This window comes from Mesoplodon bidens (assembly GCF_964165515.1).
Source record: "Mesoplodon bidens genome assembly, chromosome: 10".
Lineage (NCBI taxonomy): Eukaryota > Metazoa > Chordata > Mammalia > Artiodactyla > Ziphiidae > Mesoplodon > Mesoplodon bidens.
In genome coordinates, this window is record NC_138172.1 from 47,610,479 (window position 1) to 47,898,836 (window position 288,358).

The window sequence follows — 288,358 nt, forward strand, 5'->3', positions numbered from 1 at the left end:
TTTCTGGTAGAGGGGACTGGTGCCTGTGCTCTGGTGGATGAGGCTGGATCTTTCCTTTCTGGTGGGCAGGACTGCATCCAGTGGTGTGTTTTGGGGTGTCTATGAACTTATTATGATTTTAGACAGCCTCTTTGCTAATGGGTGGGGTTGTGTTCCTGTCTTGCTAGTTGTTTGGCATAGGGTGTCCAGCACTGTAGCTTGCTGGTCGTTGAGTGGAGCTGGGTCTTAGCGTTGAGACGGAGATCTCTGAGAGAGATTTCACCGATTGATATTATGTGGAACCAGGAGGTCTCTGGTGGACCCATGTCCTGAACTCAGCTCTCCCAACTCAGATGCTCAGGTCTGACACCTGACTGGAGCACCAGGACCCTGTCAGCCACACGGCTGGGTGTATGACTGTTGTCTCCTTTTCTTCACATCCCAGGGCTCTTTGCTCAAAAAAGGTGACCAGGTTCAGCTTAGAGACAGCAACACCTGGCACGTGGCCCAGAGGGCAGACAGGGTTTCGACCGCCAGGGTCTGTCCCAAACGCAGTGGCAGTGAGGCTTTGGGTGGGGTTGGGGGTTGCGCCACCCTCCTCTCAGTCTTTGGGACAATCTGTGACCATGGAGGTAAGAGAAGCCGAGCAAGGAGTTCGGGCTCTGTGCAGATCCACTCGCCATCAGGAATAGAATTTTATATTGTAATTTCCATCTTCATTAAAATAGAGACTTTTAAAATCTCTTTATGACTAACTTCATTTGTTTAACCAGTATTGATTGGATGCTTCTAAAGCCGATAACAGGCTAGACCATGCAGTAGTTAAAAAAATGAATAAAAAGACACCAACAAGTAAACTGTAGTCGAGGGAGAAAGAGACCAACATCCAAGCAACCAATGGAATACAAGACAGAGTGAAGTAGGTACATACATGAGAGATTTGGAAGATCAGAAAATTCCCAGTGGGAGATGTCTTCAAGAAAGGCTGGCATTTGAGCAGAACTTGTAATACTGAGCTGAAATAACATAGGCAGAAGTAGGAAGAATATTCAGGTAGATTGAAAAATAAGAATAAGAAAAAGAAAAGTGAAATCACAGAAGGAAGGTCATATGAAGTCTATAAACACTGAGGCTGGTGTGAACATGGTAGCAGGGTGGCCAGTGGTTAGACTGGCAAGTTGAAAATGGCTCAGTGTGGCCTATTTAAATAAAGTTCAAAAAGAGCCAAAACTTTAGTAGGTCATTTAAGAACAGATGCATAGGGAGTAAAACCATAAAGGAAAAAAGAAATGGTTATCACAGGAGGCAAGAAAGAATGGGAGTGGGGGAAGCTTCTCATAATAGGGAAATGTTCCCTTTGTTTCTGGCCCCTAGTGGTGGTCACACGGGTGTGTGCTTTACAGTTATGGATTAAAATATTCATTTTATCTAGGAATGCTATAGTTCACAATTAAAAGCATAATTTTAACCCTTTTTTTAAAAATACAGATTTGATTCTCCTTCGTGTTCTAAACTATTTGGTAAGATTTGTTTCTAGGTGTTTACATGAAATTGTTTGTAACAAGTGAAAATCAGTCCTTCTACCTTTATGAGAATTTCAGTATTAAACTATGGAACATAATTCAATTTTATGAGTCTCAACACTGAAGGAAGGAGAAGGGGGAAGAAAGTTAAGCTCAGAATTCACCCTGCACCAGATTATGAAGATGCTCCATGTGGCCACACACTCGGCTGAACTGACTCTGCTAACCAGCAGGAAGGTGGTTATAAGAGGTAGGCTGAGCCAGAGCCTACCGGTCTTGGGGTCCTCAGGCGTAGGTGGGTGGGGATGCCAAGAAGACAATTTCTTTGAACAGATTCAAGGAGTGAGGTCAGGCCTGGGGAGAGAACACAAAGTTGAATCCAGAAAGGTAGAGACTTTTAGTGCCTGCACAGGAAAGGGGCTGCAGCCTTACGAAGGGCTTTGGATGTGGGGTATGAGGTGAAATTAGCAGCTCTATAGCAATTCTAGCTTATAGACAAGGCTCAAGGCTCTTTGAGGGGGTTGATTCCAGAGCCCCTTTCCTCCTTAATTCTTAGTCATTTCCATCGAGGCTCACAACGCCCAACTGCTTGCTTGGGACACTGTGGTATAAATAGCCTTTTTTTTTTTTTTAATGTACTTTGCTCTTTGTGAGGTATTTTGAGACTCCTCTTATTCCTCAAAGTGTAGTCAGTAACCAAGAGGATATCTATCAAGAAGCCTAGAAAATGGTCAAAAACTTGTGACCAAAAACAAACCCAATTTTGAGCTAGGTATTGGCAATATAGTAGTACTGTGCTTAAGAACTTGCTATCTCTATGTCAAGTTGTCTTGAATGTAGAGCTAACACTGGTGTCAGGACTTGCCTTTCAAACATCTCTAGCATTCTATGCACTCAGGGGAATTACTTTTCTAGTCTACCTTCTGCCCTAATCTGCCACTGATGGTGTGTTCTTGTTCTGTGTATGCTGACTCATCCTTTTGACTTAAGGGTCTCAAATTTCTCTCAAAGGGGCACCTGGACAGTGATGGGTGTAGATGGGTAACTAAAGGGTCCCATTTACCCCCTTCTGTGCATACTGCCTTTGTGTAACATTCTCAATTCGACAGTGGAGTGGCCGTTATCTAAAGTGATACAGAATGAGGTAAGGAGGGAGTTATGGGGATTTTAGAGCCTCATCAAATTTTTGGAGGCAAGACTTGCCACACTTATAAAAATCATAGCATCCAATATTGAAAACTAGATTTCTTCCCCAAATTTTTCCTTCACAAAATCCTGCTCAAAAGGAACCAGAGGCCAGAACTCTTTATTTCCTTTTTCTGAGAGGGAAAAAGTGATTCTTAGGAGATGTCTATCCTGGTTTGGCAATTTCCATGAAGAAAGAAATAATGGGCTGTCTGAAATATCCAACTGTCTGAACGAATGCTGAATTGGAGGTTAACTAAGAAATCTAGCATTTCGGGACCTGGGGTGGGTTGATGGGGAGGGGAGGCAGATAGACAGGTGGAGACAGTAAACTAAGACTCCTCCCTTGAGCCAGCTGTTCCCTGTGAACCCTAACTGAGCCGAGCAGTCTAGGCAGCAAAATCTGTCAAGAAGGGAGAGACACCTCTCAGCCTAAGATGAAGGGGAGATCCAAAAAATTGAGCATCTCAATGTTATTCCAGTTTGAACTCCTCACTCCTTTGGTGGTCCTAATAAAGAACTAGGTGACTAGGAGAAGGCAGAGCTCCAAGGAAAGAACAAAGAGCAGGGATAGGCTGGAGAGCTGGGATGTAGAAGCTGATCTTTACTTACAGGAGCATGTGCTTAAAGCCTGGTGTGTTCATGTCTCAACTTCCCAGCTGCCTGTCTCTGCCTCTCCCAAAATTCCTGCCATTCTCTCATTGGGAAGATCAAGGGGACAATAAAAGTAACTGGATAACCGCTTGGGAGTTGCAGGAGACAGGAAGGATGCCTTTTATGACAGCCCTTTGGAGTTGCTTTCCTGCTGGCTCTGCTTCCCACTTGAAGGGACCCAGAAGAAAAATTGGTCAGGAAGAAGGCACAGCTGGCGAGCTCATGGACAGTACCTAATGTAGCTCATTGAATGGGGCTTGAAGAGCATTAAGGCCAGGTGCCCCTGTTTTCCTGTTGCACTGGCCCCTCTGGCAGTAATTGAGGGGGCCAAGTATCCCCCCAAACTTAGAAGGCTCCTTGCCTCACTTGAAACCAAAGGCTTGGACATGTTATACTGGGGCAGGTGGAGGTTTTGGGGGTAACTTGCAACAGATAGAGAGAATCACTGGGGGATATGACTGGTGGGGGGGAAGCCAGGTCACGCTGCTTAGAAGGGGTCTGCTACCTGTGTGGGTAAGCCACGTAAAGGGGAGCAACTGCTAAATGATTTAGGGTTGGTTTGTAACTTTCTGTAGTGGCTCCAGCTGTCTTCAAGGTGAATCACAGGGCAGGTAAGCAGTGACTGGGGGCCAAGCCAGTATCAGGGAAAAACCACAGACCCATAAAGTGTGAATGTGGCTTATCACAGTGACAGGGCAGTAGATTTTTAAAAGTCTGGATTCTACTCAGGGGAACAAACGCTTCTGGAGCATATTTAAGCCAAGCATCCTGCAGAATCTTACCTCATTTAGTCTCACAAGGCATGCAGGAAGTGACTTCTCACCCAGATCTTAGATGGCAGTTCTCAAACGTGAATGTGCATGGGAATCCCCTGCAGGGCTTGTTAAAATACACATTGCAGGGCCTCAGCCCAGTGTTTCATACTCAGAAGGACTTGCACTTTAGCAAGTCCCCAGGTGAGGCTGATGATTTTGGTCAGGGATGTTTGTCATTGGCAGAAATACTGTGCATAGGAAAGGGCAGTAGTTTCAGTAGTGACTTAGGTAGAACTGCAGGCGAATACGGGTGTCTTCCTAAATGTTAGTGTATATACAAAGATGGTTACGTTGCCTGAAGCCGCTGATTTCATGAAGAGCAAAGGATTTCAGTTTCAACAAAGACCTAGCTCTCTGAGGTAACTGTGTGTTCCCTTTTGTGAATACACCAGAAGAAAGTTGGGGTTGTATCTGCGTAAAGTCAGAAGTTTGCTATTAACTTCCAACTGGAAGTGCTGACCTTTTAGGTAAATGGTTTTTGAGAAAGTCAAAGCAGGTACCAAAGGCTCTGGAAAATGTATACAAATGAGAATGGCTGAGCTGCTGTTTGCTTTGTCTGATGGGATAATGATAGGAGTGAAGTACAAATGTCAGCACCAATACAACTTAGATAAATGGGGGGGGTTGCATGATTAATTGATTTCATTTCCTGAACCTGATTATCTGTTTTCCTGTCACTTACACCTGCATTACCAAGTACATTGGGGCAGGGAAATTGCTGCTCTGCTTTTCTACAGGTAGAGCTTGCATTTGATGACCACATTGTACAACTTACAATACACCAGTAATTTCCTGACAGCTTCCACTTAGGGAACATATTACTATATTTATCAAGACATCTGAGTTGCATTTTCATGATTCCAAGTATAGCTTGTTTGTTTCTTTTCTTTATCTGAAGTGACTTTGAGAATGTTGGAAGTTCTGGTGGAAGTTATGATGAAAAGTAGCATAATCAGAACTGAAGTTTTAATTGACAATATGGAATTCCAACTTTAGGAGTCCCTCCGGGTGATGTGAGTTTGAATAATTTTCTGAAAATATATTTCTATATTGTTAGAATGCGTAACAAAAGGCATGTGGGTTTTTTTTTTAAAAGAGATACAAACTTTGAAAACAAAACTTTGTGCCCTTCCTCTAAGAATTGCCCTTCCTTTTGTAATCCTCCAAACTCTAGAAGTTTCCTGTATGTCCGTTATTTGTCTGCTTAAGAACCTGGAAGGGGCTTCCCTGGTGGTGCAGTGGTTGAGAGTCCGCCTGCCGATGCAGGGGACACAGGTTCGTGCCCCGGTCCGGGAGGATCCCACATGCCGCAGAGCGGCTGGGCCCGTGAGCCATGGCCGCTGAGCCTGCGTGTCCGGAGGCTGTGCTCCGCAACGGGAGAGGCCACAACAGTGAGAGGCCCGCGTACCGCAAAAAAAAAAAAAAAAAAGAACCTGGAAACAGCCATGACTGTTATCTTACCTTCACATTCTTTATGATAACACACCATCTAGTGAGATTGTTAGAATGCAATTAGCATTCTAATTATGCAATTAGCATTCTAATTCTGCAATTAGCATAACCCCAGATGTCAGTTAAAGGGAGGGAAGAGTGTACATGTTCACAAAGATGAAAATACATCTGTGTAATATATGACCTTGGTCAAGTGCGCCTCCCTTTTCTTTGAAATCTGCTCTTTTTAATATGTAAAGTTCTTGTACATAGGAAATGCTCAAGTGTCAGTTTTAGCCTGAACATTCCGGGGTAAGCTCCTGCTTATAGGGAATCAGGATTACAAGGGAGAGAATACAAGATGTAATATCTATTTGCTCTGGCAATATAGATAGAGCAAACCATTAAAAGCAGACAGAATGGAGAAAGCACATGGAAAACTTAGCTTTCTTCAGCATTCACTTCGGTGGTGGTAGCAGCATTGGTTTTGTAGCTCTGAGAGTACAGTGTGTGTGATGTAGGAGGGCAAATGTGTAATTACAAATATTCCAATCTATCATCTTCTGTATCCTTGAGATCCAGGGTTCTCTTATATGGAAGAAAGGAAACGACAGAGATAAGATGAAAGAAGTTAAGTAAAAACCCTGCACTCATGAATTTGAAATAAAAATATTAGCATGAACTCAGGGTATTTTCATTTAGCTTCCTAACTCTGCTGAAGAGGTCTAGAAATCATGACCAACCTGTTAGCAATGAGCACCCCTAGCTCCCAGACTATGGCCTTGAAACACCATTTTCTGTTCAAAGAAACCAGGGCTTCTTGGAGAAATAGATGATTCCAGGGGCAGGATAGAAAATGTACTAGATGAGTCTGGAACATCTTGCCATGTCAGAAAGTTAAGGAAGCTATCAAAGCTATCAAAGATTAACAAGATTGTGTTTCCAAGGACTTGATGAGGCACAGGCCATAGATGAGAGAATTTACACGGTAATAAAAAGATATAATGGTAATAAACAGAAACATTCAAATATGTTAAGTCATCAGTAAATCCATTATGAAATGTTACTAAAAGGAAACAAGTCACCTCTGGAGCATGATAGAGAACAAATTCTTTTTAAAAAGTAGTAAATTGAACCAAATAATGTCCCTGTTTTTTCTATATAGATGGAATCACTAGGTAACCAACTAGTTGATGAGGGGAAGTTTCTCTGTATGGAAGTAGCTACCCAGCTAATACATAAAAGAATAATAGATTTAGAATATCACCACTCTGCCCTCCCCAGTGAACTAATGCATGCAGCATCAAAGGCTAATAATACCACAGAAGGAGAGGTGAGCAGACATTATGTGCCTCCCAATGCAAAAAGACATTGCCGGGCCTCCCTGGTGGCGCAGTGGTTGAGAGTCCGCCTGCCGATGCAGGGGATACGGGTTCGTGCCCCGGTCTGGGAGGATCCCATATGCCGCGGAGCGGCTGGGCCCGTGAGCCATGGCCTCTGGGCCTGCGCGTCCGGAGCCTGTGCTCCGCAACGGGAGAGGCCACAACAGTGAGAGGCCCGCATACCGCAAAAAGAAAAAAAAAAAAAAAAAAAAGACATTGCCGCCTATGAAATTATCTTGAAAAAAAAAAGAACCTGAACTGGACCGTCTCAAAATTCAGAGAACAGAAGACAGTGACAAATTACACTATAGGGATGCCATCAGCAAAATCCAATCTATGGGAAACTTTAGAGCCCGGGTCCCCAACCCGCAGGCCACAGATCGGTAGCCTTCCATGGCCTGTTAGGAACCGGGCCACACAGCAGGAGGTGAGCACTGGGCGAGCAAAACTTCATCTGTCTTTACAAGCACTCCCCATCGCTTGCATTACCGGCTGCGCTCCACCTCCGGTCAGCATTATGGTGAGTTGTATAATTATTTCATTATATGTTACAATGTAATCATAATAGAAATAAAGTGCACAATAAATGTAATGAGCTTGAATCATCCCAAAACCATCCCCCACCCCCGGTCCGTGGAAAAGTTGTCCTCCCCGAAACTGGTCCCTGGTGCCAAAAAGGTTGGGGACCGCTGTGTTAGAGGACAAATGATTCAATTTCTTCAAATTGCAAAATGAAAAAGGGAGGTGGTGGAAACCTGTAGTTTAAAAGATTTCAAAGACATTTATTTTTAAGGAGCAAGCTAAATTACTGCATATAAGGATGCACATGTTGGGGTTAAAACTATAAAGAAAAGCAACAAAGAGCTGTGATTGCACAGGGCACAAAAGTGCTGCCAAAATAGATGGCAAAGGTCTACTTCTCGACCTGGGTAATGATTGCAAGGGTATTTGTTTTATAATTTATTAAGCTATATTTTATGTGGATTTTCTGTTCCTCTTTTACAAGCAAAAAAGTAGTGGGAAAAAGAGATACACGTGATCAACGGGGTTCACATCGTTTGTCAGAGAAAAAAATCTCCTAGAAAACAGTAAGAAAAAGACAGTCAACATAAGAGGAAAATGAGCAGAAGACTTGAAGAAGCACTTCACAGAAAGAGAATATCCAAATAGCCAATAAGCAAGACAAGTGCTGAAGCGAAATACAAATTAAAACCACAATTAGACACTGCTACATGCCCACCAGAATATATTTAAAGTGTTGGCAGAGATGTACAGGGACTCTGAAATTGCTGGTGGGAATGTAAATTGGTACAACTGCTTTGAAAATAATTTGGAATTATCTGATAAATTTAAGGACACACATCCAGTGAGAGCTGTGAAATGTTCAACAGCCAGCTCTCTGGAAGCAAAGCCCTAATTTATAGTGTTTGCTGATTTTCATGGTGTAAAAACTAGGAAGTGATGAGTCTTTTTTAGAAATATAATTAATTGCAAGTTTATATAATTTAGTTTTTAATAAGAGCTGTGTTAATTACAAAATTCCTGAAAATTCAATGTTTGGCTTCATGGGCCAGCATAAGCTACAGCATATATATTGCCATGGCCACAGCCCATGACCCAGAAATTCCACAACACCCTAGAAAACGTGTTCATATGTGCACATACAGAAACATAGTCTTGTCTGTAACTGTTCAAAACTGGAAATAACCTACTATCCAATAATAAATGGATTCAATAACTTTGGTATGGTCATACAATGAAGTTCATTATACAACAATGAAAAAAGCCTGGAGTTACATGGAACAATATAGATGAACTTTTAAAACAATGTTGAGTAAAAAGTAGACACAAAAGAATACATCATTACAACTCGGTTAATATAAAGTTGAAAAGCAGGTGATGCTATAGTGTTTAGAGACATACACATAGGTAACGAAACTGTAAAAGCAAGTCAAGAAAATGCTGTAAAACACAGGATGGTGACTATCTTTGCTTGAAGAGGCAGGGTTGTGCTTAAGGCACATGGGGTATCTAGGGTGCTGAAATGTTGCTTCTTGAACTGATGGTGGTTACCCAGACCTTCACTTAAGCTGAACATGTGTTCCAAATACTTTTCTGTATGTGTGCTGCATTTCTAAATACGTTTCTGTATCTGTGTTGCATTTCACAATTTTTAAAAAAGTTAAAGTGAATAGAAAATTGTCTCCAAGCATATCGTTCAAAGTGCAGCAAAAGGTAGTATCTGAAAGGCACCCTAGAGAAATGCAGAAGGCCCAGCAGAGAGCAAGAATCCAAAACCTGGCCACAGAGCCAGTGGCCATGAGCAAGACTGATTCTCTCCAAATCATTTCCCTTTGCGAAACTGGGCCTGTCACCATGCACTGGCCCACTTCATGGCATGACCATAAAGATAAAATGTGTTGATGGCTTAAGCACTAGAGAAATACATTCAAGGGAGGCTTGTGATTCAGTGATGAACTTGATGGGCAATGCAGGCGTGAATCTCCGCCCTGATCCAACCCACTGAGAAGACACCCCTCTGAGCCTCAGGGTTCTGATCAAGCATCCTGCAGCGGCAACAAGCCCTTCCTTGTAGGGCTGGTAGGGGGATATTAAACACCATGTCCCTCATAGAGCACACGCAGATCGTGATTCTTTAACAAATGTATAACCTGTATTGAGCAAGCATTACATAGGTGTGGGACCACAACTATTCTTTTGTTTTCCTCTGTCCTTTCAGACTTCCTACAGTGAGGAGTAATATTATCCTGAGCCTGGGTGAAGACTCTGGCAGGATGAGAATTTTCTGGTCACTCCCAGATAGTCCTCTGTTGCTCTTAGCCATAGATAATCTTGATCACAGAAATTAAAGTGTCTAGTCCCTCGCGATGGTCTTGGTCTCGACAACCGTGGTTGTCAGTTGGCTCTGCACTGTCTCCCCTCTCAGCTCATTCCTGCTCCCAGATGAAAGCCTCCAATGGGAAGAGGGATCCCCTTTCTCCTTGCCCCTCTTTTCCCGCTCACTGTTTTTCCTGTCTCCCTTTGCTTTTCCTCCCTTGCTAGTTGTCTCAGAGAGAAGCAGTGGTCAAAGTCATCTCTCATGGGCTCTGCAGAGCCTCCTCTTGTCCCTGAACCTGAGCAGGTGCATCTATTTTCCAGGTAGTCCTTGAAACTCTTTCGTTAGCCACCAGGCACCCAGCCTCCTCCTCCTAAGGACACCCCATCCTATGAGCTGACCCTACTAGACATGACCATGACTCCCTTATGTCAGCTCTCCCCTGTATGGCCCCATCTGGTGCACGGTGGATGCTGTCCAGTCTCCCGCCCAGACTAGTTCTAGGAGTCCAGACCCATCCCCACCTAGCCAGCCTACTGGCTCCACTACCAAGGCAGAGAGTCAGCTCTTTCCCACTCTGGGTTTTCTGGGGTAGCAAGGCGTCAGGCTCCATTTGTGGTTCACTTTAGTTTTTCTGAGGCATGGGTCAGGCCTGAGTTCCAGGTGTCCCAACTGGATGGAGTCCAGATCAAACTTCCCAAGCGGTTTCCTGGAAGCCACCCTTGCTGGGCTTATGTCAGAAAATATCTCCTCACAAAGGGAAAGGATTCAGCAGAGCGGCAGCTCTCTCCCTTGAATATCCATTTGAGCCACCATAAATGTTAGCTGACTGTTACTTCTAAGGCTCGACCAGTGGCCAGGCATCACGCTGGGTGCTGGGAGAAGAGAGATCAATAAGACACTCTCTCGGCTCTCGAAGAGGAATTGTTCTTCCTCGGGGTCTCTTGAACCTGCCACTTGCTTTTCTAGTGTTTCACTCTAACGCAATGGCTGTGGAGAGGGCCCTCTGCTTGGTTACCTCCCTCCTGCATGCTCAGCTCTTCCAGATCAGCCTTCCTGAGCCTCAACTCTGACAGTCCCACCATTCCACACTGCTCAAAAAGGAGATTTCAGGCCCCATGCATCCAATGAACGTGTACTCTGGGCCAGGTATTATTTTCAGCAGGAGGGATACAGCAGGGCGTGGAGGAAGACCCTGCTCCAGCTGCGGGCTGGAACAGACCGACAATGAACAAGCACACCATATGGCACGTGTTGGAAGTGCCAGGAGGAGAATGAAACCAGGGAAGTGCCTGGGAGGAATATCCCATCTTCGAGTGGTGCCAATGTTGGAGTTTACCTAAGCCCTGTGATCCTGCAGAGCAGTGAAGGTTAAGGAAACCCCACTCACTCCACCCTTTGTGTTCCAGAAAACTGCTAACTGCAAAGAACCACCTTTCCGCCATAACTGAGATAAGACTCCCAGGTACCTCTTATTTATCCATGACAAGGCCAGACGCTCAAAATTCCCTTTCTTTGCCGCATAATTAACTGAACTGTTTGTCCCCACTGATCAATTGTAACAAAATGCTTGTCTACCAAACTTTGGCTAAGCTTCTCTCCTCCCTTTAGGTTCCTGAACTTTGGCCTGCCCTCACCCTGAGCCAGCATAGGACCTCCCCTGAGAACAGGGTGGCCTCAGGGTCAGACATCCTCCGATCTATCCGATCTCGCCACCCTGTCATCCCACTACCCCAAACCTGGTTGATTCTAGCTTTATTTACTCCTCTCTGTAAATAATCTCTTGGAATCAATCCATTGACACCGACTAGATCAGCGATGTGTTTATGTGTAATATGTGAAACGATGTACTTTCCCAGTGTGTGAACTACACTACTACCTTATTCTTATTTTATTTATTTATTCTATTCTTATTTTAAAATTTAAATTATGTTAATGAAGATGATATAAAATGAAAAGTTCAAAACTAGACCCACAGACATAGGAAACAAACTTATGGTTACCAAAGGGGAAAGGTGGGGAGGGGTAAATTAGGAGTTTGGGATTAACAAATACACACTAATATATATAAAATAGATAATCAACAAGGACCTACTGTATAGCACAGGGAACTCTACTCAATATTTTATAATAACCTATAAGGGAAAAGAATCTGAAAATGAATAGATATAGAGAGAGATAGGTAGATATAGATATATGTATAACTGAATCACTTTGCTGGACACCTGAAACTAACACAACATTGTAAAACAACTATACTTCAGTAAAAAGTAAAATAAAATAAAATAAAAATAAATAAATTAAAAGTTCATCTTCTCAGTTGTATCACCTACCTTTCAACTGCTCCAAGTGTTACATGTGGCCAGTAGAGACAAGAGCGTTCTTTAGAAAATTGAAGTTTATTCATTTAAATACTGAATTAAAGATCATTTGGATTGAAATATTTAAATATATTGCAAAGCACCTGCCCATATTAAGTTTTTTTGGTGATTTAGATCATTCATTTTTTTCTTTAATATTTATTTATTTATTTAGGCTGCCCTGGGGCTTAGTTGTGGCATGTGGGCTTCTTAGTTGTGGCATGGGGACTTCTTAGTTGCGGCATGCATGCAGGATCTGGTTCCCTGACCAGGGATCGAACCCAGGCCCCCTGCACTGGGAGCACAGAGTTTTACCCACTGGACCACCAGCGAAGTCCCTAGATCATTCATCTTTGAACTGTGTATATAAATCATGGTACTATGTGTATACATTGTACATACAGTGGTTTCCTATCCCTTTGATATTTACTGTGTTTTTGCTGTTTCCCAAGAATCCAAGTGCTCATCTGCTTTTAGTATAATTTTCCCAACTGTGAAATGGAGATAACAATACTATTAACTATCTCATAAAGTTAAATGATATAGTGAATATAAACAACTTAGAACAGTACCTGACACATAGAAAATACTCAAAGAATATTATGTATGTTTAAGTTACAGTAAATCAACTATACTTCAATTAAAAAATAAACTTAAAAACAAACTTTTTGCCCAACTCTGGAGGCACTTGTAGATCTTATGGTCACAGTGTTCTCTCCATTGTAATAGCCTCTTTCCCCCCTTGCAATAATCCTTTTGAACAGAAGTCTTTCCTCGCTAAGTCCAGATGTGTTTTTTATTTGGCTTGGTCAGGGAGAGTCTCTTTCCACAGGAACGTTTCAGCAGAGATGTGAGGAAGTCAGGACGTGGAGCTGATTGATTCTGGTGGGAAGAGACATTCCAGGCAGGGGGAGAGCAAATACAAAAGCCCCAAGGAGAGAACACACTTAGCATGTTCAAGTGACAATGAGAAGACCAGTGGGTTAGAGTATCACAAGGAAGAAGAAGGTGGTCAAATATTAGGGCAAAGGGATGCCAGGGACATGATTATGCAGAGCCTGTGGAACATCAGAAGGACTTGGGATTTTATTTTAAATGGGACGGGTACCCAGTGGAGGATTTGGAGGCAGAGACAACTTGCATTTTACTGAATCAACTTGACTACCGTGTGAAGAATAGCGGGGCAAAATTAGAAGCAGGGGAATAAGTTAGGTTTTTTACAGTAGTTTGACAAGAAGGATGGTGGCCTAACTAGGGGACAGAAGTGGTGGAGATGATGAGAAATGGTGAGATTTGGGATGTTTTTAAGGAAAGCAGACCGAGTTTGCTGATGATTGGATGGGGGTGGAGAAGTGGGCCGGTGAGAGAGAGGATCCCAGAATGAGTCTAAGGTTTTTGACCCGAGTAACTAAAATTATAGAGTTGTCATTTACTGAGCTGATGAAGCTATGGGAGAAGTGGGGGAATCAAGGGTTATATTTGGGGCACGTGAATTTAATTTTTTTTTATTTTTTATTTTTTGCTTTATAACAACTTTAATCAGTTATACATATACATATGTTCCCATATCCCCTCCCTTTTGCGTCTCCCTCCCACCCTCCCTATCCCACCCCTCCAGGCGGTCACAAAGCACCGAGCTGATCTCCCTGGGGCACGTGAATTTAAAATGTCAATTAGATATTATCTTAGCTGGGACAGAGCCCAAGGCGAGGACCTATGTGTAAGTCGTTTATTTAGGAGATGCAGGGGCCAGTGGTAAGAATAGGGATAGTGAGAGCAGGATGGACGAGAATCCAATAAAAAGGTGTGCTATCCACTGCTATATATAAAATAGATAACTAATAAGGACTTACTTAGAATCTAAATTCAATCTAAATCTATGGATATATGTATACATATAACTGATTCACCTTGCTGTACAGCAGAAACTAACACAACATTGTAAATCAACTATACTTCAATAAAAAATAAATTTTTTTAAAAAGGTGTGCTATCAAGGTAGCTGCCATGTGTGATGATGGCTCAAATCTTCAGAGATACCTGAGAAAATATACCAAATGCCCCCAGGATCGTCTGCCTGAAGGGCAGGAGGCAGGACCATTTTTTCCACTAGCTCCCCACTCTTCTGGCTGAGAGTTTCTCCAGGCATGCTAACATCACTGCACTTTCTAGTTGCCCATGCCCTGAATGAAGCCAGCTGTCTGCTGTGGGGCACTGGAGGAATCCCTGGGGTAGGAAAGGAAAACTCTTGGTGACTGCTCTCTGCTAAATGAGTCAAACCCTGCAAGGAAGTGTTTATCCCAGCCACTTGATCAAAGGCATGGACAAGAGGCTTCGAACCATTGGGCTGGAGATATGAAGTCATCAGTGTATATGTAAACGTATAATATTCTCTTGAGTGGGAAAAAGGCTAAAAAGGAGGAAAACTTCCCTGTCACACTTCAAATCAAACCATTTAGACAACCATCCACTCTATGCATTGGTGAGCTTGACTTTGACATAGTAGCTACCGGCAGAGCCCCCTCCCCTCTGAGGTTTTCCCATATTGGAAAGTGAAATGGGAATTCCCTCCTCCAAAAATGATATAATAGACAACAATGTTGGCTCTAATTCAACTGGAAAATTTGAGAGGCATAAATACAGGCTTCCTTACAGAGATGCTAGAACACGGGCACATGCACCACAAACATCCTTAGACAGGTGTGCAGCCCCATGCAGAAGCAGGAGAATAAATTTGTGCTTGCCTCGCTCTCTCTCTCAGACCAGAGGTGACTGTCTCCTGAAGAATGGCCACTTGGAAGTGCGGGCAACTCAGCAGCAAGCAGCGGAAACACTTAGGAAATGACTGATTCACAGCACTTTTAAATTACTTAGCTTCCCCTGCCTCAGAGTAGTAAAATGAAGAGGTGAGACTGGATGATTTCTGAGGTCCTGTTCTGCTGACAAATTCTCATTGAGTTCCATTTTGGACTTATTACATTGAGTAATTGACTTCATCTGACTCAATGACACAATCAAAGGCTCTTAAAGAGCATGGAGTTCCTGGAGCCAGAGTAAAGAGCGGTGCGTCATCCTCGGCTGCTCTGGATCTGGGGCCCTCTAGTGGACAGAAAGTCAATTGAGTTTCCAAGTCCGGGCTTTAATATCTGAAGTAAAATATTTGGGACCCACTGGCCAGTTTTGAAATCTTTGACTCTTTTTCCCCCTAGAGGTAAAACAGGATTATAGATTTGTTTTTCTTACATTTAAAGCGTTCCAATATGTTATTCTCTGCTGAATATAAGATTCGGTGATATTCCTGGATGGAAGATTCACAATCTAAAGTCGAATAAGAAGCTACCCCTGGTGAAAATATTGGAAATAACTTAGGAGAAAGAAAAGCGACCATGTCTTGGGAGAAGACCATGGTTATTCTTGCATTATTTAGACATTTATTTCAAGATGGCAAGAGAACATTTCCTGCCATTATGGCAGAACAGAAGTCTTTCCTCTTATCCCCTTTGTTCCTTCATCCTCACTTTTAGTTACAGAGGGGTTCTCTTACCAAGAAAAAAAAATTACTTTAAGTATCGTAAACAGAGGAATATAATGCAGGGGTAGAAGAACTGAGAAACAAACAGGGTTTGATGAGGTGCCCAGAGATCAGTAAAAACAGAAAGGCACTGCTACTCTGAGGATGGAGGGTAAAGGGACCTCAGGGCACCTGGCTGAAGCTACACCCCAGTGACCCTGCCCAGCAAGAGATGGAGGCCCAGAGGAGATGCAACTGCTATCTCATAGACAGACTGAAGCAGAGGAAGATCTGGGGAGACGTCTCCCTTCTCCATTCTCCTACCAGTGTCCTTCATTGACCAAATCTCACCCATGATCCAGAAGCATGGAAAACAGAGGCTGAGGGGCTAGCCCCTGTGATTCAGAGCAGGGCAGAGGCAGAGAGTGGAATTTCTCTGAGTTCAAACTGACCAAGAACTGGCACAATAAAGAGTAGAAGTTATGATGTCAACACTGATAAATATTAGCCATAGAGAGGTTTGTAGACCGTGGATCTACAGGGCTAGCTTCATGGGCACACAACCTGTGTAGTTGCACAGGGCGCCACACTTAGTTTAATACTCTGCTGTCTCTGTCTTGAAATCCTTAATTTTTAACAAAGGGCCTCCAAAAAGTACATTTTCATTTTGTACTAAGCCTCACAAATTGTGTAGCCAGTCGTGTGCATTCATCATCTACAAATTATAGTTGTAGAATGCAGAGAATGTGGCTCTGCTGTCATCTTTCCAGCATAGAGCTAGGACCTGCCATGAACAGGGGACATGGCTGAAGCAGTGATCCTGAAGCTGACTTCAAGGGCTAAGCAGTAGTGTCCATCAGGATCCAGGGACAAGGGGAAAGGGGTAGAAAATTAAAAGGCGGGGAGGGGAACTAGAAGAGAAGGGACTCCCAAAGGGCTGACTCTGAGTGGACTGAGGTGCAGTCCAATAGATATGGGTAAATATTCTGCTCCATATTCTGGACTCCCAAATGTATGAGATCTGCCACCAGGAAGACTGAGTCTTTTCTGATAAACAACTGTGCCTGCCCTTTCCAGACACTGCCAAGCACAATAGTAGGATTATGATAATCATTTCACAGAAGAAAACTTGTATAAACATACCTAATCTCCTCAAGTTTTCAGTGAAAGCACTTTGGTATGAGGAAGTTTAAAACTGTAATAAAGATTATAATTTTCTTATTCAGAACACTCAGGGAGCTTGATTTTGCAATTTCCTATGCTACTAAGCTCTTCCCATTTCTCTTTTATGCATTGCTCAACAGTTACAGGCTTAAGTCTCTAAATTCCTGGGCCTATATCCAACCTTAAGACCCTCTGTTTTTATTAAGACCAAGGAAGCTGGACTCTTGAATTTTTATTTTTATTTTACCAAGATCTTAGTAACAATGTTTATTTTGAAGGTAGTAAATGTCAGAATTATATAGGATTTATCTTTCAATATAGAGGTTTTTATTTAACAAATCTAGTTGTTGTTTACAATCTGCTAGGCATTGTTCTAAGTGTTTTACAAATATTAGCACATTTAATTCTCACGAGAACTCCTTAGAACTCCACCTTGTATAGCATCTTCAACAGGGAACAATAAACTTGTATAGAAATTACAGGACAAAGGAAAGCAGTTTTAGGTGTCTAAGGGTGGCAAACTGCAAGAAGGTAAACATATGGGAGGAAACTAACAGAGTAAGTTTTATTTACAGATTCCTCTAGTGCCATCTCCAAGCTGATAAGAGTCTAGAGTCATCTCCAGTAAAGGAGAATTTATATCTTGCCTCCACACAGAATTGAGGGAGGGTAGATAGTTTTTCCTGCATTTCCTGCTGCTTAATTGCCTTCAGCTCAAAAAAATGTTTATGTCAAAGAGGCATAGCTTGGGATGACATATTCTGGTTTCCTTCAGGAGGTGCTCTTATTTCATTTTACAGATGAGGAAACTGAGGCACAAAGTGAACTTGGAATGAGCATGTAGCCTGAAATCCCTAAAATAACTTTTTCTAAATTCTGTTATTCTTAAACTGTCTTCCCTTTCACTGGAAGCATTCACAAGCAGAAAGAAACAAAGTTTCTAGATCTTTTACACCTCCTTTACCTAAGTTCTATTTTCTAGAAGCTCCTAAGGATATTCCACTCATCCAAACTGCCACAGTACTCACAGTCTCTGCACCATACCTACCATTCTTGAATGCATAACACACATTGTGTTCAAAATCACCAACTTCCTCTTTAAACACACAAAATGCACAGATTAAAAGAAGGTACCAGAACTTCCCTGGCGGCACAGTGGTTAAGAATCCGCCTGCCAACGCAGGGGACCAAGGAAGCTGGACTCCTGGTGGTGGGTTCAATCCCTGGTCCAGGAAGATCCCACATGCCGCGGAACAACTAAGCCCCTGAGCTGCAACTACTGAGCCTGTGCTCTAGAGTCCACGAGCCACAACTACTGAAGCCTGCGCGCCTAGAGCCCGTGCTCCACAACAAAAGAAGCCACCGCAATGAGAAGGCCGCACACCGCAACGAAGAGTAGCCCCCACTCCCTGCAACTAGAGAAAGCCTGGGTGTAAAAATGAAGACCCAACACAGCCATAAAAAAAGAAAAAATAATAATAAGGTACCTGCCCTGAGGGGCACATACAAGTAAACAGTTGAAAGTGATGAGTTTGCAGGCAGAAACACCTGACCCCTCCAAGTGTAAGGAGAAAGTTAGGCGGGAAGCTTCCTTGAGGGGTGATCCTTGCGCTGAATCTTGGAGGGGAAAATGTACTTCATCAAGCAGACAAGCAAAGGAAGAATTTCCAGGACCAGCATGTAGAGAGGCAGGCTGTTGGGGAAGCTAGTAAAGTAGTCTTGTTCAGGCTTCAGAGGCGGCACCAGGCCTCTCACTGACTGGACAATGACGCTAAAGCTGGCTTCATGCCCAACTGCTGAGCTACACCCAGGCCAGCAGGGTGGCACCAGCACACATCATAAACCACTAGATAAGATCGAGTCAGTCATGGGACTTCTTGCATCTTGAGGGTCTGGCCAGCCCCCGGGATCAAGAACATTCCAAAACTTACCAGAGCTGCAAATTTGCACGTAGGCTGATTGTTATCATCCTGCGGCCTGGTGCTAAAAGCTGTGCTCCTTCGAGTGGCAAACTGAAGTCTTACCCGTGGGGTGGACGCACCACCGGGACCTTCCCAACTGGGACTCCAGATTGCTGTTCAAGGGGCTTCCCAGCATTGCTTGGATCTGGATGTAGGTGCTTCCCCAATTCGGAGATGTATAAACCTCTGTCTTTATCATTCTCTCTTAGTTAGTTATACTATTCTTTTCTTAATTAGTATAATGCAATTTGTTAATTCAATAAACTCTCTCTAAATTCTTGTTTAACTGAGTGTAGAGTGGTTATTTTGCCAGCTAATCCTATGAACCTTGAAACCGAAAGTAAGGCTTTCAGCAAAACACAGGCATTGAACAATTCATCTCAGGACTTAATGAAGCTCAGGTTCTTTTTTTTTTTTTTTTTTGTCATTTATTATTATTATTATTTATTTTTTGCTTTATAACAAATTTAATCAGTTATACATATACATATGTTCCCATATCCCCTCCCTTTTGCGTCTCCCTCCCACCCTCCCTATCCCACCCCTCCAGGCAGTCACAAAGCACGGAGCTGATCTCCCTGTGCTATGTGGCTGCTTCCCACTGAAGCTCAGGTTCTTTATGTCTCAGCACAGAAGGAATTCAGTGAGGAGCAAAGTGGTAAGAAGTGGATTTGTTAGTATAGGATGCTTGTGGATTTATTAGTATAGGATGGATTAGTATAGGGTGCTTGTGAAGGATACAAGCGGGCAGGCCAAGAGAGCTCTGCCCTGATAACTAAGTGGGCTACATTTTTATAATCCAAGGAAAAGTGGGGAGGGGGAGAAGACCACCTTCTTCCTCATTCTTTGAGTAGACAGCAGGCTTACATCATTAGCTCCTCCTTCATGTCATGGGGCTATTCAAATAAGAGTGGTAACATACAGTAAAATATGTTAAATCATCTCAGGTTTCAGTATGAGGGTCTTCTACTTTGGAATGTCACCTTTCCCCTATATTCCTGTCCTTGGTACATGCAGAGGTGCATGTCCTAAGGATCATTATCTTGCTGACCTCAACCAGCAGGATGCAGGTCTCATTTTTTCACTTAATGGCCTGGGGCATATCTCGTGCTTTTGTTAGGGGAAACACTGACTGAAACTGCCCACCCTGGCCAGGCAAAGACTGTAACAATTTGCATGAGTTATTTTAGGACAGGAGATCCTCGTAAGGAACACGGAACTAACAAGCCACCACCAACCGGAAGAATATGGGGAAGAATATGGGAAAGGTCAAAAGGAGAGAGGAGACTCCAGTCCACATGTCCTACCAACCTCCCAGAATCCTCCTCGCTGGAATCCATCTTGGCTGAGCGACGTGCCCACCACCAGAAAGGACCCTGAGTCCGAATGATTGGCCAGAGATAACCCAGAAACTAATCCCATCACCATAAAACCTGAGACTGTGAGCCACAGTGGCAGAGCAGTTCTGAGTTCCCTGACCTTCCTGCTCTCCACCCGGGCACCCCTTCCCAATAAAGTCTCTTGCTTTGTCAGCACGTGTGTCTCTTCGGACAACTCATTTCCAAGTGTTAGACAAGAGCCCACTCTTGGGCCCTGGCAGGGGTCCCCCTTCCTGCAACGCTTTTATTGCATGGTTTCATTGTTAAGCAGGCCTGTCTTGTTTCACAATGTTCTGATTACTTTCTTGAGTGGTCATTAACTTACAATGGTCTCCCAAAGTTCCTTCTCTATCTATAATCCCCTGGTGGGATTTCTAAAGCTACCTGTGTAACTATCCTACTCTATCCCTATCAGCATGATGGATCATATGGAATCTAGCAAACTTCAGTAGTATTCCAATGTGGTTTAAGTGCAGGCAGGCAAGTGTATGTGTGGTGTTAAAAGATAGCCCCCCCCCCCAATTAAAGTTGTTACTGAACTTGAGTCTGCTCACCCACAGCACAGCAAAGCCAATTTACTGACACCATGTTGTAGTGAAGGAAAGTACAGCATTCATTTGCAGGGCACCAATCAAGGAGTACAGGCAGCTCATGCTGAAAAAGAGCCAAACTCTCTGATGGTCTTCAGGGAAGAGTTTTTAAAAGCAACATTTAGGGGTGAGGACCGCAGGATGCATGATTTTCTTCTGATTGGTTGGTGGCGAAGTAACAGGGTGGTGTTTCAGGAATCTTAATCATCAGTCTTCTGGTTCAAACTAGGCTGGGTTCCATGTGCTTGTGCTCAGTCTGAAGTTACCATCCTCTACCTGGGTGGGCTACTTAGTTCCTGTAGAACTCAAAGATATCAGATTGTTCTGTATATCCCTTGAGGAGGAATTAAGACTCTGCTTTATCAATGCACTGTTGTTTCTTGCACTACTGTTTTCCCTTTGTTTCTACATTCCCTCACTTCTCTAATTAGTAACTGTCTGAATCTGCCCTTTTGGAACTCAGGGGAAGCCTATAAACAAGAAATGGGAAAACAGAAAGCCTTTTGTAAGCAGGAGGGCCCCACAGGGTCCTGCTCAGTTTCAAAATCCTGACTGTCATATAGATGTAAAAATGAACATGTTAAAGATTTTGTTTCTCCCATCAGGCAGATTTTATAATAACCACTCAAAGGGTGAGTCCAAAGAACAGACACGTTTATAGACCAGGAATATTGAAATGAATGTGCAAACAGAGGCAAAACTGGCTTCTTCCACAAGGAGTGGGAAGTCCACTGAACTTCTGTAGGAGAGAATTTGCATATCTATAGACCATTATTTTGCAATGCTACCACTCATTTACAACTTATATAGTTGTAAAATATCTCCCATAGAATCAGAATCAGATAATGCAGAAGGGTGACTCCTGTGCATAGATTTCTACTGAAGCACACCTTCTCCCCTACAGTGGCAGTAAGAGACAAAATCAACTATTCAGGGGCCATATCAGAAAGAGCCACAAATACCACAATAAAGAGTTTGGGCTTTGTTAGTTTCAGTCTTTGAGCAAAAGAGGTTCATGAAAGGTCAAGCTGGGAAATGCCAAGATATCCTTTCATTGGAAGGGCATGGCCTGGCGGCAGGTGGAAGCTGACTGAAAAAGCACAAGGATGGAGGCGCGAATAAAATCTAGGAGGTTGATGCAGTGGGTCAGAGTCTGCAAGCCAGAGCCAAGGCGAGTGGCTGACAAACACAGAAAGTCGAATCAAGCGGACCTAATGAAAGTGGACGCGAGGGATGAAGTGGAAAGAAGGGTATCTGATGGTTTCTAGGTTTCTGACTTAGACAACTGGGTAGACGGTGAAGCATCCACCAACACAAGAGGAGCAAGCCCGTGATGAAAGACAAGGTCAGTTTTGCACAACTGAAGTTTGAGCTGCGTATAGGATGTCAGGAAGGCATATGGAAAGGGACCCCCCCCCCCCAGGAGACTTGGGGCGGAGTTAGAAGCCACTCGGTTTATGCGAGCAACCAGGCGCGAGAGATGGCCGGGAGAGTCCGGCCTACTGGAAGGCTCCACCCCCACGCCCCGCAACGAACCGCGGAGGGGCCAGCTGCAAAGGTTCGAGGTCCTTCCGCCCGTTGGGCCTTGCCGCGCCTGCCCCAGCCGGGCATCGCGGACCCCACTTCCGCTTCCGGTCCCAGGGTCTTGGCGGCTGGGCGCGGCGGGGCAGGACGGGGCTGAGGGCCGCTGGTGCCTGGCAGCCGGAGCAGCTTTTGCGTGGCCGGTGGGCTCCTGCAAGCGGGCGTGGCGGGCCTCGGTGGGCAGACGGGCGGCCCGGGGCGGATGCGGCGGCCGCGGACGTCGGGCCCCGTGACGGCCCCGGGGCATGAAGGCGACGCGCGAGGCCCGAGGAAGAGAGGCAGGTGGCCGGGACCAGATGAGGCGGGAGGCTGTGGCCCTGAGGCCGGGGGCGGGGGAGGGGGCGCGAAGAGAGCAGGCAAAAGAGGAGGATGGTGGCCCGGGCGTCTGGTAGAGAAGAGGTAGAAAGTGACAAGTCGGGTGAGGCTTTCGGGGCTGGGAAGGCCTCAGCGGGGCGGCGAGTGGAGGGTCTGGGGGGCCAGGTGGGCTCTCCAGACCCGTCGGACCGGCCGGGCTTCGAAGCAGCGAAGGAGGTGGAGCTCCCCTTGCAATAGGGAAGACACAGTAAGGAAGCACGCAGGGGTCACTCCCTTTCTAGCCTTTGCACCCCTTCTCCTGCACCCGTGTTTTACCACTGTCGTTTCACTTGCATCTACGTGGGCTTTACTGATGCACAGGGTTGACCCGGAGAGAAAAAAACAGGAATTCGCTTAAAAGGTGTTTGTCCTGTTAGGATCCCTTGCTCAGAAGTTCTGTAAAAGGAATTCCTACTAGTGATTCACTTTGGCTTGTATGAAATCATGATGCTAGAGGTTATTCAGCTGCCTTAGAATTTATACAGGTTTGTACAGGACCTTAATAGAAATTAGGTCTTTGATTTAAAAACAAATGTATGTTTCCATACAGCTATTCGGGGAAATAAAAATGGATGGCTTCACAATTTTTTTTTAAATTTTAAGTGGTATTGCTTTTTCCTCCTCAGTGTAAAATCTTTTCTGGTATGTTTTGTTGTTTTGATCAGCCAAGGAAAAAAGAAAAGTTACTGAAGCCTCAAGTGATGATCCACAGCCAGGGATTGACCTGGTAAGAAAGGAATCATTAAACAGTTCGGAATCTTTGCAAACAGTGGAATGCAGTGAATTTCAAAGTATGGCTTTCTTGCAGTCTTTGGGTAAGGAAGGTTTGGTAAAAGGTATTAAAAGAAGAATTCGAATTAAATTTAAAAGCTTAGAACGGCCACCTCTTAAAATAACTGAAAATAAGGCTACACAAAATAGTAAGGTTGAATTCCAAGATGAACTGTACAAGAATACTCCAAAATATTCTTGTAACAGCTTGTCACCTGGAGTAGAAAATAATTCCATTTTAAGATTACATGATTGCAGTTGTTTCCCCCATTTCAAGGGTTGTAATGATGAAAATAACCTTGCATATAAAACTGATGGTGGATGTATGCATGTACCAGAAAATTCCTCAGAGTTAAAGAAAGAAAACCCTAGGAGTCTTGCAGATAAGAGTGACACAAATAATATTCCTCAGCTTTTGCAAACTGAAGAAAACTTAATGGGAGTAAATCAGTTATTACTTGAAGAAAATGATTCATACCAAAGTAAAAATAAGGACTTGCTTTCCTGCCTTCAAAGTGAAAAAAATAAACATTCATTAGAGGAGAGCAGTGTTGGGAGAAAACCCAGAAAAAAGATGAAGGTGTCTGAAAAAGGAGATGAAATGGTTATTAAGATGAAATTCTCTAAGGTGTATAACAAATATGAGCTGGTGTTACAAGAAAAAACAGGTGCTGAAGGTAAAGAAACAGAGACTTTAGAGGCTAAAAAAAATCCTTTAGAAGTTTTGAGAAAAGTAAACAATAACACGCTGTCACCAATGGATCATTTATTAAGTCTTCCAGAAACAGGGAAAAAAACAAGTCATGAACACCATGTAAATCCTGTGTTTCAGAAAACTCTTGAGCCACTTTCAAAAGAAGAAAAAAAGAATGCTTCAGAGCCTTCAGGATGTAAAAGGATGGATCCAGAGGAGTATTTTAAGTGGATGAAAAACTCAGTAGTGAAGTCACCTAGCAATTGCCATCCTATTGAAAAGAGAGCTTCGAGGGAAGACTCGAAGAATGAAGCTGAAGAATCTAAATTTAGCTGTCAAAGAACAATACCAATGACTGGCAAAAGGACTTGGCCTTGTTATTCATGTGCTAGAATATCTGCCTGGTGTTGGAAAAAGGCTTCCTTGCCACAGTCAAATAACTTTCTTCCTGGGTCTCAGGAAAGTTTTAGGCAAGATGATTTTCTTAAACACCAAACAAATCAGACTCACTTAACTGACTCCAAATTGATGCTACAAAGTTCTCTAACAGAAACAAGCAGTGAATCTTCAAGTAGAGAGAAATTGGATTCTAATTTAAATTGTTTATCTTCAGTCTCTACAGTGGAACCTACTTTAATGGTTATAAAGGAACCTATCATCAATGGTAATAAAAAAATGAAGTCAGAGAAACTAAGCAGAAGTGCGTCAGAGGTAGTTTCTAATACTATTGAAGATACTCCATTAACTAATGTGACTCAAAACTTAACAGGAAGTAAAAAAAAAGATAGAGGGAATTTAACAAAACTGAATTTGACAGTGGCTTCCCAGGATGGCCAGGAAGCAAATAGCTCTACAGGCAAAACTTTTCATCAAAAAGCATGCATTGCTAAGCAGACACTGGTTGTTCCAGACTTGGTTAAGATATTGAACACAGGACGGCTGACTAATTTTAAAATTCCCTTACTTAAGAACAAAACAGAAAAAAGAAAAATAAATGGCAAGTCATCAGAGAGAGAAGTATATAGTCCCCTAGAACTTCTTGACAGATTATCTGGAGCAGAGGTAAGGCAGAATAGGACTAAAGAAAATGTCACCACAGTAACTTCAGGACCTCAATCTTTGAGCATACAAAATAGTGTAATTTCAGTGCAAGCTGGTTCTGACTCATACTGCAGTAAGAATTCCTGTATTATTTCTCCAAGCTTTTTAAAGCAAGGTAATGATAATAAACCATCTAACCACATCTCTAAACCAGGCAATATTGTTTCTAATAAGGAAGCTGTTTCTCTCACAGTTGAAAATAATGCGATTTCTTGTGATCCTGGGTGTATAAAGAAAAGTCCTGCCTTCTGCTCTAGTGAACAAGAAACATTCAAAGCAGTTTTCTCTGAAGTTAGTGGTAGAAAAATGACTAAGAACTTTTCAGAAATTGAAGTGGGGTTTCCAGATATTCTTAAAGCATATGAAGATGATGTTCTCTTAATTGATGTAATTCAAGATGACCCAGACCTCTTTGGAGTCTCCAATGAAGGGGAGCCCTCATTTACTTCCGAGGTTCCCATGATAAGCCAGGAGCCCAATGTTGCTGAAGAGCATCAGTCAGCAGACTTCAAGCACATGGAACTTCCAGAAAAGAAAGAACCAAGTGATGACTTGAGGTATGCATATTCAGGTATGCCTTTTGGTACAGATTATTGTTGCAGGTTTCAAAAGCACTTTCTACTCTTAGGTGTCACTAATTTATTCAGTGATCATTGATGCTCCATTATTTTTTTAACCCAGTTATTTATTAAATGTAATATAGTGTATAATTGCTAAGACCTGGAAATGTCATTAATGCTGAAACTTAGAATCAAAATAAAACAATTATATATATTTGAAATTATAATGGAGCATATTAGCTGTTCAGAATTTTAAATGGTGGTTTATAAAGTGGCTTTTTAAATTACTGAGATTGCTTCTTTCAAAAGTCAAATTTATTTTCATATGTTTTTAAATAATTGTAAATATACAGATATACTTTTATTTCAGCCAAGTTACGTATTAAGAACAGTGCTATGTATTTTAACCCATTTTCTGTGACTTCCTTGTTAGATAAAAAATCCATTTTTCAGTGACCAGAGAAGCCTTGGAAAACTTTATTTGAATTAGAACTTGAAAGTCGAATCAAAAGTTAAACTAATATTCAGAGGGGAAAAGCATGAAATTTTTTTCATGGTTTTACTTTTAAGGTGATGGTTTTATTTTTTTTAATTTATTATTTTTTTTTTTTGAGTAAATGTTGCTTTAATATCAGCAAGGATAAAATAGGCATCTTGGTTAAAAGCAAGTAAAGGTGGTTCTTTTTTTTTTTGCCATAAATAGAATTTTTATTTTTTTTTTAATTTTAGAGTTTTATTTATTTATACAGCAGGTTCTTATTAGTTATCCATTTTATACATATTAGTGTATACATGTCAATCCCAATCACCCAATTCATCACACCACCATCCCCCCAACGCCACCACTTTCCCCCCTTGGTGTCTATACATTTGTTCTCTACATCTGTGTCTCTGTTTCTGCCCTGAAAACCGGTTCATCTGTACCATTTTTCTGGGTTCCACATATATGCGTTAATATCCGATATTCGTTTTTCTCTTTCTGACTTACTTCACTCTGTATGACAGTCTCTAGATCCATCTAAGGTGATGGTTTTAAATGATGACTTAGCCCCCAAAGAGAATGAGTTTGCCTGAATCAACTTTAAATGGAGCCAAGTAATAACCTTCTTGTTTTGGAAATTGACCTATCTGATTGGCCTAAATTTTATTTACTATTATGTCATATTTTACTAAATTTTGATAATTCTTTAAGCTCTAATTTATATTTGTATGTTACAGTACTTGAATATTGGAATGTTCTGTGAACAGACATAAACACTTTCCACTAAGAGTCAATAGTACATGACTTAAATTTGTCTGGTATTCATAAATTTTAGTTACTTTTGTGATCTTACATTCCTCTTGATGTTCTTAGTGTGACAATAACTTGTAACTTATCACCAAATAGAGTACTTTCTATATCCCAAAGGAAGGACCAAGAGCTTTATCTGTTATTTTTTAAAACCGTCCATAATGAGGATGGTAATCTGCCCATTTTGAGGTGGAAAAGATGAAGATGACAAGTTGTCAGTTGTCCAAATTCACACTGCTAGTAACAGAATCTGGATTTGAACTATCTTAGTTTAAAATTAGTGGTCAAGAACTTAACCTTTATAGTCTGACCTAGGTTTTTGAATCTTTTCCTTTCCCTAGTAGCTCTGTCACCTTGTAGGCAAATTATTGATATTTTACCTTATCTGTAAAAAGGGAAGGTACTTGCCTCTCAAGGTCGTGAGGATTAATCAGTGAAGGGATGGGAAAGGTTTTGGTGTAATACTGGGTGAATAGTAAGAGCTCAATAAAAGGTAATTAATTAAAGGTGCTTTTAACTCTTTCAAAGGCAAACATCTCTGTTAGCTAACAAGATGTTGACAATGAACTGCAGTTGAAGGTAGAAAGAGAGAAATGTTGTAAACTGGGCAAAAAGTTTGTTTTTTATACTTTTTTTCTTTCTTAGGATAATGGCTGATTTTATAAAAATGATACGTGTTCATTATATTAAAAGTGTAAGAAGGAGGGAATCTCACCACCCAAAATAACAAATTAATTACTCAAAATTTGTATGCCTATCTAGGCATATATGTGGATATAATTTCAGAAAAGTTGGATCATGCCACTTTTTAGTAAAAAACATTTAATTTTACTTACGTTTAACTTGGGGAAGGAGGGACTGAAGTGAAACTAAAGGAACTGCTGAATCAATATACTTCTTTACAACAAGAAATTAGTTCCTGGGTTTCCCTGGTGGCGCAGTGGTTGAGAGTCCACCTGCCGATGCAGGGGGTACGGGTTCGTGCCCCGGTCTGGGAAGATTCCACATGCCGCGGAGCGGCTGGGCCCGTGAGCCATGGCGGCTGAGCCTGCACATCCGGAGCCTGTGCTCCGCGACGGGAGAGGCCACAACAGTGAGAGGCCCGCGTACCGCAAAAAAAAAAAAAAAGAAATTAGTTCCTAAAAGTCTCTCCCAAGTTAATAAGAAAGATTATTTAAAAGTTTGAGTTTTTTTATCATGACTTTAAAAATTTGTGTTCTAACTTCAGACAGCAGCATTTGCTTTCCTGATATAAAAGACAAACCAAGAATCAAATTTACTTCAGATAATTTTTCTATTATTGTAACTTCCTTTCCTTTTATGGCAGGAGCACCAATTATACTTGTTTTTAGTTCTTCTTTTTCTTTCATCCCTGCTTCTGAAGTTTTGGTTTTTAAATAAACTTTAAAATTTCCTCAGTAGTTATTTTAATATTTTCATTTTTCTGCACTGGAAATACCAGTTTTACAGTCATCCACAGTGCTAGGATAAACCTTAACAGGGAAAAATGGATGCATGATCACCAGAGGGTCTGCTAATAGTTATACAGAAAATTGTTAATGGTTCTAGAACTAGATGAAGCTTAAAATATAATTTTTAATGTCAGCTCTCTCCCTTTTACCAATCAGTTGCTAATTAGTACATTACTGTTTCCTCACTCTACGACACTGAGAGGTTGAAACCTGTTAGAATGAGTTTCTGTTTTACAGAAATAGAAATTGAAGATGGGAGGGCTATGCCCAGAAATTGTCAGAAGCTCTGGACTACCTCTTATTGGTAAAACAGGTAGACAAACATGAGTTTATTTGTAAGGTATTTAAGTTATGTTAGAATACTTATTCATTGTCAGTCTCCACTGTGGGAGAAGTCCATATTAAAATCCAAAGCATTAGAAGCATATTAGAAATAATTCCCTAAGACTTGAACTGATGACCTTAGACATATATAATGGGTGAAATAGGTAAAACTTTTGAATTAGCCTGTAAGTATAGTTAGAGATCTGAGAACGTCTGTAATAGTCAGTGCTGGACAGTTAATCTGTACTAGAATATAGGATTATGTTCAATCACATATGCTAAAATATCAGTCAAGTGATATTATACAGTGGATCATTGAGATTTTAAGAATCTGCCAAATATTCACGGGCATTACTATATAGCTGGGGAAGTGGGGACTAATGTGTTTGAAACAAAAATATGTAAACTGAGGTACAAGAACACTAGTAGTTTAGAAAAGAGGGTTGAAAGGGCCTCTTGGAAAAGCCAAAATTTGTACTGATCCTTAATGGTTGGATTGATTTAGATTAACAAGGGGGGAGAAGGAAGAAAGTTTGGAGAGGTAGAAAATTAATGAAGAAAATATGGGCAGAAGGTAAAGGTAGCTATGAATATGGTTGTGCAGGGAAGATTATGACTTCTTCAGATAGAAGTAGGAGCCGTTCTCTTTTCCCACAGCACCTTTTGCTACCTCACTTATGGCACTGATTTCATGATGATATAATTTACATCTCTCACCTGCTAATACTATTGGACTTTTTTTTTTTTTACTTTTCTTTTTTCTCTTTATTTCCAAATTTATTGAGACATTTGACATATTTGAGACATATTTGATATATAACTTATGTAAGTTTAGGGTGTACAATTTGATGATTTGATATATGTATATGTTGCAAAATAATTACCATAATAAAGTTAGCTGACACATTCATCTCTGTTCCTATGAGTTCTTTCTTTTAGATTCCACATATAAGTGAGATCATACACTATTTGTCTAGACAAAATAAAAAGGCAGCCTATGGAATGGGAGAAAGTATTTGCAAATCATGTATCTGATGAAGGATTAATATCCAAAATACATAAGGAATTCATACAGCTTAATAGCAAAAAACCAAATAACATGATTACTTTTTTTTAATCTTCACATAGTTAGGAACTCAACAGATTGAGTCAGCCAACTAAGAGCCTTGTACAGGCCTGATTACACAACAGGAATCAGAAAATTTAACTTTAGCCAACAAAACATACACTAATCTAGTAGACCTTAATAATTTTGATAAAATATGTTTTATTTGCCCATTTTAATGTAAACACAGTTATTAGTCTTGTTTTATTTTCTTTGTAGATGCAACATTTAGTGAGTTTAGTGAAGTCTTGAGAGGAGAACATATTTTTTGTTACTGAATACAGGCTAATTTTCATGTTGGTACCCACCGATGTAAATACAGTTGCACAAGAATAATACTCTTGTGTATATTCTCTGTTTTACTTTCTTTCCTTTTTGTTTCTGGTGTTATCCTCTATAATAAGTTGTTGGTTTAGAGTAGATATCTCAGACACTTTTCCATGGGAACATCATTTTCTCTTTGTGTGTGTGTGAGACAGGTATTTAACTTTTGTGTACCATATCTTGTATTCCATGGTTCACATAAACTGTTGGACTTCTTGAGAGTGGTAAATGTCCATGTCTCATTTGCCTTTGTAAACCCAGTCACTCATACATTGAGGGAGGGGAGAGAATTAAGGTTTCAATTCCTACTATGTTGTAGGCTGTTTCTCAAGCATTGGAATATATGTAAATGGAGACAGTGAATCCTTTTTTTCTCAAGCAGATAGATGTTTAAGAATAGTAAAAATAAGACTTGATAAGTAGGGTGATACCAGACTAAGGTTGGAAAATTAGGCATCAAAATTTGAACTTTGTATAGAATTGGTGCTGGTGATCAGTTTGGATCATTATACCACCTTTGCAACTTGGACTTAAATCCATGAAAAGCCATTGTACATTCTAGAGCTGGTAAATAATAAACTTCTAGGGGGAAAAATACCTAGCACCACTGTACAGAAAATAAAAGCCTATTACTTTTGCTCAGGCATTTGAGTCCCATTAGACCATGCCTAGCATGGATCTATCCTGGGTAAATTATATTGTCTCAAGAAATCCACCCCACTTACTTTCTCAGATCTTGGAGAATCAGTTTGTTCCCCAAGAGACTGGCCTCTGTCACCAGGTTTACAATACCAAATGACCAAAAAAAAAAAAAAAAAAACCCAAAAACAAAAACAAAAAATGGTTTCCAGCAAAAGTAAAGGTCATTCTCTTTCTTTCCCTCATATATTTAGACTCCTTGGCCTGTCTTTCAAGAAGCTCATCTTACTCCATTCTCCCTGTCCACTGAATATCTGAGACACTGTAACTATAATGCACAATTTTACACTTAATTGTAAGAACTGACATTTAGTGTCTACCCTGTGCTAGATACATTACTTACGCTATTTCATTAAGTAGAACAATTCTGAGATTGAAACTGACCCTATCTTTAAAATTGAGTCAAAGTCACTGACTTTCCAAAGGACACACAGTAAGTATCAGAGTTGAGATCTGGACACAGGGCAACCTGCTCCAAAGTCGACCTCCCCTCCCCAAAACAGCATGCTGGAAGAGTGGCACTTTGGTTCTTTACATGGCTTCAAATCCATTATTCTATAGACTGCCACAGAACATTATTTACTTTTTGACCCCTTTCCTCTCTCATCTCGTCCTCCTCTTTATTTTTTTTATTAATTAATTCATTTATGTATTTATGGGTGCGTTGGGTCTTCGTTGCTGCACGCGGGCTTTCTCTAGTTGTGGGGAGCAGGGGCTACTCTTCGTTGCGGTGTGCGGGCTTCTCATTGCGGTGGCTTCTCTTGTTGCGCAGCACGGGCTCTGGGCACACGGGCATCAGTAGTTGTGATGCACAGGCTTAGTTGCTCCGCGGCATGTGGGATCTTCCCGGACCAGGGCTTGAACCTGTGTCCCATGCAATAGCAGGCAGATTCTCTACCACTGCACCACCAGGGAAGCCCTCATCCTTCTCTTTAAAGTAGCAGGTGCTGCAGTATGAAGACGCATCATTCTGATTTTTACTTTTTTCTCTTTTGGACCACATAAACCACTGTTTGTTTTGCTGAAATAAATGGTACTGTACTTGATGGAGTTATCGTTTCTAATATCAGGAGACTGAGCACCTCACATCCTGGCATCAGGCTTGGGAACCTCTGGCCCAGTGAATTGGATACTGTAATATTTCTGTTTTTGGCCACTGTTATCTACAGAGTAATTGCCCCAGTAAGTTTATGGTAGTCCTTTTCACAAACAATATGTGAATGTGTAAATAAGTGAACATTGACTGCATTCAGCTCGTTAGCATCTCAAAAGGAAGCAATAACATTCTGAATTTTTCTTGGGCATTCTGAATTTTTCTTAGGAATTTTTTCTGAATTTTTCTTGAGCAATAACATTCTGAATTTTTCTTGGGCAATAACATTCTCTTAGTTTTCACGCTTTTCCTGCTAATAATTATTCTAGAACTGTCGTCTTCAAACCTGTTTGTCAGTTACCCATACTAAAGATACATTTTACATTACAGTCTGGTACCTACCTATGAATATGTAACACAATAGATTTATAAAAATAGTATTTCCCTTACTACATGTGGTCTAGTATCATATTTTGTATTTTATTCTGTTTTATTTAAAAATCCTGGTTGGAACCCATTAAATTACATCACCCCCTTGAAAAATGCTGTGTTAGAGGATAAACCTGATGTAATCTATGTAGTTCTTCAGAAGCCTCTCTTATTCTCCTCTCCTTTTTGCTCAGATCTTCTCTTTTGCTTCCCTGTATTCTGTAGCCTCACCCAAGTCTGTTTCTCTACTTTCCTCTTTCGACCCTTCATTTTCCCCCCTTTCTACTCCACTAATGCAAAGCTGTAATATATTTATGGGGGTTACAATTTTATTTTTCCTAATCTCGATGAATTTAAGTTTTTCCTATCTCTTTGTGTCTTGCAAATTCAAAACAAAACTAAATTACTTCTAACAAGAGTGGCATGTGCAATTTTACCTTCCTTGTAAGTTACTTATTCATAGTAAAAAGTTTCTCACTCTTATGAACTATACCAGCAGTATTAAAAATACTATTGTAATACTTTGAAATTAAAGCAGTACACTTGCTATAGTTATTTACTTTTTTGGGTTTTGGCTTTTTTTTTTTTAAGGAATAACCTTCTGTGTGTCTGGGCTGTACCTATTTGTGAATGTAACTTTCAGTATAATTAGAAACAGCCCTCAATTCTTCTCTATTTATTGAGTCAGTTAATCCTATTCATGCTATTACCTTGAATATCTCTCATGGTTTTTCCTTTCTCTCAATTCTCTCTGCTACTATCTTATTCATATTTCTTCTAAATTATTGCAATTAGCTCCTGGTTAATCTTCCTGAACTCTCTTAGTATATCCTCCTCCACAGTAATATTTTGAAGTAGAAATTGATCTGCCAGTGACTGCTTAGAGTGCTCCGGTGGCTCTCAACCACCTGAGGATAGAGTCTAAACTGATTGGCATGGCTTTTTATGGCTCTTTGGTGGATCTGCATCCATTCTCTCTTTGGCAGCTATGGGGTTGGTGGGGAGGAAAGTGTGGGGAGAGGCTAATAAAAGATAATCAGAGCAGGCAGCTCACTGTTTCCACGATATGTCATTATCTGAATCCTTTTGCATGTGTTTCTTTATCCAAAAGTTCCTTTCTTTATATTCATTTGTCCTCTAAATCACATCTGAGATATTATTCTAGGGATTTGTTCCAGTAGTTCTCTTGGCACAGATCTCAGCATATTATGTCTGTTTGTATGTGCACCTCCTCCTATGCTGGGAGTTTGTAGACAGGAGAGAGGCATCTTCATTTGCGTCTCCCTAGTGTCTGGCCAGGAGGATGTTAGGTGCTGAGTATATGGTTAGCAACTAGATGCATATGGACCTTGTTCTCACAGAGCTTTTAGTCTATCAAGGGCTGCAAATGATTAAGCAAATACAATAAAATATGATAGGAAAAGTGCAAGGTGTTGAAGGCTTCCTCGCCCTAGTAACATTTAAGTTGAACACTAAAGAATGAATAAGAACTAGGCAATAGGTGAAGAAAAGTGAGTAGAAAATTGAGAGGGAAGGAGTAGTCTATAGGTAGGCCTGCAGGGAAGAGCATGTTACAACTGAGAGACGGAAATAACATCCCATGGCTTAGTGTTTAGGTAGCAAGAAATGAAGCTACAGAATATTCAGAAAGCTCAGTCGTGCAGGGCTTTGTAAATAGGATGACCATAGAATTGATCTTCTGAATTGCAAAAATTTTGAGAGGGAAATGGGGGGGAGGTATTAATAATTAATATTCCAGGATAAGAGGCATACACAGATCATCCTAGACAAACTAGAATTCATGGTGAGTTTGAACTTTATCCTAAGAGCATATAGGGATTCACTGAAGGACTTTACTTCAAGTAGAGAATTTGATCAGATTTACATTTTAAAAATCATCATAGCTCTGGTGTGGAGAATAAATTGGCAAGGAGCTATTGTCATAATTAGACCAAAGGACATGGTGACTTCAACCAGAAGTGGGAGTGGATTTGAGAGAGGTTTAGGAAGTGAAGATTGATTAATCAAATGGGAGCGAGGTCAGAGGTAAGAGTTAAGGATGATACCTGATTTCTCTTGTTTCAAAGAAGGGCATTACAATTCCGTGATGAAAACAGGCAGGATTGGGGAGGGATGCTGGTCATGAGGTCAAATTTAGACATGTTGAGTTGGAGAGACCTTTGAAATACTGAAATGGAGATATTCTAGTAGACAGATATGAGTCAAGAGGTATGAATTGGGGGAGGAGATTTGTATATATTTGTGTCTTGTTTGTAATTTTATTTTCCCATTCTTTTTTAAAATTTATTTATTTTATATTTATTTTTGGCTGCATTGGGTCTTCATTGCTGCACGAAGGCTTTTCTCTAGTTGCGGCGAGCGGGGGCTACTCTTCATTGTGTTGTGTGGGCTTCTCATTGCAGTGGCTTCTCTTGTTGCGGAGCATGGGCTCTAGGCACGCGGGCTTCAGTAGTTGTGGCACATGGGCTCAGTACTTGTGGCTTGCAGGCTCTAGAGCGCAGGCTCAGTAGTTGTGGCGCATGGGCTCTGTTGTTCCACGGCATGTGGGATCTTCCCGGACCAGGGCTCGAACCCGTGTCCCCTGCATTGGCAGGCAGATTCCTTTTTTTTTTGTTATATACACAAGTTTTTTAAAATGATAAGGTAATTTAAAGCAGAAAATCAAAGACGATACTATTTTCAGAGAAAATTTTTTTAAAAAGCAGAATTAAGGTTCTGAATAATTGAGGTAACATTGAAACTTGGAAGGAAAATCCCTCTCACAAAGTATATCATATAATTTTAAAAGCCATTGGTTTTCATACATGTGTCTATAAACTTAAAGTTACATAAATGCACTTAAACATCTTTATTGGAGTATAATTGCTTTACAATGTTGTGTTAATTTCTGCTGTATAACAAAGTGAATCAGCTATACATATACATATATCCCCACATCTCCTCCCTCTTGTGTCTCCCTCCCACCCTCCCTATCCCACCCCTCTAGGTGGTCACAAAGCACCGAGCTGACATCCCTGTGCTATGCAGCTGCTTCCCACTAGCTATCTATTTTACATTCGGTAGTGTATATATGTCCATGCCACTCTCTCACTTCATCCCAGCTTACCCTTCCCCCTCCCCATGTCCTCAAGTCCATTATCTATGTCTGCATCTTTATTCTTGTCCAGGCAGGCGGAGTCTTAACCACTGCGCCCCCAGGGAAGTCCTATTATATTTTATTCTGTGTACTTTTATATACTTTTGTCCAAGGTTTTTTTTTTTTTTTTTTTGCGGTACGCGGGCCTCTCACTGTTGTGGCCTCTCCCGTTGCGGAGCACAGGCTCCGGACGCGCAGGCCCAGTGGCTATGGCTCACGGGCCCAGCCACTCCGTGGCATGTGGGATCTTCCCGGACCGAGGCATGAACCCGTGTCCCCTGCATCGGCAGGCGGGCTCTCAACCACTGCGCCACCAGGGAAGCCCATGTCCAAGGTTTTAAAGATGGAATAGTGTTTGGCCATTTGTTTTTGAGTGGCTCCTATAGCTGTAGTTTTCATTTGTTGAGCCTATGCCATTGGCTTTAAGGACATTTTATCTTATTTAATCCTCTCAATAACCTCGTGGGTAGGTGGTATTCTCATTTTACAGATATGGTTAGACTCAAAGAATTTAAATAATTTTGCCACGGTTGACATAGTAAGTGGCAGAACAATATTTGAACCCAGGTTGGTTTAACTCTGATCTCCATAGCTTTTACCTTTAGACCTTAGGTTGTCTTCAGAGACTACAAAAAGAGATTCAAACTGCTTTCACACTCTTCCTTTTACATCGGCGGTAAGACCTACATACACATGCTTAAGAGTAGGAGGTAAACGTTATCTTGCATTGGTGTAATACTTTAAAAATGTTTTAAATGCTTGGTGTATGTCATCAGTTCTCTCTGAGTAACAAAGTTTGAGTGGCAGCACTCCCTAACAATGGTGGCAAAGGTGATTAAAGAACCAAATGCAGAATCTGCTTGGGTGTGCTATCCCAGAATAGTACTCTGACCTTGGAGGACTTGAGCTGATGTTCACCAGCTGCTAAAGCTAGTATTGTGTAATGTTTAGAGGAGTGGATAGTTCTGCTAGAATATGTTATAATGTGTACTCTGTTTGCTTTATAATAGAGAACTCCCTGTACTGGATCCTGAATTGATGAAGTCAGAGGTCTGTGCTTCCTTGTCAGCAGGTAAAATTTGACATTTTCAGAATGTGTAATATTGAAGTATTTTTATATCTCTATTTAGGCATAGTCAGAATGAATTCATTAAAATAGGAAACTTTTCATTTTGGAGTCTGTCAACCACGTTTTACAGTTTGTCAGTTTTCCTCAGTTTTGCCTGGTTGGCAGATCAGATTTTGAGATATTTTCCAGTTGATTATTTAATAAATAACTTTGTTAGGCTTTATCTACAAAAGATAATTGACCTTAGCAATTTTTGTAGTCTCATTTTTGAAATTGAAATATATATTTAAGCTTTACCACATTTTAAATCTGAGTCCTTTTTAATATTTTTTAATAATAGCTAATCCTAAGTTTAAATAACTGAATCTTTACAGGAAATAATTTGAAAGTTAATTTCAAACACTTTCAAGTTTTAAAAATATATTGAAAAATAGCTGGACATGATCAAGAAAGATTCTTAAATTTATCTTTATGTCTCAATTTTGTCTTACTGCCAATTCTTTTTATACCATGTAATGGAGTTATTTTGATAGAGAGGGAGGAATAAATGTATAATTTGCTGAAAATGCTGCTTCATATTTGTCACATTGGACTTTAAAAGAGTCTCTGAATTCTAACTCATTTTTAGAACAATCTTTAAATGACTTGGTTATTTTGTCATTTAAAGTTTCTACAGTTGAATATTATTTCTTTTCAGCAAGTGAGATAAAACATGATTCCAAAGGTGCAAACATTTCCTTAGGTGAAGTTACTAATGAGACTTCTTCAAATGAAAAACTGGGAGACGTCAGTGAACACACAAAAAGTTCAGACTTGGATGAAAAGGTACTAGAGAATCTTTTGCATTTTCTTATTTCTTGGTCCAGATAGTGGTAAATACAGAAGTCCATCTTAGCCATGCTGTCAGGTGACAAGGGAATGGCCTTTTTGTTGAGTAAAAGAGTCACGTCATTCTGGCCATGGGACATACTGCTTGATGCTTGCCATAAGCACAGTATTAATAGAGTTTCACTTGTCTGGGAAAATGGGGTGTGCTGTTTAATTATATATTTAGCTTTTTAGAATCCCAAAGTTCTTCTCAAACCTATGTAAATCTTTCTAAATTGTTACATATCTTCCTGCCTCACTAAGTACACAGTACTGAATATCATTTGAACTTCTTTGAAATTTTAGAATATCATAGTGCCTGAGTGCTATGAATGCAAGCATCAGTTATTCGACCACAGATGTAGAAGGCATAGGAATCGGAACTAAACCTAACTTGATGTTGGAACATACCACTGGTGTATGATATGGAGAAAATTTGGGGTATCAGTTATCTGCCAGATAATGTGTATGATTGTCTTAACCTTTTGAATAATTTAATTGACTCCTAGACAACTATTTCATGTTTCTTTCTCCTTATTCCTCCTCATTTGTCCTCATAGCTAACAACCTTGTTTCCTACTTTACCAAGAAAATTGAAATAATTGGAAAAGAACTTCCTAAGTTCCTACCAATACATTAGGCCACCTACCTGCACCTGTTCCCAAAACTCCGGCTTCACTTCTATTACACTGGATGAACAGGCCAAGGCTATTCCCTTCACCTGTGTGCTAGAATCCATCTCTTCCCTCTCTTAAAATACTACTCCAGTAATTCTCCTTTCATTACTGGATCATTCTCTTCAACATAAGCATGCTTGTCTCCCATCTTCAAACAAAACCAAAAATACACTTTCATGGTCCCATTTTCCTTTTCACCTGTCGTCCTATTTCTCCAAAGACTTGTCTAGACCCTCTATCCCCAGTTTCTCTCCTCCAGTTCCAAAGATACTCACCTTCACCTCCACCAAAACTACCTGTCTTGGGCCTCCCTGGTGGCGCAGTGGTTGAGAGTCCGCCTGCCGATGCAGGGGATGCGGGTTCGTGCCCCGGTCTGGGAGGATCCCATATGCCGCGGAGCGGCTGGGCCCGTGAGCCATGGCCGCTGGGCCTGCGCGTCCGGAGCCTGTGCTCCGCAGCGGGGGAGGCCACAAGAGTGAGAGGCCCGCATACCGCAAAAAGAAGAAAAAAAAAAAAAAAACTACCTGTCTTAAACTCTCCAGTGACCTGCTCATTGCTGAATCTAATAGACATAGTTCAGTCTTAATCTTACTTAACCTATCACCAGTATTTAACAGTTGATCATGCTTTCCTTGAAACATTTTTTTCACATGACTTTCAGGTTAAACATGCATGCCTAGTGTCCTGTCTGTCTGCAACTTCCCAGTTGGTTTCGCTGGTCTCTTCTGATCTCCCTGACCTCTACATGTTGGAGCGACCCAGTGCCTAGACCAGGAGTCTGTTCTTTTTTCCTATCTAGATTTGCTCCTTAGATGGTCTCATCCAACCTCATTGCATTGAATGCCATCTGTGTGCTAAGACTCTCAAATTGATATCTCCAGCTTGAACTTTGTCTCTGAGCCTCAGACCTTTCTATCTAGTTGCCTACTTGATTTTTCCACTTGGATGTCCAATTACACTTCTCAAACTTAACGTGTTCAAAACTGACCTGTTAGATGTCCCCTACCCTACCTCAAACCAGCCATTTCTATAATTTTCCCCTTTTCTATTAAAGGCAACTGTATCCTTTATAAGTTATTTAGGCTCAAAAACCTTGGATTTCCTTACTTTCTTTTTCTCTCACTCCATATCCAGACTGTAAGGAAATCCTGCTGGCCTTAGCTTCAGATGATGTCTGGAAATTATTCACTTTTCATCACTCCCACACATACCACACAGGCCCAGGCCCCGCCTAATATCATCTCCTGCCTGAATTACTGCAGTGGTCTCCTAACATTTCTCCAGCTTCTGATATTGTCCTCTTGTAGTTTATCCTCAACATAGCATAAATTCGATCATGTTATTCTTCTGCTTCAAACTCTCCAGTGGCTTTTAATATTCAGATTCCTTACTGTGACCTACATGGCCCTTTATCTGTTCCCCCTACCCCTCCCCTACGTTGTTACCTCTCTGATCTCTTTGACTACTCTCCTTATCCATTTTACTCTGACCACATTAGCCTCCTCGCTGTTCTTGGAACAAACCAGGCTTTCTCCCACTTCACAGCCTTTGCCCTTGCCATTTTATCTCCTAAAAAAAAAAAAAAAAAAAGTATAGTTTACTTTCTTATTTCCTTCACATCTTTACTCAAATTTCATGTTTTCAGAGAGACCTCCCCTAGCCATCCAACCTAAAATTCCAGTGTTCTCCATTCTGTCAACATTTCATATCCCCCTTTCTTGTACTTATCATGATATAATATACTTTACATTTACTTATTTATGTTTACCTCCATCTCTTCCTGCTAGAATGAAACTCCATGAAGGCAAAGATTTTTGTCCATTTTGCTCACAAATGAATCTTTAGCACCTAGAGCAGTGGCTGATACAGAGTAATAACACGAATGATTGGGTTTTTTTTGGCCGCCCCGCATGGCATGCAGGATATTAGTTCCCCGACCAGGGATCAGACCTGTGTGCCCTTCAATGGAAGTGCAGAATCAACCACTGGACTGCCAGGGAAATCCCAAATGGTTGTTGAATGAATATTGAATGTGAACCTCATTTGAAAATAGTCTTTAGGGACTTCCCTGGAGGTCCAGTGGTTAAGACTTCACCTTCCAATGCAGGGGGTGCAGGTTCGATCCCTGGTTGGGGAGCTAAGATCCCACATGCCTCGGGGCCAAAAAATCAAAACATAAAACAGAAGCAATATTGTAACAAATTCAATAAAGACTTTAAAAAATGATCCACATCAAAAAAATAAATAGTCTTTAAGTGTTAGAAGTGTCCTGTAGCATGAATAAAAATATCACAAAGTACTTGCTTAATGGTTTGATGATAACAGCCACTGTGTATTGAACCTTTATTAAATGCCAGCCAGTCAGTGCTAGAGACTTAGCACTGGTTATATCTTATCCCTATGATATAAGGAGGTGCTGTTCAGGAGTTCCCAAAACCACTCTCAGGTTCAATGATTTGCTAGAAGAACTCACAGAGGTCAGCAAAGCTGTTACTGTAGCTCAAGGTTACAGTTTATTTCAGTGAAAGAATACAGATTAAAGTCAGCAAAAGAAAGAGTCACGTAGGGCAGAGCACAGGAGAAACTGAGTACAAGCTTCCAGTTTTTCTCTCCCAATAGAGTCACGTGGACACTGCTTGCTTCTCCCAGGAGTGATGTATGACAAAAACAGAATATTGCCAGCCAGGGACTTGCCTGAAGCTTGGTCAGGGTTTTTGTTGGGGTCAGTCACATAAGCATGGTTGACCACGTGCGTAGCTGACCTTAGTCACTCAGTCTCCATCTAGTCCCTCCAGAGGTCAAGCTAATACCACATGGCTCAAGGACCCCGTCATAAATCACAAAGACTTTCTGGAGTGGCCCAAGGCCTCTTCCATAAATTACACTGTTAGCTTACATTATCTGTTGTGATCCCAGACACCCAGGTAAACAAAGACACACAGTCAGGCAGCATGTTCCAAGGGCTTAGAAGTTACCTTCTAGGAGCAGGTCACAGGCCAGGCCTTTAACATATGGCATATGGACAACCCAGATTTACTGAGTTAATCCTTTACTGCACATGAAGTGTGTACTGCTATTTCCCTTTGCAGATGAAAAAACTGAGACTTAGTATCTTGTCTAGGGTCACACAGTAGAATCCCTTGATTTCTATAGCAGGGGTCAGCAAACCTTTTCTTTAAGACTAGATAGTAAAAATACTTGTCTGGCTTTGTGGGCCATATGGTTGCTGTCCTAGCTACTCAGCTCTGTTATTGTAAGGAGAAAGAAGCCATAGACAATATGTAAACAAATGTCAATTGCTGTGTTCAAATAAAACTTTATTTACAAAAACAGGCAGCCTGCAGGCTATAGCTTGCCAACCTTTGCTCTAAAGCATTAAAAAATAAACAGTTTGTACTCTATTCTACTTAAACCAGAAGAGAAGACTTTTTGCTTTCAATTCTGCAAGGATAGATTTTAAGAGATGTTTGACAGAATTCACTGAGTTCTTAACACTGAATATTTAAAGATGTAGACTATTTTCAATATTAGCTCTTTTAAAAAGAATTCCCAAAATCATTTATCTGCTTCCTAGTGTGGTACTACTTTTTGGATTTGTTTAAGGGAAGGGGAATGATACTTTTATCTTTCTGATACGTGGTAAGCTTCAAAGTAGCAACTCTTTAGAAAATATTGATACATGACCCTGTCAATAATATTTGTCATTAAAATATCTGGCCCCAAAATTTGGGAATCAACAAACTTTATCCATCTCTCACCTTATATTTTAGGAACTTTAGAGGGTAAATAGGTTAATTTATAGGACATATGTCTAGCATACCACTTTTCTGCTTTTATGTATGGTTTTCTGTGAATTTTTAGAAACGCTTCCTTACTGATCTTTTACATATATATATATATTTCTGTCTTTTCCACAGATCTTGTTTTTTCTTTCTCTTGTATATCAGTTATACCCAGAATCCATATATAACAATTTTTAGATTTACCATGGTAGTAGTTGCTTAATGATTCTAGTTTTGAGCCCCAGATAGTTGAAATGCTAGTGTACTTTTTAATTTTTATTTTGAAACAATTGTAAATTCACAGAAAGTTGCAAAAGTAGTTTTCCTCCGTGATTACATCTTTTTTTTTTTTTTTTTTTTTTTGCGGTACGCGGGCTTCTCACTGTTGTGGCCTCTCCCATTGCGGAGCACAGGCTCCAGACGCACAGGCTCAGCGGCCATGGCTCACGGACCCAGCCGCTCCGCGGCATGTGGGATCTTCCCGGTCTGGGGCACGAACCCGTGTGCCCTGCATCGGCAGGCGGACTCTCAACCACTGCGCCACCAGGGAAGCCCCATGATTACATCTTAAAGCACAATATCAGAAGCAGAAATTTGGTATTAGTATAGTGAGTGTATGTAGTTCTGTGTATATTATCAAGTGTTCAGATTTTTGTAGCCACCACTGCAATCAAGATAATTATGCCATCACTACAAAGATATTCCTTATGCTACCCCTTTGTCACACATCCCTCCCTACCCCTAACTTCTGTAACCTTAGTAACCATTAATATGTTTTCCATCTCTTAACTTTGGTATTTTGAAATAAATGCCCAGGTTTGCAGTTGCTGGGCTGTCTGGCAATTGCATGCTTAGGTTTTAACTTGGGTGGACTTGGCCTCCAGGTTACTCCCCTGCAGTAGTAGGCAGTTGAAATGTTTATTCAGTTCATTTAGTGTCATCTGGGTTGTTTGGAGTCTACCTTACAAAGGTGTAGTTCAAGGGTCAGCTAGAGATTTGGACCAAGTTTAAAGCAGATTTGGGGGCTTTCTTTCTTAGGCTCTCCCGTTTCCAGGATTCCCAGCCTCACTTCCCAGTTTCTGACTTTGCCCTGTACTCTGTCTTCTGGTTCTTTGTGTCAGTATTGCAGATGTTTAGCCTTCGCCAGGGGTTCCAGCCAATTAAGGCGTCTCTTTAAGAATAAATCCAGGGCTTCCCTGGTGGCGCAGTGGTTGAGAGTCCACCTGCCAGTGCAGGGGACACGGGTTCGTGCCCCGGACCGGGAAGATCCCACATGCCGCGGAGCAGCTGGGCCCATGAGCCATGGCCACTGAGCCTGCGCGTCCAGAGCCTGTGCTCCGCAATGGGAGAGGCCACAACAGTGAGATGCCCGCGTACCGCAAAAAAAAAAAAAAAAAGAATAAATCCATAAAAACAGGACTGTTACCCAGTGTCATTCCCTCTTTCCCTCCAGATTCTGCCTACTTTTCATATCTCTCGTGTTTTCAGGCAGAGTTTTTTTTTATAGCTCATCTGAGAGTTATAATTGTTACCTGAAGAAGGATTAGCACAATAAGAGATACTTATTTGCCATTTCTCAAACTGGACCTATTGTGTATTCTTTTTAATTTTATACAAATGACAGCTTATCATTCTTTGTCTTTTTTTAACTTAATGTATAATGGAGATTGTTTCCTTTCCATATATGTAATGATACTTTGTTTTTACAATTATATAATTATCCACTATATGGGTATACTCTATTCAACAAGTTACACTGTTGATGGACACTTGGTTTGTTCCCATTTTTTGCTATTTTAACATTGTTGCATTATGCATCCTTGAGCATAAGGCATTTTGCATATGTGCAAGCATTTTTGGATTAATTCTTAGAAGTAGAATTTTCAGATTGCCCTACATAGAGATTGCTTTGATTTATGCTTCCATCAACATTGTATGGGAATGACAGTTTTCTCCCCCACACACTCACCAACTCAGTATTAAAATTTTTTTATTTTTGTCCATCTGTACATTTTTACAAATGACTTTTCATTTGCTTTTCTCTTATGCGTCTAGTTAAGCATCTTTTAGTATGTGTAAAAGCCATTTACATTTTCTTCTGTGAACTTCTTTTTTACATCCTTTGCCCATTTTTCTTTTGGGATTTTGATCTTTTTTTATTTGCAGGAACTTTTCATATATTAAGCATATTTGTTCTTTGTCATATGTTGCCATACTTTTTCCTGTTTTTTCATTTGTGTTTGATTTGGTTTAGGAGCTTTTTACCTTGAAGGAGCTTTTTATTTTTATTTAGTCAAACGTATGTGTTTTTTTTGTTTTGTTGTTGTTGTTTTAATTAATTTATTTATTTATTTATTTATTTTTGGCTGTGTTGCGTCTTCGTTTCTGTGTGAGGGCTTTCTCTAGTTGCAGCGAGCGGGGGCCACTCTTCATCACGGTGCCCAGGCCTCTCACTGTTGCGGCCTCTCCTGTTGCGGAGCACAGGCTCCAGACGCGCAGGCTCAGTAGCTGTGGCTCACGGTCCTAGCTGCTCCGCAGCATGTGGGATCTTCCCAGACCAGGGCTCGAACCCGTGTCCCCTGCATTATCAGGCAGATTCTCAACCACTGTGCCACCAGGGAAGCCCCTCAAATGTATGTTTTATTTCATGATATTTGAGTTACGAGTTGTATTTAGAGAAACCCTTCCCCATTTCTGGATTAAAAATGTTCACCTGTATCTTTTTCTAGTGCTTTTTTGGTGTTATTTATTATGTTTAGATTTTTTATCAATATAAATTTAAATTTTATCTTGGAAGAAAAAAAGTAGAAACGATGTAACCTTTCTGTTCTTATTTTGACAGATGACTTTTGTCATCTTAGCATATGAAAATATTTTAAATGTTTGTATTCAAACCTACCGATACCGTAATTCATGGTTTCTGCCTTTGGTGTCAGCTTAGGCTTTCTCCAGCCTCCAAATTATATAACTACTCACGTTTATTTTATTTTTGATACTTTCAGTATTTTTTATATTTAAAGCTTTAATGAACCTAAAGTATTTTGGCATATGGTGAATTGGTACCAAGCTTTTTTCCATCCAGTCAGCTAGCCTGTTGTTCTGTTACTATTTATTGAATCATTTCCTCACAAATTTCAAATGCCATCTTTAATAGTTTCAATTTTTATGTATAGAATGATTCTTTTACTTGTCTTTTATTTCATTAATTGCTCAGGTCCTGTACCAATTCCATACTGTCAATTACTTGAAAAATAAAAACAGAAAGGCTTGCTTTAAAAGATACTAACATGTATTATAAATCTAAAATATTTTTGCCTATTCTTATATTCTTCTAAGAGCTTTAAACACACATTGTAAAGTAATTTTTTTAATGTATAAATCAATTTGCAGGCAATTAACATTTTTTACCTTTAACATTCTCATCTAGGAACATGGTATATCTTTCTATTTGCTAGTGTTTCACGTTACTCAGTTGATTTTTATAGTTACAATAGTATATATAGTGTGTACCATTATTGTAAAATATGATTGTGTACTTCAAAAAGACTAGAAAGATACAAAGTAGGATATTAAGTGGTTATCTCTGGCTGCCCAAATGATGGGTGATTTGGGGTGTTTATTTTCTTGGTGTCTGTTTTTTCAAAGGTCTAATATGTATAATTTTCTTATAATTAGAGAATCACAATTCCCAAAACACTAATTACTAATTGTAAAGTGCTTTAAGTGTAGCAATGTTTTAAATACATATAAATATTTCTAATGAAAAATACATTTATGTTGGTAAATACCACCTAAAAATAAAAATCACTCAAAGCTGTTTTTTTCTGAATAAAAAGAAATATAACTTTAATTGTCCAAAATAATTTGAAAGGGTGGCTTGTATAATTAAAGGTGACATCAAAAACTGGGAAAATGTATCGATTTATATTAGTTTTTCTCAACAGCAGAAATTTTAAAATCAGTGTTCATAATTTAAATAATGTAGAGTAGAATTATTTTCCTGCTTGACCATAAGCTAGTCGTTTAATTAACATCTAGTACATTCTGATCTGGTAAGCCTCATAGCCTAATATGGAATGCAGAGACTTATACTATTTAACTATAATCTCTTCACAGTGTAGATTTTTGGACAAGGTGACTATTCAAGAAGAAAAAGAAGATATTTATGAAGTTTGCAAAAGGTCTGTAACATAACTTTTAATTACATAATGTTAAAATAGTCATTCTTGTAATTTGTATCTTGAGCATATTTTTCATTCTCTCCTGTATATACTTGGGCTACTATGCCGTAAACAATACATGGGTATTATTTAATTAATGTGTCAGGTGTATACACATGTCAGGGATATTGTAAGTTACCTTAAAGCTATCACTAAGTGTTTGGAGCCATTAAAATATTTTTTGAGGGAGGAATGAGGAATAGTGATAAAATAAAAGAAAAAAAGATGTGTATGTGACTTCTATGAAGGTAAGACTAGCTGAAATCAGATGAACATTGCAATTTGCAGGTATCTTCTATGTCTGCAGCGATTAGTACTGAGAGCTACAGTACACTCACTGGAACATATACAGATACCAAATTTAGATTTAGAGGACAACTTGGAGGTCATTTGATCCCCCCCACACACCTGTTTTGCTGTTGAGGCAAGGCACAGTCAGATCAGGTGACAAATATGTTCAAGTTCTTTAATGTTAAGACAGTGTTTTTCAAAGTGTGGTCCTTGGAGCAGCTGCATCATGTGGGAACTTGTCAGAAATGTAAATTACTTGTTCCCACCCCTAACCTACTGAATCAGAAACTCTGGGAATGGGGCCCATCAATCTGTGTTTCAACAAGGTCACCAACGAATCCTGCTACATGTTCAAGTTTGAGAACCATTACGTTAAAGAAAAGCCTAGGTAAGAATTAGATTGGCATAGAAGCCTGTATGGTTCATGCCCACTTGAAGATCTTAAAATGTGACAAGGTTAACTTTTTTTTTCCTATTAAAAACATTTTGCTTACAAGCTAAGTAGTTGCAACCTGCAGAGTTTTGTCATCACCTTGGCTCTGCCGTAATGACCAGGAATGTGACATTGGGTAAGTCACCACATTACCCTGGATTTCATTACCCAATCAAAATAAAAGAATTTTTCTAGATAATCTTTTCCATCTATAAAATTCTATAATTCATATTTGTTTGTGTTATGTTACTGCTTTTATTTTGTTTTATTTGGGGGGGTATGATAATTGCACATATCAATGATATCCCAAGTTGGGGAGAGAAGCAAATATTTTTATTTTGTGTGAAATTATTGAACTCCCATCAGTGCTACTAGGTTTCAACTGTTATAAGCATTGGCCCCTTTTCTTACTATTTTTACTCTCCGCTGGCCAAGGGGACCCCAGCTGAAAAAGCTTTATTAGAATGTGTTTAAGGTAAAATACTGTAGTATCTGAATGAGGGTATAAGTCTTTCTCCAAAAAAGTAAATTCATTTATATCTGATAGCTCTGAGGTACTTTCCACCCTCCCCCTTGCTTAAGTTATTTATTTTTCTAGGTAAGTGACCTCCAAATTAAGGTTTTTTTTTAATTGGCTATATAGGATCTCACGTATTAGAACACAGTCAAAGCTGTTTAAATCAGTAGCCTAGAACAATACATTTCTTATACCTTCTTCCCAAAGGAAGGTCTCAAGTACATGTATAAATTTATTATATATACATGTCCTGAAGAATAACTTACAATTCATTTATTTTATTGCACTATTAATAGAATCATTGCATGATCTTTTCTGCATTTGGATGCTAGTCCAGTTCCTCCTCAAACCTTTTGTCTGACATGATAAGAAATACTTTGCTCTAGTTTTAACCCCACCACCCCACTTCTACCCATACCCTAGCCATTTAACAAGTATTATTCTTCTAGTTAAGAAGGCAGGAACAACCTATTGAAAATACTGAAGAATCATATTATATGATGGTAGTACACAGCATAGTATGTAGACTACATCAATACTGTCATTAGGATGTGTTTCTACTTATTTGATTCTCATTACTTTATGTTTTTAGAATAAATTTAAATTCTGATTTTGGTTTTTCTGCTCACACAGCAACGATTCTAAAAATACAGAGAATGTGGTTGGTGAATGTCAGTTGGCAGCGCTGGGCCCCAAACCTCTGTGCTTATCAGTGCCAGTGCCACCTTTGAATCTAAGTGATCATCAGGAAGACACATTACTGAAGCCCTGGATGAATGGTACAATTTTCTAAGTAAAATTCTGTTGGCTTTTGATAATATAGAAATGATACAGGAGATTTTTCCACCCAAAACAAAAAAGTTAAGAAAAAAATTGAGGGAATTCCCTGGTGGCAGTCCAGTGGTTAGGACTCTGCACATCCACTGCAGGGGGCATGAGTTCAATCCCTGGTCAGTGAACTAAGATCCCACAAGCTGTGTGGCAGGGCCCCCCAAAAAAAGAAAAGAAGAAAATTGAAACAAGTATAGGATATGCTAAGATTAGAAGGTTTGTGTACATTTAGTTAGTACTTTTGATGGGACAACTTCTGAGATATCCATATTTATGCGATAGTGGTAGTATAGGTAAAGTATAGTCTATACCTAAAATATTCATATTTTAAGTGAGTGTTTTAGAAATTTAGAATATAGTTTAGAATTTGTGTCTTTTTTTGATAATTCATAATGCTGTGAAAAAATAAACTAGATTGAAGAATTAATTTAGAAACAACAAAATCCTCTTGTGTATGTAGCTCACACCTAACTCTTCTGGACCTCCTATTACTGACTTCATGCTGCCTGGTGTTGTGTACTATAGCAGCAAGCCCATGATGATCACATGTTTTATCTTAAAAAGCTTTACAGGTTTCATAATGAAAAGTACTGCAAAGCTATGCAACAAAAACATCAGCTTGTCCCAAATTATATCTGGATGCTGCCAAAATGAAAAATGAAATTACTTAAGATAAAAACATTTTTGTGTTATCTTTAGAAAAAATAATTTTTAAATGTCCTAATTCTCATTTTAAAAGACTAACATTAAGGGATAATGATCCCTGGTACAATAGTCAGCTCGGGCTGCCATAACAAAATGCCACAGACTGGGTGGCTTAAACAACAGATATGTATTGCACACAGTTCTGGAAGCTAGAAGTCCAAGATCAAGTTTCTGGTAGAGTTCAGTTTCTGGCTGTCTTCCTGGCTTACAGACAGCAGCCTTTTCACTAAGTCCTCACATGGCCTTTCCTTGGTGCATGTGCATGCGGGTGGGGGGGGGGAGGGAGAGAGAGAGAGAGAGAGAGAGCTTTCTGGTGTCTGTTATAAAGACATTGATTCTATCAGATCAGGGCCTCATTTTTACAACCCCGTTTAGCCTTAATTACTTCTGCAAAAGGCCCTAACTCCAAATACAGTCACTTTGGGGGTTAAGGCTTCAATATATGAATTGGGGGGAGACACAGTCGGTCCATAGCACCTGGGTTTGTCAGTAGTTTTCTTCCCTAAGAAAGGTTTATTGTGTGTAATATTTGTCTGTTTAACTTACAATCATTTGAATATATACTCAATTCTGCTGTGTAAGGCTTTTAAGAAAGCATCTTTAGCTTATAATGAATTTAAAATGTTAAGTTCAGATCTAGACATTCTTAAGGAACACCTAAGATGTAAATTACTATATATTTCACAGGAACATACCACAGCAGCAGACCTTGAACGGAGCACAAGAAGTCCAAAGTGAAATATTAAAGCAGATAGTAGTAATCATCTGTTTGATTGTTATGAAAGGAATAAGTTGTAACATATTGGAATGTAATGTCATTCTTAATCATTTCTAGATTTCAGATTTCCAGAAAAACATTCTCTTCTAAAACCGCATGATCCTGAAATTTGTGAAATATTTAAGAGGGAAAAAAATGTAGGGGTAAGTGCCCCATTTAAAAAAATAATAATCTTATAAGCTTGTACTTTGGGGCTTTCTGATTAATTTCCCTATCATCATTTAAGCAGTTCTGGATATTTTATGGATTTTAAATGGGGGTTGGTGGTAAGGGACAGAAAATGGGTAGCGATTCAGAGGATATTCACAAACAGTATAACAGGTTTAAGGCAAAAGGGTGGGAGATGGGATATCCAAAACAGAAAATACAGGATGAATAGTTCCCTGTGATGAAGGAGAAAGCTAGTCATATAAAGCAATTGATAGGAAAAGCCTGTTGTAAAAACCTTTCACTCATTGCCTTTTTCCGTTAATCAGAAAAGCTAAGGAAATTTTTGGTTCTGATAAATGCATCTGAAATACGCATATTATTACAGAATTAACTTTTTATACAAGTTAAAAGGGCAGGCACATGAGAAGGAGGAGGGAAAGTATAAACTTTTAAAACCACGTAAAGTAAAATGATAGTAACTTTGATGAAATATAAAAGTTTTACACTAAAGGAAATTGCAAAAATTCAGACAACTTTAAATTGATTTTTTTCATAATTTTTAAAAATATAAACTGTTTGGCGTTACGTTTTATCAAGTCAGCAAACAATTTATTGTGATACTTTTTTGGATGTATAATACTTCTGGTTGTTTCAAATACTTTCTCACTTGATTGCAGTAAGTGTTTTACAATTAACACAGAAAGGGAATTTGTCTAATTTTCTAGGTGTTCCAGAAGCCCCTAGGGTTGATGATACCCCATAGATATTGCAAATTTCATTTTAATACATTACGTGGCTGTGAGCGATCACAGTGCAAGTTTGCTCACGTGCCTGAGCAAGGGAATGAAAAGGTAAAATATGTTAAGTCTTTGAAGTAGAGATTGTTTTAATAACCATCTCAGTCATATGTTTTAATTCAGATTTTCATCAACTCCTAATATATGAGCTTTGCCTGATTTTGTGCTTTACATAAATAGAATCATACAATTTGTATTCTTTTGTTTCTAGCTGCTTTTGCTCAACATTTTTGAGATTCATCTGTACTTTTTTACTTAATTGTAGATGTTTCTTTCTCATTGCTGTATAATATTAAATATTCCATTGTATGAGTATATCAAAATGTTTTTTGTTGATCAATACTGCTTTTGATGGGTGGTTTCTAAATTTGGTAAATACAGTAGTGTTCTGCATGTCTTTTGGTGAACATATGAACATATTCTGATGGGTTATACTTAAAACTGGAATTATTGGGTCAAAGGATCTACATATATTCAACTTTAGTAGATACTGCCAGACAGATTTCCAAAGTGGTTTACCAAATTACACTCTAACCAGCAATGTTTGAGAGTTCTGGTTGCTTTACATCCTCACCAGCTCTTGGTGTTATCAGCCTTTTAATTTAAGCCATTCTAGTGGGTGGGGAGTGATAACCTCCCTGGTGATTGATGAAGTTGAGCATCTTTCACAATGTCTGTTGGGTATTTGAATATCCCCTTTCTGTAAATATTTAAATATTTTGCCTATATTCTAGAGGATTATCTTTTTCTTGTCCATCTTAAGAATTCTGTATATATTCTGGATACAAATGCTTTGTTGGATATACGTATTGCAAATAACTTTTACTACTTTACAAGTTGCCTTTTCACCCTTTTATTTTTTTAATTTTTTTTTGGAGTATAGTTGATTTCCAATGTTGTGTTAGTTTCATGTGTACAGCAAAGTAAATCAGTTATATATATATACATATATCCACTCTTTTTTAGATTCTTTTCACATATAGGTCATTACAGAGTATTGAGTAGAGTTCCCTGTGCTGTACAATAGGTGCTTATTAGTTACCTATTTTATATATAGTAATATGTATATGGCAATCCCAATCTCCCAATTTATCCCTTCCCCTCCCCTTTTCCCCCTGGTAAACCATAAGTTTGTTTTCTACATCTGTGACTCTATTTCTGTTTTGTAAATAAGTTCATTTGTACCATTTTTTTAGATTCCACATATAAGCATAATTGTCTTTCTGTTTCTGACTTACTTCACTTAGTATGATCATCTCTAGTTGCATCCATCTTGCTGCAAATAGCATTATTTCATTCTTTTTTATGGCTGAGTAATATTCCATTGTATATATGTACCACATCTTCTTTATCCACTCCTCTGTCATTGGACATTTAGATTGCTTCCATGTCTTGGCTATTGTAAATAATGCTGCAGTGAATGTTGGGGTGCATGTATCTTTCCAATTTATGATTTTCTCCAGATATATGCCCAAGAGGGGGATTGCTGGATCATATGGTAGTTCTATATTTAGTTTTTTAAGGAACCTCCATACTGTGCTCCATAATGGTACCAATTTACATTCCACCAACAGGCCTTTTCACCCTTTTATTTTATTTTATTTTATTTTATTTATTTATTTTTGCATAGTTAAATCTCTCATTTTATTTTATTTTAACATCTTTATTGGAGTATAATTGCTTTACATTGTTGTGTTAGTTGCTGCTGTATAACACAGTGAATCAGCTATACGTACATATATATCCCCATGTACCCTCCCTCTTGCATCTCCCTCCCACTCTCCCTATCCCTCCCCTCCAGGTGGTCACAAAGCATGAGCTGATCTCCCTGTGCTATGCAGCTGCTTCCCACTAGCTATCTGTTTTACATTTGGTAGTGTATATATGTCATTGCCACTCTCTCACTTCGTCTCAGCTTACCCTTCCCCCTCCCTGTGTCCTCAAGTCCATTCTCTATGTCTGAGTCTTTATTCCTGTCCTGCCCCTAGGTTCTTCAGAACCATTTTTTCTTGCTTTTTTTTAGATTCCGTATATATGTATTAGCATGTGGTATTTGTTTTTCTCTTTCTGACTTACTTCACTCTGTATGACAGACTATAGGTCCATCCACCTCACTACAAATAACTCAATTTCGTTTCTTTTTTATGGCTGAGTAATATTCCATTATATATGTGCCACATCTTCTTTATCCATTCATCTGTCAATGGACACTTAGGTTGCTTCCATGACCTGGCTATTGTAAATAGAGCTGCAGTGAACATTGTGGTACATGACTCTTTTTGAATTATGGTTTTCTCAGGGTATATGCCCAGCAGTGGGATTGCTGGGTCATATGGTAGTTCTATTTTTAGTTTTTTAAGGAACCTCCATACTGTTCTCCATAGTGGCTGTATCAATTTACATTCCACCAACAGTGCAAGAGGGTTCCCTTTTCTCCACACCCTCTCCAGCATTTGTTTGTAGATTTTCTGATGATGCCCATTCTAACTGGTGTGAGGTGATACCTCATTGTAGTTTTGATTTGCATTTCTCTTATAATTAGTGATGTTGAGCAGCTTTTCATATGCTTCTTGGCCATCTGTATGTCTTCTTTGGAGAAATGTCTATTTAGGTCTTCTGCCCATTTTTGGATTGGGTTGTTTGTTTTTTTGATATTGAGCTGCATGAGCTGCTTGTATATTTTGGAGATTAATCCTTTGTCAGTTGCTTCATTTGCAAATATTTTCTCCCATTCTGAGGGTTGTCTTTTTGTCTTGTTTATGGTTTCCTTTGCTGTGCAAAAGCTTTTAAGTTTCATTAGGTCCCATTTGTTAATTTTTGTTTTTATTTCCATTTCTCTAGGAGGTGGGTCAAACTTTTCACCCTTTTAAAAGTGTCTTTGGTAAACAAAATTATTTATCTTTATATAGTCCAATCTTATCCATTTTTTCCCTTTTATGGTGTTGACTTTCTACATGCTGTTCAAGAAAGCTTTGCCAAGATCATGAAGATGTTCTTTTATGTTTTTCCTTTTAAAAGTTTTCTTGTCTTGTCTGATATTTACATTTAGAACTCTAAGCCATCTAGAATTAATTTTTGTTTATGATGTGAGACCGTCTAGATACATGTTTTTTCCCATGTGTATCTCCAGGTGACCCAAAACCATCCTTTCCCCCACTGCACTGCAGTATCACCATGTCATAAATCAGCTGATTGTGTATGAGTGGGTCTATTTATAGGATCTCTGTTCTAATCCATTGGTCCATGTGTTTCTCCTTATACCAGTAAAAGATGTCCTCCCTTCCTCAGTTGATTGCTAATCTTGACTCTGTTTCCTAGACTATTTCTTTGACAGAGATTCTCTGAATAAGATTTTTGTAATGAATTCAATGTACATTTCAAATCTTAGTTAACCTAACATCAGCTTCTTTATTCCATTGCTTTCAATTAACTTAAAAAAATTGGAATAAGCAAAAAGATAGGACTGAAATTTGTGTAGATTTTATGAAATACAAAAAGGTAATTTTACATTTTTCTTGACTTTTATAGGTTTGTATGGACGTGTTTAAGAAATACATAAGTATCAACGAGCTTTGTTTGCTACAACGTGCAGGTATGAGACAATGGAATGATTACTATGAATTTATTAATATGAGAATTTCAAACAATGTTCTATTGTCTTAATAGTTTGAAAGTAAATTCAGTACTTTTGAGTATGAAAACTGAATGCCTTAGAGTAGCTCTCTTGGTGTTAGAAAGGATTAATAATAAGTGTGGCATTTTGGTTAATAAAAAAATTATAAGCCACCTAACACTGTAATTCCCTCACATACTAATACTTTTGTGACATAGAAATTTTATTTACAGTTGTAAGACAGGAAAAAGGATATTGTTAATTGGCTTAAAATCTTTCTGAAGGGATCTTTCAGAAACTGTATCTTCCTTACTTATTAGCCCTTTTCTTTTTACACTATCCCTTGTAGCCAGTGCACCATCCATCATTCTGTGCAGCTCCCTAAATAGGGCATGCTGTGTTATAATAGAGAGGGCACTGCTGTCTCTACCCGGGATCCCTTTCTTTTATCCCACTTCCCCACAGCAAAGACCTATTCATCTTTCAAAGCTTACTCATAGGAAATAGGATAATCTCCTCTATTAGGCCCTTATCTGACTCCACAGCCTCATCCCATTCCCTGCTCCCATCTCCCCCTACTACGTTGTGAGCCCCAAGAGGAAGGGACCAAGCTTTACATTTGTCACCCTGACACAGCCACCAAAACCACATAGTATGATAGTAACAGAGCACCATATTCATCTGCTTAAAATCTCATCTAGCTAAAAACAAAATCTCTGACAAGTTTGTTTTGCTGGTGATATCATCTCCTCTAAGGATTAGAGGAAGCATATGAGGGAACTGGTAGTCTGGACTTAATCCAGCTGTAGCAAGGAGGAAGTAGTTAAGGTAGAAGTAATAGGAGCCTATATAGGGAATATACCTGTCACCTGACAGGTTGTGATAACCAAGGAGGAGAAGCTACTTATGGTTAGATATGGATGAACATTTATATTCCAGAAATAATTCCATAACATATATGGAAGAAAAGAGGATGACATGGGAAAAATGCAAAACTCCCCAAAACATAATTCTGGTTGTGTGAATATCCAGTATGGGAAAAGGAAAAATACATGTTTATTCAGTTATAAAATAATAAATACAGCAAACAAAAATAAAAACCTATAGTGAAGAATAAGTGCAGGAAGTTGGCAAAAACCTATATAAATTACTTTTGATGTGAAAATAGAAAGTTAGATCAGCGGAACAGATAGATAGCTCAGAATAAACTTGATATTATGTATAAAGAGGTTTAGTGTTTAGAAAGACCATAGGGTTTGGGAAGGAAGACTCATTTTATGAATGATGTTAGGAAAACTGGATAGCAACTTAGAAAGAGAAACTCTGAGTATCACTGGTATAAAGTATAGGTCTAACTGCTCAGGCCCTACAGAGAGGCCTCAGGGACCACCTAGTTCACAAGGGGAGGTACTGAGAGGGTGGGACTCCCCATTACCCTATTTAACCATAAGTTCATTTTTATCTATTTTATATTTGAATTTCCACATAAAATTCTTTTTCTAGAAGTTGTTTGACTAAAAACATTGTGAAAAACTACTACTGCTTAGCATACACCAAAATGAATAATTGTAGTATGTTGGTAATTCAGTAAAAAGAATTAACATTTTCAATCAGATTTTTTTGAAAGTTGATAATTTCTGTGGTTTAGAGTAATCAAAGGAAGCACAAAAGATAAAAATTTGTTTATATAAATGTAAACTGAAAAAAGCTATTAGCTTCAAATATTTTAAAATATATGTATTCTGAGCTCCAGAGTTACCACATTATTGGATTCAAATGCCCACTTTTCAATCAAAAAGTCATATGACATACAAAGAAATGAGCAAAATATGGCCTATTCAAAGGAAAAAATAAATCAACAGAAACTATCCTTGTAAAAGACCTGATGGCAGATAAATTAGTGATTTTAAAACATCTGTCTTAAAGGTGCTTGAAGAACTAAGGAAGATGTGGGGAAAGTCAAGAAAATAATGTGTGAACAAAATGGAAATATCAGAGAGATAGGAAACCTAAAAAGAAACCAGAAAAATTCTGGAGTTGAAAAATACAATAACTGAAATGAAAAATTCACCAGAGGGATTCAAAGGCAGATCGGAGCAGGCAAAAGAATCAGAGAACTTGAAGATAGGAGAGTGGAAATTATCAGGTCTGAGGAACAGAAAGAAAAAAGTTTGAAGAAAAGTGAATACAGCCTGAGGAACACTGCAAAACAGAACACCGTGGAAGTCTCAGAAGGAGAAGAGAAAGAGAAAGGGGTAGAGAGAATATTTGAGCAAATAATGGCTGAAAACTTCCCAAATTTGATGAAAGTTGTAAATATAAATATCCAAGAAGCTCAGCAAACTCTAAGATGAACTCAAAGAGACACACACCAAGACACGTTTTAATCAAACTTTCAAAAGCCAGAGGCAAAGAGAGGATCTTGAAAGCAGCAAGAGAGAAGCAAATTATCACATACAAGCGATCCTCAATAAGATTATAAGCAGATTTCTCATCAGAAACTTTGGAGGCCAGAAGGCAGTAGGCCAATATATTCAAAGTGCTAAAAGAAAATATCTGTCAACCGAGAATCCTATATCTAGCAAAACTGTCCTTCAAAATTGAGGGATAAATTATTGGTATGACATTCCCGGATAAACAAAAGCTGAGTTTGTTTCCTTTAGACCTGCCCTTCAAGAAATGCTCAAGGGAGGCCTGCAAAGTGAAATGAAAGGGCATGAGACAGTAACTTGAGGTCATATGGAGAAATAAGGATCTCAATAAAAGTAAATACTTGGATAGTTATAAAAGCTAGTATTATTGTAACAATGGTTTGTACTGTACTTTCTAGTTTTTACATGATTTAAGAAACTAATACCTTTAAAGAAAAGTATATTATTAGTGTAAAAACTAGTATTATTGTAAATTTGACTGGTAACTCTGAATCCTCTTTTCCATATTATTTAAGAGACTGATGAAGAAAAAAAAAAAAAAAAGAAAAAAAAAAGGGCTTCCCTGGTGGCGCAGTGGTTGAGAGTCCGCCTGCCGATGCAGGGGAAACAGGTTCGTGCCCCGGTCTGGGAGGATCCCACATGCCGCGGAGCGGCTGGGCCCGTGAGCCGTGGCCGCTGGGCCTGTGCGTCTGGAGCCTGTGCTCCGCAATGGGAGAGGCCACAACAGTGAGAGGCCCACATACCGCAAAAAAAAAAAAGAGACTGATGCATTTGAAAGAACTGTTAGTTAATGTTTTCGGGCACACAGTATATAAAAATGTAATTTGTTACCTTAGCAACTGAAAGGGGTGGGGATGGAGCTGTAAAGAAGCAGAGTTTTTGTATATTATTGAAGTTAAGCTGGTATAAATCCCACGGTAACCTCAATAGCTATAGAATATTCACAAAAGGAAATGAAAAAGGAGTTAAAACTTTCACTCAAAAAAATCAGCTAAACACAAAAGAAGAGAGTAATGCAGGAAACGAGGGACAAAAAAGCCATGAGACATACAGAAAAAGAAAAATCAGAAGTAAGTCCTTCATTATCAGTAATTACTTTTAAAGTAAACGGATTAAATTCTCCATTCAAAAGACACAGATTGGCAGCATGAATAAAAACACGTTATCCAATTATATGCTGTCTACAAAATGTTCACTTTAGAGCCAAAGACAAATAGATTGAAAGTGAAAGGATGGAAAAAATATTCTATACAAATAGTAACCAGAAGAGAGCAGGAGTGGCTATACTAATATTAGACAGAATAGACTTTAAATCAAAAAAGGTTACAAGAGACAAAGAAGGACATTATATATAGTAATGAAAGGTTCAGTACAGCAGCAGTATAAACATTTATACCTAATGACAGACGATCAAAATACATAAAGCAAAAACTTACAGAATTAATGAGAGAAATAGACAGTTCTACAGTATTAGTTGGAGACTTCAATACCCCACTCACAATAATGGATAGAACAACCAGACAGATGATAAGTAAAGAAATAGAGGACTCAACACAATATACCCACTAGATCTAACAGACACATACAGAACACTTTACCCAACAACAATAGTATGCATATTCTTCTCAAGAGCACATGGGGCATCTTCCCGATGTGTTTGGCCACAAATTAAGTCTCAACAGATTTTAAAAGATAGATATTATACAAAGTATCTCCTCTGATCACAACAGGATGGAATTAGAAACCAGTAACAGAAGAAAACTGGAAAATTAACAAAATTGTGGAAATCGAACATACTTTTAAGCAACCAAGGGATCACAGAAGATATCACAAGGGAAATCAGAAAATACTTAGAGACAAATGAAAATGAAACACAACATTCCAAAACTTATGAGATGGAGTGAAAATGGTACTTAAGAGGGAAATTTATAGCTATTGTATAAATGTTTATGTTAAAAAACAAGAAAGATGTCAAAGCAACAACCTAACTTTACAACTTAAGAAACTAGAGAAAGAAAAACAAACTAAACCTAAAGCTAGTAGAAGGAAGGAAATGATAAAGATCAGAGCAGAGATAAATGAAATAGAGAACAATGAGAATAGAAAAACAATGAGAAGAAAATCAATAAAACTGAAAGCTGGTATTTCAAGAAGACCAACAAAATTAACAAATCTTTGGCTAGATGGACTAAGAAAAAGGGAGAGAGGATTGAAATCGCTAAAATAAAAAAAGTGGGGACAATAATACAATTCTACAGAAATAAAAATGATTATAAGAGAATACTGTGAATAATTGTGTGCCAAACAAATTGGATAACTTAGATGAAATGGACAAATTCCTAGAAAAACAAAGTCTTCCAAGACTAAATGATGAAGAAATAGAAAATCTGAATAGATCTACAGCTAGTAAGGAGATTGAATCAGTAATCAAAAATGTTCTGACAAAGAAAAACCCTGCACCAAATGGTTTCACTGGTGAGTTCTACCAGACATTTAAAGAACTAATATCAATCCTCAAACTTTTCCCAAAAGTTGAAGAGGCAACACTTGCTAACTCATTCTATGAGGCTGAGGCTACCATTGCCCTGATACCAAAGCCAGATAAAGAAACTGCCAAAAAGGTAACTACAGATCAATACCCCTTATGAACATTGATACAGAAATCCTCAACAAAAACTAACAAACCAAATTCAGCAGCATATTGGAAGGATCATAGACCATGACCAAGTGGAATTTATTCTTAGAATGCAAGGATAGTTCAACATACAAAAATCAAAGTAATACACCACATTAACAGAATGAAGGGGAAAAACCACATGATCATCTCAATTAATTCAGAAAAAGCATTTGACAAAATTCAACACCTTTTCATGATAAAAACACTCAAAAGACTAGGAATAAAAGGAAACTACCTCAACATTTAAAAAGCCGTATCTGGGCATTTTTATACACCGACACTGAACAATCTGAAAAGGAAATGACAAAAACAATTCCGTTTACAATAGCATAAAAAAGAATAAAATACTTATTAACTTAACCAAGGAAGTGATAGACTTGTACAATGAAATCTACAAAACATTGCTGAAAGAAACTAAAGATAAATTAATGGAAATACATCCCATGTTCACAGATTGGAAAACTTAGTATTGTTAAAATGTCATTACTTCCCAAGTGATCCCCAAGGAATCCCAAAATAATCTTGAAAAAGAAAAAAACCTGGAGGACTCATACTTCCTATCTTGAAAACTTACTACAGAGCTATAGTAATCAAAACAGTGTGGTACTGGCATAAAGACAGACATATAAACCAATGGACTAGAATAGACAGCCCGGATATAAAGCCTCACATATATGGTCAAATGACTTTTGAGAAGGATGCCAAGATCATTCACTAGTGAAAGGATAGTTTTTTAGTGCTGGGAAAACTAAATATCCACAAGCAAAAGAATAAAATTGGACCCTTATCTAACACTATATACAAAAATTAGTTCAAAATTGATTAAAGATCTTAATGTAAGAACTACAACAATAAAACTCTGAGAAGAAAGCATAAGGACAAAAGCATCACACATTGGATTTGGCAGTGATTTCTTGGATATTACACCAAAGACAATGGCAACAAAGAAAAAATAGACAAATTGAACTTCATGAAAAATTTAAAATTTCGTTCATTAAGAGACAATATCAGCAAGATAAAACAGCAGCCCACAGAATGGGAGAAAGTATTTGTAAATCATATATCTGATAAAGGATTGGTATCCAGAATATACAGAGAACCCCTAAAACTCAACAACAAAACCTGATTCAAAAATAAGCAAAGTACTTGAAAAGACATTTCTCCAAAGATATACAAATGGCCAATAAACATGTAAAAAGATGCTCAGTATCACCAATCCTAAGGGAAATGCAAATCAAAACTACACTGAGGTACCACCTTACACCCATTAGGATGACTGCTATCAGAAAAAACAGAAAACAAGTGTTAGTGAGGGTGTGGAGAAAGTGGAACCCTTGTACCCTATTGGCAGGAATGTAAAATAGTTCAGACACTGTGGGAAAACAGTATGACACTTCCTCAAAAAATTAAAAATAGAGTTACTGTATGGCCCAGCAATTCTTCTCTTGACATATACACAGAAGAATTGACAGCAGGGTCTCAAAAGATATTTGTACACCTATGTTTATCGCAGCATTATTCACAGTAAAATGTGAAGCAACCCAAGTGTCTGTTAAGGAACTGCTTTCTCAAAGGAAATAAATAAGTGTTACAATTTTTGGTAGAATGTTCATATCATAAATTGGAATAAAAATATCCCCAGGGTCAACATGTTGGCGGGCGTTAAAACAGCAAGAAGGGGTATATGTCAAAATTGTCTGCATCCACCCCTAAACAGGCCACTGCCTAAAGTCTCCATGGGAGTGTGGCTCCTTAGGAGTTCGTATTTAGACCATTATGTATGAGGCAATTTGGCCCTGTTTCTTGTGGATAGCACGTGAGTTAGCTCCCAATCTAGTGCCTAACATCCTGGTTAACATGTTATTGCCATTAACTTTTGCTTTAATTTATTTTCATCAAGTATTTCTGATACTGGAAGTGTACCTTTTAAGAAAATGAATTTATACTACTTGATCTTTAAATATGGAAAGATTGTCTAATTTAGGAAAGATGAGTATCTTAAAAGCAGCAAATAACTTTAATATATACTTCTTCCTTTTTAGTAAACATGTTTATGGCATACTACAGCAAGTTCCCTCCGGGTATACACTTTGATCTACAAGTGCTAAATAACCTTCTCAATTCTTTACTCAAACATTGTTTACTGAGAGAAGTATTTCAGGTCATGAGCCTCAGCATAATGGTTAAAATGCTGGTAAGTAACCTGAAAATATATTTTTCTAATATTTTAAGTTAATTTATCTGTTATATTTTTTGTTTGTATAATTGAGCAGTTACATTTCTGTTTGTTGAATACTTCGTAGAGAACACTTGTGTTTTTCAGCATAAACGAATTTGAGAAACTTAAGGTGTACTGAAAGAAGACATGAAAATGAGTGTAATTTTTTTGTTTTATGCAGCCTGCTCTGAAAATATTACTAAAAACATTTGAGTGTGTGGCAACTATGAAATTAAGGAATGCTGTACCTGCTTTAATTGATATCTTTTGCAAGGTATGATTTCATTTTATCCCTTTTATTCTCTAGTACTGAATAACCAAGAAAATAATGATTTCTGCTTACACTCTTAAATTGCCTTTTACTCACATTCTTAATGCCAAAGAATTGTTTTCAGAAATGTTCTTTTTCTCCCAAAATAGGGTTTATAAACAGACTCCAGTGACTGACAGAGCTTCCCCTTAATTAAATAGTTGTAAGCACTTGAGGTGACTTCTTTCAGCTTCGTGAACTGTCCTCATCTCTACTTCTTAAGGATGATTAAAGAAAGTTTTCTTTTTCAAAAAGATGTGAGGTCATATATAACAAAAGTAAATACACAAATCAATGTATAAATAGTACATTGTTACCAAACAAAGCAGATAGATAAGAATATGGTGGCAAGGAGTTAATTTTCTATTTGGCATTAAGCAAAAAGAAAAACAAAAAATTTTACAGCTTTTTAAAGGTATATTAAAATGTTTACTGTTGTTGAATATTTCCTAGTATTTGGTACTACCCAGCCATTCATTTCAGAATAGGCTTAATAGCAGGAAAACACCCAATTCTCACCCATTCTCTTTAGGAAGCAGCATTGGAACCACTCTAGCAGATGAACAGATATTTCAGTGAATACCTCTAGTTCCACATTACAAAACTTGACAAAGTTACTTGCCTGGAAACTTTTTGAATCAAGAATTACTCAAACTTCCAGTTATGTAACAAATGAGTCACGGGGATGAAATGTACGGCATGGGGAATATAATCAGTAATAATGTAGTATCTTTGTATGGTGACAGATAGTAACTAGACTTATGGTTATCATTTTATAATGTACAGAAATATCAAATCACCATGTTGTGCACCAGTAACTAACATAGTGTTGTAGGTTAATTATACTTCAGAAAGCAAACTCATAGAAAAAGAGATCAGATTTGTGGTTACCAGAGGCAGGGGGTGGGGGGATTGGGAATTGGATGAAGGTGGTCAAAACGTACAAACTTCCAGTTATCAGATAAATGAGAACTAGGGATGTATTATACAACATGAAGAATAGAATGAACACGGCTGTGTGTTCTATATGAAAGTTGTTAAGAGAGTAAATCCTGAGAGCTCTCATCACAAGGAAAAAATTTTTTTTCTTTTATTTTGTATGTATATGAGATGATGGATGTTCACTCAAATTACTGTAATCTTTTTGTGATGTACGTAAGTCAAATCATTATGCTGTACAGCTTAAACTTATACAGTGCTGCATGTCAGTTATATCTCAACAAAACTGGCAGATAGATAGATAAGTTTAAAATTAAAAAAATAAAAAGAAATTACTGCTCACCTGTAGTCATTGTAGAAAACCTCAGTTTAATACCTCTCAGGAATTTTATCATCAGGGATACAGTACAACCACCAGTGCTATACTTACTAAAAGACAGAATGAGCACCAAATGAGGTACAGCTGATAAAGTGCTTGAGATAACTTGGAGAACAGGAAGAATATTCAAGTTTGCATTCAAAAGTATTATTTTCATTTTTGCTTTAAATTCTTGATGTAAGCAGTCTTATTGTGGTTCTCAAATATTTGAAGAAAAATATGCTTCAAAGTTTTAAAATGAATTTTAATTCTGTTTGCCTTCATGTTTCATTTCTTCCATCAGTCTGTTAGTTTTTTCCACACACATTGGTTTTGACTCTTTCATATTTTTATGAGAATGACTACTGTTTTCCCTATTCCACAGCTTGTTGAAGCTGGGATGGTACTTGATCCAGAACACTTTAACTATATTATTAAGCTTTTATACCAAGTACAGGCTTCCAAGCAAGAAATAACTGAAGTTCTGGAAATGAAATCCAGGTAAGAAGAATTATTATAATTAGGACTAAAATATATGTATTTTGGTGGGGACTTAAAAAAGGATGAAGGCAAAGCACTTATTATTGTTCATATGCTCACCATAAGCCCTTCTCCTTCTTTTGGCTATGGCCTAGTCACACTGTCATCAGCTGCTTCTAGCCAACCCTCCTGGCCAGCCTCACCAGATCTTTTTCAGTACCTGATTTCATCTCAGTACCTGGCAGATCAAATGTAAAGTCTCCCTTGCTCTGTTTCACAACTTACTTGATTCTACTTAATGCACTCTCTTATGTGTATACAAATTACTTTAATTCTTTTTTCTCTTTCACTTCTTGCCACATTAACTAAATAAAATATTTTAATGTCTCTCCTTCATTCTTTTTATTGATTGATTGATTGATTGATGCGTTCGTTGGGTCTTTGTTGCTGCGCACGGGCTTTCTCTAGTTGCGGTGAGCGGGGGCTACTCTTCGTTGTGGTGCGCGGGTTTCTCATTGCGGTGGCTGCTCTTGTTGCAGAGCATGGGCTCTAGGTGCCTGGGCTTCAGGAGTTGTGGCTTGCGGGCTATGGAGCGCAGGCTTAGTAGTTGTGACGCACGGGCTTAGTTGCTCCACGGCATGTGGGATCTTCCCAGACCACGGCTCGAACCCATGTCCCCTGCATTGGCAGGTGGATTCTTAACCACTGAGCCACCAGGGAAGCCCTCTTCTTCATTCTTTCTCTCACTTGTTCACTTTCTCTATTCAGTTTATGGGCCTCCAAAGGCCTTAAAAAAAAATACCCTGTGCTAATTGTAAGAGTAGTACCATAATATACCTGTATTGAGAAAAAGGAAAGCCATGACTTATATAAAATTTTTATTATGCTGTCACGTACATAGAGAAAAGTATACAAATTTTAAGTATTTAAATGAACTATAACTTTTTAACAAAATCAGATTTGATAAAGTGCAAATGATATCAACCACCAAAGTCCTTGAGAGTGCCCAGAAAGCTCCTTCAGAGGAGCTTCCAGAGTTGTTTTTATCTTATTTCTTATTATCCTCTAGTACAGAGGTTTCCAAACTTTCTTGGTTCACAGGGTCCAGAGGCCAAAATAAATACATTAACAGTACCATTTATTAAGTAGTTAAATCCAAACAAGTTAATAGCAGTTTGACAGTGTCTGACAGATGTCGCTTGAAAATTTAAAATAACCTGAGGAGCCCCTGTGAATTTGCTCTCTGCTCTGGATGCCATAGTGCAGTTAGGGAATTTCAGCTCTAATTATACTACTTCCCTTCAAACACCAGCATTTAAGGTACATTTGAGTTCTTCAGGTTCTATGATTTTGTTTAATTCCTTTACCTAGTGATAGTTAATAATATTTACGTTGCATATGAAAATTATGACAATTTATTTGGTAACCCCTAATTTTGAAAATTGTATCCTTATGCACTCTTCCCCTTCCTATGTGCTTGCTTCAAAATAGTTACCTTGTATTTTTTAGGAGGTATTAACATTGGTGACCTATTTATTAGTGAAGGAAAAAATTTAAAAATAACTCTGGGTGGCTAAGAGGCATAGATCATGGTTGGGGATATGGACCCAGCCCCAAGGCAGAAGGAAAAAGAAATTTAGTATTTATTATTTTATATTTGAATTTATATTTCCTGATGCTCTTTGAAATAATTACCCGTTTCTAGACAAGGGAAATGAATTTTAATGGACATTCTTATTTTGATTATAATTTTTAGTTAGCTATAGTTCATTTGAAAGGCTTTCACTTTCAGTGGATAAGGCTACTACAAAGAATTCTGCTATTTATATTCAGGACATCAGTGAAAATTAAGGTGTGTATATAATCTAGGAAATTTGTTAACATACATTTAATGACTTTAAAAATAGTATTTTGAAATAATCTTAGATTTACAGAAATGTTGCAAAAATTAGTGTGATGAACTCCCATGTTCCCGTCATCTAGCTTCCTTTCATGTTAACATCCTACATAATAATAGTGCCATTATCAAAACTAGGAAATTAATTTTGGTATAAATCCATTAACTCACTACAGATCATATTGCACTGTAGTAGGATGCACATGGTTCAGTATATCTTATTACTGGTTAAGTTAACCTTTATCACTTAGTTATCACTTAGTTAAAAAGATTATCTGCCAAGTTTCCACACTGTAAAGTTACTCTTTGTCCTATTGTAATGAATAAATATCTTGGGGAAGAGATTTTAGCATTATGTATTATGCTGTTTCTCCTCAAAACTTCATACATTAATTTTAGTATTCTTCAGTGACTCTTTACTACAGGTTACTACTGTGGTATTTACCCAATGGTGATTTTGTATTTTCCCCATTTTTTCTACATTAAAATTTTATTTATTTATTTATTTGGCTGCACTGGGCCTTTGTTGCGGCACGCAGGATCTTTAGTTGCGGCATGCAGGATCTAGTTCCCTGACCAGGGATCGAACCCAGGCCCCCTGCATTGGGAGCGCTGAGTCTTAGCCACTGGACCACCAAAAAAGTCCCTTTTCTACATTTATTTATTTATTTTTAAATAGCATGCTTCCTTTATTTTTAATAGCTATTGTTGCTGGGTTTTTTTAAAATATTTATTTATTTATTTGGTCACACCAGGTCTTGGTTGTGGCAGGTGGGCTCCTTAGTTGCAGCTTACCAGCTCCTTAGTTGTGGCATGCGAACTCTTGGTTGCGGCATGCGTGTGGAATCTAGTTCCCTGACCAGAGGTCGAACCCAGGCCCCCTGCATTGGGAGTGCGGAGTCTTAACCACTGTGCCACCAGGGAAATCCGTCCCTTTTCTACATTTATTAATTGGAATTTTTCAGTAAAGAAGAGCTGTCCCTTCTCCATTTACATACTTATTCAAAATTTATGTCAGTGTGAACTCATGGCTATTTATTTTATTCTATGGGTTATTTATAATCTAATAATATAGTTATTTATTTTGTTGCTCAAATCGTTCCAAATTTGACCTTTGGGAATTCCTTCAGGTTTGTTCCTACATCCTTTCATCATTTTTTTTTTGTTTTTCTACCACTTTCGTGTTATTTGAAGCCACAGAGTTAAGTCTCATCTTCTCTTTTCCCTGCTCCAACATTGGCAGCAACCATTTCTCCAAGGAGCTCTGGTTCCTTTTATTAGAGAATGATATTTCAAATCCAAGACCTGAATGTGTTCATTGCTGCTAGAGTATCATTGCAGCCAGGTCTTCTCAGTGGACAGGGCTAAGAAATATATGTATGTATACACAACATACATACACACACAAGATATATATATTTATTTCTCTATTTTTATGTATATTACAAAAACCATGAGTACATACTGATAGCTTGATTTGAATCCAGCACTACAGGTTCATCTTAGCCTTCCCTTTTTCATATTTATAAATTCTTTCTCCAACAGTGAGAAACCTGACTCTAATTATCTACAATATATTTGCTCATTTATTCAGTCTTACGATCCACAAAAAGTAATTTGAGAACTGCTAACCCATACCTCTGTGGGAAAAAAATTTAGTACATTTTTAGTATAAGGTTATTATAGTATTCAGCCAAAATATTGCTTCCTAAGTTACTTTGTTCTTTTTTTCCCCTGTGCCCATTCAATGTGGTTATTCATTTGTAGACCATTTAGGTTTATTTATTACTGTTTGTATTATATTTTCAGTTATCCCACATCCTAGCTGGTTTGAATTATTTAGGGAAGTATGTGAAAAATTGCTGTCTGTTCTAACAGTCAATGCTGTACTAAAAAGATGCAATGAGAAATGTTGCTCCAGCTTACTCCTGCTCCACCGTTTCCATTTCGTCCTTCTCTCTACCCCTTTTCCACCTACATACTGGAGGTAACCAGTCTTTCAGTTTTATCCTCTTATAATGAGCAGATGTGTATGTATTTTCTTATATCTACTTCTTTATTACATATATAGTTTAGAAAATAATGAATACTCTTTTTTTTTAATTTGCTTTTTTTCACTCAGACAGTATATCCTGGAAATCAATCTAAATCAGTCCATAGAGAAATTCGTCATCTTTTAAACAATGCAAAGTACTCCATTTAATGGATATACTTTAGGTTATTCAATCAGTGATGGGTATTTAAGTTGTCCCCAATATTTTTCAATTTAAAACAATGCTACTGCTCTTGGATTGGAAGAATTAATATTGTTAAAATGACCATCCTACCCAAAGCAATCTACAGATTTAATGGTATCCCTATCAAATTACCCATGACATTTTTCACAGAACTAAAACAAATAATCCTAAAATTTATATGGAATCACAAAAGACCCAGAATTCCCAAAGCAATCCAGAGGAAAAAGAACAAAGCTGGAGGCAGAGCCCTCCCAGACTTCAGACAATACTACAAAGCCACAGTAATCAAAACTGTATAGTACTGGTACAAAAACAGACATGCTGATCAATGGAACAGAATAGAGAGCCCAGAAATAAACCTACACACAGTTAATCAGTTAATCTTCAACAAAGGAGGCAAGAATATTCAATGGAGAAAAGACAGTCATTTCAACAAGTGGTGTTGGGAAAGCTGGACAACTTCATATATTTAAATCAGTAAAGTTAGAACATTCCCTCACACCATATACAAAAATAAACTCAAAATGGTTTAAAGACCTAGATATAATGACACCATAAAAATCCTAGAAGAGAACATAGACAAAACATTTTCAGACATAAAACGTAGCAATATTTTCTTAGATCAGTCTCCCCAGGCAAAAGAAATAAAAGCAAAAATAAACAAATGGGGCCCAGTGAAACTTAAAAGCTTTTGTACAGCAAGGGAAACCATAAACAAAAGACAGCCTACAGACTGGGAGAAAATATTTGTAAACGATGCGACCAACAAGGGCTTAACTTCCAAAATATATAAACAGCTCATACAACTCAATATCAGAAAACCAAACAGCCCAATCAAAAAATGGGCAGAAGACCTAAATAGACATTTCTCCAAAGGAGACATACAGATGGCCAACCTGAAAAGATGCTCAACATCGCTAATTATTAGAGAAATGCAAATCAAACTTACGAGGTATCACCTCACACCGGTCAGCATGGCCATCACCAAAAGGCTACAAATAATAAATGCTGGAGAGGGTGTGGAGAAAAGGGAACCTTCCTACACTGTTGGTAGAAATGTAAATTGGTACAGCCACTATGGTGAACAGTATGGAGATTCCTTAAAAAGCTGAAAATAGAGTTGCCGTATGATCCATCAATCCCATCCCTGGGCATATATCCAGAAAAGACGAAAACTGTAATTCAAAAAGATACATGCACCCCAATGTTCATAGCAGCACCATTTACAATAGCCAAGACATGGAAGCTACCTAAATGACCATTGACAGATGAATGGATAAAAATTAGGAACTTGTCCTTCCTTTTTAATGCTCTGGAATAATTTATAAAGCATCGGGATTAATTACCAAAATTGACCCCATAGTTGGCTGTCACACAGTATTCTTAGTTTAATGGAACCCTCCTCTTTTCTCCTTTTCTTCTTCTCCTCTTCCCAGTTGCCAGTGTGCTTCTCCTTTCATTTTTGTCTTTTTTTCTTTCCCACAAGCTATCTGTACATTTCACAGATTGCTTTCTTTAAATCATACAAAACTTTTAAGTTCCTCTGTGTGGTTTGTGTTCTAATATACCCAGACAGTTTTTTCCTCAGCATTTTCTTTTTTTTTTTTTTTTTGTTTATTTATTTTTACTTGTTGACAGTTTTGCTTTATTTATTTTTGCTGTGTTGGGTCTTCGTTTCTGTGCGAGGGCTTTCTCTAGTTGTGGCAAGCAGGGGCCACTCTTCATCGCGGTGCGCGGGCCTCTCACTATCGCAGCCTCTCTTGTTGCGGAGCACAGGCTCCGGATGCTCAAGCTCGGTAGTTGTGGCTCACGGGCCCAGTTGCTCCGTGGCATGTGGGATCCTCCCAGACCAGGGCTCGAACCCGTGTCCCCTGCATTAGCAGGCAGATTCTCAACCACTGCGCCACCAGGGAAGCCCAAGCATTTTCAAATTTAGTGTGGACTTTGTCTTTGTAATGGTAGTTCTTAATCAATGTTAGGTCCCTCTGGTAGTTTCCCTTTTTGGTTCTCCCCTACAGGTATTTTTGTTTGTTTTGTTTTGGTCAGTATTTGCTTACCACAAATCCTTATGGACCAGTGAGAGTGAAGTGGGAGCAGTAGAGATCAAGTGCTGAGATTTAATTTTTTTTCTCTTTTTATTCACAATTATTTTAAAGTTTTGACATTCTCTGTCTTCAAGTTAGGATGAAGGTATGATTTCATGTGGAATTTGCTTTTTCCTCCTTGTTGCCTGTGGTTTAGGAGGAAATAGTATAAGTTAGGTATCTGCGCAGTTGCCATTTTCTTCAGCGCTGAATAATTTTTATAGTATATTACTCTCTCTTTCTCCAGTCTCTTAGGTATAAATTATAGAACAAATGAATTAGGAGCAATATTGACTTTTTGGGTGATGAACATAATTAACCCTTTTTTATTGTTAAAGGTTACAGATGAGGCAGTTTATAAAGAACTGGAAGTGTGATTTAGAGTCAGCCTTGAATGAAATAGAGGTATGTTGCTTATCTTTTAAATAAATTTCTGGGATCTCCGAAAACCAATAACAACAAAGAAACTTTGGATAGTAACCCAGTTTTAGAAAAGTTTTACAATGCAGCTGTTACACAGAGAAAAGAAGGAAAAGTTTAATTTTTTGCAGGTTAATACTTTGAAATGCAAACATAATTTCTAGAGTTGTGAGCTATTCTAAAAATAATTCTAGAAATAGTTCGGTTTAAAATTAACTTATATTAAGCCATAATAATCTATAGCTTAGCCTTTAATTCTTGTCACTAGGCAGACTCCCTCAGTGCACAAATGACTTGTCTTTCTTGTCAAGATCCATAGGTGGCTGCAGTATGTGACATGACGGGTAAAGCCAAGGTCATTGTGCACTCTCCAAGCATTTAAAGTCTGGATAAGAAATAGAGGACTTTCAGGATGACTGTACTTTTTAATTTAAGATCATTTTTGTACTCATTCTAGTAATTGTTGATCTAGTCTAAATTAGAATTTATATCCTTGAAACAATTTTTTGTTGGCATGGGAAACTTTCTTAGTTTAGAATTGAAAATAATAGGAAGATAGTAAGTTTACTGAAATTTACTTTGTAGCGCCTTTTGTAGAAGAAATGTAATGCCCAAAATTATGTGTGGGCTGCAAATCATAAATGGCCAACTAACTGTAAAATGCAATCTCTAAAAGTAGTAAAATAGTATTGCTGTGGAAGTAGCTCAAATCATGCTGCTAATCATCTGTTTTCCTTAAATCTATCTCCACTGTGTAGTTCAGGTTTGAGGGTGACATCATTAAGTACATTAGGAGCTAGATAATTAAAACAAGTGTATGTTGACATCTGGAGCTTATAGAGGCATTGCTATGGACAGAAAAGCAAATTGTACAGTAACATGTTACTGCTGTTGTAACACTTGTCAGTAAGTTTATAAGATTTGCAGAGATTGTCTTATTAATTTCTGTATATCTAATGCCTGCATGTGCCTACCCCATAATATGTTTGCATAAATGACAACTTGCATTTTTTGTTTTGTTTTTAATAATTCTCATAGCATTATAAAGAAAAAGGTGACTGGACCAAATTGGGAAATTTATACATTAACATAAAACTGGGCTGTGAAAACTTTGCAGATTTCCAGAGATTTTGTGCTTGTATTGCTGAAACACTGACAAAAGACTGTAAAGAAGAGAGACCAAGTGTTCCATTTTGTGAATTCGCTGAAACAAGTAAATGTCACTGTTTTGGTCTGAGTATTGTGGGTTAGGGTGATACAGTGTCCTTTATTATTGATTGATGGATTGACTGGTACAATGTTCATAACATATAAAGCTCTTAATAATCTCCATGTTGGGGATAAGTTAACACTGCAGTTTTTAGATACTTTTACTTCTTTTTATAAATTTTTCCATCTATTTATTGTTAAATTAGATTATAATGATAAAAGGTCAATAGAATATCAGATGTTTCATGTTCTTATTTTTCTTTTCATTCAGATTGGTAAAACTATTGCTAAGAAATTGTAGTGGAGCATCTGAATTTTTGAATCATTAAATTGTTACTATCTTCACTATTGCTGCGTCAACAAAATTCGTATATTTTTGAGACCTTTCTTTTTACATCAGCTCTTCACTGCTATATTCTCTGTCAGGGTCGGCAAACTGTAAAGGACCAGATTTTAGGCTTTGCACGCACAGTATATAATCTGTGTCACACGGTTTTCTTTTCAAACAACCCTTTAAAAATAAAAACCATTCTTAGAAGCTCATAGGCTATACAAAAACAGGCCACAGGCCAGATTTGGCCCATGGGCTATAGTTTGCCGATACCTGGTCTTTGTGGTAATATCACTGATTCCATATTAAATTTGCCTTTTCTATCATTCTAAGTGACTGTTTCACTTTCTTCCATATGCCTGCTTTGTGTTTCAGTTAGCAAAGATCCACAAAACAGTGAAGTAGATAAAACTTTGCTGGGAAGAATCGGAATCAGTGCTATGTACTTCTACCACAAGCTGTTGCAGTGGTCCAAGGTACTTCACAAAATTTTATTTTGGCTTGGTATATAGAGTGTTAGTTTAAAATATTTGAGCAGAATATAGGTTAACCCTGAAACTTTGCTGATAATTTGCTAATTTGCTAAGAATTTGCTAATAATCATTATGGGTGGCAAATTGAAACTTACACAATAAGTGAATTATTAGGTGGTATGTTAGGCAAATATGGAAAGGAGGTGGCATGAGAAGAATATCTATGACTACTATGAAGAATCTCAGTATGAGGAACACGTAGGAAGCTGTGCTAAATATCGTATTTATTTGAAGCACCTTTCAATTCAGAATTTATTTTGCCAGCTTCTGAGTATTGGTGGTATTATAATTTTGGAAGCTCTCTCTTAAGATGAACCCGAGATACTAACAATGAACAGAACTCTTTTAAAATCACTTCTTAGGATCCTTTGGAATACTGTATACCATATATCTTCATGTCTACCTTTGAGGCTTAGCTCACCATAGAAGTGGTGTAGTGATTCTAGACCATATTGTACTATCATTGTTTAGATTTCCCTGAGGTGGTGGTGGAGTTATAGATTCAATAAAGTTAAGTGAAGGACAGAAAAATCCAAAATAGGGAGCGAAGTGCTGAGGGATGGAGAGTGAGATGGTTGAGAGTGGGGTTACTATTGAATCAACTATTAAAATGTATCTTTTATTCCTTCCTTCTTTTTATAAAGAGGTTATTTCACAATTGAAATAATATTTAAGTACATGGTCACTCAGGTACACATACAAAATTCATGAATTTTTTTTTAAAAAGAAAATAATTTTTAAATAATCATTGTACAGAAGGTCTCCAGTCTCCAACATCTTCTAAGTGGTTTAGCACTTATTGTGTGGTAGGCCTGGGATGGGCAAAATGTACCTTGGCTCCGCTCTCACATTCTAGCTTAAAGTCTATCATAGCATTAATTTCTTGGGTATTTAATGCTTGAGAATTTGAGGACTACCTAGTTAGAAGACCCTTTTTTAAAACTCAGACTGATTTTGCTGAAATTTTACAGTATGTTTTAATTCTATTTGGTTTCTTTTTAAAGAGTTATTTTTGATATGGAACATTTTTTAAGTCTTTATTGAATTTGTTACAATATTGCTACTGTTTTATTTTGGTTTTTTGGCCATGAGGCATGTGGGGTCTTAGCTCCCCAACCAGGAATCAAACCCGCACCCCCTGCATTGGAAGGCGAAGTCCTAACCACTGGACTGCCAGGGAAGTCCCCTTTATTTGGTTATTTTTATTTAGGATATAAGCGGTTGGTGAATTTGTGCCCTTTTCTTTTCTTTTTTCTTTTTTCCTGGCCTGCTGCGTGGCATGTGGGATCTTAGTTCCCAGACCATGGATTGAACCCGTGCCCCCTGCAGTGGGAGCACGGAGTCTTAACCACTGTACCGCCAGGGAAGTCCCAATGCCTGTATTTTAATTTTAAATGTTAACTGTCTTATTTAGAATGAGTATTTTATTATCTTACTTAGCATGAATTTTTTAATGAAACCTTCCATTTTGAACATAAAAGTAAAACCATTGAAATTAAACTTAAGGTATCCCTTGAAAAATGCACTCATTTATACAGTCAGATTGAAAGTACTTTGACATCATAATATGCATCTGACTCAAAATAGCATGTAATATAATATAAAACAAGAGTCTGAAAACCAAAAGCCAGACCTGGCCCACAGCCTGTTTTCATACAGCTCATGAGCTGAGAATGTTTTTTACATTTTTAAAGATTTAGAAATTTAAAAACAACCAAAAAGAATATGCAGCTGACCAAATGTGACCTGCAAAGCCTAAAGCATTTACTGTCTGGCTTTTAATGGAAAAATTTTGCTGACCCTGGTATAAAATAATAACACATGTCCAATTTCTGATGTCCACCCTAGAGACAGCCTTTATGTAGACAATGTGAAATAATTAGCCTATTGACTCAAAAAAATGATTTTCAGACAACAATTTTATCCCCCTTTTTTCCCTTTATCATTCTTTATCTAAATTTCATATGAAATAATCTCCTTTTCATTGACTTTCCCTCCTGGATCTCAGGGTGATCAACAGAAGAAGAGCAAAAACATATGATGGGTAGCTTTCCACATTAAGGCATGAAATCCTTTTGCCAAATGAAATCTCTAGAGGAGGCACAGTGAATAAAACAAATGAAAGGAGAACCAATGAAAGGGGGCCCAGTGGTGGGCGTGGTTAATGAGACAAAGCCTGGCTTGCTACCCTTCCCTTTCCATCTTTGTGGCTGAGCAGGAAAGGGCTTAAGGAGAGAGTCTTAGAGCAGTTTGACAACCATCAGTCTAGAATTATTCAAATTGCATAATTGGCTTCTATATAATTATCAGTGACTTTGTACCTCTATAATACTCTTAATGATTGATACTCAGTGGGTTTTTTTGTCTTTTTTTTTTTAACTCTAGGGAAGGAAGGTCTTAGATAAACTATATGAATTAAAAATACATTTTACAAGTTTAAAAGGACTTACAGGGCCTGAGAAGTTAGCACCGAGATGTCAAATTGTGAATATTGCAGCAGAAATTTTTCTAAAAAGTGGAAGCCTAGATGGTGCCATTTGGGTATTAAGGGGTAAGTTCTGATATATGCCAGCATGAAATAATTTGTTAAGCTTGTTATAAATTCTTGGTTTTGTAGTTACCTCAAGTTGATATTGAATTGTGGGTGACAATTTGGTCTAAACCCCTAGTGATCATGTGGGTAGGAGAGGTTGTTATATAAAATGAAAGGAGAATGTTAACCTAGCTTTAAAAAGAAACTGTGTGAACCTTTGCTGAAAAGTTAGTTCTTACTTTGGCCTAAGCACTGTATAGATGCTTTACCTGATTATCTCAATTAATCTTCATATAAACCCTATGAGTTTGGAATTATTACAATCCCCATATTATTGATAAGAAAATGTTGTCAGAGACAGTAAGCAGCTTGCCCCAAATGACATAACAAGTAAGGAGTGGAGGCCGGATTTAATCCCAGACAGTCCAGCTTCAGAGCCCAAGCTTCAGCTACTGAGACAGGGAAATCCTGATTGCAGTCTGCATAACTCTATCTTTGCATGTGCTGACAACCATGGCTCCAAACCAAGACAATAAAGATTATTTCCCCTAGTAAGTCAAATCATCTAACAGAAATTACCATGAAATTAAGCCAGCAGAAGCAACTAAGGTTAGTTTGGCATGAGGTAAATAAAATTTAGAGAGCACAGTAGTAGCACAGCATCTAATGTAGCTTTGGCTACTTGGACCATCAAGCAGATTTTATTTGATAAAATGAGATAGATAAGAATGAAGAAACTTCGAGAATCTCAGTTTAGGTGGAAGATGGAATAAATTCACAAGTAAATAAAATAGAAAACTTTTACACTAACACACAGAACTAGCATGCATACATATTCATATATACATAAAATACCGTATTTGTTCAGTGCTGAGGGTTTATGGAATATAGAGGTTGTGATTAGACTTCGAGATCAAAAGCTTGTTGGAAAAGTTTTTCTTCAACTTAACAAATGTAACCAGTGAGTTTTCCTAGGACGGGAAGATTAATCAAAATAGAAAGATACCACACAAAATACAAATATACAAATACAAAATAGAATGTTTATAAAAATAGGAAGTAGCAAAATGCAAGCCAGAGCTCACAGGCTCTGTGAGAAAGAAAAAATGTGGCAAGAAATGGAAAGGGTAAAATAGTTGGTAAAAATGGGCCTGGATGATCTTCTGCCTAAAAGTTTCTGGCAAAACTAGTCTTTCTCAAACTAGAGACTGGGGGAGGGTTTGTGGGAGGGGTGTGGAGTGGTCTATGGAGATTTAAAATTTTTACAATTTTGTTGTTTCAATTTTGAGATTATCTTTTTAAATTCTATCAGTTATAAACACAGGATTTTCGTTTGCAGTGACCATTCCAATTGAAAGTCATTTTTCATAAGTAAAATTTTATTTCTTTGAAAAAAGAGGGCCCACAGAAGTATGTTAAGTTGTCCCCAGAATTTTTTGGCTCTTCAAAGGTTCTGCAGTGAACAGGCCACTCTCAAGAAAGGAAATACAAATGGCTTGATCTCACTTGTAATAAGTGAGAGTAATACTTGTATTAAGAGAAATAAACATTAAAATCCTAAACACCTGTCAGACCAGCAAAGATTAAAGTTTTGTGATATGCTTTTCGTGAGGGTATAGAGAAATGAGCCTTCACATGTATTGTCTTTAGGGGCTTTTTGACAAAATATCTGTCAAAATTTAGTAATGCATATTTCCTTTAATCTATTAACTCCATTTCTAGGAATTTGTCCCACAAACACATTTATATCTGTATACAGGGGTATGCACTGTAAGTTATATGAAATCTCTTTTTTAAACCATCAACAATGATAACAAAGAATTCCAGATAACTTAAGTGTCTGTTAAGGGTGTACCAGTTAGTGAAACTGTGTGACAGCCATATGATGGAACAGAACGACGTAGAGCTGCAAATACTCATTGGAATGATCTCCAGGATTTACTACAAGTGAAAAAAGGAATGTGCTCAACGGTGTACACAGTATGCTACCACTTCTGTAAAAAAATAAAATGGATACATACATACTTGCTTTATACCCTTAAAATACTTGTAGAAGGATGCACAAGAAACTAGTGATGGTGGGTGCTTCTGGGAAGAAGAATTGACTGCTTGGAGGACAGGGATGAGAGGCATATTAACTTGTTACATATTTTTTCTATATTTTTTCCTTTTAAAATATGTGCATTTATTACCTACTAAACTTTTTAAAGAGGGGGTTTACATACACTTACTCACATTTGAGAAATGTAGAATATTTTATACATTTTTATTTAATGGGTGGCAGCCATTATGCAGCAGTCCCCAACCTTTTTGGCACCAGGGACCGGTTTCGTGGTAGACAGTTTTTCCACGGTGGGGGGGCAGGGTCGGTGGGGGAATGGTAATGCCAATGATCGGGAGTGGCAGATGAAGCTTTGCTTGCTTGCCCGCCGCTCACCTCCTGCTGTGCGGCCCAGTACCGGTCTGCAGCCCATGGGTTGGGGACCCCTGCTCTATTGTTTGGGCCTTACACATTGTCACTTTCACATTTTAAACTCTTTTTCAGCATTGGTACCTTGTATCCTGGCAAATGAACAACGAATTCCTACCTTGCCTTATACCATTACCAGCATTAAAAAAAAACAAAAAAACTTAAAACTATAATTTTATAATTAAGGTTTGGGGGCTGAAAAATAAATGTCTTAACATTCTAGAATACAAATTTTGTAAAAAAAAAATTTATATGTGCTATTTATTGAGAAACTGCTCTTGAATTTTAAAATAACTTTTATTGCCTTTATATAAGTAATACATGGTTATAACGATTTAATAATATGTTTTGCTTATCCACCCCTTCTTATTTCTCTATAATGAAATATAGAGAAATTTCTATAGAGAAATAAGAAGGAGTGGATAAGCAAAACCGATGACAAAAAATCCTTATTCAGCCACCCACCCAGTGTTATAAATAACACTACAGTGTTACTATACAGACTCTTTAGTGCCTTTCATTTTCATCAGGCAACAGTCTTTCTGTGGACATCTTTCTGTGAAAGGGAATATTCCTCTATAACATCACTTAATGGGCTGCATAGTTTTCCATCTTATAAACAAATATAGATAAACATAGATACATAGGTACGTCCATGAGTCCACTTCTCTTGAACTAGCTGGTTTTTAAATTTCTATGATAAACAAAATCCCTACTAAACATCCCTGCTAAATCTTAATTACGCCCTTAGGATAAATTCTGATGGAATTGCTGGGTAAAGGTAAGAACAGTTTAAAGCTTTTTGATAAATGTTGGCAAATTTGCCCTTGTTGCCATTCAGATTTGCAGCAAGTTATTTTGAGTTTATTAGAAAGCCTCCCTTTGTGAGAAAATCCTTAGAGAACAATTGCATAGGTATTGTCTATACAGTCATTGTCCTGTTGGGGATCACAGGTGCACATAAACAGTCCAGATGTTAGTGCCCAATTTTATGTTTTTTAGTTACCAGACAGACGGGCGCACTTCAGTTTATGCAAACCCTAATCTGGCTATTCCGAACGTTGCATTCCAGGTGTTACCTCTGTGAATAGAATACAGGAGTACTCTACGCCTTTAGAAGTGTTGTACTAATTATAGTCATCTTGCCAGCATTGCAAGATGCGTATTATGAAACACCCTTGCCAAATTCATTATTATTTTTCCTATTTCTTTGTTAGTTTGACAGGATAAAAGTGATATTCACTGGTTTGTTTTGCATCTAATTGCTTATTAGAAAATTTAACTATTTTTCTTTTTATTTCTATTTGTACTTATTCTTTTGTGACTTACCAGTTCACATTCTTGGTCTGTTTTTTAATATTAATATTTCTCTTCATTATTGATCTAATCAATTTAGGAGTAAATTAATGAAGGTATCTGTCTAAATGAGTTAATGATTGTAAAGCACTAATATTTATAATAAACACTGCCTCGTAGGTAGTATAAATCAAGTCAACCAGTCAAGTGAGCTCTAGTAATTTAAAAACAAGCTCCTACTTTAAAGTTTTCTACTCGATGCTTAAGTCTTTATTTTGGCATTGTATGCTTGAATTATCAAATCTTTCTTTAATACTTCCTGTATTTACTGCGCTGGAAAGGCCACAAAAGAAAAGGATTGACTCCTGCTCTTACTCCTGTTGAAAAAGAACACAGGAACGTGATTTGAATGTTACATGACAGCGTTTCATTATGTGTCTCATTATGTGTATAATGATTGAGGGAATTAGGTAAATGGTAAGATGCTGACATTTCTAACATGTTAACACCTCCGTGTTCTATACTACAGTCTCCTATTGTTTTTCTCAATGTGAAAATCAGGGCAGAAATTAAGGAACTTCAGCATTATAGGTAATATTCTCTTTTCTTTAAGCTGTGTGATGGGTACCTAAGGATTCTTTTTATTATTTTATTATTATGCTTTTGTAACTTCCATATGTTAGATATTCCTCTGTACATAGCAAGTATTTTATTTAAAAATTTTTAAATAGGCAGATACTGTGGGGGAAAGCTGCTCCCCAAGAATACCAAAACTAATTAAATTATTCTTTACTGTAAAATTGTTTAAGTTGTCTACACAAACAATATTTTACCTTATAATGTATACTCATTATAATCTGAACATTTTGTCATATAAAAATAATCATTAACTTCAGAATCAACAACTGGTACATTTAGAAAAATGAAGAATTAGTAAAAAGGTAAAAATAACAAAATGGTCATTAGTTGCATCTTCTTAGGATGATGATCATCACTATATAAGTTGTTTCTAATAAATTTGAGCTATGGTTATCTTTCTGAGTACACATATTTAAGTTTTTCCACTTTCTCCAAAAGATACTTAAAAACATTTGTTGTGATTATACTGTTAAATGTAATTTTCATGGTGTAAAGTACTTGTACTTTTTCTTTTTGTAAGAGTCAGAGTGGGTCATCAATACACCACTGTGGCCTTGTGATAGACTGGATGTGCTCAATCGGCATAATCTGCTCTGTACAATTGCAAATGAAATTTTAGCGAAGAGTCTTTACAGACAGACATTTGAAGTTTTGCAAAATCTACCAGGTTTTCAAAATTCTCAAGGTATGTTTTTTAAAAAGTCTAGCTTAATTATCTCTGGCCCATCTGGTATTTAATAAGAAACAGTTCTCCACCTGTTTTGGTTGAATTTTATATTCCAGCATATATATATATATATATATATATATATATATTTTTTTTTTTTTTTTTTTTTTTTTTTTTGCGGTACACGGGCCTCTCACTGTTGTGGCCTCTCCCGTTGCAGAGCACAGGCTCCGGATGCTCAGGCCCAGCGGCCATGGCTCACGGGCCCAGCCGCTCCGCGGCGTATGGGATCCTCCCGGACCGGGGCACGAACCCGTATCCCCTGCATCGGCAGGCAGACTCTCAACCACTGCGCCACCAGGGAGGCCCCCAGCATATATTTTTAATGATGTTTTTTGTGAAATGTGTTCTCTGCAAATTGAATATGCTTTCCTGATGGTTTAAAAAAAGAAAAAGAAAAAAAAACAGAGATGCTTATCTTTTGTCAGCAGTTCCTACAAGGAGCATTTCACCATTCCTTTTCTAACCTCTGTCAAGTCATCAGCAATCAATGTTAAGTGCCCCCAGCAAGCTTTATACTGTACCTTAAAATAATTTTTTGCATTGGCATAATAAAGAATACCTTTTCTTTGATCACTTAACAAACATAGAACATAGTTTCCATTACCTTGGAACATAGGAAAACATGAAATAAATGGAGGAAATTAAGCAGATGATGGGTTCAAAGAAAGAGAATGCCAGTGTGGGCAATGGCGGGCAGTGCTCTTGAATGCTTGCAAGTCATATGAGAGAGTCTGTATGAAGGGAAACAGCAAAAGCTTTGGGTCAGGAATGAGCTGGGCAATGGGTTCAGAGTAGTGGGTTAATGTTTAATGAAAACATAAACTTGAAGGCCTCCCCTCAGTGCTTTATGACTCTCCATTTTCCCATGTATTCCACTGAGATACTGTATTGTCATTAACATTCTTATCTAGCTCCTTAAAGGCAATTGTTTTCTTTATCGTGGTATCCCTGGTACAATGGCTGCTGTAGAACTGGCTTTTGATATACAATTATCATGATAATGAAACAAAGTATAATAGTGAGATCAAACAGATAGTTGTGTCAGATTTTGGAAGACCCCAAATGGCAGGCTAAAGGAATTTTCTTCTCTATGTGTAGTAAGGGGTTACTAGAGTTTCGGCGCCAGGGCGTGACATAATGGAGTTGGTGTTTTAGGAAAGTTCCTCTGGTGGTAATGTTTAGAAAGAGACTAAAGGTAAGGAGATAAATTTCCTGATAAGGCCTAGACCACTAAAAAGTCCTAAAGTGATAAAGACCTAGAGTCTAGGTCATAGACCCACCTGACTGAATATAGGGGATAAAAGAGTTGGAAGTATCCAAGGTGACTTCACTTTCTTCTAAGTGAAAAGCAGAAAGGAGTAGACATACCCAAGAAAGGAGGTTTGGGGTTTTTTTTTAATTTGAGAGTGAATATTTATGAGTGGATGATTTATTTTTAGTCATGGGAAAAACAAGTCTGAGGTCTGCACTGTAGAGAGAATGCACACAGAACCGTGCAGATGCAGTGACACTTGAGGACCATGGACAGAGGTGTTAATGTAGCCTCTGAAATCATATTCCTTTCACATTCTCCAATACAAAGTGAATGAGCCATATTGCTTTTGTTGAATTTTTTGTTTCTTTGTTAACTTAGTATGTAAGCTGATTGCCTTTTGGTGACTCTGACTCTTAGAGCAGGTAGGAAGGGGCCAAGGAGAGTAGAGGGGAAAGGAGTAAGAGAGAAGTTTGAGAGAAGATAGATCAGTTTCACTATATCAATGATTTTTTTCTTTTCAGAAACTGTGGAGGTCTCACAGTATAGCCTTCTTTTTAATAAACTTCTAGATGCCTGTATAGAAAGCAACAGTCTTGGTATATCATCCTCCGTAGCAGAATTCATGATTTCAAAGAGCATCCCTATTGATTTTCCCTTTCTTAGAAGATTAATTACTTCTTTAGGAAGAAGTTGTTTATGGCTCAAAGCCAGAGCCCACTACAAAAGTAAGTTACATTTTAAAATTTTAAATTTTGATATATTGGTTTTGAATTTGGTTTTCTAACCTGAAATCTATGTATAATATTCATGGTGGGGCATTAAATATGTAAAAAGAGCAGTTGATACACATTTAAAAATAGTGGTCTACGTAGATTTGTGCTCTTTTGAAGCCTGTTATTTCTCATTTCTAATTGCTATATTTTTATTTCTTTCTGTATTGGCATGTCCACGGGAGGATATGAAAAGGAAATAAATGACAGAATTTGTACCAGTTTGGCATATTTTATAAATATATAGGAGTAAACCACTTGGTAGAATGAAGCTTAAGGAATACATATTTATCCCTGGTATATCCCTGATCTTTTTGGTTAGAATATGTTATAACAGGCACATGGGAAGTACAGAGGGCGTCATTACAATGCAACATGATATATAACAGTTTTTCACATGGCTCCTAGTAATGTTTACAACTGTTCCTCTCTAACGAGTAAGCCTAGAAAACGAATACTTTCTCTAGTCCCAATCTCCTTGCAAGTATTTTAATTAGAAAACAATTCTGTGTAGAATCTAGATCTAGAAAGGCATTCTTTTCTGCCTTCATGCAGTAATTTGTCTTAAATTTCCATTTCTACCACCATCAACTATATGACAAACATTTGAGTACCTACTCTGTGTCACCACTGTGCCAAATGTGTCAAACATCCCAGCCATCCTACACCAACAAAAACCTCTCTGAACTTGGAAGTGTTTTTCATGTTCCCAGCTGTGATCAGTTTAGCAAGTGGTAACTTTTTTTCCCCAGTGAAATGGGAAAGAAACTATTAGTGTGCATTACAGGTAGTAAGATAACATATTATTTGATCAGATTTTCATTTCAGTTACATGTATTCTTATATGTGTGCTAGGGCATTATGTAAAATGTATTTCTTATTGTAGGTTACAATAAAAAGTTTTGAAAGCGGAATTTTTATAAAAGGATGATCAGAAATTTAGAGACAAGGTGCAATTATTTGTTCATAACACCTCATTTCAATTTTGTGGTTATGTTTCAACTCCTTATACTATTTTCCTGCAGACTGCTAGAAATCACACCACAAAGTATATATGTACTATTTGCTATAACTTCTTGATTTTAGTTTTTAGAATTGATGTTAATGAGGTATTTTTTTCAAATAATTGTGCAATTTGGGAAAAATGCCATCAGAAGGCATTTATATGCCGCAGGAATAACGTGTTAACTTGGAAACATATAAATGAGATTTCTATGAATCTTTCTGTTTTTTAGTTGAAAATAAAATTTTGTATTAAAACAGCTAAACTTAATCATTTAAAAAATTTTCAATTGACAGCTTTATTGAGATATAATTCAAATGCCACACAGTTCACCCATTTAAACATGTACAATTCAATGGTTTTAGTGTATTTAAAGAGTTGTGCAACCATCACCACAATCAATTTTAGAACATTTTCATCAGGCCGAAAAGAAACCCCATATGCATTGAGCCACTCCCCATTCCCCCAAATTCTTTCAACCCTGGTAATAATTTAGTTTTAAAGACTTTTTTAAGTGATGTGTTAAAGCATTTAATGCCTGAGTACAATTCAGTACCTTTCTTATTAGCTTAACACATCTATGCTTAATTTCATATGTAGTGAAACTTCCGGGACTTATGCAAGTGAGGTTATAGGGTAAAGAGTATTTTTGTTTTGTTTTGTTTTTAATGTACCTGAGTTATAAAATGAAGTGAGTCATTTATAGTCACTGATCAGTCTTCAGAACATCTCATTTCCTGACAGTGTTGACATTTAAAATATCAGTGGAACTCTCTTTGGATCTATCTTCACACACAGGTTATTTAACACATGCTAGGAAAGCCTTTCAGTGCCTTATAATCACATCTAGTAGTACATATTTGATTCTGAGCTTACAGTTAATTTTTCATCAAGGCACTGTTAAGGCTGTAGTGCCAGTGCCTTTGTTTTGCTTTTTTCTTTAATATTTTTTACAGCTTTATTGAGATAATTTCACATACCATAAAATTTACACATGTGAAGTGTACAGTGCATTTTTATTTGTTTGTTTATTTTTGGTTGTGCTGTGTCTTCATTGCTGCACACGGGCTTTCTCTTGTTGCAGCGACTGGGGGCTACTCTTGGTTGAGGTGCGTGGGCTTCTCATTGTGGTGGCTTCTCTTGTTGCGGAGCACAGGCTCTAGACATGCAGGCTTCAGTAGTTGTGGCACACGGGCTCAGTAGTTGCGGCTCATGGGCTCTAGAGCACAGGCTCAGTAGTTGTGGCACACGGGCTTAGTTGCTCCGCGGCATGTGGGATCTTCCCAGACCAGGGCTCAAACCCGTGTCCCCTGCATTGACAGGTGGATTCTTAACCACTGGACCACCAAGGAAGTCCCTACAGTGCATTTATTTTTATTTTATTCACAGAGTTGTGCACCACAATCTAATTTTAGAACATCTTCAACACCTCTAGAAAAAGAAACACTGAACACATTTATATTCACTCCCCATTCCATGTATGTTTCCCACCCGACCCAGTCCTAGGCAACAATTAATCTGTCTCTATGGATTTGCCTGTTCTGGGCATTTCACATAAATGGAATCATTCAATTTGTACTTTTTTGTGACTGCTTCTTGTACTTAACATAATGTTCTCAAGGTTTCAGTGTTTTCAAGATCCATATCGTTAGCCTATATCATTATTTCTTTTCTAATTACTGAATAATATTCCATTGTATGGAATTTGTCTATCCATCAATTAATGGACATTTGCTTTGCTTGCACTTTCTGACTATTATAAGTAACACTGCTGTGAACATTCACATGCAAGTTTTTGTGTGGGTGTATGGTTTTCATTTCTCTTTGGAGCAGAATTGGTGGCTCGTATGGTAAATCTATGTCTAGCATTTTGAGGAATTGCCAAACTGCTTTCCAAAGAAGCTATCTGTTTTACATTTATATTCCCATCAGCCATGTATGGAATTTCTAGTTTCTTCACATCCTCACTGAGTTTTTTATTTTAGCCTTCCTGGTGGATATAAAGTGATACTTCACTGAGGTTTTGATTTGCATCTTCCTAATGACTAATGATGTTGAGCATCTTTTCACATGCTTATTAGCCATTTGTATATCTTTGTAGAGAAATGTCTATTCAATCCTTTGCCCATTTTTTTCTTTGTACTTTTTTAAATTGAGGTGTTTTTCTTTTTTTTTTGTGGTACGCGGGCCTCCCACCGCTGCGGCCTCTCCCGTTGCGGAGCACAGGCTCCGGACACGCAGGCCCAGCGGCCATGGCCCGCAGGCCCAGCTACTCCGCGGCATGTGGGATCTTCCCAGACCGGGGCACGAACCCATGTCCCCCGCACCGGCAGGCAGACTCCCAACCACTGCGCCACCAGGGAAGCCCTCTTGTTTTTTCTTGTTGAGTGTGTTAAGTATGTGTGGGGGTACATATAAATACATACTATTCATATGCACTCTACATACAAGTCCCATGTCAGATATATGAATTCAGTTTTTTTTCTATTCCAGGAGTTATCTTTTACTTTCTTGATGGCTTTGCTTGTGTTCCCTAACTAATCAGAAGGAAATTATCCAGGGACAGCAGAATTGCCTTCCTGATGCTCCTGATGTGCTACTTAGTCCTAAAAATACGGCTTTTCTGTCAGAACTGAAAAGTCGGGAAGGGAAGATGTTATTAGTAAATCTTTTCCTTACTTTCCCCCGCTAAAACCAAATAGGAGTATTTTTCTTTTCATGTTTGATTTTAGGGGAAAAGATAATATTAGTAAATTTCTACTTAGTTTGTTGGCTTTTGTTTTCCTCTTCTGCTCAGAAGTAAAACAGGTATGCATGTAAATTATACCTACCAATATTTAGGAATGTTAATGAGTCAATAGTTTGTTGGTCCTGGCAGTGATCTAGGAAGGTGGGACTTCCTAGTGGTTAAGATTCCAAAATCTGGAGTCTGAAGGCCAGGGCACTTACCCAAAGCCCCCCATCTATAATATGGGAGTTGTTGTACCTAATTGCAAAGGTAGTAAACTGTCAGGTTAAAATTAGATAAAACCTATGTGTTTAGCTCAGGTACCTGGCATATAGTAGGTCCTCAAAGATTAGTCATCATTATCCATATTAGAAAGATTTATTGAAGATATTTAACTTAATAAAACATTTTAAACAAATTTTACACACAGATTTAAATTGGTTTCAGTAAAAGACAACAATATAATATTGCCTATACACAATTTGGATGTCCTGGACTGATGTATAGGGGATTTCCCTGTATATCACTTGTAATAAGAACCTAAACAGTTTAAAAGTTGAATCTATTCTTTGGAAAAGCAAAATTTTTAGAACATGAATTGGAGAACAACACACTGAGCACCTACATGATGGAAAAGTATCTTACTCATTTTTATATCTAGTGTTTAGCGCAATGCCAGACATTTGTAGGAACAGCAAATATTTATTGCACAAACTTTAACAGCACTATAAATAAGTATACTAAAAAATACTATAAAACTGTGATAGAAAGTAAAATCTTCAAATTATAATTTCTATTTTCTTTCTACATTTTGGATTCATAATTCAAGATAGGTAGTTATATATATAATTATATATAATAATATATATATATAATAACTATATGTAGTTGCTGTTAGACCCAGATCCCATTAAAACAAAACCCAAGTAGCTATTCTGGTTTTTTAGTTATTCTGAAATTAGGTTGTGTTGACTATGGCTTAAAATAAATGGACATTTGCTACAATGAGACTCAAAAGTTCTTTTTCAGGGTTTGTTTTCTTTTTAATTTCTCACTTCATGGTTAATGTTTCAAAACCATTTTACAAAGAATGATCTCAATTGTACTAGGATAATCTCACTACCATATAATTTATGCAATAAATCTGCTTCTAATGTGAAGAATTATTCTGAAACAAAAGTAATTATCACCTGTGGATATTTTGGAAGTCTAGGTTTTCACCTATTGGGGTTTTAGTAAAGTTTAATCTGTTACTTGACTTTCAGGTGCTCTTTCATTGGGTTGCTACCCACCATTGGAGGGAAATTTATACCGAAAACTTCTACTGATTCCTTCATATATGTCTGAGATTGAAATGCTTTTAGCTATTGAAGTCTTCATGGTATCTAATGCTAGTAGTATTCAGAGTCCTGGACCTTCTACACAGATGCTGCAGATAGTTTTAAAAAGGTTGGTTGAAATAACTTCTCTGACTGCATCCTGAAAGCAGATCATGGCTCCCTACACTTGCCCTAGGATGTAAATGTTTCATTTATTTGTATATATATAAACATATATATATAAACAGTTATATATTTATATACTGCATATTTATATATTTATATACTTGTGCATGTGTGTATTGGCAAACTTTGGTAGCATTTATATTGAGAAAGGATTTGACCTATTTGAGGTTTAAATCCAAACAAGTTAGTACCTTTCAGTAAACATTTTGACAACTTCAAAGATCTTGTTTAGGTGTTCAAAGAGATGGGTCTTTTTTTTGTGTGTGTGTGGTACGCGGGCCTCTCACTGTTGTGGCTTCTCCCATTGCGGAGCACAGGCTCTGGACGCGCAGGCTCAGCGGCCATGGCTCACGGGCCCAGACGCTCCACAGCATGTGGGATCCTCCCGGACCGGGGCACGAACCCGTGTGCCCTGCATCGGCAGGCGGACTCTCAACCACTGCGCCACCAGGGAAGCCCGAGATGGGTCTTTTTTAGGTGTGGACATTTCTCGTGTACTGGTGGTTTTTAGTTAGGTACCTAAAAGTTATCTTTCTGGTCAACACAAAAGATCTAAGAACCAGGTCTAAAAGGGAAACATATGATAATTTATTAGGTTCAGTCAAGAATCCTGTTCAAAATAAAGCCATCAGCCTAGTTTCAATATTTTAAAATGTTGTTATAAATGCATAAATATTATAATGTAGCTGTTGGACCAGAGTGGCATCCCTTCAGGTGATTTTGTTCAAAATCCCAGAATTTAGTTTTACACCACTCCAATTTCTTGTCAGCTTTATCTAGGAAACTTGTAATATAAGGATCTCATGGGACTCCTGTTTTGGCGTTTCTTAACAAGAATTTTGCTTCTGTTTACTGGTGTTAGAAACCAGATCCTCAGACTGAATATTCTGTTAGTTATCTATTACAGTGTATAAGTTATCCCAAAGCTTAGTGGCTTAAAATAGCAAGTATTTTCTTAGTTTCTGTGGGTCAGGAATTTTAGAGTAGCTTAGCCAGATGGTTGTGGCTCGGGGTCTCTCATGTCATTGGACTCAGGATGTGGTCAGGACCTGCAGTCGCCTACTTGATGGCTTCACTGCAGCCGGAGGATCTGTTTCCCAGCTGGCTCACTCATGCCTGTTGGCAGGAAGCCTCAGCTCCTCACCACATGGGCCCCTCCATAGGATCCTTAAGTGTCTTCATGACACAACAGCTAACTTCTCTCAGCGTGAGTGATCCAGGAGAGAGAACGCAAGGAGGAAGCTACAGTGCCTTTTGTGACCCTACATCAAGAGCTGTGAAGGCTCTGAGATTCCACCCCATTTGCAGGCTGTAAGTCAGCCTGCCATAGTTTCACGGATCCTGGCATAAGACACAAGACCTCCTGGGTTGGAGACAGGACTTTATTACTCGTGGCACAGCAAGCAGCATGATTATCTGCATATTTGTATCTCTTCCTCTTGCTCCCAAGTCCCACACTTGGGCCCAGATGGATACCTGCACATGCAGTGGGTTCCATTACATGAGAGGAATCCTGAACTTAGGAACCCTAATCATTTATAATGGGTAATAAACATACCTGCCCCTTTGCTCTTCAGATGGAAACGCTACCTCCACCTTGTAAGGCTGTAAGCAAACCTGTCTTTTGTTCCTGAAGGAGAAACTATCTTTGTCTTTCAAGGTTGTCCACTATATTAAACATCCTTGAAATCTGGAACAAGGGGTAATCAGTGTCTCTGCTCTCAGAACTTCCAGAAATGCAAGGGACCATGAAAATTGATATCTAACAATCTAGTGTCCAAAGTTGTGCATCATTTCTGCTCTATTTATTGGAGATAAACAAGTCATTCAATCCAGCCTACACTTAAGGGGAGGAGAATTTATTTTAGGTCCACCTTTTTTTTTAAAACCCACTAAAATTAGCTTTTTTGTTAATTTTAGTGGGTTTAAAAAATTAACAAAATTTATTAATTTTGTTAATTTTCCTGAGGGCCTTCTGTTTACAACTATGCACTACAGTTGCATGAGGCATTTGGGCTCTCCATCATCTTAATGAGGGTTTGGTTTTCTCATAACTTTCCATTCCCCACATATGCAGTCTGTGTATTCATTATTGAATTTTTGGGGTATTTGTGATGCCAGCACATAACTAGTGACATGCCTGGATCTTCTATTTTGTCCTAACCAATATTGTTTTCTCCATTACTGTTATCATACCAAGCCCTGCTTTGTTACATTAACCTCTGAGAGAGTTTTTATTCATCTTAAGACTTTCAAAAACTGCATATAGTTAGTGTATGCCCAGTCTACCAGATTTCAGGCACCAATCCTAAGCTAGAATGTACTAGAAGCGGCCTGACCAATCTTTGCTCTCTATGATCACTGATTCCTGTTCAAAGTGGAAGTCCTTACTCCCACCACTCTGTGGACCACACTGTTGTGCTAACACAGGTAGGCTCATACTCGGGCCTTGCTGCTGAGCCTTATAGGTGCCCAGAGCAGGATGCAGTGAACACAGAGAAAAAGTGATGCCTAATAACAGCTACATCTCTATTTTATATACTTCTTACGCCCTATCCCATAGGAGAAATAGCCATAAGGTATGAGTTTTATGAAATTTGGTGACTGTTAGAAAAGTTATTTTAAAATTCCATCACTTTAGTGAAGTACCTTAAATCAGGACTGAAAATAACTTAGTAGAAATTTATTCAGATATGAATATACTATAAATATTATAGTATACTATAATATACTATAATACTATATTATAGTATATATATACTATATAATATACTATATTATAGTATATATATACCATATAATATACTATAATATTACACTATAAAAATTTAGTATAAAGGCATACAGCTACAATTTCTGTTACCATATGTGAGCTACAAATTAAGTATATGCTTATAATTTAAAATAGCCATATCAAGGTAAAACACATGAATGTTAGTAACTCCAAACTCGATTAAATTTAATATTTTTTATGCATTATAATGAATAATTATACAGTTATTAATTTGAAAATACAAAGAGAGAGGTTATTAGTTGTGTTCTAGATCAGTGTTTCCAAACTGTGGGTTGTGGCCCATTTGTGTAGTGAAATCAATTTAGGGGGTTGCAACCATTTTATTTTAAAAAATGAAACAATAGAAAATAGGGTCATAAGGGTAAGTCTTGTTTTGTGAAACTTTTCAGTTTTTATGTATGCAGGTATATATTGGGTCACAATATAAAATGTCTATTACTGTGTGTCATGGTCAAACAAGTTTGAAAGCCACTGTAAGAATATAGTAAAAAGACTGTCATAGCTTAGAACCAATAAATGTAAATTACTATCTTTTGAAGAAACTATATAGCTTCTTTTTAGAGTTTCTGACTTTGTGAGGTGTTCACTTTGTAGATGTGAAGAAAACAAATCTTGGAGCAAGGATGAATATCAAGCTGCAGTGGAAAGATTAATTATGGCTGCTCGTATATCAGATCCAAAGCTCTTCATTAAGCACATGACCGTCAATGTTAATAAGGAACAGGTTTATAGTTTGGAACATTATTCTGCCCTGAAATGGTTGAAAGAGAATATGAAGTGGGCTGGAAAGGTTTGGCTTTTCAGTAACCATTAGTTATTAAAGGCTTTTTTTTTTAAGTTCAAGTAATCATTGTTGAAAATAAAAGGCAATAAAAATAAAGACAGTTTTCACTATACTCAGCTTTTGCTCTTTATTGATTTATAGTACGTCAGTAGTTTTCAAACACTAAAAATTTTGTTTGAGGTATGCAATTTATAACAGTTTTACCCATACTGCAAATGATTTTTCAAATTACTTTTTGACGTCTCTTTAATTTAGGTAAATCTAAGTATGGTGAATCCCAATTTATTCTGAAATCCAAACAATGAAAAATCAAAAACTGAGTATTGTGCAGCATTTAATAAGAGGGAGACATGAAGGGGAAAATATTCAAGCAGGTGTCTGGAGCTTTCAGAACAACCTTTAGGGTTATGAAGTAGATTTGGTGAGCACTCAGCCCAGTCTCTAAAGCCTATTGTATATTTGTAATATAGAATAGTAAAATAATACTGGAAAATGACTCAAAACACTAAAATTCCAGAGTACCTTCTGAGTTATACCAGAAATTTTAAATTATTCTCTAAAGTTTTCCTTTAGTGTATCTTAAAATAGTATGTGTATCTTGAAAATTTGTAATTTATGTACATTACATTAGGTATGACTAAAGAAATCAGTATTTTAAACAAATATACCAGAACCTATCCAAACAAGACTTGTACCTTTCAAGCCGCCTTAGGAAGTTTAAGCTCCTTTTCTGAAGCCATCTGCAGAATCTGTAGCAGTCATTCTCCAAGGTGGTCATCCTCAATCCTTAATTTGACACTTTAGATTTGATACTTTAAACCATAATTTAAATCATTTAGAGAAAATGTCTGAGTAAGGGGAGTAATAAAAGAGTAGGTGGTGACTAGGGGGGCTGAAAGTATTTCTTAAAGGAGTTCCCAAAATATGGTAATGGCAGCATCACTGGAATGTCTATAACCTCACAAGAATAAAAAAGTTAAAACCTAGCACTTAGCAGAATGCCTTACTATGATAAAATGTGGAATGAATACTCTCGTGAATGGGATATGGGAAGTAAGGCATAAGTAGACATCAAGAAAGAGGCCCAGTTCTCTAGTATGAACAAATTGGGTGACTAACTGCCATTACTGAAATTCAGCACCTAAGAAATAAATTGGGTTCGGAGATTACCACCATCAGTTTGAAGTGCCTTTGAAGACAAGTGAAGAACGGATAAGTGGGCAATTATAACTTTATGCTGGTGGCAAGGATGTATTTGAAAGGATGAAGATGCGAAAGATGATAAATTAAGCTTTTAGGAAAAATGGGATTGGATGGAACGGACCACAAATTGACCAGATGGTTTCTAATGAATGATAAGTCAAGAACCCTTAGGGCTGGAACAAAGGGAGGTTGGTTGGTTGGTTGGTTGGTTTTGTTTTTTTGGTATTCTGCGGGTATTTTTTGGTTTTGGGGTTTTTTTTCCCCCCACCTCGGTCAACGGTGCTAAAAGGTAGGAAAGGAGCGGTTATTTTATTTGTCTTACTCCATCTGTGGCAGTTTATGGAAATAACCAAAGTCATAGAAGCGAAATACAGCTAACAGTAAAAACCCCAAGCTGATAGTGGAGAATTCCTTAAGGGCCAAAGTCAAAAGGAAAATGCAAACCGGAGAAAATAGTTTTAATTAGCTATATTTATGTAAAGAAAGCCAAAGGCTATACTCAGTAAGACCTTTAAAATCTGGAAGTCTCAAGCGACAGTCGTCCTAAGGCTTCAGAGCCGAACGCTCTGCGGACTGATCCGCCGAGCCAGCCTCCTCCCCTCCCAGGCGCCGGGGGCTGGGCCTCCCCGGGCCGGGGAGGAAAGCTGGGCTGGCGCGGAAAGCGGGGCCGGCGCATGCGCACGCTCGGTCGCCCTTCTTTCCTTGCCCTCCCCACCAACCCTCGGTCCAGGCCCGGCCACCTGCCGCCCAGTCATTTTCCGACTCGCTCCCGCCTAGTCCATCCTATCCCTTAGCGCTCATTCGCGCCTCCTAAAGCTTTCAGCTGAGTGCGCGGAGCCCGCTCCGGGCCGGACTGTAAGAAGACGGAGGAACAGGAGCTTCCACGCTGCGAGAAGGTGGGCGGTCACCTAGTTGCTGACGTCAGGGTGGGGCTGAGAACCGCTAGGGTTTTAAGCCGCGTCCTGGGGCTGTGCGCAGGCGCCCCAGAGAGGAAGACCTGGCACGCTTCAGCCAATGAGAACGCGTCCTGCGGCCCGGCCCAGAGCCCGGACTCCTCTCCAGCAAGCCTCCGCGGCAGGCGCTGACGGACGGGTGGAGCAGTACGCGCCCAGCTGAGATTTCTAGGGTGGGGACTCAGAGAGCACCGCGGGTAGGAGCCTGTCAGAGCCTGTCGTCAGGTAGGGCGAGAGCGGGCGGGAGCGCCGGCCCGGCGGCGCGCGCTTGTTGGCCGGGCTGGCGCCCCGGTGCGCATGCGCTCCTGCCTGGCCCAGCGCACTCCTGCAGAGCCCTGCGAGAGGTTCGACCGTCCTTCCTCCTGGTACCTGGTGGGAGGTGGAGCAGGTAGGAGGGAGCCCTCGCGGCGGACCCTTGCCAGAACTGTAAGGAGCAGGACAGGAGGGGCTCCATTTGTGCTTTCAGGCTGCTCGGGGCAGAAGCGGGTGGACAGCGATCAGAGTTGCCTTAGCTCGACGTGCTAACTTTTGAACCCAGGCAGTGCCGGGATCGGAGTACCCGCATAGTATCTGTTTTAACTTGTTTTGAAATGAGAAACGTGAGACGATTTAGGTTTTGTTTCCGACTATCATATTTCCCCGAAGTCTTTGACTTATCCTAGGATATGGTTATGATTCAAATCTCATAGCAAAAGATTTACAAAAGGAAGCTTTAAAAGCCTTGATACTTTGCTTTGCTGCAATTTATTAACTTATCTAAAGGGCTTCCTGCTTTTTCCCTTCCCTAAGAAGTGTTAAACCGAAGAGCAGTGAAATGTTGCCTGCTTTTATCTCTCCTTGATAGAACAAACTACTTTTTAAAACCTTACAAGATAGTTACTAAGGAAAGTCACAGTTTAAATGAGAGTAGCCTGAAAATATTAACTCTGTTCAAATAAGTTACTAGGACCTCTGTGTGGCAAACGTGGTTTCTATCGAATGTAATTTAAACAAAACTTCTTAGACTACCCATAATTTGGCTTTTCCACCAATTTAGATATCTCTTTCTACCCAGTTTGATCTGAAACTGCCTAGAAGATTTAATGCCTCACTTTAAACAGCACAGGACTTACCTGGTGGCGCAGTAGTTAAGAATCCGCCAGCCAATGCAGGGGACATGGGTTCGAGCCCTGGTCCGGGAAGGTCCCACATGCTGCGGAGCAACAGGCTGTGCGCCACAATTACTGAGCTTTCCCTGACAGTGTCATGTTCACTTAAATTTGCCTTGAATTGGCCTAGATCAGCGCCGTCCAATAGAAATACAATATGAGCCACAAAAATTTAAATTTTTCTGGTAGTAAATCACAAAAGATCAGGTCGTGTTTTGCTTTTAAAAAAGCAAAAAGAAACAAGTGAAATTAATAAATTATCATTTCAACATCTAATCAGGATTAAAAATTATTAATGGGATACTTTGCATTTTCTTCATACTAAATCTTTAAAATCCAATGGGTACTTTACACTTAAAACACGTCTCAGTTTACAGTAGCTACATGTGCTAGGGGCTCCCTTATTAGGCAGCACAAGTCTAGATTCGAATTCTCTTTACTGCAGTGTGAACCTTTTTAGGAAATAGCCAACTCACCAAAAAAAAAAAAGCAGGCAGAAAATACCTAACTTTTAACCTATAGTAGCCTAATTTTTTTTTAAGTTCTTTCTAAATCTAGAAACCATGATTTAATGTTCAGACTTGTATTTGAGAACATTTTATTTTCATTGGGAGAATCTCTTGTCACACTTCCAAGTATTAATGTCCTTTTTTAGTCATTGCTCAATACTAAGTTTAATTATACCCTATGACTACAGAGTGAACAATGAATGAATTAATTTTCTGGGCAACTGAAGACCCGGACTTTTAAATACAGAAACTTTTTTTTTTTGCTTTATTTTTGACAGAATCACTTCTAAAACATGCTCCATAATTCTCTGCATGACATACTTTATGCTCCATGTTTGAAAGTCACTGAGGATACAGTCCCTAATTTTTGCAGCTTTGCTGTGAGTGACTCTTTGGAGACTAATTCTGAAGTAACTCTTAAGACGAATCCTGTAAGTTTCTTTCTTGGCTAAATCAGCTTTTCCTAACAACTTTTTTTTTGTGGCCTGGCCACATGGCTTGTAGTATCTTAGTTCCCCAACCAGGGATGGAACCCGCGCCCTCTGCAGTGGAAGCACCGAGTCCTAACCACTGGACTGCCAGGGAAATCCATCCTAACAATTCTTATTTATAGATGTTTAGATGTGTACATTTCTAAACAGTGTAACTTGGCTGCCTGCCTCTCAAATTCTTCGTGAATCAAATTGGAGACAGCCAGTCTTTTCTAAATCAACTTCCAAAAATTTTATTGTCTTTTTAGTGTGCTTTAACTTCTATTTCAAATCAGTGATCATGACAATTCCTTTTCACTGTCTTATTTGTTTTGATGTCTTGCTTTGGAAATGGAGAGTAGAGTATGACTTGGATCACCTACATTGCACATCAGATGGAGACATTGTGATTTCATGAACTTCTAAGATACTGCTGCAACAGACCATTAAAACAGGTTACATCATTGTTGCAATGGTAGGCCTAAGTGCTTTCCATTGTTCAGTACTTCTGACTTTTCAAGGCTTCTTATAGCATCATTTGATGCTGAAAAGGATGATGGTTAGAACTTGGCTGCATATTATTTTCATCTATTGCCCATTCATATTCTTGGTTGATCATATGCCCCTCGAGTATTATTCCTCATTTCTGACCCAAGTTTTAGCTCATTTATTAGTATCTTTGCAGTTAAGTGGCATAAATTTTCTTACTAATATTAAAAATGAAATGTCATTGTGTGTGAATGTGAGGGGCTGTTTTCTTCTTGTGCTAGATTGGGATCACAGTCCAGGGCTGTCACTGGACAGATTTCCCAGGGCCAGGGGCCTGTCTTAAATACTGAATGAACAACACGTATTCCTGCTCTATTCCTTTTCATTGTTTAATTTTGTATGCTAAAAGCACTGATTTTTTTTTTTAAGAGCATACTTCGCGTGCTCACTGTAAATAAACTAGGAAATAAAAAAAAGTAAAGGGCTTCCTATCCTACCACCTAAAGAGAGCCAGTGCTGGATTGGATATGTATATTCTTCTGGTCTCTTCTTTGCAAGCTTGGAGGCTTGTACCTGTTCTATCTTAACTAAGTCGAGATTGTTCAGTTACTTCATAATGACGTTTAGTGAGAATTCAGTCGGTCATGGGCAGCGCTGAAACTTTAGTCAAAATGGTTCTTTCTTCCTCATTGTATCTCCATTTAATCTCAGAAATTTTCCAAGTGGTAGGAGTATTTCTGGTATCCGTATTTGTCTTAAACAAAATAGCAAGGTGAATGGTTAAATAAAAATCACGTTTTTAAACATTTAAATGAATACCTATAAACACATTCTGTATCCAAGAGGGTCTTGCCACATCAGTCAACCAGAAAATAAATGGAAGCACCCACTGTTGTTTGCAAATGCACTTTTTAAATAGGTAATTCTTGATTTGTCTTTTAAATACACCTATTATCCTGTTAATGGCAGTTTTGCTTCATTACCTTGGTTCAGATATATTAACTGCATTATGAAAAAAATTTTTAAACTTTTTAATTCTTAAGATTTGACAGGGGCTTCCCTGGTGGCGCAGTGGTTGAGAGTCAGCCCTTGCCGATGCAGGGGACACGGGTTCATGCCCCGGCCCGGGAGGATCCCACATGCCGCGGAGCGGCTGGGCCCGTGAGCCATGGCCGCTGAGCCTGCGCGTCCGGAGCCTGTGCTCCGCAACAGGAGAGGCCACAACAGTGAGAGGCCCGCGTACCGCAAAAAAAAAAAAAAGGTTTGACAGAATAGGACTTGAGCCACGTGGTGGTGGCTCAAATACACTCTTCCACAGGCTCAGAGCTTCATAAGCGGGGGGAAGAAAGGATTTTTTACCTGGTGATTATCGTGTGAATAATATGGCCTTTCAAGACAGGTTGCTCATAGAATTTTTAAAATCACTTGGTCAGTTGACATGGAGACTATAGTATAGTTGAAATTCTTGCTGAAGCTCCAAATTATTGGAAAAGTCCATGTGATTCAAATCATGTTCCCCCTTTTATCTGCTTAACCTTTTAAAAAAATAAGCTTTATTTTTTGGAGCAGTTTTAGGTTCACAGCAAAACTGACCAAAGTACAAGAGTTCCCACATACCCCCTCCCCACACACAGCCTCCCACACCTGAGTTGTACATTTGTTACAATCAATGAACTTAAATCGACGCTTCATTCTTGCCCGAAGTCCATAGTTTACATTAAGGTTCACTCTTGGTGTTGTACATTCCATGGGTTTGGACAAATGTATAATGACATGTACCTACTATTGTAGTAGTATTATACAGAGTAGTTTCACTGTGCTAAAAATCCTCTGTGCTCCACCTATTCATCCCTCCCTCTCCTCCAACCCCTGGTAACCACTGATCTTTTTACTATCACCATAGTTTTGCCTTTTCCAGAATGTCATAGAGCTGGAATCATACAGTATATAATCTCTCCAGATTGGCTTCTTTTGCTGAGTAATATACATTTAAATTTCCTCAATGTCTCTTCATGGCTTGATAGCTCATTTCTTTTTGGCAATGAATAATATTCAATTGGCCGGATGTACTACAGTTTATCCACTCACCTACTGAAGGATATCTTGGTTGCTTCCAAGTTTTGGCAATTAAGAATAAAGCCACAATAAACATCCGTGTGCAGGTTTGTGTGTAGACAAGTTTTCAATTCATTTGGGTAAATACTAAAGAGGGTAGTTGCTGGATCATATGGTAAGAGTATGTTTAGTTTTGTAAGAAAGCCCCAAACTGTCTTCCAAAGTGGCTGTATCATTTTGCATTCCCACTAGCAATGAACGAGAGTTCCTGTTGCTCCACATCCTCACCAGCATTTGGTGTTGTCAGTGTTTTGGATTTGGCCATTATAATAGGTGTGTTGCAGTATCTCATAGTTTTAATTTGCATTTCCCTGGTGACCTATGATGTGGAGCGTATTTTCATATGCTTATTTACCATCTGTATATCTTCTTGCAGGAGGTGTCTGTTCAGGTGTTTGGCCCATTTTTTAAATCAGGTTGTCCATTTTCTTATTGTTGAGTTTTAAATGTTTTTTGTGCATTTTGGATAACAGTCCTTTGTCAGATATGTGTATCTTTTACAAATATTTTCTCCCAGTCTGTGGCTTGTCCTCTTGTTCTCTCTACATTGTCTTTTGCAGAGCAAAATTTTTAATTTTAATGAAATTCAGCATATCAGTTATTTTCCTTCGTGGATCATGTGTCTGGTGTTGTATCTAAAAAGTCACTGACATATCTTAGGTCATCTAGGTTTTCTCCTAGGTACTCTTCTAGGAATTTTATAGTATTTTTGTTTTACATTTAGGTCTTTGATCCATTTTGAGTTAACTTTTGTGAAGGGTGTAAGGTCTGTGACTAGATTAATATTTTTGCATGTAGATGTCCAGTTGTTCCTGTACCATTTGTTGAAAAGATTATTGTTGCTCCATAGTATTGCCTTTGCTCCTTTGTCAAAGATAAGTTGGCTATATTTTTGTAGGTCTATTTCTGGGCTCTCTATTCTGTCCCATTGATCTATTTGTCTGTTCTTTCACCAGTACCACACTGTCTTGATTACTGTAACTTTACAGTAAGTCTTGAAGTCCAGTAGTGTCAGTCCTCCAACTTTATTCTTCGGTATTGAGTTGGCTATTCTGAGTCTTTTGCCTCTACATATAAACTTTAGAATGAGTTTGTTGATTTCCATAAAATAACTTACTGAGATTTTGATTGGGATTGCATTGAATCTGTAGATCAAGTGGGAAAGAACTGACATCTTGACAATATCAAGTCTTCCTATCCATGAACATGGAATATCTCTCCATTTATTTAATTCTTCTTTGATTTCTTTCATCAGAATTTTACAGTTTTCCTCATATAGATCTTGTACACATTTTGTCAGATTTATAACTAAGTATTTCGTTTTGGGGGGTGCTTATGTAAATGGTAATGTGTTTTTAATTTCAAATTCCACTTGTTCATTACTGGTATCTGCTTAACTTTTTAAGTGATTAATGGATGCCTGGAAGTTGACCTACATATATATTCAGAAATGTTTTGCCACCTGAGACCCGTGAGGAGGTAAGCTTTGTGGTTCCATTTGTTATTAGTATTTGTGGGGGTGGAGGGGTGTGGAATCTGTTAGGTGTTTAGCTAATTTCAATTTATTATAATTTATCAAATTCTAACTATTTTGTGGATAATATAGTGGAGGGCAGGGATTAAAAAAGAAACAAAATTCATTTGAACATCCAGGTCCATTCTCCCAAGAGTCCATTCAGAGTAGAAGGTGAAAAGAATACCATCTTTCAAAATAGTTCAGTGTGAAAAGTTTAAGAGGAAAAAAAGATAAAGTTTGTCTTTAGCACAGTTCTTATTACCATGTTGCCCTCAAGTCTATTGCCGTCATATAGAAAACCACATTACATTTAAATTGTACAGTAAGGTCATTTGACTATTGTATTTGCTATTTATGTAGTAAATAGTAGATAGTCTAAACCCTATCTACTTCAAGAAAGGATTTAAGGAGTTCAGTAAAATTTAATTGGCACAGTAATAGTCATATATAGGGTAATCAAAATGGAGACCAGATACCCTCTAGAGAAAGATCATTTGTTAAAAAAATAGAACTGATGAGACAATTATTCAAACATCAAATTTCATTCTGGCTTCTTGGTAGCCAACTCAAAAGAGATAAATAAAGTGTTTATTTGGCTCAAAGTATATAACCAAAATAAAATTGGATCTGTTCCATAAAAATGACATGTGAAGTTTTAGATTTCTAAAACATATTTGGCAATAATTAATACTTTTAATTAACTATTATGTACATGAATATCTCAGTAAATAGTCATTGTTAAAAGGAATGTCTTGGGACTTCCCTGGTGGCGGAGTGGTTAAGAATCCACCTGCCAATGCAGGGGACACGGGTTCAATCCCTGGTCCGGGAAGATCCCACATGCCACGGGGCAACTAAGCCCGCATGCCGCAACCACTGAGCCCGTGCGCCGCAACTACTGAAGCCCACTTGCGCTCTAGGGCCCGCGCGCTGCAACTACTGAGCCTGTGTACTCTGGAGCCTGTGCACCACAACGAAAGATCCCGCGTGCCACAACTAAGACCCAATGCAGCCAAAAAAAAGTCAAGAATAAATTTTAAAAAAAGAAAAAGAAAAGAACTCATGTGGCACTCACTGCTTTCAAAACTTTTGTAGATTTCAGAACACCCACAAGATTTTACCCTTTGGTTTCTGTCTTATTTCTATGGTGTCTTCCACACACAAGAATCTTAATGCTGCTGTCACTTTATACATGGGGCATTTGTGTCCATGTCAGTGCTCTGGTGAATAATAAATCCATATCTTTTAAAAAGGTTATGTCCAGGAAAGATATTTCCATACTGGTTTCTCTGCTCGAGAGCTTTATCAGGAGGTGAAGCAGTCAATGCCTTGAGGCCATTCTATTTTGCTGTACATCCAGATTTCTTTGGACAGCACCCCAGGGAAAGGGTAAACAATTACTTTTTTACCTTTTAACGTTTAGTCTTTGTTTCTGTTTAGTTTATTTACCTTTGCTACAGTATAATACAGAGAGTTCTATAAATTGGGGTTGTTTTGTCATGGTAGAATAATCAGTGCTTTGAACTATAGATACTGAAAATTGAAACAAACTATTGTTTTATTTTAATGAAAGCTGTCATGTTTTATGCAGGCAATAAAGATATCATGTAAACTCCTTAGAGTATTAGTAATCATTTTCTGTACCAGGTTTGAAGGTAAAATTGAGGGTTTGAAGGAAAATTTAAGGGCTCTGATACCCTGATCAGTCCTTTTTTTTAAGGTTGGTGCAAGGAGAGTTTTTCAGTGCCCAAATAGTTTTTCCTTATGTTGCATGCTGCTGGCCCACTTCCCTGTATCATCAGTTAATGTCTGCTCAAGGAATACAAACTCATGATGAACTTAGTTAGGAAGGCCACTATTTTTTAATGTTAGATAATATATTGCAAAGCCAGATGCTATGGAATAATTTCATTGGTTCCTTTTATCTTCCTTAACACTGACACCTGGTTGAACATGAAAAGGAATTTAAAACTCTTGAAAATTAGAACATTATTGTGTTGCTTTTCCCCCTTTTTTGGGGGTGGGGGGGCATGCCTTGTGGCTTGCACTATCTTAGTTCCCCAACTAAGCAAGGAGTCCTAACCACTGGACCACCAGGGAATTCCCTGTATTGCTTTTTTCTACTTGCCATGGAAAATAAATCAGTTTTGCTTCTTTGCTTTAGGAAAATATTCTGTTTATGATAGTTGATATATATATATATAGGCTATTCGAAGTCAGATCCTTTTTAAGTAATTAGTAAATTGAATCAACAGAGAAATACTACCTTGGAGATGTAATAATTTAATACAAATTATTGGGGATGTCATAAATTAATACAGTTTAATTTAATGTTTAATAATTTAAAGTTTTTAAATCCAACGTGTGAGGAAAAATTAAGCTTAGTACTAGGTGACTGGTTTCCCTCCTCTACCAGTGTACCTTTTTTTTTTTTTTTTTTTTTTGTGGTACGCGGGCCTCTCACTGTTGGCAGCCTCTCCCGTTGCGGAGCACAGGCTCCGGACGCGCAGGCTCAGCGGCCATGGCTCACGGGCCCAGCCGCTCCGCAGCATGTGGGATCTTCCCGGACCGGGGCACGAACCCGTGTCCCCTGCATCAGCAGGTGGACTCTCAACCACTGCGCCACCAGGGAAGCCCCCCTTTTTTTTGCTAAAACTTCTGTGTGCTATAAAAGGTGAACTCAGCAGGCTTGGGTTGCTTTGTTGCAAAGAAATGCCTGGCTTCAGTACTGGCCCTTCACTGCCTCCTGGGAGATGAGCTCTGAGCCCCTGGGATATCCTTGCCTGATAAGAATGCTTTTGTATGCCGGGGCCTTGGGCCACACCAGATAGTTTATGCTAACAATGTATTTTATGGTGAATGCCTGTTTTCTCATGTCTGAGGCCCTCTGGGGAGGCTGGAGACTGAATAGCTATGGTCAGTCATGTGGGCATGTAGTGCCCCAGTAAAAGCCCTGGCCCCCAAGGCTTGGATGAGCTTCCTTGGTTGGCAGCACTTCTCATGTGTTGTCACACATCCTTGCTGGGGGCTTAAGCACTGTCTGTACAACTCCCCTGGGAGAGAACAACTGGAACCTTGCACTTGGTCCCTACGGTACTCCACCTTACATGCCTTTTCCCTTTGCTGATGTTAATCTGTATCCTTTTGCTGTTATAAACTGTAACTGTGAGTATAACAGCTTTTCTGAGTTCTGTAAATCCTTCTAGTGAATCATCAAACCCCCAACACAGTATAGCTGAGAGTGGTATATTGTAATAAATTCAACAAACAAAAACAAACTGTTCCTAATTTCAGATCACACTGTGTTTCTGAAAAGAGACCTATAGGGATAAGAAGCACAGTTATTATTTATGCCATTTCTTGGAGCTCTTCCCTCACTAAAAGACATTTCTTTTTTCACTTAACAATACATCCTAGAGATCACTCTGTGTACATTCCTAAATACCGTCTGTGTCATATTCTTTCCCTTTTTTTTCCTTTTGGCTGTGTAGCACTCCATTGAATGAAGATACCATAATTCAACCAATCTCTGAAAGGGCATTTTAAGAGCCCTTTATGTATAGAGAAATTAGCTCTTTGCTATGAAATAACTTGCAAATTGAGGAATTCCCTGGTGGTCCAGTGCTTAGGACTTGGTGCTTTCACTGCGGTGGGCCTGGGTTCAATCCCTGGTCGGGGAAGTAAGATCCCACAAAATGCACAGGGTGGCCGAAAAAGAAAAAGAAAAGAAAGAACTTGCACATATTTTCTTCTACTCGGTTTTTATCTGTAGACTGCTTAGTGTGTGTGTCTGTGTGTGTGTGTGTGTGTGTGTGTGTGTGTGTGGTTTTTTATGTGTTCTTAAGTTTTTAATGGAAGTATAGTTGATTTACAATGTGTTAATTTCTGCTGTACAGCACAGTGATTGTTATACATATATATGTATTTATATTCTTTTCCATTATGGTTCATCACAGGATATTGAATATAGTTCCCTGTGCTATATTAAGTTTTTAAATTTGTTTATGTAATTGAATTTATCAATTATTCATTACCTGGGATATTCAGTCATAGTTAGGCTTTTTTCACGTCTAAGTTATAAAGAAGCTCAGCCATGTTTTCTTCTAGTACTTATGTGGCCACATTTTTTTTACATCTCATCCCTATGGAGTTACATGTTGTGAGGTGTGGATCCAATTTTATCCTGTACTGAGGAGCTATGAAATCCCACCATTTTTTAATACTAAATTCTTAAATACACTCAATAATGTGTTTAAAAGGCCGGGATATAATTTCTGATGTTTCCTTGTTCTAGTTTGTGTATAAATGCCTCTTAATATTTTTTTCCAGGAAGTCAATGAAAATTCTCTTAAGAGATTAAGTGCCTACTTAGAAAACCTCCAGAAACCAGGCTTCAAGTCTTTGAAACCAACCCAGCTTATGTTTTATGTAAGAGAAACAGACCAGAACTCCTCTGATGGCCAGGAACACTTCAGCACTTCCGGTACGTTTCTTATTTCTCATGTGTCCCTTGCAGGCTTAGTGTGATGTGTCAAATCTGTCTAACGTTGCTAGAAGACCTTCGGATTGAAGCCTTGTCATAGAAAATAATATCATTTAATTGCATGTTTTCCTGGAGTTAGATTCTGTTCCTGGTTGCATGTGTTTGATGAGCCATTTTTTATGTTTAAACTTTTCTGACTAGAAAACTGAAGGGTTCCTATTTCTTCCCTTCCTATTTCAGTACTGTTTTAAGTATTAAATGTCTATATAACAATTTATATCTTTAAAAAATATAGCCTACATCCTCTAATTTAGTCCTCAAAGTACCCTGTGAGGAAGGTAGAATGTGCCCAATTGTAACTTAGTAATGTCCCAGGACCATGGAGACAGAATAGGGGTCTTGAGCCCTTTAACTCTAGCCTCATGCTGTTTCTAAAATCTGATCAGTCCTCATGTACAGCCTCTTTTATCCTTTGTCACTGCTTTAACCATGATCCAGTGATCCTTTAAACTAAGGATGAATGTGGGTCTGTCCATCCTTTCATGATCCTTGAGGAAATAACTATTTTTAGAATGAACTTTAAAGCAGTTTAAAGATTTACTAAGAGCTTTCTGTGAACTAATGCTAAAACAAATAGCTGTCGTCAGCTCTGGCTGAGTAAAGAGAAAAATCCTCTACTTTCAGTTAATGGTTAACTCTGAACCATTTATTAAATAAAAATAGATTATAAAAAATAAATTAGGGCTTTCCTGGTGGCACAGTGGTTGAGAGTCCGCCTGCCAATGCAGGGGACGCGGGTTCGTGCCCCGGTCCGAGAAGATCCTACATGCCGTGGAGCGGCTGGACCCGTGGGCCATGGCCACTGGGCCTGCGCATCCGGAGCCTGTGCTCCGCAGCAGGAGAGGCTGCAACAGTGAGAGGCCCGCGTACCGCAAAAACAAACAAACAAACAAACAAAATTATTAAAAACAAATAAATTAAAAATGGGAGAAAACATACAGCATAAGTGACAAAAAGATAATGTTAGTATATAAGTAGTTCTTAGGAGTCAAAAAGAAAACAGAGCAGCCTGGTTGCAAAAATGGGCAAACACAATGTCTCGGCAGTTCAGGAAATAATACACATATATAGCCAATAAAATACAAAAACGTTTAGCCTCAGTAATCAAATGCAAACCAAATTAATTAGGTAATATTTTCCAATAAAGGATATATGCAATCTGGTACAGGCATTCCACACTATATAGCAGCCCTTACCTTGGATTAAACAATTAATGGAATTGATAAATTAAGAGAGAAACTGAGATTTATTCCTTGACTTACCTCTTCTGAGGATAAACTATTTTTTCCTAACCTCAAATGCAAGAATTTGCATTTTCCTTTCCTCTTTTACTGACTAGAATAATTTTCCTACCAGTATTTCTCACTTTACCATCAATGATTCAATGAAAAAAATCTTTCTTAGTTTGCATGTTCTACATTTTGTAAATCTATGTGGCAGGCATAGTAGGTATCTGAGAATGATTTACATTGCAATGACTTTCATCCGTGGCAAAGACAAGAAAACACATTTCGGCCTTCTGTGGAATGGTGAAAAATTAAAAACAACTTTTATAGTCATCAGTTTTGGAAGTGTTAAATAAATTGTGCTACATTGATTATGTGGATTAGTATAGAGCTACTAAAAAGAAAGAGAATGATGTATACATACAGATAATGGAAGAGTCACCAAGGTTAAATAACAAAAGCAAGTTCAAAGTAATAGATCCAGAATGGTGCAGTTTATATGTTAAAAAGGAACAGTTCACACTGTGGGTGTGTGTTTGTGCAAACACATAAGCGTATATATCATATATAACATACACACAAAGCACATAGAAAAGGTCTAGAGCAGTGCTGTCCAAGAGAACTTTCTGCAGAGATGTACTGTTCCGTATGAGCGCGGTCTGGTACAGCTGGCACTAGCCCCATGTGGCTACTGAGCACTTGAAGTGGGGCTAGTATGACCAGGAACTGAATTTTAAATTTTATTTAATTTCAATCAATTTAATTTTACCAATAAATAGCCACATACGGCTAGTAGCTACCATATTAGGCAGTGCAGGTCTAAATGCTTGTGTACCTAAATGTTAATAGGGTTACATCTAGTGAAAGTGTAAGGTTGTATGCCTGTCAACAGGAGACTTTTACTTTGTATATATAATTTTACAAGAAGGATGTACTTATATAACACTTCTATAATTTTCAAAACCAATTTTAAAAATTTTTCCAAAGAAAGAAAAAAGAGTCAGCATGTTATAATGGGGAAAATGCTTGGCTTGGTGGCAGCTTAGATTTCAGCCCTCACTTCACACTTCTTAACCTCCTTGAACCTCTGCATCTTCACATTTGAAAAGAGAGATAATAATGGCACTGGTGAGAGTGTTCATTGAAAAGTTATGTAAATTCACCTAGCGCCATGTTTAATACCCAATAAAGGTGCAGGGGAACCAGTAGATTTCCTACTGTTGACGTAAGTTAGATTACTACCCTGAGCCCAGTGACTACTTGCATTAAAGTCAGATTGTGAAGTGCTAACTTTTAAAAACTTAGGGAACTTTGAGTCACTTCTGAAAATATTGTCCCTAGCTAGTTGGATGGGGGAGTATGAGGACAGTCTCTTTCAACCATAGAGAAAATTTGAGATGGGTTTCTGTGACCCCTGAGACTGGATTGGCCCCCCTCCTTGAACCACTGTCGCAGGGCAGCCTGCCCCACCCTCCCCCTACCTCCACCCTCCCCCTTCTCTTTAGTGCTGGACACCCTCTCTGGTGGACACTTGCTCATAGGAGAGCTTTTCCATCCCTTAGACTGTAGAGACCAAATTTATGAACAGCATTGAAAATACTTTCAATCCCCTTCTTGGGCTGGGGTGGGTTTGGTCACTGGCACCAAACTAGAAACGGGAGCTGATTGAGGACTTCATGAAGATGGAGGTAGTGTGGTACAGTTTTGGAGAAGGGATGTAGTTTTCCATTTACAGATGATTTTCCAATAGGATGAATTTTAATCAGTAATGGAGTGTTTTAAAGATTTTGATTCTATAAATGTTGTATGAAAAGAAATGTTTTTCAAGTAAAGCAAATAATCATCTGTATTAACTGTTTGGGGGAATTATATTCTCTAGGATTTCGAGCAGTCAAATTTACTTTGCACACCAGAGATCTGCTAAGCACAGTGTTATATATTCTCAACTCCTGCAGTTTATCTATTGAACATGTCCAAAGCTTGAATACTAATGTGCACTCCCAGCCTCTCAAAGAGGCGAAAAGGATATCTGACAGGCCCATCAAATGGGACAAGTCTTACTACTCCTTTACTGGATTCAAGGACCCTGATGAAGACCTTGAGCAAGTCTGGAGAATGGAAACAACCCTAACGTATGTAAGAGTTTTTATTTAACTAAACTAATTTGTAGTTAGTAGCCCCCACTCGCCTCGACTAGAGAAAAGCCCGCATGCAGCAACGAATACCCAACGCAGCCAAAAATAAAACAAAAAACAAAAAACATGAGCTAGAAGAGAGGGTCTCAGCCTTGCATGCACTGGGATCAAGCCCATGAAACTTCTGCTTATACCCATTGCTCTAATTATCTCACAGTGTGTCCAGATGAACAAAAACTTGGGAATGTCTGACCTACCTTTTGGTATAGAAAAGAAGTGGGATTGGGTAAGTCAAGGCATAAAAGCAACAATGAGAGTTGTTGGACTTAAAGTCAAGAGGTTTTAGAATAACATATTAAAGAAATTCAGGGGCTCCCCTGGTGGCGCAGTGGTTGAGAGTCCGCCTGCCAATGCAGGGGACACGGGTTCGTGCCCCGGTCCGGGAGGATCCCATATGCCACAGAACGGCTGGGCCCGTGAGCCATGGCCGCTGAGCCTGAGCGTCCGGAGCCTGAGCGTCCGGAGCCTGTGCTCCGCAACGGGAGAGGCCGCAACAGTGAGAGCCCCGCGTACCGCAAAAAAAAAAAAAAGAAAGAAATTCAGCAATTAGTCTGTGGTTCAGTTGAGTGTTTCACAGGGTACAATTTTGGTCTGGAGCTAGATGTGTAGCCATCATGAAAAGATTGTCCCAGGGACCCAGAACTCACAGTTAGTCAGCTGGTGAACAATGAAAACAGACTGGAACTGGGAAAAGCTAATTCACCAAGATAAGTGCTATTCCACTGGTTCCTTGTCCAAGCTGAGTATTTATAATTTCCTTATTTGTATGTAGTTCATCCAATAAAATTCTTCAGTCTTTAATAAAAGTAGACACTCTTACATTATATTATATTACATGTTACTAGATAATGCATTTTTAAGAGTAGGGAACATGTTTTAATCATCTTTCTACTAATCTGCTTTGTAGATTCATAAAACCCAACCAGCATTTTTATTTCACTGAATTAAAGAATTGTTGAAAAAGTGTGAATGTGAAGTGCTGGAGGCTGGGTGTGGAGAACTCAAGGTTTAATATGGAAATGTAAAGTAGTTTAATACAGATGGTAGCAGAAGAAGTGACTCAGCGATGAATGTAGAGGACCATTTTTTTAAAAACAGTGCCTCTGTTAGTTTCAATAGTGTTGACTTAAAAGTATCTGCTGTTTTTAGCAAGAGATAAATTGTCTTAAGGAAATTTTCTGAGTGTACATGAGTTGTGTTACTATGAATTCTTCATTTCCTCCAGAGGGATACTTTGTTTTAAATTCAAGCTCTCATGTTGACAGTTACCAGCACAAGCTCAAAACATGTCATTTTGATTTGTCTTCTCTTAAAGAAGATAGCAACATAAATTAAATAGACCACTGTTTTAGAAATTGAAATCAGTGGAAATATAACTGTCTAATTTATTGATCATTATTATCCAAATTCAGTTGTCAATAGCTATGTATTTTGTCAAACAATGAAGTAAACCCATTCATAGCCAGATAGAACCTTTGTTTTCTTAGGTTTGACAAATGAAATTAACAACAATAAAGCATTACATGTTTTAGCCTTGTTTATAAGAGAGATCTTGCATTCGCTTTAAAACTGTGATTTAAAATTAATATTGAATTATCCTAAATGAAACAGACAGTATTTAGAGTTGCTTACAAAAGAGCTGGAATAGGGCTGTGGCTGGTTCTTGGTGTAATACTGTTTCATATCTTTTACTTCCATATATTTTTCTTGGGCTAGAGAATATTGAGAGTTGACTGGTATCACCTTAAATCTTCCTACTCAAAGCTTCTCTTCTAAAATCAACTGGTTAGAGATTTCTGTTTTGTTTAGTTTTTGATGCTTGTATCGGAGGTGCTTGGGTTATATTTCTTGAACGTTGATATGTTAGTGACTTACCTGAACCAGATCATCACACCTCATAGAGTTTGAGTTTAGCTTATTAGGTATAATTTTAGAGCAGAGGGTCCAGGCTGGGTAGGAAAGGAGAGGACAGCTCTACACTGAAAAAAGGCAAGAAAAGGAATACATACTGCTCTTTGGGCCCTTTGGGTAAATTACAGTATAGACTAAATGCCGCAAAAAAAAATCTGTTGCCTTTACCAGCATGCTTTAGAGGGCCGATGCCCCGGTTACGACAGTTGTATGAATTTGGAAGATTTCATATCTCTTATTTCCATACCCTAACCTGGTCTCCCTGGTCCAGTGTGTTCACACAGGCCCAGCACCCCTTTCCAATCTTGACCTTTTCCCAAATATGGATGTTGCCCAGTTTGCAGGAACCCTGATGAGGGTTTGTTCAAGGTTTTGTCTTATGTTAGTTTTTCCCAGTAACGATTCCAGGAGTTTATGTCATCAAAGCCAGAGTGGTGTTTGTATCAGTTTCTTGTTTCAGTTATTAATTTTTTATTTGGCCACGCCACGTGGGACGTGGAATCTTAGTTCCCCAACCAGGGATCGAACCCAAGCCCCCTGCATTGGAAGTGTGGAGTCTTAACCACCGGACTGCCAGAGAAGTCCTAATTTTTTTAATTTGTTATTATTTTGCAAATAATTATAAAATTGTTGAACCATTTGAGAGGTTTCAAACCATATGAATGGAGGAGTGACTGTCCCATAGTCAGGAGATTTAGGGGCTGTAACTCGGACAAAACTTATTCACCACCATGGTCATTTTGGCCATATATGGTTTGTTTTTATTTTCATTCTTGTATTGTTTACCTCATCTTTATTATATATGTAGTTATAGGAGAGGACGCATAAGGAGCACATGCTGAATTATACAGTTCAGAGAGAACATAAAAATAATTCTGCAAATTTACATCCAGCTGATCTTCACCTGGTTTACAAATTGCATTCACCTGATCAAAATTTAATCTTGAAAGCATGTTATTTCTAATATTTCAGAATGTAATGATAAAAAGAGAAAATATAACAGTTTTATTTAGTGTAAACTTTCAAATAATTTTCCTTATGTTTCCGCAGAGACATGCAGGCTTAAATAAAACACAGAAATTATGAAAATAAATTAGTTGAGTTTTTAAAAACACAACATAGAAGAATTATCAGGTCATAAAAGCTCCATTTAATCATTTTCTTCTTATATCTGGCAGTTACATTTCAATCTACATTTTAGGACATGCTGTGTAATTTTGTATTTCTCAGCAAATTGTGCTTTATCTTATTGTAAAATCACTTTATAGTGATAAAAATGCTGTAATTAAATGTCTAATATGTAAGGTTTTCTAATTATATACTATAATAAAAAGAATATGCCAGCCTAACAAAAATTACAAAATGCTACTTTGTGTTGTAGCTTTTAGTATTTCCATATTTTACATATATTCTCTGATTATCAAATAATTTTATAACTAAACTGTATTGCATTTATAGAATTTGTGTTTGCAAGGAGACAACAGGATCCATTTGTATCTAAACAGAATTATCCCATATGTAATGTCTATCCCACTGAAAAAAACACATCATTGAACTATAGAAAGACCATTGAAATGCTACTCTGTTAACTACTGAGATATTAGTAAATGTCAGACTTCCATTTTTTTCTATTTGAAGTTTGCACACAAAGTTTTATTTCACTTTCATTGTCTAAGCTCTGAATCCTCTTAGTGTCCACAAAATGCCACATTGGACAATTACAATATTGGAATTATTTCTGTAGGATATTTGTAAATGCTATAATCATGCTTTAACTCATATCATACACTTATTCAGTCTTCTCCTTATTTATAGGCTAAGTCATTGTTTTTCAAATTATAAGTCATAACTTTAGTCTCTGTAACCTCCTTTAATCGGGAATGGTTCCTCAGTGTTTTCTTGTCTTGCATTACCTTGCTGTTATTTTGTAGAATGTCCCTCAATTTGAGTGTTTTGAGTTTATCTGGTATTTCTCATAATTAGAGTCAGGTTATTCATATTTGGCAGGAATACCCAGCAAGTGAAGTGTGTTGTTTCCAATGTTATATAGGAGGCATATGATGTTGATTATCCCATTACTAGTGATATTAACTTGGATCATGTGATTAAGGTGGTGTCTCCCAGTTTTTTCCCCAGTAAAGGAACTATTTTTCCCTTCAGTTAGTTTCTTTTGAGGAGATGCTTAGGCCTATGTAAATATCCTTTGAACACTGAGTTTTTACCCCTTAGCTCTAGTGCTCATTGATGATTTTTGCCTGAATCACATATTATGATGATGGTTGCCAAATGGCAATTTTCTAACTTTATCATCCCTTCAAGCCGGCTCCTATGTCCCCATCATTCTTTGAGAACTCTCTTACTTCCTGGTTCACCAAGGTGTTCCAGGCTCATCTGGACTTTCCCTGGCCCAGTGTTTGATTGAACCATTTTGCCGAGAAGCTCTGGTTCTTTTTAGGAGGGAATGATTTTTAGAAACCAAGATCTGGGTGGTGCATGTCTCAATTGCTACTGAACTTCTCAGTGGCCAGAGCTAGGATACATGTATCTTTGTCTTTATATCTATAGATAGATCTAATATCTACATAGATAGATAGATAGATAGATAGATAGATAGATAGAAAGAAAGAAAATGCCATGTGTAGAACCTTGATTTTTATCTCAGTGTTTAGACACAAAACACAAAAATTGTTAAACTAGATCAGTTAAATTTTATACACTAAATGTAAGAATTCCAACAATCAGGTCATGAATATATAATCGTAATGTTATATTTCATTCTACAGTTTAAGACATTTGGTCCACAAACCCAACATAGTATGCCATTTGGTAATTCATTTGTCAAAAAATCACCCTTTCTATTAAATGATTTAAAGTAAATTGATTAACAGGTATGAGTTAATAAATGACGAAAAGGTTGAAAAATTGTAATAGCTAATAATCGTGATATAAAGTAAGATATTATTTTCTTATTTCTCACACAGAAAGCAGAAATAAAATCACTACCAGTATTCTTAAAGGGGGAGTAGGAAGAATTATTAATGACTGCACACATTTAGTGAGTCAAAAAAATGTGGAATATAGGGAATTCCCTGACGGTCCAGTGGTTAGGGCTCCGAGCTTCCACTGCAGGGGGCACAGGTTCAGTCCTTGTACCAGAACTAAGATCTCTGCAAGCCCCTCCACATGGCCAGAAAAAAAAAAGGAACATCTTTAGTTAGAGGAAAAGGTCCTAATTCCTTACGCCAATGTGCAAGACCTTTATAATCTCACACACACACACACACACACATACATGCCTCTCCAGTCTCATCTCACACCCCCCTCCCTCTAGGCATCGTGTGATCTGGGCACGTTGGTTCATCTTGTACTTCCCTGTGCACTGGTGTGGTTGGCATGCCCTTCCCTTTCACTAATCTGCCTGGAAAAATCTGGTCCATCTCTCAGGTTCAGGTCACATATCACCTGCTCTATAGAACCTTCCAGGCAGAATTAGTTAATTCTTCCTCTGTTCTAGAAGCTCATATATTCCCTTCCAGTTGCTTCTCTCTCTATTCCTTACTAGATGTATCTTCCTTATATTCCCAACACAACACACTGTTAGGCTTTCAGGATAAATATTTGATGCATGCATAATGATTTAATTGGTTCTGAGAGTTTCAGTTTGATTACTATTATTATTTTTGCGGCTGCGCTGTGCAGCGTGCAGGATGGTTGTTCCCCGACCAGGGATAGGACCCAGTGTCCCCTGCAGTGGAAGCAGGAGTCCTAACCAATGGACCACCAGGGAATTCCCTGAACTTGATTATTTTTAAAATGTTTTTAGATCACAACATCTCAAACCTTTAAAGTGACTTAATAATTAAGGAACCTTAAAAAGGTTTATTTGGCAAGCACTTTTGAGATGGACATATGAGCCCTTCTGCAGAGTTATCCTAACACCTGACCATCAGTCACTGACAGGTGTCCCACAGGGGGTTTCAGGTGGCCTGGGGATGGGGTGCTTTAGACCATTTTTCTCCTAACGCCCTGGAGCTCTCTCTTGCACGGCTGTACCAGGGCCCATGCCACCACTACCATCTTGGACCCAAAATGTTCCTCTGATCCCCGAGTCCCCTTGCCATTCTGCCCTGCCTACCCTGCGGCAGCCATTCAGCCTCCTAGGCACCACCCAGGCCTCTCGTTTGTCCAGCCTCCCCTAGGGGGCTAGAGGCTCTGAGCGCCAGCCAGCATCCCTTGTGCCATGACCATTATAACACCGAGGAAGTGATGACCTCCCAGGGGGCCGTGCTGCTCGGTACGAGGCCACCCGGGCTGCCCTCAGCTCTTTTCTGAAAGCTCTCCCCTTCTAATCCTTACGCCGACTTTGATGTTTATTTTCTCTTTTAAGACTTCATTGAGGTAAACGTTCTAAGAAATGCAGAATTAAAAGAACATGTTTCTGCTGAGCCTATGATGTAGTTGACGGGGGAAAAAAATAAAGGTGGAGAGAGGTGAGACTAGAGCTGGGCATTTGGTTGGGTGGAAAGGAACCGAGGGGCCAACAGACCCACCCGACAGGAGCATGTGGATGGAGACACCGAGACTGGTGAGGTCTGACCAGTGGGAGCCCTTGGACAGAGCGCTGAGGGGGTGAGCAGGGAGGCTCAGGGTGCTAACAACCAAGTTGAAAACAAAGGAAGAGACTGGATCTACCCAGTTAGAATCCACAAAGTTCCCTTGGCAAGTCCCTTCATCAGGAAATACTGCCCTTTGAATGTCACCAGTACCATTAGGTGCATCTTCTGAATTGACTTTTTCACCGTCTGGCTGCACTAGAACATCGTCTGCTCATTTGCTCCAGTAGGAAAAGGGTCGCCTGTAGATGACTGATGTAAGTGACCGTCTAGTATAGCCTGCCTAAAAGTGCCATAAACATAAGTGAGGTTTGAAGTATCTTTAATTCTTTAAAAATCATCCCAACTTTGGAAATCTAGCCACAGGCTTGGTGTAATATAAATTGAATTTGTTTGATAGACAAAGGAAGTTGTCATAAGTAGAATATGATCTAACAGATGCTGGCAGTTTTCCAAGAAACCTATTTTAGAAGTATTTACTCTAAATGAATAGACTTTGCAGCAGTACTTATAATTTGGTAAACATTTGATGGCAAACTCGGTTTAACACTGGGGCTGCTTTAAGTCAATGAACACGTCGTTCAACAGTAGAAATGTTTGCATTATAGTTAGTATTGCAAAGTGTATATCTCTGGTTTTTTTCTTTCTAGATCCTGGTTAGATAGCAATGGGAAAAGTGCTGTTAAAAAGCTGAAGAATAGTTTGCCACTTAGAGAAGAACTAGATCGTTTAAAAGGTGAACTGTCCCATCAATTGCAGCTCTCGGATATCAGGTAATGAAGAAGAGAAAACCTAATTTAGAGATTAAAATAAACATGCTTTACCTATTGGTAAAGGTTTGTTCCTAACAGTTAAATACTTGCACCTTTAATTATTCTGTTAACCAAATATTCTTTTGTTATCTTTTTATGAAAGTAATCAAATATTTATGTAAGAAAATCAATATGAATTTCTTGTTTAAAATAGTGAAGTAAAGTTTAGATACTGATATTTTTAGCATAATAGTTTTTTTTTAACATAACGGGCTTGTGAAAAATATACTTTTCCTATGCCCATAATGTATAAAAAACAATGATTTCCCAATCACGTAAGACTGGTACTTAAGTTTAAAAAGAAGAAGGGAGATAAAAAATAAATGTTGTATTCTTTTATTCTCTGTTATATAGCATGACTTTTTTATTTTCTTTTTCTTTTTTTAAATTGAGGTATAATTGACATATAACATTATATTAGTTCCAAGTGTTTTACATGATAATTCATTATTTGTATACATTGCAAAATGATCACCACAATAAGTCTAGTTAACATCTGTCACCATACATAGTTACAAAAAATTTTTTTTCTTGTGATGGGAACTTTTAAGATCTACTCTTTAAGCAACTTTCAAAATACAATACAGTATTATTACCTTTAGTCACTATAACGTGACTTTTTAAATGTTTTCATAAACTTAGAAATCACAGTTGTATAAAGATACATGCTGAATCTTTGTCTATTATAAAAATAGATTTAACAGCTGTTACAACCCTAGGGAGGGGGTGGTGTGATTCAGTCATGGGACTCTGCATTACAATAACCGTGAGATATTGTCATCTGGTCTGGAACTTAGGCTTCTGTTACTCTTTGCTGTAGCCTGTTTTGTTGTTTTCAGCCATCATTATCAGGACTTTTTACTTATATTGAACCAAATGACCATTTGGATACCATAACAGCACCTTTTTCCTGGGCTTGCAGAATACAGATAGTACTTATATGTTCTGTTCTTATGTATTCAAATCATAGTTGTCCAAGATAATTCAAATTTCAGAGGGAAGTGTTTACACTTGGACTGTGTGGGATGTTTGGGTTTGTGCTGATAGCTGCTGTCTTTTCATCACATCCAAGCTTTGATTAGAGGGGCCCTTCCAATTCCATAATCTAGTAACATAGACTTCACTAACTAAAAACAAAATAATAAGATCCTTCTTAAATGTTTATAAAAAAACAAATTAATATGCATGAAAATAACTTTTTCTAAATAAATTTTAAGAGATGTGAGAAGGCAGAATGGATCAGGAAAATGAAAGGATTTCTTAAACATAAAGAGAAATAAACATTATTTTATAATATAGTAGAGAAATTTCTCAGCTATGGTAAATATCAATAGCTATAACCCATATAAACAAAAGCTCTTCGAGGTTCTCAGTTTTTAGGAGTGCAAAGGGGTCCCGAGACCAAAACATTTGAGGACCGTGGATGTGAGTGTCTTGGCTTACTGGGAAATTAACCAAGTCTCCAACAAAAGGACAGTCACAACAAAAGCATTGTGACTGATGACATTGTGTGTTAAAGGAATGATTTTGAAAGCGGATTTCACTTTATCAGAAATGATGTTCATCAGAATTGGTGTTAGGATGAAGAAGGAACCTAAGTTTTCTGAAAGCCTGTTGAGCGCCTTCCTCCTTCACATGTTCATCCCCTATGATTTACACTACCTGTGCTGTAAGAAGTGTCCCCACTGGGCAAGCATGAAGAGAAACCTTAGGAAGACTAGAGGCAGTTTGTTGACGGTCACAGAGCTAGTAAATCACAGAATTAGAATTCGAAGGTTGGTTTTCTGATACCACTTAATACCGGTGCTCTTTACACATACACAGAAGTGCCTCTGTGACATCATGTGAATATCAAGTTCCATTTTGTCACTGAGATGTAATAATGTTCATCTATAAAATGAGCAGATTACACGATGTCGTAAAAATCATTTTCTCTAGAATATGATAAAAAAAATTCTGATAAACCAAACTGGAATTCCTAGTTGGAACTTAAATCTAAGACAACATCATCGTCATTAAACAATGTAAAGAAGAAAAAGATCTTTGTCAGAGTTTTCCCCATTTCATCCTCTATTTTAAGAGAAACAACACAGTGCATTTGCTTGTTTTCAGTCTTTGGATAGCTGAATATAGTGCTAAGATTTTTACCCTCTGGTAAACGATTCATTTCCCATTTGGCTGCTTCTTGAAAAATGAGTTAGTTTGGAAACATGTTGTGTGTCTCCTTGAGAAAGCAACTCCTCGGCTTTCACGGGAGTCAAGCAGTGGGGGCGAGTGTGTGCCTCCCTCTGGGGGGACACAGGTGTTAATGGGCCGTGTGCTCTGTTGGACCAGGTGGCAGAGGAGCTGGGGCATCGCCCACCGCTGCAGCCAGCTGCACAGTTTAGGCCGCTTAGCCCAGCAGAACTTGGAAAGCCTTAAAAATGCAAAAGGTAAACAATTTCCATTCACTTCCGAACTCCATATCCCTTAACGGCTGTACATATCTGTAAATTCTAGACGAAAGCTAAGTGTTAAAAGTCTTTGTATTGATAGATGTGACTTTATATCAGCTGAATTTTAAAATCTGTTCCTTTGACTTAAACAGTGACATAAAATTAGGCTTTAAGCTTCTACCGAATTTAATCCTGAGTTGATACGTGAAGTCTACATAATTATTTGCACAGTGCTGAAAGAAGGAAGCCTCTCTGGACAGTGACCAAAGGTTTGTGTTTTACCATCAGGATGTACAATAATATTTACAGACCGGTCCGGGATGAGTGCAGTGGGCCATGTGATGCTGGGAACAATGGATGTCCATCATCACTGGACAAAAGTAAGAAAAAGCTTAAAAGCAAAAAAAAGCTCAAATTTGTCATCGACATACTTTTGTTTCAAACTATGCTAATATGTCAGTAAACTGAAAGAAATTTGAATCATCTGTTTGCAGATCAGATGCGTAATATTTTGTAGTTTAAATTCTTAGAGGACTGATTTTTAAGTCCGTTTTTATTTGGAAATGTTATAGTCTTTTCTGAAGCATAGCCTAAAGGCCTTCATTCTGTTGTTTTGTTTGTTTTGTTTTTAGCAGATTTACTGTGGTATAATTGACTTACAATAAACTGTACATATTTAGTGGGTATAATTTGATGAGATATGACATATGTAAATACCCGTGAAACCATTACCATAATCAGGATAGTGAACACATCCATCACCCACAAAAGAATGCTCACATCCCTTGTAAACCCTCTCTTCCATCCGCCACCCGCTACCCAAGCAACCACTGGTCTGCTTTCTGTCACTATAGATTAGTTTATATTTCTAGAGTTTTATATAAGTGGAATCAGAGTATGTTGGGGTTAGGATCTGATTTCTTTCATTTGGCATAATTTGAGATTCATCCATACTATTGTGTGTATTTATTCCTTTTTATTTCCACGTAGTATTCCATCATATGGATATACCAGTTTGTTTATCCATTCACTTATTGATGGATGTTGGGTTATGTCAGCTTTTGGCTACTAGAAATAAAGCTGCTATGAATATTTATCTACAAAGTTTATATGGACATATATTTCCTTTTCCCTTGGGTAAATACCTAAAAGTGGAATGGCCAGATATGTTAGGGTATTTTAACTTTTTGAGAAACTGCCAACACTTGCTATGGTCCTCTTTTTAATTCTAGCCACTCTAAGAGGTATGTGGTTCTATCTCACTGTGGGTTTAATTTGCATTTCTCTAATGACGGACGAATGGTGGTGAGCATCTTTTCATGTGCTCTTTTGCCATCCATATATCTTCTTTGGTGAAATATCTGTTCAAATCAAATATTTGGTAGAAAATATTTGCAAACCACCTACCTGACGAAGTCTTTGTATCTAAATATATAAAGGACTCTCAAAGCTCAACAGTAAAAAAATAAACAATTAGAAAATGGGCAAAGAACATGAACAGATATGTCACAGAAGAGGACATACAGATGACGAATAAGCACATGAAAAACCATAGGAAAATGCAATAAGATGTCACTGCACACCTGTCAGAATGGCTAAACTGAAAAATAATGACACCACCAAATGCTGGCGAGGATGCAAAAAAACTGGATCACTCATCCATTCCTGTTGAGAATGTAAAGTGGCACAGGCACTCTGGCAAAGAGTCTGGCAGTTTCTTATAATAGTAAACACATGTTTATCATGTGGTTTGGCAGCTGCCCTCTTGGGCATTTATACTAGAGAAATGAAAAATTATATTCACACCAAAACTGTACACAAATGTTCGTGATAGCAAAAAACTAGGAAGAACCCTAATACCCTCCAGTGTTTGAATGGTGACACAAACCTTGGCACATCGATGCAACAGAACACCACTCGGTGGTAAGAAGGAATGAACTGCTGATACAGGCAACAGCTTGGGTGGCTCTCAAGGGCATTGTACAAAGTGAAAAAAGTCAATACAGGAATACATGCTGTATGATTCCATTTATATAACATTCTTCAAATAATAAAATTATAGAAAGAACAGATTAGTGGTTGCAGGGGTCAGGGGGTGGGAGAGCAGAGGTGTCTGTGGCTATGGAAGTGCAGCAGAGGGGATCCTTGTGATGGAACTCTTCTATGTCTTGACTGTGGTCATGTCACATGAATCTCTACATGTGATAAATCTGCATATGATTAAATACGAGTGGAAGTAAGACTGATGAAATCTGAACAAGGTTAGTGGACTGTAGCCATTTCCGTTTCCTGGTTGTGATTGTATATAGTTTTGCAAGATGTCACCATTGGAGAAACTGGGTGAAAGACGTGTGAATCTACAGTTATCTCAAAATTAAAGGTGTTTAAAACGTAGCTACCATTTACACATGAATAACTCGTTTAGAGAAAAATTGAAAAGTAGGTAGTACAATTGTTTTTCAGAAAGTGTTAGAAGTATATTATAAATACTTTGTAGAATTTTTATACTGCTATTGTTTTTATTATAGCAGTTTTTGATGCCTTTCAACTCCTCTAATATAACTGCAACTTTCTGTATAAAATCTGAGTCCATATGTAGGACACAGGTCCCTCCCCGACCCAGCGCCACCTGCCTCTTCAGCCTCGCCTCCTTCACATAGGCCATGTGTGCCACCCTCCAGCCACACCAAACTCCTTGTTTTTGAACCTGCTTTGTCCCTATTGGTGCTTCCAGGTTTGCACATGCTTTTTTCTTCCCCTGAAACTTTCCCACATGCAGCTAACCTCCTCTATTCCTTCTTTTTTAATTGAAATATAGTTGATTTACAATGTTGTATTAATTTCTGGTATACAGCAGAGTAATTCAGTAATTATACATACATATACATATTCTTTTTCATATTCTTTTCCATTATGGTTTATTACAGGATATTGAATATAGTTCCCTGTGCTATACAAGAGGACCTTGTTGTGTATCTATTTTATATATAGTAGTTTATATCTGCTAATCCCAAACTCCTTATTTATTCGTCCCCCACCTCCTTCCCCCTTTGGTAACCATGTTTGTTTTCTATGTCTGTGAGTCTGTTTCTGCTTCGTAGATAAGTTCATTTCTGTCATATTTTAGATTCCACATATACGTGATATCATATGGTATTTGTCTTTCTCTGTCTGACTTATTTCACTTAGTTTGGTCATCTCTAGGTTCATCCATGTTGCTGCAGATGGCACTGTTTCATTATTTTCTATGGCTGAGTAATATTCCATTGTATATATGGACCACATCTTCTTTATCCATCCATCAATAGACATTTAGGTTGTTTCCATGTCTTGGCTATTGCGAATAGTGCTGCTATGAATATTGGGGTGCATATATCTTTTCAAATTATAGTTTTGTCTGGATATATGCCCAGGAGTAGGATTGCTGGATCATATAGCAACTCTATTTCTAGTTTTTTAAGGAACCGCCCTACTGTTCTCCATAGTGGCTGCAGCAACTTACATTCCCACCAACAGTGTAAGAGGGTTCCCTTTTCTCCACATGCTCTGCAGCATTTGGTATTTGTAGACTTTTTGATGATGGCCATTATGACCAATGTGAGGTGGTACCTCATTGTAGTTTGGATTTGCATTTCTCTAATAATTAGCAATGCATCTAACCTTCTCTAAATCCTCTTTATCTTTTCATATTGGTTACATTAGACGTCCTTAGAAACTTTTGCTTAACCCCCCAGTCCCTTCACCCTTATGTGGCACTTGGTATGCTGAATTCTGATTCTTGTTTTGTTTCCCTGCACCCTTACCATGAGCCCTGGCAAACAGGGACACAAATTCTTATAATCTCTATATTTCAAGGACTCAGTTTAGTACTTAAGTACATGGTAGGTGCTCCATAATTGAATTTAGTTGAATTAAGGGAAATTCTGAAGGAATAGACTTGGAATTGAAATATGTAGACTTTATTTCTAAAACCCTTCTTTATTATACCATTTAATCTTTCTAACTTAATTTGAGATTCTTACCTGAATATTTAAATGTTAGTACTCAACACTTATTTTTATTTGGAACATATTTCTTTTCTTCTGCAATCTCTTCAATTCCTAGCTAAAAGATCCTAAGATTTAGGGTGGTTTGTTTTGAATATTAATATTTCCAGCATTCCATAGCTTTTTTCTTATTGCTTACTTGAACTTCCCTTCTAGTAAAATAATTTACAATTTTCTTGTTAGAATTTCTCAGTACCATTTATTGGAGTCCTAAACTTGGACTGTTAAAGTACCATAAAACTAAATATTCCTTCCCTTTTTTTCAAAAAAAAAAAATACTGTAGCTTTTTGAAAGATTACCGAGTTATTTTGACCTGCAGAGGAGGCTGATGCTTCTGGAGGACCAAATAAGCTATCTTCTAGGTGGCATCCAAGTTGTTTATATTGAAGAATTACAGCCAGTGTTGACACTTGAAGAATATTACTCTCTTCTCGACGTGTTCTATAATAGACTCTTGAAAAGTCGAATACCTTTTCACCCTCGAAGTTTGCGTGGTTTGCAAATGATCCTTAACAGGCAAGTATCTAAAACAATTACTTTTATTCATTCACTCAGATGCGCTGTGTGTGTCCATGCATGAAATTGTTTTGTATTTCCATGTGTGATTCTTAGGAATTAAAGAAAGGAATGTCACCACCTCTGTTGGCAACACTCTTTTACACATGAGAAAAGCCAACATGAGAGGATTGAAAGATTGAGTCTCTAGAACATTCTGTAAATATATTGCCACTTACAGGGCACATCAGTCCTATGGAAAACTTTATAGGATTATACTAATGTGAAATCAACAGTGTGCATATCAGGCACCGTGCTTGGTACTTAAATGCATTATCTCTAGCTCTCACAACCTCACCATGGAGTGGGTTACTACCCCCATCTTACAGATGAGGAAGGTCACAGGGCCAGGAAGGGTATGGTCATCCTGATAGTGTGTCTCTTTGGGGACAGCAAAACTTCAAATCAATTCTGCTACACAGGAAGTCCACTACATATGAAACTTCAAGTTGCAAACTTTCAAAGATGCAAACGTGCGTTCACCTGTCCAATCTCCTAAGTTAGTTCATGTGTCTGCTGTACATTGTCACATGCATGCATTCTCTACAAGTGGTTGTGCTTTTGTGTACTTCACTGTACAGTATTGTAGAGTACAGTAGTACAGTATCTTTATTTCAAGTGTTTGTTTTTTATGTATTATTTGTGTGAAAAGTATTATAAACCTACTACAGTACAGTGCTATATAACCAAATTGTGTTAGTTGGGTACCTAGGCTAACTTGTTGGACTTAACGAACAAACTGGACTTAGGAACGCACTCTCGAAACGGAACTCGTTCATATGTAGGGGACTTACTGTACCTTTAAAGTGGATTTTCTTGATGAGTTCCTTTTCCATTAATCAGACTAAGAAAATCGTTTCTTTGGGGGTGGAACAGGAGTGGAGAGGTTGCTGATTTTTCCTTTTACGTATGCTTTATTACAGTGACAGATATGCTCCAAGTTTGCACGAACTTGGGCATTTTAACATTCCAATCCTCTGCGATCCAGCAAACCTCCAGTGGTTTATTCTCACCAAAGCCCAACAGGCAAGAGAGAACATGAAAAGAAAAGAAGAGTGAGTGCTCTTAGCCCTCTTCCTGTCTTACCATTCCGTCTAATCGTTAAAAATATTCAGGTAGTCAGAACTCATAAGTAGGGGAAATTAAAACTGTATTGAACTTAGGAAAGCGACTGTATTAAACTGTATATCACTTAGGAGTAACATATTTATTTATTCCCCCCGGTTGTGCCAGGGATTGGATGTGGCTGTTTTCTCAGTATAATAACCTCAGTTGCATTCCCACCATGTACCTCAATTTGAGAAGCAGGGCTTGCTAATATAAAAGTCAACTCAGGAGCAGAATGAAAGATAAGAGTATCAGAAAGAAACTGTGCAGATGGAAAAGGGTGGCAACAAGGGGGGAAAATTCAGTAACTACTTGATTAATTGGAATCATCACTGTTTAAAATTTTGAAATCTGCTGATAGAAAACAAGCCTCGTCTGCACTGTCATTAAATTGAGAACAAATCTTAAAGTGAAAAAGGGTTTTGGCTCATAAGCAGTGCTGTCTCTGTGCCATTTGTATCTTTGAAGGAATCCTGTTATAGACAGTAGTTTTGTAGGCAGTGAGATAGTGTTGATGATGTTTCATGGATCTACTATGAAGAAAGGGAGAGTAGTATATTCAAAACAGGGTGGTTTTCCTAAAGATGTGGCCTAAGGAGGTTTGGCTAGCAGGGATTCATTCATTCATGCAGCCGTCATTTGCTGTGACCGTTGTGGATCAGAAGCTGTGCAAGGCGCCACTGGTAGAAAGATGAAGTCCTGGTGCCCAGGCTCACAGGAGACGCAGGTGCCCTCGGTGTCAGGGGTGGTGGACAGAGAGGCGTCATGCGTGAGAGGAGCCAAGGCTGATGCTCTGGGAAGGGAACAGGAAGCAGAGGCTGTGGCCGAGGAGGCCGAGGCTGATGTGTCTGGGGCGGAGGGTAAGGAGGGTGGGGGCAGGAGCCTGGTGGGTGGAGGACTGGGGTGATTGTCCGAGTGTGCTGCTGGGGCCCCCCTCTGGTTACTTACTTCTCTGGCCTCGCTGCCCGTTCTCTCCTCGATCTACACAAATTGCTTGTTTAAAAAGCCAAGGATGTGAAACAGAGAAAGGGTGGCCACACAGGAGGGCTGTGGACATGATCCGTTTCCCAGGAGATGATGGGGTCATTTTATGCATCAAATAAGTGAAGGAGTCACATATCTGTTTCACTTGTGGAATTGGTGACAGTTCCTGGCCAGATCCTATTTAACAAATAGCCTGCTTCTGGATTGGTTGGTGAGCATTTGTGTTTGTGTCGTTACCTTTTCTAACCATAAGTTTGTTTTCGAACTCTATGAGTCTGTTTCTGTGTTGTTAATAAGTTCATTTGAATCACTTTTTCTTTAGATTCCACATGTGATATCATATTTGTCTTTCTCTGACTTCCTTCCTTCCCTTAGTATGATCATCTCTAGGTCGATCCATGTTTCTGCAAATGGCATTATTTTGTTCTTTTTTTTTTTTTTTTTTTTTTGGCGGTACACGGGCCTCTCACTGTTGTGGCCTCTCCCGTTGCGGAGCACAGGCTCCGGACGTGCAGGCTCAGCAGCCATGGCTCATGGGCCCAGCCGCTCTGCGGCATGTGGGATCTTCCCGGACCGGGGTACAAACCCGTGTCCCCTGCATTGGCAGGCAGACTCTCAACCACTGCGCCACCAGGGAAGCCCTATTTTGTTCTTTTTAATGGATGAGTAATATTCCATTCTATGTATGTACCACATCTTCTTTGTCCATTCCTCCGTCTATGGACATTTAGGTTGCTTCCATGTCTTGGCTATTGTAAATAGTGTTGCAGTGAACGTTGGGGTGTATGTGGCTTTTCAAATTATGGTTTTCTGCAGATATACGCCCCAGCAGTGGGATTGCTGGCTCATATTGTAATAGCTCTAGTGTTAGTTTTTTAAAGGAACCTCCATACTATTCTCCATAGTGGCTGTTACTGATGTCCATTCCCACCAGTGACATAGGAGAGTTCCCTTTTCTCCGTGGCCTCTCCAGCATTTATTGTTTGTAAATGTTTTGATGATGGCGATTCCAACTGGTGTGAGGTGGTACCTCATGGTAGTTTTGCTTTGCATCTTTCTAATAATTAGCGATGTTCGACAGATGAATGGATAAAGAAGATGTAGCGCATATATACAATGGAATATTACTCAGCCATAAAAAAAGAAATTGAGTTATCTGAGTTATTTGTAGTGAGGTGGATGGACCTACAGTCTGTCATACAGAGTGAAGTAAGTCAGAAAGAGAAAAACAAATACCATATGCTAACACATAAATATGGAATCTAAAAAAAAAGTGGTTCTGAAGAACCTAGGGGCAGGACAGGAATAAAGATGCAGAGGTAGAGAATGGACTTGAGGACACGAGGAGGGGGAAGGGTAACCTGGGACGGACTGAGAGAGTGGCATGGACATATATACACTACCAAAGGTAAAATAGCTAGTGTGAAGCAGCCACATAGCACAGGGAGATCAGTTTGGTGCTTTGCGATGACCTAGAGGGGCGGGATAGGGAGGGTGGGAAGGAGACACAAGAGGGAGGGCATATGGGGATATATGTATACATATAGGTGATTCACTTTGTTATACAGCAGAGACTAACACAACATTGTACAGCAATTATACTCCAATAAAGATGTTAAAATATAAAAATACAAAAAAATTTTTTAAAGTTACCGATGTTGAGCATCTTTTCATGTGCCTTTTTTTTCAACAGTGTAAAATTTACCTCTTGAAATTGGCTTCTTGAAAGTCTGCCCTGTTTGAATTCTTTTGCGATTACCAACCCCAGGACATTTCTTGAGGGCAGGTGTCATTTACAGCGCCCCCAGGCCTTGTGACTATTAAGTGCCCTTCAGCACTGGTTTTTAACTTGTTTTTCTGGGAAATGGCCACAAGGCGGCAGGATTTCTTCATGCCAGCTCTGCTGCCTTGGGCACCCAGAGCCTTAGCGAGACTCTTGTTTCTGGGTTTAAATTAGAGTGGAATGTGCCAGAACAAACACCCAAGGGCTTTTGTCTCACTGCCCCTTCCCCCTTACCCTTCACCCCCAGACAATACCCAACCCCTGCAAAACCGCTCTGCTGAGTGTGCTGTTGTCCAGAGGCGGGGCGACTGTACGGACGGAGCTGGAGGTGGGAGCCCCACCACTAGGAGACGTGGAGACCAGGTGACTTTTCAAAGCTCTTCCAGCCCAGAGAGTCCACAATCCTTTGGGTGCAGTAGGCTTGGTTTAGCTGTAGGAGGGCCCACCTGGACCTGGAGGTTGTGGTCCCATCCAGAGGGGACCAGGCACTAGAGGGCCAAGGAGGGGCTCATTTGCTGGCAGATCCTGCCCAGCTCCCTCAGCCCCAGGACAGTCCAGCCTTGGGAACCAAGCCTGCTCAGGCTCTAGGGATGTGACACCTGCCCAGGTCTTAATATTCACAAGGCCTGCAGGGCTGTAAATAAATAACACCTGTCCTCAAGAAATGTCCTGGGATAAGTAATCAAAAAAGAATTCAAATCAGTGCAGTATTTCAAGAAGCCAATTTCAAGAGGTAACATTATTCACACTGTTTAAAAAAAAATGACAAGATGCTCAACATCCCTAATTATTAGAGAAACACAAATCAAAACTGCAACAAGGTCTCACCTTGCACTGGTCACAATGGCCATTACCCAAAAGTCTACAAACTATAGTAGCTGGAGAGGTTGCAGAGAAAAGGGAACCCTCCTAAGCTGCTGGTGGGAATGGAAACTGGTAACAGCTACTATGGAGAACATTATGGAGGTTTCTTTAAAAATTAAGAATAGAACTACCATATGATCTGGCAATCCCACTCCTGGGCATATCTGGAGAAAACCATAATTTGAAAAGACACATGCACCCCAATGTTCATTGCAGCACTACTTACAATAACCAAGACATGGAAGCTTCCTAAATGTCCATCAGCAGAGGAGTGGATAAAGAAGATGTGGTCCATATATACAGTGGAATATTACTCAGCCATAATAAAGAATGAAATAATGCCATTTGCAGCAACATGGATGGACCTAGAGATGATCATACTCAGTGAAGTGAGTCAGACAGAGAAAGATAAATATTATCACTCATATTTGGAATCTAATTTTTTTTAAATGATGCAAATGAGCTTACACAACAGAAACAGACTTAGACTTCAAAAACAGTTATGGTTACTCAAGGGGAAACATTGGGGGGGGAGGAATAAATCAGGAACTTGGGATTAACATACACACACTACTACATGTAAGACAGAAAAACAAGTACCTAGTGTATAGTACTGGGACCTCTACTGAATATTCTGTGATAATCTATATGAGAAAAGAATATATGTGTATGTATAACTGAATCACCTTGCTTTACACCTGAAACTAACAATGTTGTAAATCAACTATACCCCAATAAAATCTTTAAAAAAATAAGCACTGAAGGATAAACCAGAAATTAATTAATTAATTAATTGTAAGTCTCACCTACCTTCCGTTATGAGGCCTGATGATCTTGCTACATCGTATCTGCTGCTTTTTCTGTTTTCACACTGGGCGTTCTATAGCTTTGAAATAGTGCCAGTAGATTTTTAAGGAAGGAAAATAAAAAGAAATATAAATCAAATATTTTAGTTTTTGAGCGTTTCATCCACCAGTTGCTGAGGTAAATCAAACCCCGTGATCCGTCTTGATTCCTGTCCTGCTTCCTCATTCCCCACATCCCGGCCGGCCGGCCTCTCAGCTCCACGTTCTCCGTCTCTCCAGAACCCCGCCTGTCTCGTGTCCCTTCCCGCTGCGCCCGGGTCTCAGCCTCCACCATCCTGTGATGCCCTGTCCGGTGTCCACGCCCCCACATGCACGCCCCCACCCAGTGGATTCTCAGCCGAGCAGCCGGAGCGAGTGGTCCTTTCAGAGCCCGGATGTGCTCCTGCCTGCGAGGCCCCGCCGTCGGCCTCCTGAACTTGCCTCCTAAGACGCTGCCCTCACCCCTGCTGCTCCTGCCAGAGGAGCTTCTTACCTCCTCAAGGACACGCGCTGCGCCCCTGCCTGGAGCCCTTCTCCCCAATGGCTTCAGGCTCCGCCCCTTCCCAGCCTCAGGTCTCAGCTCCCCTGCCACCCAGCAGCTTCCCCTCATCCCTCCCACCTGCCGCCCATCTCCCTATGACACGCTGTTTTCCTTGTTCATTTACTGTCTGCTCCCCCCCGCCCCCATAGCATGTGAGCTTCATGAGGGCAGAGGCTTTGTCTCCTTTGTTCGCTCCAGTGCTGGGGTCGGGGCCTGGCACATGGGAGGCTTCAGTCAATACTCACCGACCGGATCCCCTGACGCTCGTGCTCCCCTGGCCTCCTTCTGGCTCTGGGCTCCGGAGCCTTCATCCCTGTCCCCTCCAACACGGAGGGTAAGAAACCATTTCCTGCTGGTCCCGTCCCGCCTGCCCCCTTCAGCCGTCTGCCCCGGCCCGGCTGAGTCTCCCCTCCCCGCCGCCTTCTCTCCTCTCCCTGCCCCGCCTTCCCTCCCTAGTCTGGCCGCCTGCATCGCAGCCACTCGGTGCCGGTTAGGCAGCCTTCTTGCCTTAGATGAAGCCTGTTCTGAGACAGTGGTTTTCAGACACTTTGAGCTGCATCTCTCTTTATAAAGTGGATTCTCAAGTGGAAACCCAATTGATAAAGAAAGATAAAGGTTGGCAGGTGCTCCAGTTGAAGAGGAAAGGAACTGGAGGCCATCCGTACCCACGAGGGCCCTCAGAGCACCTCTGCACCACCCTCGGCTTGCTGAGCCGTTTAAAGACCACTGTTCTAAGCTAACATCTGGGTCCTGTCCTTCCAGCCCCCGCACAACTTTCTGCAGGTTGCCTGACTTGCAGCGCCTGTGTCTTACCCTTGGCGGGCAGAAGACAGAACCTGTGCCCTGGTGGGGAGAGAGTGGGGAGGGCGGCCTCCTCCAGCCCCTGGTCCTGGGGTTTTTCAGGAATCTCCAGAAGTCGCTCCTGCCCGGGTCAGGGTTGGACTGTAGGGCCTCCTGAAGCTGCCGGTGGTGCTCTCAGCTTTCTGCTTTTCTCAGTCACCAACAGCTGCTCCCGGAGGAGGGATAAGAGGCTTTTGAATTATGCATTAATTAGACAACAAGGACCTACTGTAGAGCCCACGGAACCATACTCAATATTTTGTAGTAACCTATAAGGGAAAAGAATCTGACAAAGAGTAGATATATGTATGTATAACTGAATCACTTCTCTGTACACCAGAAGCCAGCACAACATTGTAAATCAACTATACTTCAATTAAAAACTTTAATTAGAAGTTAAATAAAAAAAAGTTTTTTAAAAGCCAAAAGAATTATTGTATTAATTATCTTTACCCCATTACTGGTAAAAAGATTTAACAAATACTTAGAGATACATGTGGAAATAATAGGTGCTACAAGATACCTATGGACAGTCTTCTGAGCGTATAATTTGGCCTTTGTGGATACCATTTTCAGTGTTGAGAGTAGAAAGTTATGGCCCAATATACAAAAATATCTTTTACATTTTATGTTCTTTTATTTGGTTATAGCTTGTGGCAATCAGATGTTTGTTTTCAACATAACAGGTTGAAAGTCATTGAAAACGAATTGATGCAGGCTTCCACGAAGAAATTTTCTCTGGAAAAGTTTTATAAGGAGCCCAGCGTTTCAAGTATACAAATGGTGGACTGTTGTAAGAGACTTCTAGAACAATCACTGCCTTATCTACAAGGGATGCACCTGTGCATTTCACATTTTTACTCTGTTATGCAGGATGGAGACCTTTGTATTCCTTGGAATTGGAAGAATGGAGAAGCCATTAAATAACACAGAAATCTGTATTATTTTTTAAAGAGATAAGAAACTGCTAAACTTATTTAAATCCACAATTTGATGTAACAGTATTACTGATGTGTTACAAGAACAAAGTTTCTAACTGCTGCTTTAAAAGTAGACCTTTAAAAAATTAATTTCTATTAGGAAATTTGTTTTAAAAAGGTTTTATCTCCCAATCTTGTAGTGTTTCTTATCTGATTGGCAGGACTGGCTGAAAAGATGTTAGAAAGAAAGGATTCTACAGGGTGAAAGATAGATAGATAGATAGATAGATAGATAGATAGATACACACACACATATATATATATTTTTTTTTTATGAGTGAATGTTGGTAAGTATAAACAGGTCTCGTTCAGTATAGCTCTGGAGTTGCGGAACTCATTTCCACTTGTAACAATTCAACGTGCGACTTTATAGTTACATCACATGTATCGATACACACACCTGTATTTTGCAGCCAATCATGGACAGTTTGAGTCCAAAACAGATGACTGATGGGTAGTAAAAATTCGTTAATCAAATTTTGCCTAAAGAGAGAGTAGATGGGAAAAAGCAATTGAATGAATAAATGATATTGACATTATCATAAGCTGTCTGATACAGTTTGTTAAAGCATTTCCAGAAACAGAGAATTTAAAGTTTTCCTATGCATTAAGATAGTCTAACTGTTGATAGCCTATAACCAAGAGACAGTGAATTTTTTTGAAACACTGAATGAGGTGATTCATTTGTTTGAAGGACAAACACTATCCAGAAAAATCCTTGTTTCTCAAAGAGTTCCATCAAGTAGGGCCAAGTTTAAAATGATTCGGGCCATTCAGGATCTGCCACCCCTCTCAACCCCGGTCTTCCAATGATTAGAACGCTGGTTAGAGCCCCTCTGGGTCACCCCCTGTCCATAGTTGTGTGGACTTTCCTGGACCCACCACCCAGCCCAGCCCCAAGCCCTACAGACAAACACAGGGCTTCTCTCTGTGGATATTCCCCTTAGGATAATATTTTTAACCAGATCCAAAAACCTCTTCAGCTTGTTTCTCAAGAGGACAAGGTGAATCCAGGTTTGTAACAACATTTTTGAGACTCTAACTGCTGAAGAAATAAGAAAGGAATTTTTTCCATAGTGCGTTAGAAAGGAAAAGAGATGTTAAAAATGATTCTCGAAGCATATGTTAAATTTATTATAACAATGATTATTTGAACGCTTTAAATTCAAATTGTGTGTTTGAATAAGTATTGATTTGTAATTATTATAGTTTGTGCATATCACCCCTTTTAAGCTGTGCCTAACAACTGTACTTAATTTTTTTTCTCATGTAAAAATGTTGTTGCCTGGGCTTCCCTGGTGGCGCAGTGGTTGAGAGTCCACCTGCCGATGCAGGGGACACGGGTTCGTGCCCCGGTCTGGGAAGATCCCACATGCCGCGGAGCGGCTGGGCCCGTGAGCCATGGCCGCTGAGCCTGCGCGTCCAGAGCCTGTGCTCTGCAACGGGAGAGGCCACAACAGTGAGAGGCCTGCGTACCGCAAAAAAAAAAAAAAAAAAAAAAAATGTTGTTGCCTATAAAAGTTTTCCAGAGCCAAATGATGGGAGTGAAAAATTCTTTAGAGGTTACATAGGAAAATTTATTTGAGGGAATTCCCTGGCAGTCCAGTGGTTAGGACTCCACACTTTCACCGCCAAAGGTGAGGGTTCGATCCCTGGTTGGGGAACTAAGATCCCAAAAGCCATGCAGTGTGGCCAAAAAAATAATAATTTATGGAAATATAGGTTTGGATTATGCCATTTCTAAAATCAACTAATATAGAATCCTCAGTAATATGTTTTGAATTGGACTTTGTCTCAGAACTAATTGTTACATAATAAGTAATACGTTAACCAGATAATTGTTTTCTCATTATTCATTTGTTAATAGTTTATAACTATTTCAACATAAAGGAATCTACAAAAAATTGGTGGCCTGTTTATGCCTGTTTGACTTCCTCTTCCAATCGAACATAAAAGTGCTGGAAAACTCTCCCACCACTGAAAACTAGGACAGGATGAGACCCCTCTAACCTCAAAGCCTTGGGTCAGAAATGATCTCCAGAGGGACCTGAGCTCCAGCCTCAGGCCAGAGCTCTCCCAAGGAAGAACCAGGCCATGAACTTGCCTGGGGGCTGTACCCTCTGCCCAGGCTGTCCAGTCAGGGAGGCGTATGTCCAGAGCCACGTCCGTCCACAGGACAGGTCTCCCCAGGCCCTGCTTCCTCCTTTCTCTCTTCAAAGCCTCTGCCTCCAGGCAGCCTCCCTGAGCTCATGAGAGGGGCTATGGGCCTTGAGGGGTGGACAGGCGGGCAAGGGGAACCAGGGCTGCCTCAGGAGCCAGCTCACCTTTGGAACCTCTAACCCACCCCTCCCTTGGCCTCAGTCTCTCCATCTGTGAAACATGCCCATTCTTGGAGCTCCTTCTCACCCAATGAGTCTGTCCCAGGAAAACAGAGTCCTCCCTTGGATGGCCCTTGGCCACCAGCCCAGGTGCCTCTTGCTGCTTAACAGCTGGACGAGGAAGAAGAGGAGATGGAGCAGCCAGTGACCAGACAGAGCAGACCTGGGTCAACGCCATGGGACCCTCTTCCCTCCATGCCCCTCCCACTGCAGCCTGGTTCTACTGGTCACTCAAAACCCTTCCCCTCGGGCTTCCCTGGTGGCTCAGTGGTTGAGAGTCCGCCTGCCGATGCAGGGGACGCGGGTTCGTGCCCCGGTCCGGGAAGATCCCACATGCCGTGGAGCGGCTGGGCCCGTGAGCCATGGCTGCTGAGCCTGCGCGTCCAGAGCCTGTGCTCCACAATGGGAGAGGCCACAACAGTGAGAGGGCTGCGTACCGCTAATAATAATAATAATAAATTTAAAAAAACCTTCCCTCGTGGGGACATGCCTTTTACAGGCACTTTAGGGATTTTTTCCCATAAGCTGACAAATGTTACATAAAGGGAAAATGAGGCCCCAAATAGTGCAGAAACCTTTGCAAGGCCCTTCTGCCTGCTGCAGGCTGAAGAGGTGAGATTAGAACCCAGGAAACCCCAGGGCTGGGAGGCATCTGCACAGACAGGAGCACCCCCAGCTCTGGGGGAGTCCACCCCCAGGTCAGCGCCAGGGGTTGACAGGATCACAGGTCAAGCAGTACAGCCCCATGGGGGTGGGGACCATAGCAGAGACAGTGACCTTGGGATCAGGCATGTCAGTCCTGGCCATGATCATGCACACGGGCCAGCGGGGGGCAGAGCTGACTTTGCCCCACTCGGGTTGTGAGAACCGGGAGGGGTGGCACCCCTCCTGCTCCTCCTGAGGGACCTGGCAGTGCCAGTCAGCCTTGCCCCTCCATCCAGATGGCTCGGGCAGCCCCCACTGTCCCTGCTCAAGCTGGGCCAGGGTGTGCACTGGGCCCCCACAAGTGCTCATAAGTGTCATTCTGTAAGCAACATTTGCATGCGACTGCCCCAAAGTCCATCACGGCAGTTCACGTGGGCGTGGTGAGGCACATGGGGAGGGGGCCATCGGATTTCACCCTCAGAATCTTTGGGAGGCGGTCAGTTTTTCTTTCTGTCACTACCCCAGGCAGGATTTTTTAAGTTTGGGATAAATCTTTCCTAAGAGATTTCCTAAGATCTTTTCCTTTCTTGTCAGCCATTCAGTGAGAACTTGGGCAGCACCTCCTGTGTGGGGGTGCTAGGAACATAGCGGGGACTGAGCCTTTGAGGAGCTGGACGCTGAGCATCATTTAGCCTTCCCTGGTGTATTAGTGTCCTGTGGCTGACATAAATTACAAGCTGGGCAGGGCTTAAAACAACAGAAAGTTATTCTCTCACAGTTCTGGAGGCCACAAGTCCAAAATCAAGGTGTCAGCAGGGCCACACTCTCTCCAGAGGCTCCTCCCTTCCTTTCTTTGCCTCTTTCAGCCTCAGGGGGCTGTCAGTGTTCCTTGGCTGGTGGCCACATCACTCCAATCTCTGCCTCTGTGGTCACAGTGCTTCCCCTTCCGTGTCCTCTGTGTGTCTGTCTCAAAACACTCCTGTCTCATCTAAGAATGCATGTCGGGGTGGTGGTGGTAGGGGAGCGTAGATCAAGATGCCGGAATAGAAGAACGTGGAGCTCACCTCCTCCCACAAATACATCAAAAATACACCTACATGTGAAACAGTTCTCACAGAATACCTATTGAATGCTGGGAGAAGATCTCATAATCCAAAGCTGCAAGAAAGATCACCATATAACCAGGTAGGACAAAAGAAAGTAATCGGGACAGGACCTGCACCCCTGGGAGGGAGCTGTGGAAGAAGAAAGGTTCCCTCACCTTGGGAAGCCCCTTCACTGGCAAGGAAATCAGCCAGGACAGAAAAGGAGCTTCAGAGGCTCAGAGGAGAGGAGAGCAGTCAGCTTGTGGCAGGCAGGACAGAGACCAGCACAGATGGTCCTGGCCACCTCGCTGCACCCCCCAGCCCAAGTCATGCATCTACTGGTACACACGGGGGCTGGGTGCTGAAACTCAGGTTTCAGCAGACAAACCCGGGGAGAGGACTGGGGTTTACTGCATGGAAACAGCCTAAAGACACTAGAATGTAGTCCAGGCCACAACTGGGGGTGTGCGCAGGGCAGAGCCTGGATCCACCACAGAAGCCCCACTGTTAACACATGGCAAAGGGAGGGGCATGTCCCTGCCATAGCAGCCTCATTCTCGGTGTGCTCACAGTGGGCACGGCTCTGCTGCTATGAGCTCTGGGAGCACACAAGCCCAGCAGGTGGCCCACATGTGGAGGTGGGGCTGAAATCAGAGCCATTTCCCAGGGGCTGTTTGACTATGTAAGTACAGCGCCTGTGGAACATCTATGTGGATTACTGGTGCTCCATGGTTGGGGTGGGCCCGGCACTAGCAGCGGCAGGCTTTGCAGGTGCACACACGGAGGCAGGGCCAGGGTCTATGCTGATTCCATAGTTCCCACAGTAGGTCCAGGTGTGTGACTACAGCAGGTCTGGTGCCGGACTTTGGCAGATCTGCACCTGTGGCTTTGTAAGCACAGTGCCTGAGAAATACCTGGGCCAACTGCCAGCGTCCCCATGACTGAGGCGGGGCTGAGGGCAGTGCCAACAACAGTGTACTTTGTGAGCACACACAAAGGGTGCTGGGCAATGCCGTAAAGCACACTGCCCAGTGGACACCTATTGCAGAGGAATACCCAGCAGCTCCTCTCCCAGCGGGAGCACTCCAGTTTCACCTACCTCACACCACAGCTTAGAGACAGATCTGGAGGTTGCTACTCTGACAGCTGGGGAGCAGACTCTGTCACAGGGCAGTGACAACCACAGAGCAAACAAGAAGCCCCACTCAACATCCAGTGCAGGCTCTGGTCATCACAAAAACAATCACACTCCCTATCCAGGGGATAATGGCCAGTACACACTGAGGAAAGACATGGGAGGTATCCATACTAAAGACAGCCCTCACACCAAAAATATCAGACTCACACAGGCTACACAGGGATGCTCCCACATAAAAACAGCCCTTCAGGAGCAGAGTAGATAACTGTTACTCCTAAATTCAGAGTCAAAGAAATAAGTAAAATGAAGAAACTAAGAAACCACTCCCAATTAAAAGAACAAGAGAATTTCCCTGAAAGAACAAACAATGAAACAGACCTTTCCAGTCTACTAGACCCTGAGTTCAAAAAGGAGATAATAAAAATACTGAAGGAATTAAGAAAAGCTATCAATAGAAATGCAGATCACTGTAACAAGGAATTAGAAACTATAAAGAGGATCCAATCAAAATTAGAAGACTCATTTGCCAAGATGAAAACCGAGCTAAAGGCAATGGATAGCCAACTAAATAATAAGTGAAGAAGAAGAACAAATAAGTAACCTGGAAGATAAAATAATGGGAATCACCCAATCAGAAAAACAGACAGAAAGACAAATTTTAAAAAAATGAAAGCAGTATGTGAGACCTCTGGAATAATACAAAGAGAGCCAACATACACATAATAGGGATCCCAGAAGGAGAAGAAAGAGAAAAGGGGATTGAAAACCTATTTGAAGAAATTATAGGTTAAAACTTCCCAAATCTAAAGAAGGAAACACATATACAGATACAGGAAGAACAGAGAATTCCAAAGAAGATGAACCCAAACAGACCTACATCAAGACATATTATAATCAAAATGGCAAAATTTAAACATAAAGGGAAGATTCTAAAGGCAGCAAGAGAAAAACAGAGTCAATTACAAGGGAACCCCTCCCCGCCATAAGGTTATCAGAGGATTTTTCTGCAAAAACTTTGCAGGCCAGAAGGGAGTGGCCAGATATATTCAAAGTCCTGAAAGGGAAACTAGGATACTCTACCCAACAAGATTATCATTTAGAATAGAAGGACAGATAAAGAATTTCTCAGACAAGCAAAAATTAGAAGAATATAGCAATACTAAACCTATCCTAAAGAAATATTGAAAGGTCTTCTCTAAACAGAAAAGAAGCAAGAATCTATTATAAAGATAAAATCAAAATAGGAAAGCAAATCACTTAAATAAGCCAGTAAATAGATTATATTTTTTGTGAAAGTGATTACAACTACAATGAACAGCAAAACATGAAGATGTAAAAGACATCAAAAATCATAAAATGTGGGAGAGGGGAGTAAGAAAATGTAGGGTTTTTTCTAGACCGTTTTTGAGCTTATGTGACTACCAGTCTAAAGAAATTAGATACAGTAATGGGTTAACATATTTGAAAACCAGGGTAACCACAAATCAAAAATATATAATAGATTCACAAAAACCAAAAAAAGAGAACTCAAACATAATACAAAAGAAAACCATCAAACCACAAAGGAAAACAAAAAGAAAAATAAAGGAACAAAGAAGAAATACAAAATCAATTGGAAAGCAAGATTTTAAATGGCAATAAATATATATCTAACACTAATTACCTTAAATGTCAATGGACTAAATGCTCTGATCAAAAGACACAGAGTGACAGATTGGATAATAAAACAAGAGCCTACAATATGCTACCTATAAGAGACCCACATAGATTGAAAGTGAAGGGATGGAAAAAGTTATTTCATGCAAATGGAAATGACAAGAAAGCAGGGGTAGCAATACTCACATCAGACAAAACAGACTTTAAAACAAAGGCCATAAAAGAAGGACACTATATAAAAGAATCAATACAAGAAGAAGATATTATACTTATTAACATATATACACCCAATATAGGAGCACCTAAATACATAAAACAAATACTAATGGACTAAGGGAGCTATTGACAGGAATATAACAATAGTAGGAGACTTTAACAATCCACGGACATCAAGGGAGAGATCTTCCAGACAGAAAAATCAGTAAAGCAACAGAGATCCTAAATGACACAATAGAACAGTTAGACTCAATTGATATTTTCAGGACATTACATCCCCCCAAAAAACAGAATACACATACTCTTCAAGCACACATGGAACATTCCCTAGGATAGGCCACATACTAGGACACAAAACAAGCCTCAACAAATTTAAAAGGATAGAAATTATTTCAAGCATCTTTTCTGACCACAGTAGCATGAAACTAGAAATCAACCACAGAAAGAGAAACAAGAAAAAAGTTATTACATGGAGACTAAACAACATGTTAGCAAAAAAACAGTGGGTCAATGATGAAATCAAAGAGGAAATTAAAAATACTCGAGACAGGGCTTCCCTGGTGGCACAGTGGTTGAGAGTCCGCCTGCAGATGCAGGGGACGTGGGTTCGTGCTCCGGTCCGGGAGGATCCCACATGCCGTGGAGCGGCTGGGCCTGTGAGCCATGGCCGCTGGGCCTGCGTGTCCGGAGCCTGTGCCCCGCAATGGGAGAGGCCACAGCAGTGAGAGGCCTTCATACCTCAAAAAAAAATACTCAAGACAAATGACAATTAAAACACAACCATACAAAAATCTATGTGATACAGCAAAAGCAGTACTAAGAGGGAAGTTCATAGCAATACAGACATTCCTCAAAAAAATAAGAAAAATCTGAACTAAACAAATTAACCTATCACCTAAAATAATCAGAAAAAGAAAAACATACAAAACTTAAAGTCAGAAAAAGGTAGGAAATAATAAAGATCAGAGAGGAAACAAATAGAGATTTTTAAAAAATAGAAAAAGATCAATAAAACCAAGAGCCAGTTTTTGAAAGTATAAACAACGTCAAAAAACCTCTGAGAAGGCTCACCAAGAAAAGAGAGAGGACCCAAATAAACAAAATATGAAATGAAAGAGGAGAAATAAAAATCAATACCTCAGAAATACAAAAAACAATAAGAAAATACTATGAACAGCTATATACCAACAAATTGGACAACCTAGAAGAAATGGACAAGTTTCTAGAAATATACAGCCTGCCAAAACTGAATCAAGAAGAAATAGGTAATTTGAACAGACTAATAACTAGAAGTGAAATAGAATCTGTAATTGTAAAAACTCCCTGCAAACAAAAGTCCAGGACCAAATGGCTTCACTGGGGAATTCTATGAAACATACAAAGAAGAAGAACTTATACCAAGCCTTCTCAAACTCTTCCAAAAGATTGAAGGGGAGGGACACTCCCAAAGTCATTCTATGAAGCAACCATCACCCTGATATCAAAACCAGACAAAGACACTACCAAAAAAGAAATTACAGGCCAGTATCTTTGATGAACATACATGCAAAAATCCTCAACAAAGTATTAGCAAACCGAATCCAACAACACATAAAAAGGATTATATACCATGATCAAGTTGGATTCATACCAGGGTCACAGGATGGTTCAACATACACAAAATCAATCAATGTGATACACCACATCAACAAAAGAAAAGACAAGAACCACATGATCATTTAAAATGATGCAGAAAAAGCATTTGATAAAATGCAACATCCATTCATGATATAAACTCTTACAAAAGTGGGCATAGAGGGAACATATTTCAGGATAATAAAGGCTATTTATGACAAACCCAAAGCCAATATAATACTCAACAGTGAAAAGCTGAAAGCCTTCCTGCTAAAATGTGGAACAAGACAAGGATGCCCACTCTTACCACTTCTATTCAACAGAGTATTGGAAGTCCTAGCCACAGCAATCACACAAGAAAAAGAAATAAAAGATATCCAAAGTGGAAGGGAAGAGGTAAAATTGACATTATATGCAAATGACTTGATATTGTATGTATAAACTCTATGGACTCCACACAAAAAACTACTAGAACTTATAAACGAATTCAGCAATGGAGCAGGATACAAGATTAACATACAGAAATCTGTTGAACTTCCTTACACTAATAAAATATCAGAAAGGAAAAGTAAAAAAACAATCCCTTTTAAAAGTGCATCTTAAAAAAAAAAAGAAAAAAACAAGCCTAGGAATAAACCTGAACAAGGAGGTGAAAGACTTATACACTGAGACTTATAAAACATTTATTTTAAAAAATTGAAGATGATTTAAAGAAATGGAAAGATATCCCATGATCTTGGACTGGAAGAATTAATATTGTTCATACTACCCAAAGCAATCTACAAATTTAAGGCAGTCCCTATCAAATTACCCATGACATTTCTCACAGAACTAGAACAAATAATCCTAAAATTGATATGGAAACACAAAAGACCCAGAATTGCCAAAGCAAAACTGAGAAAAAAGAAGAAAGCTGAAGGCATAACCCCCCCAGACTTCAGACAATACTAAAAAGCTACAGTAATCAAAACAGTACAGTATTGGCACAACACACACATATGGGTCAAAGAAACAGAATAGAAAGACAAGAAATAATACCACACACCTACAGTCAATTAATGTTCAACAAAGGAGGCAAGAATATTCAATGGAGAAAAGACAGTTTCTTCAGCAAAATGTGCTGCGAAAGCTGGATAGGGCCATGTAAATCAACGAAGTTAGAACACTCCCTTGCACCATACAAAAATATAAACTCAAAATGACTTAGAGACTGAAATATAAGATGTAACATCATAAAATTCCTAGAAAGGAATACAGGCAAAACAGTCTCTGGCATATATCGTGCCAATATTTTTTTTAGGTAAGTCTCCCAAGGCAAACAAAATAAAAGCAAAAATAAACAAATGGGACCTAATCTAACTTAAAACCTTCTGTGCAGCACAGGAAAGCATAAACAAAATGAAAAGACAACTTGTGGACTGGAATAAAATATTTGCAAACAATTTGACTGAAAAGGCTTATTCCCAAAATATACAAATAGTTCATACAACTCAGTAACAAAAAGACATGATACAAATAAACTTAGAAAATAAACTTATGGTTACGAAATTGGAAAGGTGGTGGGGAAGGATAAAACGGGAGTTTGGGATTAGCGTATACACACTACTACACTTAAAATAGATAAACAGGGACTTCCCTGGTGGCGCAGTGGTTAAGAATCCGCCTGCCAAGGCAGGGTACACGGGTTCAAGCCCTGGTCCAGGAAGATCCCACATGCTGCAGGGCAACTAAGCCCGTGCTCCACAACTACTGAGCCTGCTCTCTAGAGCCCACAAGCCACAACTACTGAGCCTGCATGCCACAACTACTGAAGCCCACTCACCCTAGAGCCCACACGCAGCAACTACTGAACCCACGTGCTGCAACTACTGAAGCCCATGCGCCTAGAGCCCGTGTGCTACAACAAGAGAAGCCACCGCAATGAGAAGCCTGTGCACCACAACAAAGAGTAGCCCCCCTTCGCCACAACTAGAGAAAGCCCACAGGCAGCAACGAAGACCCAACACAGCCAAAAAATAATAAAATTAAATAAAATTTAAAAAAAATTAACTACAGCGAGATATCACCTCACACCAGTCAAAATGGTGATCATCAACAAGTCTACAACGATAAGTGCTGGAGAGGGTGTGCAGAAAAGGGAACCCTCTTGCACTGTTGATGGGAATGTAAATTGATACAGCCACTATGGAGAACAGTATGGAGGTTCCTTAAAAGAACAAATATAGGGCTTCCCTGGTGGCGCAGTGGTTGAGAGTCCGCCTGCCGATGCAGGGGACACGGGTTCGTGCCCCAGTCCGGGAAGATCCCACATGCCGCGGAACAGCTGGGCCCGTGAGCCATGGCTGCTGAGCCTGTGTGTCCAGAGCCAGTGCTCTGCAACGGGAGAGGCCACAACAGTGAGAAACCCGCGTACCACAAAAAAAAAAAAAATAGAACTACCATACGACCCAGCAATCCCACTACTGGGTGTATACCCTGAGAAAACCATAATTTAAAAAGAGTCATGTACCACAATGTTCATTGCAGCACTATTTACAATAGCCAGGACATGGAAGCAGCCTAAGTGTCCACCGACAGAAGAATGGATAAAGAAGATGTGGCACATATATACAATGGAATATTACTCAGCCATAAAAAGAAACGAAGTTGAGTTATTTGTAGTGAGATGGATGGACAGAGTCTGTGATACAGAGTGAAGTAAGGCAGAAAGAGAAAAACAAATACCATATGCTAACACATATATATATATATGGAATATAAAAAAAAAGGTTCTGAAGAACCCAAGGGCAGGACAGGAATAAAGACTCAGACGTAGAGAATGGATTTGAGGACACGGGGTTGGGGGAAGGGTAAGCTGGGATGAAGTGAGAGAGTGGCGTGGACATATATACACTACCGAATGTAAAATAGATAGCTAGTGGGAAGCAGCCGCGTAGCACAGGGAGATCAGCTCAGTGCTTTGTGACCACCTAGAGGGGTGGGATAGGGAGGGTGGGAGGGAAACGCAAGAGGGAGGGGATATGGGGATATATGTATATGTATAGCTGACTCACTTTGTTATACAGGAGAAACTAACACACCATTGTAAAGCAATTATACTCCAATAAAGATGTTAAAAAAAAAAGGGAAAAAATTCAAAACAGGGCTGGCTTTCAGGAAGCCAGCTTCTTAAGGTACATTTTCCTCACACTGTATTAAAAAAAAAAAAACACATGAAAATGTACTCAACATCGCTAATTATTGGAGAAATGCAAATCAAAACTACAACAAGACACCACCTCACACCATTCAGAATCGCCATCATCAAAAAGTCTACAAATAATAAATGCAGGAGCGAGCGTGGAGAAAAGGGAACCTTACTACGTTTTGGTGGGAATGGAAATTGGTAAGAGCCACTATGGAGAACAGTACGGAGGACCTTTTACAAACTCAAACTAGAGCTACCATATGATCCGGCAATCTCACTGCTAGGCGTATATCTGGAAAAAACCATCATTTCAACAGACACATGCACCAGAACATTCGTGTGCTATTTAAAAGAGCCAAGATAGAGAAGCAACCTTAATGTCCACTGACAGAAGAATGGACAAAGAACCTGTGGTACATACATAGAATGGAATATTACTCATCCATTAAAAAGAACAAAATAATGCCATTTGCAGAAACATGGATCGACCTAGAGATGATCATACTAAGGGAAGGAAGGAAGTCAGAGAAAGACAAATGTGATATCACATGTGGAATCTAAAGAGAAAATGATCCAAATGAACTTATTAACAACACAGAAACAGACTCATAGAGTTCGAAAACAAACTTATGGTTAGAAAAGGTAACGACACAAACACAAATGCTCACCAACCAATCCAGAAGCAGGCTATTTGTTAAATAGGATCTGGCCAGGAACTGTCACCAATTCCACAAGTGAAACAGATATGTGACTCCTTCACTTATTTGATGCGTAAAAAGAACCCATCATCTCCTGGGAAACAGATCATGTCCACAGTCCTCCTGTGTGGCCACCCTTTCTCTGTTTCACATCCTTGGCTTTTTAAACAAGCAATTTGTGTAGATCGAGGAGAGAACGGGCAGCGAGGCCAGAGAAGTAAGTAACCAGAGGGGGGCCCCAGCAGCACGCTCGGACAATCACCCCGGTCCTCCACCCACCAGGCTCCTGCCCCCACCCTCCTTACCCTCCGCCCCAGACACATCAGCCTCGGCCTCCTCGGCCACAGCCTCTGCTTCCTGTTCCCTTCCCAGAGCATCAGCCTTGGCTCCTCTCACGCATGACACCTCTCCGTCCACCACCCCCGGCACTGAGGGCACTTGCGTCTCCTGCGAGCCTGGGGACCAGGCCTTCATCTTTCTACCAGTGGCGCCTTGCACAGCTTCCGATCCACAACGGTCACAGCAAATGACGGCTGCATGAATGAATGAATCCTTGCTAGCCAAACCTCCTTAGGCCACATCTTTAGGAAAACCACCCTGTTTTGAATATAATACTCTCCCTTTCTTCATAGTAGATCCATGAAACATCATCAACACTATCTCACTGCCTACAAAACTACTGTCTATAACAGGATTCCTTCAAAGATACAAATGGCATAGAGACAGCACTGCTTATGAGCCAAAAACCTTTTTCACTTTAAGATTTGTTCTCAATTTAATGACAGTGCAGACGAGGCTTGTTTTCTATCAGCAGATTTCAAAATTTTAAACAGTGAAGATTCCAATTAATCAAGTAGTAACTGAGTTTTCCCCCTTTGTTGCCACCCTTTTCCATCTGCACAGTTTCTTTCTGATACTCTTATCTTTCATTCTGCTCCTGAGTTGACTTTTATATTAGCAAGCCCTGCTTCTCAAATTGAGGTACATGGTGGGAATGCAACTGAGGTTATTATACTGAGAAAACAGCCACATCCAATCCCTGGCACAACCGGGGGGAATAAATAAATATGTTACTCCTAAGTGACATACAGTTTAATACAGTCGATTTCCTAAGTTCAATACAGTTTTAATTTCCCCTACTTATGAGTTCTGACTACCTGAATATTTTTAACGATTAGACGGAATGGTAAGACAGGAAGAGGGCTAAGAGCACTCACTCTTCTTTTCTTTTCATGTTCTCTCTTGCCTGTTGGGCTTTGGTGAGAATAAACCACTGGAGGTTTGCTGGATCGCAGAGGATTGGAATGTTAAAATGCCCAAGTTCGTGCAAACTTGGAGCATATCTGTCACTGTAATAAAGCATACGTAAAAGAAAAAATCAGCAACCTCTCCACCCCCGTTCCACCCCCAAAGAAACGATTTTCTTAGTCCGATTCATGGAAAAGGAACTCATCAAGAAAATCTACCTTAAAGGTACAGTAAGTCCCCTACATATGAATGAGTTCCTTTCCGAGAGTGCGTTCCTAAGTCCAATTATTTGTTCGTAAGTCCAACAAGTTAGTCTAGCTACCCAACTAACACAATTGGCTATATAGCACTGTACTGTAGTAGGTTTATAATACTTTTCACACAAATAATACATAAAAAACAAACACTTGAAATAAAGATACTGTACTACTGTACTCTCTACAGTACTGTACAGTGAAGTACACAAAAGCACAACCACTTGTAGAGGATGCACGCATGTGACAATGTACAGCAGACACATGAACTAACTTAGGAGATTGGACATGTGAACGCACGTTTGCATCTTTGAAAGTTTGCAACTTGAAGGTTCATATGTAGTGGACTTCCTATATAGCAGAATTGATTTGAAGTTTTTCTGTCCCCAAAGAGACACACTATCAGGATGACCATACCCTTCCTGGCCCTGTGACCTTCCTCATCTGTAAGATGGGGGTAGGAATCCACTCCATGGTGAGGTTGTGAGAGCTAAAGAGATAATGCATTTAAGTACTAAGCACGGTGCCTGATATGCACACTGTTGATTTCACATTAGTATAATCCTATAAAGTTTTCCTCAGGACTGATTTGCCCTATAAGTGGCAATATATTTACAGAATGTTCTAGAGATTCAATCTTTCAATCCTCTCATGTTGGCTTTTCTCATGTGTAAAAGAGTGTTGCCAACAGAGGTGGTGACGTTCCTTTCTTTAATTCCTAAGAATCACACATGGAAATACAAAAAATTTCATGCATGGACACACACAGCCCATCTGAGTGAATGAGTAAAAGTAATTGTTTTAGATACTTGCCTGTTAAAGATCATTTGCAAACCATGCAAACTTCAAGGGTGAAAAGGTATTCGACTTTTCAAGAGTCTATTATAGAACACATCAAGAAGAGAGTAATATTCTTCAAGTGTCAACACTGGCTGTAATTCTTCGATATAAACAACTTGGATGCCACCTAGAAGATAGCTTATTTGGTCCTCCAGAAGCATCAGCCTCCTCTGCAGGTCAAAATAACTCGGTAATCTTTCAAAAAGCTACAGTATTTTAAAAAAAAAAGGAAGAAATATTTAGTTTTATGGTACTTTAATAGTCCAAGTTTAGGACTCCAATAAATGGTATTGAGGAATTCTAACAAGAAAATTATTTTCCTAGAAGGAAAATTCAAGTAAGCAATAAGAAAAAAGCTATGGAATGCTGGAAATATTAATATTCAAAACAAACCATTATAAATCTTAGGAACTTTTAGCTAGGAATTGAAGAGATTGCAGAAGAAAAGAAATATGTTCCAAATAGTCTTAACATTTAATAATTCAGGTAAGAATCTCAAATTAGGTTAGAATGATTAAATGGTATAATAAAGAAGGGTTTTATAAATAAAGTCTACATATTTCAATTGCAAATCTATTTCCTCAGAATTTCCCTTAATTCAACTAAATTCTATTATGAAGCACCTACCATGTACTTAAACACTAAACTGGGCCCTTAGAGTATAGAGATTATAAGAATTTGTGTCCCTGTCTCCCAGGGGCTTATTGTCAGGGTGCAGGGAAGCAAAACAAGGGTCAGAATTCAGTGTACTAAGTGCCACATCAGGGTGAAGCGACTGGAGGGTCAAGCAAAGGTTTCTAAGGACGTCTAACATAACCAATATGAAAAGATAAAGAGGATTTAGAGAAGGTTAGATGCGTCACTAATTATTAGAGAAATGCAAATCAAAACTACACTGAGGGCTTCCCTGGTGGCGCAGTGGTTGAGCGTCTGCCTGCCAATGCAGGGGACACGGGTTCATGCCCTGGTCGGGGAGAATCCCACATGCCGTGGAGTGGCTGGACCCGTGAGCCATGGCCACTGAGCCTGCGCGTCCAGAGCCTGTGCTCCACAATGGGAAAGGCCACAACAGTGAGAGGCCCGCGTAACGCAAAAACAAAAACAAAAACAAAAACTACAATGAGGTACCACCTCACACTGGCCAGAATGACCATCATCAAAAAGTCTACAAATAGGGCTTCCCTGGTGGCGCAGTGGTTGAGAGTCCGCCTGCCGATGCAGGGGACACGGATTCATGTCCCGGTTCGGGAAGGTCCCACATGCCGCGGAGCGGCTGGGCCCTTGAGCCATGGCCGCTGAGCGTGCACGTCCGGAGCCTGTGCTCCGCAACGGGAGGGGCCACAACAGTGACAGGCCTGCGTACAGCAAAAAAAAAAAAAAGTCTACAAATAATAAATGCTGGAGGGACTTCCCTTGTGGTGCAGTGGTTTAGAATCCACCTGCCAATGCAGGAGACAAGATCCCACGTGCCATGGAGCAAATAAGCCCATGCGCCACAATTACTGAGCCCGTGCACCATAACTACTGAAGCCTGTATGACCTAGAGCCCACGCTCCACAAGAGAAGCCACCGGTCTGAGAAGCCCACGCACCTCAACAAAGAGTAACCTTCACTCGCCACAACTAGAGAGAAAGCCTGCACGCAGCAACAAATACCAAATGCAGCCAAAAATAAATTAAAAAGAAAAAAAGCTGGAGAGGGTGTGGAGAAAAGGGAACCCTCCTATACTGTTGGTGGGAATGGAAATTGGTACAGTCACTATGAAAACAATATGGAAGTTCCTTAAAAAACTAAAAATAGTGGGAATTCACTGGTGGTCCAGTGGTTAAGATTCTGTGCTTTCACTGCTGAGGGCACAGGTTTAATCCCTGGTTGGGGAACTAAGATCCCTGAAAGCTTTGAGTGCAGGCTTTCTCTAGTTGTGGCGAGCAGGGGCTACTCTTCGTTGCAGTGTGCGGGCTTCTCATTGCAGTGGCTTCTCTTGTTGCGGAGCACGGGCTCTAGGTGCGTAGGCTTCAGTAGTTGTGGCTCACGGGCTCCAGAGCGCAGGCTCAGTAGTTGTGGTGCATGGGCTTAGTTGCTCCACAGCATGTGGGATCTTCCCGGACCAGGGCTCGAACTTGTGTCCTCTGCATTGGCAGGCAGATTCTTAACCACTGTGCCACCAGGGAAGTCCATCACTGCAGGTTTTTTTGTTTGTTTGTTTGTTTTTTGCGGTACGCAGGCCTCTCACTGTTGTGGCCTCTCCCGTTGCGGAGCACAGGCTCCGGACGCGCAGGCTCAGCGGCCATGGCTCACGGGCCCAGCCACTCCGCGGCATGTGGGATCCTCCCAGACTGGGGCGCAAACCCGTTTCCCCTGCATCGGCAGGCGGACTCTCAACCACTGAGCCACCAGGGAAGCCCCCATCACTGCAGTTTTAATTTGCATTTCCCTATGGCTTTTCATGTGCTTATTTGTCATCTATATGTCTTCTTCTGTGACCTATCTGTTCGTGTATTTTATGCATTTCCTAATTCATTGTTTATTTTTTTACTGTTGAGCTTTAAGAGTTCTTCATATATTTAGATACAAAGACTTTGTCAGATAGGTGGTTTGCAAATATTTTCTACCAGATATTTGATTTGAACAGATATTTCACCAAAGAAGATATATGGATGGCAAAAGAGCACATGAAAAGATGCTCACCACCATTCGTCCGTCATTAGAGAAATGCAAATTAAACCCACAATGAGATAGAACCACACACCTCTTAGAGTGGCTAAAATTAAAAAGAGGACCATAGCAAGTGTTGGCAGTTTCTCAAAAAGTTAAAATACCCTAACATATCTGGCCATTCCACTTTTAGGTATTTATCCAAGGGAGAAGGAAATATATGTCCATATAAACTTTGTAGATAAATATTCATAGCAGCTTTATTTCTAGTAGCCAAAAGCTGACACAACCCAACATCCATCAATAAGTGATGGATAAACAAACTGGTATATCCATATGATGGAATACTACGTGGAAATAAAAAGGAATAAATACACACAATAGCATGGATGAATCTCAAATTATGCCAAATGAAAGAAATCAGATCCTAACCCCAACATACTCTGATTCCACTTATATAAAACTCTAGAAATATACACTAATCTATAGTGACAGAAAGCAGACCAGTGGTTGCTTGGGTAGCGGGTGGTGGATGGAAGAGACGGTTTACAAGCGATGTGAGCATTCTTTTGTGGGTGATGGATGAGTTCACTATCCTGATTATGGTAATGGTTTCACGGGTATTTACATATGTCACATCTCATCAAATTATACCCACTAAATATGTACAGTTTATTGTAAGTCAATTATACCACAGTAAATCTGCTAAAAACAAAACAACAGAATGAAGGCCTTTAGGCTATGCTTCAGAAAAGACTATAACATTTCCAAATAAAAACGGACTTAAAAATCAGTCCTCTAAGAATTTAATCTACAAAATAATAAGCATCTGATCTGCAAACAGATGATTCAAATTTCTTTCAGTTTACTGACATATTAGCATAGTTTGAAACAAAAGTATGTCAATAACAAATTAGAGATTATTTTTGCTTTTAAGCTTTTTCTTACTTTTGTCCAGTGATGATGGACATCCATTGTTCCCAGCATCACATGGTATGCGGCCTCTCACTGTTGTGGCCTCTCCCGCTGCGGAGCACAGGTTCCGGACGCACAGGCTCAGCGGCCATAGCTCACATGCCGCGCACGGCATGTGGGATCTTCCCGGACCAGGGCACGAACCCGTGTCCCCTGCATCGGCAGGCTGACTCTCAACCACTGCGCCACCAGGGAAGCCCCCAGTATACAAAGACTCTAACACTTAGCTTTCCTCTAGAATTTACAGATGTGTATAGCCGTTAAGGGATATGGAGTTCGGAAGTGAATGGAAATTGTTTACCTTTTGCATTTTTAAGGCTTTCCAAGTTCTGCTGGGCTAAGCGGCCTAAACTGTGCAGCTGGCTGCAGCGGTGGGCGATGCCCCAGCTCCTCTGCCACCTGGTCCAACAGAGCACACGGCCCATTAACACCCGTGTCCCCCCAGAGGGAGGCACACACTCGCCCCCACTGCTTGACTCCCGTGAAAGCCGAGGAGTTGCTTTCTCAAGGAGACACGCAACATGTTTCCAAACTAACTCATTTTTCAAGAAGCAGCCAAATGGGAAATGAATCATTTACCAGAGGGTAAAAATCTTAGCACTATATTCAGCTATCCAAAGACTTAAAACACGTAAATACACTGTGTTGTTTCTCTTAAAATAAGAGGATGAAATGGGGAAAACTTTGACAAAGATCTTTTTCTTCTTTACATTGTTTAATGACGATGATGTTGTCTTAGATTTAAGTTCCAACTAGGAATTCCAGTTTGGTTTATCAGAATTTTTTTTATCATATTCTAGAGAAAATGATTTTTACGACATCGTGTAATCTGCTCATTTTATAGATGAACATTATTACATCTCAGTGACAAAATGGAACTTGATATTCAATGATGTCACAGAGGCACTTCTGTGTATTGTGTAAAGAGCATTAAGTGGTATCAGAAAACCAACCTTCAAATTCTAATTCTGTGATTTACTAGCTCTGTGACCTTCAACAAACTGCCTCTAGTCTTCCTAAGGTTCCTCTTCATGCTTGCCCAGTGGGGACACTTCTTACAGCACAGGTAGTGTAAATCATAGGGGATGAACATGTGAAGGAGGAAGGCGCTCAACAGGCTTTCAGAAAACTTAGGTTCCTTCTTCATCCTAACACCAATTCTGATGAACATCATTTCTGATAAAGTGAAATCCGCTTTCAAAATCATTCCTTTAACACACAATGTCATCAGTCACAATGCTTCCTTTTGTTGGAGACTTGGTTAATTTCTCAGTAAGCTGAGACACTCAACGTCCACGGTCCTCAAATGTTTTGGTCTCAGGACCATTTTGCACTCCTAAAAACTGAGAACCTTGAAGAGCTTTTGTTTAAATGGGTTATAGTTATTGATATTTACCATAGTAAGAATTAAAGCTGAGAAATTTCTCCACTATATTGTAAAATAATGTTTTATTACTCTTTTTAAATTTTATTTATTTATTTTTGGCTGAGTTGGGTCTGCGTTGCCGCTCGCGGGCTTTCTCTAGTTGTGGCGATCAGGGGCTACTCTTCTTTGTGGTGTGTGGGTTTCTTCATTGTGGTGGCTTCTCTTGTTGTGGAGCACACAGGCTCTAGAGCGCAGGCTCAGTAGTTGTGGCGCACGGGATTAGTGGCTCCGCGGCATGTGGAATCTTCCTGGACCAGGGCTTGAATCCATGTCCCCTGCATTGGCAGGTGGATTCTTAACCACTGCGCCACCAGGGAAGTCTGTGTTTTATTACTCTTTATGTTTAAGAAACCCTTTCATTTTTCTGGTCCCAGTCTGCTTTCTCAGATTTTTAAAAATTTATTTAGAAAAAGTTATTTTCATGCATATTAATTTATTTTTTATAAACCTTTAAAGAGGATCTTTCTTAATTTATTTATTTATTTTATTTATTTATTTTTGGCTGCGTTGGGTTTTCGTTGCTGCACGCAGGCTTCCTCTAGTTGCAGTGAGCGGGGGCTACTCTTCGTTGCGGCGCATGGGCTTCTCATTGTGGTGGCTTCTCTTGTTGCGGAGTACGGGCTCTAGTGCACGAGCTTCAGTAGTTGTGGCATGTGGGCTCACTAGTTGTGGCTCATGGGCTCTAGAGCACAGGCTCAGTAGTTGTGGCGTACGGGCTTAGTTGCCCTGCGCCATGTGGGATCTTCCCGCACCAGGGCTTGAACCTGTGTGCCCTGCATTGGCAGGCAGATTCTTAACAACTCCATCACCAGGGAAGCCCAAGGATCTTATTATTTTGTTTTTAGTTGGTAAAGTCTATGTTACTAGATTATGGAATTGGAAGGGCACCCTCTAATCAAAGCTTGGATGTGATGAAAAGACAGCAGCTATCAGCACAAACCCAAACATCCCACACAGTCCAAGAGTAAACACTTTCCTTTGAAATTTCAATTATCTTAGACAACTATGATTTGAATACACAAGAACAGAACATATAAGTACTATATGTATTCTGCAAGCCCAGGAAAAAGGTGCTGTTATGGTACCCAAATGGTCATTTGGTTCAATACAAGTAAAAAGTCCTGATAATGATGGCTGAAAACAACAAAACAGGCTACAGCAAAGAGTAATAGAAGTTTAAACTCCAGGCCAGATGACAATATCTCAGAGTTCTTGTAATGCAGAGTCCCATGACTGAATCACACCACCCCCTCCTTAGGGTTGTAACAGCTGTTAAATCTATTTTTATAATAAACTTCAGCATGTATCTTTATATAAGTATGATTCCTAAGTTTATAAAAACTTATTTAGGGGCCTCCCTGGTGGCGCAGTGGTTGAGAGTCCGCCTGCCAATGCAGGGGATGCGGGTTCGTGCCCCGGTCTGGGAGGATCCCATATGCCGCGGAGCGGCTGGGCCCGTGAGCCGTGGCCGCTGGGCCTGCGCGTCCGGAGCCTGTGCTCCGCAACGGGAGAGGCCACAACAGTGAGAGGCCCTCATACCGCAAAAAGAAAAAAAAAAAAAAAAAAAAAAAAAAACTTATTTAAAAAGTCATGTTATACGGTGACAATAGTTAGTAATACTGTATTACATTTTTGAAAGTTGCTAAAAGAGTAGATCTTAAAAGTTCTCATCACAAGAAGGAAAAATTTGTAACCATTTATGGCAATAGATGTTAACCAGAATTATTGTGATCACTTTGCAATGTATACAAATAATGAATTATTATGTAAAACACTTGGAACTAATATAATGTTATATGTCAATTATACATCAATTAGAACAAAAGTCATGCTATATAACATAGAACCAAAGAATACAACATTTATTTTTCTCTCCCTTTAACTTTTTTTTTTACAACTTTATTGGAGTATAATTGCTTCACAATGGTGTATTAGTTTCTGCTTTATAACAAAGTGAATCAGTTATACATATACATCTATTCCCATATCCCCTCCCTCTTGCGTCTCTCTCCATCTCACCCTCCCTATCCCACCCCTCCAGGTGGTCACAAAGCACTGAGCTGATCTCCCTGTGCTATGCGGCTGCTTCCCACTAGCTATCTACCTTACGTTTGGTAGTATATATACGTCCATGCCTCTCTCTCGCTTTGTCACAACTTCCCTTTATCTTTTTAAACTGGAATACCAAGCGTATATGAGGGGGAAATATTTTTTATACATTGTGGGCATATGGAAAAGGATATTTTTATTACAAATTCATTGTGTAAAAAAACTATTATGCTAAAAATGTCAGTATCTAAACTTTACTTCACTATTTTAAACAAGAAATTCATATTAGTTTTCCTACATAAACATTTGATTACTTTCATAAAAAGATAACAAAAGAATATTTAGTTAACAGAATAATTAAAGATGCAACTATTTAACTGTTAGAAACAAACCTTTACCAATAGGTAAAGCATGTTTATTTTAATCTCTAAATTAGGTTTTCTCTTCTTCATTACCTGATATCCGAGAGCTGCAATTGATGGGACAGTTCACCTTTTAAACGATCTAGTTCTTCTCTAAGTGGCAAACTATTCTTCAGCTTTTTAACAGCACTTTTCCCATTGCTATCTAACCAGGATCTAGAAAGAAAAAAACCAGAGATATACACTTTGCAATACTAACCATAAAGCAAACATTTCTACTATTGAACGACGTGTTCACTGACTTAAAGCAGCCCCAGTGTTAAACCGAATTTGCCAACAAACATTTACCAAATTATAAGTACTGCTGCAAAGTCTATTCATTTAGAGTAAATACTTCTAAAATAGGTTTCTTGGAAAACTGCCAGCATCTGTTAAATCATATTCTACTTATGACAACTTCCTTTGTCTATCAAACAAATTCAATTTATATTACACCAAGCCTGTGGCTAGATTTCCAAAGATGGGATGATTTTTAAAGAATTAAAGATACTTCAAACCTCACTTATGTTTATGGCACTTTTAGGCAGGCTATACTAGACGGTCACTTACATCAGTCATCTACAGGCGACCCTTTTCCTACTGGAGCAAATGAGCACATGATATTCTAGTGCAGCCAGATGGTGAGAAAGCCAATTCAGAAGATGCACCTAATGGTACTGGTGACATTCAAAAGGCAGTATTTCCTGATGAAGGGACTTGCCAAGGGAACTTTGTGGATTCTAACTGGGTAGATCCAGTCTCTTCCTTTGTTTTCATCTTGGTTGTTAGCACCCTGAGCCTCCCTGCTCACCCCCTCAGCGCTCTGTCCAAGGGCTCCCACTGGTCAGACCTCACCAGTCTCGGTGTCTCCATCCACATGCTCCTGTCGGGTGGGTCTGTTGGCCCCTCGGTTCCTTTCCACCCAACCAAATGCCCAGCTCTAGTCTCACCTCTCTCCACCTTTATTTTTTTCCCCCGTCAACTACATCATAGGCTCAGCAGAAACATGTTCTTTTAATTCTGCATTTCTTAGAACGTTTACCTCAATGAAGTCTTAAAAGAGAAAATAAACATCAAAGTCGGCGTAAGGATTAGAAGGGGAGAGCTTTCAGAAAAGAGCTGAGGGCAGCCCGGGTGGCCTCGTACCGAGCAGCACGGCCCCCTGGGAGGTTATCACTTCCTCGGTGTTATAATGGTCATGGCACAAGGGATGCTGGCTGGTGCTCAGAGCCTCTAGTCCCCTAGGGGAGGCTGGACAAACGAGAGGCCTGGGTGGTGCCTAGTAGGCTGAATGGCTGCCGCAGGGTAGGCAGGGCAGAATGGCAAGGGGACTCGGGGATCAGAGGAACATTTTGGGTCCAAGATGGTAGTGGTGGCATGGGCCCTGGTACAGCCGTGCAAGAGAGAGCTCCAGGGGGTTAGGAGGAAAATGGTCTAAAGCACCCCATCCCCAGGCCACCTGAAACCCCCTGTGGGACACCTGTCAGTGACTGATGGTCAGGTGTTAGGATAACTCTGCAGAAGAGCTCATATGTCCATCTCAAAAGTGCTTGCCAAATAAACCTTTTTAAGGTTCCTTAATTATTAAGTCACTTTAAAGGTTTGAGATGTTGTGATCTAAAAACATTTAAAAAATAATCAAGTTCAAGGAATTCCCTGGCAGTCCAGTGGTTAGGACTCCCGCTTCCACTGCAGGGGACACTTCGTCCTATCCCTGGTCGGGGAACAACCATCCTGCACGCTACACAGCGCAGCCACAAAAATAATAATAGTAATCAAGTTGAAACTCTCAGAACCAATCAGATCATTATGCAGGCATCAAATATTTATCCTGAAAGCCTAACAGTGTGTTGTGTTGGGAATATAAGGAAGATACATCTAGTAAGGAATAGAGAGAGAAGCAAATGGAAGAGAATATATGAGCTTCTAGGAGAACAGAGGAAGAATTAACTAATTCTGCCTGGAAGGTTCTATAGAGCAGGTGATATGTGACCTGAACCTGAGAGATGGACCAGATTTTTCCAGGCAGATTAGTGAAAGGGAAGGGCATGCCAACCACACCAGTGCACAGGGAAGTATAAGATGAACAAACATGCCCAGATCACACAATGACTGGGGGGGGGGGTGCGAGATGAGACTGGAGAGGCATGTATGTGTGTGTGTGTGTGTGTGTGTGTGAGATTACAAAAGGTCTTGCACATTGGGATAAGGAATTAGGACCTTTTCCTCTAACTAAAGATGTTCCTTTTTTTTTTTTTTGGCCATGCGGAGGGGCTTGCAGGGATCTTAGTTCTGGAACAGGGATTGAACATGTGCTCCCTGAAGTGGAAGCTCGGAGCCCTAACCACTGGACCACCGGGGAATTCCCTATATTCCACATTTTTTTGATTCACTAAATGTGTACAGTCATTAATAATTCTTCCTACTCCCCCTTTAAGAATATTGGTAAAGATTTTATTTCTGCTTTCTGTGTGAGAAATAAGAAAATAATATCTTATTTTATGTCATGATTATTAGCTATAACAATTTTTCAACATTTTCGTCATTTATTAACTCATACCTGTTAATCAATTCACTTTAAATTATGTAATAGAAAGGGTGATTTTTTTTTGACAAATGAATTATCAAATGGCATACCAGGTTGGGTTTGGGGACCAAATGTCTTAAACTGCAGACTGAAATATAATCTTATGATCATATATTCATGACCTGATTGTTGGAATTCTTACATTTAGTGTATAAAATTTAACTGATCTAGTTTAACAATTTTTGTGTTTTGTATCTAATCACTAAGCTAAAAATGAAGGTTCTACACATGGCATTTTCTTTCTATCTATCTATGTAGATATTAGATCTATCTATAGATATAAAGACAAAGATGGGGCTTCTCTGGTGGCGCAGTGGTTGAGAGTCCGCCTGCCGATGCAGGGGACGTGGGTTCGTGCTCTGGTCCGGGAGGATCCCACATGCCGCGGAGCAGCTGGCCCCATGAGCCATGGCCGCTGGGCCTGCGCGTCCGGAGCCTGTGCTCCGCAACGGGAGAGGCCACAGCAGTGAGAGGCCCGCATAACGCAAAAAAAAAAAAAAAAAAAAAAAGACAAAGATACATGTTTCGTAGTTCTGCCACTGAGAAGTTCAGTAGCAGTTAGGACATGCACCACCCAGATCTTGGTTTCTAAAAATCATTCCCTCCTAAAAAGAACCAGAGCTTCTCGGCAAAATGGTTCAGTCAAACACTGGGCCAGGGAAAGTCCAGATGAGCCTGGAACACCTTGGTGAACCAGGAAGTAAGAGAGTTCTCAAAGAATGATGGGGACATAGGAGCCGGCTTGAAGGGATGATAAAGTTAGAAAATTGCAAAAAAATAAAAATAAATTAAAAAATAAAAAAATAAAAAAAATTAAAAAAAAAGAAAATTGCCATTTGGCAACCATCATCATAATATGTGATTCAGGCAAAAGTCATCAATGAGCACTAGAGCTAAGGGGTAAAAACTCAGTGTTCAAAGGATATTTACATAGCCCTAATCACCTCCTCAAAAGAAACTAACTGAAGGGAAAAATAGTTCCTTTACTGGGGAAAAAACTGGGAGACACCACCTTAATCACATGATCCAAGTTAATATCACTAGTAATGGGATAATCAACATCATATGCCTCCTATATAACACTGGAAACAACACACTTCACTTGCTGGGTATTCCTGCCAAATATGAATAACCTGACTCTAATTATGAGAAATACCAGATAAACTCAAAACACTCAAATTGAGGGACATTCTACAAAATAACAGCAAGGTAATGCAAGACAAGAAAACACTGAGGAACCATTCCCGATTAAAGGAGGTTACAGAGACTAAAGTTATGACTTATAATTTGAAAAACAATGACTTAGCCTATAAATAAGAAGACTGAATAAATGTATGATATGAGTTAAAGCATGACTGTAACATTTCCAAATATCCTACAGAAATAATTCCAATATTGTAATTGTCCAATGTGGCATTTTGTGGACACTAAGAGGATTCAGAGCTTAGACAATGAAAGTGAAATAAAACTTTGCGCGCAAACTTCAAAGAGAAAAAATGGAAGTTTGACATTTACTAATATCTTAGTAGCTAACAGAATAGTATTTCAGACTCCCTCTTGTGAGAACACCAGAATCACAACTAGCTGCTGGACAATCATCGACAGGAAGACACTGGAACTCACCAAAAAAGATACCCCACATCCAAAGACAAAGGAGAAGACAAAATGAGATGGTAGGAGGGGTGCAATCACAGTAAAATCAAATCCCATAACTGCTGGGTGGGTGACTCACAGACTGGAGAACACTCATACCACATAAGTCCACCCACTGGAGTGAAGGTTCTGAGCCCCACGTCAGGCTTCCCAACCTGGGGATCCGGCAATGGGAAGAGGAATTCCTAGAGAATCAGACTTTGAAGGCTACTGGTATTTGATTGAAGGACTTCAACAGGACTGGGGGAAACAGACTCCACTCTTGGAGGGCACACACAAAGTACTGTGCACATCGGGACCCAGGGGAAGGAGCAGTGACCCCAGGGGAGACAGAATCAGACCTACCTGCTAGTGTTGGAGGGTCTCTTGCAGAGGTGGGGGGTGGCTTTGGCTCACCGTGGGGACAACAACACTGGCAGCAGAAGTTCTGGGAAGTACTCCTTGGCATGAGCCCTCCCAGAGTCTGCCATTTGCCCCACCAAAGAGCCTAGGTAGGCTCCAGTGTTGGGTTGCCTCAGGCCAAACAACCAACAGGGAGGGAACCCAGCACCACCCATCAGCAGCCAAGCAGATTAAAGTTTTACTGAGCTCTGCCCACCAGAGAAACAGTCAGCTCTACCAAGCACCAGTCCCTCCCACCAGGAAACTTGTACAAGCCTCTTAGATAGCCTCAACCACCAGAGGGCAGAGAGCAGAAGCAAGAAGAACTACAGTCCTGCAGCCTGTGGAGCAAAACCGACATTCACAGAAAGATAGACAAGATGAAAAGGCAGACAGCTATGTACCAGATGAAGGAACAAGATAAAACCCCAGAAAAACAACTAAATGAAGTGGAGATAGGCAACCTTCCAGAAAAAGAATTCAGAATAATGATAGTGAAGATGATCCAGGACCTCGGAAAAAGAATGGAGGCAAAGATTGAGAAGATGCAAGAAATGTTTAACAAAGACCTAGAAGAATTAAAGAACAAACAAACAGAGATGAACAATACAATAACTGAAATGAAAAATACACTAGAAGGAATCAATAGCAGAATAACTGAGGCAGAAGAACGGATAAGTGACCTGGAAGACAGAATGGTGGAATTCACTGCTGCAGGACAGAATAAAGAAAAAAGAATGAAAAGAAATGAAGACAGCCTAAGAGACCTCTGGGACAACATTAAATGCAACAACATTCGCATTATAGGGGTCCCAGAAGGAGAAGAGAGAGAGAAAGGACCAGAGAAAATATTTGAAGAGATTATAGTAGAAAACTTCCCTAACATGGGAAAGGAAATAGCCACCCAAGTCCAGGAAGCGCAGAGAGTCCCATACAGGATAAACCCAAGGAGAAACATGCTGAGACACATAGTAATCATATTGGCAAAAATTAAAGACAAAGAAAAATTATTGAAAGCAGCAAGGGAAAAATGACAAATAATATACAAGGGAACTCCCATAAGGTTAACAGCTGATTTCTCAGCAGAAACTCTACAAGCCAGAAGGGAGTGGCATGATATACTTAAAGTGATGAAAGGGAAGAACCTACAACCAAGATTACTCTACTGGGCAAGGATCTCATTCAGATTCAACGGAGAAATGAAAAGCTTTACAGACAAGCAAAAGCTAAGAGAATTCAGCACCACCAAACCAGCTCTACAACAAATGCTAAAGGAACTTCTCTAAGTGGGAAACACAAGAGAAAAAAAGAACCTACAAAAACAAACCCAAAACAATTAAGAAAATGGTCATAGGAATATACATATCAATAATTACCTTAAACGTGAATGGATTAAATGCTTCAACCAAAAGACACAGGCTTGCTGAATGGATACAAAAACAAGACCCATATATATTTTGTCTACAAGAGACCCACTTCAGACCTAGGGACACATACAGACTGAAAGTGAGGGGATGGGAAAAAAATATTCCACGCAAATGGAAGTCAAAAGAAAGCTGGAGTAGCAATACTCATATCAGATAAAATAAACTTTAAAATAATGAATGTTACAAGAGACAAGGACACTACATAATGATCAAGGGATCAATCCAAGAAGAAGATATAACAATTATAAATATATATGCACCCAACATAGGAGCACCTGAATACATAAGGCAACTGCTAACAGCTATAAAAGAGGAAATCGACAGTAACACAATAATAATGGGGGACTTTAACACCTCACTTACACCAATGGACAGATCATCCAAATTGAAACTAAATAAGGAAACAGAAGCTTTAAATGACACAATAGACCAGATAGATTTAATTGAGATTTATAGGACATTCCATCCAAAACCAGCAGATTACACTTTCTTCTCAAGTGTGCACGGAACATTCTCCAGGATAGATCACATCTTGGGTCACAAATCAAGCCTCAGTAAATTTAAGGAAATTGAAATCATATCAAGCATCTTTTCTGACCACAATGCTATGAGATTAGAAATGAATTACAGGGGAAAAAATGTAAAAAACACAAACACATGGAGGCTAAACAATACGTTACAAAATAACCAAGAGATCACTGAAGAAATCAAAGAGGAACTCAAAAACTACCTAGAGGGCTTCCCTGGTGGCGCAGTGGTTGTGAGTCCGCCTGCCGATGCAGGGGACACGGGTTCGTGCCCCGGTCCGGGAAGATCCCACATGCCGCGGAGCGGCTGGGCCCGTGAGCCGTGGCCGCTGAGCCTGCGCGTCCGGAGCCTGTGCTCCGCAACGGGAGAGGCCGCAACGGTGGGAGGCCCGCGTACCGCAAAAAAAAAAAAAAAAAAAAAAAAAAAAAAAAAAAACTACCTAGAGACAAATGACAATGAAAACACGATGATCCAAAACCTATGGGATGCAGCAAAAACAGTTCTAAGAGGGAAGTTTATAGCTATACAAGCCTACCTCAAGAAACAAGAAAAATCTCAAGTAAACAATTTAACCTTACACCTAAAGGAACTAGAGAAAGAAGAACAAACAAAACCCAAAGTTAGCAGAAGGAAAGAAATCCTAAAGATCAGAGCAGAAATAAATGAAATAGAAACAAAGAAAACAGTAGCAAAGATCAATAAAACAAAAAGCTGCTTCTTTGAGAAGATAAATAAAATCGATAAACCATTAGCCAGACACATCAAGAAAAAGAGGGAGAGGACTGAAATCAATAAAATTAGAAATGAAAAAGGAGAAGTTACAACAGACACCACAGAAATACAAAGCATCCTAAGAGACTACTACAAGCAACTCTATGCCAATAAAATGGACAACCTGGAAGAAATGGACAAATTCTTAGAAAGGTATAACCTCCCAATACTGAACCAGGAAGAAATAGAAAATATGAACAGACCAATCACAAGTAATGAAATTGAAACTGTGATTAGAAATCTTCCAACAAAAAAAAGTCCAGGACTAGATGGCTTCACAGGTGAATTCTAACATTTAGAGAAGAGCTAATACCCATCCTTCTCAAACTCTTCCAAAAAATTGCAGAGGAAGGAACACTCCCAAACTCATTCTATGAGGCCACCATCACCCTGATACCAAAACCAGACAAAGATACTACAAAAAAAGAAAATTACAGACCAATATCACTGATGAATATAGATGTAAAAATCCTCAACAAAATACTAGCAAACACAATCCAACAACATATTAAAAGGATCATATACCATGATCAAGTGGGATTTATCCCAGGGATGCAAGGATTCTTCAATATACGCAAATCAATCAATGTGATACACCATATTAACAAACTGAAGAATAAAAACCATATGATCATCTCAATAGAAGCAGAAAAGGCTTTTGACAAAATTCAACACCTATTTATGATAAAAACTCTCCAGAAAGTGGGCATAGAGGGAAACTACCTCAACATAATAAAGGCCATATTTATCAAACCCACAGCAAACGTCATTCTCAATGGTGAAAAACTGAAAACATTTCCTCTAAGATCAGGAACAAGACAAGGATGTCCACTCTCACCACAATTATTCAACATAGTTTTGGAAGTCCTAGCCACGGCAATCAGAGAAGAAAAAGAAATAAAAGGAATACAAATTGGAAAAGAAGAAGTAAAACTGGCACTGTTTGGAGATGACATGATACTATACATAGAGAACCCTAAAGATGCCACCAGAAAACTACTAGAGCTAATCAGTGAATTTGGTAAAGTTGCAGGATACAAAATTAATGCAGAGTAATCTCTTGCACTCCTATACACTAACGATGAAAAACCTGAAAAAGAAATTAAGGAAACACTCCCATTTACTACTGCAACAAAAAGAATAAAATACCTAGGAATAAACCTACCTAGGGAGACAAAAGACCTGTATGCAGAAAACTATAACACACTGATGAAAGAAATTAAAGATGATACCAACAGATGGAGAGATATACCATGTTTTTGGATTGGAAGAATCAATATTGTGAAAATGACTATACTACCCAAAGCAATCTACAGATTCAATGCAATCCCTATCAAATTACCAATGGAATTTTTTATGGAACTAGAACAAAAAATCTTAAAATTTGTATGGAGGGCTTCTCTCGTGGCGCAGTGGTTGAGAGACCACCTGCCAATGCAGGGGACACGGGTTTGTGCCCCAGTCCGGGAAGATCCCACATGCCGGGGAGCAGCTAGGCCCATTAGCCATGGCCACTGAGCCTGCGCGTCCGGAGCCTGTGCTCCACAACGGGAGAGGCCACAACAGTGAGAGACCTGTATACCGCAAAAAAAAAAAAAAAAATTGTATGGAGACACAAAAGACCCCAAATAGCCAAAGCAGTGTTGAGGGAAAAAAACGGAGCTGGAGGAATCAGACTCCCTGACTTCAGACTATACTACAAAGCTACAGTAATGAAGACGATATGGTACTGGCACAAAAACAGAAACATAGATCAATGGAACAAGATAGAAAGCCCAGATAAACCCACGCACCTATGGTCAACTAATCTCTGACAAAGGAGGCATGGATATACAATGGAAAGAAGACAGTCTCTTCAATAAATGGTGCTGGGAAAACTGGACAGCTACACGTAAAAGAATGAAATTAGAACACTCCCTAACACCATACACAAAAATAAACTCGAAATGGATTCGAGACCTTAATGTAAGACTAGACACTATAAAACTCTTAAAGGAACACATAGGGAGAACACTCTCTGACATAAATCACAGCAAGATCTTTTTTTTCTTCTTTTCTTTTTTTTTTTCTGCGGTACGCGGGACTCTCACTGCTGTGGCCTCTCCCGTTGCGGAGCACAGGCTCCGGACGCACAGGCTCAGTGGCCATGGCTCACGGGCCCAGCTGCTCCGTGGCATGTGGGATCTTCCCAGACTGGGGCACGAACCCGCGTACCCTGCATCGGCAGGTGAACTCTCAACCACTGCGCCACCAGGGAAGCCCCAGCAAGATCTTTTTTGATCCACCTCCTAGAGTAATGGAAATAAAACCAAAAATGGGACCTAATGAAACTTCAAAGCTTTTCCACAGCAAAGGAAACCATCAACAAGACGAAAAGACCACCCTCAGAATGGGAGAAAATATTTGCAAACGAATCAGGGGACAAAGGATTAATCTCCTAAATGTATAAACAGCTCATGCAGCTCAATATTAAAAAAACAAACAACCCAATCCAAAAATGGGCAGAAGACCTAAATAGACATTTCTCCAAAGAAGACACACAGATGGCCAAGAAGCACATGAAAAGCTGCTCAACGTCACTAATTATTAGAGAGATGCAAATCAAAACTACAATGAGGTATCACCTCACACCAGTTAGAATGGGTATCATCAGAAAATCTACAAACAACAAATGCTGGAGAGGGTGTGGAGAAAAGGGAACTCTCTTGCACTGTTGGTGGGAATGTAAATTGATACAGCCACTATGGAAAACAGTATGGAGGTTCCTTAAAAAACTAAAAATAGAATTACCATATGATCCAGCAATCCCACTACTGGGCATATATCCAGAGAAAACCATAATTCAAAAAGACACATGCACCCCAATGTTCATTGCAGCACTATTTACAATAGCCAGGTCATGGAAGCAACCTAAATGCCCACTGACAGACGAATGGATAAAGACAATATGGTACATATATACTATGGAATATTACTCAGCCATAAAAAAGAATGAAATTGGGTCATTTGTTGAGATGTGGGTGGATCTAGAGATTGTCATACATAGTGAAGTTAAGTCAGAAAGACAAAAACAAATATCGTATATTAACGCATATATGTGGAACCTAGAAAAATGGTACCGATGAATCGGTTTACAGGGCAGAAATTGATACACAGATGTAGAGAACAAACGTATGGACACAAAGGGGGGAAGCGGCAGGGTGGGGATGGTGGTGTGATGAATTGGGAGATTGGGATTGACATGTATACACTGATGTGTATAAAATGCATGACTAATAAGAACCTGTTGTATTAAAAAAGAAAAGTTAACATGACATGTTCCTTGTCAAAACAAAAAAAAAGAATAGCATTTCAATGGTCTTTCTATAGTTCAATAACATGTTTTTTTCAGTGGGGTAGACATTACATATGGCATAATTTTGTTTAGATACAAATGGATCCTGTTGTCTCCTTCCAAACACAAATTCTATAATTGCAATACATTTTAGTTATAAAATTATTTGATAATCAGAGAATATATGCAAAACATGGAAATACTAAAAGCTACAACACAAAGTAGCATTTTCTAATTTTTTTTTAGACTGGTAAATTCTTTTTATTATCGTATAAAATTAGAAAACCTTACATATTAAACATTTCACTGTAGTGTTTTTATCACTATAAAGTGATTTTACAATAAGATAAAGCATAATTTGCTGAGAAATACAAAATTACACAGCATGTCCTAAAATGTAGATTGAAATGTAACTGCCAGATATAAGAAGAAAATAGATTAAATGGAGCTTTTATGACCTGATAATTGTTCTATGTTGTATTTTTTAATACTCAACTAATTTATTTTCATAATTTCTCTGTTTTATTTCAGCCTGCATGTCTCTGTGGAAACATAAGGAAAATTATTTGAAAGTTTACACTAAATAAAACTGTTATATTTTCTCTTTTTAACATTACACTCTGAAATATTAGAAATAACATGTTTTCAAGATTAAATTTTGATCAGGTGAATGCAATTTGTAAATCAGGTGAAGATCAGCTGGATGTAAATTTGCAGAATTATTTTTATGCTCCCTCTGTACTGTATAATTCAGCATGTGCTCCTTATGCATCCTCTTGTATAACTTCATATTAATAAAGATGAGGTAAACAATACAAGAATAAAAATAAAAACAAACCATATATGGCCAAAATGACCATAGTGGTGAATAAGTTTTGTCTGAATTACAGCCCCTAAATCTCCTGACTATGGGACAGTCACTCCTCCATTCATATGGTTTGAAACCTCTCAAATGGTTCAACAATTTTATAATTATTTGCAAAATAATAACAAATTAAAAAAATTAGGACTTCTCTGGCAGTCCGGTGGTTAAGACTCCACACTTCCAATGCAGGGGGCTTGGGTTCGATCCCTGGTTGGGGAACTAAGATTCCACGTCCCACGTGGCGTGGCCAAATAAAAAATTAATAACTGAAACAAGAAACTGATACAAACACCACTCTGGCTTTGATGACATAAACTCCTGGAATCGTTACTGGGAAAAACTAACATAAGACAAAACCTTGAACAAACCCTCATCAGGGTTCCTGCAAACTGGGCAACATCCATATTTGGGAAAAGGTCAAGATTGGAAAGGGGTGCTGGGCCTGTGTGAACACACTGGACCAGGGAGACCAGGTTAGGGTATGGAAATAAGAGATATGAAATCTTCCAAATTCATACAACTGTCGTAACCGGGGCATCGGCCCTCTAAAGCATGCTGGTAAAGGCAACAGATTTTTTTTTGCGGCATTTAGTCTATACTGTAATTTACCCAAAGGGCCCAAAGAGCAGTATGTATTCCTTTTCTTGCCTTTTTTCAGTGTAGAGCTGTCCTCTCCTTTCCTACCCAGCCTGGACCCTCTGCTCTAAAATTATACCTAATAAGCTAAACTCAAACTCTATGAGGTGTGATGATCTGGTTCAGGTAAGTCACTAACATATCAACGTTCAAGAAATATAACCCAAGCACCTCCGATACAAGCATCAAAAACTAAACAAAACAGAAATCTCTAACCAGTTGATTTTAGAAGAGAAGCTCTGAGTAGGAAGATTTAAGGTGATACCAGTCAACTCTCAATATTCTAACTGATTCACTTTGTTATAAAGCAGAAACTAATTAAAAGATTAAAAAAAAAAAGAATTCATAGTAACACAACTCATGTACACTGGAAATTTTCCTTAAGACAATGTATCTCTTGCTAAAAACAGCAGATACTTTTAAGTCAACACTAATGAAACTAACAGAGGCACTGTTTTTAAAAAAAATGATCCTCTACATTCATTGCTGAGTCACTTCTTCTGCTACCATCTGTATTAAACTACTTTACATTTCCATATTAAACCTTGAGTTCTCCACACCCAGCCTCCAGCACTTCACATTCACACTTTTTCAACAATTCTTTAATTCAGTGAAATAAAAATGCTGGTTGGGTTTTATGAATCTACAAAGCAGATTAGTAGAAAGATGATTAAAACATGTTCCCTACTCTTAAAAATGCATTATCTAGTAACATGTAATATAATATAATGTAAGAGTGTCTACTTTTATTAAAGACTGAAGAATTTTATTGGATGAACTACATACAAATAAGGAAATTATAAATACTCAGCTTGGACAAGGAACCAGTGGAATAGCACTTATCTTGATGAATTAGCTTTTCCCAGTTCCAGTCTGTTTGCATTGTTCACCAGCTGACTAACTTTGAGTTCTGGGTCCTGGGACAATCTTTTCATGATAGCTACACATCTAGCTCCAGACCAAAATTGTACCCTATGAAACACTCAATTGAACCACAGACTAATTGCTGAATTTCTTTAATATGTTATTCTAAAGCCTCTTGACTTAAGGTCCAACAACTCTCATAGTTGCCTTTATGCCTTGACTTATCCAATCCCACTTTTTTTCTATACCAAAAGGTAGGTCAGACATTCCCAAGTTTTTGTTCATCTGGACACACTGTGAGATAATTAGAGCAATCGGTATAAGCAGAAGTTTCATGGGCTGGATCCCAGTGCATGCAAGGCTGAGACCCTCTCTTCTAGCTCATGTTTTTTGGGGTTTCTTTTTGGCTGCATTGGGTATTTGTTGCTGCATGCGGGCTTTTCTCTAGTTGAGGCGAGTGGGGGCTACTAACTACAAGTAAGTTTAGTTAAATAAAAACTCTTACATACGTTAGGGTTGTTTCCATTCTCCAGACTTGCTCAAGGTCTTCATCAGGGTCCTTGAATCCAGTAAAGGAGTAGTAAGACTTGTCCCATTTGATGGGCCTGTCAGATATCCTTTTCGCCTCTCTGAGAGGCTGGGAGTGCACATTAGTATTCAAGCTTTGGGTATGTTCAATAGATAAACTACAGGAATTGAGAATATATAACACTGTGCTTAGCAGATCTTGACTGCTCGAAATGGTAGAGAATATAATTCCCCCAAACAGTTAATACAGATGATTATTTGCTTTACTTGAAAAACATTTCTTTTCATACAACATTTATAGAATCAAAATCTTTAAAACACTCCATTACTGATTAAAATTCATCCTATTGGAAAATCATCTGTAAATGGAAAACTACATCCCTTCTCCAAAACTGTACCACACTACCTCCATCTTCATGAAGTCCTCAATCAGCTCCCGTTTCTAGTTTGGTGCCAATGACCAAACCCACCCCAGCCCAAGAAGGGGATTGAAAGTATTTTCAATGCTGTTCATAAATTTGGTCTCTACAGTCTAAGGGATGGAAAAGCTCTCCTATGAGCAAGTGTCCACCAGAGAGGGTGTCCAGCACTAAAGAGAAGGGGGAGGGTGGAGGTAGGGGGAGGGTGGGGCAGGCTGCCCTGCGACAGTGGTTCAAGGAGGGGGGCCAATCCAGTCTCAGGGGTCACAGAAACCCATCTCAAATTTTCTCTACGGTTGAAAGAGACTATCCTCATACTCCCCCATCCAACTAGCTAGGGACAATATTTTCAGAAGTGACTCAAAGTTCCCTAAGTTTTTAAAAGTTAGCACTTCACAATCTGACTTTAATGCAAGTAGTCACTGGGCTCAGGGTAGTAATCTAACTTACGTCAACAGTAGGAAATCTACTGGTTCCCCTGCACCTTTATTGGGTATTAAACATGGCGCTAGGTGAATTTACATAACTTTTCAATGAACACTCTCACCAGTGCCATTATTATCTCTCTTTTCAAATGTGAAGAAGCAGAGGTTCAAGGAGGTTAAGAAGCGTGAAGTGAGGGCTGAAATCTGAGCTGCCACCAAGCCAAGCATTTTCCCCATTATAACATGCTGACTCTTTTTTCTTTCTTTGGAAAAGTTTTTAAAATTGGTTTTGAAAATTATACAAGTGTTATATAAGTACATCCTTCTTGTAAAATTATATATACAAAGTAAAAGTCTCCTGTTGACAGGCACACAACCTCACACTTGCACTAGATGTAACTCTATTAACATTTAGGTACACAAGCATTTAGACCTGCACTGCCTAATATGGTAGCTACTAGCCATTTGTGGCTATTTATTGATAAAATTAAATTGATTGAAATTAAATAAAATTTAAAATTCAGTTCCTGGTCATACTAGCCCCACTTCAAGTGCTCAGTAGCCACATGGGGCTAGTGCCAGCTGTACCAGACCGCGCTCATACAGAACAGTTACATCTCCGCAGAAAGTTCTCTTGGACAGCACTGCTCTAGACCTTTTCTATGTGTTTTGTGTGTATGTTATATATGATATGTACACTTTTGTGTCTGCATGAACACACACCCACAGTGTGAATTTTTCCTTTTTAACATATAAACTGCACCATTCTGGACCAATGACTTTTTTTTTTTTTTTTTGGCCGCTCTACCCAGCTTGCAGGATCTTAGTTCCCTGACCAGGGATCAAACCTGGGACCTCTGCAATGGAAGAACAGAATCCTAACCACTGGATTGCCAGGGAATTCCCTGGATCTATTACTTTGAACTTGCTTTTGTTATTTAACCTTGGTGACTCTTCCATTATCTGTATGTATACATCATTCTCTTTCTTTTTAGTAGCTCTATACTAATTTACATAATCAATGTAGCACAATTTATTTAACACTTCCAAAACTGATGACCATAAAAGTTGTTTTTAATTTTTCACCATTCTATGCAAGACTGTGTTTTCTTTGCCACGATGACCGTCACCACAATCTAAATCATTCTCAGATATACCTGCTATGCCTGTCAAATAGATTTATAGAATCTATAACATGCAAACTAAGAAAGACTTTTTAGTTGAATCATTGATGGTAAAATGAGAAATACTGATAGGAAAACTATTCTAGTCAGTGAAAGAGGAAAGGAAAATCCAAATTCCTGCATTTGAAGTTAGGAAGAAATAGTTTATCCTCAGAAGAGGTAAGTCAAGGAATAAATCTCAGTTTCTCTCTTATCAATTTCATTAATTATTTAATCCAATGTAAATGCTGCTTTATAGTATGGAATGCTTGTGCCAGACTGCACATAACTTTTATTAGGAAATATTACCTAATTAGTTTAGCTTGCATTTGATTACTGAGGCTAAACATTTTTATATGCTTATTGGCAATTTATGTGTATTACTTCCTGAACTGTCTAGTCATTGTGTTTGCCCATTTTTGTAACCAAGCTACTCTGTTTTCTTTTTGACTTCTAAGAACTCCATATATATATAATTTATTTTTTTTTATTACTTTATTTATTTTTGGCTGTGTTGGGTCTTCTTTGCTGCGCATGGGCTTTCTCTAGTGGCGAGCGGCAGCTATTCTTTGTTGCGGTGCGCGAGCTTCTCACTGCAGTGGCTTCTCCTGTGGAGCACGGGCTCTAGGCACCTGGGCTTCAGTAGTGGTGGCACGCGGGCTCAGTAGTTGAGGCTCGCGGGCTCTAGAGTGCAGGCTCAGTAGCTGCGGCGCACAGGCTTAGTTGCTCCTCAGCCTGTGGGATCTTCCCGGACCAGAGATGGAACCCGTGTCCCCTGCACTGGCAGGCGGATTCTTAACTACTGCGCCACCAGAGAAGTCTATCTATCTATCTAGATATCTATCTAGATATCTATCTATCTATCTATCTATCTATTTATTTATTGGCTGCACCATGCAGCTTGTGGAATCGTCGTTCCCTGACCAGGGATTGAACCTGGGCCCTTGGCAGTGAGAGCGCGGAATTCCCTGGAACACCAGGGAATTCCCACTAATTTATTTTTTTATAATCTATTTTCATTTAATAAATGGTTCAAAGTTAACCATTAACTGAAAGTAGAGGATTTTTCTCTTTACTCAGCCAGAGCTGACAGCTATTTGTTTTAGCATTTGTTCACAGAAAGCTCTTAGTAAATCTTTAAACTGCTTTAAAGTTCATTCTAAAAATAAAGTTATTTCCTCAAGGATCACGAAAAGGATGGACAGACCCACATTCATCCTTAGTTTAAAGGATCACTGGATCATGGCTAAAGCAGTGACAAAGGACAAAACAGAAGGCTGAACATGAAGACTGATCAGATTTTAGAAACAGCATGAGGCTACAGTTAAAGGGCTCAAGACCCCTATTCTGTCTTCATGGTCCTGGGACATTACTAAGTTACAATTGGGCAAATACTACCTTCCTCACAGGGTACTTTGAGGACTAAACTAGAGAATGTAAGCTATATATATATATATATATATATATATATTTTTTTTTTTTTTTTTTTTTTTTGTGGTACGCGGGCCTCTCACTGTTGTGGCCTCTCCCGTTGTGGAGCACAGGCTCCGGACGCGCAGGCACAGCGGCCATGGCTCACGGGCCCAGCCGCTCCACGGCATGTGGGATCTTCCTGGGCTGGGGCACGAACCCGTGTCCCCTGCATCGGCAGGCGGACTCTCAACCACTGCGCCACCAGGGAAGCCCTATATTTTTTAAAGATATAAATTGTTATATAGATATTTAATACTTAAAACAGCACTGAAATAGGAAGGGAACAAATAAGAACACTTCAGTTTTCTAGTCAGAAAAGTTTAAACATAAAAAATGGCTCATCAAAACACATGCAGCCAGGAATAGAATCTAACTCCAGGAAAACACTCAGTTAAATGATATTATTTCCTATGACAAGGCTTCAATCCGAAGGTCTTCTAGCAACGTTAGACAGATCGGACACAACACACCAAGCCTGCAAGGGACACACGAGAAATAAGAAACATACCGGAAGTGCTTAAGTGTTCCTGGCCATCAGAGGAATTCTGGTCTGTTTCTCTTACATAAAACACAAGCTGGGTTGGTTTCAAAGACTTGAAGCCTGGTTTCTGGAGGTTTTCTAAGCAGGCACTTAATCTCTTAAGAGAATTTTCATTGACTTCCTGGAAAAAAATATTAAGAGGCATTTATACACAAAATAGAACAAGGAAACGTCAGAAATTATATCCTGACCTTTTAAACACATTATTGAGTGTATTAAAGAATTTAGTATTAAAAATGGTGGGATTTCATAGCTCCTCAGTACAGGATAAAATTGGATCCACACCTCACAACATGGAACTCCATAGGGATGAGATGTGTGTAAAAAAAAAAAAAAAAAAAAAAATGTGGCCATATAAGAACTAGAGAAAACATGGCTGAGTTAGATGTGGGAAAAGCCTAACTATGACTGAATATCTCAAGTAATAAATGATTGATAAATCCAATTACCTAAGATAGTTTAAAAACAATATAGCACAGGGAACTATATTCAATATCCTGTGATAAATCATAATGGAAAAGAATATGAAAAACTATATACATATTTCTGTATAACTGAATCACTGTGCTGTACGGCAGAAGTTAACACAATATTGTAAAATTTTTAAAAAATCTTAAAAAAAGAACACATAAAAAACCACACATTTTTAAGGAAAACACACACACACACACACACACACACACACGAGTCTACAGACAAAAATTGACTGGGAATAAATATTTGCAAGTTATTTCATAGTAAAGAGCTAATTTCTTTCTATATAAAAGGCTCTTAAAATGCCTATCCAGAGATTGGTTGAATTATGGTATCTTCATTCAATGGAGTGCTACACAACCAAAAGGAAGAAAAGGGGGAAAGAATGTGACATGGGCAATATATATGAAAGGACATGGAGTGATTTCACGGATATACTGTTCAGTGAAAAAAGAAATGTCTTTTAGTGAAGGAACAGCTCCAAGAAAGGGCATAAATAATAACTTTTCTTCTTATCCCTATAGGTCTCTTCTCAGAAACACAGTGTGATCTGAAATTAGGAACAGTCCGTTTATTTTTGTTTAATTTATTATAATACACCACTCTCGGCTATGACAGTCCCATGAGCAGCTGAGAGAATTTCCTGTTAGTGAAGGACTAAATCTTCAAAATTATTTTTTGATACATATTTCCATTTTTGCCAAAAACAAAAACAGGCAGAACAACCTAGAAAAGAATAAAAATGACTGCCAACAGGAAGTTAATGCGATTGGGGTAAATGAAATTGGGATGGGAGTGAAACTCCTGAGTAAACTTTGTGTTTAGCTTTGATTTTTGAAACCTATACATGTTTTGCCTATTTTAAAACTGAATTAAAATTAAGAGGATAAAACAGCAACAACTGTGCTTCACTCTGAGATCCTGGCCTGATGCCATGACTACATGCGACTCTATGCCTCTTTCCCTTAGAAAGGGGATGAACGTGCCCTACAAGAGTCAGGGGAAAACTGACATAGAAGACAAACTTATTGTTACCAAAGGGGAAGTGGGGGAGGGATAAATTAAGAGTTTTGGATTAACATATACACACTACTATATATAAAATAAATAAACAACAAGGTCCTACTGTATAGCACAGGGAACTATATTCAGTAACTTATAACAAACTATAATGGAAAAGAATATGAAAAAGAATATATATATACACACATATATATGTATATATATACACATATATATGTGTGTATATATATATATGTATACATATATATATCTGAATCACTTTGTTGTACACCGGAAACTAACACAACATTGTAAATCAACTATACTTCAATTAAAAAATTTTTAATTAAAAAGAGCATTACCAAATCTTTAGGTAAAATGAAAGTGAAAATGATGTAAATTGCACCCATATTAAAGACACGTTATTGAAAAATATAAAATTCTTCCTATGAAGTTTTAAAAAAAAAGCATGTGGCTGCATGCAGGGCTCATGGGATAATCCAGAATAAGCACCTCCTCTCGAAATCTAAGTCACATACCTTAATATACAAGGTAAAATTCACAGGTTCCAGGAATTAGGACATGACACATCCTTTGGAGCCAGCATGCAATCCATTACACTTGGTGACAGGATCACCATTATAAACTCCCCTTTGTTTCATTCTGCCTTTGAATGACTCTGCAGAGAGTAGCCAACATCTGTGGGTGTCACGCCAAGTCCACCTGGCATTATTTCACATCCACTCACACCCCCAAAGTTAGGGTCTCCCATGATTCCAGCCTCTACTGAGTCTGCCCTATTCATTGGGCACTTGGGTTGGATCCAGCCTCTCACTTTTCTAATTGGCTAATTGTGAGTTTTTTGTGCACAGCGCTTCTCTTTTCTCCTTGGGCCAATGGGTTCCAGGATAGAGCTGCGTCATGGGTCTTCTGTGCCAGTTCTCCCTTTATTGCTGCTCAACTTCCAACCCACCTTTCACACATGCTCTGCAATAATGAACAGGATTCCTTTAAGCTTCTGTCCTTCAGAGTGAGCACAATGGTAAGCTTTTCCAGTAGAGGGCGCTATGGGGACACTGCAGAGAGAAGGGCCCTCCTGCTGGTTTTGGAGGCTGCAAGATTGATTGGTCACAAGTGTAGGTGTGATGGCATCTGGTGCAGACCTGCCCAGCCATGGGCGCAGAACCCGTGGCCCTCACAGTGCAATAGAGAAGACAAATCTGACTCCATATCGGATGTTTCTTTTACTTTAACCTTTGTATCCTACTGCTTTTGCTACAAGTTAATTACTAAAGGGATGTTGCCTGTAAGCTTAAATTGTACATAATGGCCCACCTCTGGGACGCCTGCCTCCCAGGTAATGAGCATTAAGCTAAAATATCTTTGTTAACTCACAACAAACATCCTGACCAGGCCCACATGTGAATGGCTGCAGGAATGAAGAAATCAGAGTCTGAACAGAACCAGGATTTTACTCCATTCCCTTTTAGTATAAAAGACGCCTGAATTCTAGAGAAGATGGACCTTTGGGACACTTGTCCACCCTCTTCTCGGTCTGCTGGCTTTCCAAATAAAGTCACTATTCCTTGCCCCAACAAATTGTCTCTCAATTTACTGGCCTGTCATGAGACGAGCAGTATGAGCTTGGACTCAGTAACGTCAACACACTGCAAACTCTGGGCCTCCTGCCCACACTGGCACTCCAACCTCCTCTGCTTGTCCACAAGCCTAGCCATCAGCTGACCTGCCTGCACCTGGTTTGTGCCCCAGAGAGTTGCTTCCTGCTTACCCAGTGGTTGGGGAGCCACGGCAGGAGCAACCCAGCCAACTTCTCTGCCACCAATGAGGCCTGAACACAGGACCTTGAGAGAGGACCCCTTCCAAGCTTTTTTCTTCCTGGGGGGCTCTCCCTCAGCCCTAGGGCCCATATTGAGTTTTATTACATCTTACAGTCATTCTTTTATCTAAGTTGTTGGGCTGCACCCCTCAAGCCAGCAAGCCCTGTGCTTGCCCAGCCTCAAGCCAGAAGAAGCAGCCCAGAGTCAGCAAGAGCATCCTCAATGGTTTAATGGATAGGAGGATCTTACACGTCTGAAGCAAGGTCCTGGAGCGAGACACCCATGGCGTGCAGCAAACAGCGGGCGGGACATGGCGGCAGTCTTCACTCCAGCGGGAGAGGAGCGGGGAGAGGTTACCTGTTAAAGGAGGAACTGACGTCAGACTGACTCACTGGTTGCCAGAGAAACCAGCAGAGGAGCACGCCCCTCACTGCCCCTTTGATAAACCAGCATAGTGGAGAGAGTTCTGATCTAAAGATTAGAACAATCACCAGCTGGGGCCAGAAGCAAGTACACAGGCATTTACTGATCAGGCTCTACGACTGAGAGGGAAGGTCAGTCACGTGAATAAGGTATAGGTAAAGCAGGGGCTGGTCGAGCAGGGGATATACAGAGAGCAAGAGAACAGCCATCTTGGGTGACCTGATCAGACAAAATTTACCAATTTTTATATTGTTTCTCCGTTTAAACCGTCTTGTGATTGGACCCAGACCTGATTCAGCAGTACCTCCAGCCTTGGGGATGAGTCCAGGCTTCGCTCCTCCTGGGTGCTCCCCACCTAGAGGATCCTGCACAGATGCTCCAGCCTTCTGAGTCCAGCTAGCATACTGGTCATTCATTAAAAAAAAAATTATTGACTATATCCTTGGTGCTGAGATACAGCAGGCTGGCTCGGCCTCAGCAGCCCACCTCTTCCTCAAAGGACATAAAGCTCCCAGGCTCGGGCTTCCCTGGTGGCGCAGTGGTTGAGAGTCCGCCTGCCGATACAGGGGACGCGGGTTCGTGCCCCGGTCTGGGAAGATCCCACATGCCGCGGAGCGGCTGGGCCCGTGAGCCATGGCTGCTGAGCCTGCGCGTCCGGAGCCTGTGCTCCGCAAAGGGAGAGACCACAACAGTGAGAGGCCTGCGTACCGCAAAAAAAAAAAAAAGCTCACAGGCTCTGTGACATTTCTCAGGTGGGGGAAGCCTGAATGTGTCCTGGAAGGAAGAGCTGCTGTGGTCCTGTTGTCTGCACAGTTAGGTCCTGAAGCGTGAACCTGAACCTGCCTGGGTATAAACCGGCAGGAGAGAAACACTCAGGGCTTCTGAATCAAGTAAGGCACTGTGAAGCCAAGGCAGGCCAAGAGCGGGTTCATGGGGGATTTTAGGACCTGGGAGTGCCCTGGAGAACCCTGCTCTGGTTGCTTCCCACCGGTTGTCCAGCTCCAGGCTGGGCATTTACAACTGGCCTCCTATTTACATTTCTTGAGGAAGCAGGCAGGTGGGCTCTAGGCTAGATATTTATAACCAGCCTCCTGTTTGCACTAGGAGATAGAAATAACAACAGGGTAAGTAGCTCGACTTTGTCTCCTGAGGACACTTTAAGATAACAGTCATGGTGGGGACAGAGAGGGGCTGAACCCTATTTGAGTAAAAAATAAAGAGGTCACATGTTTCCCATCCTTGGGGCAAGGGAGACACCGCACATGCGCAGAAAGCCTCCTTGGGGGTCAAAAAGGAGGAGGCGCCACCCCATAATAGGTCATGCCAAGGCCCCCTGTCGGCCTCTGGGCTGGATTGGCCTCTGGGCTGGAATCCATGTCGGGGAGGGTCCTAGGGCAGGGCAAGTGTGGAAAAAGAAACCAAATAATGGGCCAAAGATAAACAAAGAGCCGGAAGAACTGCCCTATATAAATGACTTAACTGCCTCTTTCCCGTGCTCCCCCTCAGTAGCGGAGACGCCCTTTCCGGGTGTGTATTTCTGCCTTGCTTCTGTCTTATACAAACTGTTTCTCTGTGTGCTTTCCCACTTGTGCTGTGTCTCTAATAATAAACTTTGTGCCTGTTTTTACAGCTTTTGCCTTCTTGAGAAATGCATTTTTCAATGGAGGCAAGGACCAGGGGAATTTAGCTTCCAGCCTCTAGCCCCTGGTGGACTAATGGCTAGGATTCCTGATTTTCATCCATGCTACCCAGGTCCAATTCCTGGGCAGAGAACGAAGATCTTGCTTCAAGCCACCACTCACTGCTGTCTCTCCAAGATCAGGTGCACCCCAGCCAGAACCAGTGCATGACCCACAAGGGTGATGCACAGCTCCACATGGCTCAGGGTGCAGCCCATTTGGCCAGCCCCTCGTCCCCCACTCTGGGACCCATGCAGCACCCATGGTCCATCCCGGGCTGGGTTGTCACTTCCCGCCTTGTCTCACCAAGCCAAGTCCGAGATGAGACCAGGAAGGTGCGATAGCCCCTCCACCGTGTGGCCTGGAACAGGAGATGGCACAGGTGGGGGCTGTCCCCACCCAGCAGTCTCCCCAGAGCATGCAGTGATCCACGGGGGTCAGGGCAGGACCCACCCACTCGGCTCTCAGCCAGCAGGAGAGGCACGGGGATTGGAGGGCAAGCCTGAAAGGAGCGTCCAGGAGGTACAGGAGGGAGGGAGTGGGCCAGTGGTCTCAGCACAGAAAGCTGTTGGAGCAAGACCCCAGCTGAAGTCTTTGCTGAAGCCTCCCGAGCGGGGGCAGGCCAAGGCGCAGCCCATCCTCTAGGTGAGGTTCAACATGCCCTGAAGTGGAGAGGCCGGTTGTCAAACCCAGACCCACTGGCTCCAGAGCACGAGCCCTCTGGCGGTCCACTGGTTAGGGCTCTGCACTCTCACTGCCAAAGGCCCAGTTTCATCCCTGGTCAGGGAACTAAAACCCCATAAGCGAGTGGTGTGGCCAAAACAAACAAACAGAGCACAAGCCGTCTATGCTCTGCCCAGCCACAGCCCTGGGCAGGAAGGTTCAGCACCTGTCACCGCATGATAGCGGGCAAAGCTGGCTCTGAAACATGCCTGACGACACGTTCAGGGAAACCGCACAGAGGACCCTGTGCACTTGACCAGCAACACACACACCAAAAGTGCGATGGAGGACTGGGCCAAGCCGGGGTCGTTTGTGCTGCACGTGACCCTGGAACCCAGGGCCAGGGGATCATTGTACAGAGAGCCAGCTGAAGCCATCCAGCATCTCCCAGCCCAGGACCCTCCCCACTGCCCATCTGCAGGGCCAGCCGTTCAGGCCTACCCTCTGTCCCTGGCCATCGCCTGGGATGGCTGGATCACTCTGCTCTGACCAAAACTGCTTCCTTGGGGAGAGGTGAACTCTACAAGGGGGCAGCAGAGAATTTGGGGCCATTTTCCCCCTGATAGCCTGAGGTTTGCATGTTGTTCACGCACTGGCCTATTATCCTGGTCTATCATCCTGGACAGTTAACCAGGTACCTTTGGATTGGCTTAAGTCAAAGCAAGGTAGGCAGTGGCTAGACAGGAGGAAGAACTTCCTGACCATCAGAGAACTCACCAGAATCAGGACGTGGTGATTCTATCACTTGGGAAGCAACACAGACCACCAGAGTAACTCAGAGGCTCAGTGACGACCTGCTGGGGGCACAAGGACAGCCCTGTTTTCCAGCACCTGGGGTGGGGCAGGGGGCGGGCTCATGGGCCGCTTGCCCATGTTCATGCGGCCAGTGTCAGAGCAACTGAGGTTCACAGCCCCCTCCCCATTCAGGACCCCCGTCCATGCAGGTCACCAGCGGGGGTGTGCAGGCCCCGGGGGCTCTTGGCTCCAGGTCAGCCCATCAGCAAAGGCATCCTGCAGCCCACAGTGACCTGGAACAGGTAAGATCAGGATGCCAAGGGGGCCCAGCCCCAGGGGAACAGGTACTTTACAGGATCATGAGCACCCTGAGGAAGGGAGTCCTGCAGTCTTGGGGGTCTTGAAATCCTTTGTGGAGTGTTTCCCAAGGCCTTCTCTGGGCAGGCACCAGGCTTGGCATAACATTGAGAGGTTCACCCAGTGAAGGGGCCATAAGGTGCTCGGGGTCTCCCAGGGTTGGCTGATGGCTGCATGAAAACATTAGCACACAAAGGGAATAAGAGGTCCTGCTCAGTCAGTGTGATATGGTGATTTATAATAAGAGATATATTGCTGGTCTTCATCCCTGTCCCCACTCCCTGCACCGAGCTCCTAAAACCCTTGGAATTTTTTGAGTGCTGAGAGTGTAAAGGTGTCTTTTGTTACGTTGATGAGGTGACTGTTGCAAACACCTGCAGATGGGGGTTGGTTGCCCAGGAAACCAACCATGTGATTAGAGGGTAGGAACTTTCAGTCCCACCCCCTGACCTCCAAGGAGGAGAAAGTGGCTACAGGTTGAATCAATTGCCATTGGCCAATGATTTAACCATTGTAAGGTAATGAAACCTCCATAAAACCCCCCAATAGACAGGGTTAGTGAACACGTGGAGGTGCTGGGAGAGTGGGGCTCTCAGAGAGGGTTGGAAGCTCTGTGCCCCTTCCCACATTCCCTGCCCTAGGCATCTCTTCCATCTGGCTGTTTCTGAGTTTTATCCCTTTATAATAAATTGGTGATCTAGGAAGTAAAATTTTCTCTGAGTTCTGTGAGCTGTTCTACCAAATTAATCAAACTTGAGGAAGGGGTTGTGGGAACCTCTGATCTATAGTGGGTCAGATGCACAGGTGACAACCTGGCCCTGCAACTGGTGTCTGAAGTGGGGGACAGGGTGGGCAGTCTTGTAGGACTGAACCCTTGGCCTGTGAAATCTGATGCTATCTCCAGGTTGTGAAAGGAAAATAAAAATGGAGCCAGTATTGCTAAGAGAGCTCTCTAAAATAGAGCCAGGAGGCCACTGAGGAAGTAGGACATGCACACCTGATTCAGCAGTACCTCCAGCCTTGGAGGTTTCGTTAACTGCAGGTTAACAATACTGTGGTTTCGTTAACTGCAGGGCCTTTGTTGTTATCCACTTGCTTGGAGAGGGTTGGAGGCGAGGGTTATACCCACTGCTGGCTGGTTTTCCAGATTAGAGACCCCGTGGACAATCAGGCCAAACTTGACAGGAAACTCCTGCCAAGAATTTTTCACATATACACTGTCAGCAGAAGTGGCCCTGAGAGGTCATGAAGTAGAGGACCAAGCCATGCTGTCCCAGAAGGGCTTGGACGGTTTTGTCCATGGGATTTATAACAGTCACTGTTACCCTGGGGACTCTGCTGGTGTAGACTGAGCCCTGGTCCCTGCCCCAGGCTGAGCTTGAACCTCTCTGGGCCTCTCTGAGACACTTGTTGGGACTCTTGGGGGCTGGATGGGAGTGAGGCTAAAAGCCCCTGCAAGGTCAGGGCTGGGGGCCTGGCCCCAACAGCTCTGCCTGAGAAGCCAGCACCCCCAGCCATGACAACGAGGTCTTTGTCAAGGCCAACCAGCAGGGAGCCTGGAGAGTGTACTCTGGTCCTCCCACCACCCACCCTGTGGAGCTAATGGCCCCTGCCACTCTCAGAAGCAGTCATGCCCTTGGCATCAGCTGACCCCACCCCAGGCCTGACCTCCAGGCCCCCTGTGTCCCCGGGGCCTCACCCAGTCCTGGTTCCTGGGAACACAGTCACAGACTGTGCAGTTGAACAGAAATGCAGACATGCTTGCTCACCCCCACGTCATGCAGGGAGGGAAACTGAGGCCAAGAGAGGAGGGGTCCTGGCTGCGTCAGAGGGCCATTAGCCAGAGAATCAACGCTGGACCCCAGGCCTTTACTCTCCAGCCCAGAGAACTGACATTTCTGGAGGTCCTCAGGCTGGGACAGTGTGTTTCAGAGCCTCCACTTACCACTTCCTGCCCAGCATGGCTGCATCAGTAGGCAGCAGTCACTCCATTCCTGGAGGGTCGAGAGGCTGCTCACTGGCCCCACAAAGCATCACCCAGAGCCTATTCCACCAGGGAAGGCACAGAGCTGGGCTGGGGGTGGGGCCCTCTGCCCAAAGGCCCCCTGGCTTCAGGCCGTCCCTCCAGCCCCGGCTCTAGCTCCTTTCTGATCAGGGCCCAGGCTGGCCCTCAATGCTGCCCCCAAGCCCAGGTAGCCCCAGGTTGTGCCCAGGGACACCAGCCCTTCGAGTCCCACTCATCCTGGCTTGTTCCTACCTCAACCAAGTGGGGGATCCTTCTGGCTCTTGCTGGGAACTATTACTCCGCTGCCAACATTAGAATTGGATTCTTGAACCCCAAAGAGTTAAAAACACCAAGATGTCTCAAGAGGTAAAGGAAGTTCTAGAAAACATTATGTGTCAAAATCTAAGTTAAATTTATATGGGGTTTGAAAACATTGGGCACATTCCTATAAGAACTCCACAGAGGGTCCTGAGTGCTTCCAGGGGAGGCGGAATGGTTCTTGCAGGGCATGAAGGCATACAGGTGGCAGGGGACAATGGCTCAGAAAGATGCTCAGAGGGCGTGCCCCGGCACATTCTCTCAGCCTCAAAAGGAAAATCGGTTATTCCCAGTAAGGACGTTTTTCAGCTTGCAGGTGAAGGCGCAGGTGGGGGCGCAGAAGGGCTGGGAGGAAAAGTAGAGGCTTGTGGCAGAGGCGGTAGCCCAAGGGGGCCGAATGGCGGAGGAGCGCCTCCTGGCGGTGAGATGGTGACAGGACTTGCTGAGAACAGCGTGGGGCTCCGGGCTCCAGCTTTGGCCGGGAGATGGGTCGGCGTAGCTGGGACGGAGTTTCGGGAGCCAATCTCTTCCAGTGAAGCCCTAGGACGGGGTGGAGGGGCGGCCTTCTGCGCGTGTGCTGGCTGAGCCCTGGGCGCCGGGAGGACCCCCCTGCACGCTCCCGCGCTGAGATGTGGGTCTCTCTCCTGGCTTCTCTACCGGAGCTGGAGAAGCTGCGGGTGTGTCTGTCCTCAGCGGGGGGTAGGTGATTTCTCTAGTTATCTCGTTTACCCAGAAAAACGTATCTAGAGGCTTCTTCCCCTGTCCTAACTGACTCTTTGACATCGCTGCAAAGGAGAAAATGGAGACAACACAGGAGGGTCTTCAGCCGTCCATACTGAGGGAGGGCTCCACCTACACAACCAGCATCAAAGGGAGCCACCAGCCCCGGGCTTCTTGTAAACAAACTGTGCTAGGCTTCTGTCGTCCCAGATGCTCCAGAAATCTTCCCAGGACCAAAAGCAGGCCTACCTGGAGGCTCCGATGATTTCGAGGGTCTTCTTCTTCTTCTTCTCCTTCTTCTTCTTCTCCTTCTTCTCCTTCTCCTTCTTCTTCTCCTCCTCCTCCTCCTCCCCCTCCTCCTCCTCCTTCTTCTTCTTTTATTCTTTCTCTTTTTTTAATGGCAGTGCCACGTGGGCTTGTGGGATCTTAGTTCCCCAACCAGGGATTGAACCCAGGCTACCGCAGTGAAAGCAGGGAGTCCTAACTACTGAACTGCAGGGGAAGTCCCTAGGGTCTTTTCTTAATTATCTTTTCAAATTTTAAAATTTTAACCAAGCATACTGAAAAGTATTCTTTACATCTTGATCTAGTTCAGATATATTTGTGTGTGCGTGTGTGTGTGAATGCATGTGCATGTGTGTATGGATGAATGATAACAATTTCATGGAATGTGAGTGGTTGTGTGCGGCGGTCTCTGATATTTTTCTATGCAATTGAGTTTTCCTATATTCCTTTAAAAAATGCTCTTTGCCATTCCTTAAACTCATTTTATAAGGGAAGCAGCAATGATTAATAAACTATAGCTTCAAAAACAGTCTGAGATTAAGAGGAGAATGGAGAATGTTGGAGCGTCTACAAATGGAGACAAAAAAATCACTCTTACAAATTTTACAAAAACATGACCATGTGTAGTCTGTGGAATTGTTCCCCAAAGATGTCCTTGCGCTAATCCTCAGAACCTGTAAATATGTTTTATTACATGGCCAAAGGGATTTTGCAGATATAGTTAAAATTATGGACCTAAAACTAGGGGGATATTATCCTGTATCACCTGGGTGCCCCAATCTAATCACTTGGGCTCTGAAAAGTAGAGAGATTTCTCTGGCTGGGATCAGAGAAATGGAGCAGAAGGAGAAGTGGAAGACAGATTAAGTATGAGAAGGACTTTCCCACCATTGGTTTGATGATGGCAGGGACCAAGTGAAGACCATGAGAAGGAAATCAATTCTATCAACAAAATGAATGAGCCTAGAAGTGGATTTTCCTCAGAGTGTCCAGGTAAGAGCCCAGGGTGGACAAAACCTTGATGGTGGTCTTGTGAGACCCTAAGTGGCGTACCAAGCCACACTTGCCAGACTCAGGCTCTGTGAGATGGTAAATGGCTCTTGTTCCAAGCAGCTAAATTTGTGGTCATTTATTACTGCAGCAACAAACTCATACACCATGAGAACACTTTTCCAGGAACAGTGCAAGAGAGAGGCTTCAAAGCTGACTCTTCCTGAGCTCAGGGTAAGCCTGCCTTTGGTGTGGGCCTATTAGCCAGTCTGGGGACTCTTCCTACTTTCCTTCTGTCAAGCTTGATAATTGCTTCACCTTCTTGAAAGTGGACAGTGACTGTCACCCCTGAGAAACATCAAGTTACACTACCTAGAACATCAACCAAGTCAACGAGTTTTCAAGGTCCTGACACCTGCATCCTACGTGAAGCTCCAATTTGCCCTCAGGAAGAGAGGGTTTCCCCCACCTTCCCCTGATGGTCCACAGGGCCATGGGGAAGTCAGCACATCCTGTAGGGATTCCCAGAGTCAGGGTGGCTGGTAGCAAGGGCTCGGTGGGTTGAACAGGTAGGGGCTGGCCAGGAGCTAGGGGACTAAAAAGGTATGAAAGGTTTGAAGCTCACCTGTCAGGAGGTGTTGGGGGGAGAAGTCTGTGGAGGGAGCTTCAGAGAGGAGAAGGAGCAGTAGAAGACCAGGGGCTCCTAGCAACCCAATCTTTATCGTGTAAAGTGTTTCCCACCCTATCCCAGCCTTGATTCCACCTGGTGACCTCAGATCTCTCCAGCACAGCCACAAACACACCTCACTCCTGCTCCAGTCCCCTCTGTCATAGTGTCTGATATCCCCAACCTAGAGGTGTCCCTGACACCCACCCTTCCCCTTCCCATAGTTCCTGACTTTTGCCAGTCCCACTGTGTGGCTCCACAAGCAGTGTCTTTTTTCTAGGACATAAACTTACAGACAAGGGAGGATGCCCTCCTCTGGCAAGGTTAGTTTCTTTTTAGCGTAGTGGATACCAGGGGTTCTTCAGTTAGGAATTTCTCACAGAGCCACTCCCTGGGTTTGGCTCACAGCTGGGTTTGGCTCAGCCTTGGACCCACAACCTCTTCACGGCCTCAGCTCCCTGAGAATTAGACCCATTCCCCATGTTACCATCTGCTCACTGAGATTCTGCCCCAGCCCAGGACCACCTTGAATCTTCACCAAGCTGCCTCTGACCTGGGGCTGCCCAACTCTGTGGACCCAGCAGCTGCCAAGTGTTACAGGGTGCCGGCCCATCACGCTGGTGGAGATGGAATGGCAGACCTCTTAGACTGGCCCCAGGTCATCCCATTAGGCTTTTCCCCTCTTCTCATCTGCCTGGTGCAGCCCGCCTGAAGGAGGGCAGTCCAGAAACACTGCTGAGTCTCCTCTATGGCCCCAGGTGTTCTCCACCTGGCAGCCTGCCACCGACAACTTTCTCCCCTGGGCATTTGTGGCCTTGACTCTTCCCAGGGAGTGCTGTGAGCCTGTCCTTTGCATGAGGCCATTGCTAAGGTGAGGGAAAAGCCCTCTGTCTCCTCCTTCCCTGGCTCTACTTATCCCCTCCTGCTACTTGTCTAGGCCTAAGTGAGTCTCCCACTTCTTTCCCCAGCACTCCCATCTCTGTCTGTGATAGGGAAGAACCTTTGTATTCTATTACAAGTTAATCACTAAAGGGATGTTGCCTATAAGCTTAAATTATACATAATGGCCCACCTCTGGGAACCCTGCCTCCTAGGTAACCAGCATTAAGCAAATATACCTGTTTAGCTCACAGCAAACATCCTGACCAGGCCCACCTGTGAATGACTGCAGGAAGGGAGAAATTAACACATCCCCTCCAGAGTTTGACAGGAACCAGGACTTTACTCCCTCCCCTTCCTGCATAAAAGAGGCCTGAATTCTAATTCAGGGAAGATGGTTCTTTGGGACACAAGTCCACCATCTTCTCGGTCAGCTGGCTTTGCAAATAAAGTCACTGTACCTGGCCCCAACAACTCGTCTCTCGATTTACTGGCCTGTCTTGTGGCGAGCAGTATGAGTTTGGACATGTACACACAAGGGCAGCTTCCCCCAGGAATGTTAACTCAGACCTCATCTCACTGAGCTTGGAAACTCAGCTTGCTGAGAATATTACCAAGCTTAAGGTTTCACTTGTTCTCACCACAGTGTCCAGCTCTTAAAATTCGTGCTCTGAGAGCTTTGTCTTCCACGCATCTAAACTCTGATTGGTGATGACTGGCCTTTGACAAGTTCCAAGAGGAAAAGTTACACACCTCTGGACACACACCCAGTTCTCTGGGGTGTTATCCATCTAAAACTCTGAAACACCTACTCCCTGAATGTGTTCTCACTATGATGCTAATGCCTGTGCGTATCTTTCTCACTGGCTCAATTTCAGCAATTATAATTTGGAATTATAGTAGCCACTTTTAAAATTATTTATTTATTTGTAGCTGCGTTAGGTCTTCGTTGCTGCACGTGGGCTTTCTCTAGTTGCAGCGAGCAGGGGCTACTCTTCTTTTCGGTGCATGGGCTTCTCACTGTGGTGGCTTCTCTTTTTGGGGAGCACAGGCTCTAAGCACACGGGCTTCAGTAGTTGTGGCGCACGGGCTTAGCTGCTCCACGGCATGTGGGATTTTCCTGGACCAGGGCTAGAATCCATGTCCCCTGCATTGGCAGGCGGATTCTTAACCACTGCGCCACCAGGGAAGTCCTAGTAGCCACTTTTGAGGAAATTTGATATGGACAAAGTTACTCATTTGAGAAGCATCTTAGAACAAAAAACAAAGCAAAATTCTAACTGTCCAATGGTGTGCTTTCTTAATTGGTATGAGAAGGATTCTAAACACAACTTGAACTCAAAAATTGCCTCCCTAAATATTACTTAGTGAAAACTAATGTAAAATATGAGAATCTTCTCCTTCATCAGCACCTTCAGACAGTGTTCAGGATTAGCTTTTGATGTTATTTCCAGTGCTCTTTCCACTGTTGGTTAATGGCTAAAAGTCAGAAATCATAGATGTATTAGGTAAACAAAAATGTTGGCTGGTAAATCACTCCGTGGCATGATGAAATAAACTTTATATTTTAAGGCAGGACAGGAAAATTTAAACATAAAATTCTTTCTGTTTCAGCCTCCTCCCTCCCTCCCTAATGTGCATCTGCCTTATACATTAACCGGACCTCCTCAAAGGTGGGAATGCCTGCTCAACTGTAAAGTTCAATTTTTTTTCCTTTCTTCTGATGCTAGTAATGTAACTTCTTAAAAGATGAGCATTCTTTCCCAATTCTGTGAGGGGTCATGGTGACTTGCTTCTGTCTTTGCACCTGTTACCTGGATTATGTATATTTGTTGAACTTTAAATAAAATGTCAATGTCATTTTGATGTACAATCTTTTGTCTCAAAAATGTGTATGACTGTGCCTTCCACTTCTAACCGGCAGAACGGTTCTCAGAGCTTCTGAGAGTCTGTCTCCCAGGTTATAATCCTCAGTTTGGCTTGAACAAATTTTTTTTCTTAACTTGTTAATTGAATTTTCATCAACAAACATTGACATTCGGTTATATATTTTAAGGAGACTTTAGACACCAAAATATGAAAGAATTCTCATGAGGAAATGATTCATTTTGTTTGCCTGAGCAACACATAATTTTATTTCACTCAGGAAGCATTACTTCCTTCCTTTCCACACATAAGGAATTAATAAGTGCTGGCTTTAAATATCTCATGGCTGGATATAATTTTCAAGGACCAAATTATGTCAGAACCAGATATATGACACTCTTTTTTGTGTGTGTGCATGTCTAAACTTTCTCCTCTCTCCTTACAGAGAAAAATGATTAGCTATCTGTCTAAAGCCAATTCCCTCTTATTTTTTTCTATCACACTTCCTCTCTTTTCCCTCTCTTGAAGACAGGAAGGATTTACTCATCAAAAAATACATTCAGTTGTTATACATATACTCCACGAACATTTAGTTTGGATAAAGCCAAAATTGTCTAAATGAGAAAAAGGAAAGAAACGTTATTAAAGTGTTTCTATTTACGGACATTAGAAAGTATAATTAGGAGCTTCTGGGCTGGTGGACACATGGAGATGCTGGGACAGCAGTTGCTCAGACGGGGCATGGATACTCCATACCCTTTCCCCATACCTTGCCCTGTGCATCTCTTCCATCTGGCTGTTCCTGGGTTATATCCTTTTATAATAAACCAGTAATTTAGTACAAAAAAAAAGTATATTTACCTAATAGCCTTTGTAACTACTTATGAGATAATAAGGCATCAATTTTTTAAAAAGGACTTTAGCATTATTCAGTCTTTATTACTTTATCATTTAAAAACATGTTAGCACAATATTTTGGTTTGACTAAGACCAATATTATATTTCTCATGATTCAAACTTCCTATATTTCCTATACTGGTTTCATAAGTTAAATATGTTTCTACTGTTTCCATAACTTAGTGGAAAGTGGGCCTCATCCAATCCATTGAAGGCCTGAATGGAAAAAAATCTCTGTGTGGCTGTTTTCAAGCCAGGACGTCTGTCTTCTCATGCCTTTGCCCTCCAACATCTACTGGAACTACACCAGCAGCCCTCTTAGGTCTGGACTTCTCAGCCTTCATAATCATGTGAGACAATTCCTTATAAGAACTCTCTATATACACACACATACACACACACACACACACATACACACACACATACACACACACATACATCCTACTGGTTCTGTTTCTCTGGACAACCCTAATACAGTCTCTCAGGTAAAATTACTACTTTTTTAAATGCCCAAATTATAGAGGTTCCTTTTTTGTCACCAAACTATTCTGTTAACTCTCGGTACTTTTGGCATACACTTAAATCACCTTGTTAGTGATTCCCTTGCATAGCTCGGATCTAATTTTATTTGTTCATATTTTTAAATATCATGGAAATAAATTCACCCTTAAAAATATAGACCACTCCCCAAAATTAAATTTCCCAAAATTAAAGTCCACAGGACTAAAATAGTTGCCCTTGCCCAGGCATGCCAACTGGCAAAAGCAAAGAGGTACATATTTACACTGGTAGCAAAGGTGTTCTCCTCCACAAATTGCCTTGGAGAGTCCACTGTGACAGCGAAGGGTGAGTGCTGTGATTGGCTGAATGAAGACCTTGCTGTCATAAAGGCCAGGTGCTAGTGCCAGAGAATAAAAGGAGAGGGCCATGGGGCGGAGAGGGGACTTCCCATGGGAAGTGGGCGCAGCTTTCCTTCCCCCAGACCCAGTGAACATGGCCTTGGAACCCATGTAGCATTCCAGTCCCAGGCCTGAAGACTTCTCACTGCTCCTCAGTCGGACCCACATTTCCCACCCAGCATCTAACAGCTGAAAAGCTGCTCAGACCTTGAAACCTACTCTAACCTAGAAGGTAAGGGCTTTCAGATTTCACCAGGAAGGAACGTCACTTCATACCTTATAAAAGAAATAGAACTTATAAATGCATAGAAATAGCCTTTGGCAAACGTGTCAGTTATTTAGAGCAGGAGTGGACTTGGAGACATCCAGTGTTTCTCTTACTGGAGTTCTGATCAAACCTAAAAATGAACTTTGGACAGTTTATGAGACCTCTCTTGTTCCTGCAAAAGCTTCTGAAAAGCTGTAGCCCCACGGGGTATGGGGTTAGTTCATTGAAGCCCACGGACCATGGGGTTCCTTGCTATGTAAGAACGCATGCTGTGTGATGGGTGGCCCCTCCATTGCCCACTGATGGAGAACTCACCCAGGTTTTCTCTCCTCTCCTTTAGAGGTCTAGAAGTCAGGTGGGGTCAAAGAACCGGCCTCTACCTACATTTATGTGGGTAAATGAAGTCACAGCCCAAATCACCTACCCCACGTGGAAGATAGATCCTCTGGCACCATCTCCTGCTTCTCTGCTGAGCCTGAGATATGAACCTCTATCTGGATTTAGGGCTGGGGATGTGGCTCCCCCCTGTTCCAGAGGCCCACCTGTTGTCCCTGCACAGACATGGAGTCCAGTGGCACCCCCTACTGCCGCTTCCCCAAAAGAAAGCCCAAGGAGCCCTGGCTACTCTCCAGGCGCTGGCTGGGTGCCTGCTGCCATCAACAGCCCTCCTTCGCTGCCAGACACAGGCCCTCCCCTGCTCTGTAGGCCATTGGTACCACCCCCTCGGCCACTGCCCTCTACATTTCCCTCCCCTCCAGGCACTCTCCCAGCTCAAGAGCATTCCTGCTTTAATAATTTGTCCATGAAGGTGACATCCTTCATCCCCCAGAAAGTCATATTCCAGGCTGTTAGCGTTACTCACAGGACCCTGCACAGGGTCCTCAGAGGCCCCCAGCCTGATACAAATCATGACCTGGTTTGACCTTTAAAATTTCTCAAAATCTAATATTGAAGGCTTTCTTAAATTCTTTTTATTATTATGTATACATACATAAAATTCTTTTTAGATAAATTTTAAAAAATAATATCCAACGTTTGAGTCTTTGTGCTACTATGTGTTTTCCATTTTAAAAAAGAAAAAATATGCTCATTAGGAATAAGAACTCAGTGGACAGATTGAATGTAAGATAGGACACAGATGGCAGAAGGGCTAAGCGAACTTGAACGGGATCTCAAGTGCCATTTTCCTTCAGGGGTATAGAGATGAGGAAGTTTGACAATATACAAATCACAGAAAGAAAGCTTGAGGATTACAGAACAGAGAGCTGGGAGGAGACCACATCAAAGATAGAAGGCTGAACATTCTCCAAAACTGATGCAAAACAGGAATTCTCAGAGATTCCACTGAATCCCAAGTGGGATAATTAAAAACATCCACACTCACATTGTGGCAAAACCATGGAATCCTGAAGACAAATCTTGAAAACAGCTAAAGAAAATAAATAACCTATGACATCAACAATGATGGAATTTCATCAAATAACATTTTTAACATACTTAGAAAAACCAGTTACCCCAGATTTTTGTGCTCACCTAATTTTTCAAGAATTGGAAAATATAAAGACTTTCGAGATAAAAAGTTTATCACAATCAGACCTAGACTAAAGGAATACCTCAAGCAGTGTTTCTTAACCTCAGAACCCTTGACATTTTGGGCCAGACACAAGGGTTAGGGGCTCAGACCCCCCGTGCAGTGGAAAATCCAGGTATCCACAGTGCCTCTGCATCCTCAGATTCAACCAACCAGGGATCATGTACTACTGAAGTATTTACTGTTGAAAAAAAAATTCATGTATAAATGGACCCACAGTTTAAACTTCTGTTATTCAAGGGTCAGCTGTGATTCCTTCTTGTGGGGGGTTGGGGGGCAGTACTGTGTATTGTATCAATACGATATTTAGCAGTACCTGTGTCCTCTGTCCACTGGATGTCACCCTTCTTAGTTGTGACAACAAAAATTGTCTTCAGACATTGCCATATGTCCCCTCGTTGAAAACCATTGGTCTAAAGGGTGTTATTCAGGAAGAAAGAAAATGATGCCAGAGCTTGCTGGAAGAAAGACAAGGTTAGGGTTCACCAATGTCCATTCTCGGCTTTTCCTTAGTAATAGAAATCCCGGACTTCAGCTGGGCAGAGACAGGAAGGCCAGTGCTTTAAAATGTTTGGTCAGGTTGCAATCTTAATTTGGAAGGAAGACCACAATTTGTTTGGGGTTTTTTAAATTTTTATTTATTTTTATTTTTATTTATTTATTTTTTTTGCTCTACGCGGGCCTCTCACTGTTGTGGCCTCCACCGTTGCGGGGCACAGGCTCCGGACCTGCAGGCTCAGCGGCCATGGCTCACGGGCCCAGCCGCTCCGCGGCATGTGGGATCTTCCCGGTCGGGGGCACAAACCCGTGTCCCCTGCATCGGCAGGAGGACTCTCAACCACTGCGCCACCAGGGAAGCCCTGTTTGGTTTTTTTTTTAATTTTAATTTAATTTTATTTATTTTTTATACAGCAGGTTCTTATTAGTTATCTACTTTATACATATTAGTGTATACATGTCAATTCCCATCTCCCAATTCATCCCACCACCACCACCCACCCCACTTTCCCCCCTTGGTGTCCATACATTTGTTCTCTACATCTGTGTGGAAGGGAGACCACAATTTGAACACATCTGTGGCATTAAGAAAATGGTAATAAGGGAATTCCTTGGTGGTCCTGTTGTGACTCCACTGCTGTGGACCCGAGTTCAATCCCTGGTGGGGGAACTAATGTCCCACAAGCTGTATGGTGCAGCCAAAAGAAAGAAAGAAAGAAAAGAAAATGGTGATAAGAATCCAGAATGGTAGTTTTGTTGGCTGCTCCTTGGCTGCTCTTAGCAAAGTCCTGTGAGAAAAGTGGTCCCTGGCTGGAATTAGCCAGTATGCAATGAGAGTTGGAAGGATCTAGAGTGTTGCTAATGTAGTTAACATCTAATTGTGGCCTGCCATACACAGACAGTTGAATAAGTTTTTTCCTTGCAAGTTTGAGAAAACTAACCACTTCTATATACTCAGCCAAGGCAGTTATTAGCTGTGGCTATGAAGAGGCAGACTTTGCAGAAGATAACACTGGTGCTGCTAGCAAAGATGAGTTTAAGGGTGTTGCTTTTCTGTAACATCTATCATATTGGTAAATGTGAAGAAAGCTCACAAAAAATCAAGCATTAATGAGAACTGCTCCAATTTGGCATTATTTTAGAGCATAGGACATAGGCATTCTCAATGAGCCAGGACGAAAACTGGAAAGAGCCCAATGTTCATCAAGAGTAGACTGGATATGAGACTTCCCTTGTGGTCCAGTGGTTAAGACTCCACGCTCCCAGTGCAGGGGACACGGGTTCGATCCCTGGTCAGGGAACTAGATCCCACATGCCGCAACTAAGAGTTCGCATGCCGCAACTAAAGATCCCACACGCAGCAACTAAGATCCCGCATGCATCAACTAAGACCCGGTGCAGCCAAATAAATAAATAAATATTTTTAAAATAAAAAAATAAAAAATGAAAGAAGTGCATAAAAAATAAATAAATAAAAATAAAAATAATTTTTTAAAAAGAGTAGACTGGATATCAATTGTGGTGTTATCATACAGAATATCATAAAACAAAATAAAGCACAGTGACATGCAGTAGAAACATGCATAAAACTGACATAATTTTGAGCAAGATGAAGGACAGAAAACAGTTTGATTCCATTTATATAAAAAAGTTAAAAAAACAGGAAAAAATAAACTATATTTAAAGATGTCTACATCGGTAGTAAACATTGTAGAAACCAATAATAAAAATGTCCAGTTTATGGGATAAAAACCAAACAAAATAAAAATTTAGATAATAAGATAAAGGGTGTCTATATATACTGACTTGGAAGGAAGTCCATGATATATTGTTAAATGAAAAAAGGAAGTGGGAGAGATTCAAGCAGTTCTGGTTGAGCATCTGATTAATTCTTTCTTTATAAAACTTTATATTATGTAAGCAATAATTGCTAATTTTAATTTTTTTGGCTAAAAATAATTTCAAAAATTAAAAACATTTAAAAGATGGAGAGTGATTAAAGATAGTGTTTCAAAGTAATTGAGGTAGATGTATTAACTTTATAAGTTAATACAAGTACAATACAAGTGTGTTTATATAGTATAAAAATGCATGATCTTTTCAAATAGTAGAAACAGCATGTAACAGTATAGAGGAAAAACTGAATTTAAAGGCTTCAATGAATCCAAACAAAAGTAGAAAAGAACACCTTAGATAAAGCAGGACAAATTAAAACACTATAAGATTATAGAACTGATTCCAAGAATATCAGTAAATGTGATATTTTTAAGGCAAGTAAATGGTCAGACTAGGAAAAATGCAACTAAATGATATTTTCAAGATATACACCAAAAACATAAGGACACCGACTGAAAGTAAAAGGAGGGGGAAAGGTCTGCAATAAAAATACTAACCAAAACATGCTGGTGGAGCTCCCATACCAAAACAAAACAAAAAACTTTAAAGCAAAGGTTAGGAAACTTTCTGTAAAAGTTGTGGGCTATCTCTGACCTGAAGAGTAAAAGTAACCATAGACAATATGTAATGAGTGAGTGTAGCTCCGTTGCAGTGAAACTTCATTTAGGGACACTGAAATTTGAATGTTATATAATCTTTACATGTCACAAAATATTCTTCCTTCGATTCTTTTCCCAACCATTTAAAAATGTAAAAACCAGGACTTCCCTGGCAGTCCAGTGGTTAAGACTCCAAGCTCCCAGTGTAGGGGGCACAGGTTCGATTCCTGGTCAGGAAACTAATATCCCACATGCCACATGCCACAGCCAAAAACTTTTTTAAAAAAATTAAAAATGTAAAAACTATTCTTTACTTGCAGGCCATACAAAAACAGGTGGCAGCCAGATTTACCAATGGACCATAGTTTGTCAACCTCTGCCTTAAGGCAAAGAGCATTATCAGGGATATAGAGGTTCACATAATGATAAAAGATAACAATTCTCCAGGAATGTTTAACAATCCTAAGTGTGAATTCAGCTCATTAATGTTGTCCTAAATATACATGACAAAACAAAGATAGATATACTTACATGGAGAGGATGGTAATCCTACCATCACATTGAGGGGTTTAAAAAACATGCATTTCTCAGTAATTGAGAGAGGATGCAGAAAATAATTAGTAAGGCTATCAATCATGGGAATAACACAATTCCTAAACATGATCCAATTTAGAGAACTTTGATCTTGACAGTCAGAAAATCTGTCATTCTCATGGGCCAAGGAGAAAACAAAATGGAAATAAGAAAATCAGAATTAAATTATAATGAAAATACTCCAAATCAAAATTTGTATAACACAGCTCAAGTGGTACTTACAGGAAAAGTATAGCCTTAAATGCTTTCTATTTAATAGAAAAGGTTGAAAATTAATAGGCTAAGTAAGTATCTGACTTAAGATTTAAAAATAATAAATGCAAAGAAAGGGTAAAGGATAAAAGAAATAATAAAGTAAAAACAAAGATATTATCTAAGGAATCAACAAAAGCAAATCTTGGTTCTCTGAGCACAAAAAAAAAAAAAAGAAAGAAAGAAAGTGAGAAAACTGGTAAGATTACTCAATTTAAAAGAGTGAGAAAAATAAAAAGCACAATCATGGAAATTTTAAAACAGGTGTAAGTCTAGCTATAGCAGAAATTAAAATAATAAAATCCACTTTTTGATATTACATAACTTTGAATAACTTTTTGATATTATATTTAAAACTTAGATTAAATGGTCAATTTCCTGAAACAATCTCATTTTCCAAAATCTATATAAAGAAAAATATAAAACCTAAGTAGCTCTCTCCTCACTGAAGTTTAATGAGAAGTTAAAAATGATACACATTGCATATGGCTGATTCACTTCGCTGGGCGGCAGAAACTAACACAACATTGTAAAGCAATTATACTCCAGTAAAAAAAAAAAGATACACACACACACACACACACACACACACACACACACATACAAAGCAAAGTCATAGGAACTTTATAGGAAAAATCGAGCGAACATACAAGGCATGGAAAATGTCAATTATGTTAATTAAGATTAGGGTGGCCAATGAGTAACAGTAAGCTAACAAAGATACAAGTTTATTTATTGCATGCTCACATAAAAGTCCAGAAATGTGCAGTTTACATCTCATGTGCTGTGTGGAAATCCTTGAGCATGCATGATCCTCCCAGCTCACCCTCTGCCATCCCTAGGGACTGGACCTCGTCCTTCTGGTGCAAGAAAGTGACATCTGCATTCCAAACCACATGGTGGAGGAAGAGTTCAAGTAGGAGCCACAATTTTGTCTGCTAACTCTTGAAGAAGATCCGAGAAAACCCCTACAACACTAAGTGGACATCTCATGGCCATGCCTAGCTTCAAAAAAGGCTGAGACCTAGAGTCTTTAATTTCAGTGGTCCTATAAATAGCTAAGCCTTCTACTATTGAAAAAGAAGGGAGACCAAAACATGGGGGACATTTAGTGGTCACTGCCACACCAATTGTATATGGAATCTTCCAGAGAGTTGGAAACAGAAGATATTTCAAATTATTTTATATGGCTAGTATAAACTTGACACCAAATTTAGATAAGGAAAATAAAAAATTATAGGCCAATCTCATTCATGAACATAGATGCAAAATTATAAATATTAGCAAATCAAATCTAACAGCTTATAGATACTTTTAAAAATACATCTTTGGATTTATCTTAAGAATTCACAAACGGTTTAACATTAGGAAATCCACTTAAGTCACCACATCTCAACAGAAGCAGAATAAGCTTGTGACAAAATAAGACACCCACTCATAATTTTTAAAATATCAGCAAACTAAAACTATAGGGGAGTTTCCTTAACACAATAAGGCTAGTATTTTAATCATAGAACAAACATCATACCTAATAGTGAAATCTGAGAATAATTCCCTTTAAAATCAGGAATCAGATGAGGATTCAAATTGCAAAACTTGCCAGTTCATTAACATGTGTCAAAGAAATAGAAGTATAAAGATTGGAAAGGAAGAAACAAAACTGCCATTAGTATAGTTGCTCAGATTATCTACATAGAAAAAAACAAGGAGGTCTATAGACTGGGAATCACTACCTAAATGCAATGGGGCTGATGGAATCCTGAGGAGACAGCAACCATGTGGTAACACTCACCAAAGAGAAGGCGGGTGTGGTTACTGTACTAAACAACAGAGTCAAAGGAGTAAACTGCAGAGTCTGACCCACAGAGGCCTTTGATGTTAGCTCATTGCTCATGGTATCCTTAGAACTGAAATGGATGGAGCAGCCTACTAAAGTTTTACTTGATCTAAGTAAGTGGAAAAGCTCCAGGTCTAGTAAATAGAAGTCTGACTTGAATCACAAAAACAGAGTTACAATCCATCACTCAGTTTCCAGACTTAAGCTAGTTCACAGACCTAGAACTGCTTGAATGAAGAGTAGGCAGGTCCCTTTGAAGCAGAACCCTGCTACCAATGAGAAGTATTTATACTTTTAATCCTCCTCTTCCCCAAAGGCACCCGAGAACATTTATCAGAGTGACTGTGCATTGGGAAGGGCATATAATCAGACTTTCCTGGGATTGCCAGAGTCTGGTTCTGAACTGACACTAATTACGGGAGACTCAGAATGGCACTGTGGTCCCCTGGTCAGCGTATGAGCATACGGAGTTCAAGTGATCAATGGAGTTTTGGCTCAGATCCATCTCACAGTAGGCACATCCTACTGTGAACCCATCCTGTGATTATTTTCACAGTCTGGAATACATATTTGGAACAGACATACTCAGCAGCTGGCAGAATCCCAAGTGGAAGCCACTAGAACTGTCTCTACCCACAAAAGTAGTAAGTTGAAGCAGTACTGCATCCCTGGAGAGATTGCTTAGATTAGTGCCACCATCAAAGACTTGAAACCACATCCCCATTCAACTCGCCTACATGACCTGTGCGGAACAGACGGATCTTGGAGAAGGACAGCGGATGATCTTAATCACGCAGTGACTCCAAGAGCAACTGCTGTTTCCACATGTAGCTTTGTTGCTGAGCAAATTAACACATTCGGCACCTTATTTGCAGTTACTAATCTGGCAAAATCTTTTCTCTATACCTTTTAGTAAAGACCATTAAAAGCAGTTAGTTTGCTTTCAGCTGGATACACCTTCACGCTACTTCAGCGCTATATCAACTCAAAAGCCCTAGTCACCATCTAGTTCACAGGTACTTGGATCACTTTTCCACCCACAGGATACCACACTGGTCCATTATACTGATGATATTATGGTGATGAGACCTGCCGTGTAGAAGTAGCAACTACTCTAAACATGTTGGTTAGACACATAACATGTCAGTATGGGAAATAAACTTGGCTCAACTTGGCTAGGGTGACCATTGTCTTCCAAAACTCCATTCTTTGTTCTGTATATTCATATTTATGTTCTGTGTAGTTAAAGGGGCCACAAGAGACAATTTTACATGAGATTTTCTGGGTCGTATGGTAACTCTACATTTAACATTTTGGGGAACCACCAAAATGTTTTCCAAAGGGGCTGCCTCAAGTCTCAGATAATTCTCAGCTCACAAAAGCCACTCTCAGTGGGCAGTGCTGGTCTGTGAAGTATTAATTTGGGGCTGCCTTGTGATCTGATCAGGACCAGATACATAATTTGCCAGGTCAAGTGCAAAATGTTCAAAATTATTCTGAATTTCTAAAGAATGACAGCAGAGCACTAAAGCAAGTGTGAAGCTCTTCTAAGCACGGGGCCCTGTGCAACTGCACACCCATGGAGCCAGCACGGGACCTGAGGTGCTACATTTGCTATGGTGACGAGGAAAATGAGCTGATGATTTTTTTTGGTCACGCTGCAAGGCTTGTGGGATCTTAGTTCCCTGACCAGGGATTGAATCCGGGCCCACGGCAGTGGAAACCCTGAGTCCTAACCACTAGACCACCAGGGAATTCCCTAAGCTGATGATTCTTGACTTTACAACCTTCTTTCCCCAGGTCTGGTCCATCTAAGATCAGGATCCAGAACATCTTCCCTGAACTGCTGAACCCCACTCTCCCTCCTTGGGCATTTACCCTTATATCCCCACCAGACCCCACAGATATGGGTCCTGAGAATAGCTCCTAAGATTCCACCGGGTTGTCTGTTCGATTTCCTTTCTTCAGCAAAATTTCCACATCCAAAACTTCCCTTCATCTCAGCTGGAAAGATGAAAACAACTAAGGCTTAACTTCCAGGAAATTTTAGGGTGGTGAGTGATCAACAGTATCTATTCCTGGGCTTCCCTGGTGGCGCAGTGGTTGAGAGTCCGCCTGCCCATGCAGGGGACACGGGTTCATGCCCCGGTTTGGGAGGATCCCACATGCCGCGGAGCGGCTAGGCCCGTGGGCCATGGCCGCTGAGCCTGCACGTCCAGAGCCTGTGCTCCGCAACGGGAGAGGCCACAACAGTGAGAGGCCCGCGTATCGAAAAAAAAAAAAAAGAGTATCTATTCCTTTCCTATGGCACTTTACTTTCCAGTCTTCTTGTCAGGACTTTGAAAAGCTCACCTGCTGAGATCTTCTGTGACCACTTGTGCTGCCTACACTTTCATGCAAAAATGAACCAGCCAGGGGTACACAACAGAAATGAATCCCACAAACATAAGTTTGGATGGAAAGGAACCAGACACAAAGGAATACATATGGTCCCATCTATTTAAAGTAAAATCACACACAAAACAAAGAACAGCAAAACTATAATGTTTAGGGGAGTGTGTTTAGGTGGTAAAAATATAGAAATGCAAGGAAATTGTTACAATACATCAGAATATAGTTTACTTTGTAGGAAAGGGAAGGAAGAGGAATTGATCGAGAATGGCAGGAGGGGACTTCTGAGTTTCCCGCAGAGTTCTAGATCTGAGTCTGGCTCGTGATTCCAGGGGAGCTTATCTTATGAAACTTCACTGGGTTGTACATTTTTAACTTCATATACTACTACATTTCATGATAGAAATATTTTTTAAATATTGTTACTTACACTGTACTTCCAGAGTTGAATATTACCCAGAGCTTTTAAGCCTCATGATTTTCCTTTGAGTAGGCCCTCCAAAACTAGCAGTAGAGTTGACCATTGAACAACACAGGTTTGAACTGTGCAGGTCCACTTATACAGGATTTTTTTTTCAGTAGTAAATACTATAGTAGTACACGATCCATGGCTGGCTGAAACTGCAGACGCAGAACTGCAATACAGAGGACCTATATATTATACTTGGATTTTTGACTGCACAAAGGGTCTGTGCCCCTAACCCCTGTGTTGTTCAAGGGTCAACTGTAGTTCTCTAAGTCATTTACAATCTTAAGGCCGCTTCCCATTGTAAAAATCCATTGTAAAAATTAATTCCCTGTTCAAAACTATTTGGATTTAATTCTGCTTTGCAGTTAATTTTTATCAAACTTAAAATAGGAACTCAGTCAAATAATTCAAACTAAATTATAAACTCACTGATAGTTCTCACATTCTTCCCAACTTTGTTAAAAAACAAAGAGGATAGGAAAGGAATATGTTCTCAACTTGACTCAGACCACCACCACCACATAAGAAAGCACGTTTTAATTACTGAATTTGTTCAGTGCCCAAAAATATGAATCAGGTATGTCTCTTATCAGTGTTCAGCCAATATGAGACCAGACCATCTGCGTTACTTTTATATTTAAAATGATTTTGAAAAGACTGCCGAGTGATGTCAGCATCATGGTGGCATGAGACACTCTCTTTGTCTCTCCCTTTCCATCTAAAACAACTATAACTCAACAAAGTTTCCCCTAACCAACACACCAGGACCCCGGAAAGATCTGTACATCTGCATCTCTGAAGGTGGGTAGACTGGAACACATAAAGGAGGCAGAACCCGGGGAAGAGTGAAACCAGTGCCTACGATCCTGGCTCCCCTGCTGAAGTGACTGAGTCCCACAGCCCAGAGAACCTAGTAGCAGCAGTGGAGGCAGCGCACATGAACCCGCCTCCTGACTGCAGCCGTGCCCATGGCCACAAGGAAGTGAACAGCAGCAGTGGCAGGGCCCAAACCCTGGTCCCTCTAGCCACGTGACTCTGCACCCGACCCCACCTGCAGCAGCAGAGCTCAAAAGCCCAGCAACCCCAAATGTGGTGTAGGTGCCAGAGATCCTGGCTCCCCCCTCCATTTTCCCCCTCCCCCCACTGCAACAGTGGTGCCTATGCCCTAGGTGATCCTGGGGGCAGCAGAGGTGCCCGCCATCCTAGTGCCCCCATAATGACACCAGTGAGAGCAGTGACACTGGCAGCAAGGTACCAGCAAACCCAGAGGCACAAGCAGCAACAACAAGGGCACCACAACACCTCTGGCACAGGCAGCAGAGGGTGGAAAGTGCCAATTTCCAAATGTAGCCAGAGGCAGCTCAGGTAAATGAAACAAAAATCTTGTGCTATAGGGAAACCTACTGAAAAATAAAATAAATGCCTTTAATTACCAATCTGTTGAACTGTTAGAATCAAATTAAACAAAGCTTTACCTAAATAAGAAAGGTGTTCACTACTTCAAATGCACTGGCAGAGGGAAAACTCATCAAGCACCATGAAAAGCCACAGTTATACAGTATCACAAAAAGAAAATAACAGTTCTCCAGAAACCAAACTTAAAGTCATGGAAGACTGTGATCTAACTGACAGAGAATTCAAAATATCTGTCATGAAGAAATTCAATGAGCTAGAAGAAAACTCAGAAAGGCAGTTCAATGAGCTCAGGAATAAAATGAATGAACCTAAGGAATACTTTACCAAAGAGACTGAAACGCTAAAAAAGAACCAGGTAGAAATTCTGGAGCTGCACAACTCAATACATGAGACAAAGAATACATTACAAAGCATTGGAAATAGAGTAGACCAAATGAAAGACAGAATTAGCAAGTTGAAAACAGAATCTAGAAATGATTCAGGTAGAAGAGGAGAGAGAACTAAGATTTTTTTTTAAATGAAGAAACTCTACAAAAACTATCCAACTCCATTAGAAAATGCAACATTAAAATAATGAGTCTTCCAGAAGGAGAAGAGGGAGAAGGGAGCAGAGGTTATTTAAATAAATAATAGCTGAGAACTTCCCAAACCTGGGAAAGGAGCTGGATATACAAGTCCACAACACTAATAGAACCACCAATTATCTCAACATAAAAAGACCTGCTCCAAGACACACTATATTAAAACTGTCAAAAGTCAATGATAAAGAAAGGATTTTAAAGACAGCAGGGGGAAAAAATGACAGTAATCTACAAAGGTACCTCCATTAGGCTATCAGCAGATTTCTGAGAGGAAACTCTACAGGCCAGAAGAGAGGAGAATGACATACTCAAAATATTGAAAGATTAAAAACTGTCAGCCAAGAATACTCTAGCTAGCAAAGTTATCCTTCAGATATGAAGAATAAATAAAGGCTTTCCCAGACGAACAAAAGCTGAAGGGGTTCATCGCCACTAGAACTGTCTTACCAAAAAAATGTTGAAAGGAGCTCTTCTACCTGAAACAAAAAGGCAAAAGTACACAAAATGTTGAGAAAGGTGATAAACGGACAAATAGAATCAGAAAATTCCAACTCTATATCAGAATAGGTTGTTAAGCACTTAATTATAGCATAAACGTTAAATGGGGGGAAAACATTTAAATAACTACAGCTACTTCAATTTGGTAAAGAGGTCACATCATAAAAAGGGATAATTTATTACAACAGAAACATAAAAGAGTAAGAGGAAAAGGATGGAACCTGTATAGGCAAATGAAGATAAGATGCTATCAGCAGAAAAAGGACTATTTTATCTATGAGACATTTTAGATAAACCACATGATAACCACAAAACAAAAATCTAGAGCAGAGACATGAAACATGAGAAAAAAACTGAGAAAAACATCATAGAAAAACCGTCAAACTAAAACGGCAGACAGAAACACAAGGGAAAAGGAACAATGGAAATATAAAGCAACCAGAAAACAAAAGATAAGACGGCAGTCATAAGTCTTCATAATTACCCTAACTGTAAGTGAATTAAATTCACCAATCAAAAGACAGAGTGGCTAAATGGATTAAAAAACAAGATGCGATTATATGGTGCCTCCAAAAACTCAGCTCTAAAGACAAGGTAGGTACTTCCTTGGTAGTCCAGTGGCTAAGGCTCCACGCTCCCAGTGCAGAGGGCCTAGATTCAATCCCTGGTCAGGGAACTAGATCCCACATGCCGTAACTAAGTTCACATGCTGCAACTAAGAGTTCGCATGCTACAACTAAGAGGTCGCATGTCACAACTAAAATATCCCGCCTTCTGCAACTGAGACCCGGCACAGCCAAATACATAAATATAATAAATAAATAAATAAATAAAGTAAAGACAAATGTAGGCTCAATGTGAAGGGATGGAAGATGATACTCTGAGCAAACGGCAGCCAAAATGAAGAGTGCAGACATACTCATATCAGACAAAACAGACTTCAAGCCACAAAAGATTAACAAGAGACAAAGACAATATATAATGACAAAAGGGATAATTCATCAAGAAGACATAACATTTATTAATATATAGGCACCTAACCTGGAAGCACCAAAAAATATGAAACACTTATTAACAGACCTAAAGGGAGAAATTGACATCAACACAATAACTGTAAGGGACTTAAACACCCCACTTACATCAATGGATAGATCATCCAACTGGCCTTAAGTGAAACATTGCACCAGATTGACTTAGTAGACACACACACACACACACACACACACACACACGTATATATATACATGTACATGTATATGTACATATATAAGTATATATATATGTATATATATACATGTACATACATATATATATATAAAACATTCCATCCAAAAGCTACAGAATACACTTTCTTCTCAAGTGCACGAGGAACATTCTCAAGGATAGACCATGTGTTAGAACACAAATCTCAATAAACTTAAAAAAATTAAAATCATATCAAGCATCTTTTCTGACCACAACAGTATGAAACTAGAAATCAACTACAAGAAGAAAGCTGGAAAAATCAAAATATGTGGAGATTAAATAACATGCTACTGAACACCTATTGGGTCAACAAAGAAATCAAAGAAGAAATAAAAAAATGCCAAGACAGGGACTTCCCTGGTGGTACAGTGGTTAAGAATCTGCCTGCCAATGCAGGGTACATGGGTTTGAGCCCTGGTCCAGGAAGATCCCACATGCCACGAAGCAATGAAGCCCATGCACCACAACTACTGAGCCTGTGCTCTAGAGCCCACGAGCCACAACTACTGAGCCTGAGTGCCACAACTACTGAAGCCCACACGCCTAAAGACTATACTCCACAACAAGAGAAGCCACTGCAATGAGAAGCCTGCGCACCACAACGAAGACTAGCCCCCACTTGCTGCCACTAGAGAAAGCCCACATGCAGCAATGAAGACCTGACGCAGCCAAAAATAAATAAATAAATTTATGTTTTTAAAAAATGCCAAGACAGGGCTTCCCTGGTGGTGCAGTGGTTGAGAGTCTGCCTGCCGATGCAGGGGACAGGGGTTCGTGCCCCGGTCTGGGAGGATCCCACGTGCCGCGGAGTGGCTGGGCCCGTGAGCCATGGCCACTGATCCTGTGCGTCCGGAGCCTGTGCTCTGCAACGGGAGAGCCCACAACAGTGAGAGGCCCACGTACCACAAGAAAAAAAAAAAAAAAAAAAGCCAAGACAAATGAAAATAAAAATATGACATATCAAAATCTATGGGATGCATCAAAAGCAGTACTAACAGGGAAGTTTATAGCAATACAGGCCTACCTCAAGAAACAAGAAAAATCTCAATCTAACCTTACACCTAAAGGAACTAGAAAAAGAAGAACAAATGAAGCCCAAAGTCCGTAGAAGGAAGGAAATGATAAAAATCAGGGTGGAAATAAATGAAGTAGAGTTAAAATGAGAATGAAAAGATCAATGACACTAAGCGCTGGTTCTTTGAAAAGATAAACAAAATTTACATTTAGCTAGACTCACAAAAAAAGAAAAGGTTCAATAAATCAGAAACAAAGGAGGAGAAGTACAACAGATACCACAGAAACACAAGGGATTATGAGACTAGTTTGAACAGCGATACACCAACAAATTGGACAACCTAGAAGAAATGGATAAATTCTTAAATAGTATAACTTTCTAAGACTGAAACATGAAAAAATAGACAATCTGAATAGACTGATCATTAGCAAGGAGATTTTAAACAGTAATCAAAAAACTCCCAAAAAACAAAAGTCCAGTATCAGATGCCTTCACTGGTGAATTCTACCAAACATTTTTTTAAAAGGACTTAAAAAAAAAAAAAAGTATACAGTGGGGGTGGGGAGGAGGAATTTTTCTCCTGGATTGAATTATAATTGCACTTATTATAATCAATCAAAACCAAAAACATTGTAAATTTATACAAATAATTGTTAAACAGAAAGTAAATTTTATTGGAATTAAAGCTCTTAATGAGAAAAAAAATAAGAAAGGACTTAATACCTATCCTTCCCCAACTCTCCGAAAAAACTGAAGAGGAGGGAACACTTCCTAACTCACTTTATGAGGCCAACAGTACCCTGATACCAGAACCAGATAAGGACAACACACATGAAAAAACATTACAGGGCAAAATCTCTGATGAACACAGATGGACAAAATCCTCAGCAAAATATTAGCAAACCAAATACAAGAATACATTAAAAAGATCATACACCATGATCAAGAGGGATTTTATTCCAGAGGTGCAAGATGGTTCAACATCTACAAATTGATTACCATGATATATCACATTAACAAAATGAAGGATAAGAATCATATAATCAACTCAATAGACACAGAAAAAGCATTTAACAAGATTCAACATCCATTTATGATAAAAAAAATTCTCAATAAAATGTGTACAGAAGGAAAATACCTCAACATAATAAAGGCCATATATGATGAACCCACAGCTAACATCATACTCAGTGGTGAAAAACTGAAAGTTATCCCTCTAAGATCAGGAACAAGACAAGGGCCCACTCTCACCATTCTTATTCAACATGGCATTGGAAGTCCTAGCCAGAGCAATTCGGCAAGAAAAAGAAATAAAAGGCACCCAAATTGGAAAGGAAGAAGTGAACTTTTGGAAGTTCCCTGGCAGTCCAGTGGTTAGGACTCAGCTCTTTCACTGCCATGGCCCCGAGTTCAATCCCTAGTCAGGGAACTAAGATCCCACAAGCCATGCACTGTGGCCAATAAAAGAAATAAACGTTTACTATTTGCGGATGACATGATTTTTTAATTTAATTAATTAATTTACTTATTTATTTTTGGCTGAGTTGGGTCTTTGTTGCTGGGTGCGGGCTTTCTCTAGTTGCAGTGAACAGGGGCTACTCTTTGTTGTGGTGCGTGGGTTTCTCATTGCAGTGGCTTCTCTTGTTGCAGAGCACGGGCTCTAGGCACACGGGCTTCAGTAGTTGTGGCTCACGGGCTCCAGAGCACAGGCTGAGTAGTTGTGGCACACGGGCTTAGTTGCTCCGCAGCATGTGGGATCTTCCCAGACCAGGGCTCAAACCCGTGTCCCCTGCATTGGCAGGCAGATTCTTTTTTTTTTTTTTTTGCGCGGTATGCGGGCCTCTCACTGTTGTGGCCTCTCCCATTGCGGAGCACAGGCTCCGGACGCACAGGCTCAGTGGCCATGGCTCACAGGCCCAGCCGCTCCGCAGCATGTGAGATCTTCCCAGACTGGGACACAAACCCGTGTCCCCTGCATTGGCAGGCAGACTCAACCACTGCGCCACCAGGGAAGCCCTGGCAGGCGGATTCTTAACCACTGCACCACCAGGGAAGCCTAACATGATTTTTTTTTTTTTTTTTTTTTTTTTTTTGTGGTACGCGGGCCTCTCACTGCTGTGGCCTCTCCCCTTGCGGAGCACAGGCTCCGGACGCGCAGGCCCAGCGGCCATGGCTCACGGGCCCAGCCGCTCCGCGGCATGTGGGATCTTCCCGGACCGGGGCACGAACCCGCGTCCCCTGCATCGGCAGGCGGACTCCCAACCACCGCGCCACCAGGGAAGCCCCTAACATGATTTTATATATAGAAAATCCTAAAGACTCCACACACAAAAAAAACTATTAAAAATAATAAACAAATATAGTAAAGTTGCAGGGTACAAAATGAACATACAAAAATCTGTTGCATTTCTATACACTAACAATGAACTAGCAGAAAGAGACATTAAGAAAACAATCCCATTTACAATCACAAGAAAAAGAATAAAATACCTAGGAATGAATTTAACCAAGGAGTAAAAAGACCTATACACTGAAAACTATAAGATACTGTTGAAAGAAATTGAAGAAGACACAAAGAAATGGAAAGGTATTCCATGCTCATGGATTGGAAGAATTAACATTGTTAAAATGTTCATATTACCTAAAGCAGTCTACAGGTTCAACTCAATCCCTATCAAAATCCCAATGATGTTTTTCACAGAAATAGAACAAAAAATCCTAAAATTTGTATGAAACCACAAAATATCCTAGCTAGCCAAAGCAATCCTGAGCCAAAAGAACAAAGATGGAGGTATCACACTCCCTGATGTCAAATTATACTACAAAGCTAGTAGTCAAAACAGCATGGTATTGGCAGAGAAACAGACACACAGATCAATGGAACAGAATTGAGAGCCCAGAAATAAACCCACACATATATGGACAACCAATTTATGACAAAGGAGCCAAGAACATATAATGGAAAAGGGCAAGTCTTTTCAATAAATGGTATTGGGAAAACTGGACAGCCACATGCAAAATAATGAGACCAGACTACTATCTTACACTATACACAAAAATTAACTCAAAAAGGATTACATATTTGAATGTAAGACCTGAAACCACAAAACCATGCTCTTTGACATTGGCCTTAGTATCTTTTCGGATATGTCTTCTCAGGCAAGGGAAAACAAAAGCAAAAATAAACAACTAGGGCCTCCCTGGTGGCGCAGTGGTTGAGAGTCCGCCTGCCGATGCAGGGGACGCGGGTTCGTGCCCCGGTCTGGGAGGATCCCACATGCCGCGGAGCGGCTGGGCCCGTGAGCCATGGCCGCTGGGCCTGCGCGTCCGGAGCCTGTGCTCCGCAATGGGAGAGGCCACAGCAGTGAGAGGCCCACATACCGCAAAAAGAAAAAAAAAAAAAAAAAAAAAAAAAAAAAAAAAAAAAAAAAAAAAAAAATAAACAACTAGGACTACATCAAACTAAAAAGCTTCTGCACAGTAAACAAAAAGACAACCTACTGAATGGGAGAAGATATGTGCAAATCATATATCCAGTAAGGGGTTAATATCCAAAATATCAATATGTAAGGAAATCATACAACTCAACAATAACACCCCCCCCCCAAAAAAAAAAAACCCTATTGAAAAATGGGCATGGGAATTCCCCAGTGGTCTAGTAGTTAGGATTTGGCGCTTTCACTACCATGGCCCGGGTTCATCCCTGGTCAGGGAACTGAGATCCCATAAGCTGCACAGGGTAGCCAAAAGAAAAAAGAAAAATGGGCAGAGGATCTGAATAGACATTTTTCCAAAGACATACAGATGGCCAACAGGCACATGAAAAGATGTTCAATATCACTATCCGGGAAATGCAAATCAAACACAATGAGCTATCACCTCATGCCCATTAGAATGGCTGTTATAAAAAAGAAAAGAGGGCTTCCCTGGTGGCGCAGTGGTTGAGAGTCCGCCTGCAGATGCAGGGGACACGGGTTCGTGCCCCGGTCTGGGAGGATCCCACATGCCGCGGAGCGACTGGGCCCGTGAGCCATGGCCGCTGGGCCTGCGCGTCCGGAGCCTGTGCTCCGCAATGGGAGGGGCCACGGCAGTGAGAGGCCCGCGTACCGCAAAAAAAAAAAAAAAAAGAAAAGAAAAGGCAAGTGTTGGAGAGAATGTGGAGAAGGAACCCTCATACACTGTTGGTGGGAAAGTTAAGTTGGTGCAGCTACTATGGAAAACAATATGGAGATTCCTCAGTACATTAATAGAACTACCATATGATCCAGCAATTCTGAGTATTTATCCAAAGAATATGAAAACATGAATTTGAAAAGATATATGCACCCTATGTTCACTGCAGCAGTATTTATGATATGAAAACAACCTAAGTGCCCATCAACAGAAGAATAAAGATGTATATATATACAATGGAATATTACTCAGCCATAAAAAAGATGAAACCTTGCCATTTACAACACCATGAATGGACCTTAAGGGTATTATACTAAGGGAAATAAGTCAGATGGAGAAAAATAAACTACTGTACGACTTCACTCATATGTGGAATATAAAAAAAAACAAAAATAAAACCAAACCAAACAAAAATAACCACATAGACACAAAGAACAGGTTGGAGGTTATCAGAGGGTAAGGGGGCTGGGGGGAAGGGCAAAAAGGGTAAAGGGGGCCAACTGTATGGTGATGGATAGAAACTAGACTTTTGGTGGTGAGCACAATGTAGTATATACAGAATTATAGTGTTGTACACATGAACCTTATATAATGTTATAAACCAATGTTGCCTCAATTAAAAAAAAAAGATTCCCAGGAATTCCCTGGTGGTCCAGTGGTTAGGACTCTGCACTTTCATTGCCGAGGGCCCAGGTTCGATCCCTGGTCAGGGAACTAAGATCCCACAAGCCACATGCAGCCAAAAAAAAAAAAAAAAACGATTCCCATGAATGAATGATTGCCAGCTCCAAATAATGTGACCAATGGTAAAAGTCATCCTATGGTTGAAGCTTCATAGCGTGTGAATGACACATTTGAGGACAGGAAAACACCACCTGTTATTGGACACTGGATTACTCTAGTACTAGTGACCAAGGCTTACCAATTGGAACATTCTTCTTCAATCCACCTCATACAATTAAAATCATAGTAGTAAGACTTTCTACTTACCTAACATAGCTCCTTCTGATATTTTAGCCACCATGCTTGTTCTTAGGACTCCAACCAGACTTTCTTCTTATGTATAACTGCTACTTGTTTCTCTTTTTTTTTTTTTTTTTTTTCTTTTTGCGGTATGCGGGCCTCTCACTGTTGTGGCCTCTCCCGTTGCGGAGCACAGGCTCCGGACGCGCAGGCCCAGCGGCCATGGCTCACGGGCCCAGCCGCTCCGCTGCATATGGGATCCTCCCAGACCGGGGCACGAACCCGTATCCCCTGCATCCGCAGGCGGACTCTCAACCACTGCGCCACCAGGGAGGCCCTCTCTTTTTTAACATATAAAAGTTTCTGCTTATGTTCACATTAGACTGCACCTTGGTAGAACGAGCTTCTCAGTTGTGGATCTGATGATAGAACCTTAAATGTATATAATTATTTTAATCGTAAATGGAGCAAAAAGAAGGAAAACTTGTGGATTTTCCCAACTTTATATTTCTATATGAATAAGATTCATGTGTACAACTAGTATGTGAAAATGTTTGCACTAATCTAAAAGTATACTTCTCTCGGGTTGCTGACTTCAATATTTAGTATTGGTTTATGTACATAATGACTCCTTGTACTCTTTCTCACCTAGGGAGAATCTTCCACAGCCATTTTAAATAAACCACAATGATGTATCTGAGGGCAGGCAGTCTGTTTTCTGCTCTCATTCAAACCTAAAGTTGCAGAGGGAAAACATCCATACTTAGACAAATTTTTTTCTACCTCTACCCAGTATATTTATCAGATTCTTTGATTCACACAAATAGTAACCCATCTGTTGAAACCACATTAATAGCCTATGAATCTTAACCAGTAGAACTAGATGCATACATTCTCCTAGCTGTACCTAACTTATACAGATTTAATTGTGAAAGGCACGAACTGATGTGCTCCCAGGTCATTTGGGCAACAAAGACAGCTCAACCATGGATTTAAATGGAGGCATCCTTGTCTTTTTAATTGGAAGATTCTTTTCAAATTCAGGGCTATAGGACTTCGCTGTCTGGTTTCCCCTGTGCTCTGCTGGGGGTTTATCCAAGTCACTGCTCCATTTGAGGCAAATTGGGATTCTGCTATGTTTTGTTAAAGTCACAAATTTGCTTTATTAAATTTATTAATTTATTGAAACTTGTAAAATAATGTTTATAAAGTGGAATACCTTTAACTGTGTTCTTAATTTTGAGAGACTCTTCTTGCGGCTTTTATTGAGTTCATTACAGCAAGATGAGTAAGGTCACAGTGAACAGCTAGTTAACAAGATCAGTGGGTAAAATCAACTGCTTATGACATAATTTATACCTTTAAGTCACCAGTCACCACATGATTTCCTCAACAAATATTATTGGTCTCAAAATTTTAAGTCAAATAGCCTAGGAATTTAAAAAATAATTCAAGAAAGCTGCACCATTTATTTAGCTTATTGTCTCTGCTTCAAACATGCCCTCCTATGTTTTGTGATGACGGGGTTGAATTCTGCAATCCACATCTCTGCTTTGCTCGCTGGTTCCATTAGGTTCTGCAATCAAGGAATCCAAGAGGAAAGCTGCAATGTTGGAGTGTAATGATTAATTTTGTGTGTCAACTTGTCTTGAGTCACTGACATTTGGTCAGATGTTACTCTGGGTATTTCTGCGAGGGTTTTTTTTTGGATGAGATTAACATTTAAACTGGTGGACTGTGAATGAAATAGATTACTCTCCATAATGAGGGCAGGCCTCTTCTAATCAGCCAGAATAGACAGAAAGACTGGCCAACCCAAGCAAGAAAGAATTCTCCAGCAGTCTGCCTTCGGACTTCACCTGCACCATCAGCTCTTAAAGGTTCTACAGCAAAAAGCCTTTGGGTGGAACTGGAACATGGGCCCTCCTGGGTCTCCAACCTGTTGGCCCACTCTGCAGATCTTGCACTTGCCAGCCTCTATAATCATATGAGCCAATTCCTTGTTCTCTCTTCCTATATATTTTCTCTATTGATTGATTTCTCTGGAGAATCCTAATACAAGGAGGAACAGGGGGCTTGTGCCTTCCTAGTTTTTGTGGGCACTGATTCCTGTTCCCAATGTTTCTTCACCCCAGCAGTGGCAATTCCTTCTGGTAGCAGCAGAGTCCAGCTTGCAGATTTTGCCTACATGGGGCCCTTCCCCCAAGCTCAGACACTAGCACCAGCCCAGCAGTGCTATCCTCCTCATAGGTCTGAGCTCAGTTCCACAGGGGCTCTCTTCCAATGTCTAACCTTTAACGATTCTAACCGTTTCTCCTTGTTTCTGCTTTGTATCTTGTCCTGTAGAGGCGGGATCAATATGATACCACCACCCCAAACTGGTTCAGATGTTGAAACTATAATGACCACACACACATCAAGAGGTTATGAAAAAGTTTATTATTCATATAATGAGGCTCTGTGGAGAGAGCAGGACAGGTACCAAAGCCAGTTGGTTTGCCTTGATAAAGGAGGGGTGAGTGGCTCTGGTTTTTATTGTGGTTAGGGGTGAGGATTCCAGTGCAACAAAAAAAGGCCAGGATTTGCATAAACTTCCCCTTCAGAGCTGAGAGGGTGTGCTTGGGATTTCTTATCAGTTTACCCAGATGTGAGGCAAAATGGGGACAGGGCTTGAAAGCTGTCAGTGGTCAAACATCCAAAATGAGGCCAGTTTCTATCACAGCTCCTCCAGTCCTGGGTGGTAGTTCCTTCTCACAGTTACTTCCTCCATGATACCTTAGCCTTCTCTTTTTGCCTTTATAGTCACTTAGACAGATCTAGTGAACAATTCTTTACAAGTTTTTTGTTAAATTAACTAATATGGTTTCTGGCTCCTGACTAGAACCTGCTGACACAAAACCTCTTTGCTCTTCTTAGCTGGGTTAGCATTGACTTAAAAGGTGGGGTAGTTGGTATGTAAACCTATTTACTCACCAACCTAAAAAAGTGGAATGGATGACTAGGCATCTTCCATTCACAGGCTCCCACTTCTTCATTAAACTTATAAGGCTACAGCTTCTGGCATCACTTGTTATTTTTAGGCAAGGAGGAATGAAAGGAAATGGAGCTTATAATTTCCTATAAACTGCAGGCCTTGGGGATCATGTGTCAATACATGGAGAACATTCCCATTCTTTTTAACTGCTGCCCAGTTCTCTATCATGGATGTATCAGACCTGTTTAACCACTCCTTTACTAAGAGCCATCTGTGTTGCTCCTGATTTTTCCAGGTGAGGAACCTGAAGCCTTGAGAGATGGAGTGGCTTGCTCTAAGAAACATCACATAAATGGCAGAGCCAGGATTTCTATAAAATCATAAAATGGCAGAGCCCATGCTCAAAAATATTTTTATTTTGAGATATTTTAAACAGTTAAAAAAGAATCCACCACTTATCCCATTAAATCAACATGCTGACCCATCTACATCAACGTCTTAAAAGAAATAAATCACAACTGAAGCTTCCATGTACCCTCCATGATTCCATCAGCAACTCCTGCTCTGGGAAGGCAGAGCATGGCTTTCACATCTCATTCTAACACATGATTTTACACTCTTCATTTCATATAATTTGAATCCACAGGAAATATATTATTGTATAAAAGAGTAACACTGTTTACTATATGCCAACAAGGCTTACATGCCAGCCACTATTCTAAGCACTTTACATGCATTAATTCATTAACTGTCCCCCTCCCCCCATCACCCTGTGAGGTTGGCACTACTATCTCATTTTACAGAAAAAGTGAAACACAAGTTTAAATAATGTGCCCACAGATACACAGTATGTTTAACTTTACATAAATGGTATTCGTAGCTTCTGCAACTTTCTCAGCATCATTTTTGATTCATCTGTGTTGACAGATGTAACTCTAGCTCTTTCATGTTCACTTCCCAAAGTACCAAACAACCCATGTATTTACCCGTTCTTCTGTTGATGGAAATTTAGGCTTCTCCCAGTCCTACTATCTACACAGTGCTGCAATGAACAGTCATATACACATTTCCTTCTTCACATGGAGTTATTCTAGGGTTTATCCAAGAGTAGAATTCTAAGTGGTAGAGTATACACAATTTTACAAGATGTTGCAAATTGCTTGGCACAGTAGTTGTCACAATTTCCACTCCCATGGCAGTGAGTTCCCATGTGCCATACACTTACCCACACAATGGCTTTTAAAAATTTGCCAACTTTATGAGTGTAAGATGGTCCATATCAATTTATATTTCCTGCGCTTTCTTCTCTGCACATGCCTCTGTCTGGGCTGACAGTCTCTGTCAGCAAGGGTGAAACCGACCACACTCAACACCTGCCTGAAAGACCTCCTGATACCCACTCCTCTCCATGGAGTCCCAGCCCCTCTGGCTCCCGCCGGCCCTAACTTCAGTTCTTCCTAGGAAGCGGAGAGAAGGCGGGGCAGGGCTGGAATAAGGGGTATGTTCTCCAGGCCAGGATGGGGTGTGAGGTGAGCACTGATAGCTGGGGCAGTCAGAAACTGTCTGAGCGCCCTATGACTCGGAACCACCCATGGCTGGCCTCCCAAGTAGCAGGCGCGCTTGTGGGAGGTCTCTAGTCAACATTTCACTCACAGACTCCTTCAAAAACTTCCAATCCTGACTTAACTGAAATAATAAATCCAGTTCTATATTCCTTAAAAGAGTCAACTTTGTGCAAAATCTACTCTGCCCAGCCAAAGGATAAATAAGCACCCAAACCTGGCTTCCAAAGTACTTGGTCCGGCTGCAGTAGTGGGAATAACTTTTGGAAACCCAGACAACACCTAACAGAGCAACATACAGGTATTAGGAGAGGTGGGACCTGGGGAGAGGGCTTAGAGGCACACAGGTCAGGGAAGGCTGGGACTTAAAAGAGTGAGGACCTGGGCCAGCTTGGACAGGGGTGTGGCACTCTGCGTGAAGGTGAAGGGAGACAGCACAAGGCAGGTCCACCCAGGGGCATTCAGGCAAGGGCAATGAAGTTAAACCCAACACTGATTACACCAAAATGTTTAGTAGTTAGCTCCAAGTAGTCAGACTTTTCCTTTCAGCTGATCTGTATTTACTAATATTTCTATAATAATCACATACCACTTATATAATTAAAATTATTTTAAAACTCAGGTTACTGAACAGACTGCATCAGCACTATCCCCAAATATTCAAGGCTTACCTCAGTATAGAGGGATTTCTGTTTATTTTTACTCCATTTACATTTTTTAAAATTTGATTTGAATGTTTAAAAATAAACATATATCAATTCATAAAAATGGCAGTAGAAACACCCCTATTGGGGCAGGAACTCTTTGAGGTACCAGGTGGCACACAAGGAGTGGGAGGATGAAAAATTTGGACAGTAAAGGGGTATTTCTGTGCTTGTAGCAACAACTGACATGGGAGCTGCAGCTCTGTGAAGGCTCTGGTCTAGAGATCAGACCCCTCACCCAGAATCTTAGTAAACCAAGCCTTCTTTTCACCAATCCCAACAGCCAGGTAGCATAGCTAGCTACTCTAATTTCACACACAAGGAAATAGATGCTGATGTTCAGTGACTCACTCAAGATCATCCTGCCAAGAAAAGACACACCAAGCCTGGAACGCAGAACTGATGACTCCAAGGCCCTTGCCATGACCCTGGGCCCTCAACATGGGACTCTGAATCTGAATTACATATAAGTAATTACATATAAGGGTTCAGATTCAGACCACAATAATCCTCAACTCAAAACTGTCCAAAAGCCCCCTACCTCCCTTTGAGGTAGCCAAGCCCCAGTGAGTACCCACGATGCTCATGCGCCTTGGCCCTCCACCTTTCTGGGTTCCTCACTTCCAGCTGGCTCACTCCACTCTGGCTCAGGGGCCTACTTGTCATTCCCTAGGAGATCAGACAAGACCCTACCTCCTGTGAAGGGTCCTATGTAGCATCTAGGGACCTACAGGGCTTCCTCCATGATCTCCTTTGGGTCTTTATTCAAATCTCACCTTCTCAGTCGAGGCCCTCTCTGACCAGCCCACTTAAAATCTCAACCTACCTCCCAATCCAGCATTCCCTCTCACTCTACTCTGATTAATTTTGTCCACAACACATATCATCATCCAAAATACTATATATATCTTATTTGTTTATTGTCTGTAAAGATCCAAGATGGCAGACTTTTTTGTTCCACTCACTGCTGGGTCTCTGGCACACATGACAGTGCCTGGCACATGAGAGATGCTCAGCACATTTCTGCTTAGCAGATGAACCGCTGCTGCCCATACAGGCCTGTGGGATGGAGATGGCGATGGGGCACTGGTCGAGCTTCATTCTCCAGGTGATCAAGCCCAGTACCCTGTTCTCCACTCGCAGCTGAGACAACTCTACGCCCATGGCAAATATCCAAAGTCAGCTGTGAAGACTGAAGCCGCAGCCAGAACTCCCCTGGAGGCATCAGGAGAGACTAGTTCTTGCTGCTGCTGGTGCTTTTAAGGTCAAAGAGACTAGGCACCATCACAAGCCAAACTCAAAGGGAAACTTAGGATCCAACTGGCCCCTTCCCAGCAGCCACAGCCCACCATGCCACGGACATTTTGTTGAACCAAGAAGGGCAATGGTCTCTCCCTTTAGAGTTATAGAAGGAGATCTGGCTGGGGGAGCTCCAGGCCATTGTGCAAAGACCACTCCTAGGGGCCCAAGCCTCCTTCTGGAACACGTTGCTGCTCTTCCCCAGCATCTCATTTTCCAGCAGTAGGATGGGGTGCCTGCCCTGCATTTTTGAATCCTCAGGATTCTCTGCCACTAGCTTCCAAAACAGAAAGGGCTGGGCCCTCTAGGAAGGTCCGCCCCACACTGCCTACAATCAGGGGTTCTCTAGCAGGGTAGCCAGGACCCCCTCCCCACACTGTCAGACCCCAAGCTAATCTCTAGTATGGTTTTTCATATGCCGAGCCAAATTTGAAGACCACCTGAAGGTCTTCTCACACTCTCTACATTTGAAGGGCCTCTCTCGAGTATGAAATCTCTTGTGGCTAATGAGTTGTGAGCTCTTGCTAAAAGTTTTCCCACACGTGGTACATTTGTGGCACTTTCCCCCAGTGGGTATGTCCTGGAGCCCAGTGAGTCCAGAGTTCTGATCACAAGTTTTCTCACAATCTTCAAGAGGCTTCTCCTCACTTGGTTTTAATTCCTGTAAGCTCACCCCTGTATCCTGGCGAGAAGACAACCCAGCCACACTGCATTCAGACTGGGCCACTCTGGTGTGTTTTCTCTGATGAATACAGAGAGTATGTCTTCCAATGAAATCTTTCCCACACCACTGACATTTAAATGGTCTCTCTTTCGTGTGGATTCTCTGATGATTAACAAGGCGATAATTTCTGTCGTAAGATTTCCCACACAGATTACATTTATAGCGCTTCTCTCCACTGTGTATTCCCTTATGATCTAAAAGACTTCTTTTACGTGTAAAGCTTTTCCCACATTCTTGGCACCAAAAAGGTTTTGCACCAGTGAGGATTTGTGACTGCAGATTTGGAGCATCTTCACTTTCATGGTACTCATACGGTTTTCCCAAAGAGTGAATCCTCTGATGTCGGGAGAGGTTAGAACTCCATCTGAAAGACTTCCCGCACTCCCTGCACTTATAAGGCTTCTCTCTGGTATGAACTCTCTGATGGATAAGGAGGAATGAGTGATTACGGAAGGCTTTGCCACACTGGCTGCATTTGTAGGGTTCCTCTGTGGTGTGACTGCTCTGAGGAACTTGGAATGCTCTGTCCTGACTGAACGATGCCGCGTCCTCAGGCTTTATTTCGACGGCATGCTGCCTCTTATGAACGATAAAGGCCGACCTATGAGGAAACTCTTCTGCACATTTGCTGCATCGGTATGGTTTCTCGCCTGTGTGAATTCTCTGATGATCAATGAGAGCTTTCTTTTGATTAAAGGTCTTCCCACACTGCTGACACAAAAGGGCTTTCTCCACAGTGGGGGCACCCTGGGGCTGACTGTAGTTGGAGGTCTGCCTAAAGTCTTCTCTACATTTGTCTGGATCACAGACCTCCTCTTCCTGGTGCAGTCTCATGTGACGAGTGAAGTTTGACCTCCACCTAAATGTTTTCCTACATTTGGTGCATTTATAGGGTTTCTCCTGGGTGTGAATCCTTTGATGTTCAAGAACATATGACTTACAGTGGAAGAATTTCCTACACTGGCTGCAGTCAAAGAGTTTCTCCACACTTTCATCTCTCAAATGATGATCAAACCCTGAGCCACAAGAGAGAGCTTCTTCAGCCTGATGAGATTCAAGAAATTTCTGCTTAGCATGAGTTTCCTGGTGTAGGCGGTAGGCAGACATGCGTCGGAAAGCTCTGTCACATAAACTGCATTTATAAGGTTTCAATCCAGTGTGAATTTTCTCATGTCGCACACGGTTCGAGCTCCACCTGAAGGCTTTCCCACAGGCCCTACATTTAAACGGCTTCTCTTCAGTGTGAAGTCGCTGATGACATGCAAGATGGGAGCTATGACTGAAGGTCTTCCCACAGTCACTGCACTTATACAATGTCCCCACCACGTGAAGATTCTGCCCGTGTTGGTGATGAGAACTAAGGCTGAAGTCCTTCCCGTGCGCATCCTTTGCCTTCCCTTTCAGTCCAGCATGAATTCTCTGATGTAGGCTAAACCCGCCAATCACGCGTCTGAGCCCTTTCCCATATTCCTTGTAATCACAGTGGTATGAACTCCCTCTGAAGTGTTTGCCATAGCCATGTTTAAGGGACTGCTTTTTTCTGGGTCCTCTCAAACATGTAATATGTTTTAGATGAAGACTGTTACTTCTTCCCGATTCTTCACAGTCTTTTCCTGTCCTGTGGCTGGAATTGGTCTCTTCTTTCTTAACTCTCACTTGTATGGGGTTTCCACATTGCTCCTTTAACTTGCTCTTCTGTGCAAAAGATTCTCTGAGCCCTGTTCCCTCAGAAACATTTGCTGCACCATGACATTCTGATGGCATAGCTTCTTCCAAAGGTTCATGTTTTAAGATGAACTTGTCTGTTTTCACATGGAGCTCATCTCCTGACACAAATAAAACATAAGAGAATGTACTCTTGGGAGTTCCCTGGTGGCCTAGTTGTCAGGATTCCGGGCTTTCACTGCCGTGGCCTGGGTTCAATCCCTGGTTGGGGAACTGAGATCCCACAAGCCACTAGGTGTGGCCAAAAAAAAAAAAAAAAAAAAGGGAAAGAGAATGTTCTCTTTTCCCATACTCGGAACTGCAGAAAGCACCAAGGGACCAAAAAATGTCATGAACTTAGGTGATGAGGCTTTTGCCTGACTGCCAATACCTTTACAAAATAGTCAGGGATAAGGCAAAACATGGAAGAGTATTCCAGACAACAGAAAAGGGAGAGGAGAAGCAAGACAGGTACAGCAGCTAGCTGTACACATCCAGGTGAAAAACAAAAAGGGTTGAGAAGGGAGTGTTAAACAGCAAGAGAGGGGAGAGGAATCATGACACAGAGCATGATAGGAAGGTCTCCAAGAGCTGAGAGGTGGGGCTCCTAGGAGGACTGGCTGCAAGGCTAGAGGTCAAGCCTACCACGCGGGAAGGACCAAGCAAAGAGGAGCAGCAGGAGTGGGACGAGGGTTCCTAGGAGCGGGAAGGGGAGAGCAGCACAGGGCTGAGGAGGAGCATCAGTGAACTGACAAGGACAGTGAAGCCCTCAGTGGGCAAGAGCTGTTACTGAGAGGGCTGCTGGGGAAGGGGCAGGACCAGAAACCAATGTCTAATTGGCCAGTCTGGAGGGGGGAAGCCCAGGCACCCAGTACCTCTTAGCAACACTGCTAAGGATCTTCCTTCCAGCAAACAATGGAGTAAGTTCCTCATGATTTACTTAGTATAAAAGACTTTAAGCAAGAGGAGAGTAGATGCGGGAGGAGCAAGACCTGGTCAGTTCTCTGGAACTCACCTGCAGGGGCAGCACTTGGACTCCCCTTAGGATGAGCTCCCTGGACATTCAAGCCCCACGGCTCCCTTGCCTCCAACCAGGAGATCAGAGCAGGTTTGGTGAATGGCCCCACTGCAGAAGAGAAGAAAATGGGATGTGAATGGAAGGTAGATGAATCATACAGAACTACTCTCCAGGACCCTCTCAGGCCTGAGCTCCTGGTAGGGAGGAGGGAAAGCCAGGGAGGCAGGTGGAGGAAGTTAGGACAGGAGGCCTAGACAGGAATTTCTGACAGCTCTGAGCAGAGACAAGAGAGGCTGAGAGAAGCCACAGACAAAAGGATCGCTAGCATTCTCCAGAACCACATGACAAGTCAACTGGTTAAATCAGCCAACTTTTTTCTGGATGCCTAAATGGACTAGGAACTTGACACATATGACTTTTAATCTTTATATTAACTTAGCATGACAGGCATTGAGATTAAGTGATTTGGTTAGTAGTTAGAGAGACAGGACCTAAACCCAGGTCAGGCCCCTTTCTATGCACCATAATGAAAACTAAGAAGGCAGAAGTAGAGGTAGGTAGAAGCATGGGGATATCAACACCTTACCCAAAGAAGCCATGTTCCCATAATTCTCTAGCATCACATCCCTGTACAGGTTCCTCTGAGAAGCGTCCAGCCATCCCCACTCATCCTGGGAAAAGGTCACCTCTACATCCTTGAAAGTCACAGCCTCCTGAAAAAACACGGTCCTATGCCTTAGAGCCAGTCCCCAACTCCCAGCTTTTAGGAGGGGGCAGGGGAATGAGGCTGGCTCTGAGTGAGTACAGGATGGATCTGATAAAGGGGAAAGAGATGATCATCACCCAGCAGAAGAGCTCTGGGCTCCTGGGGGATAATCTGGTCTCTGGGACATGCGTCTCGGGATGTGAGGTCACTGGACAGGGGGGGAGCTACAGCTACCCCATGAGGCAGCAACGGTGGGACATCAGGAAGGACCGAAGGTCCTGTGGCTCACCTGAGGCTGGACTGTCACCAGGTCTCCTGAACATCCCTCTCTCTGGGAAAGGGCAGGAACCTGTGCAGCAGGAGGATCTGAAGAAGAAAGAGTCATGAGAGAGGGCAGCCCAGCTCTGGTATCCCACTGAGAAGCCCACTCTTCCCCCCACGTGGAGGACTCCCGGGCCCACAGGCAGGTATGGACTGTTTTAAACACCCATTTCACATCTCCCCGGTGTCTGCTGGGGTCAGGAAGTGGGGGGTACAATGGGAGGAGAAGGTAGGTAGACATGGGTCACAGGATAGAAAGGACACAGAGCTCAAGGCCAGGACAGAAGGGATTCTCCTGAGAGGACAGAGGGTGAAAAGACAACATTATAGGAAATTCGGGAAGTGTGGCATAGGCTGGGGTCTTAAAGCCAGGCGGCAAGTACCGGGTTGCCCAGCCAGGAAGTCACGCACTCCTATTTCATAGGGAGGCTGCAGGTGGTCCCCCAGAGCTGAGCCGCTCCTGAGAGGTGAAGCAGGGGGCCATATCTGTGCGGCTTGCAGGGCTCCTGTCCCCATCCAATGCACATCTGGGCTCTGGGCAGGGGCTGGGTCCTGGCAAGAAGAAAATGTTGTGAGAGGATCCTCGTGGGAATCAGAAAGCAAACTCACAGAACAGGCCACATGGCCAATCTCTAAAAGGTAGAGGCCCAGGGAACGGTGAGCTGGGCCCTTTATTACCTTCAGGTAGTGGGAAAAGGAGGAATAGAAAGCCCAGGGAGGATCCCCTCACCCCTCCACCTCCCTGGGCTCTAATGAGGGCCATGGGGAGACAGGTGAAGCCAGATTCCTGCCTGACATAGGAAAGCAAATGGCAAGTCAGTGACAGCACTGCTGTCAGGCCTCGGGTGCTGCAGGATACCTCCCCACTAGCCCTCAATCCCCACCCCTGGCCAGGAACTTAGAAATAAGAAAAGAAATTTATCCCTGAGAGTTAAACTGATAACAGTTCACAGCAGAGATGCAGTCAGATAACATCTATCAAGTTTTGGGCACTGCTCTAGGTAATGATATATGCAAAGTGACCTCAAAGAGGCAGGAAGGCTCCCAGACTATAAACCTGACTAAAATAGCAACACCACTAGAGAGACAATGCTAACTGTGAGGGTCAGCTATGGAATCACAGAAGAAAAAGTCTCAGGTGCAAAAACAGGGAGGTACCCATCCAAGCAGAGACCTGGAGAAAGGCGGTCTCTGTACTGGGACTTCAAACAGTCCTGGTCTCTGGAGGCAAGGCTATCCCTGACGCAAAAGTGAGTATAGGAAGCTACAGCCAGTGAACTTCAGGTTTTTCTGGTCCTGTGGCCAAGGCATTCCCTACACTGAAATGGACGAATCTTAGCCTGAGGCCATTAAGTACCTAATACCGAGCTACAGACTGAAGAAGATAAAGTGATCACAGCAATTTATCTCCTGTTCCTCCCAAATCCTACCAAAGGGAGAATAAAGAAACAGTAACAATATGGAAGCATAGACAAATGAGTTTAAGGACAAACTTTCTCAGACCCCTGTTTCTCAAATTTTGGTAATTTTGATAAACTATAATTTATATGCATCTTGAGCATTTCTGTTCATTTTTTAGAATCTGGTAGGCTTTTTTCCAGGCTCTGTTTTTTGTTTTCTAATTTCTAACTAGCTTTCAACCAGGTAGGCCCTTTCCGCTCGTTTGGCAATGTTTTCATGGATTTTTAAACCACACACCTAGCTCTCGACTGACTTCAATATACCCAAGCCACAATTTTGTACCTACTATGTACCTTATTTGCTTTAAAAGTTATCTTTAGGTCATTCTGATCAACTCATGGTTTCAGTAAAAATTATAAATGTTCTTTTAGATTTTAAAAAATAGTACCCAATGTTGGGCAAAAGGTTTTCTTGTTTAATATTTGTTACCATTTATTGCTGGTAGACAATGTTCAGATGTTTTAATTGATTGATCTAATTTTTATATTAAATTTAGGGGAGAAGTATGTCAAATATGTTTCAGAAATCTTAAAAATAACTTTCATTTATGCATGAATCATACATGTAGAATTATACATACTTTATAAAATTTTTTAAAAGCCTACAAAAATGATAAATGCTCTTTAAAAAAAAAAAAAAAAAAACCTCAAAGGTACGGAGAAGTATTGAGAGGCTGGCCTGAGTGGGGCAGAGGGGCACGCAGAGTGCACTTTAACTGACCCACTGCTCCACTGCCTGCACTGGGACTGTCAGCTCTGTTTCCCAGCACCAAGCCCAGGGCTGGGCACATGGTAGGCACTCAAATATGTAACAAATTCTCACTGTTAGATCAGTTTTCCATTTTGTTTTAAAAAACTGAGGCTCTGAAGGTACCACAATGTTGGCAAGAACACCGAGGTCGTGGAATGCAGTCTAAAATTGTGATCTTCCAATTTCCTAGCCCTGGGCTGCCCCTCACCACTCTTCTTCCCCATCTCTCCCGCAAAGAACAAATCCTCAAAAGTTTACTGAGAAAGAAGTAACATGGTTTGTGTAGACTGCTCTTCTAGGTCTCAAGATGTACTTAGAAGCCAAGGATCCTGACACTAATTCCCCCATGTACGAGCAAGAGATACCACCCCCACTTTACAGGTCAGTACAAGTCAAGTTAGGTATGTGGAGATGTACTTTATGCACTGTAAGTCAATGTGTCCAAAACCTCATTACTGTTTATGGATACTTGCAGACCCTCTTCTTCCTGGAGCTTATATTCCTCTGGGAAAGAGGGAAGGGCTGCCTGCTAAATGGTCCTTTGCTTAGGGTCGAGTTCTTAGCTACTCAGGTGCCATGGGAATGAGAAGGGAAGACTTCCCCTGAATTCCTCCGTGTTGAAGGTTCAGAGGCCCACCCCACCCCCACCCACAAGCAGGCTCACGAGCAGGCAGAGTTCACTGGGCACCGCACACTTGCTCACACTCACCCTCCATGGTGTCCCACAGAAGTCCCTCTGTAGCTCTTCCAGCAAGGCCACAACGTCCCCACCACTCTCAGGGTGATGCAGCTGCACCCAGGTCCGAAGCTCCCCTGGCAGGATGCTCAGGAACTGCTCCAGGACCAGCAGCTCCAGAATCTGGGCCTTTGAAAGAACATCTGGCCTCAGCCACCAGCGGCAGAGCTCCCGGAGCCGGCTCAGAGTCTCTAGAGGCCCAGAAGACTCATGGTAGCGAAGCTGTCTGAAGAGCTGGCGGAACAGCTCCTGGCCAGGACGATTGAGTGTCTGTGGTCTGGCAGCTGGCACTGAAGTGTAGCTTTCATCCTCTTCTTCCTTCTTTACCATCTGAAGGTGTCCTCGCTCCCTTGAAGCCTTGGCCTGAGCTGGATGGACAGCATACCACCTGCCTGGAGGCATCACTCCTGTTCAAGGTCTACCCAGCAGAGTGCAAGCAAGTCTGCGTTAGTTGTATGTATCACTGCTGGGCTCTCGGGAGTATCTTTTCAGCACTACTGGGGACAATGCCATTTGCTGGGACATCAGAAGTCACTGGCAAGAGACTGAAATAACCAACATTACTGTTCAGGAGGGATGTGAGAAGGATGGTGCAAGTAGATGCTGTTAGTTAGGATCATCTTTGGATTTCTGAGAAAAGGACTCATGAACATTTGCACAGTGGGGCCTGTCAGGATCAAGCAGACCAGGAAAAGGGATCATATTTGTGGTTACCAGAGGCAGGGGTCGCGGGTACTGGATGAAGGCAGTCAAAGGTACAAACTTCCAGTTACAAGATAAATAAGTACTAGGGATGTAATGTACAACTTGATAAATATAATTAACACTGTTGTACATTATATATAAAAATTGTTAAGAAAGATGAAAATCCTAAGAATTTTTATCACAAGAAAAAATTATTTTTCTATTTTTTAAATTTTGTATCTAAATGAGATGATGGATGTTCACTAAACTTATTGTGATAATCATTTCATGATGTATGTAAGTGAAATCATTATGCTGTCCACATTAAACTTATACAGTGCTGTTACCAATTATATCTCAAAAAAAATAGAAAAAAAATTTTTTTTTCTACTTTAAAAAAAATCAGTGGTATTTCTACATAGTAAAAATGAACAAACCAAAAATAAAATTAAGAAAACAATTCCATCTACAATCACATGAAAAAGAATAAAATACTCAGGAATGAATTTAACAAAATAAGAACAAAACTTATACTATGAAAACTACAAAACGTTGTTAGAAAAAATTAAGACTTTAAATAAATGGGAAGACATTCGTTGTTCATGGATCAGAAGACAAAACACTGTTAAGATGACAATACTGTCCAAATTTATCCATAGATTCAAAAAAATCCTTATCAGAATCCCAGCTGGCTTCTTTGTAGAAATTGAAAAACTGATCCTAACATATGGAAACTCAAGAGACCCACATAATACACAACGCAATCTAGAAAAAGAATAAGTTGGAAGTGAGGGAAGAGATCAAGATGGCAGAGTAGAAAAAGGATGGCAGAGTAGGAGGACAATGAGCTCACATCCCCACAAACACATCAAGAATACATCTATGGGACTTCCCTGGTGGTCCAGTGGCTAAGACTCTGCGCTCCCAATGCAGGGGGCCCAGGTTCAATCCCTGGTCAGGGAACTAGATACCACCTGCTGCAACCAAGAGTTCACATGCTGCAACTAAAAGATCCCACATGCCACAACCGAAGATCCCACACGAGGCAATTAAGACCTGGTGCAGCCAAATAAATAAATAAATATTTTTTAAAAAAACACATCTCCATGTGGAGCAATTCTCACTAAAAACAAGCTGGAGATGGGCAGAAAAACTCTTCTACAACCAAGGCTATAAAGAAAGATCCACAAGGAGTCGGGCAGGAAGGGAGGAGAAGAAATTATGTTGGGACCTAAGCTGAAAGGAGGGGACACAGAAGGGGGGATAATCATGGGCTCACAGATCCTCACTGGGGAATGAGGGGTTCAAACCACATATTGGGCACCCCAGATCTGGAGTCCAACACCAGGAAGAGGAGTCCCCTTGGCTGCTTTGAAAACCAGTGGGACTTACAGGAGGGCTCCACTCGTGAACAGTATGCACAAACTTGCCTACTCCCAGAAACAAAGTAAAGGAAGCAGACTGAAACCACCCGGGGCACTGGCTGGTTTCCCGCGACCGCCCCAGCATGCGACCTGGCCCACAGCAAGCACCCACTCCAGTCCCTCTAACTCTGGTGCAGCTCCCCACTAGGGTGAAGGCTGCCACTGCTAAGGAGAGTGCACACTTGGGCAACAGACCTGACACTGCATCTGAGGGTGGCTATTGCTGGAGATGCAGAGGCAGCAGACTGGGCAAGGGTGGCAAGGGTGCCAGTCCTGGGAGGGAGGAGAGCACATACTTAGAAGAAACAGAACAGGCTTGGACCCGACCCTCAGGGCTTTTGCTCCAGCAACTTGAGACACACCCCTGCTCCCAACAGGGTGGTGTCGGCTATTGAGCATAGGAGAAGCTCTGGCTCACACCTGGCTCTAGCTCTAACCCCTCCATCTCCAGCCCCACCTCCCACTAAGGTGAGAGCTGTGAGCACACCCTGGGGGAAGGTGTAACTCATGCTCACGTCAGATCCAGCTCTCGCACCAAAGACACTGGGCACACACAGATTGTATAGGAACGCTCTCATGCAAGGACACCCCTTCAAGATTGGGACAGGTAACTTGTTTCACCTAATTTCACAGAAACACAGAAAGTTAAGTAAAATGAGAAGACAGAAGAGTCTGTCTCACATGAAAGAACCAGAGAAACCCCCTGAAAAAAAAACTAATGAAAGAGAAATAAGTAATTTACCAGACAGAGAGTTCTAAGCATCAGTAATAAGAATGGTAACTAAATTAGGGAAAAGAATAGATAAACACAGTGAGAATTTTAAAAAGGAACTAGAAAATGTACAAAAGAACCAGTCAGTAATGAAAAATACAATAACTGAAATGAAAAACACATTAGAAGGAATTAACAGCAGACCAGCTGATAGAAAGGAATGCACAAGTGATCTGGAAGGTAGAATAATAGAAGTCACCCAATCAGAAAAGCAAAGAAAAGAACAGATTTTTTTAAAAAATGAGAACAGTTTTAGAGACCTCTGAAACAATATCAAGCATATCAGCATTCACACTATAGGGGTTCCAGGAGAAGAGACAGAGAAAAGGATTGAAAAGGTATCTGATGAAATTATGGCTGAAAACTTCCTGAACCTGAAGAAGGAAGCAGATATCCAGGTATAGGAAGTTCAGAGACTCCCAAACAAGATGAACCCAAAGAGACCCCCACCAAGAAATGTTATAATTAAAATGGCAAAAATGAAGGATAAAGAGAATTCTAAGGGCAGCAAGAGAAAAACAAAGAGTCATATATACAGGAACCTCTATAAGGCTATCAGCAGATTTTTCTGCAGAAACTTTGCATGCCAGAAGGGAGTGGCATGATATATTTACAGTGTTAAAGGGGAAAAACCTACAACCTAATACACTTTAACCAACAAGGTTATCATTCACAATTGATGGAAAGATAAAGAACTTCTCAGACAAGCAAAAAACTAAAAGAGTTCATCAATACTAAACAGGCCCTAAAAGAAATGTTAAAGAGTCTTCTCTAAGTGGAAAAGAATAGGCTACAATAAAAAGTAAAAATTTATAGGAAAGGGGACTTCCCTGGTGGTGCAGTGGTTAAGAATCCACCTGCCAATGCAGGGGACACGGGTCCGAGCCCTGGTCCAGGAAGATCCCACATGCCGCAGAGTAACTAAGCCCGTGCGCCGTAACTACTGAGCCTGAGCTCTAGAGCCCATGAACCACAACTACTGAGCCCATGTGCTACAACTACTGAAGCCCACACGCCTAGAGCACGTGCTCCACAACAAGAGAAGTTACAGCAATGAGAAGCCCGGGCACTGCAACAAAGAGTAGCCCCCACTTGCCACAACTAGAGAAAGCCTGTGCACAGCAACGAAGACCCAATGCAGCCCAAAATAAATAAATTAAATAAATTAATTTAAAAAAATCTATAGGAAAGGAAAAACCCCACTAGTAAAGGCAAATATATAGCAAAGGCCGAAGATCAACCACTTAAATAAGCTAGCACAAAGATTAAAACACAAAAATTGTAAAATCAACTGTAACTACAGTAAACAGTTAAGGGAGAAACATGGATGTAAAATATGAAATTAAAAACAAAATGTGGGGGAGGGGAATGAAAAATATAAATCGTTTAGAATGTATTTTGAACTTAAATGATTATCAGTTTAAAACAAGTATATATAGTTACAGGTCAACATATATGAACCCCATGATAACCACAAATCCATAACCTATAATAGGTATACAAAAACTAGAGAAGGAACACAAGAATACTACTAAAGAAAATCATCAAACCACAAAGAAATGAACAGAAGAATAGAACAAAGAAGAACTACAAAAAACAAGAAAACAAGTAATAAAATGGCAAAAAGTATATACTTATCAATAATCACTTTAAATGTCAATGGACTAAATGCTCCAATCGAAAGACAAAAGGTAGCTAATTGAATATAAAAACAAGATCCATCTATATGCTGCCTATAAGAGACTCACTTCAGAGCTAAAGACACACACAGACTGAAAATGAGGGGATGGAAAAAGATATTTCAAGCAAGTGGAGACAACAAGAAAGCTGAGGCAGCTATACTCATATCAGACAAAGTAGACTTTAAAACAATGTCTATAACGAAAGACAAAGACAGACATTACACAATAATAAAGGAATCAATACAAGAAGAAAATATGTGGGAATTCCCTGGCAGTCCAGTGGTTAGGACTTTCACTGTCGATGGCTCAGGTTCAATCCCTGGTCAGGAAACTACAATCACACAAGCCACACGGCACAGCCAAAAAAAAAAAAGAGGATATAACATTCGTTAACATACATGTACCCAATATATGAGCACCTAAATACAAAAAGCAAGTATTAACAGACATAAAGGGAGAAATTGACAGTAATACAATAACAGTAGGGGACTTTAACACCCCACTTTCATCAATGGGCAGATCATCTAGACATAAAATCAACAAAGAGTGGTATTAAATGACACATTAGACCAACTGGACTTAATAGATATCTATAGTACATTCCATCAAAACCAACACAATACACATTCTTTTCAAGTGCACATGGAACATTCTCCAGGATAGATCACATGCTAAGCCACAAAACACTCTTAACAAATCTTAACAAATTTAAGAGGACAGAAAGTATACCAAGCATTTTTTCCAATCACAATGATATGAAACTAGAAATCAATTACAAGAAGAAAAAGGGGAAAAATACAAACATGTAGAGACTAAACATGCTACTAAAAAACCAATGGGTCAAAGAAGAAATCAAAGAGGACATCTGAAAGTACCTTGAGACAAATAAAAATAAAAACACAACTTTCCGAAATCTATGAGACACAGATAAATCAGTTGTTTATAGCAATACAGGCCTATCTCAAGAAAAGAAAAATCCCAAATAAACAACCAAACTTACCATCTAAAGGAATTAGAAAAAGAGGAATAAATGAAGCCCAAAGTCAGCAGAAGGAAAGAAATAATAATAATAATAAAGACCAGAGAGGAAATAAATAAAATTGAGATTTTAAAAAACAGAAAAGATCAGTAAAACTAAGAACTGTCTGGTGTTTTTTTTTTTTTTGAAAAGATAAACAAAACTGATAAGCCTTTAACCAGGCTCTTTAACAAAAAAAGGGAAAAGACCCCAAAAAACAAAATAATAAATGAAAGAGGAGAAACTACAACCGATATCACAGAGATGCAAAAAAATCCTAAGAGAATACTACAAAAAGTTACATGCCAACAAACTGGACAACCTAGAAGAAATGGATAAATTTCTAGAAACCTACACTCTTCCAAGGCTGAATCATAAACAGACAATCTGAACAAACCAATCGCTAGTAGTGAAATTAAATTAGAAATAAAAAAACTCCCAGCAAACAAAGTCTCGGGACTGGATGGCTTCACAGGGGAATTCTACCAAACATATAAAGAAGAGCTAATACCTATTCTTCTCAAACTTTTGAAGAGGAGAGAACACTCCCAAATTCATTGTACAATGCCAACATTACCCTGATACCAAAACCAGACAAAGACACTACCAAAAAGGGAAAATTACAGGCCAGTATCTCTGATGAACCTAGACACAAAAATCCTCAACAAAATATTAGCAAACCAAATTCAACAATATATAAAAAGGATCACACACCATGATCAAATGGGATTTATTCCAGGGATGCAAGGATGGCTCAACATCCATAAATCAATAAATGAGATACACCACATTAGCAAAATAAAGAATAAAAACCACATGATCTCAATAAATGCAGAAACAGCATCTGACAAAATTTAAATCCATTCATGATAAAAATTCTCTTCAAAGTTGGCTTACAGGGAAATATCTCAACATAACAAAAGCCATTTATGACATACCCACAGCTAACACCACATGATGAAAAGCTGAAAGTCTTCCCTCGAAAATCAGGAACAAGACAAGGATGCCCACTCTCGCCACTTTTACTTAACATAGTACTGGAAATCCTAGCCACAGTAATCAGACAAGAAAAAGAAATAAAAGGCAACCAAACTGTAAGGGAAGAAGTAAAAATGTCCCTATTTGCAGATGACATAATACTATATATAGAAAACCCTAAAGTCTCCAAAGCTTCCACCAAAAAACTGTTAGACTAAATGAATTCAGTAAGGTTGCAGGATACAAGATTAATATACACAAATCTATTGCTTTTCTATTTACTTGTAATGAAGAATCAGAAAGAAAATGCAAGAAAACCACCTTATTTAAAATTGCATCAAAAGGAATAACATACCTAGGAATATACTTATCCAAGGAGGTGAAAGACCTATATACTCTGAAAACTATAAAACATTATTGAGGAACTTCCCTGGTGGTGCAGTGATTAAGAATCCACCTGCCAATGCAGGTGACACGGGTTCAAGCCCTGGTCCGGGAAGATCCCACATGCTGCAGAGCAACTAAGCCCGTGCGCCACAACTACTGAGCCTGCGCTCTAGAGCCCGCATGCCACAACTACTGAAGCCCCACAGGCCTAGAGCCCATGCTCCACAACAAGAGAAGCCGCTGAAATGAGAAGCCCGTGCACTGCAACAAAGAGTAGCCCCCACTCGCCACAACTAGAGAAAGCCTGCACACAGCAACAAAGACCCAACACAGCCAGTAAATTAATTTTAAAAAAAACATTATTGAAGAAAACTGAAGATGAAACAAAGAAATGGAAAGAAATCCTGTGGTTATGGATTGGAAGAATTAATACTGTTAAAATGCCCATACTACCTAAAGCAAGCTACATATTTAATGCAATCCCTATCAAAAAACCCACAGCATTTTTCAGAGAACTAAAACAAATAATCCTAAAATTTATATGAAACCACAGAAGATCCCAAATAGCTAAGGTGATCTTGAGAAAAAAGAACAAAGTTGGAGATATGCTCCTTGACTTAAGACTATACTACAAAGCTACAGTAATCAAAACAGTATGGTGCTGCACGTGTGCACGCGCACACACACACACATACAAGACACATAAATCAGTGGAACAGAATAGAGAGTCCAGAAATAAACCCACACATTTATGATCAAATAATCTACAGCAAAGGAGGCAAGAATATACAATGTAAAAAAAGACAGTCTCTTCAATAAGTGGTGCTGGGAAAACTGGACAGCTACATGTAAAAGAATGAAAATTAGAAAATTTTCTCACACCATACACAATAATAGACTCAAAATGAAGTAAAGATTAAACTCAAAATGGATTAAAGACCTAAATGTAAGATCAGAAACCATAAAACTCCTAGAAGAAAACATAGGAAGAACACTCTTTGACATAAATCATTGCAATATTTTTTTGGATCTGTCTCCTAAGGCAAAGGAAACAAAAGCAAAAATAAACAAATGGTACCTAATTAAACATAGAAGCTTTTGCACAGCAAAGGAAACCACTGACAAAATGAAAAGAAAATCTACTAAATGGAAGAAAATATTTGCAAACAATATTACCGATGAAGGGTTAAAATCCAAAATATATGAACAGCTCACACAACTCAATGTCAAAAAACCAAACAACCAAACTAAAAAATGGGCAGAAACCCTGAATAGGCATTTTTCCAAAGAAGACATATAGACAGCCAACAGGCACATGAAAAGATGTTCAACACTGCTAATCATCAGAAAAATGCACATCAAAGCCACAGTGAGATATCACCTCACATGTCAGAATGGTTATCATCAAAAAGATCACAAATAACAAATGTTGGTGAGGATGTGGAACCCTAGTACGCTGTTAGTGGGAATGTAAATTCGTGCAGCCACCATGGAAAACAGTATGAAGGTTCCTCAAAAAACTAAAAATAGAACCATCATATAATCCAGCAATTCCACTCCTGGGTATATACCTAAAGAAAACAAAAACACTAATTTGAAAAGATACATGCACCCCAGTGCTCATAACAGCATTATGTACAACAGCCAAAACATGGAAGCAAGCTAAGTGTCCATCAACAACTGAAAGGATAAAGAAGATGTGGAGTATTGCTCAGCCATAAATAAGAATGAAATTTTGCCATTTGCAACATGGCTGGACCTGGAGGGTATTATGCTTAGTGAAATAAATCAGAAAAAGAAAGACAAATACTGTATGTTATCACTTAAATATGCAATCTAAAAAATGAAACAGGGACTTCCCTGGCAGTCCAGTGGTTAAGACTCCAAGCTTCCAATGCAGGGGGCGTGGGTTCAATCCCTGGTAAGGGAACTAAGATCCCACATGCTGTGTGGCATGGCCAAATAAATAAATTAATTAAAATTTAACATGAAACAAACAAATGAATATAACAAAACAGAAAAAGAGAAAACGTTTGTGGTTACCAATGGGGAGAGGGAAGGGAGGAGGGGCACAACAGGGGTAGAGGATTAAGAGGTACAAACTACTATGTATGAAATAAATAAGCTACAAGCATATATTGTCCAGCACAGGGACTACAGCAATATTTTATAGTAACTTTGAGTGAGTATAATCTATTAAAAAATTGAATCACTAAAACTAAAAAGCGTAAGCTGGGAGAATAGATTTCATAACTTAACTTTATAAAAAAGCAGCAGTCATCAAGACAGTGTGGTGCTGGCATAAGGACAGACATACAGATCAATGAAACAGAATTAAGAGTCCAAAAATTGTCTATGGTCAATTTATTTTTAACGAGTGTGCCAAGAGCACACAAAGAGAGGAAGAATAGTCTTTTCAACAAGTGGTACTTGGACAACTATATGTCTAAATGAATAAGAATGAAGTTGGACCCCTACATAATACAATATACAAAAATTAACTCAAAACGGATCAAAGACCCAAATGTAAGCTAAAACTATAATATTCTTATCATAATATGTAAGCGTAATACTTTGTGACAATGGATTAGTCAATGGATTCTACCAAATGCATACTACATGCAAAAAAAAAGAAAAAATAGATAAATTGGACTTCACCTAAATTAAAACTCTTGTACTTCAAAGGTCTCATGAAGAAAGTGAAAAGACAACCCACAGAGAGGGAAAAAAAAAATTTACAAATCACATACCTTATAAGGGACTTGTCACTAGAAAATATAAATAACTTACAATTCAATAATAAAAGACAACACAATTAAAATTAGACAAAGCATCTTAACAGACATTTCTCCAAAGAAAATATAAAGATGGCTGAAAAACACATAGGATCCTCAACAGCATTAGTCATCAGGGAAAAGCACATCAACACCACAATAAGATACCACTTCACATCCACTAGGATGGCTAGAATCAAGCAGTCAGAAAATAACATATGTTGATAAGGATGTAGAGATAAATACTGGAACATTCATACACTGCTGGTGGAAATGTAAATTGTGCAGCCACACTGGAAAACAGTCATGCATCATTAAGTTAAACGTACAGTTACTACTTGCAACTCCATTCCTAGATAGACGGTTAAAACCATCCTTCAGTACCTGCAGGGGATCACACAAAAAACAAGTTCTAGCTAAAGACTTAACTTCAAAAACAAACAGGGACTTCCCTGGCAGTCCAGTGGCTAAAACTCCATGCTCCCAATGCATGGGGGCTGGGTTCGATCCCTGGTCAGGAAACTAGATCCCACATGCCACAACTAAGAGTTCGCATACCGCGACTAAAGATCCTGTGTGCCACAACAAAGACCTGACGCAGCCAAATAAATAAATAAATAAATAAATATTAAAACAAACAAAAAAGAGTAAGAACCCTGGGGTAGGCAAGGATTTCTTAAGAAAACAAAGGAAAAAGGGTGATATATGACTATGTCAGTATTTTAAAACCTCTTGTCCAAAAAAAAAAAAGAACAAAAGCACAAACCACTGGACAGAAGTGTAAATGTGTACAGCCACTAGGAAAAGTAGTTTCAAAGTCTGCAGTGAAGCTAAAAAGTCATATTACCTATGCCCCTGAAATTTCAGTTCTAGGAAGCTCCCTGGAAAAACACTTGCACAGGTATTCAGGCATTTACACAGGTGTTCACTAGAGTACTTTGTAATAACACAATATTGGAAATGACCTACTTGCCCATCAATACACCTAAATAAAAGTGTAGCACTTTATAGGATGAAATACCACACAACAATTTAAAAGACTGTACTAGACCTTTAAGAAACAATACAATTGTTTCACTGTTCACTGGGTGGTCAAGCTATGCAGCCAAGGTTAAAAAGCAGATCAGTGCCACCCACAGAAGAGACCAGAGCTTAATTCTAAGTTCCTGAGAACAGACAACACACACACTAGGCTCAAGTGATACAGTATTCACTTAGAGCAAGAGAAGAAAATAGAGTGTACAAGATTCAACCCCCTGCAATCCACTGGTCCCCCATGACCAATGGATCCACTTCACAGCCAAAGCCATGCAGGTGGAACAGATACCAGCACCACCCTTCATGATACAGTAGAAGGACCTTGGCCCCTTACCCATGGGGTCTGAAATACAGAAAGCAAGGGAAGGCCTGGGGGCCATTGACACATGCACCTAAGAAGAAAAAAGGGGGGCTTCCCTGGTGGCACAGTGGTTAACAATCCACCTGCCAATGCAGGGGATATGGGTTCGAGCCCTGGTCTGGGAAGATCCCAAATGCCGCAGAGCAACTAAGCCCGTGCGTCACAACTACTGAGCCTGCACTCTAGAGCCTGCGAGCCACAACTACTGGGCCCACGTGCCACAACTACGGAAGCCCACATGCCTAGGGCCCGTGCTCAGCAACAAGAGAAGCCCGCGCACCACAACGAAGAGTATCCCCCACTCACCGCAACCAGAGAAAAGCCTGCGTGCAGCAACAAAGACCCAACGCAGCCAAAAACAAAATATTTTTTTAAAAAAACATAATTCTCCAAAAAAAAAAAAAGAAGAAGAAAAAAGGGGTATACATTAAGCACTGAACAGGTAAAGATAGTCCCTCAAAAGGCTGTAAGCACACCACAGGCTATGAGGGCTCTTGATTTCTTTGCAAGAAAATGTCCTCAGCCAGGGCTACTCTTGCAGAGTTATGCTAGAGAGAAGCAGCTGCGCCTGACTGCTTTTCCCAACAGTATCAAAAACGTATGCTAAGTTAAAAAGAACTTAAGTATAATTGGAGAAAAAACCTAAAATCATATTTATGTGTAAATTTCTTAGGTGTGATGTACATAAAAGCACTCGAAAGGTTTTTAAATGGCCTAAAAAGATTGACAAAAACTCCTACTGATGTGGGAGTGGAGAGGTTGGAAATAACAGTTAAAGGGAGACTTTATTTGTAGTGATTTGATTTTTTTAACACAACATTTATGTTCAAGGTCTCTTTTTTTTTAAGATTGTACAATGATGACTGCACATATGCCAAAATGTTAGAAGAGGTTACTCCTGTGTGTTGGAAATATGCCTGCCTGTTATTTTCTTTATATTTTTTGTCTTTTCCCAATTTCCCCCCCAAAAAAGTAAATTAAGAGGCAAGTTTTAGAAATTACACTTATAAGCTCACTTATGTCTTAAACAAAATAAAAATAAAGCACAGTTTGCATATGCACAAAAAAGTTCCTAAGCCTTGGCCACCAAAGTGTTTTCAGCAGTTAATCTTCTCTGGCAAGTGGGATTAGAGGGCTTTCCATTCCTATTTTTCTATGTTCCCTGAATTGTACATTATTTTTATAATCAGCAAAGTGATCAATAATTCTGCTTAAAAAACAAAGCAACTGGAATTCCCTGGAGGTCCAGTGGTTAGGACTGGATGCTTTCACTGACCAGGTTCAATCCCTGGTCAGGAAACGAAGGAACTAAGATCCCGCATGCCACGTGGTGCAGCCAATTAAAAAAAAAAAGGTACTGAGTATCAGCTCCCAGGACTGAAAAGGTGGGCACTCAGCAGAATAGGTTACATGTCCTTGAAGGGCAGTTGTATGTAGATGGTGGCTGCAGCTCAAGTAACTGCAAAAGGGAAAAGAAACCCGGCTGACCCTTGTTCTGTTTTAGCCACTGAGTCAACAACCAAACCAAAGAAGGCTGGCTGAATTGAGAACAAGGTAAGACAAAAATTGACAACTGAGGTAGAGAACAAAAGAGAGTAAAATGCTGCCCAAAACCACAACATGCAAAAGAAAAAAGCAAGAAAGAGCATATTAAAACAAAATCAAACCAAGAGTCTACAAAGAAGTATGTATGGCTGTTAGCATAACTGCCACCATCATGGGCCCATTCAATTCCTCCTGTCCCTCCAGTGACCCTTCCTGTGACTGTACTATGAGGTAAAATCACTTTTCTGTCATCAAGCGCTTTGTAGTTAATAGTATTGTTTTAGGATCGTTAGTTCCAGGTGGCCTCTATGCTCTAACAGTCTCCAAACAACGATGAAGACCTTCACTGACACATTCCCATAGCCCACCAGACTAGTTACCCATTCATAAAACTTGACTTAGAAATGCACTTCCCAGAAAAAAAAAAAAAGAAAGAAGAAATGCACTTCCTATTTCCAAGCACATACCCCCATACCTAGGTTAACTATAAAACTGTCCCAGTGGCCCCTCAGTGGTGCGAGTGCAGCTGCAAATGCTTCTAGTTCATCCACCTGATCTCACCATGTGAGTAAATTACCCTCTAATTTAACTGATCCATTGATTATACGGAGCTGCCTGCCTTCTTTTTCAGTCTTAAGCTATCTTCTCAGTTCAGTGGGCACTTTTCATTCCCTCCATCCTCCAACTGAAGTATGAGGTAGACGGCAGACCTTGGCACCTGTTGTAAAGTGGCCCCATTACTCAGTGCACCAAGTCACAGATGATGGTCATCTTCCCCTGAAAGGGTGGAACCTTCCACCTCCCACCACTGTTAAGAAAATTTAAAGAAACCATAACTTCAACCAGAAGCCATCATCACCTACAAACATCTCCTGAACTCAGCAAGTACTGCTAGGACTGTCCAAAAAGATGACTGTAAACTGAGATGGGATGAAGAAAGCATGCCATCTATGTGGCTGGACCACACTGACTTCACTTTGTCAGCTCTATCTTAGGCCCACAGTCCCCTTTCTGAGCTTTAGCCTACTCACAAGGAATGCATCCAAGCCAGATAAGTTCCCTATCAACTCTTACTCTTGCCTTCATCTGATACGAAAACTGGAAGAATGCATTTTGCTAGTCCAGATGGTTAATGGTCCATGAGGAATAATGTTCATGAGACCTCAGAAGGGAGGAGAAACCCCCAGTTCCCACTGGCACGAATGTGCTTCTCGCTTAGTAGTCAGATTCTATCTTTAGCTTTGGTCCCTTTAAATTCCCCCATGCCGGGGCTTCCCTGGTGGTGCAGTGGTTAAGAATCCGCCTGCCAATACAGGGGACACGGGTTCGAGCCCTGGGCCAGGAAGATCCCACACGCTGCAGAGCAACTAAGCCTGTGTGCCACAACTACTGAGCCTGTGCTCTAGAGCCCGCGAGCCACAACTACCGAGCCTGTGTGCCACAACTACTGAGCCTGTGCTCTAGAGCCCGTGCTCTGCAACAAGAGAAGCCACCACAATGAGAAGCCCGCGCACTACAACGAAGAGTAGCCCTGGCTCTCCGCAACTAGAGTAAGCCTGCGCACAGCAACAAAGACCCAGTGCAGCCAAAAATAAATAAATAAAATAAATAAACAAGAAAACATTTTTTAAAATAAATAAATAAATAAATTCTCCCACGCCCCTTCTGGCAGCACAGGGTTCAGTTGCAAATGCCTCTGGTGGTTGTCCACCGGTACTGCCCCTATGTAAGTACCCATAATAAACGTCATAATTACACTTCATGGAGTTGCCTGCTTCACTTTTTGGTCTCAAAGTTTCTTCTCAGTTCAGAGGCTATTATTCAATATCCCCACCATCATCCAGATAAAAGAAACTGCAGTGCTGCTACAAGGGGATGGAGAATCAGTTGAAGAACTACTTTGGGATCATGCGTGCTGACGAAGCTGCTGAAGTTTTGGCAGAGAAATGAAGCTTTGCTGCGAAAGAAGGGGGTGGGGTAAGGAAAATAAGTACACAGAGAAAACAAAAGCAAAGGAAAACTGAGAAGTGATAAGGTACATAACTGAAGGCCTATAAAAAGAGACTTGAAGACACAACAACAAGAGGAGACTGAAGAGGAAAGGTGCTTCGGGAGCGGCAGGGGCAGGCTCCAGCCTTGCTGAGCCGCAGCAGCACCAACGGGAGCTGCTCAGGAGGGAGCTGAGAGTCAGAGAAAGAGGTGAGAGACTTTCCCAGCCAAACTTGCAGAACAGACTGGGGAAGAGAAAGACACTCAGGTGCAGAGAAATCCGGGAGTGAGACTCAGCAGAATCAACTGGAGACCAGGGAGAAATATTTTGAAGAAACGCACCCAGCGGGAAATGTAAATGGCACTGACCTATCTCAGGAAATTGAGACCCACAGGGAAGTCAGCACCAAACATAAGCCTCCAAGCCGACCTGTTCTGAAGCAGCTGCTGCAGAAATGTCCAAAGAGGTCAGTGAAGTACTCGTAAAGAGGTGATGAGAAGACAAGACCAACAGAAAAATGAGGGCAACTGCCTGTGAATATGGCAAAAGATTCCAGCCCTCTGAGCCCAGCCCCTGCAACTATGAACATGGATAAAAGTTAGTGACTTCCTGGGACTTCCCCGGTGGTCCAGTGTTAAAGAATCCGCCTTCCAATGCAGGGGAGGATGGTTCAATCCCTGGTCAAGGAACTAAGGTCTCACATGCCGTGGGGCAACTAAGCCTGCACGCCACAACTAGAGAGCCCACGCGCCATGGAGCCCGAGCGCCACAACTAGAGAGAAGGCCGTGCACCACAATTCCTACATGCTGAGACAAAGATCCCACATGTCACAACTAAGACCCGACACAGCCAAAAACAATTAAAAAAAGAAAACCATTCCTTTAAAAAAAAAAAAAAAAGTTAATGACCTCTTGGGCCTTTCGAAGTCTGAATTGCCCACAGCATAGTAAAGAGATGGAGCCAGTGAGCTGAAACTGCCCAATTAAATTCAGGTATCCTAATGCCTCAGGGTTCCTTCCAGGTCCCAACTAGCTTCTGAGGACAGAAGAAAAGCTTCATTCATCAACTTGTTAAGATTATACCACAAATGGGAGCCCCCAGGCCTGGGGAGCAACCTGAGATGGAACACGCCTCTTCTCACCCAGAGCTTCATCCCTCCGCCCAGTTTCATTCCCAAATGAAAATGGCTTTCAAAAGAACAGGGGAGGACTTCCCTGGTGGCACAGTGGTTAAGAATCCGCCTGCCAATGCAGGAGACACGGGTTCGAGCTCTAGTCTGGGAAGATCCCACATGCCGCGGAGCAACTAGGCCTGTGTGCTACAACTACTGAGCCTGTGCTCTAGAGCCTGCGAGCCACAACTACTGAGCCCACGCGCCTAGAGCCAGTGCTCCACAACGAGACGCCAGTGAGATGAGAGGCCCACCCACCGCAGTGAAGAGTAGCCCCCGCCCACCACAGCTAGAGAAAGCCTGCGCGAAGCAACGAAGACTCAACGCAGCCAAAGTAAATAAATAAATTTATTAAAAAAAAAAAAAAGGGGCTTCCCTGGTGGCGCAGTGGTTGAAAGTCCGCCTGCCGATGCAGGGGACACAGGTTCGTGCCCTGGTCCGGGAAGATCCCACATGCCGCGGAGCGGCTAGGCCCGTGAGCCATGGCCGCTGAGCCTGCGCTTCCGGAACCTGTGCTCCGCAACGGGAGAGGCCACAACAGTGAGAGGCCCGCGTACCGCAAAAAAAAAAAAAAAAGAACAGGGGAAATCCCAAGCAAGCATATGGGCATTTTTCAGGGACATTTTCTTCTTTCTGTCATTTTGCTCTATCATCTTATATGCAATGTAATTTTTTTTTGCATTTTATATATCAAATAGTGATACACACACGATACATATATACAAGATATCTATATTTATCTATCTATATCTATATATTATTTATTAAATGTGATAGTCACAAGGGAATGCAAAAAAGAAATAACTTACTTTTCTCCACGGATGACCAAACAGACTTTCTGGGATATTCCTTGTCCCTGAATTAATCTTGATCTCAGATCTCTTGGTAGTTCCACCCATTTTTTAAGATAATAAAAAACCGGGACTTCCCTGACGGGCCAGTAGCTAAGACTCTGCACTCCCAACGCAAGGGGCCCAAGATCGATCCCTGGTCAGGGAACTAGATCCCGCATGCCGCAACTAAAGATCCTGCATTCTGCAACTAAAAAGGTGCGGCAACAAAGATCCTGTGTGCTGCAACTAAGACCTGAGGCGGCCAAATAAATAAATAAATATTTCTTTAAAAAGATAATAAAAAACCCAGTCTAACTTAATACCAAAACTTCAATCTCTCAACTAGTTCAAATCTTCTCCCTTACCCCTAGCTCAGGCTGGATTCTTGCTTCTGCAAAGCGGCAGTGAGGAAGATGAGAAGGGACGGGGTGAGTAGTGATGTAGTATCATCTATTCTTTCACTGTTTTTCTATCTTGTTCTGCTTGCCTTCCTCACTTTCTTGCTGCTTCTGATTCTTCCAGTGTCAGAGCAGGGAAAAGAAACGAGAGGCAACCAGGCAAAATCTGATGCTGTCTGGAGTTCTTTCTTGGCTCTTATATGCTGTCTGTTAGGGCAGACATCCAACTGCTGCTAGCTCCTCTTGAGAATGCATTTGTAGATTCTTCATTGGCACCCCTACCCCAGGCACCTTGGTGCAGTGGCCTTTTATAGTCCACCTTTTCCTAATTTGAGTGATGCACTTTTGGTTTATCCTTTTAAATTTTTCTCTTACCTCCTTTTCAAAGGATTTATATTTGGGGTCGTTTCCTTCTGCCAGGTACCCTGAAAGGGGATTCTTTTAAGGCAGCTTCAGCCTACTTACATCTATGGTATCACTTGACTTATGGAAAACTTACCCTCTTGCCCCACATCTGTGGAAGTGTACTTTACTCCCATCACAATCTTCTCTTCTTATTCTGATGTCAGGGGAATTCTAGCAGCCTCTGATTTTATGGCGTATTCCCCAAACTCTTGTAGGACTATATCATATTCTCAGAATTCTTTTGTAATAGAAGTGGATGTGGTGCTGGCTGGGCTGATGAGTTAGTTTCCTTAGGTCAACAAGCATCCAGTCAGAAAATAACACGGCAGAGTCTTCTTATGCAAGCCTCCTTTAATCTTCTCAAAGGACTTTATTACTGCCTTCCTCACTCCCTACTCTTGCACTTGGGTTGGCACCTGGGAAGATAGCATCCCCTGCTATATTAGGAAGAGGAAATGCTGGCTCACTCTCAGGCCAACCAACACTCTTCATATAAATAAATATTCACACATAGGCTCAAGTTGGGGGGTGACTAAGATTCACAGGCCCAATTTTGTTTACCTTTTAATAAGTCATGTGAAAATGTGTCTCTCTAAAAATGGTTAGAATGTTTTGACACTTATCATTCATCATTTCTGTTTAGGGTTTCAGCCCACTCCGAGCACAGGACCAATCCCATTTAACATCTTCTTACACAAAAATTTGTACATGATAATATGAATATGGAATAAAGTAACAGTCAGATCCTTAATAGTGATTTTCAGGATGGAGGATGGAGAGGTGAGAGAAAAGGAAAAAAGAGAAAAGTGCATATACAATAAGGACACTATTTTAGAACAATCTCTAAATACACATTTGACTGTGTCGTTATACAGATGTGGAGAGATGAAAGAAAGGAACGGCAGCAGCAAAATGTTTATGTGGTTATCTCAGGATGTTGTGACTTCAGATGATTTATATTTGCTTCTTTATACTGTTCTTTATGATAGTATTTCAAATACATTTTTATATGATCTGGTAAAAACTACAGAGCTGCATTTGTAAAAAAAAAAAATACAAGCTTTGGAAAGCTTAAAGAAAATGAAACAGATATCTTACTTTCAGAACTTTTCAGAGCCTGGTAATATATTAATTGGGAATCTCCAAGAGTATATGCCAATAGAATGGCACTATAGTATTCCCCATTTTTCAGTATGACACATCTTTAAGAAATGCTATGTCAACAGATGTGTCAAAGAAGGATTATTTTTAAATTATATCTAAGTCATTGGTGTTCTATGAATTTCTGTTTTCTTTCTTACATACCTTTTAGGTTACATACCTTTTAGGTAATATATTCAGAAATTTCAATGATGTGCCTATTGTTCCCTTTTTCCCCAACTACAGTGTAAACTTCATAAGATTAGGAATCTGAGCTGCCATATTTATTAAAATAGGTCCCCATTACCTGACACACAACAGGTAATCAATAAATATTTGCTCATGCAAGAGGGAGGGGATATGGGGACACATGTATACATATAGCTGATTCACCCTGTTACACAGCAGAAAGCAACACAACATTGCAAAGCAATCTGCAATGTAATTTTGATTCCTTTTAAAATCCCCATTAAGTAATCTCTTGTTCTCATCTTTTTCCTGCCAGTGAGAGGGTACATAAGGTTTATTTTATACACTAATAATAAACAAACAAGTTTCTAAGACAATTGCCACTAAAGAAAGATTGCTTCTAGTACACATTTAAAATGTTAAAATAATATTTATACCAATTTGCCAATTAAGAAATGAGCTCAACCTAGTGCCCAAAATTTGGTTTCTCAATACCATTCTACAATAAACGAAACCAGGAATCCTTGCAGAAATGGTTGATTCCAGGGCTGGGGGAGGTGAAAATACAAGATGAGTAGCTTGTGGTGCCTGAAAATCAGAAAAAGACACAAAAAAGGAAGGGAGCATGTAAGGGGAAACAGGAGCCAACTTGAAAGAGTTCCCAATGGCCAAAGTTAGAATAATTTAGTGACTGCCCTGGTGGCGCAGTGGATAAGACTCTGCGCTCCCAATGCAGGGGGCTGGGGTTCGATCCCTGGTCAGGGAACTAGATCCCACATTCATGCCACAACTAAGAGTTCGCATGCCACAACTAAGGAGCTGGCGAGCTGCAACTAAGGAGCCCAGCCGCCACAACTAAGGAGCCCACGAGCCGCAACTAAGACCCCACACAACCAAAAACAAAAAGAGTAGTATACCAGTAAGAAGACATATCGATATCATCCTCAATCTAAGCAGGAGAACATCTGACAAAACCAAATCGAGAGGGTCACTCTAAAATTACAAATACTTCAAAAGTGTCAAAATCATGAAAAACAAGTAAAACTGAGGAACTGTCACAGACTAAAGGAGACTAGAAGACATGACAACTAAATGGAATGAGGGACTGTAGACTGGCTCCTGGAACAGAAAAAGAACATTAGCGAGACAGTGATGAACTCTGGATAAGTCAGCAGTTTAATTAACAGTACTGGACCCCTGCAAATTTCTTAAGTTTGATGACTGTACTGTAGTTATGCAAGACATTACCCTTAGGTAAACCAGGTAAAGATATAAGGGAACTCTGTAAAGTTCTGACACGCTCTGTGTGTCTGCAATTATTCAAAATAAAAAGGGTATTTTTGTTTTTGTGGTACGAGGGCCTCTCACTCTTGTGGCCTCTCCTGTTGCGGAGCACAGGCTCCGGACATGCAGGCTCAGCGGCCATGGCTCACGGGCCCAGCTGCTCCGTGGCATGTGGGATCTTCCCGGACCGGGGCATGAACCCGTGTCCCCTGCATCGGCAGGCGGACTCTCAACCACTGCGCCACACTTTTAAGAAGGTGAACATTCTCTGATTTCTTAGGCCAATGTAAGTGAGAAGACAGTAGAGTGGTTTTAGGTTACAGCTTTACCTTGTGTTTAAAAACTGTATTTTATATAGTACTCTTTCATTCTGAAAACAAACAATCAACCTAATACACATCACTTGTTGAGCATTTACAGCTTCGTGTAATGTGTACTATGGAAAATAAACTGCAAACAAAATGTTTTTTTTTAAGTTATACTTGCAAAAATATGTCTCAGTGGTGTCACACTGCTGGCCCTAATTTTAACCAATATATGAACAAATGCATTCCACAGTTGAAGACGATATAATTTTCAAAAAGCAATAATATGAATGTACATAATGCCACTGAATTATACACTTTAAAATGGATTAAATGATCAATTTTTATGTATCGTGTGGTAAATGTTATGTGCATTTTTTCACAATAATACTAAAAAAAGCTTTTTAAAAGCAACAGTATACAAATACGGAATCATGTTGTACACCTAAAACCACTATGCTGTTCTATGTGGATTACACCTCAATTTAATTAAAAATAAAATATATGGATTATATATCTTTAAAAACCAGTAAAATAATCCCACTTCTTAAAAAAATATATTTGTACATGTATAAGAGTTTGCATAATCGTGCACAAATTTTAAAAGGTCAGGAAGCCTCCGAACGAAAACAACGGATTGCGGGTACTTTCACTTTTTTAACGCTCACCCGCGTCATCTAATTACATGTAATGAATACGCTTTGTTTGCATAATTGGGAGAAGTGATAAAACACAGAAACCATTACTCCAAATTCACGCCCCGGGCAGCGAAGCGCAGGCAGATACGCCCTCACCGCGGCGGCTGGGCTCCCAGGCCAGACCCCAGCCCGGGCGCAGCCTCCAGGCCGAGCCTCACCCGCCGCCCGCCGGGAACCCCGCGCCCCCACGACAACCCACGTCGCCCCGCTCCCCCCCACGCCGCCCCGCCGTCCCACTCACCGACTCCCGCGGCCGCGAGCCCCTAGGTCCCCTGACCACACGACCCAGGCCGCGCCAGTAGCCCCACGCCCGGCTCTCCACTGGCCCGTATCGCGCAAGCGCGTCACCGCCCCGGGCCTCTCGGCCTCTCTAGGAAGCTGGGAGGGCCAACGTCTCGGCTTCTCCCGGGACCAAGTGCCCTGCTGGAAGACCTCTGAGCCCAGCCCAGGAGGTGGTCCCCACACACCCCACCTAACCCACTGGGCGCCTGCCTTCTTTTGGTACCCCAGAGCTCCATCCGTCTTATCCTGTTTTCCTACACCCCTCCCCATGTGTGTGCAGGGCATCCCTCCAGGGCTCCCTCCCGGGCTCCCTTCCCCCAGGGAAGAAGGGGATCAAAGCCAGGGGTCAAATCAGGGACCAGCAAGATCTAGATGACCAGCCTGGCCAGGAGGAGCTGTAAAGGGGGCCACTCATTACCCTCTGGGGCCCCGTTCAAGGAGGGGAACCAAATCCTAAGGAAGGCTCCGTTCAGGACAGTCCCTTCCCCCATCACCACCACAACCAGGGATACTTGCTCATTCCCAGTCCACAGGCACACAAAATTTTTCCTTACCACAGCTTTCAGCTGTTTTCTCCCGTTAACAAAATTCAACTGAGTAAATTTTAAAGCTCTTTTGGCTTTAATTAGCAATTCATTGTGGTGCTCCAAGGACAAGGGACAAGATAAACTCAAAGGGCCAACATCGAGGTACAGGGAGTTACCGGACTCTTATCACTCTGTCACGTAGCAACCATTACAATATCCCTGATCCCTCCCAAGTAGCATGCCCTGTCCCTTTCCCAACCCATATAAGGAAAGGTATTTGCCCCTGTTCTCCTGCTCTGCACACTGGAAGTATGCATACCCTGCCCAATCAGCAGGTGACTGGTAACTTCCTTTGTTCCCTGGATATAAAAACAGACCAGTAACCCTTGCTCCGGGTCGGCTCTCCCTGCTTATCAGGAAGCCGGCCTGCTCTTCTGGCAGCGACCCTTCCCTTTAATAAATTCTATCTTCTTTACATTCTGCCTTGTATCTGGAAATTCTTTCCCAACCCGCGTTGGGACCATGACATTCCTGAGTCAGACTGCATCCAGTTTAGCAGGTAGAGAGGAGCTCTGAAGAGTATACAAAGCAAGAGGTTTTATAGGCAGAAGGGAATAGAAATGAAGGACCATTGGGACAATTTTTTTATAGTTAACCTAGGATATGGGGGTAGGTGCATTCGTAACTTAAGATTTATGAACGGGTAACTAGTCTCATGGGTGCTGGGAATACGTCAGGGAAGGTTTTCATCATTGTTTGGGGACTAACAGAGCATAGAGGCTACCTGGACCTAATGATTATTAAACGATATTTATTAACTAAAAAGTCCTTGATGACAGAGAAGTGATTCACTGCACGGTACAGTACAGAAGTGATTCACTGCACAGTACAGTCCTGGGTAGGGTCAGTGAAAAACAGTAGAAATTGTAAGGGCCCAAGATGGCATCAGTTATGCTAACAGCCACACACCGGGTCTGGTACAGGGAACGGTTAGCCCCTGGGTGATTTGGTCTAACGTGAGGCCTTGTGTGGCATCGGATTTTAATGGATATTGAGATAATTTGGGAAGAGGTTTAGTTACGTCTATCTGAATATTTATAGGTTCTGCACTTTTTAATCTCCCAATGTCAGTGTTAGAGGTAGCCCGCAGATATTAGGGTAACTGATTAAATTAGGGATTTTTGGCTGGAATTCTTCCTCTTCTATACCAAGGACAGATTGTAGGGCACATAAAAAGATATCCTTTCCAGTGGTTAGGACTCCGTGTTTCCATTGCCGAGGGCCTGGGTTCGACCCCTGGTCAGATAACTAAGATCCCGCAAGCTGCGCGGCCAAAAAAAAAAAAAAAAGAGAGATATCCTTTCAAAGTGCTCAGCTAACAAATGGGACCTAATTAAACTTATAGGCTTTTGCACAGCAAAGGAAACCATAAGCAAAAGGAAAAGACAACCTAAGGACTGTGAGAAAGTATTTGCAAACGATGCGACCAATAGGGCTTAATTTCCAAAATATACAAACATCTCAAAATTTGGTCAGACCTGTGACTTCCCATCTATTTTCTGCCTTTTAATCAATCCACTTATCTCAGGAGAAAATACATTTACCAATAAGGCAGTTAGAGCAGGTTGGGCAGCATCATCTATTGTATGGAAATCAGAATGCCGTAGGAAGATAGCTTCCAGATGGGCTTTAAAGTCTGCCCTAAATTCATCTTTCTTTTGTTTGCAGGTGTGAATAATAGAGCAACCACTGCAGGCAGGGAAAACCTTGAGAAGAGATTTTAAAAGATCCACTGCTATTTTGCGAGCTTTTTCTGGTCCACAAGGGGACCATGTTGGAGATCCAGGATCTTGAGTATCATTCTCGGAGTTACACCATTCTGCCTCCTGCATCCATTCTGGGGCTTTGCTACATGTGCACAAGCTGGTGAAGATCTGACAGCCCAGATGAGGACTCTAAATTCTTCAAAATACTTTTGGGGATGCTCCCTGTGTTTAGGAAAAATTCTTTAACTGTGGCCCTTAGTCTGTGACAAAGGACTGAAAGATACCCAAAGGAGATCATTAAAAGTTACGGGCTTCCCTGGTGGCGCAGGGGTTAAGAATCCGCCTGCCAATGCAGGGGACATGGGTTCCGAGCCCTGGTCCGGGAAGATCCCACATGCCGCGGAGCAACTAAGCCCGTGCCCCGTAACTACTGAGCCTGAGCTCTAGACCCCTGAGAGCCACAACTACTGAGCCTGAGTGCCACAACTACTGAAGCCCACGCACTAATGCCTGTCTTCCGCGACAAGAGAAGCCACCGCAATAAGAAGCCCGTGCACCGCAACGAAGAGTAGCGCCCGCTCAGCGCAACCAGAGAAAGCCCGTGCGCAGCAACGAAGACCCAACGCAGCCAAAAAATAAATTAATTAATTTAAAAAAAAAAGTTAGAAGTTAACTTTGGCGACTCTCCACTCCAAGCCATGTGCGCCCTTGTTGGCCAGTGCAGACCTTCAGGAAGGAGGTGCAGGCCTAGTGTAATCTGTCTGGACAGAGTGAAAGAGAACAATGCAGAAGGACTCCAGCCCACTAGTGCCTTTATATTGTATTGGTTTTGGCTACGCAGCACTGGTTGCTTCCGGTGGGATAAGTGGGATCACTGGCTATGCAAAAGCAGGCAGTGTCCCATCTCTGGCTGCCGGGCTCCTCTTCAGTGGTTTAGCGGGCCTGGGTGCCTATCAGGGGTCTCAGGATCCAAGGAACATCTAGGTTTTCTTCATTACATCTGGAACCTTGGCTGGCATTATGGGAATGACATTCTACCACTCTGGAAAATTTATGCCTGCAGGCTTAATTGCGGGTGCCAGTTTGCTGATGGTCGCCAAACTTGGAATTAGTGTGTTGGGTAAACCCCATCCGTGGTAGTCATGGCCCAGATTGGAATCATGAAGAATTTTTAAACTTCCACTATTTTTAGTGTATTAAGATAAATGAGTACAGCATTCTCACATATTCTGACATTTTATTTAAAACAACACTGAACAAAAACAAACAACAACAACAAAAAACAACACTGAACTTTGCAGAGAAAAAAGTCAGTCATTATCATTACAACCCTAAAGAGGTGGGTAAAGTATAACACAAGAGCTTCTTCCTGTAGTACCCTCATACAGTTTGATTCTTGTGTGTTGGTGTTATCTGTTTTTTCTGTATCTACAGGTAATATCTCCAGGGATAAAATGTTAGGTATCACCACTGGGGCCCCTGAAACCCCGTGTCCTGATCAGAGGAACAGTGTGAAGAAGATCTCTTTATGAGATTTAGGATATCTGTTCTTTTGCTTATCTTAGAGTACAGACCTACTTTGAAATTATGTTAAATGAAATCAATGAAAATAAAGTTTACTATAAACAAAAAATAAAAATAAAATAAAAGGTAACTAATAGTCTCTTCAGAGTGGAAAGGCGATTCAGATAGAGGATTAGTAGACTGGGAGTACTCAGGTAAAGGAAGATAGATGGGAGTGGTAGGAGTCACGTCACTCTTACAGCTTTTGGTTTTGGGTAACTCTTGTGTCTTTAACATTTCATTAGTGCTTTTATTAAAAAAAATTTTTGGCCCTGTGGTATGTGAGATCTTAGTTCCCTGACCAGGGATCAAACCCATGTCCTCTGCATTGGCAGCTTAGAATCTTAACCACTGGACCGCCAGGGAAGTCCCTTCATTAGCCTTTTGCAATGAATCTTTCAATGAAGCAATTTTGGAATCTTGAAGCCTTTTGGAGGCTTCTGCATATCAGTTAAAATAATAGGTATCCCATTCTGTTGGTTTGATTTGGGAACACTCGATTACAATTGTACTTTTTGAATGAATGGCCTTGTCTAACTGGAATGTTCCCCATAATGGTCATTGTAAATCTAGGTTGTCTTTAGTAAGATTTTGACATTTTTGTATGTATCTATAGCTTCCAGGACCATAGTTCTTAGACGTAAAATAAGCAGGTGTGCCAGAAGATAGAACACTCAGTTCTTTGGAACTTGAGGGCCCTATTTCTTCAGTGAAGCCTTTGGTCTCTTGGAACCAAATTCATCCCTAACAGGAATGTACCACTGGGTTAGAGATTCTGTGATGTTTTATGTTTTACAGGACATCTCATTGCACAAAAATTTTCTGGAGGTTGGCAGGTGACCTAGTACTGATCTAACCCATTCCCTAACCAATTTATCCTAGAATGGGTGTCTTAGATTAGATGGTGAGCTCAAACAGCTTTTAGGTGCTCAACCTGAACCCATCTTTTGCAACTTTGCCTTCCAAGATTCCCATTAACAATAGATCGATCATGCTTTTACCTTATGTGTATATCAGCAGAAACCAATAATAACTGAGGAGGAAATAGACCTGTGGATGTCAGCAGTAACCAAAGAAATGGTATCGTGGAGTGGACTGACCAGGAGCTAGGGACTGGTGCTCTGTTAGAGCCTCCTGTCAGTCCAGACTGCCCTGTTAACCCTGGACTGGAAAACCAATGAGAGCAGCAAGCTCAGATGCAAAGGGAGAAGAGCTCAGATCCAAGAGAAACTTACTCATGGCTTTCAGAAGCAGCGAGAAAGAGAACAAAAGTGTTCTGCAGGTGCCAGTGCCTGTGTTTCGCATTGTCCTTGAGGATGTTAGTAGACTCCCTTGGATCCCACTGTCATCACCAAAACTGTTAAAGAACAAAATTCAATTAAGCAAATTAATTTAATTGGCCTTGGGACTTCCCTGGTGGCATAGTGGTTAAGAATCTGCCTGCCAGTGCAGGGGACACGGGTTCGATCCCTGGTCTGGGAAGATCCCACATGCTGTGGAGCAACTGAGCCCGTGCACCACAATTACTGAGCCTGCCCTCTAGAGCCTGCGAGCCACAACTACTGAGCCTGTGCACCACAACTACCAAAGCCCGCGCACCTAGAGCCCGTGTTCTGCAACAAGAGAAGCCACCACAATGAGACACCCGTGCACTGCAACGAAGAGTAGCCCCCACTCACCGCAACTAGAGAAAGCTCAATTGTAGCAACGAATACCCAACACAGCCAAAAAAAAAATTTTTTAAATTAAAAAATAAATAAAGATCTTATTGGCCTTAATTCAGCAACTCATGAATCAGACAGCACACAATTTAGGACATAGACATGAGTTCCAAAGAGCTATGCAATGCAAGAGGTTTCATAGGCAAAAGGGAGCAGGAAAAAGGAAGTTATACTAGACAAAAAGGATATTGGTCATTGCAAGGTTACCCTCCTTTACAAGGGAATGGCAGGGGTCTATCAGGCAGATTACCTATCTAGTGCTGATCAGGAAATTCCTGAAGGACGGGGACTGGTTTAAAATTCCATTTCTGGCAGGGCCAAAACTTTAAATTAAGTTTGATTTGGGTCACATGGGGCTTAGCATGAGCTACTCCATTTTGGGCCTGTTGTCTCATCTTTAAAACTCCTATAGGTGAGTTCTAACAGGGCTTACCTAGTGGGTGAACAATGGTGCTATCTGCCAGTATGTGGAATTCTGGAGGGGTAAGTTTGCGGGCAGAGAGGCTGCTTGAAGAAGGGCTGAAGTCACATCAGGAGACTGCCCAGTCCCTGTAGGAGCAAATGTCTTCTATCGACAGCATCAGAGAACCTGGAGGGTGTGGAGCCAATGCCGTAAAGACAACCTGCTGCCATTGGAGGACACGTGCAAGCTGCTGTGTCAAGGGGCCAGGTGGCTGTCCTGGTTGCCCTCTGGTACATGCATCCTAGTGCCAGGCCCCAGCATGTTGCCAACTGATGTTTCAGTAGGAGGGATGCTCATCCATGCACTGAGGCTCTGTTCCAGTCGTCTGAACCACCCCAGGTTCTTTGTCAATGCCCCAGCCACCAAGGATGGAAAGAGAGAATGGATCCTGGCACCACAGAGCTATTGATGAGATGGAAGAGAAACCAACGGCACATGAAAACTGAATAACTGAGGAGAGTTCAAGGGGTGACATATAAAATTGTAACTGTTAAGGAAATGGGCCATGAGGTGGCACAAAACGCCAAGGCTAACAATATTTGAAATGGTAAAAACAAAGCAACAGGCCCAAAATGGAGTAGCTCATGCTAAGGGCCAAGCCACCAAAATAAAACTTAACTAAAACTTTTGGGGGAATTTCCTGGTGCTCCAGTGGGTAAGACTCCATGCTCCCAACGCAGGGGGCCCAGGTTCGATTCCTGATTGGGAAACTAGATCCCACATGCATGCCGCAACGAAGAGCCCACATGCTGCAATGAAGAGCCCGCATACCGCAACTAACACCTGCTGCAGACAAAATAAATAAATAAATAAATTTTTAAAGTTTTGGCGCCTCCAAAAGTGGAATTTTAAACCAGCCCATCAGGAATTTCCTGATCAGCACTAGTTAGGTAATCTGCCTGATAGACCCCTGCCATTCCCTTGTAAAGGAGAGTAACCTTATAACCAACCCGCTTTTTTGCCTTGTATAACTTCGTTGTTCCTGCTCCCTTCTGCCTATAAAAGTATTTCATTTTGCAAAGCTCCTCAGAGCTCCTTTCTATATGCTAGGTTGGATGCTGCCTGATTCATGAATTGCTGAATAAGGCCAACAAGATCTTTAAAATTTGCTCCGTTGAATTTCATTTTTTAATAGGAAGCTATTATCACCTGTAGGAGCAGGCTACCTGACAGAAACTGTGGCCTTCAGTTTAGGGACATACTCAACCCATGGTCCAATACAAAGTGAGCTGGGGGAATAAGTACCTGAACCTGACTCTCCCTCTGACCTTCTGCCAGGGCCTGCCACTGGTCCAACCCAACTGGAAGCTGGAGGGCAGTCCAAGAGGTCAGCTTTCCAAGTCTTAAGGCAGGGTTGAGAAGAACCAAGAGTTAATATAGGGGGGCAGGGGGAGGTGCAACTGGAAAATATCCAAAATACCCAAAAAGGAAAATGGGGACTGCTCGTCTATGCCTAATGTGTCCATGAATTTCCTTTTGAACTATGTGAAAGGAAAATAAAAATGGAGTCAGTATTGCTAAGAGAGCTCACTCAAATGGAGCCAGGAGGTAACTGAGGAAGTGGGACTTATACACATCTCAGCCAGGATGGAATCTGAACTTTTGACCACTTATTGACTTAATAAAGGCACAATGTTCCAGAAACTTAAGATACTTAACAGACCCTTACCCTAAATAACTCATGACAGCCTATTCCTTAAGGGCAAATATTTCCTTTTTGCATTAGAGCCAACCATAATTCTTGCAAGACAACTTTAACAATCGTGTGGCTTTTGCCTTTATAAGCCCCTGATTCTTCCTCTTCTTCAGAACACTCTTTCGGTTTTACCCAAATCTGTGTCTCCCAATTTGCATTTCCCAAGACCCCAAATAAAGTTCTTTGTTCTATGGACACAGAAAAATTAGGATCGCTAAGCCAAAGAGTGTTGCTCACCACCCAATTCTGCAAGGGTTAAGTCATAACCCACTGCAGTTGCTGGCCTGACAGTTGCACTCCAGGAGGAATTTAAAGAAAAAAACAGGATGAGGCACCTTGTGCTTTGGATACACATGAACAAGCAGGCCCATAGATAGCTAGATGTATATCTCAGGAAAAATTTTAATGGCCCTGGATTTCTGAAACTTCCCATACATAGAAAAGCACTAAAACTATTAACTTGAGACGTCTGTTCTTTATGATTTGCAGTATCTTTTTCTTTTGATGCACGCATATGAAATTCTGTACCAAGATGTACGCTTGACTACACTTATTTCCTAGTCATATATAAACTGGCTTCTCCCCTACCTCTTCAGAGCAGTTCATCAGAGCTGAGTGGCTCTCTCCTAGGCTTTAGTCCTCAGCAAGACCCCAGATAAAACTCAAACACTAACTTTGTGTCTTTCTATAAGTCAACAGTTCTTTGCAGCCTTGGTACTAATTATTGTTCGACAAATAATGTTCCAGATAACTTGTCTCCATAGGGGTGGGGCTGAAGGGAGTGGGGGGGTAGGAAATGAAAATTCATAACCGCTCAAAGGAAAGAGTTGTTTGTTTTGTCTGTTTGAGAACACGGTGTTCCCATCACAGAGGAACTCGAGCAGGTTCTGTGTTTGGGGTGTGCTTATGCAACGGGACCGCAGCTAACATGGACAGCACCCAGACTGGTGTGGTCAAACGCAGATCGGCCCCTCCAGCGTTTGCACCGCTGCAGAAGCAGTCTCTTTGCTCTGTTTGCTCTGCTCAGAGAGCAGCTCTGTTTTGAAGTCCTGCCCAGCTCCCTGAGGCTCAGTCCACCTCGGCCACTACCTGATTTCTCTGAGAGCCACAACACAGAGCCTGTAGCAAGGAGATCTCTTCCGTCCTCCGGTTGGGGGCCTATTCTTGGAGCTCTGTTTCCTGAGTGCTTTACCTCCTTCCACATTGGGCCAGTTTGCTTGGCAGGAGCCCTGGGCAGAGCTTCTCCAACTTTAATGTGCATAAGAATGCAAATCACTTGAGGTTAAGCAGGCTTAACTGGTTAAACTGCAGATTCTAATTTGGGAGGTGTGCGAGGGGGCAAAGACTATGTCTGACAAACTCACAGGTGTGAGCATGTTGTGTTCCTGTACCAGGCTTTGAGTAGCAAAGAACTGTGAATGTAAATCACGGGCTCTTAATTCTGCTGCACAGTATAATCCCCTGGGGAGCTCTTAAAGCGTTTATATTACACATCAATTAAGCGCAGAGCTTTGTGGGTGGGGCCCAAGCGTTCCTACTTCTTTAACTCCCCAGGTGATCCCAACAGGTAGCCAAAGTTGACAACCTGGGAGTGCAGGATCCTTCCTTTTATCCTGATTCCCTGCAGTGTGCAAAAGCCACGGGCTGAAGGGTTTTGTTCATCTGCGTGTTTTCAAATTTAAAATGCATCAGCTTTCTGACTTTGAAAAAGAAGGGGGAAAGGTCCCCCTTAATTTTTACCTTCTCTTTTGTTAATTTTTTTATTTTTGGCTGCACCACGAGACTTGTGGGGTTCTTAATTCCCTGACCAGGGATCGAACCCAAGCTCGCAACAGTGGAAGCTGGGACTCCTAACCACTGGACTGCCAGGGAATTTCCTTTACCTCCTATTTTGAAATGTGAAGAGATAAGTTTGGGTATGGTGAGAGAGGATGGGGGTCTGGACTGTGGCCGAAGAAAGGTCAGAATGTACAACTGAGAATCAGCTGTAGCCAAGTGACAGAAAGAAAATTGTCCTGGTGGGATTTTCACTCCTTCTGGTCACAAACCCTGAGCCCCTCTTTGTGGGGGAAAAAACAGGAAATCAAAAAATGTGTTCTCTTTTACAAAGTGATGTTTGTAAGTGCATTTTTTAACTACTTTCTAACTTATATCAAAGAAATACTGATACTTTAAGTAGTACTAAAAAGGATTTAAAATGGAATTCAGCCCCCCTTCCCTTACCAGGAATTCACACACATACTTCCCCCATCCCTTACCCCTCTAAACCCTCCCCTATCCTCCTCCAAAAAGATTATGGTATGCCTCTGGGTGCAGGGGTAGAGACAGCATCAGGAAGGCTCTCATGGGGAGTTGAAACCCTATTGGTAATGGGTAAGGGATCTGTCTATCTTTGTGTCACGCCATAGACATGGGGAAGAAAGACTATGGAATCTGTTTTTGTTTATCGCTGTATTCCAAGTGTTGGATGGCAGGGGTATGTAATGATAACCGCCGCAGGGTGAAGTGATGGGGCCAGCAACTCGAGCTGTAAAAGAATTTACCGAGTCAGAAGCAAGGGTAGAAAGCGAGATTTACTGAGTACACTGCAAGGGTGCAGCGGGTGAGACCAAGAGGAGGTCTGCCCCCGGGGGAGAGAAACTGGACTTCTTTTGTCGTCCCTTCTGGTCACCCTGGGATTAATGTTCCACCCATGTGGTGGTTAGGGCTGGGTGTGTCGTTGTTCACTCTTCCAGGACCGCCAACTGCTTGTGACTGCTGGTAATTTTCCATTGGGGGAGGGTGCAATTGTCTTATCTTGAAATGACCTCCCCAGACTAAGATGGCTGTTCTATTGTTAAGCTCCACAATAACCTCTGAACTGAGAAGGAACTTTGAGACCAAAGAAATGAAGCAGGCAACTCCATAAAGTGCAATTATGAAGTATGTTGTAGGTAATTTGCATACAGGAAGGATCAGGCAGATGACCATCCAGAGGCATTAGCAGCTGTACTCAGCGCCGCTGAAAGAGGTACAGGGGGATTCAAAGTATTACCAAATTGGTTGACTGGACCCGCGACCTTTTGTCTCAGCCAGGGAGGTTCTTTTCCCGATTAGATTCACGCAGCCAATTATGAAACCGATGCTGAGACCGGAACAGCACAAGCTTTATTCAATGGCCAAAGAATGGAGAACCAGAAACCTAGTTCACAAATCAACTTCTCAACCCAGTTCGGGCAGAGACGCCAAATACATAGGAGGGTGGAGGTTAAAGGTAGGGAATTAGAAAAAATGGGAGGAATATTTATGACTTATCTAAGAACAGGGGTGTGGTTTGGATGCAACACGCCTTTTCAGTCCTTGAATGGGTTTTTCCGGTTGTTGTCATGGCAATTGTCAACTGTCACGGTGCTGGTGGGTGTGTCTTTTAGCATCCTAATATATTACAATGAGTGTATAATGAGGCTCAAGATCTACTGGAAGTCAAATCTTCCACCATCTTGGGCCTAGGTGGTTCTAAGAAGTCCATGTTTTTTTTCTCTTTGCAGCTTCCTTCTGAAACTGAGATAATTGGTTTCTATTCAAGGAAGGGGCAGGAGTATGATTCTGGGGCAAGAGCCTTGGTAAAACATTGAGCCAAAGCCAAAGATAGAATCTGACCACTAATGAAGAAGCACATTCATATCAACCGGAACCAGAGGTTTCTCCTCCCCCTGGGGGACTCATGACCATTATTCCTCAGGGATCATTAACCATCTGTATCAGCAAAAGGCATTATTCCAGTTCTAGGATCAGAGGAAGGCAAAGGTAAGAACTGATAGGGAGGGACTTCCCTGGTGGCACAGTGGATAAAACTCCATGTTCCCAATGCAGGGGGCCCGGGTTCCATCCCTGGTCAGGGAACTAGATCCCACATGCATGCCACAACTAAGGAGCCCGCGTGCGACAAAAAAGGAGCTGCCGAGCAGCAACTGAGGAGCCCGCCTGCCACAACTAAGGGGCTCACGTGCTGCAACTAAGACTGGTGCAACCAAATAAATTTTTTAAAAAAAGAAAAAAAAATTGATAGGGAACATATCTAGCTTGGGCGCATTTCTTGTGAGTAGGCTAAAGCTCCGTCATGCAGAAAGGGGATTGCAGGCCTAAAATGGAGCTGACAAACTAGAGTCCGTGCTTCAGCCACACAGCAAATACTTAGAATAGCACTTGGTACATAGCAGATGCTCAGTAAACACTTGTTGAAGAAATAAACGAACATTCTCTAAATTTAAGCCAGGTTTTTTCTCTTGTGATACTTCTTACATTCAGCCTATGCCATATTTATGTTTTTATAGATCTTATGCCCCTTGCTGGCTTGAGAGCTCCTGGATGGAAGGGACCAATTCTGAGTTTTATCTTTACATTCTAAATTGTGTTCACGCTGTTCTCCAAGCAATACAAGATTTCTCACTAAAATACTCAGCCTTGGGACTTCCCTGGCGGTCCAGTGGTTAGGACTCCACGCTTTCACTGCCGAGGGCCCGGGTTCAATCCCTGGTCATTGAACTAAGATCCCACAAGCCACAAGGTGCGGCCAGAAAACAAAAACAAAACAGAACAAACAAAAAAAAAAAACTCAGCCTATTTCCACTAGGAGTCATGACAATTTCTATGTCCCTTTAACATCACCAACAGTTGGTACTGTTAAAAGATAAATTGAGACATTAAAATTTTTAAGAGTTTATTTGAGCAAACATCAATTCAAATCAGCACTGACCTGGAAGTAATTAGGACCACTCCACCAACAGGAGCTAGATGCAAGGTTTTTTATAGAGAGGACAAGGAAGAAAAGCAAGGAAATTGCTTGATTGGCTATAGCTGAAGTGGTTGAATTTATTTGGGAAAACCCAGTGACTTGTTTGTGATTGGTTGTTTTTCTTAACCTTGAGGATATTAGACTCCCAAAATTTCAAATCTATTTTTCTTGGCTAATGCCATAAAAATGGGAAACTTAGTTATGGGTTGGCCTGCAGAGATTCCTTATAATTCGACATTATAATTCCTTATAATTCTACATTCTAGAATAGAATGTTCCTCTATTCTACTCTCGTAATAAAATCTTTTCTATGTTGTTTAGGGCAACTTTGCCCTACTCTCTAAACATCTCCATTATCATCACCCCAAACTTTCGTTAACATGATGCCAAAATTTCAGGGGACTGATTGTACTTAAATATTTTTTAAATTTTCTGTATGCTATGATGTTTGACATCCCCCCCAAGAAAACCACTCTGGCTGGGGAGACTGCCCTTCCTAGGGCTAGCCAATTCTTAGAGGTAGCAAATGTCCCAGCCAGAGGCATGTCTTTGATATGCAAACTAACCAGTCCAGAGCCTCACCACCTCCACTGGCCCATACACCCCAGGAGACAATATTCCTCTGCTTTTATCATCCCAGGGCCAGGTGCTAGGCAACTAGGAACCACCCCTTCAGCCCCAAACCCATCAAATCCTGCCTTGCCTTTCCCTTGAAAATCCCTGTAAAGACCATGACCTAAACCTTCCCCTCACTCCTGACCCCTGACTCTTCACCACCCTGGTGGCTTACCCACGTGGTCCAGCGTGGAGTGCCATGCCTCCTGTCTCTAGGATCAGTGAGTATAATAAAGCTTGGGTCTTTTTTTCTCCTGTGCCTCTCCTCTGTCTCCTCTTCTGGCTGCATCTGACTGACCAACTCATTTTTAAAAAGTGCAAACACAAACCATACCATCAGCTGGAACATCTTTGAGCCATGGGCTGCACTTCACTAAGGGAGTGGCGAGAGTCTACAGCCTGTTCAGCCTTTTCTGGAAAGGCAGCTACTTCATGGAGTTGGCTGACACCCTGGAATCCCACTCAGGCTTGATCTTGGATGTAGTATTTCCATTTAATGATAGCATTTTGATGAGCCTGTCCTATTTTATTAGTAGGATAAGTGAGTACTCACTTGAGGATGGACAGCTCGGGTCTTAAGGTCACATACAGGGCTTTGGTGGTCAGGAGCTCTGTTTCCATTAGGGCCAAAAACCAGCTAGGAGTTGCCATTTGAAGGGGGTGTATCTGGCAGCTATCTTCAGTATTCACCGGTCCAAAACCCAAGGGGCCTATGTACACAAGTAGCAGCCTCTTGTTGCCATAGGCTCCAATCCTCACAAGTAAACGCCAAGATGTGGAGCTCCAGAAGGCTGGCAAGCACCATTGGTCCCAATGACAGGGTCCATGCCAATGCATCTTGCACAGCCTCTAGAGTCTGCTGCTGTTGGGGATCCCATCCAAGGATGGCTGTCTTGTGGGTAACCATGACATAAAGGACCAAAAGAATACCCAGATTTGATACATGTTACCTCTGATAGCCAAGAAGGCCTATCAGTTATGGAGGCTCTTTCTTGCTGGTGGGGGCTGCCAAGGACAGCAGTTTTCGGCTGACTTTATCAGGAATACTCCGATTACTGGCCCAGGTGGCTCCCAGAAACTGCACTTTTGAGCAGGTCCCTGCATCTCATCAGTGTTGTCGGCCCTTCCTGCATGTCATAAGATCTACAACCTTATGTACGGACTGGTCAACTTGTTTCTTGGTCAGGCCAGCAATGAGGACGTCAACACAGTGGATGAAAAGTAGTTCTGGGGATAACTGGGCTTGCTGCAGATCTAGGCCTACCACTGGCAGTGTATTGCAGGGGAATTGAGGTATTGCTATGGACTAAATTGTGTACTCCCTAAATTAACATGTTGAAGCCCTAACCTCCAATTTGACTGCATCTGAAGTCCTAAAATGAGAAATGAAGACAGATTGCAAAAGTGTGCTTATTCTTCAAGACAAAGGAAGAATAACCCTAAAGGTGATTCAGAGATGATCAGGGTTTACCACCTCAGTTTCAAACAGACCAGACAGCTTCCACAGAAGCCATGGGTACAGATCCACCTAGAGCCTTGGGATAGACTCCCCTGGAGCTCTGACTCTGTCTGAGCTCTGGATGCTCCCCAGAGCATCCAGAAGGTGGGACCATCACCCCAGTGGTCCTGGAGGGCAGAGGACCGACCAAAAAGTTATTCTTGAGCCTTAAGATCTCATGTAACTTGCTTTGCTAAGTTTTGGACTTGCTCAGGCCCTAGCACACTTTCTTCCTTCTGATTTCTCCTTTTTGAAATTGGAATGTGTGAGATTACAATGGTCTCTGCCCCCAGTTCCTGGCACAGAGCCCCTGAAACCCCTGTAATTTTCTAAGTCATAAGAGCTCTAGGAGCATCTTTTATTCTAATATTTGGTCTTTGACCCTGGTTCTTGACACAGGGGTCCTGAAACCTTTGTAATTTCCTAAGTGATAGGAGCATCTTTTATTCTAATAAAGCAACTCTGGGTGAGCTCCTGGATGAGAGCTGGTCACCAGAAAGACCACGCCATGATTCAGAGCTCGGAATTTTCAGCCCCCTTCCCCCAGTCCCGTTCTCCTGATTAAGAGAGAAGGGCTGGGAATGGACTTAATGATTGACCATGCCTACACGACAAAGCCTCCATAATAATCCCAATAGAACCAGGTTCAGAGAGCTCCCCAGTGGGTGACACATCCTGACTCCACAGGGACAGAAGCTCTTGTGCTCAGGACCTTTCCAGACCTTATCCTATGTATCTCTTCATCTGGTTATTCATATGTATCCTTTATCATATACCTTTATAATAAACTGGTAAATGTAAGTAAACTGTTTTCCTGAGTTCTGTGAGCCACTCTAGCAAAACCCAAAGAGGGGGTTGTTGGAACCTCTGATCTATAGCTGGTTGGTCAGTAACACAGGTGATAACTTGGGCTTGGAACTAGTATCTAAAGTTGGTGGGGGTGGGGTGGGGGGATGAGGTATGTGTGAGTCTTATGAGACTAAGCCCTTAAGCTGTGCGATCTATTTCCACGTAGTGTCAGAATTGAGTTAAATAGGAGGACACCCAGCTGGTGTTGCAGAGAATTAGTGTGGGGGAAGACACCCACACATCTGGTGACCTCAAGTGTAAGAACTGAAACGTTGTGAGTAGTGAAGGTGACACAGTAGGGAAGAACTGCAGGTTTTTTCAACATACAATGTTGATCCTTTAACTGTCCCAGCACTGTATTTTGGAAGCACATAACCTGTCTGGTTTCACAGGTTCACAGCTGGAGAGGAACTCTGCCTCAGGAGGAATCATAGCTCAAATCTCACCCATATCTGATTTAGATGAGACTTTGTGGACTTCAGAGTTAATGCTGAATTAAGACTTTGGGGCTGTTGGGATGGAATTAACTTATTCTGCAAATGAGGAGGACATGAATCTGGGGAAGCCGGACTCAGAACTTACGGACCAAATGTTTGCCTCCTTGAAATTCATATATTAAAGCCCTAATCCCCAGGGTGATGGTATGTAGAGTTGGGCCTTTGGGAAGTAACTGGGGTTAGATTAGTTTACGTGGGTAGGGCATTAATGATGGAAGTAATGTCCCTATTAGAAGAGGAAGAGACAGAGAGCTGCTCTCTTTCTTTACAATGTGAGGCTATAGCAAGAAGGTGACGGCAGCCAAGACTCAAAGGATCTTTACCAGAACCTGACCATGTTGGCAACTTGATCTTGGACTTCCCAGCCTCCAGAACTGTAAGGAATAAATGGCTGTTGTTTAAGCCACCCAGTCTATGGTATTTTGTTATAGCAACCCAAACTAAGACAGCTGCTAAAGATATGTCCCTCCCAATCCCCTTCCTCCCAAAAAGGGATCAGGCCCAGTTATTTTTATGCTTCAAAGAATAATCCCCTCATTATGCAAACTCTTCCAGGTAATAAAAGAGAAAAAAACAAAACTTCCAAATTCCATTTGCAAAGCAAATTGAATCTAGTTCTGTATTTTAAAAATAAAATAAAATCACCACAAAAAATGGATTTTATTCCAGGAACACAAGGAAATTTCATTTGGAAACTTGCCAGCAAAATCGATTCTGAAAAGAATGATAAAACCATAACATAACACCAACAGATTTTAAAAAGTCTGACAGAACTTAGCATCCATTCCTAATAAAAACTTAAGTATAATAATAATTTGCTATAGGGTATACTACATGCCAAGTATTATTTCAAGTGTGTTACACTTAAGAACTGATTTTATCCTCAAGGCCCTATGAGGTAGCTCCATTTTACACATGGAAGACAAAAGGAAGCAAAGCAACTTGCCCAGGATCACACACCTCAAGAAAGTGGTGGAGGCAGGATTTGAACCTAGGCTTCCAGGCACAAAATCTGTGCTCTTTACCACTATAACATATTGCTTCTTCTAAAAACAGGAATAGAAGAAAACTTCCCAGAGTAGAATATTTATCAGAAACAATGAGAGTGAATGCCATATAAAACTGTGAAATCCTAAAAAACCTTTCTCCTGAAAGTTAGGAACAAGACACTGAATGCCTGTTATTCACTATTCAACATTTTTAAAATATTTGTGCTCATGCACGACGTTAAGTGGCATACAGATTAGAATTAAGAGAACACTAATCGTTATTTATTGTATACCTAGAAAAGCAAGGAAACGAAACTGAAAAACTCTTCAAACAAAAACTAATCTAAAGGCTTCCCTGGTGGCGCAGTGGTTGAGAGTCCGCTTGCTGATGCAGGGGACACAGGTTCATGCCCCGGTCCAGGAAGATCCCACATGCCGCGGAGCAGCTGGGCCTGTGAGCCATGGCCGCTGAGCCTGCGCGTCCGGAGCCTGTGCTCCGCAACAGGAGAGGCCACAACAGTGAGAGGCCCGCGTACCACAAAAAAAAAAAAAAAACTAATCTAGCAAGGTAACTGGATCCAAGTAAATTTTTTTTAAATCACTAATTATTAAAATACTAGCAATAACCAGTAGAAATTGAGGTGTGGCTTTCAAACATAGCCCCTTTTCCTCCAACCAAGAGCCTGAGTGCTTTTCTAGCAAATGAGGACATTCACTGCTACTTAGCACCTAACTCGGACGGGTGGTGGTCAGCTAACAGGGTTATGAACAGTGCTGGATCCCTCCCTCCAGAGACTTAGTGTGGTACGGTATGAGCAGAACCAGAAGATAAAAAATTACAATACTCGACAGAGGGTTCTCTACTAAAGACATAACCAGTCATGTTGAAATCAGAGTAGAGGGCTGGACCCGTGTGTTCATATAGGGTTAGGCTCTCCCCTGGAATCTGGGAGCTTCCAAAGTAAAACACTTTAAAAAAGAAAGTCCTATCGGTTTAAAAAAAATGAAAATAAACACCAAAAATAGAGCTATAACAGAAATTTAAAATACTCACAAATGGCAAATTTCCAGTTCTGTCCTCGGTTTGGTAATTTTTTAGGCTCCTAATAAACACTCTAACCTTTTCTGAGATGCCTCACCCAGAATCATATCTAATTCTTATTTTCTTGAGCCTTAACTCTCTTCCCCTTCTTCTCCACTGTCTCAGAGACATAAATCACAGCTCACAAAAATCTCTCTCCTCTAGGTTATGTGCCTGACATTGCCCCTCTAACCACCTCCTCCTCTGCCACACTGCTGATCCTGTCATACTGCTAAGAGGAAGGGGGTAGCTACCAGGGGCAAAGTTCCCCTAGCATTGAGGCCCTGCTACAAGGATGGAAAGAAAAACTTGTGTCTGATACATGACTGCAGAAGAGGAAATCCCCTGAAAAGATTTTCTTATGCCTTTGAGGTATGAAAGTTGGCCCAGAAGATAATCACAATAATTAAGCATACACCTCTCACCTAAAAATCAGATGACAGTTGCAGGCATCTAGAACTAGTTGGTAAGGAAATCAGAATGGTGTGACTCTATTATCTTGTCACAAACTTCATTACTGTTCATTCCAATCATCCAAGAATGCTAGGAGTTGAAATTTCCATGGAAGTTGAGTCTTCTTTGCAGTAAACTTTGATGCTGTTCTTGTTTACTTAGACAGCAGGGTGGAGAAAGCTAGTACAGAACCGGAGTCCATGTTCATGACAAAGTACATTATCACTGGAACATGACAGCTGCCTCCAATACCTAGATACATACATACAAACACACACACGCACACACTCAAACACAAATCCATTAACTCTCCGAGGCTGAGGTAACAGTAGTAAGACTCTAAAGGACACAAGGAGAAGATATGAATGAGGCCTTTGTATGTGATATACTATGATACCTATCTTTAGAAATTTTAGGTCTGGTGGTGAAAGGGGAGTTCATGCCCACTTTAAGCATGGTTCAGTTGGAGAGGTGAGTTTTTAAAAGCTATTTAACAACTAGAATATGCAAAGTATTATCTATATGCTAAAAGAAATAGATACTATACCCAACCTCAAAGGCAACATGAAGTTAGTATAAAAGGACACAAAGGGGCATTAGGTTGAGAATTGACAAGGCAATTATATAACAATTGCAAATTATAGCACAGGTTAATTCAAAACACTGAGGTCAATCAACAGGTTAGGAGGAAAAAAGGAGCATTTGAAGAAGAAACTCCTTCAGAGATGACCTAGATCTTAAAGGTTCAAGGGACACAGATTGGCCAACAGGAAGAAAAGCTTTTCTAGGTAGAGAACACAAGTGATGAGAGTCTAGATTAAAGTAGTTTTAAAAGGGCCACATTCAAGAGGTAGAAAGAATGACTCAGAGTCTTGGAGAATGACTTTATATAAATGGTAAAATGGAGGAGATGGAATAGAATAAGGAAATATCTCTTTCCTTAAGAATATAATTATGGGACAAATAATTAAGAAACAAGATAGAGTTTAATTTTTTTTAAAAGTGAAAGAAGGGAATTCCCTGGTGGTCCACTGGTTAGGACTCCTTGCTTTCACTGCTCAGGGCATGGGTTGATCCCTGGTCGGGAAAGCTCCCCTGCAAGCCGCATGGCGTGGCCAAAAAAAAAAAAAAAAAAGGTGAAAGGAAAAGGAAACCTACAAGCACATGAAATGTGTAATCCTTAGTGGGGAAGGACGGTACTGTTACTCCCACTCTCCCACCTTCCTGACCACCAAAGAGCATTTAGGGAATGATCCACTTGGATTAGTGGTTCCAAGAGGAGACCAGGGTGAGCATACTTCTTATATAGAAACCTTAACTCAGAGTTCCTTGCTGTCTTAGAGAATCATGCCTTAAGAAACAGACCGAGCCAGACCTGAGTGCTTTTCTCCAGTGTGAGTTCGCTGGTGGTGATTGAAAGTAGAACGCTGACTGAAGGCTTTCCCACACTCAATACATTCATAGGGTTTCTCTCCAGTGTGAACTCTTTGGTGCACAGTGAGTTGTGAGCTGTCACGAAAGGCTTTCTCACAATCTTTGCATTTATATGGTTTCTCCCCAGTATGGGTTCTCTGATGTACCATAAGGCTAGAATTATGACTGAAGACCTTCCCACATTCATTACATTCATAAGGTTTCTCACCAGTGTGAATTCTCTGATGAATAATGAGGTATGAGTTTTGATTGAAGGATTTTCCACACTCATTGCATTTATAGGGCTTTTCACCTGTGTGAAGTCTCTGATGTCTAATGAGACATTTACTCAGACTGAATGCCTTACCACACTCATTACATTCAAAGGGTTTTTCTCCAGTATGAATTCGCTCATGGTCAGCAAGTTGAGAGATCTGATTAAAAGCTTTCCCACACTCACTGCATTTGAATGGTTTTTCCCCAGTGTGGAGGCTCTGATGTCGAATAAGACATTTACTTCGACTGAAGGCCTTGCCACATTCATTACACTCATAAGGCTTCTCCCCAGTGTGGATTCTCTGATGGTCAATAAGATTTCTGTTAGAACAGAAAGCTTTCCCACACTCATTACACTTGTAAGGTTTCTCACCACTGTGAAGTACCTGATGGCGGACAAGGCTTTTACTCCGACTAAAGACTGCTCCACATTCATTGCATCCATATGGTTTCTCCCCAGTATGGGTTCTCTGATGGTCAAAGAGTTTGGAACTCTCATTGAAAGCTTTTCCACATTCAATACATTTATACGGTTTCTCCCCAGTATGGAGTCTCTGGTGTTGAATGAGATGGGAGCTATGGCGATAGGTCTTTCCACAGTCACTGCATTCATAGGGCTTTTCCCCTGTGTGGATTCTGAGATGGACTATAAGCTGAGAGGTCTGCCTGAAGGTCTTGCCACACTCATTGCACTCATAGGGTTTCTCCCCAGTGTGGATTCTCTGATGCCCAATGAGGTGAGAACTCCAATTAAAAGCTTTGCCACATTCATCACATCGATAGAATTTCTGCCCCTTTAGAACTCCCTGATGTTCTGCAGGACTGGAAGACAGGTCTGAATGTCCCCCAAGTTCCTTATATTCATCACACCCATCTTTTGTGGATTTATTTTTATCTTGCTGTGTTATTTCCAAGAAATCGCTTTCCAGTCTGGTCCCTTGTTCACATGAGGGTTGAACTTCTAGCTTCTCTAAAGCCTCTTCACAGGCATCTCCAGATTCTGGTCCTCCGGGAATCATTCCACAGAGTACTACTGAGGTCCTATTAGATGACTTCAAAACTTTAGAAATTTCCTGCTTTGGAGGCAACTCTGAACTCTCCATCCTGTTCTCACCTGCTGCCAAAAGAAAGAAGAAAACAACTTTCACTCATTTCTTGTCCTACTGAAGAAAGAGAATCATCAGGAGTCTATGTACTTGAAAAAACTTCACATTACAGGTAAGGAATGAGGAGACAAATTAAGAACAGGAGAGAAAATGGGAAATGGCTCAAATTTTTCTTCATGGACAGAAAAACAAAGAAGGGAAGCTGGTCAGTGGAGGCGGGCGGAAGAACAGCCCTCAGGACAGAGGGATGCTGAGCCAGCTCAGCCAAGTGAATAGGCCAGTTGAAAGGCAAGAGACCAGACTGTAAAGCATGGTGTGATCTTCCAGAAGTCACTTAGATGCGATGTCTCCTTAGTAAAATGAGGAACCCTAAGGTCCTTTCCAACCATGACATTGTATGGTTCCACAGTTCTCAGCAAAGACGTTGGGGAGAGAGAGTGGTGGCAAATACCTCAAAACAAATATGAGAAACAATGTGGGCAAACCTGAGAGTAGAAGGGAAATTTATATTATGAGGATGTGATTAGGAAAAAGTGTACATAAAGAAGTGATTCTGGTATAACAGGACAGTGACAAGATTTGGAGAAGCCATGGGTAGAGAAATACTGGGGAAAAGTATTGAAAGGGAAAGCAAAGCTGTAAAATTAGGTATCCCCTAGTCCCTGGAGCACTGGACTGGTAGGTGCCAGTAGGCACTCCTATAAAAATTAATTTTTATAATTTGAAACGTAAATCAAAATACATGTTTTGTATCTTGATAATCTGGAGTCATAATGAGACTGACCAGCAGAGTATCTGCTTTTGAATTCTAGAATTTTTGAATACAAAAGTTGGGAGAAGGCAGAGCAATCACGATCATAGCTAAACACAGAAATATTGGTTCCTTTCAATCACATCTTAACCAAGGCCGCAAGCCATCATACTACCTTAGCATACGGAAAGTTAAAGATATTTGGTTCCTTGATTCTAAGCTCACCCTCTCCAGAGTAGGCTACTGTCCTAGACCGGTCAACCCCAGAACCTGCCCTGACAACAGCCCCTTCCAGGAAGCAGCCCTGCCCCAGTCTTTCTGAAGGGGAAGCTGAGGCAACCATGCTTTGTGCCAAGCAACCCAGCTCATCCCATGATGGACAACAGGTGACTGGAACAGGGCCAAGCACTAGACCCCAGTGTAGCTTATCTGTAGATTGGTCATCCACCTCTGCATGGCCTGGGCCAAAGCTCTGCTCAAACAAAGATGATATTTAATAGCTGAACCACCCTTGGAGTCCCTTTCTACATAAATTCTGAATGGAAGGTAGGAAAAACTAAGGAAATTACAAGTAAGAGCTCAAGCTGAAACGATGCATGGAGAGAAGGCAACCATCAGGAGCCACAGCAAGCAGAACATAGGAGGAAACACAAAGTCTACTTAAGAAGGAGCTTGGAGGGGGAAAAAAGATTCAGAGTAAAGAGAATGGGTATCAGTGGGAGGAGAAAACGGATACGCAGGGCACAGCTGTCTTACGACACTGGTGTAAAAATCCTTTCACTTCCACTGTTGAGGTTCCCAGGTCCCCAGGTCCCCAGAAGACTTCGTTTCCTGAAGTCTGGTCTATAGCTGGTCAGTCTGTTCAGGGCGTCCATTCCTTTAGTCTTACTGTAAGTAACTTAGCTCATTGCTTACAACAACTGCTCACTTACTGTAAGTAACTTAGCTCATCACGTTCAATAACTAACTGAATGGCACTCTACTCCCTCCAACTACAAACTCTAATAAACTGGCCCAGCTCAGTGAATAATAAGGAGAATGTTAATAACTATTAAAGTGGGTGATGATGGAGAGGGGTTCATTATACTATTCTCTCCCTTTGTCTTTTTGTATTTTCATAATAAAAAGTTTAAAAAGAAAATGAATATACCAAAGAAAGTGTAAGGAAGACAGACTCTAAGTACCGGGGAACAGAGTCATTACCCAGTGAGGCCAGGCTGCAGCAATTTTCCAGCACGATGTTCCAGTACAGGGCTCTCTGGCTGAGTGCCAGACCTTTCCACTTTTGCTGAGTATAGTCCACAGACAGGAACTCGAACACTGCAGCCTCGTGGAATGACAAGTTTCTACTGCTCAGGGACATTCCCAGTCTGAGGGGCAGAGTCATTAGAGGCACTGAGAGCACAGGGTCGGGGCCCTGGTGGCAAAAGGGGTGGGGGGAGGGTGGGAAGCTGAAAGGACACATTAATAAGAGGAGAAGTCCAGGGCAAGATACAGTCAATGAACTCAGTGGACAGGAGCAGCTCCAGGGGAAGCAGTTAGGCAGGGAAGCCACAGGAGCAGACTCAGAACGGGCCAGAGGCCCAGAGATAAGCTCTAGCTATTCCTGGGCCACAGACTTGGAACTCAGGAAGCTCACCTGGGGCCTGACCATCCGGAGCACAGTTGCCGCTGCTTGGTCTCCTACGTTCCCCACTTGGGGAAGGGCAGGCACCGGGGAAGCATGCTGAGCTGAGGGAGGAAAGAAAGCTCTGAGTGGGACCAGCCCTGCTCTTGGCTCCAATGAGGTCTGTATCCCAGCAAGTGGATTCAGGAGAACCCAGGTGGCTCCACACACACAGACCCTCATCCCTGTTCCATAAAGGCATTATCCTTTGTGAGCTGTGAACTTTTCCTGGAGGCAAGAAGGTCCCTGTTCAAACCGAACTGGCGGTTCCTTCCAGCCCTCTCTCTCCCACTCTCGGAAGGACGCTACACTTCTGACCACCTTCTCTCCCATGACTTCCCCAGCAGCAGCCTGCCTGGCCTCCCCCTCACCTCTCTGCCCCTCATTCCCTGGCTTCTCTTCCTTCACTTGCCCTCTCATCACGGACACTGTAGGTGTTCAGGTCTCAGAGGTTCTCCTTTCCATCTCTCAGAAATCTCATTCTCTAATGCTGCTCTCACAGTTCCTTGTTCTCTCCTCCACATCTGACACAAGCTCTAATTGCCTACTGAACATTTCATCTGGTGTTCCATAGTAGCATAAACTCAGTGTCAAAAACGCATCTTCTTACTATCTTCATTTCCTATCTTCCCACGTTTTGTTAATGATTCCAGACATCAGTCAAAACCTTTAATTTACATTCTCTTTTCTTTAAACCCACATCTAACAGATATTCCCCAAATTGATATTCAGATTCAACACAATCCCTTTCAGAAACCCAGCTGGTTCCTTTGCAGAAATTGACAAGCTGATAATAAAAAAATTCACTGAAAATTCAAGAGTTCCAGTACAAGGCAAAAGAAACTTGAAAAATAAAAATAAGCTGAGGGAATTCCCTGGCGGTCCAGTGGTTAGGACTTGGCACTTTCACTGCCATCGCCTGGGTTCAATCCCTGGTCAGGGAAATAAGATCCCACAAGCTGCACGGCACAGCCAAAAAAAAAAAAAAAAAAAAAAGTTGAAGGATTCACACTTCACAATTTCAAAACATTTGACAAAGCAGCACTCATCAAGACAGTGTGATACTGGCATAAGGATAGACATATACCAGTGAAATAAATTAAGAGTCCAGAAATAAACCGATACATCTACAGTCAACTTATTTTTGACGGAAGTCCCAAGACCACTTAAAGGGGAAAGAGACTCTTCAACAAATGGTGCTGGGACAACTGGATGTACTCATACAAAAGAATGAAGTTAGACCCGCACCTCAGACTATATATGAAAATTATATTGACAGCAGGCCTTGGCACCTGTTGCAAACTGGCCCCACTGCTCTGTGTACCAAATCACAGATGACGGCTAGCTTTCCCTGAGAGCATGGAACCCTCTGTCTCCCACCATGGTTAAGCAAATTTCAAAAAAATCACTACCTTCATCCACGATTAAAACAGAGTCCATCATCTCCTATATTTGCTACAAACCAATACCTAGGCAATGTCTCCTGGACTCAGCGAGCACTACTAGGACTGACAAAAAAGAGACAACCGTAAACTGAGATGGGAAGAAGGCTCACACCAGAAAGCCTGTCATCACTCGGATAAAAGAAACTGCAGTGCTGCTACAAGGGGATGGAGAATCAATTGAAGAACTACTTTGGAAGCTGCTGAAGTTCTGGCAGAGAAATGAAACTTCGTTGTGAAAGAAGGGGGTGGGGTAAGGAAAATAAATACACAGAGAAAACAAAAGCAAAGGAAAACTGAGAAGTGATAAGGTACATAACTGCAGGCCTATAAAAAGAGACTTGAAGACACAACAACAAGAGGAGGCTGAAGAGGAAAGGTGCTTCGGGAGCGGCAGGGGCAGGCTCCAGCCTTGCTGAGCCGCAGCAGCACCAACAGGAGCTGCTCAGGAGGGAGCTGAGTCAGAGAAAGAGGTGAGAGACTTTCCCAGCCAAACTTGCAGAACAGACTGGGGAAGAGAAGGACACTCAGGTGCAGAGAAATCCGGGAGTGAGACTCAACAGAATCAACTGGAGACCAGGGAGAAATATTTTGAAGAAACGCACCCAGCGGGAAATGTAAATGGCACTGACCTATCTCAGGAAATTGAGACCCACAGGGAAGTCAGCACCAAACATAAGCCTCCAAGCCGAACTGTTCTGAAGCAGCTGCTGCAGAAATGTCCAAAGAGGTCAGTGAAATATTTGTAAAGAGGTGATGAGAAGACGGACCAACAGAAAAATGAGGGCAACTGCCTGTGTATATGGCAAAAGATTCCAGCCCTCTGAGCCCAGCCCCTGCAACTATGAACATGGATAAAAGTTAGTACTTCCTGGGACTTCCCCGGTGGTCCAGTGTTAAAGAATCCGCCTTCCAATGCAGGGGACGATGGTTCAATCCCTGGTCAAGGAACTAAGACCTCACATGCCGTGGGGCAACTAAGCCCGCATGCCACAACTAGAGAGCCAATACACCATGGAGCCCGAGCACCACAACTAGAGAGAAGCCAGTGCAGCACAATTCCTACATGCTGAGACAAAGATCCCACATGTCACAACTAAGACCCGACACAGCCAAAAAATTTTTTTTAAAGAAAACCATTCCTTTAAAAAAAAAAAGTTAATGACCTCTTGGGCCTTTCGAAGTCTGAATGAAAGCCCCACAGCATAGTAAAGAGATGGGGCCAGTGAGCTGAAACTGCCCAATTAAATTCAGGTATCCTAATGCCTCAGGGTTCCTTCCAGGTCCCAACTAGCTTCTGAGGACAGAAGAAAAGCTTCATTCATCAACTTGTTAAGATTATACCACAATGGGAGCCCCCAGGCCTGGGGGGCAACCTGAGATGGAGCAGGCCTCTTCTCCCATAGAGCTTCATCTCTCCGCCCAGTTTCATTCCCAAATGAAAATCGCTTTCAAAAGAACAGGGGAAATCCCAAGCAATCATGTGGGCATTTTTCAGGGACATTTTCTTCTTTCTGTCATTTTCTTTTATCAGCTTATATGCAATGTAATTTTGATTTCCTTTTAAAATCCTCATTAAGTAGTCTCTTGTTCTCATGCTTTTCCTGCCCAGTGAGAGTGTACATAAGGTTTACTTTATACGCTGATAGTAAGTAAATAAGTTTCTAAGGCAATTGCCACTAAAGATTGCTTCTACGAAATAATGCCATTTGCAACAACATGGATGCAACTAGAGATTATCATACTAAGTCAAGTAAGTCAGAAAGAGAAACAAATATCATATGATATCACTTATATATGGAATCTAATATATGGCACAAATGAACCTATCTACAAAATAGAAACAGACCCATAGACATAGAGAACAGGCTTGTGGTTGCCAAGGGGGAGGGGGCTGGGGGAGGGAAGGACTGGGAGTTTGGGATTAGCAGATGTAAATGATTATATATAGGATGGATAAACAACAAGATCCCACTGTAGAGCAGAGGGAAATATATTCAATATCCTGTGATGAACCATTATGGAAAAGAGTATTTTAAAAGAGAAGTCTATATGTGTTTAACTGAGTCACTCTGCTGTACAGCAGAGATTGGTGCAACATTGTAAATCAACTATACTTCAATTTAAAAAAAATTTTTTAAAGAAAGATTAATTCTAGTACACATTTAAAATGTTAAAATAATATTTATACTAATTTGCCAATTAAAAAATAAGCTCAACCTAGTGCCCAAAATTTGGTGTCTAAGTACCACTCTACAATGAATGAAACCAGAAATCCTTGCAGAAATGGTTGACTCCAGGGCTGGGGGAGGTAAAAATACAAGATGAGTAACTGTGGTGCCTGAAAATCAGAGAAAGACACACAACAGGATGGAAGCATGTAAGGGGAAACAGAAGCCAACTTGAAAGAGCTCCCAATGGCCAAACTCAGAATAACTTAAGCCACAAAATAAATAACAATACATGCAATAAACCCCCAAAATAAACACTGATCACACACTGATGTAACTGATATAATTAAGTAAATAAACAAAAGGGAGAAAAGGCACAACTCTTCCTCACAAAGAATTCCAGTTAATAAATATAGAAGAAAAAATAGAAATGAAAGGCACCTAGAAGAACATCACAATAATAACTGCTACAGACAAGATCCACCAAGAAATGCTAATTAGTGGCTGAAAGTTGAGGAGAAAGGATATTTCTATGCAAAGTCTCAAAATGTCTTCCTCAAAATAATTACTAGGGCTTCCCTGGTGGTGCAGTGGTTGAGAATCCGCCTGCCGATGCAGGGGACATGGGTTCGTGCCCCGGTCTGGGAAGATCCCACATGCCGCAGAGCGGCTAGGCCCGTGAGCCATGGCCGCTGAGCCTGCGCATCCGGAGCCTGTGCTCCGCAACGGGAGAGGCCACAACAGTGAGAAGCCCGCATACCGCAAAAAAAAAAAAAAAAAAAAAATAATAATAATAATAATTACTAATTACAAAGGAAAGACAGCAACTTTACAGTGATGAAACTTGGCAGAAATACTGGATCAAAAGTAGTATCACTAGTAAGAAGACATATTGACATCATCCTCAATCTAAGCACGAGAACATCTGACAACCAAATCGAGAGGGTCATTCTAAAATTACAAATATAAAATACTTCAAAAGTGTCAAGATCGTGAAAAACAAGTAAAACTGAGGAACTGTCACAGACTGAAGGAGAAGAAGACATGACAATTAAATGGAATGAGGGATTCTAGATTGGATCCTGGAACAGAAAAAGAACATTAGTGAGACAGTGATGAACCCTAAATAAATCAGCACTTTAATTAACAGTATTGGACCCCTGTAAATTTCTTAAGTTTGATGACTATACTATGGCTATGCAAGATACGACCTTTAGGTAAAACAGGTAAAGATATAAGGGAACTCTGTAAAATTCAGACACCCTCTGTGAGTCTACAATTAGTCAAAATAAAAAGTTTTTTTTTTTTTTTGGCCGCACCATGCAGCATGTGGGATCTTAGTTCCCTGTCCAGGGATTGAACCCGTGCCCCCAGCATTGGAACACTGAGTCTTAATCACTGGACCACCAGGGAAGTCCCAAAATAAAAAGGTTTTTAAACTGAAGAAGTCTGAGTTGTTACTGTGTTTGTTTCTATCTAGAAATATTAATGTCTAGATATTATGGATTAACTTGGCAATAAGGGCACTGAATACTGTCAATGCTTATCATCTCCAATTTGTATTCTTTCTTTCATTAATTTAACAAATATTTACTGAGCACCTACTATGTCCTAGGCACTAAGGTCTCTGCAGTGAATAAAGCAGACAAAAAGCACGGCCTTGAGTAGCTTATGAGCAGACAATGAAATAAAGACAGCAACAGGTCTTATGTAATATAATAAAACAAGGAAAGAGGATAAGAGGCCTAAAATCAGGGCAGAAAAAGTATAAGCTCAAAAATTCAGTCTAGAGCACATGACGACTCACCTGAGGGACCTCTTTCAGACAGTTTCTGATATTAAAAATACTGAAGATTGCAAAGTAAAATGACTTATATTTTACTACATTTTCTGTATTTTTTCTCTGGAGAATGACAGCATAGAATGCTCATGCACTAATACTTCCTGGATACCAGAGCCACAGAAAACTTAACCTTGGCATAGCTACTATTTTTCATGTTTTTGTCAGTTTCCCTTCCTTATAAGTACATATAGAGGTTTATCTTCAAAACAATCCCATCTTTTTGGCTTATTTTTAAACCAAAATTTGTCTGCCTTTCTTCAGCATTGAGAACAACATGCAAGAGCAGCCTCATCTGTTAGTCCCTGAAAATGCACACATATACACATGAGTATAACAAATGGAAACTCCCTGAAATCCCTAAGCAAATTACTTCCTTGCAAAATAAGCGACCTAACATTAAGGAGTTTTCAGTTTGGAAGTGAGATAGGCTGGGACCTGGGACCCTTCGCTGCAGTGCCTGCACCTGGACAAACATCTCCTCCACCAACAAAACACAAAGAAACTATAAGGGGCTAAAAATCACTGCTTCCAGGCGCAGCTAGGGCAAATTATGAACAAGATACAAAAAGACCAAAAACCCAACTGCCACTTCTGAGGAGCTGGGAGCAAAAGCAGAGTATATAGCCCGTGTACCCTGCACACAGCACCACCAAGGGTGGGTAGACCACCGAAGCCACCCCTCATTTGGGACCCCCAGACCTACCTCTACCCTCACCCCAAGTAAGACCCCCCCCACCGTCGCCGCTTTAGGGAGCAAGCAAGGGAACCTGTTACTTGTTTTCGCTCCCTCCTGCTGCCTTGCCTGAATTTCTTGTCAGGCCTCTTCTCAATTTCTATTGATTAAGGAGGCCAAGAACCCTGGTTGGTGACAGACCCGCAAACAGTTTGAAAGAGGATGGTGTTCTTTTCCTTGCCACCACTTTTAACTTAGGAAGGAGACTATTTTCTTATTTCTTAAGCCTATATGTCAGACGACAGTAGAGTGGTTTTAGGTTAGTGCTGTTACTTGTATTTAAAAACTGCATTTTATAGACACTACTCTTTTATTTTGAAAATAGAAATAATCACCCTAATAAAGAATTTGCTATTTTTCTGCACAAACGTCACTTGCTCAGCATTTACAGCTTCATGTAATGTGTATTATACGAAATAAACTGCAAACAAAATGTTTTATTTTAACTATACTTGCAAATATATATCTCAGTGGTGTCATAATGCTGGCATCAATTTTAACCAATAAAGGAACAAATGCATTCCGGAAGTTGAAGATATAATTTTCAAGAAGCAACAGTATGAATGTACTTAATGCTACTGAATTATACACTTTAAATGGTTAAAATGGTAAATTTTTATGTAGCATATGGTAAATGTTATGCATATATTATCACAATATTGTTTTATTACAATACTAGAAAATTTTTAAGCAATAGTAGGATCCTGTTTCGTAGTTTAAAATTTACATATACGTATAAGAGTTTGCATAATCATGCACAAATTTTAAAAGGTCAGGAAGCCTCCAGACAAAAACATTAACGGACTGCAGTTACTTTTACTTTTCTTACGCTCACCCGCGTCATCTAATTACCTGTAATGAATACGCTTTGTTTGCATAATTGGGAGAAGTGATAAAACACAGAAACCATTACTCCAAATTCGCGCCCCGGGCAGCGAAGCGCAGGCAGATACGCCCTCACCGGGGCGGGTCGGGCTCCCTGGCCAGACCCCCGCCCGGGGGCAGCCTCCAGGCCAAGCCTCACCCGCCGCCCCCCGGGAACCCCGCGCCCGCACGGCAGCCCCCGACGCCCCCTGTTGCCCCGCTCACCGACGCCCGCGGTTGCGAGACTCTCCGTCCCCGGACTGCACGACCCGCCCCACGCCAGCCCCCTTTCCGGGCTCTCCGCTGGTCCGTATCGCGCACGCGCATGCCGCTCCGGGCCTCTAGGCCCCTCTAGGAAGCAGGGAGGGCCAACGTCTCAGCTTCTCCCAGGCCCTAGTGCCTTTCTGGGCGACCTCTGAGCCCAGCCCGTAGGCTTGTCCCCCACACTCCCCACCTAACCTAACCCGCTGGACGCCTGCCTTCTCTTCGTGCCCCAGATCTCTATCAGTCTTGTCCTGTTTTCCTACACCCCTCCCCATGTGTGTGCAGGGCTTCACTCCAGGGCTCCCTCCCCCCAGAGAAGAATGATATCAAAGCTGTTTCTTATCCCCAGCTGCTTGAGTGGATCCCAACTGGGTCTTTCCTTGCTAGGTGCTTCTGGCTCAATAGAATGAGACCAGGTTCAGCAGAGCAGAAACTTTATTTGTTGATCAAGGAATGAGGAGGGGTGAGCTCCTGTTCTGAAGCCCCCTTCCCCTTGAGGGAGGGAAGCCTGCAACTTTTAAGGGGTAAGAGGTGGGTGTGCCATCAGAATTTGGGGGAAGAGGTGGAGATTTCCAGAAACAGCAGGAGCAAGAGCATTCCTCTGGGCTCCCTTGCACTCAGCACTAGTTCTGCCTAGCAAAGTACAAGTCTCCACTTTGGGCAGTGGTCCTAGCATGGTAATGAAGCAAGGGCAGCTTTCACACACTTCCATCTCATCTGCACAGGTGCTGCCCTCGTGGTCAGACTAGAACCGGTTCAGGAGAGTTGACTTTTGCCATCTTGGGCCTTTCTGGCTCGGGCCGGTTCTTCGGTTTTGCTTATGTGGGCTTCTGCCTTCCTTTCTATTAAGCAAGCATGGCTGTGGCATAGATTAGCAGATTGTGGCGTGGGAACAAAAAGGGAAAGTAGGTTAGCCTCTGTGCAGTTATGGGTCTCTTTCCGGTGACAAAGCCAGGAGTCAAAATACTGACCAGGCTGGCCAGAAGGAGCTGTTAAGGGGACCACTCATTACTCCCTGGGGCCCCTTTCAACAAGGGGAACCAGATGCTCAGGGAGGCTCTGTTCCAGGACAGTCTCTTCCCCCATCACCACCACAACCAGGGGTACTTGCTTATTCCCAGCCCACAGACACACAAAACTCTACCTTCCCACAGCTTCCAGCTCTTTTATCTTATGGGTGACTTCTAACAAGGCTTACCTAGTGGGTGAACAATGGTACTATTTGCCAATATGTGGAATCCTGGAGGAGTAGGTTTGGGGAGAGAGGGGCTGCTTGAAGAAGGGCTGAAGTCACATCAGGAGACTGCCCAGTCCCTGTAGGACAAATGTCTTCTATCGACAGCATCAGAGAACCTGGAGGGTGTGGAGCCAATGCCGTAAAGACAACCTGCTGCCATTGGAGGACACGTGCAAGCTGCTGTGTCAAGGGGCCAGGTAGCTGTCCGGTTGCCCTCTGGTACATGCGTCCTAGTGCCAGGCCTCAGCATGTTGCCAACTGATGTTTCAGTAGGAGGGATGCTTATCCGTGCGCTGAGGCTCTGTTCCAGTCGTCTGAACCACCCCAGGTTCTTTGTCAATGCCCCAGCCACCAAGGATGGAAAGAGAGAATGGATCCTGGCACCAGAGAGCTATTGATGAGATGGAAGAGAAACCAACGGCACAGCATAAATGAGGAGGGTTCAAGCAGCAACATATAAAAAGTGTAATTGGGGACTTCCCTGGTGGTCCAGTGATTGAGGCTCTGCGCTTTCACTGCAGGGGGCGCAGGTTTGATCCCTGGTCGTGGAACTAAGATCCCATATGCCTCGTGGCGCGCCCCCCACCACACACACAAAAAAGTGTAATTGTTAAGAAAACACAACATGAGGTGGTACAAAACCCCCGGGCTAGCGATATTTGGAAACTATTACCACCCCTAGGAGCAGGCAACCTGACAGAAGCTGTGGCCTTCAGTTCAGGGACACGCCCAACCCCATGGTCCAGCACAGTGAGCTGGGGTAATGTTTCCTGACTCTCCCTTTGATCTCCTGCCAGGGCCTGCCACTGGCCCAACTGTGAACAAAGAGTATCTCTCATCACCCAATTATATAAGGGTTAAGTTGCAACCCACTGCACTCTGCACCCTGAGAGGAATTCAGGATGAAAAAGAGATAAGGCACTCTGTGCTTTGGATAAACAGGCCCCTAGATAGTTAAATGTATATCTCAGGAAGAATTTCAATGACCCCAGATTCTTGCATCTTCCCCTACATAGAAAAGCAATGAAATTATTAACTTGAGATATCTGTTCTTTGTGATTAGCAGTAGTCTTTTACCATGATGTATGCTTGGCTACATGCATTTCCTAGCCAAAAGAAAAGGAAAAAACCATATATGAACTGGTTCCCCCTCACCTCTTCAGAGAAGTTCATCAGAGCTACTGAGAGGCTGTCTCCTGGTCTCTAGTCCTCAGCAAGACCCTGAACAAAACGTAAACTCACAACTCTTATGTTGTGTGTTTTTCTTTAAGTCAACATGACTCAACTGGAAGCTGGTGGAAGAAGGTCAGCTTCTCAGGTCTCAGGACAGCGTTGAGAAGGATTGAGAGTGAATATGGGGGAGAACTGGAAAATATCCAACACACTTAAAAAGGAAAATGGGAACTGCTTGTCTATGCAGTTTTTCTTCTGAAATAATGTTCTTAGTAACTTGTCTCCAAGGAGTGGGTGTGTGGGTAAGGGATTGAACATCTGCAACCACACACAGGAAAGAGTTTTGAGTTTTGTCTCATCAACTGAAAGAAAAACACACAACATAAGAGCTGGTAGATTGGGTTTTACTGAGGACTATAGCCCAGAAGACATCCTCTCAGCAGCTCTGAGAGAGCTGCTCCACAGAGATAGAGGAGAAGCCAGTACACATATGATTTTGTCTAGGGAATATATGCTGTCAAGCATACATCTCAGTGAAAGGTCACAAGGAACAGATATCTCAGTTAATTATTTTAGTGCTTTTTCTATGTTTGGGAAAATGAAAGAATCCAGACTCATTAAAATTCTTCCTGAGATACACATCTGTCTGAGGGGCCTGTTTTTCCAAAGCACAGAGCGCCTCATCCTGGTTTTCATCCGGAATTCCTCCTAGGGTGCACTGTCAGTCAGCAGCTGCATTGGCAAATGACTTAATCCTTATAAAACTGGATGGTGAGCAACATTTTTTGTTTTACAGTCTGTTTGAGAGCACAGTGTACCCATCACAGAGGAGCTCAAGCAGGTTCTGTTTGGGGTGTGCTTATGCAATGGGACCGCAGCTAACGTGGACAGCACCCAGACTGTTGTGGTCAAACAGATCCAGCAGATCGGCCCCTCCAGCATTTGCACCGCTGCAGAAGCAGTCTCTTTGCTCTGTTTGCTCTGCTCAGAGAGCAGCTCTGTTTTGAAGTCCTGCCCAGCTCCCTGAGGCTCAGCCCACCTCGGCCACTACCTGATTTCTCTGAGAGCCACAACACAGAGCCTGTAGCAAGGAGATCTCTTCCGTCCTCCGGTTGGGGGCCTATTCTTGGAGCTCTGTTTCCTGAGTGCTTTACCTCCTTCCACATTGGGCCAGTTTGCTTGGCAGGAGCCCTGGGCAGAGCTTCTCCAACTTTAATGTGCATAAGAATGCAAATCACTTGAGGTTAAACAGGCTTAACTGGTTAAACTGCAGATTCTAATTTGGGAGGTGTGCGAGGGGGCAAAGACTGTGTCTGACAAACTCACAGGTGTGAGCATGTTGTGTTCCTGTACCAGGCTTTGAGTAGCAAAGAACTGTGAATGTAAATCACCGGCTCTTAATTCTGCTGCACAGTATAATCCCCTGGGGAGCTCTTAAAGCATTTATATTACACATCAATTAAGCGCAAAGCTTTGTGGGTGGGGCCCAGGTGTTCCTACTTCTTTAACTCCCCAGGTGATCCCAACAGGTAACCAAAGTTGACAACCTGGGAGTGCAGGATCCTTCCTTTTACCCTGATTCCCTGCAGCGTGCAAAAGCCACAGGCTGAAGGGTTTTGTTCATTTGTGTGTTTCCAAATTTAAAATGCATCAGCTTTTTGCCTCTAAAAAGAAGGGGAAAAGCTTCCGCTTAATTTTTTCCCTCCTATTTGAAGTTTGGGTATGGGGAGTGGGAATGTGGTCAGGACTGTGGCCAGAGAAAATAGATCAGAATGTAAGCCTAAGAATCAGCTGTGGCCAAGTGACAGAAAGTAAAATGTCCTGCTGGGATTTTCACCCTTTTTCTAGCCACAAATCTGGGCCCTGTCTTTGAAGACATAAGGCACTCAAGTACCTACTATGAAAAGAGCCAGTGGTCCAGTGTGGAAAATTGATAGGCCACTTCACTAATAACTTCACATCAAATATTTACAAATGCTAAGTTAAAAAAATGTAGGGAATTCCCTGCTGGTCCACTGGTTAGGACTCCGCAATTTCACTGCTAAGGGCGCGGGTTCAATCCTTGTTCGCGGAACTAAGATACTGCAAGCCAAGCAGTGTGGCCAAGGAAAAGAAATAAAGTAACAGGGTTATTTGAGAGTGACTGATTACCATGCCTGTATATTTTCTTAATCACCTCACAATTCCTGTAGCTCCTAGCACACTGCCTGCCATAGATTGGTTTGGGTTGCCCTAGCAAGTAGGGCAAGTGGAATACCCACCCAGGACAAATCCTTCCGTCTTTTCACTACAACTTTCCATCATATCCTGTTCCATCTCCATCTAGAGGAAGAGCAGGGGATGGCATGGCTCTGACCTGGGATCCCAGAAGCTACGGAAAGGGGTTTGTGGGTAGGGTAGTGAGGAGGGCTAGTTAGGCTCAAGGACAAGTTTCCAATGAAAACTGAAGTCCCTGTCTAAGAATGGGCACCACCCAGAGAAGCAGGGATGATTCAAAATATTGAGGCCAAGAGTATATCAAGAACAACAGGCAAGGAGGAAGGTCAAAACACATCAGAAAGTCAGAGCAGGCTGGTTCCTAGGCTCTAACTGGAAAAGACTTTGCGGCATTATCTGCTGGAGAAGCAGGTACAAAGCAGTATAAATTTTAGTTTGTACATATGGTTATAGCTATTCTGATTCCAACCATTTTTTTCTTATCATTTTTTAAAGTTCCCATGTTCCAGTTGGTAAATAGTGGCTGAACTATTTAAACACACGCTGAACCCCACAGGAGCTCCCCCGCCAACCAACCCCTCACGGATCACTCATGTGAGACAACAATTGAAGAGTTAATACCTATCCTATCAAGGACCCTTCAGATCTGCTTTGATCCATTTAGGCTAGTAAATTGTTAATAATTTAAATATTACCCCTAAGTGAGAAAGAGACCTAAGTAGCACTTTCAGTTCTGTCTGTGGACTGGAGTCTTTGAAGGGGCCTAATATCCCTCCCTACCTGGAACTCCTCCTCACAGGTAGAATGAGACCAGGTAGGAAGTGTCAACCAAAAAAATAATGTAGGAGGATGAAAAAAAAAAAGTTTATTTGGGATCTTATTGCAATTGCAATAACTGTAGCTTGGGAGACACAGATTCAGGTAACTCTTTTTTTTTTTTTTTTTTTTTTTTTTTTGTGATACGCAGGCCTCTCACTGTTGTGGCCTCTCCCGTTGCGGAGCACAGGCTCCGGACTCGCAGGCTCAGCGGCCATGGCTCACGGGCCCAGCCGCTCCGCGGCACGTGGGATCTTCCCGGACCGGGGTACGAACCCGTGTCCCCTGCATCGGCAGGCGGACTCTCAACCACTGCGCCACCAGGGAAGCCCTCAGGTAACTCTTGAAAGAGTATTCCCTGATGGGGAAGAGAAACAGGGGCTTATAAAGACAAAAAGCCACGAGGCTGGGACTTCCCTGGTGGCACAGTGGTTAAGAGTCCGCCTGCCAATGCAGGGGACACAGGTTCGAGCCCTGATCCAGGAAGATCCCACATGCCACGGAGCAACGAAGCCCGTGCACCACAACTACTGAGCCTGCACTCTAGAGCCTGTGAGCCACAACTACTGAGCCTGTGTGCCACAACTACTGAAGCCCGGGCACCTAGAACCCGAGCTCTGCAACAAGAGAAGCTACCACAATGAGAAGCCTGTGCACTGCAACAAAGAGTAGCCCCCACTTGCCACAACTAGAGAAAGACCACACGCAGCAACGAAGACCCAACGCAGCCATAAATAAATAAATAAGTAAATGTTTTTTTTTTTAAATTATTAAAAAAAAAAACAAAGGCACGAGGCTCTTAAAAGTTGCCTGGCGGGGCTTCCCTGGTGGCGTAGTGGTTGAGAGTCCGCCTGCCGATGAAGGGGACACGGGTTCGTGCCCCGGTCCGGGAGGATCCCACATGCCGCGGAGCAGCTAGGCCCGTGAGCCATGGCCGCTGAGCCTGTGCGTCCAGAGCCTGTGCTCCACAATGGGAGAGGCCGCAACAGTGAGAGGCTCGCGTACCACAAAAAAAAAAAAAAAGTTGCCTGGCAAGAATTGTGGTTGGCACTGACATGATCGGAAAAGATTTGTCCTCAGGAATCACAAGTTTTTTTAGGGTGTCAATAAGTAGATATATTGTTTCTGGCAGATGTTCGGGATGACTTCATTAGGTCAAAAGGTCAGGTTCCACAGGCTAAGACGTGCATAAGTCACGCTTCCTCAATAGCTTGTTAGAGAGCTCTCTTGGCAATACAGACTCCATTTTTATTTTCCTTCCGAAGAAGAGCATCTCCTAATTAACTCCTTAGTTGCTGGATCATTTGGATGATCAGGGTTAGCATGATTGTAGAGCAATGAAAGATGGAGTAGATTAAGAATGTTGGGAGAGAGGACTTCCCTGGTGGTCCAGTGTCTAAGACTCTGTGCTCCCAATGCAGGGGGCCCGTGTTCGATCCCTGGTCAGGGAACTAGATCCCACATGCCACAGTTAAGAGTTCGCGTGCCACAACTAAGACCTGGTGCAGCCAAATAAATAAATTTTTTTTTTTTAAAAAAGAAAAGGAAGGTAGGGAGAGCTGGTATCATAGGGCAATGGGGTTAAGGACCTCATCCATTCTCCACAAGCCTGGATAATTATTCACTGCGTGGGTGGAAGATGTGGGAGTGCCTGCTAGAAGGAGAGACAGATGTGTTCCATGCTCATGGCCTCCCACATGGCCTGGCTCTGGTTACCTTACTTTCCAGACCAGCAGAAGTTATAGATTCCCTTGTGTGACCTGACTGCCAGGGTGTCAGTGGGGTTAGGGGTGTACAGAGCAGGGAGATGTAGAGGCCGTAATTGTTCTGTTGGGGATGATGGAGTACAAGTTGGATGCCGTCTTGTAGGCGGCAAGATGAGAGAACCAGGAGAGTTATGAGGAAGATGTTCTTGAGCACACAGTTAACACTTCATGTGTGGTCCTCAGTCAGTAGAAACTGGGCAGGGAATGGGTAAATATAGAGTTAGAATGGCTCAACTGTTCCTTCCAAAATCAGGAGACAGACTGGAGACAGTATTCAGAAATTAAGTGGTTAGGGAGTCATAGGAGCAGGGTACCTCCTTGATGAACAGGTAGGTCAGGACTGATGTGGACAGGGGACTCGCGTGAAGTGTGTCAGTACTATCTACTGCCACCCTGTGGGGGATGTAGGTCAGTGATGAGGTCTGGGGTAACCCATCTGAGGGTTTTGGGGGTCTGGAATAACTGTTACATTCCCTCGAGCCTCCCAGGCTTAGCCATGGCTAAGATGCAGGTTTCATGAATGGCAAAACATGGGTTTTAATTCCTGACATGAGGCGTAGTGGGTGCTAAATCTGGCACCAAGAACTTCAAACGAAGAGAGGCTGTAAATTCAGATGGAATAATGGTCTAGTTGGAGCTGTGGAGGTAGTGTCACCTTTATAACCCATGGAGGAATGACAAAGTGTAGTGTTTCTCAAATATGTCCAAAATTTTTTGCTACTCCTACCTTCAAGAGATGGAGCGTAATTCCCCTCCCCTTGAGTGTGGGCTGGATTTAGTGACTTGCTTCTAACAAATAGAATAAGGCAGAAGTGATGATGTGTCACTTCTAAGACTAGGTTGTAGAAAGGCCTTGAGGCTACCTCTCTGCTCTCTGTCTTTCTGAGATGACTCACATTGAGGTGAGCTAGCTTCCATAACTTGAGAAAATTTGAGCAGCATTATGGAAGGCCCGTGACTTCAACCCTAACCAATATCATGACTTCAGTCTCAGGAGAGACCTTAAACCAGAACAACCCAGCTAAGCTGCTCCTGAATGCAGAAACTGTGAGATAATAAAGTTGTTGTTTAATAATAAGTTTTGGGGTAATTTGTTATGTAGCAATAGATAATGAACACACAATGTTTTTAAGAACTCTCAAATTTCTCACATTGTCCTTGGTCTGCAGTTCCTGACTCCCTCTCTGAAATGGAACTTGGAAATTTTGAGATAGTCCGCTGCACTAGTTAGGACTTTCTTCATCACACATAAGAGACACAGATCAGAATAGTTTGAGCAAAAGGGAACATTACTGAAAAGAACTTAGATAAACACTTGAACAACAGAGGTGCAGCTGGATCTTAACAGCCACTGGAAAAAGACCAGAAAGTCTGTCAGAACATACCAAATAGCTCTGTTCTCAGTTGCAATTTAAAAACTTAGAGGACTAACCCGGGGGTCCAGTGGTAAAGAATCCACCTTACAATGCAGGGGACGGGGGTTCAATCTCTGGTCAGGGAACTAAGTTCCCACATGCTGCGGGGCAACTAAGCCCACGTGCCACAACTACTGAGATCTCGCACCTCAACTAGAGAAGAGAAAACCCGCATGCCACAACTAGAGAGAAGCCCGTGCACCACAATGAAAGATCCCACATGCCGCAACTAAGACCCGATGCAGTGAAAAATAAATAAAATAAATAAAAAATAAATCTTAAAAACAAAAAACTTAGGAACATCCAGGTTCAGGCTGCATGTTCATTCCGAGATCAGTCAACAGTGGTGGGACAGGATTTCTGTTTCAAGTAATTTTGCATATTAGAGAACCTGAAAACAAGCCCTCCTGCACAGAAATGTAGAGATTGAAAATATGAAAGAGATTGAAAATGTGAAAGAGATACTAAGACACTTAGGGGAAGGAATTAGGTCTCATCTACATCAATTAGGAATTCAGAAAAGAATAAAAAATATCTGGGTATGTTCAATGATAGAATAGCCGAAAATTTTCCAAAATTGTTTAAAGGGCCGAATCTTTAGATTCAGAAATCCCTAGACTTAACATATCCCAAATGGGATAAATAAATACAAATCTACACCTACACACATTGTAATGAAATTGCAGGGCATCAAAGGCTTTAAAGAGATCCTATAATCAACCAAAGATAAAAAGGACTTCCTACAAAGAAACTACAATTAAACTGACAACAGATTTCTCAACAAGACCATAGAAGTCAGAAGATAATGTGGTATCTTCAAAAACCTTGAATATGGGGTCAGACAACTACAGCCTGTAATAGAGTCTGCTTCATCTTTTTTACGTTTGACAAGTGACATCTTTTAAGCCTAACTCTCCTCTTCCACTTCTCTCCTACATCTGAGCAAGCTGGTAAGAAATCCCAGGTGTTTCCTCCGTTTACACCAGTAGGAAATTCAAACCATTCAGGTTCTGCCCATCTGTGAGAACCCTACCTTGGCCCCAATACTAAACCACCATAAAAACGTCAGACCAATTTCCTTTCCCTGCTCTCTCAAGCCTTTCTGGGTTTTTTTTTGTTTGTTTTTTTGTTTGTTTGTTTGGCTATGTTGGGTCTTTGTTGCTGCTTGCAGGCTTTTGCAGCGAGTGGGAGCTACTCTTCGTTGCCGTGCACGGGCTTCTCATTGCAGTGGCTTCTCTTGTTACAGAGCATGGGCTCTAGGTGCGTGGGCTTCAATAGTTGTGGCACGCAGGCTCAGTTGGTGCAGCACGCAGGCTCTAGAGTGCAGGATCAGTAGTTGTGGCGCATGGGCTTAGTTGCTCCGTGGCATGTGGGATCTTCCTGGACCAGGGACCAAACCCGTGTCCACTGCGTTGGCAGGCAGATTCTTAACCACTGCTCCACCAGGGAAGTCCCTCAAGCCATTTTGGATCTGTGTGGGAGTCACCCTACTCTCCCAGAATTCCTCATTACATGAGTAATAAACCTTTGATGAATGTGTGGTATCACTAATCTCAACATACATGCCAAATTTGGCAGAGTGGCTGCACGACAGCCCATGGGCCAAATCAAGCCTGCTGCCTGTTTTTATAAGTTTTATTGAAATACAGTCATGCCCACTGATTTATGTATTATTTGTGGCTGTGTTCCTGCTACAGTGGCAGAGTTGAGTGGTTATGACTGAGACTATATGACCCTCAAAGCTGAAAATATTTACTATCTGGCCCTTTACAGAGAAAATTTTCTGATTCCTGCATTGGAAGATGGCTACAACCTATAATTCAACACCCAGCTAAGCTATCATTCAAGAATGAGGGAAAATCCCAAGAAAATATTTGCAAAATGTATTTCTGATAAAGAATTTATATTCAGAATACAGTAGAACTCTTAAAACTCAACAATAAAAAGGCAAATAATCCAGTTGAAAAAATGGGCAAAGGATCTGAATAGACATTTCTCCAAAGAAGATATATATATACAAATGGCCAATAAGCACATAAAAAGGATGCTCATTACCATTAATCATTAGGGAAATGCAAATGAAAACCAAAATTAGATACCACTTCATACCCACTAGGATGACTGTTAGATAATAACAAATGTTGTCAAAAATGTGGAGATATTGGAACCCTCATACTTTGCTGGTAGGAATGTAAAATGTTGCAGCCACTTCAGAAAACAGTTTGGCAATTCCTTAAAATGTTAAACATAGTGTTATTATATGAAAAAATATATATTGTTCTCTGTCCCTGATCCCTGACACAGGGTTCCTAAAACCCTTGTAATTTCCTAAGTAATAAGAAGAGCACTAGGAGCATCTTCAGTTTTAATGAGGTGACTCTGAATGGGCTCCTGGAGGAGGGCTGGTCACTGGAAAGTAAAAGCCATGATTAGCAGCTTAGAATTTTCAGCCCTGCCCCCCATCCTCCAGAGAGGGGAGAGGGGCTGGACATGGAGTTAATAATTGATCATACCTACGCGAGGAAGCCTCTATAAAATCCCAAGAGTATGGAGTTCAGAGAGTTTCCAAGTTGGTGAATTCATCCACATACTGGGAGGGTGATGTACCCCAAATCCACAGGAACAGAAGCTCCTGCCCTCTGGACCCTCCCAGGCCTCACCCTATGTTATCTCTTCATCTGACTGTTCATCTGTATCCTTTATCATATCCTTTAATAAACTGGTAAATAAATATAAGTGTTTTCTGAGTTCTGTGAGTGGCTCTAGCAAATTAATCCAACCCAAGGAGGGGTTCATGGGAACCTCTGATTTGTAGACAATGCAGACAGAAGTTGTGGGTAACCTGGGGACCTACTACTTGTGATCGGCATCTGAAGTGGGGTGGGGCAGTCTTGTGGGACTGAGCCCTTAATCTGTGGGATCTGACACTATCTCTGGGTACATAGTGTCAGAATTAAGTTGTAGGACACCCAACTGGTGTCTCAGAGAATTGCTTGGTGTGGGGAGAAACCTCACGCATTTGGTGACCAAAAGTATCAGAAGTTAAGTGTTTTGTGTGAGTAGTAAAGGAGACACACAGGAAAGAAAGACACATTAGGGAAGAAATGGGTTCTTCCCTACTCAGGAGGAGAAAACTGGTGGTTTTCCTAATAGAATACCAAAGAAAAATGGAAACATATGTCCACACAGAAATTGTACATGGATGTCTGTGGCAGCATTCATGTGATAGCCCCAAAGTGGAAACAACCCAAATTGGGAATCAACTGGGAATGATTAAACAAAATGTGGTATATCCATACAATGCAACATTATTTGGCAATAAAATGAAGTACTGATAGATGCTCCAACATGGATGAACCTTGAAAATATATACTAAGTGAGAGAAGCCAGTCACAAAAGACCACATATTATATGATTCCACTTATATCAAATGTGCAGAACAGGGCTATGACCCTAGGCTCTGGTATGCAGTGAGCAGGGCCAGGGTCAGGACAGGCAGGAGGGCTGTGAAGCCAGTCAGAGAAGGTGGGAAGGGATGTACCAGATGAGAGAGCAGCATGCAAAGGCCCCAAGTCACGAGCTTGGTGTGTTTACAAACTGAAAGATGGCCAGCATGGTAGGAAACTGCCAGAGAAAAACCAATCCGGACTTAGTAAATAGAGACTTGTATTCAAAAGAATTAATGCAAGAGGGAAAGGGGGACTATTGCAAGATGGAGATCGTGACCCTGGGGTCTGCAAGTGTCTCCAATCAAACAGAAGATGGTTTTTCTTTTATAGGGTAAAGAGGAAACAAAGATAAGCAGAATCTTTGGGGGGAAAGCTGGACGAGCAAGGTGAAATGACTAGTGGGGTCTGACAGAAAAGTATCTCCCTGGGGTCCTACTCCCGATTCCCGGGAGAAGCTGATAAGGGGGCATGTTCCACTTTTCTGTGCTTGCTCAGCCTTGGGGAACAGCAGAGGTCAGGGGCCTGGAGGAAAGAGAAGCCTGACTGAAGTCTGGCTAGCAAGCATTTTGTTCTGATTGATCAGTGGGGACAAGCAGCTCAGCTAATGAGACAAGAATGGGAATTTGGCCAGTCTGTATCTCGCTTTGTCTTAAGTACCAAGGAGGGTGTCTGTGGGTCTTAACTGAGTCATATATGGGAGGGTGGTTCTGTGCAGTAAGCTGTTTTCTGGAACACAGACGTGTGAGGGGATTTCTTAACCTTCACTGTTTACCAGGATCACAGGGCTCAGGCAAGATTCCACATTGCCCGAACTGAAATCAATCATGGCTTCTCCGAGGCTAATCCAAGTCCAGGAGCTGTTCATGAGCGAGATCTTTACAGAGGATCTTTCTTGGGCATAAGAGCAGAGAAGTTAGAAAAGCTTGATTTAGTCATAAAAATGCCTTAAATTTTCATACCGAAAGCTACCTTTTTCATATTAAAGATATGTTTAGGGCAAGATTAGAATAAAAAAATTTATCTTTTTTCTTTTAGATAGTTCTTATGCTTTATTTTATTTATTTTAATTAAAAATTTTTTTTAATTTTTGGTGGCATTGGGTCTTCGTTGCTGTGCAAATTTATCTTTTACTTTAAAATTATACTTTATCAGTCACTGCTTAGCTCAGTGCTGGTTTTCTTTTTCTGCTTTCTGTAAAACCCCTTTAAGTGTGCATTGTGCATCTACATTATACATTAACCAGACCTCCTTAGAAGATTCAGGGATGACTGCTTGACCGAAAAGAGCAGTTTTCTCCTGATGCCAGCAAGATAACTCCTTAGGAGATAATATTCCTTTCTTAATCCTGTAATCAAAGTGAAACAGCACCAGCTTAAACTAGTTTTGCCTCTTTAAATAGGTGGTTGATTAATCAAACCTTGAGTTATTTTACAGAGACAGCACCACACGTGTGTAAGGCAGGGACCCCAGGCCTCCACAATGACCCTGGAACCAAGAATCTTCTGTCTTGCCACTGAAGCCCTTTAGATTGATTGATTGATTGATTGATTGGCTGCCTTGGGTCTTTGTTGCTACACGCAGGCTTTCTTTGGTTCCGTCGAGCGGGGGCTACTCTTCGTTGCGGTGCGTGGGCTTCTCGTTGCGGTGGCTTCTCTTGTTGCGGAGCACAGGCTCTAGGCATGCAGGCTTCAGTAATTGTGGCTCACGGGCTCAGTAGCTGTGGCTTGCGGGCTCTAGAGCGCAGGCTCAGTAGTTGTGGTGCACGGGCTTAGTTGCTCCGCGGCATGTGGGATTTTCCCGGACCAGGGCTCGAACCCGCATCCCCTGAATTGGCAGGCGGATTCTTAACCACTGTGTCACCAAGGAAGCCCTGAAGCCCTTTAGGAAGCGAGAAGTCCTTTAATAATAAAAAAAAAAAAATCTGGCTTCCAGCAGCACAAGTAGTTTATCTGGACTAATTCAGGACTAGCCAACCAGCTTCCAAGTTTGAAATTCCCCTACCTCTTAAATTTTGCCCCAAACACTGGATGGGGGAGGCAGATTGAGAGCCTAAAAGCTGGAGCTATAGTACTGGCTTCCAAGCCCATTAGAAAGCAAGCCCTTTGCTCGGTAACATCCCCACAAATGGAGGAACTGATTGCTTCTTTTAGGCAGTTAAGGGGGAGGTAAAGAGCATTTCCTGAGTCTGCTGGGTCTTGACTGACCTCTAAGCAAAATAATCCTCATGCCAAAAGTGGCATCTTGGGCTTCCCTGGTGGCGCGGTGGTTGAGAGCCCGCCTGCCGATGCGGGGGACGCGGGTTCATGCCCCGGTCCAGAGGGATCCCACATGCCGTGGAGCGGCTGGGCCCATGAGCCGTGGCCACTAGGCCTGCGCGTCCGGAGCCTGTGCTCCTCAACGGGAGAGTCCACGGCAGTGAGAGGCCCGCATACCGCAAAAAAAAAAACAAAAACAAAGTGGCATCTTTTCGGGGACTTGTTCGGAACTCCTTCAAGAACAGACACTATGACAGCTTTCCAAGGCAGACTCAATCCCCTATGAAGCTTGCTGGCCATGACATTAAATAAATAGGAATATGGATTAAGCCCTTTAAGTTCTTTTTGGAACTTGTAGTTTATTAGAAAGATCCACAAAAGGGACTTTCAGCTTGCATTCTGTGCTGTAAAGGCAAAAGAAGCCTTTATGATGTGGTTCTGAAACATATCAGCCTCACCTGGAGGCCCTGTTTGCTGGGCCCTACTCCAGTGTTTATGATTGAGTAGGTCTAGAGTGGGACCTGAGAATTTGCCTTTGTAGCAAGTTCCTGGGTGATGTTCATGCAGAGGTTCGGGGCACCACATTTGGAAACCCACTATCTTAATGGAAACCCTCTAAGTTGGCAGTTCAACTTTAGTTGCACGTTAGAATATCAGGAGAAATTTTTTTTTTTCCAGTATGCGGGCCTTTCATTGCTGTGGCCTCTCCCGTTGCGGAGCACAGTCTCCGGATGCGCAGGCCCAGCGGCCATGGCTCACGGGCCCAGCCGCTCCGCGGCATGTGGGATCTTCCCGGACCGGGGTACGAACCCGTGTC

General features: G+C 41.1%; 4 protein-coding genes and 2 pseudogenes across 11 annotated transcripts; 3 read left to right on the forward strand and 3 right to left on the reverse strand.

The window, feature by feature from the left end:
• Positions 1-22,553: 22,553 nt before the first annotated feature.
• TOPAZ1 (testis and ovary specific TOPAZ 1) lies at positions 22,554-91,117 on the forward strand (the record flags this gene model as incomplete). The annotated part of the gene is given in 22 exon segments (XM_081246193.1): positions 22,554-22,676; positions 22,679-22,900; positions 22,904-22,913; positions 23,371-25,828; positions 36,736-36,797; positions 37,492-37,619; positions 46,237-46,301; positions 48,215-48,360; positions 49,953-50,038; positions 50,771-50,896; positions 54,371-54,434; positions 61,607-61,758; positions 61,964-62,056; positions 63,775-63,890; positions 70,426-70,492; positions 71,546-71,720; positions 72,423-72,523; positions 74,966-75,131; positions 80,039-80,203; positions 82,025-82,228; positions 87,270-87,453; positions 90,898-91,117. Coding segments are annotated over 22 exon segments (5,133 nt in total).
• Positions 91,118-93,005: 1,888 nt separating this feature from the next.
• On the forward strand, positions 93,006-130,310 carry TCAIM (T cell activation inhibitor, mitochondrial). 4 transcript variants are annotated; one of them, XM_081245621.1, is made up of 11 exons: positions 93,006-93,186; positions 99,381-99,453; positions 100,744-100,879; positions 103,820-103,973; positions 107,139-107,391; positions 114,629-114,751; positions 117,125-117,222; positions 117,514-117,605; positions 121,556-121,788; positions 122,751-122,882; positions 129,478-130,310. In XM_081245621.1, the coding sequence occupies exons 2-11, from the start codon at positions 99,425-99,427 to the stop codon at positions 129,716-129,718; spliced, it is 1,491 nt and encodes a 496-aa protein (XP_081101747.1). In that variant the 5' UTR covers positions 93,006-93,186; positions 99,381-99,424; the 3' UTR covers positions 129,719-130,310. The 4 variants fall into 4 exon arrangements, with proteins under 4 accessions (XP_081101747.1, XP_081101749.1, XP_081101746.1 ...); XM_081245623.1 differs by lacking the exon at positions 93,006-93,186 and adding an exon at positions 93,206-93,440; XM_081245620.1 differs by lacking the exon at positions 93,006-93,186 and adding an exon at positions 93,451-93,631.
• A 13,216-nt stretch (positions 130,311-143,526) lies between these two features.
• On the reverse strand, positions 143,527-173,429 carry LOC308624268 (T-cell activation inhibitor, mitochondrial-like; annotated as a pseudogene). Its single transcript, XR_014017901.1, has 7 exons — positions 173,395-173,429; positions 165,792-165,968; positions 152,291-152,413; positions 148,632-148,759; positions 148,334-148,389; positions 144,704-144,936; positions 143,527-143,737 (listed from the first exon to the last, which is right to left on the reverse strand). The product of XR_014017901.1 is annotated as a T-cell activation inhibitor, mitochondrial-like (transcript).
• Positions 173,430-209,332: 35,903 nt separating this feature from the next.
• ZNF445 (zinc finger protein 445) lies at positions 209,333-242,257 on the reverse strand. Of its 3 annotated transcripts, none has more exons than XM_081247509.1 (7): positions 242,152-242,257; positions 220,807-221,378; positions 218,270-218,438; positions 217,855-217,931; positions 217,446-217,572; positions 216,857-216,967; positions 209,333-215,963 (listed from the first exon to the last, which is right to left on the reverse strand). In XM_081247509.1, the coding sequence occupies exons 2-7, from the start codon at positions 221,233-221,235 to the stop codon at positions 213,805-213,807; spliced, it is 3,072 nt and encodes a 1,023-aa protein (XP_081103635.1). In that variant the 5' UTR covers positions 221,236-221,378; positions 242,152-242,257; the 3' UTR covers positions 209,333-213,804. The 3 variants fall into 3 exon arrangements, with proteins under 3 accessions (XP_081103635.1, XP_081103637.1, XP_081103636.1); XM_081247511.1 differs by having other exon boundaries at positions 220,807-221,225; positions 242,152-242,242; XM_081247510.1 differs by lacking the exon at positions 242,152-242,257 and having other exon boundaries at positions 220,807-221,396.
• Positions 242,258-245,268: 3,011 nt separating this feature from the next.
• On the forward strand, positions 245,269-245,649 carry LOC308623908 (transmembrane protein 14C-like; annotated as a pseudogene). The gene has a single exon. The product of its transcript is annotated as a transmembrane protein 14C-like (transcript).
• A 13,183-nt stretch (positions 245,650-258,832) lies between these two features.
• LOC308624143 (uncharacterized protein) lies at positions 258,833-273,238 on the reverse strand. The gene is made up of 2 exons (XM_081247128.1): positions 273,175-273,238; positions 258,833-263,487 (listed from the first exon to the last, which is right to left on the reverse strand). The coding sequence occupies exon 2, from the start codon at positions 263,474-263,476 to the stop codon at positions 262,037-262,039; it is 1,440 nt and encodes a 479-aa protein (XP_081103254.1). The 5' UTR covers positions 263,477-263,487; positions 273,175-273,238; the 3' UTR covers positions 258,833-262,036.
• Positions 273,239-288,358: the final 15,120 nt, after the last annotated feature.

What these genes read in the sequence shown, in the direction of transcription:
- TCAIM (XM_081245620.1), top strand. Translation starts at nt 93,541, where the DNA reads ATGCGCTCCTGCCTGGCCCAGCGCACTCCTGCAGAGCCCTGCGAGAGG. An exon ending in AAGCCTTAAAAATGCAAAAG is followed by an intron (nt 117,223 to 117,513) that starts GTAAACAATTTC and finishes TTTTACCATCAG; the next exon opens with GATGTACAATAATATTTACA. An exon ending in TCCATCATCACTGGACAAAA is followed by an intron (nt 117,606 to 121,555) that starts GTAAGAAAAAGC and finishes AAAATACTGTAG; the next exon opens with CTTTTTGAAAGATTACCGAG.
- ZNF445 (XM_081247509.1), bottom strand. Translation starts at nt 221,235, where the DNA reads ATGCCTCCAGGCAGGTGGTATGCTGTCCATCCAGCTCAGGCCAAGGCT. An exon ending in CTTCCTGGCTGGGCAACCCG is followed by an intron (nt 217,932 to 218,269) that starts GTACTTGCCGCC and finishes TTTCTTCTTCAG; the next exon opens with ATCCTCCTGCTGCACAGGTT. An exon ending in TGGGAACATGGCTTCTTTGG is followed by an intron (nt 216,968 to 217,445) that starts GTAAGGTGTTGA and finishes TCTCTTCTGCAG; the next exon opens with TGGGGCCATTCACCAAACCT.
- LOC308624143 (XM_081247128.1), bottom strand. Translation starts at nt 263,476, where the DNA reads ATGGAGAGTTCAGAGTTGCCTCCAAAGCAGGAAATTTCTAAAGTTTTG.